This window comes from Ochotona princeps, chromosome 1 (genome assembly GCF_030435755.1).
Source record: "Ochotona princeps isolate mOchPri1 chromosome 1, mOchPri1.hap1, whole genome shotgun sequence".
Lineage (NCBI taxonomy): Eukaryota > Metazoa > Chordata > Mammalia > Lagomorpha > Ochotonidae > Ochotona > Ochotona princeps.
Genome location: NC_080832.1, coordinates 115750297 through 116036098, shown reverse-complemented (window position 1 = coordinate 116036098; position 285802 = coordinate 115750297). Strand labels below are relative to the sequence as shown.

The window sequence follows — 285802 nt, the reverse complement described above, 5'->3', positions numbered from 1 at the left end:
ATGGTTTCCTTATATTATAGGAAGCATATGATATTTGTGTTTTTGGGATTGACTTATTTCACTGAGCATAATGGTCTCTAGTTGGGACCATCTAGTTGCAAATGGTATAATTTCATTTTTAATGGCCGAGTAATATTCCATGGAGTAGATGTACCACAGTTTCTTTAACCACTCCTCTTTGGATGGGCATCTGGATTGTTTCCATGTCTGCTATTGTAGATTGTGCTGCTGTAAATATAGGATTACAGATCCCCTTCTCACATGCAGTTTTCATTTCCTTTGGGTATATTCCTTGGAGTGGGATAGCTGGGCCATATGGCAGATTTATTTGCAATTCTCTAAGCACTCTCCATACTGATTTCCATAGTGTCCTGGATTAGGAAGGCACCAATTGTCCCAGATAACTGGTTTGTAGGTGGCACTGATATTATCTAGACATAAGATGGTGCTCTGCGGGGCACTGCTGGAGAGTTGGGGCTGTTGGCTTTCAGACTTGGGGATCACACAGATCCTGCAGGATCTCCCTGTGGGATCAGCCCAGTATGACTGTCCCAAAACATGCCTACTCCAGCGTTCGATCCCTGTGCTGTGAACTCTGACCTGCCACAATCTGCCCTGTGGAGTTCGCAGCTCCCTCTTCGTTTGTTGCTAGGCCAAACTATCCGGCAGGATTGGCTGGTCCCAGCCTGCCTTCACCTCCTGAGCTCCCTGTGTGAACCCAAGCTCCCACCTGGCTGCTGCAAGAGCTGACCTTTGGCCGCTGGATCCTTGGTTGTTGCTAGAGTCTGGATCGCTGCTCAGCGGTGGCTGGTGGGTTTTCTGTTCCCTGTAACACCGTTCCGTGATCGTCGCCTCCTTCCTATGTCCAGGGGTCTCCAGGTAACCCCCTGTTGACTGCCTGAGCCCTTTCTTTTCCTGTAATCTGCTCCTTGTGCTTTACCTTGTCTAGTGATTCTCTCTCACCCTGAACGTGTCTGCACCTTATGCTGACATCTTGATTTCACTCCATCTAACTTTAGAGTGACTTCTAGAATGTAAGATCCCTAAGTACAGGAACCTAGGTCTTTTTTGGTCAACGTTGTAATCCCAGGACACAGAGTCATACCTGGTGACAGTAAGCACTTAATTAATTGTTTGAAAAAGGGAAATCTGATTCTAGTGTAGTTTAATTGCTTCATGTGACAATCATGTGACAATCACTAAACATTCAGGAAGGTTTTATTTTATGCAATGAGTGTTCATTGTGGTTCATGAATCCCACCAGTGGGGACGACATTCACCTTGGGTGTCAGGTACACACTGGAGCCTGGGTATTGCCAGCTATCCATTCTGCAGCACAGGTTACCACACTAGGTGGCATTGAACCATGCCCTATTCTTGTTCCCATCCTCCTGCCAGACTCCAAGTTCTGGTGTGGCCGTGCTCTCTGGCAGTCTCACACAGAGCTGACTGCCATCTTCAAGTTGGAATTCCTACTCCTCCAGTCTTCCCCGGAGCTTGGGGCAGAGTCCAGCTCCTTGCAGGTGGAGGACTAGGGTCCTGTTAGTGGGACAGCTGTCAGGGTGCTAGGGGCAACTGCTCCCACAGCCAGGGACCCCACTCTCTCTTTCCAGGGTCCTTCAGGGTCAGGGGCTTGGGTGTGGGTGGAGCCATGCCTCACACTGAACCCCTTCCCCTCTGAGTCTCTCTTATTCTCTTGGTCACAATTCCTCTACTCCTCTACTCCTCTGGCCGCTAGTCATAACATCCTGTGTTCAGATTCAAGGTTTATTTTTAAAAATTTTCATTCACATATGAGAGAGAGCACACAGTATTTGTCTTAGTGTCTGGCTCATTTCACTCAACATGATGTCCTCCAGTTCCAACCATTTGGATGCAAATGATAAGCTGTATGTATAGCTGAATAGTTTTCCATTGTGTGTGTATACCATATTTTCTCTACCTATTCATCTGAAGATGGACATCTTAGTTGATATCCTATCTTGGCCATTGTGGACAGTGCTGCTGTAAGCAGTGGAGCAGATTCCACTGTGGCACAATGAGTTCATGTCTTTCGTTGTGTGTCCAGTACTGAGACTGCTGGATCATATGGAAGCTGCAGAACACCCCCGCACTATTTTCCACAGAGGCTGTGCTAATTTCCATTCCTGTGAACAGTGTATATCGCTTTCCCATTCCCTAAATTCTTGCCCACATTTCTTAAAAACCAGAATAAACCAAACCAAGCAAAATCTCTAATAGACAGTTCAGAAAAGCACAAAAATTGTCAATGGTATGTGGAAAATTAAATTATCAAGATCAATAGCTATCAGGGAAATGCAAGTCAAGACCACCAGGAGATGTCCCCTGGCCCCTGTCAGAAATGGCTCTTACAGAGAGTGAAACTGCACGGGGAGAGCCTGGTCCTTTGAAGGGCTCCCCGATGGGACAGTCCAACCCAGAGTAATCCCTGTCTCAGTGTCAACTAATTGGGAACCTTCATTTCATTTTTAAATCCCTTCCAACTGGCATCTACATCAGCAGTTGATTAAATTTAGGGCTGTGTGCAGCTGCCCAGGAGTATGTATAGAAATCACTATAAGATCAGGCTGCCTGGATTGGCTCTTCCTTTGATGTTCAACTGAGTCCAGGTTGAAAATGGAGGGTCAGATGGATTGTTGTGAATAGCAATGTAATGCATTCTATTTAACAATGGATATTTGTGTATTTTTTTAAATTATTATTTTATTTTGATAATCTTTACATAGTTGATTAGGGCACAAAGGGTAGAGTGCTACAAGAAAATGAGTAAGACCATTGTTTCCATATTCTCTCTCTCTCTCTTTTTTTTTTTTTTCTGTATCTGGGTTAAGGGGGGAGATAAAGGAAGAAGCCACACCCAGGCTCCCAACCATCCCAGGATCCCCAATGTGGGGCATGCTCCGAAGGCACTGCTCAAGTGGTTTTGATAGTTCAACAGTTCTGAATTGATGTGTCAGTTCTGTTTCCAGCCCTGTCTTCCACTGGAACCAATGAGTGTTGCAGTCCAGCCTGATTCTGCCCACCACACACTTAGCCCTCACATAAACCAGTGGGGGCTGCAGCCTAGTTGGAGTGACCCACAATAACCGACATTCTGGTATCTTAAAGGCAAGGAAAATGTTTGTCATCTTTCAATTAGAGTAAACTAAAGTCCAATAATTCATACTCTCTGGAAGCTGTATTAGTTATCTATGGTGCATACTAAATTTCCCAGAATTTAGCAACTAGAAACAACAAATCAAACAGTTATTGTCTCCCACTGTTTTATTTGGAGAGAGCTGTCTTCCTTCTGCTGTTCCTCTCCCTGATGCCCACAGCGCTGGAGCTGGGCCAGGCAGGAGTCAGGAGCCCAGGACACGGCCCAGGTCTCCCTGGTGGGGTGCAGGGATCAGAGCCCCCAGGCCTTCCTCTACCTTCTCCCAGGAAGAGGCACCAGCAGGAAGCTGGGTCCCAAGTGGAGCAGCCAGGTGGCAAATGGGGCTCTGAGGTGGGATGGGGATGCTCCTTCTGCCACCTGCCTGCCGGATCCCATCTCGGATGTCATGTTGGGAGGTTGACTGAGGCTTCTGCTCAGTGTCCCAGGGAGCAGTGGAGCTGAGAGCCAGGGCTGCCCCATCTGAGGCTGGGCTGTGGCGCCCTCTGGTGGTCAGTGTTAGAGGCCTCAGGTCCTTTCCTCAGGGCTGTGTGTGCCAAGGCAGATGGCTTTTCTAGAGGTGGTGCAAGGAGAGAGAGAGAGAAACACAATTTGAGCTCCAACATGCTTAATATCCTGAACCAGAATCCATGCTCGGCCAGGCTCATTCTCTGAACTGGGAGGTTAACTCCAGCCCAGACACACCAGGGAGAAATTAAGCTCTATCTCCATAAGTGAGGTGCATCCAGGAATTTACACACACACTAAGACCAAAATTAAAGTTAAATGCTATTTCTTGTGTTAGCTGTTTTTTTTTTTTAAGATTTACTTATTTTTATTGGAAAGTTGTATTTACAGAGCGAAGAGACAGAGAGAAAGATTGTCCATCTGCTGGTCCACTCCCCAAGTGACTGCCATAGCTGGAGCTGAGCTGATCTGAAGCCAGGAGCCAGGAACTTCTTCTGGGCCTCCCACAGAGTGCAGGGTCCCAAGGCCTCGGGACAACCTTGATCACTTTCCCAGGCCACAAACAGGGAACTGAATGGAAAGTAGAGCAGCTGGGATATGAACCAGCACCCATCTGGGATTTTGGCACATGCAAGGCAAGGTCTTTAGCCATTGGGCTACTGCACTAGGCCCCCCAAAACAATTTTTAAAATAAATTTAATAAATTTTTAGTTGAAAGGGAGATTCATGGAGATGTAGAGAGAGAAACATCTTCCATTTACTGCTTCACATCCCAGATTGCTGTAAGGGCAGAGCTGAGTCATCTGAAGTCAGGAGATTCTTCCTGAACTCCCACATGTGTGCAGGTTGAGACTGACAATTGTGGACAGTTCCAGAGGGAACCAGCAGGTGGAAGAGCTCTGTTTCTCCCCTTATCACTCTGTCACCATCACGTTAAAATAAGATTTTTAAATATCTTAAAAACAGGACGTCTCAGAGCCAGTGCTTTGGCACAGCAGGTTTAGCCATTACCTGAAACACTGGCATCCCATATGGGCACTGGTTTGAGTCCAAGATGCCCCATTTGGGCCAGTCCTTGCTATTATACCAGGTAAAGCAATGGAGATGACCCATGGCCTTGGCCCCTTATGCACATGCAGGACATCTGGAAGAAACTCCTAGCTCCTGGCTTGAACAGATCAGCTCTGCCTATTGTTGCCAATTAGGGAGTGAACCAAGAAACGGAAGATGGCTCTCTCTCTCTCTCTATAATGCTGCCTTTCTGATGACAGAATACATAAATCTTTTTAAAAATTCTGAAAGAAAAAATACTGAGAAAAGAGTTGTGATTTTAAAATAAAAAACCACTTGATGTGGGGCCAGGAGGAAGTTTGGTTGCTTTGCTCTGGCAGGGGGGTCCAGGAGCTGGGCTGTGAGACCTTCGTGGAGTTTTCAGGGGTCACAGACTCAGGAGGGAAGTACCTTTAGATAGGGTCAATGATGTGCTTCCTAGTAGTTCCCTGTTCTTACTCTGCAGTGGAGAAAATGAAAACCAACAATCTCTGTGGGTGCTTTAGAGCGGAGTGGCTTCCTGCATGTCCCTTTGAGGCAAGGTCAGCATGGCCCACCGTTATCTAAAAAAGTCTTTATTTCTCCCTTGCATCTAAAGAATAGTGTTATTGGACACACTATTTTCCTTTTACAGATTTATTTTAACCTGAAAGAGTTACAAGGAGAGGAAAAGACAGAGACTTTTCATCTACTGGCTCATTCCCCAAAAGGCCACAATGGCCAGAGGTGAGTCAGGAGTCAAGTGCCAAGAGATTCTCTCATGTCCCCCACATGGGTGACGGACCCAAGGTCTTGGACCATCCTCCACTGTCTTCGCAGCCCATCAGCATAGAGCTGGATTGGAAGTGGAACCCCTAGGACTAGAACTGCTGCCCATATGGGATGCTGGCACTATAGCATAGAGGTGCCACAGGTAGAGAATTATTATGTGTGTTATGGTGCTGGGCCGCTTTTATTTTAGTTTTTGAAAATTGCATCCATTTTGGGACCCAGTGCAGTAGTCTAGTGGCTAAACTCAATTTGCATGCTCCAGGATCCTATATGGACCCCGGTTCTGATACTGACGACCCCACTTCCCATCCAGCTCCCTCCTTGTGGCCTGGGAAAGCAGTCACAGACAGCTCAGAGTCTTGGGATCTTTGCCTGCATGGGAGACCCAGGAAAAACTCTTGGCTCCTAGCTTCAGATTGGTTCAACTCCAGCTGTTGCAGATACTTGGAGAGAGAACCAATTGACAAAAGATCTTTCTCTCTGTCTCTCCTTCTCTCTGAATATCTGCTTTTCCAATAAAAATAAATAAATGTTTTTTAAAAATTGCATCCATCTCTCAAGACTCTTTTAGAATGTTTAATTATTTCTCTGTGTTCCCCAAGAAAAACCATTTTTGTTTATTTGAAAGGCAAAGTTTATGTATGTGTGTGTGAAGGTTCCAGGCCGGGTCCGACTTCCATGCTCGGTCCCTGATTCCAGCCACTGTGAACATGTGGTGAGCTGTCCCCGGGCCTGCCTGAGCTGCAGAGGCTGCTCCCTTCCTAGTGGGTACACTGAGAGGGGAAATCTGGAGAACGGGGCAGGCCCCGGGCCCCACCCACCAATATCGTGCGGTAGATGGGATGGGATCGGGAGGAGGCGACCTTGGGGACTGGGGGTTAAAATTTCCAGCAGCCTGTTGGCTGCTCGCAGGTTCCAGGCCATGTCTGACTCCCGTGCTCGGTCCCTGATTCCAGCCACCCCAAACATGTGATGAGCTTTCCCCAGGAGGTCAGTGCGCCATTTGGCGCCAGGCTCCACCTGCTGGTCACCAGGCGACTGTCTCTGAGGTTTGGGACTTTGAATTGCTGCCTAGGTACCTCCATGTTCAGCCCACTGTGCTTCTGGGTTGTGAATCAATCCTGAAGACTCCCAACAACAGAGTAACTTTTCTTTTGAAGGTAAGCACGGGTATTGAGACCTGGTAGTTTGGAGGAGAGGGACCAGATGATCTTCATGGGTCAGAATAATATACCAGCCTCCTTTGAGTCCTGTTTAGAACTTGTTATCACTGAACAGTGTGGACCGCCGTACACCAGTCCATGCAAAAGCTAAGGCTCGGGACTTGCCTAGCAGGATCATAATCCTACTACCTGACATGATGATGGATCAGAAGACGGGTCACATTAGACAGGAGCATGACATTAACCAACACACGAGAGAACCATTTCTGGGGGTAGATTCTGTGTGGGATGTGTGGACCAAACCCTGTAGAAATACTAGTCCCATTGGTTAGCTCAAGAGTTGGGGTGGTGCTGGACTAAGCCTGGGGTGGGCCGGGCTGCAATGTTCACCAGCTCATTCAAGGCCAAATGGAAGGCCAGACTATGCCGGGCTCTGGCCTAAACCCACTGGCATGTATGAGAACTGGATCTGGCAGTGGATCAAGCGGAGGAACTTGGGAAACTCTCCTGGTGAGTCATAGCTCCCGCTAGTGAACACATGATCCAGGCCTGGGGGTCGGACAAGCTGGGCAAAGTAGTTCCAACAGTTGGCTAATGTGTGGGTTGGTAATGGGAAAGAGGTGGACTGAGCAGGGCCGAGCAAACCTTGGCTCACAAGCAAAACTAGAAACCAGGATGGAGCACAAGTCATGCTGAGCAAGGCTCTTGCACCTACTCGTCTGCATGAACCAGGGACGGTAGGCCACAGCATCTAGGGCAAAGGCCAAGACAGGCAAGGGGCTATGTCCATACCCCAAGAGCCCAGAGCAGGTGGCCAGTTGGTAATGTCTGGCTCCATTGTCACTCTGGCTGCTCACAAGCCCAGGATTTGCCCACTGCTTGGCAGCAGTGGACGGGGAACTAGGATCCCCAGCAGGAAGCCTGGCTTGGCATGGGTTGTCCCAGCCACAGCTACATGGCTTGAAGATTCAGCCACCTGCACTTCTGAGTAGACTTGCCTGGACTCCGCCCACCAACATGTTGGCAGTGAGCAGAAAGAACATGGTTTCTGAAAGGTTTTAATATTTGCCCATGCGCAATGTCTGCACATTGTTAGTCATCATACTCTTGGTGTGTGGCTGTTCTTCCAGAAACTCTGCCTATTTTCTTGCAGTTTTGGACACTTCTCCCCGTTCCAGCGCTAGGTGGAGCCCTAGACAAGGTTTGTTGCAAGTCCACAGTGGGTGCTTTGTCATTCTTTCCTTTCTGGAGGATGCCCATAGCTCAGCTTTGTCCCCAAAACACAAGTTTTAAATGAACTGGCCAAGTGTCTGAAAAGAGCCTGCCCATCCCTACATGCCCATGGTGCATGTTGCCCATGGAAACCAGTGCCACAATACCAGACTTCAATGAAGCTCACACTACTGAGACCAGCGCAGCATGGAGGTTGGGCTAAAGACCACCTTTGGCTTTGAGTTGCCTGCTGCTGGGGTGTGCTCACAGCCTGCTGCCCCTGCAGGTAGCCACAACTGGAGCCAGCTGGCATCTGTGTCTGATCCACTGTGCCATGTGATCCCATCTGTCACCAGCATAGTTCAGGAGTGTCACCCGCTGGCACTGGCCTGGAGTCTAGCCAGTATTAGGTTTCACCAGCCCAGTGCTGAGCCCCAAGATACTGTTTTGCAATTCCTTGGTGTCTGCTCCAGGTTGCAAGGAAGTTGCCAAAGGTGGCCCCATGCACACCCAATAGTAGATGACAGGAATGCCCTCCTGGTTATATATTCCCATTCCTCTGTTTTCTGCAGCAGCATCAGGGAAACAGGCATCTGGTCAGCTGTGGTTCAGCAGGGCCAAGCATGGCACAGAGGCACTCAAGAAATATCTGTGACATGAGTGAGTGCATTTCCTAGCCAGAATAATCGCACAGTTGGGTGTGACACTGAAATGGAGGAGTTACCTGGAGTTTGGCTTTGGGGTTGCATCATCAGCTTGGGCCACTGGGACAAAACAGCACAGACTCAGGGCTCATACCACAGCTCTGGAGGCTGGAGGGCCAAGTTCAAGGTGCTGGCAGATGTGGCCCCTGCAGGAGGCCCTGTCCTGCTTTCAGATGGCTGGCTTTCCAACTTGGCTTCATTTGGTACACGCAGAGGGGCTCCACTTTATATTATTATTATTATTATCATTTTAGATTTTTATTTATTTTATTACAAAGTCAGATATACAGAGAGGAGGAGAGACAGAGAGGAAGATCTTCCATCTGATGATTCACTCCCCAAGTGAGCCGCAATGGCCGGTGCGCGCCGATCCGATGCCTGGAATCAGGAACCTCCTCGGGGTCTCCCACACAGGTGCAGGGTCCCAAAGCATTGGGCCGTCCTCAACTGCTTTCCCAGGCCACAAGCAGGGAGCTGGATGGGAAGTGGAGCTGCCAGGACAGAACCGGGGCCCATATGGGATCCCGGGGCACGTTCAAGGCGAGGACTTTAGCCGCTAGGCCACGCCGCCGGGCCCCACTTTATATTATTATTATTAAAGAGATAATTCCTTAATCTTTTAAAAATATTTTATTTGTTATTTTTATTGCAAAGCCTGATATATATAGAGGAGGACAAAGAGGAAACCCCTCCTCCAATGACTCACTCCCCAAGTGACTGCAATGGCCAGAGCTATGCCGATCCAAAGCCAGGAGCCAGGAGCTCTTCCAGGTCTCCCATGTGGGTGCAGGGTCCCAAGGCTTTGGGCCGTCCTCGACTGCTTTCCCAGGCCACAAGCAGGGAGCTGGATGGGAAGCGGGGTCACCAGGACATGAACTGGTGCCCATATGGGATCTTGGCAAGCTCAAGGCGAGGACCCTAGCCACTAGGCCACTGTGCTGGGCCCTTCTATATTATTTTTTAAAATGTATTTGTTTACTTGAAATGCTGAATGATGGAGAAAGAGACAGAGACACACACAGAGACAGAGGTCTTCCATTCCCTCATTCATTCCCAGGATGGCCTCAACTGCTGCTGGGGCTGGGTGGGACTGAAGCCAGGAGCCTGGAACTCCACCCAGGTCTCCCTGATGGGTGGCAAGAGCCTAAGTATTTGGGTCATCTTCTTCCTCAGGCACATTAGCAGGGAGCTGGACCAGGTGCAGAGCTGCAGGACTGAAACCAGCACCAAGATAAGGGAAGTTGGCATTGCAGGTGGCAGTGGGAACAGGTGCACCACAATGCTGGTCTCACCCTTTTTCTTCTTTTAGACAGTAATCCTATCATAAGAGCCGCCCTGCCCTCCAGCTTCATTTGAACCTCATTACCCCGAAAGTCCAGACCTTCATATTACAGACCTTTGGTAGAAGGGGTTGGGGGACCCAAACACTCAGCAAAATGAAGTGCAGATCAAGGTGCCAGGACATGGAGACCCTGGCGTAGGGATGGTGGCTCTCACCGTGCCCTTCTGTGGCTTCACTCGTGTGTACACAGAGGGTGAGTGCTGTCTCTGTCCATCTTTCTGGTTTTCTGAACTGCGGTCCTGCTGCGTCCCTGTCCCACTTCATATAACTTCATTGACTTTAAGTCCCCATCTCCAAACAAGGCACATTGTGGGGCAGGACTGAAACCGGAGAACTCTGTACTCCCTCCCTGAACCCCACAGCTCTGTGCACAGCAGGAACGGGCTATACTGCTTACATACCTGGCACCTGCTGGCTGGTCTCAGTGCTGAGCACCATCCCACATCATGGTCCGCCCATGTGGCCCATCAGCATGTCAGTCCCTGACCACCTGCTGCCCTGATGTCTCTTGGGTCTGGATTTTATGGGGTCTTAGGTGGCTGCTGGGTGTAGGGCCTTGTAGTCTCTTCCCTGGCTCATGGACCCTCCGAGGTTCTATATGTGTCACCTGGGCAGACTTTTGGGTTCAGAGGTTGAGGGCAGCAGTGAGTGGGGTCCGGGGGTCCTGTCTGAGGATTGGGGTGCCAGGTTCACTTCAGAGTAAGGGACCCTGGAGTCCAAGATATTCCAGCTTTGGAGGGGATCCAGGGCTCTTAGACGCCCACAGTCGTGTCCAGTCTCTTGCATGTCCAGCTCACTTCCTCAGGGGATTTCTGGCCTGGCTCCAGTTGTCCACTGTGACAGCTGGAAGCTGTGACAGCGAGCCGCTCCACACTGGACTAAGAGCGGGGTGTGAGGCCCTAGGGCAGAGAATGGCCCCCGGTGCACAGGGGGCAGGACTGGTGCCCAGAATGGCAGCACAGACATCTGTCCTCTATGGCCCAGGACGAGGACAGCTGCCCAGCGCAGCCCCACTTCATCCTGTGTCAGGCTTCCCATGCCAACTCCCTCACTCTCCCTCTTTGTCACATTGATGCCCCTTATAAGAATCCCTATTCTCCACCTCCCCCCAAATAACCCCAGATCAAAGATAAGCCTGATGTGAGTCCCAGTGCAGGGGCCTCAGCAGTAGCAGGAACAGGTGACAGGGACTTGGGAGTTGGGGGTTCAACCTCAGGAAGCTGTGGGCACCAGGTATGTTTGTGGACCCGCCCAGGCACCAGTGGTCAGGGTCTGAAGACACAGCTCTGTCCTGAACCATGGATCACTCAGTGGCCAGGCACCACTAATACCACTGTGAACTGTAAGAAACAGCCCTGGGACATGGCACAGTAGCCTTGTGGCTAAAGTCCTTGCCTAGCACCTGGATCCCATCCTGGTGGCCCGCTACCCTTCCAGCTCCCTGCTTGTGACCTGGGAAAGCAGTCGAGGTCGGTCCAAGGCCTTGGGACCCTGCACCCGCGTGGGAGACCTGGAAGAGGCTCCTGGCTTCTGCAGCTCAGCTCTGGCAGTTGCGGCTGCTTGGGGAGTGAACCAATGGATGGAAGATCTTTCTCTTTCTATCTCCTCCCTGTTTACTTGGTTTTTTTTCCCAATAAAAATAAATAGATATTTAAGAAACAGCCAAGATACTTAAACTGTGACGTTGTCAGGACGTCCGTTGTGTGCCGAATCTTTCCTGGGGTGGGAGTCCGGAGACCCTGGTGGGACAGGTCAGGCTGAACCAGGAGCAAGGAGGTCTTGGGCTTCTGCGCTCAGCCCTGTAGCCAGACGGGGGCGCCACCGCCTCGCTCCTGGCTCCTGCCTGAGCGCTGGGAGGAACCTGCCTCTGGGCTGACCTGGGCTGCAACAGGAGTCAAGGTCGGGGCAGCAGCAGAGACCCGGGGAGATAACGCAGGACCCTCATGTGTCCTCGAGGTCTGCACCTGGCCCTGCAACGCCTGTCTCCATCCCGGATCAGCGCTGAGAAGCAGAACCACTTCCCTCCACTCCCTGCTCCTTTCTGGGATCATGTCTGCCCTGAACCACCATCAGCACCCTTCCTGAGGGAGGAGTGAGGCTTATATCTGGCACGACCACAGGACGCCTGGGGTCCTGGGAAGGAGGAAAACTGCTTGTGGTTCGCGTGTAGTGAGCCCCAGAGTCTTTTCAAAACGCGTTGTTACCGTGCAGGTTAGCTGGAGTGTAGGTGTGTGGGGATCAGCCCTCGTATGCCCAGGGTGCTCCTACCTGAGGACTCAGCTCCCCCTGGGGTCACCTCCCTGCTTGGCACAGTCCTCACAGGGTCCCTCGAGGAGACCACCTTGCCCTGCCCGGCGCCAATCTCTGACCCTACTGCCTCTGCTTTTGTTCACATTTGTTTTGCCAAAGCATCAAACATTACAGGACCGAGAACCTGACATGATGATGGCTCAATGGTTAAATCTTCAACTTGCAAGTGCCAGGTTCCCATGTGGGCATTGATCCCTGTCCCAGCTATTCCTCATCTCATCTAGATCCCTGCTTGTGGCCTGGAAAAGCAGCAGAGGATGGCCCAAAACTTTGAAATCCTGCACCTGCATGGGAGACCTGGAAGAAGATCCTTGCTCCTGGCTTCGAATCAGTTTGGTTCTGGTGATTGTCGCTATTTGGGAGTGAACCAGGGGATGGAAGATCTTTTCCTCTGTCTCTTCTTGGAAAATTTGATCTGCCTTTCCTATAAAAATAAATATATGTATTTTTAAAAAGCATTAAAATTATTTATTTGAAAGGAAGTGCAAGACCAGCAAAGAGCGAGATCACTTTTTCATCTGCTGGCTCAGTTCCTAAATGCTTACTACTGCCATGTCTGTGCCAGGTCGGAGACAGAAGAACTTCCCATGTGGGTGGCAGGACCCAAGTCCTCGAGTCATTTTCCGCTGCCTTCCCAGGTTCATTAGGAAGTGTATATATATATATAATATATTATATATATATATTATATATATATTATATATATAGCATATCCCACGCTGGGTTTAAGGTGCAAGAAAAGTTTCCAAGGCTCAGTAGACTGGACAGATATATGTGTATATATATGTATATGCATATATATATATATTCATTAGATCTGCTTATTTGAGCTTCAATTTGCAATCAGATCCTGAGTAAACACAAAAAGAGCCAGGCTGTACTCTGTAGGTTCTGAAGACATATTTTTACTTGAAAGGCAGATTTACAGAGAGAAGGAGACACAGGATGAGCACCCATTGCATCAGCACCATGGACAGCGAGCTCGGTCCCTGGGAGTCCATCCTGGTGGTGCTGCCAGGCCTGGAAGGAAGGGGGAACACAGACGAAGCTGGGTTAGCTTCACTCTGTTCACTGCAAGCAGACATCTCCAGTTCCCAGCGCTGGGCCACTCCTCATGTGGTTCTCCACCATGGCACAGCCCGTGAGCTTCTTGGTCTGCTTGGCTGTGGACATGGGGCTGGAAGGCTGGAGGACCTTGCTGGCATCCAGGCTGCAGGTGCTCATGTTGTGGGTGCCCAAATGGGTCCTGGGTTCTTCTTTATTTACTTACTTATCATTAATTAATTTATTTATATAATAGATTTATTTTATTTTTGATGAGGTTTACATACTTAAGCAAGATGCATGCCCAAGTGGGCCACTGATTAGTGTGGGGAGGGTTGAGGAATGAAGGAAGGTGGATGAGAAAACCGTTTCTGATTTCCTTTTTCCTTCTTGTATCTGGGGGGAATGGGGAAGAGTAGCGGAGACGCTGCACCAGCATCCTTACCACGTAGGTACAGGGGATGGGGGAAAACAGCTAGCGGATGTCATCCCAGGGTTTCCAATGCAGATCATGTTCTGAGGGTACTACTTAAATGGTTTTGATAGTTCTGAGATGCTGTTGATTTTGTTGCTCCAAGGTTGAGGAAATCCTTCTAAGGTCCACTGGCTGACATAGTCCACCTTTGAGTCTCCACTCACCCAGATACTCACTGTCCAAGCTTGAGCAGGAGAGCTGTCCAGTTGTTCTGCCCTCCTTGGTAATAGACGTCCTCTGCAGGCCTCACTGAACTGGTTGTCATGTTGCCCATGGGCATGTAGTCTGCTGCATAGTTGAGAAATCATTGTTTATATCAGTAGACCATTTTCAGAAAATTCTCTTGTCAGCAAATGTGCAACTAATTTTAAAAAATTGTACATTGAGAATAGAGTAGTGTAAATGCAAGGTCTCTGAGATCTGTAAAAATAGGAAAGAAGACTGTGTGTAGGAAGCATGGTGTAGAGTTGCTTGAATTCTAAAACCATGAAGAATAAATATTACAGAATCCTAGTTAGGATTTTAAAAGTACACTTGAAATAAAAGTGATTAAACTGAAAAAAAAAAAGTAAATGAGCCTATGTCCATTTCTGTGGCTCCTGAATTGTCACTTTGCACGTGTCCAGCTGCACATTCTGGTGGTGCAGGGTGAGCCTTCAGTCCATGTCCACAGCATGTGATGACTCAATCAAGGAAGTCAGCATTTCCACCTCCTGAAACATTACAGAAGTGTCTTGATTTACACACATACACATGATTACTGGACACATTCTTGGTATGGTGATACTTTAATGTATGAGTAGGTTGTGTACTGATCATTGGAATCAAATATGATTTTCATGTGCTTTGCATTTATTCTTTTTTTTTGAAAGATTTATTTATTTTTATCAGAAAAGCAGATATACAGAGAGGAGAGACAGAGAGGAAGATCTTCCTTTGAATGATTCATTCCCCAAGCGGCCGCAACATCTGGAGCTAAGCCAATCTGAAGCCAGGAGCCAGGAGCTCTTCCGGGTCTTCCACACAGGTGCAGGGTCCCAAATCTTTGGGCCGTCCTCGACTGCTTTCCCAGGCCACAGGCAGGGAGCTGGATGGGAAGCGGGGCTGCCAGGTTCAGAACTGGCACCCATATGGGATCCCGGTGTGTTCAAGGCGAGGACTTTAGCCGCTAGGCCATGGTGCCAGTTCTGCATTTATTCTTTTTTCTTTAAAAATTGATTTCTGTTTTGGGAAGGCAGAGTTACACAGGGAGAGTGAGAGCTGCACAGGCTGACACTGACCAGGCCAGAGTCAGGAGCCTGAGCCTTCATCCAGCTCTCCCCCGTGGGTGACAGGGATCCAAGCACTTGGGCATCTTCCATTACTTCCCCAGCAAGTGGATTCAAATTGGGGCACATATGAGATGGGTGTTGGCAGTTCACCCCACTACCCCACAGTTTGCTGGCCCCTGTTCACTTGTTTAACGTCCACATATAACAAAGAACAGGAGACATCTGTCTTGCCATGTCTGACTTCTCTCATTTAGCATAAATGTCTTCCAGCTCTATCCATTATGCTGCAAACGATATAATTTATTTTGAAAAAGATTCATTTGTAAGTCAGAGTTGCAGAGAGAAGAGGTGAGACACACAAGGAGAGACAGGGAAAGAGGAGGAGAGACACAGTGTCCATTTGCTGCTCACCTCTCAAACAGACACATGGTGGGAGCAGGGCTGCTCTGATGCCAGGAGCCAGGAGCCAGCAGCTAGCCGCCAGCAGTCATAAGCTTCTTCCCGGTCTCCCACATTAGTGCAGCAGCCCAAGCACCTGGGTCATCTCCCACTGCCTTCCCAGGTGCATTAGCAGGGAGCTGGATCAGAAGCAGAGGAGCCGGGACACAAAGTAGCACCTGAATAGGATACCAGCATCACAGGCGGAGGCTTTACCCACTACACAACCCTGGCCCTTATCTCTCACCTTTTGATAATCATCCATCAGACTGCATGAACTGATATCTTTTTTTAAAAAAAGATTCATTTATTTTTATTATGAAGTCAGATATACAGAGAGGAGCAGAGACAGAGAGGAAGATCTTCTGTCCAAAGATTCACTCCCCAAGTGAGCGCAATGGCCAGTACTGCGCCTATCCGAAGCCAGGAACCAGGAACCTCTTCCAGGTCTCCCACGCGGGTGCAGGGTCCCAAATCCTTGGGCTGTCCTCGATTGCTTTCCCAGGCCACAGCAGGGAGCTGGATAGGAAGTGGAGCTGCCGGGATTAGAACTGGCAGCCCATATGGGATCCTGGCGTGTTCAAAGCAAGGACTTTAGTTGCTAGGCCACACCACGGGACCCATGAACTGATATCTTACTGCTGTTCTCCCCTCCGCTCAGATTAGTAGGTCATTTTGTCACTTGAATGTTACAAATAAATCTTATAATCTGTATCCTGGATCTGTCACAGGACATCTTTGAGGTCTGATTTGTCACCTGGGGAACTATTGCTTTTTCCCACACATCAACCCCATCCAGATAGTTCTGACATCCCCATTTCTAAAAGTGATGGTCTGTGGAGCCAGAGCAGTGGGATTACAGCAAGTTCAATGTCATTTCTTTCAAGTATTTTGTTTTAAATCTTTATGAGGAAAATTATATACATATTATATACACATATAAATACACTATAAATAAATATGTAATAGATTGATAAGCAGATAAAGATCATGTATCTTCTGGTTACTGCCTCACATCCTGCAGCAGATGACCTGGGTTAGGCCAAAGTCAGGAGCCATGAACTTGATCCAGGTTTCCCCATGGATTGGCACAGGCACAAGGCTTGAGGCATCACTGCAAACCCCAGGGGTGCATTAGCAGGAAACTGGATCACTGTGGAGGTGGGATCCATTCCAAGTACTGGACATGGGAAACCCAGTGCATCCCAGTGCCACCCCGAGCACTTTCCGTGTGTCTGGTGGCCACCTGTTTGTCTTTCTCTGAAGAACATCCCTGCCAGTCCTTTGTCTTGTTTGCTGAAGTTCTGGTTGCTGAGGCCTGTGGATGTTTGGCCATGAGCCTCTGGCATGGTGTGGGATGTGCAGACACTTTCCCCAATCTTGGCTCTATGGACTGTTTCCTCTGCTGCAGGAGCTGATCACATGGACCCAGTCCCTGGGTCTATTTCCCCCATTTCCTCTGGATTTGTGGTCTTTTGAGAGAAGTCTGTGCCCCAGTTTCCACCAGAGTGTGTCGCTCTCCATGTCCTTCTGCTAGGTTCCAACTGCAGGTGTGACACTTATGGCTTCAGTCCACTTGGAGGTGCTCAGGGATGGGTGAGGCTTCATGCCGAGTGTCCCCTGTGGGGTCTGGTTCTCCCAGTGCCACTCAATGATGACAGTGTCCTGCCCTGTTGTGGGTGTGGCTTTGTACAAGTGTATTTCACAAGGATGTGGTTACGTTGGCACACACAAAGAATGAAATAAGCACAGCAGAAAGCAGCAGCCAGCATTAGTCTCCTGCAGGAGGTCGCTGTTTGGAACTGGGTCCTGGATGTATTGCCTGGGAGTGAGCAGCAGAGGTAGGTGCTTCTTCCTGTAGCCCTCACTGCTCACCCCACGGGGCAGGAGGGGCTGGAGTGGCTCCCAGCCTGAAGCTCCTGTTCTGGAGAAATCTCAAGGTTTTCCACACAGGCTCTTCTGATTGATGAAGATGCAACCCTTGGGCAGATATTATGAAAGTGTCAGGGAAAAGGGACAGGCTTGCTCTGACCAGTAGGAAGGAGAAGCCACAGCTTGCCTGGGGTTCTCCTGCAGTGGTGAGAGCAAGAGAGGAGAGAAGCTAAAAGAGAAAGAGTGTGGCAGGGCGGGGAGCAGTGTCCAAGGGGGAAGGTCCTGTGGCCAGGAGTGCAGGCTGCTTTTTTATTATTGAACATTTACAATTTCTGTCTAATGTTACATTATCAACTGGTATTTTTTTTAAGATTTATTTATTTTATTGCAAAGTCAGATATACAGAGAGGAGGAGAGACAGAGAGGAAGATCTTCCGTCCGATGATTCACTCCCCAAGTGAGCCACAACGGCCCGTGCGCGCTGATCCTAAGCCAGGAACCAGCAACCTCTTCCAGGTCTCCCACGTGGGTGCAGGGTCCCAAAGCATTGGGCCGTCCTCGACTGCTTTCCCAGGCCACAAGCAGGGAGCTGGATGGGAAGTGGAGCTGTCGGGATTAGAACCGGCACCCATATGGGATCCCGGGGAGTTCAAGGCAAGGACTTTAGCCGCTAGGCCACGCCGCTGGGCCCATCAACTGGTATTTATAATGGGCTAACATTCCCCAAATGTCAATAGCAGCCTGTGTATGCTCGCTGTTCACTGTGGGAATTAAGTCACTCATCAGACATTCACTGGGGTCTCCTATGCACAGGTATGGTTGTGAGTGCTTGACAAACAACAGATGTGCTTGTCCTTTTTTTTTTTTTTAAAGGATTTATTTTTATTACAAAGTCAGATATACAGAGAGAAGGAGAGACAGAGAGGAAGATCTTCCGTCCGATGATTCACTCGCCAAGTGAGCCGCAACGGGCCGGTGCGCGCCGATCCGAAGCCAGGAGCCAGGAACCTCTTCCGGGTCTCCCACGCGGGTGCAGGGTCCCAAATCCTTGAGCCGTCCTCGACTGCTTTCCCAGGCCACAGGCAGGGAGCTGGATGGGAAGTGGAGCTGTCGGGATTAGAACCAGCGCCCATCAGATGTGCTTGTCCTTTGACCTTGCATTTGATTCAGAGCAAGTAATGAAGAAAAATTATGACCAGGTGCATTTCACAATACCGCGGGTGGTGATGCATCTACAGAGGAGAAGAGAAGAGCAGCAGGAGTTTGGGGGCTGGTGGAGGCAGGGCTCCAGTTTTCCTTAGACTGAGGGGTGAGCAGAGACTCCCAGGTGGGACTGTCCCTGGGGCATCAGGGGCAGCACAGTTCCAGCAGAGGGAGCAGCCTGTGCAGCGGCCCCTCCAGCACAAGGCGGCTTTCCTACAGAGACCAGGAGAGACCAGATGCTTCATCCCTCAGGACAGGAGGAGGGGAGAGGCTGCATTGCTCAGTGGAGGGTGCTGGGTAAACCTGCCTGGGTCAGAAGAACCTGCTGGGATGTAGGGTGAGAGCCAGCACAGACAGTGCTGGAGGGAGGTGATTATGAGCAATAATCTAGTCCTGTAGGCTCACTGTGGCCAAGAAATATATATCCAGCTTGCATAGACCCGCCAGGTCACCCTCAGAGCAGGCAGCATGGCCTTGTGGAGCCCAGGCCCTGTGTGCTGGGTGCAGAGGCCGTGCGTGTGCTCTTTGATTTCTCTCTTAGTCCCTGTTTCTGGGCAGAGTCCAACAGGCCTCAGCTTCCTGTCCCTCTGGAGTGGACCATGGGTTAGGGTGGGAGGAGGCATCCAGGCTCTTGGCCACTGTCCTTGGGTATGGGATGGGCACAGTAGCATGTTTGGTTTTTGTGAAGTTGGGTGTGGACACCAGGAGGCTTCCCTCTGTTCTTAGGGACACCGGCTACCCTGAGACCTGGGCAGGTGTGTGTGTGATTGACAGAGTCAGCATCCAGGGGAGTCTGGTTCTTTTCCTCATTTTCCTTTTTTTCATGCAAACCCCCAGCCTGTTGCCAGTGTTTTTCTGCTGTCTGGATCACAGGGGTTCTTCTCCATTCTATGGGTTACCATCACTGTGGATGTGCTCTGTGCACATATATTTTTTATTTAAAAAATTATTTTTTTCTTTGGGTTTATTATTTATTTATTTATATTTGAAAGGTGTATTTATTTTATTTTATTTTTGATAGGGAAGTGGGTAATACCACTATGTCCATATTGTTTCCATCTTGTATCTGAGGTAAAGGGGGATATTGAGGGAGAAGCCCCACCCGGTTTCCCGCCCATCCCGAGTCCCGGATGTGGGGCATGCTCTGAGATACTTGCTCAAGTGGTTTTAATAGTTCTCCAGTTATGAATCACTGCCAGTTTCGCTCGATGAGGTCGTCCACTGATTGATATGGTCCATCATAAAGTCTCTGTTTGCCCTATTTTTCGCTGCCAACACAAAGCTGAGATGAATGATTGATCTGCTCTGTCTTCTGTCTTTTCTTGATTAGAGTTCTGAGTCCAGCAGTTTGATTGGGGAGATCTCCAAAGAAACTTTGAGGTATTCCCAGACTAGTTTCTTGCATGTTCTAGCAAGCACAGGGCCCGGCACAGTCCATCACCCCGATCAGCTGGTGGTTGCAGTTGCTGGGTTGGTTCTGTTTTCAGTCCCGAGTTGCACTGGAACCAATGGGTGTTGCAGTCCAGTCTGGTTCTGCCCAGCACGTACTCGGCCCTCACACTAACCAGTGGGAGCTGCAGCCTAGTTGGGGCGACCCACGATAACCCACACCAGGCCCGCCCCCTACCCTGGTTTGCCAGTATGTGTAGCAGAAGACCAGTCTGTCCCCCATCCCATTTGGCTCTGGCACTTGTCAATGGGTATTAAAGCTTAGTTCTGTCTAACCAACTCAACCATCCAGCCCTCACGGGTGTTGTTGAGTGCCTCTCTATCTAGCCATCCCAGCCCCCGTCCTAGTTTTCATGCCCTCCCATGGGACTAGTGACCCAAGAAGGGGGAACCCACTTTTTCCCTCCCAGGTCTCTCTGTCCCGGTTTATGCACTCTTTAGGTGGTTCTGTGGTTTGACTTGACAGAATTAGTCCCCAGTGCCAGCTTCTGCGGCTATGCCCAAACATCCCTCACCCACTCTAATTTATGCTTGCACCCGCAGGAATAATCAGCCCAGCCTGGCTTTTCCCTGATCTATTCCACATGCAGCGCACAGGTGTTGTAGCCTTGCATAGTCTAGTCTGTCTCTATCCCAGCCCACGCTCTCTGGTGGGAGTAGCTGTCCAGCGAGGGAACCAGCCCCTTAATCCCCCTGCCAGTTCTGCCCCTCCCTTCCTCCTGGATCTCACGTGTGCTGGTTGGGTGCTGCATTCATATCCGGTACAGGCAACCACGCCCTGGCATTCCATAATGTGTACTGGTTTTGTCGCGACCAAACCCGGCTCACCCCACACTCTGATCTGGTGATCGGATTTGCCAGTGGGTGATATGGACTGATTCAGCCCGGTCTGCTCCTGACCCATGCTGAATGTGTGCCAGTGGAAAACTTTCCATGGCCTATTCTGGACTGTTTCCTATCATGCTTCTTGCGCTTACCTGCAGGGACTGTTTCCTGCCAGAGGAGTTGCCCAGGCTCCTCCATCAGAACCCCTCCCAATGGCAGGTTTTGCACATGCCAGGGGGTCCTTGAGCCAACCCAACTCAGTTCACCTCCTGTCCTAGCAGGAACAGTGGTTTTTCCTGGCTGGCTTTCACCCCATTCTGGTTCTTGTTGTTGGATGTTTCAGCCTGGCCGTGGCTCGTCCATACCCACATACAGCTCACGCATGGCTCAGTAGGGGGTTGTGACCCAGCCTAGTCAGTCCCACATCTACCCTCTGGTTCTCCATGACACCAGATGGTGTTGGGGTCTGAACTGGCCTGGTGCATCCAATCCCAGTCCACACTAGTGCCTCGGGTGACTGTAACTGTTTCCTAGATAGAACGCAGCTCCAATTCTAGCACATACGCCCCTTGGTGGGAACCTCAACCTAGTTAGGGTGTCCCGTTACCTCACCGATTGGGCTTGTTCCTAGCTGTAAATCATGCACCTGCCCGTGGTTGCGCTGAGGACCAGTAGGTGCAAGAGCCTAGCTCAGTATGACCTGTATTCCATGCTGGTTTCTAGTTTGGTTGTAAACAAAGGTTTGTTCAGTCCTGCCCAGTACATTACGTTCCATTACCCATTTACACATTTTGGAGCTACTATGCCCTGCTAGTCCGACCCCCAGATCTGGACGGCGTGTTCACCAGCGAGAGCTATGACTCGCCAGGGGAGCTTCCCAAGTACCTCCACTTGATCCACTCCCAAACCCAGTTTACATACATGCCATTGGTTTTTAGGCCAGTGCCTGGTGTACTCTGGCCTCCCATTTGGCCTTGTATGAGCTGGTGAATGTTGCAGCCTGGCCCATCCCACAGCCTATTCAGGATGCACATTTGGGTGCTGCTGCCTTGACAAGTCCAGACTGTTGCGGGTTCCTTTACCTGTGATTGATGGCAGGCTCCTTGGTCACAACTAGCTTAGTCCATAACCACCTAAAATTTAGGTTTACCAGTGGGGCCAAACTTTCTACAGGGTGTGGCCCAAACATCCTGCATAGAGTCCACCCCAGGATAAGGTTCTAGAGTGCTAGTTAAAATTATGGACCTGCCTAATGTGACCAGTCTCCTGCACCAACATCATGTCAGGCAAAAAAATATCCTGCTAGACAATCCGGGGTTTATCTTTTGCATTATAGGTGTTCAAAGCTCAGCATTATTGAGTGATTAGAAGTTCTCCAAAAGAGGAGTTACTGGCGTTGGGAATCTTTAGGATTGACTCAGAACCCAGAAACAGTGGGGTCACCCTAGAGCTATCTAAGCAGCAATTCGGACATCCATTACCCCAGAGCTTCCTGGCCGGGCGGCCAGCAGGCAAAGCCTGGCACCACATGGTGCATTGGCCGCCCTGGGTGAGGCCGAGGACTCGTTCACTGCCTTATGGCAGTGTCTTTGGCGTGAGCCCCCAGCATTGGGTCCGACCCGGCAGGGGCACCCCCCACAGCCACCACACTGTGAGGAGCGGCAGTTGCCCCCAAATCCCAAGGCCCGAACCCCTCCCAAACTCACCTAGCTGCCAGATATTAGCAGCTGGGTGGAGCTAGGAATTTTAAGCCAGTTCCCAAGTTCCCTCATGGTGCACTTACCCCGAGGAATGAGCTCTCTTGGGTCCTGGATAAGGCCGAGGACTCGTTCACTGCCTTATGGCAGTGTCTTTGGCGTGAGCCCCCAGCATTGGGTCCGACCCGGCAGGGGCACCCCCCACAGCCACCACACTGTGAGGAGCGGCAGTTGCCCCCAAATCCCAAGGCCCGAACCCCTCCCAAACTCACCTAGCTGCCAGATATTAGCAGCTGGGTGGAGCTAGGAATTTTAAGCCAGTTCCCAAGTTCCCTCATGGTGCACTTACCCCGAGGAATGAGCTCTCTTGGGTCCTGGATGAGGCCGAGGACTCGTTCACTGCCTTGCGGCAGTGTCTTTGGCATGAGCCTTCAGCATTGGGTCCGACCCGGCAGGGGCACCCCCCACAGCCGCCACACCAAGGCCCGAACCGGGTTTATTATTTAAAAGGGAGACAGGGAGAAAAGAGAAAGCAAGAATCAGATGGAGAGCTTCTTCTGACACCCACAACACCCGAGGCTGCCAGGCAACATGAATGCAGGCGATGACATCTCCATCTCCCACAAGGTGGCAGGGACCCAATAACGTGAGCCATCATTGTGCCTCCCAGGGTACACCTGTGCAGGAAGTTGGTGTTGGGAGCTGAGCTTGAGCCTGAGCCTTGCCCAGGCATTCTGTTATAGGGTGTGAGTGAATCAAACAAGTTCTTAAAAAAAAGATTGGGTCCAGTGTGGTATCCCAGTGGCTAAAGTCCTCATGTTGAATGTGCTGGGCTCTCATATGGGCACTAATCCCAGTTGCTTCACTTCCCATCCAGCTTCCTGCTTGTCACCTGGGAAAGCAGTGCAGGACAGTCCAAAGCCTTGGGGTCCTGCATCTACCTGGGAGACCCAGAAGAGGCTCCTGGATCCTGGCTTCAGATTAGCTCAGCTCCTGCTATTGCGGCCACTTAGGGAATGAATCATTGGATGGAAGATCTTCCTCTCTGTCTCTTTCCCTCTATATATGTCTTACTGTCCAATAAAAATAAATAAATCTTTTCTTAAGATTTTATTTTTATTTTTATTGGAAAGGCAGATCTGATTTGTGGAGAGCAGAGATAGAAATATCTTCCATTTGCTGGTTCACTCTTCAAATGGATGAAACAGCCAGAGCTGAGGTGATGAGAATCAATAGCCAGGAGCTTCTTCAGGGTCTCCCACGTGGGTGCAGGGTCCCAAGGCTTTGGGTCATCCTTTACTGCTTTCCCAGGTCACAAGCAGGGAGCTGGATGGGAAGTGGAGTAGCTGGGACATGAACTGGCACCAATATGGGATCCTGGAATTTACAATGTGAAAATTTGATCACTGAGCCATTATGCTGGGTCCCAAATGAATTTTTAAAATCTGCACACAACACTGGTTCTGAATATTTTCCATCTAGATAGATAGATAGATAGATAGATAAATAGATAGATAGATTCAGAGGGGGAGGAAGCTGGTGGGAAGATTACCCCAGGGTTTTCTTCTAGCTATTTTTAGTTTCAGATCTTTGGTCTTTTTATTTCTTTTTTAAAAAAAGATTTATTTCATGTTTTTATTGGAAAGGTAGATCTACAGAGAGGAGAGAAGCAGAGAGAAAAATCTTCCCCCCAAGTGGTCACAATGTTGGAGTCAAGCCTATGGAGCTTCTTCGAGGTCTCCCACTTGGGTGCAGGGTCTGTTTTCTCTGGCCACAAGCAGAGAGCTGGATGGGAAGCGGAGCAGCCAGGACACAAACCCGTGCCCAAATGGGATCCTGGCCGATGCAAGGCAAGGATTTAGCCACTAGGTTATTGCACCAGGCCCAGATCTTGAATCTTTTAATTGTTTTTTTGTCTATGCTTTAAGGGTTGCACTTCATCTCCCTTCTTCACGTCAGACCTGTGTGTATCCAGGTTTCCCAGAACCATTGATCTAAAAATGCACTGGCTTTTTCAGGGCTCCGCCCCCTGTTTGTCTCCCTGCATCCTTCCCATTCTGAATTCCTCTGGGGCCACACCCTCCTTGCCCCCACTGGATCCAGGATGCACCTTCCTCAGGGGAGCAACCTTCACTTCCTCACCTCCTCTCTCCTTCCTGTCAGAGCTCCCCCACCCTCTGGCTCTCTGGCTATGGGTGAACTGGCCTCTGCAGCCCCTGCCTTCCACCCTGGTTCTTCTCTGCCTGCGTCCTTGCCTTCCTTTTTGTAACCAGGGCACCAGAGCTGCCTGTGGCAACAGAGAGCTGAGCTTTCCCCCTGGGCTTGTCTGGGCTGGAGTGAGGATGGGGGTCCTGGGGGATCCACAGGTGAAACTTCTCGGTGGGAGTAGGGAAAGGGAGGAGTCACCGCGGGCGGGCAGGAGGGTGCTCCATGCAGACAACGTTGTCTGAGAGACCAGGGCCTTCAGGGATTCCCACGGCGACAGGGAGCCCTTCCTCTTCTCTCACCACGCGTTGTGGGCAGCCTTTGCTTGCAGCCCGGCTGTACAGATTCCGCTGTCCTGGGTCGCTGACAACATTGTCCTGAGCTGGGCGTTCCGGGCCTGCGGGCAGGGTGAGCTCTGTGACACCTGAGCTCCAGTGTCCTCTCAGACTCAGTCCCAGGAAGCCCCGGAGGTGCCGGTGTCGTGGGCGCTGCTGAGACCGTCTTGCTGCCCCTGGGAGCCCAAAGACTCAGGTGCCCACGGTCACCACCCGGGTTTGTATCTCCGTGGGGACTTAGCCCAGTTGGCAGAGCAGGAAGGAGCAGTGCTGTCCCTCTCGCTGTCCCTGACCTGGTCCCTCCTCCCAGGGAGCTCAGGAGGCGTGGTCGCAGTCTCACCAGCCCCGCCCAGGCCTTATCAGCTTCCCCAGCCTTTAATGTGACCTGTAATGCAGCCTCGCATGGCACAGTCGCCACCATGACTTCTGATTGGAAACCCAGCCCTGCCTTGCATTTGAGGGTGTGGAGCCTCAGACCCCCCGCGAGGTGGGAGGGGGGGCCTGGGATGCCCTGCTAGATGGGAGGGGACCTTCCATGCATGAGGAACAGTAGGGAGCACCGACCTGATGGGCATCAAAGATTCAGATGCTCCAGGGGCCATGATGGGACAGCAGGCTCTCAGGTAGTGCACTGTGGTGCCATAGGGCAGCTCTGGACAGGGCAGGCTTGGGCAGGTAGCTGCAGGACAGGGAGAGGGGGGAGTCGAGTCCCTGTCTCTTCTGCACACTGAGGCTTTGTTTTCCTGTCACCAAGTGCCCAGCTGCCTGGGCCCCTTGCTGCTCCTGCTCTGGTAGCTGCCATTCCTCCTGGGGTCATCTGCCACAGGAAGTTACCTCTGGAGGCCCCAGGGGAGCCCCTGGGAGAATGGGGAAGTGGGACCCTCTCTGGGAGGTGGGTCCCCTGGCACTTCCTCCAACATAGTGAGGAGGGGGGCATTAAGGATGGGAGTTGGGGTCTTTGTGAGGGGAACAGGAGCCACATCTCTCTCAACAGGTTCAGTGTAGGCAAAGCCAGGGTGGTACCAGGGCCCTGGAGGTCGGGCTGAGTGTGAAGCTGTGACCGCAGCAACTCAGTGGCCAAGACCTCATCTTGTGTGTCGCACTGTGTGTCCATTCCCCCTCCCCACCACCGCCCTGGAGCCTGGCTGAGCCTGTTCCCAGCCTCCAGATAATCAGAGCTGGCATTGGGAGACATCCCAGTGATTGCCTCCTTAGGAGACTGCTGAAAGGGCCCAAATCAAGATGGTGGCATAGAATGCAGACATGTTAAAGATGATGGAATCATTAGATAAAGCACAGAGAGCAGATTACAGAAAAAGATGGGGGTCAGGTGAGTCAATGGGGAGGTATCTGGAGACCACTGGACACAGGGAAGTGGCAACAACAGTGGAGCAAAGTTACAGGGAATATAAAACCCACCAGCCACAGGTGAGCAGCAATCAGGACTTCAGCAACAACCAGGGATCCAGTGGCGGCCGTAGATCAGTGCTTGTGGCAGCCAGGTGGGAGCTTGGGTTCACACAGGGAGCCTGGGAGGTGAAGGCAGGCTGGGACTGGACAATTGTGCCAAATACTTTGGCCCAGCAATGAACAGACAGGAGCTGTGTACTCCACGGGGCCCACTGGCGGTCAGTCAGAGCAAACAGCACAGGGATCAAAAGCCAGAGTGGGCATGTTTCCAGCTAGTCGCACTGGGCTGATCCCACGGAAAAGACAGTGCCAGCTTTGATCCAGCAGGATCTGTGTGGTCCTCAGATCTGAAGGCCAACATCCCTGGCTCTCTGGCAGTGCCCTGATGGAGCATCTTGTGTGTCTAGACAAGATCAGTGCCACAAACAAACTAGTTACCTGGGACAGTTGGTGTCTTCTTAACCCAGAATACTGATTGAACATAAAAACTGACTTGTAGACCTGAGTGTAAAACATCTTAGAAATCTGTACTAAGGAGAAAAATCCACCAAACAGGATTGTAATGTCAAAAATTAAAAGAGACAGAGGTACAATGAATGTTACCGAAGACTCCCTGGTAGGAAGTGAAAGGCTCTACCATCCTCAGAGTTAACTAAGGAAGACATTAAAAAAGTGGGGGACACAGAATTCAGAAAACTTCTTTTTTTGTTTAAAGATTTATTTATTTTATTACAAAGTCAGATATACAGAGAGGAGGAGAGACAGAGAGGAAGACCCTCTGTCCAATGATTCACTCCCCAAGTGACCGCAACGGTCGGTGCTGTGCCGATCCAAAGCTGGGAACCTGGAACCTCCTCCGGGTCTCCCACGCGGGTGCAGGGTCCCGAAGCATTGGGCCGTCCTCCACTGCTTTCCCAGGCCACAAGCAGGGAGCTGGATGGGAAGTGGAGCTGCCGGGACTAGAACCGGCACCCGTATGGGATCCCGGGTGTTCAAGGCGAGGACCCTAGCCGCTAGGCCACGCCGCCGGGCCCAGAATTCAGAAAACCTATTATAAAGCTTCTGAACGATGAGAAGCACATAATACAAGAATTCAAAGAATGTAAGGAATATGTCACACAAGAAGTGAATCCAATGAAAGCTGACATTTCAGAAGTTAAGAATACAGTAGAAATTGCAATTGTTTTTAACATATTGGTTACTCAATACTATAACTAGTAGTTACACAACGAAGTTAATTGTTGCTGAGGGTATGTTGGAGCCTTTAATTGATCGGGTTGATAATCTGATGGTTCTGCCCTCGGACCAGACAGGGTCTCCCCAAGAAGCTGAGGAACTAGACTGGACTATAAGATGTTGGACTCTATGTTTAGTTTATGCTTGCAAAGAGGGAATCTCAACTGCACTTGATCAGTGGATATACAACAAGGTGGAATATTCCACATGGGGGGAGGGCGAGGGGAGGGGTGGGGTGATTCCCAGTTCCAACGAAACTGTATCACATAATACAATGTAATCAATGAATAAAAAAAATGCAGTGGAGCAAATTGAAGGTACAGTGGAGAGTTTCTTTATATATATATATATATATATATATATATATATATATATATATATATATATGTTATATGTGACGATCTTTACACAGTTAATTACAGTAAAAAGGTTCAGGGGCTATAGGGAAGTGGGTAAGACTATTATGTCCATATTGTTTCCTTCTTGTATCTGAGGTAAAGGGGGATATTGAGGGAGAAGCCCCACCCAGCTTCCCACCCACCCCAAGTCCCGGATGTGGGGCATGCTCTGAGATACTTGCTCAAGTGGTTTTAATAGTTTACCAGTTATGAATCACTGCTAGTTTTGCCACTCCAAGCATGATGAGGTTGTTGAAGAATCCACTGATTGACATAGTCCATCACAGAGTCTTCATTTGCCCAGTATTTCGCTGTCAACATATAACTGAGGTAGTTTATTGACTTGTTCTTTCTTCTGTCTTTTCTTGGCTAGGGTTCTGAATCTAGCAGTTCTATCGGGGAGATCCCCAAAGAAACTTTGAGGTATTCCCAGACCGGATTCTTGTATGTTCTAGCAAGCACAGGGCCCAGCACAGTCCATCTCCACGATCAGCTGGTGGTTGCAATTGCTGGGTTGGTTCTGTTTTCAGTCCCGAGTTGCACTGGAACCAATGGGTGTTGCAGTCCAGCCTGGTTCTGCCCAGCACATACTCGGCCCTCACATCAACCAGTGAGAGCTGCAGCCTAGTTGGAGCGACCCACAATAACCCCCACCAGGCCCACCCCCTACCCTGGTTTGCCAGTATGTATAGCAGAGTAGTCCAGTCTGTCCCCCATCCCATTTGGCTCTTGTACTTGTCAATGGGTATTAAAGCTTAGTTCCATCTAACCAACTCAACTATCCAGCCTCTCTGTCTAGCCACTCCAGTCCCTGTCCTAGTTTTCATGCCCTCCCGTGGGAGTAGTAACCCAAGTGAAAGGAGCCCACTATTTCCCTCCCGTATCTCTCTCAATCCTGGTTTATGCACTCTTCGGGTGGTTCTGTGGTTTGACTTGACAGAATTAGCCCCCAGTGCTGGCTTCTGCCAGCTGATGCTGTGGCTGAGCCCCCACTCCAGCACATGCGCCCCTTGGTGGGCACCTCAACCCAGTTAGGGTTGTCCCCTTAGCTCCTCAGCTGGGCCTGTTCCCGGTCGTAGATCACGTGCCTGCCAGTGGCTGCTCTGACTCAGCTTGTCTCAGTCCCTCACTTGTCCTGGCCTCTGTCTTAGACACTGTGGCTTAGCATCCTTGACTTACATAGACCAGCAGGTGCAAGACCCTAGTTCGGCATGACCTGTGCTCCATCCTGGCTTCTAGTTTCGCTTGTGGGCTAAGGTTTGCTCAGTCCTGCCCTGTACATCCCGTTCCATTACCAATTTACACATTAGCCAACTGTTGGAGCTCCTTTGCCCAGCTTGTCCGACCCCCAGGTCTGGACCACATGTTCACCAGTGAGAACTATGACTTGCCAGGAGAGTTTCCCAAGTTCCTCCACTTGATCCACTCCCAGACCCAGCTCTCATACATGCCAATGGGCTTTAGGCCAATGCCCAGCGCAGTCTGGCCTTCCATTTGGCCTTGTATGAGCTGGTGAATGTTGCAGCCCGGCCCACCCCACATCCTATTCTGGATGCACATTTGGGTGCTGCTGCCTTGACAAGTCCGGACTGTTGCGGGTTCCTTTACCTGTGATTGATGGAGGGCTCCTTGGTCACACCTAACTTAATCCATCACCACCCAAACTCTTGGGCTTATCAGTGGGGCTAGAATTTCCACAGGGTGTGGCCCACACATTCCCCACAGAATCTACCCCCGGATATGGTTCTCGAGTGCTAGTTAATGTTATGGCCCTGCCTAATGTGACCTGTCTCCTGGTCCATCATCATGTCAGGTAAAAGGATATCCTGCTAGACAAGCCCCAAGCCTTAGCCTTTGCATGAACTGGTGTTCAGTGCTCAGCATTGTTAAGTGATTACAAGTTCTTCAAAGGAAGAGTTACTGTCATTGGGAATCTTTAGGATTGACTCAGATCCCAGAAGCAAAGTGGGATTGACAACCTGGAGCTACCTAAACAGCGATTCAAAGAACCAAAACCCCAGGGCTCCCCGGCCGGGTGACCAGCAGGCAGAGCCTGGCGCCAAATGACCCACTGGCCACCCGGGGACAGCTCACCACATGCACATGGTGACAGGAGTTGGGATCCGAGCAGGACGCCCCATTCTGAAGCACACCAGCAGCCTCCCAGCTGCTGGAAGTTTAAATCCCCAGGCCCAAGGTCGCGCCCCTCCCTAATCCCATTCATTGCCCAAGGAGGGTTGTGGGTGGGCCCCAGACCTACCCAGTCACGGAGACTTCCCCCCTCGGTGTACTCACCCAAAAGGAAGCAGCCCCCGAACCCAGGCAGGCCCGGGCACAGCTCACCACATGCACATGGTGGCTGGAGTTGGGATCTGAGCAGGACGCCCCATCCTGAAGCCCACCCAAGAGTTTCAAAAATAGAATAAATGAAGCAAAAGAAAGAATATCAGAATTGGAAGATATTTCCTGTCACCAGGGAGAAGCAAACAAAAAGCTGGAAGCAGAGGTAGGTCAAGCTAAAAAAGTATCCAAGAATTGAAAGATATGATTGAAAGGTCCAACATAAGAATTATGGGAGTTCCAGAAGGTGCACAAAGAGAAACTGGGATTAAAGGTTTATTCAATGAAATAATAAACTAAAAATTTCCTAATCTGGAGACAGAATCAGAAAACAATATACAGAAGGGTCACAGAACTCCCAACAACTATTCAAAAGCAAACTTCCCCACGACATATGAAAATCAAGCTCTTCTCAGTTGAACATAAGAAAAAAATCCTTAAATGTGCACGTGAGAAAAATCAAGTGACTTATAGAGGAACCACAATCAAATTCAAAGCTGACCTCCGAGGAAACACTACAGGCCAGAAGAGAATGGAGTGACGTATTCTAGAGTCCAAAAGGGAAAAATTTTTAGCTCAGAATAATGTATCCTGCACAGCTCTCTTTTGTCTTTGATAATGAAATAAAATTCTTCCACAATAAAGAAAAACTCCAAGAATTGACCTCCTCCAAACCTGCCCTACAAATAATACTCAAAAATGTTCTCATGAAAGAGAAAAGAAATAGCAGTCACCAAAACCAAAGGCAAATGTGGAGAACATGCCACTAAAAGGCTAACATAAGACTCAATCAAAGAACAATCCATTGCTAAGATGACAAGACCAAATGGCCACCTATCCATATTAACACTAAATGTAAATGTCTTAAACTTGTCAATCAAATGCCATAGATTAGAGGACTGGATCAAAAACTAAAACCCAGCTATCTGCTGCTTACAAGAACACATCTCATCAACAAAGATCAGAGGAAATTGAAAGTGAAAGGATGGAAAAAGATAAGAAAACATATGTGGGTGTAGCCATTCTTATATCAGATGATATAGACATCAATGTCAAAAACATTAAAAGAGATGAAGAAGGATATCATATAATGACCAAAAGATCCATTCAGCGGGCTCGGCGGCATGGCCTAGTGGCTAAAGTCCTTGCCTTGAACGCCCCGGGATCCCATATGGGCGCCGGTTCTAATCCAGGTGGCTCCACTTCCCATCCAGCTCCCTGCTTGTGACCTGGGAAAGCAGTTGAGGACGGCCCAATGCATTGGGACCCTGCAGCCACGTGGGAGACCCGGAAGAGGTTCCTGGTTCCCGGCTTCGGATCAGCACGCACCGGCCCGTTGCGGCTCACTTGGGGAGTGAAACATCGGATGGAAGATCGTCCTCTCTATCTTTCCTCCTCTCTGTATATCTGACTTTGTAATAAATAAAATAAATCTTAAAAAAAAAAGATCCATTCAGCAAGAAGAGATCACCATAATAAATGTATATGCACCAAATGGCAAGGCATCTAGCTACTTGAAACAAACATTAATGGACTTGAAGGGAGAAACAGACTCCAATACAATCATAGTGGGTGACCTTAATACCTCATTAACATCAATGGACAGATCAAAAAAACAGAAACTCAGCAAACAAACAATAGAATTCACCCAAACTCTACAACAAATGGATTTAACTGATGTTTATCGAACCTTTCATCCTATAGATAGCGAATACACTTTTTTCCATCAGTATATGGAACATTTTCCAGAATTGACCATGTTATAGGTCACAAAACAAGCCTCAGCAAATTTGAAAAAACCGAAATGATACCATGCATCTTCTCAGACCATCATAGAGTGAAGCTAAAGATCAAGAAATCAAAACACCCAAGAAGACTTGCAAACACATGGAGATTGAATAATATGTTACTAAATGAGCAATGGATTAGAGAGGAAGTCAAAGGAGGAAATTTAAATATTGCTTGGAACAAATGAAAGCATCAACACAACATATCAAAACTTATGGGACACAATCAAGACAGTATTAAAAGGAAAGTTTTTTTTTAATAAGATTTATTTATTTTATTACAAAGTCAGATATACAGAGAGGAGGAGAGACAGAGAGGAAGATCTTCCGTCCGATGATTCACTCCCCAAGTGAGCGCAACGGCCGGCGCCACACCAATCCGAAGCCGGGAGCCAGGAACCTCCTCCAGGTTTCCCACACGGGGGCAGGGTCCCAGTGCTCCGGGCTGTCCTCAACTGCCTTCCCAGGCCACAAGCAGGGAGCTGTATGGGAAGTGGAGCTGCCGGGATCAGAACCGGCGCCCATATGGGATCCCAAGGCATTCAAGGCGAGGACTTTAGCCGCTAGGCCATGTTGCCGGGCCCAAGAGGAAAGTTAATCTCAATTAATGTTTATGTTAAGAAACTAGAAAAGCATCAAGTAAATCAGCTAACCTTAAAGTTGAAGGAACTAGAAAAACAACAGTAATCCCAAGATTACTAGGAAAAAAGAAATAACCAAAATAAGGGAGGAAATAAAACCAAATAGATCAAGAGAATTGTACATAAGATCAATGAATCAAAAAGCTGGTTCTTTGAAAAAATCAACAATATAGACTCCACACTAGACCCACTAATCAAAAAACAGGGAGAAGATAGGCATCAATAGCATCAGAGATGAGAAAGGAAACATAACAACAAACACATCAGACATACAGAGACTTATTAGGAACGATTACAAATAAACAACTATATGTGAACAAATCAGAAGACCTAGAAGAGCTGGCTAGATTATTGGACACACACACAATCCACCAAAATTGAACCAAGAAGCAAGTAACAATCTAAATAGACCTATAACATGGACTGAGATTGAATCAGTAATTAAAGCCCTCCCAACCAAGAAAAGTTCTGGACCAGATGACTTCACTGCTGAATTCTACCAAACGTTTCAAGAGGAACTTATCCCAATCCTACACAAGCATTTTCAAACAATAGAAAGAGAAGCAATTCTTCCAACTGTTTGTATGAAGCCAAAATTACCTTATACTAAAGCCAGATAGAGAAATAACAGAAAGAGAACTATAGACTGATATCTTTGGTGAACATAGATGCAATGATCCTCAGCAAAATACTAGCCAACAGAATCCAACAGTACATCAGGCAGATCATTCACCCAGACCAGGTGGGATTCATCCCAGGCATGCAGGAATCTGCAATATTCACTAATCAGTAAATGTGATACATAACATCAATAAAATGAAAAATAAAACCATATGATCATCTCAATAGATACAGAAAAGACATTTGATAAAATCCAACACCACTTCATGCTAAAAACCCTAAGCAAGATAGGCATAGAAGAAATATTCTACAACACAATCAAAGCAGTTTATGAAAAACCCAATGCCAGAATTATTCTAAATGGGGGAAGATTGGAAGCCTTTCTACTAAGATCTGGAACTCGACAGGGATGTCCACTGTCACCACTACTCTTCAATATAGTACTGGAAGTCCTTGCCAGAGCTATTAGACAAGAAAAAGTAATTAAAGGAATCCAAATTGGAAACAAAGAACTGAAATTATCTCTGCAGATGATTCTCTATATAGGAGAATCAAAAACTCAGTCAAGACACTACTAGAACTTATAAGAGGCTTTGGAAGGGTAGCAGGATACAAAATAAATGAACACAAACTGATGGCACTCACAGCATCTAAGGCAAAGGCTGAGACAGGTGAGGGGCTAAGCCAACTGGGTCAGAGCACCCACTAGCACACACACAATCTAGGACTGGGAATAGACTCGGTTGGGGAGCTGTGAGAGTACACCCTTGCTGGGTTGGGATTCCCACGGGAGGGTGTGGGGGTTGGAGCAGGGGCTGCGTTCTGGTCTGGATATGGCTGTAATCTCCCTAGGCACAAATGTGGCCTGGGGCTGGGCACACCAAACTGGGCTAGACGACTTCACCATCTGGCGCTCTGGAGAACCTGGGTAGATGTAGGATGGACTAGGCTGGGTCTCTGCCACTACTGAGCCATGTGTGAGCTGTGTCTGGGTATGGACAAGCCTTGGCTGGGCTGAAACAGCCAACACTAAGAACTGGAATGGATTGAAGGTCAGCAATGAGGGATGGCCCATGGAACCACCAGTACATGCAAAACCTGGCATCGGGAGAGGTTCTGAAGCAGGAGCTTGGGAAACTCCTGTCGGAACACAGCCCCTACAGGTGAGTGCAAGAACCACGATAGGGAGCAACCCAGACCAGGTGAGAGGAAGATACACACCATCATACATACGGCATAGGTGGGGGGCAAACCAGGCTGAATCAGTCACATCAACCGCTGGCGAATCCAAGCACCAGCATAGAGTGTGAGTCAGGTCAGTTTCAGTCGCAATACATACCGGTGCACATTAAGGAATGCCAAGGTGAGGTGAGCCGTACCAGATATGTTTGCAGCGCCCAAACAGCACACGTGAGAACTGGGGGGGTGGGGGGTGGGGTGGGGGAGGAGGCAAAGCCGGCAGGGGAATGTAGGCTCCCTGCTGGACAACCACTCCCACTGGAGAGCATGAATTGGGATGGGGGCAGACTAGACCAGGCAGGGCTACAACATCTGTGGGTCTCATGTGAGCTAGAATGGGGAAGGGCCAGATTGGACTGACTGTTCTGACTGGTGCAAGCAGAAATTAGAGTGGGTGAGGGTTAGTTGGGCTTTGCCACATCATCAGATGACAGAGGCTGACACTGGGGGCTAATTCTGTAAAGTTAAATGCCAGAACCACCTGGAGAGTGCATAATTTGGGAGTGGGAGTGGCCTAGTAGGGAGACAGTGGGCACCTCCCTCGTGGGTAACCACTCCCACTGGAGAGCACGAAAACCAGGACAGGGGTAGGGGTGGCTAGACAGAAAGGCACCTACCAGTATGTGTGTGGGCTGGATAGTAGGTTGGTTGGGTTGAACTAGGCTTCAATGCCCATTGGATGCATGAGAGCTGAATGGGATGTGGGACAGACTGAACAAGCCTGCTGTACATACTGGCATGCATGGGAACCAAGGAAGGAGGCAGAACTGGTGGGGGTTATGGGGAGTCGCCCCAACTAGGCTGCAGCTCCCACTGGTTTGCATGAGGACCGTGTATGAAGTGGGATCGAGTTGGACTGCAACACCCATTGGTTCAAGTGGATGACAGAGCTGGAAACAGAACTGACCCAGCAATTGCAATGACCAGCATGTGCATAAACTGATTGGGGCGACGGACTGTGCCAGACCCTGTACCGGCAAATTCACACAAGAATAAGGTTTGGGATCATCTCAGATGAAGTTTCTTTGGAGATCCCTCCAACTGAACTGCTGATCTCAGAACCCCAACCATGAAGAGACTATGTCAGCCAGTGGATTCTGAATAGGTTTCACCATGATTGGAACTGCGAGATTGGCAGCAATTCAGAACTGTGGAACTATCAAAACTGCATGAGCAGGACCCTCAGAGCATGCCTCACATCGGGGACCGGTGATGAGTGGGAGGTTGGGTGGGGTTTTTCCCTTTATTTCTCCCCTTACTCCAGATACAGGGAAAAAAATATTAGTGTGGAAACAATGGTATTACCCACTTTCCTGTAGCCCTTAACCCTTTGTACCCTAATCAACTAAGTAAGATCATTAAAAAAAATTGACAGCACTAATGTACACAAATAATTCCATAGCTGAGACAGAAATTATAAGTACAGTCTCTTTAAAATAGTGGAGAGAAATCTTAAATACCTAGGAATAAGCTAACTAAATATGTAGAAGACCTCTATGATGAAAATTCTAAAACATTTAAAAAGGAAATAGAAGAAGATATTGAAAAACAGACAAACTTACCATGTTCTTGGATTGGCAGAATTAACATAATTAAAATGAACATATTACCAAAAGTAATACATAGGTTCAATGCAATCTCAGTCAAAAATCCCAAAAATGTTCTTCTCAGAAATCGAAAAGAAGATACAAAAGTTCATCTGTATTACCAAGAAACCATGAATAGCCAAAATTATCCTGAAGAATAAAAATCAAGCTGGAGGAATTACAATTCCAGACTTTAACACATATTACAGAGCAGTGGTCATCAAAATAGTCTGGTACTGGTACAGAAACAAAGAAGATCAATGGAACAGAATAGAAAGTCCAGAAGGGAGCCCACACATGTATAGACAACTAATCTTTTTTGTGTGTTTGTTTTTTACATTTTATTATTATTATTATTTTATGATACAGTTCCATAGGCTTCTGGTATTTTCCTTATCCCAGCCCCAATCCTCCATCCCGCGCCTAGTTCCTCTATATCATTACTAAAGTATAGTTCTTCATACACAGTCATCTGTCCATCATAATGGGCTTGGACAATGGCAGAGAGTCCGGCATCCTATTGTTAAAATATAGTAAACAGTTTCATTGTAAGTCCATCTTTGTCTGGAAGTAGAAATGCGTACTATCTTGTATCCTCACATCTGGATAGGTTAGTCTCCATTACACAGCTACTGCACATCCCCTCAAATGAAAAGTCATAATACAAAATCAACAATAGAAAGAAAAATAGAAATTTGCAATGCCATGAAGTTAAATAACATGTTATTAGATATGACAGTCTCCACTATACAGCTACTATACATCCCCTTAAATGAAGAGCCACAAAACAAAATCAACATCAGGGAGAAAAAAGAAATTAACAACACCAAGAAGTTAAATAACATGCTATTAAATGACTGACGTGTAGCTGAAGAAATGAAAATCAAGAACCTTCTTGAAGAAAATGATGCTACAGCATGATCTAGGAGTCATTGAATTTAATCAGAAGAATGTTTTGAAGAGATGAAACTAACCGAAAACATCAAAACCCATGCGATACAGTTTCTGCTGATCTTTGTTGGTGAAATGTGTCTCTTCTAGACAACAAATAGCTGGGTTTTGTTTTTTAATCCAGTGTACTAATCTATGACATTTGATTGAGCTTAAGCCATTTACATTCAGGGTTAATATGCATGGGTGTTACTTTGGTCCTGTCATTTTAGGAATGGGTTGTTCATTGGTTCAGTCTTCTGTTGTCATTTTTACTGGGATGTTCTTCCCATTTACCTTTGTTTTTATTTTAATTATTTTTTTAATAATCTTACTTAGTTGATTAGGATACAAAGGGTCAAGGGCTACAGGGTAAAAGTGGGTAATACCATTGTTTCCACACTAATATTATCATTTTTCCCTGTATCTGGGGTCAGGGGAGAAACAAAGGGAAAAGCCCTACCCAACCTCCCACCCATCCCAGATATCCAACGGGAGGCGCGCTCCGAGGGTTCTGCTCATGCAGTTTTGATAGCCCATCATTTCTGGATTGCTGCCAGTCTCGCAGTTCCAACTGCAATGAAACCTATTCAGAGTCCACTGGCTGGCAGTCTCTTCATGGTTACCTTTGGTTTTGTTGGGTGCTACTCCTCTTCACTGCCAAGAGAACATCTTGAAGTATCATATCACTTATAGGGCAGGTTTGAAAGAGGCAGATTCTTTTAGCTTTTCTTAACTGTGGAAGAATTTTATTTCATTTTCAAAGACAGGAAAGCTTTGGTGGATATGTTATCCTGGGCCGACAATTTTTTTTTTTTTAGAATCTGGAATATATCACTCCATTCTCTTCTTGCCTGTAGAGTTTCCTGTGAGAGATCTCCTGTGAGCTTAATTGGCTTTCCTTTAAATGTCAATTGACTTTTTTCACGTGCACATTTAAGGATCTTTTCCTTATGTTTGATTGAAGAGAGCTTGATGATCATGCGTCGTGGTGAAGATTGTTTTTGATCAAGTCTGTTGGGAGTTCTGTGCCCCTCCTGGATCTTGTTTCCCAATTCTTTCTCCAGATTAGGGAAATTTTTCTTTATTATTTCATTAAATATATTTGTAAGACCAGTTTCTCTTTCTGCACCTTCTGGGACTCCCATAACTCTTATATTTGGCTTGTTAATAGTGTCTTTCAATTCTTGAATACTTTTTTTGGCCTGATCCAGCTCTGCTTCCAGCTTTTTGTTTGCTTCCCCCTGATGACAGGAAATGTCTTCCAATTCTGAGATCCTTTCTTCTGCTTGCTTCATTCTACTTTGGATACTCTCCATTGTACCTTCAGTTTGCTCCACTGTGTTCTTAATTTCTGATATACCAGCCTTGATTTACTTTATTGCTTCCTTAAATTCTTTGAGGTCCTGTATGTGCTCATTGTTGATCAGAAGCCTTAAAATGATTCTTATGGATTCTGTGTGCCCCATTTTCTCAATGTCTTCCTCAGTGAACTCTGAGGTTGGCATAGGGTTTTGCTCCTTTGCAGGGGGGGGGGGTTGAAAATATTCATTCTGCCTTTGTCTCTTCTTTTGCTCTTGGTCATTGCACTTCTGGTTAGCAGAGTCTTCTACTTGGGGTAGGTTTCTAAGCTGTGCCACCCACAGGTCTACAACGCAATTTTACTTATTGCAATTAGTACATAACTCTTTGTTTGCAGTCACTTGTGTCACTCCCTCCAGCGAGTTCCAGGTCTGGGTTCTTATGTTAGATTTCCACCTTGGTCTCCACAGCCCCAGCTCTTGGCCCACCACTCTCCACCTCCTGTGATAACATGCTGAGGCTGTGCCATTGTCTCTGTAACCTTTCTCTCCCTTCTGGTTGGAGCAGGTCCTAGGATTAGAGAGACACCAGGTGTCCTATATAGCTAGGTTGTTGGTGGCACTGATCTTGCCAGAACCTGTTGGATATTAGGTCTGGGTACCACACGGACCTATTTTGGCCCATACGATGCCACAGTCGGTATTATTTTCCTGTGGGACCAGTGCAATCCACGAGACTCAGTGAGTTCTTGTGAGCTCAGCACATGTGCAGTTCACTGTTGTGCCCTGCAGTCCCAAAGCTATTGCCACAGTGCGCAAAATGGCGCCTGATGTACCACTAGCAGAGTTCTTGATCTGTTGTCAGGTCTGAGGGCTAGCCAGACCTGTCTTGGGTGGAACATGTAGAATGCCACGTTGATGCAGTTCATTGAGTCAGAATTGAGTTCACTCCCAGCTCAGCGTATGCTCAGTCCTTTCCATTGCCTTTGCCTCCTTATGCAAAATGGTGCCCAATTCAGCTCTAGGGGGCTGACTGGGCTGTGAAATGCACGCTGTTCTCGTACTGCCCATCTGAGATCTGTTGCTCTGTCTCTGCTCCTGGTCAAATCAAACGGACCAGCAGGACAGACAGTTCTTTGTCTGCGTTCACCTCCCAAGCTCCCAGTGAAAGTCCCTTCCCATCTGGTTGCTGGTGGAGTTCCGGCTGCCAGTGGAGTTCAGATCGCTATTAGCTAAATGCCGCTGGACTATCAGTCACTGCAACACCACACAGTTGTGTCCACTGCTTTCCTGTGTCTGTCAGTCTTCAGGTACCCCTCTGCTGTTGTTCTGTTCTTTCCTATTGAGTGTGTCAATTTTTGCTTCATCCTGATTAAATGTTTTTCCGTCCATTTAAGATGTGTCCTTACCCTACTGGGCCACCTTGATTCCGACAACTAATCTTTGAAAGAAAACTGAAAGCAATCCAGGGAAAAAGCCTGGTCTATTCAACAAATGCTGTTGGGACAACTGGATAGCAGCTTGCAGAATAAAGAAGCAAGACCCTCACCTGTCACAGTATATGAAAATCAGCTCTAAATGGACCAAGGACCTAACTCTGCACCAGAAACCATCAAGCTATTAAAGAAAAACACAGGAAATACTCTCCAAGAAATAGGAATGGGGAAAGTCTTTTTAGAAAAGATGCCAAAAGCAAAGGCAGTCAAAGCTAAAATGAATACATGGAACTACATCAAACTAAGAAGCTTCTGTACAGCAAAGGAAACAATCAACAAAGTGAAGAAGCAAGCAACGGAAATGGAGAAAATTTTTGCCCACTAAACAAGTGATAAGGGACTAATGTCCAGGATTTACAAAGAGCTTCAGAAACCCAGGGAGAGTAAAAAAAATCCTGTAATAAAAGTGGGCAACAGAAATGGACATTTTTCGAAAGAAGAGAGTCAATTGACTAACAGGCCTTTGTAAAGATGGTCAGGCTCCCAAAACATCAGAGAGATACAAATGAAAATCACACTGAGTTACCACCTACCTCCAGTGAGACTGGCCTACACTCAGAACTCAACTCACAACACCTGCTGGTGTAGATGTGGGGAGAAAGGTACCTTGCTTCACTGCTGGTGGGAGTGCAGGCTAGTACGACCACTATGGAAATCAGTAGGGAGAGTGCTTAGAGAATTGCAAAAAAGTCTGTCATATGACCCAGCTATCCCGCTCCTAGGAATATACCCAAAGGAAATGAAAACTACATATGAGAAGGGGATCTGTAATCCTGTATTCACAGCAGCACAATCTACAATAGCAATTACATGGGAACAACCCAGATGCTCATCCAAAGATGAGTGGTTAAAGAAACTGTGGCACATCTACTGTATGGAATATTATTCAGCCATTAAAAATAATGAAATTATACCATTTGCAACTAGGTCATCCCAACTAGAGACCATTATGCTCAGTGAAATAAGTCAATCCCAAAAAGACAAATATCATATATTCTCTCTAATATAAGGAAACCATCATGCAAATTGTAATGTATAATGATGGAGTAATGGAGAGTACGATATCTAAATGTGAACGCACAATGCAATGTGCATTTCTACTTCCAAACAAAAGATGGACTCCCCATGAAAGTGTTGGACATATTTAGACAATGGGATGCTGGACTGTCTGACGTGTTTGTACCAGCAATGTTGGGGCACATTTAAATAGAAGGCTGATGGAATTGTAACTCCTTATGAAGAAATGTACTGTTGTGACACTATGGGAAAAATCAGTCAGGGGATGGAAATTTGGGGGAGGGGAATCCAAGACTGTACATAAAAGTACTATAAAATTCCAAAATAAAATTAAAAAAATAAAAAAAGACTGGCTGAGGGATATGGTTGGCAAGTTCCAGGGAGGTTTGTGCCAGTGTATATCCAGTGTGGGGAATGGGTTGGGCATGGGTCAGGGCCATGAACCTGGGTTTGTGTGTGGGAGTCTCCTCCAGCGTGGGCTGCCGCCTACACTCTCTCATCCATGACTCCAGCTCCCTGATCAGGCAGCACTGTGGCCTAGGTACCACGGGAGGACACAGCCTCTGTGTCACAGCCAGTAGACCTTGTCCAGATGACATCCCCGGAAGGTCAGTGCAGGTGTGAGGTGGCTCCTGTTCTCTCTGTGGCCTCTCCTATGGAGGACATGTCACTTCTGGTTCCCTATGAAATAGTGTGCAATGAGGTAAGGATTGCTCAGGATTTCTGCTCTAGTGCTGGTGGCCGTTATAAGGCCTTATCTCAGGGGACAGGACACCTAGGTGTCCTCCACCCCCAGGGCTGTGAGCAGAAGAAATAGATCAGGAACTCAGCATGGATATCCCTGTCCGGGAGGGTGTCTGTGCTGAGGGTAGCCATGGCAGAGACCAGCTGAGGGCATGGAGAGCAGACAGAATCCCCCAGTCTCCACGGGAAAGAGGATCTGCTGAGGGTTGTGGGCGGGCTGGGTCTATGCTACGGCAAGGCAGGACAGCTGGAGAGTCCCAGACCTGCAGCAGCCTGTGGGTGCACCTGTCTGCAGGGGTAGGTGGATGCAGTGCAGCCTGGAACCTGGCAGGATAGAGCTTGGCAACCTCTTTGGCCTGTGATGCCCTGACCTCCGGCTGAGCTCTGTGAGTGGAAGAGGCTGGCTCAGGGCTGAGGGGGGAGAAGAGGTTGACTGCAGCGAGGAAGACAGCATGGCCTGTTGGAGGGGCCCCAGCAGAAGGAGCCAGCGTGACCCTCCTTTGGGCCAGAAGGACATGTTCAAGGCCCTGTGGACATGTGGGGACTGCTCTTGGATCTTGTCCTTCACCTTGTGACCCTCAGCTCCCTTGCTCTGGTGGTGGCAGCAATGGCAGGGTTCCATATGGACAGTGTTGCATGAGAGTAGCCAGGGCTGACAAAGGGGGTGATACAAGCGCTTGTGGGGGGTCAGCATCCTCTCCACCAGGGCTGGATGTGAGTTTTGAGTGGCTGAGGGAGGGGGAGGTCCTGAGTGGATAAAATGTATCCCTGGAACATTGGTGCTCCATCCTGCTGTCTGTGAACCTGTCTGTCCTGGATGACCAGCAGGTGGCGCCATTGGACCATGCCAAGAGAAATCCAATTTGCAGGCCAAGCTGTCTGCTGTGTGCCCTGGTTCCACTTGAGGCAGCCTACCATCTGCAGAGAGGCCTGCTTGCCCCATGCTGTGGTCTCATCAACAATATCCTGAGCCCTTATATTTCCTTATCTCCTAATTGTAAAAAAAATTGGGAAGGCATTGTGGCACTTTGGGTAAAGCGTTTCCTGCAATGCTAGGATCCTATATAGATGCCAGTTTGTATTCTGGCTACTCCACTTCCAATCCAGCTCTCTGTTATGGCCTGGGAAGGCAGCAGATGATGGCCCAAGTCCTTGAGCCCCTGCACTCACGTGGGAGATCCTGATGAAGCTCCTGGCACCTGGCTTCAGATTGGCTTAGCTCTGGCCAATGTGGCCACTTGATGAGTGAACCAGCGAGTGGAAGAATCTCTCCATCTGTCCTTTTCTGGTTGTGAATCCGCCTTTAAAATATAAAATAAATGTTTCTAAAAAATCTTTTTTTTTCTTTTGCTAACTTTTTATTAGGCACTCTAAATTCTCAATGTTGAGTTTTTATGCATCATTCTTTTTTTTCGAGAACATAATTTTTTTTTACATTGCATTATGTGACACAGTTTTATAGGTACTGGGATTCCCCCCACCCCTCCCTAAACCCTCCCCCCATGGTGGATTCCTCCACCTTGTTGCATTGCCACAGTTCAAGTTAACTTGAGATTCTTTCATTGCAAGCATATACCAAACATAGAGTCCAGCATCTTACTGTCCAGATAAGTTCAACGGCTTCTTTGGGAGACCATCTCTGGTCTGAAGGTAGAGCCGGTAGAGTGTCATCCCGATCAATTAAAAGCCACAGCATAACATCAGGAACAATTTGTAATGCTATGGAATTAGTGGACAAACAAAAAAAGATGCCAGCCTTGTGATACAGTGTGTTAAAATTCATCTTATTATGAGGGTATCCCTTATACAACCAAAAAAAAAAAAAAAAAAAAAAAAGAAATCAAAACGGAAGGAATTGCATTTCTCCATGTGTCAGTGTAGATTAAAGAATTTGTAATTGTGAATGAGTGCAGCTGTGCCATATGGGTTATCTATGATGTGTGTATCCCTGTGTATGGTGGGGGAAATGTTTGTGTTGGTAAGCATCTCACTGTTGAGTTTGGGAGGGGCAGGTGTGAGGGCGGGGCAGAGGCAGGCTCTGTTTCCTTGGTGAATAGGTGAGGGAATCTATGCAGGCCCTAGTGACAAGGGCCACAGGGTCCTACAGAGCAGGAGGGGTTGGTTCTGTTGCAGAGACATCTGAGTGTGGTTTGAGACTGGGGTTCCAGAGTCACCCACCCCAAGACAGCCCCTGTGTTGGGACAGAGCTAGGGTGAGCTGTGGGGTAGGGACAGGGTTTTGGCCACTGGTGATGAAGAGCAGGGTGAGAGCTCCTAGGAGGGACCCTGAAGGAGAGGTGGGACTGAATGAGTGAGGAATAGATGAGGTGGACACACAGGAAGCAGTCTAACAGCTGCCACCTCTGGGTCAGCCTGTCCTTCTTTCCTGCTGGTCCTGGCTGCTCCTTGTGGACAGGCCTCACCCAGGCCAGACAACAGTGGCAGAGAGCTCCAGGTCTCCTGTGATGCAGCGTGAGCTGGGCTAGGAGTTCTACCTGCAGCAGGAATGGACCAGGGTCTTCCTGGGAGCAGGAGAGGACGGGGGGCCCTTGGGAGTCTCCCTGCGTCCTTGAAATCCAGAAAGGAGGTGGGAGGAGAGTTTGCTCAGACACCGTGCAAGTTGCACCTGCTGGTGTGTGCTGTTGTATATTACTCAGTGTTGTTGTCTCTCTCACATTGCTGCAGGTGTGTTAGATGCTTTGATACCCCATGCTTGATTGACCTTCAAATATACTTATAGTACTCAACTGTCATCAGCCATAAATCTTCACATGCTTGGAGGCTTTGTTTTTATTTGAATCGAACTTACAAGTATTGATAGTTAAAGAGATCAAATATTTTTGAAGCTTTCTTATGAGAGGCTGGCATTGTGGTGTAACATGGAAAGCTGCTGCCAGCAATGCCAGTGTCCCATGTGGGCGTTGAACAGAGTCCTGTGTGCTCCACTTCTCAGTCAGCTCCCTGCCTTGTGTCTGGAAGAGCAGCAGAAGCTGGCCTGGCTGCTGGGACCTGCAGCCATCAGGGAGAAGCAGGAAGCCAGTGGATCCTGCTTAAGCCTGGCCCAGCCCTGGCTTTGTGAACACCTGGGGGCGAACCAGGTGTGAACCAGTAGACGTGAGATCTGTAACTACCTCTTCCCTCTCTACATGCAAATTAAAAAACCAAATAAATCTCATGGTAATCCATCATGTCTTTTCAGTTTCTGCATATTCAATGGCCACCGCTCCCAACACCTGAGCTGACCTTAGCCTTGGCTCCCCTATCTCACACTCAGTGTGTTTCTGAGAGTCCCAAGTGTCCATCTGCAGCCATTGTGAGCCGCACCGTGTTAAGAGCTCCTGGTGTCTGTCATCAGCAGGAAGCCCACTCAGCCTGCAGCCCATGCTGCTGACCTTCTGGGTCAGTATTCCCCACTTCGGTCATATTGACAGTGCAGGCCTGGGACTGTGCAACCTCAGTCACTCTCAGGCTGTGTCTGAACTCTCGGATTGGGGGTGATCTGTGTGAACCTGTATTCTTATTGGTCACTAGCTCAGGTGTTGCCAGATGGGGAATGGAGAAGAAAGTTCTGCCTCTTATTGCAACTTATTTGAGATAAGAGTGACAGAGAGACAGGAAGAATAAGAATGAGAGAGACAGGAAAGAGAGTGCTCTTCCATTCACCGTTCACTCCCCAAATGGATATAAAAGCTGAGGCTGGTCCAAACTGAATCCAGGAGCTCAGAACTCCAGCCAGGTCTCCCACATAGCTGTCAGGAGCCCAAGCACTTGGGCCGTCTTCTGCTGCTTTCCCAGGCACTGCAGCAAGGAGCTGGATCAGAAGCAGAGCAGCCAGAATGTGAACCAGCTCTCTGCTCTGGGATGTCGGCTTCACACGCAGGAGCTTAAGCAGCTGCACCAAACCCCTTCTCCTGGGAGAGGTTCCCATCTCTTACTCAACCATTGCTGCTTTCAGATCAGCCAGTCAACCTTTGTTGCTCCTTAGCTGTGCCCCACATCCTGGTATGTCCTCATTTTCAAGGAGCTTTGCTTATGTCTGAAAACCTTTCTCTTCCCTTTGTCCTCAGACATGTCCTCTTTATGCTGACTTGGCACTGCTGACCAGGATCAGTTTCTTGTAACAGACAGAGCCTCCAGCTCAGCCAGTGGTTGCAGCCCCAGGTCCCCAGGTTTGGAGCGTTCATTAATCCCTGGGGAGCCCGTGGGCTCCTAGGTTCCTCAGTGAAGGTGGGAGCTCTCAAAGCCTTATGCCTCTGTCCACTCCTTCCCAGCCTGGGCAGTGTGTCTGCTGCTTGCCCATCTGTTGTCCTTTGTCCCAGCCATCTGTGAGGAGTGCAGGTGTTTAGATGCTATGACCAGCATTGTCATGGAGATGAGTCCAGCCCTGACCAAGTGTGAAGGGAGGGAAGCAAAGAGCAGCTGCTGAGTCAGCCCTGCCAGGGCCCTCACGTGTCAGCTCAGCCACTGCTGCAGAGGAGCAAAGTGCAGTCAGCCTCCGCTGTTGCCGTGTGGCTGCCTGAGAGTTGGGGGAGTGGGGCTAGATGGCAGCCTCTAATTCAGTATTTAGATTATACATTTTATACATTACATATTATGTAATTTATTCTGCTACTTTCCTTGGCCATTAGCAGGAAGCTGGATTAGAAGTGGAGATGTCAGGACTTGAACTAGTGCCCAAATGTTTGTCCCCACAGCAGTTTCCTATAATCCTTTGTGTTTCCATGGAATTAGCAGAAATGTCTCTGTTCTTCTGCTTTTTTTAAAATTTATTTATTTTCAGTAAAAGTCAGATATGAAGAGAGGATGAGAGACAGAGAGGAAGATCTTCTGTCCGCGGATTCACTCCTCAAGCGGTTGCAGTCATCGGAACTGAGCTGATCGGAGGGCAGGAGCCAGGAGCCTCCTCCAGGTCTCCCACACGGGTGCAGGGTCCCAAGACATTGGGCTGTCCTCTACTGCTTCCCAACCCACAAGCAGAGAGCTGGTCGGGAAGCAGTGCCACCAGAACATGAACTGGTGCCCATATGGGATCCTGGTGTGTTCAAGGCAAGGACATTACTCGCTAGGGTACAGCATCAGGCTATTCTGGTTTTGTTCATTTGTTTGTTTTGAGATTTGTTTTTGGGCATAGTGCAGTGGTCTAGCAGGTAAAGTCCTCGCCCAAAACACGCCGGGATCCCATATAGGCGCCGGTTCTAATCCCAGCAGCCCCACTTCCAATCCAGCTCCCTGCTTGTGGCCTGGGAAGGCAGTAGAGGACGGCCCAAAGCCTTGGGACCCTGCATTCATGTAGGAGACCTGGAGGAAGTTCCTGGCTCCTGGCTTCGAATCAGTGCAGCATTGGCCGTTGCGCTCACTTGGGGAGTGAATCATCGGACAGATGATCTTCCTCTCTGTCTCTCCTCCTCTCCATATATTTGACTTTCCAATAAAAATAAATAAATCTTAAAAAATATTTGTTTTTATTGGAAATGCAGATTTTACAGAAAAAGAGAGAATCGGAAAGAAATATCTTTCATCAGGTGGTTAATTCCCCAAGTGGCTTTAACGGCCATAGCTGAGCTGATACGAAGAGCCAGGAGCCACCTCTTAGTCTCCCATTCAGGTGCAGGGTCCCAAGGCTTTGGACGATCCTCCTGTGCTTTCCCAGGTCACAGGCAGGGAGCTGGATGGGAGGCGGAAACGCTGGGACACGAACAGACTCCCTTACAGGATGAGGCGCTTGGAGGTAGAGGATTAGTCAGTGAGCCAATGTGCTCATTCATTAATGTCTCTTTTTTTTTTTTAAAAAAAGATTTATTTTTATTAGAAAGTCAGATATACAGAGGGGAGCAGAGACAGAGAGGAAGATCTTCTATCCGATGATTCACTCCCCAAGTGAGCACAACGGCCGGTGCTGTGCCGATCCGAAGCCGGGAACCAGGAACTTCTTCCAGGTCTCCCATGCGGGTGCAGGGTCCCAAGGCTTTGGGCCGTCCTTGACTGCTTTCCCAGGCCACAAGCAGGGAGCTGGATGGGAAGTGGAGCTGCTGGGACTAGAACCGGTGCCCATGTGGGATCCTGGCACGTTCAAGGTGAGGACTTTAGTTGCTAGGCCACGCCGCTGGGCCCCAATGTCTCTTTTTAATTTGTAATTTTATTTAATCTGAGTTTTTATAAGACTTTTTGGTTAGTCTGGCTAAGTATTTGCCTATCTTATTTTTCTCAGACCAGCTATCGTTTTGGTTAATGTTTCACATTTTTCTTGGTTTCACTTTCACTAATGTGGCTCTGACTCTTATTTCTCACCTCCTACTAATCTGGAGTTTTGTTTGATCTTGTTTCTCTGTGAACAAAGTCCACCATATTTTTATTGGGATCAAATTGAATCTGTAGTTGCTTGAAGCACCATGGATGATCTGATCATATTAACTCTTCTAAGCCTGGATATTGGCATACTTTTTCCATTGTTTTGTGTTTTCTAGTTATTTCACTGATGTGACTTTTTAAAATTTATTTTTTAAATTTATTATTTTTTTAAATTGCAAGACAGATTTGCAGAAAGAAGGAGATACAGAAAGATCTTCCATCTGCGGGCTCACTCCCCAAGTGGCTGTAATGGCCAGTGCTGAGACAATCCAAAGCCAGGAGGCAGGAGCTTCTTGCAGGTCTACCAGATGGGTGCAGGGTCCCAAGACTTTGGTTCATCCTCTCCTGCTTTTCCTGGACACAAGTAGGAAGCTGGATGGAAAGCAGAGCAGCCAGAACATGAACCGGAGCCCCCATGGGATCCCAGCAGATGCAAGATGAGGATTTAGCTACTGGGCCACCATGCTGTGCCCCAACAGAAGCATTTCTACCACGCCTCAGAGCTGCAACATCAGGACCCCCAGGCTGTCAGCGACATCGCTAATGTAAAAATCGGGGCACCAGGGACAGCATTCCTGATACAGGCCTGGGTCCAGCATCAGGGTCAGGGGTGTAAGCTGTGCCCTCTGTGCCCAGCAGCAGGGCTGTGGTTTCCAGCTGGGACCACCCAGGGTGAGGCCATGGATTCTGCTCCTGGCTGTGCAGCCTCAACCAGGTTCTCTGTATTTTCTCTTCATTGAATCAGCTACAGTGTCACACAGCCAGGTGAAGGGCAAATGAGAAACTCCTAGATTTCATTGTGAGTTCCGAGGAAGGAGAATTCATGTGGGGCACCGTGTGAGGCAGCAGGATCCAGGGAGGTTCCTTGTGCTCAGCTGTGGCCTCTTTCTGAACCTTCGTCCTGGGCTGCCCCACCAGGAGAGAGGATATCATGTGTCCCCAACGTCCTGTCTCGTCATCACTGACCACCTGGGCACAGAGGTGGAGAAGCAGCTTGGGACACCTGATCCCATCTCAGTGCTCTGTTGGAGTCCTGGCTCCACTCCTGTCCCAGTGTCCACCCAGTGCATGCCCTGGGAGGTAGCAGAGGAAGCAGGAGGACACCTGGACTGAGTTCTGGGCTCTGACATGCCCCACCCCGTAGCAGTGTGGACATTAGGGGAGTGAGCCAGGGGATGGGAGAACACACTCCTTTTCAAAAAGATGAAAAAAGAATCTTTAAATAAATAAAAATAATTTTTTATCCCACCAACATCTTGTAGTGCTCTTTGTTCACAGGCCCAAGGGTTCCCAGTGTGGGTGAAGGCAGAGTTGATTGTGGGCTCTCAGAGAACACAGGCGCCTTTGACCTTGGCTATGCCATGTCCGGATGTGAACACTGGGAGCTGAAACATCACAAGCTGAGACTGCAGTGACTTCCCCTCCCCCCTGGCATCCCAGCTAGACAGGAAGGTGCCTGGTGAGGGTGGGGCCTGGACTTGGGACTCCCTTCTCCACCTGGCACCATTGGCCAGCAAAGCAACCTACAGAAGGTCAGAGGTCGAGGGGAGGTACATGTGTTTCCCACTTCGTAAGCCTGGAACATCATAAGCAACACTGCTGTAAACTAGGCTGCCTGCACCTAAGTCTTTGCCAGAATGGTGTCTGTGTGGTGTCCAGCACACAGGTGTGCTCACGTGACCATCCTTCAGGGGAGGCTGAGGTCCACATGGGAGTCCTGTCCCCACTCCTGCTGCCAGAGTGTGCTCTGGAGGCGGTGCCATCAGCACCCACCTGAGTTACATGTAGATTCCCTGACCACTCCAGACTGTCCCAGCCCTCCCAGTGCTCACGGGATCCCCTCTACATGTCTGTGGACCCTGGTTCTCCCAGGGACCCTAGCCCTGCAGGTAGTGGGGCTGTGGGTTTACCTCCTTCCTCTCCCCCTGACTTAGCCCCGGAGGCCCAGTGCTCTTTCTTTCTTTTTTTTTTTTTTAAAGGTTTATTCAGTTTATTAGAAAGTCAGATATACAGAGAAGAGGAGAGACAGAGAGAGGAAGATCTTCCGTCCGATGATTCACTCCCCAAGTAAGCCGCAACGGCCGGTGCGCGCCTATCTGAAGCCGGGAACCTGGAACCTCTTCCGGGTCTCCCACGCGGGTGCAGGGTACCAATGCATTGGGCCGTCCTCGACTGCTTTCCCAGGCCACAAGCAGGGAGCTGGATGGGAAGTGTTGCTGCCGGGATTAGAACCGGCGCCCATATGGGATCCCGGTGCTTTCAAGGCAAGGATTTTAGCCGCTAGGCCACACCGCCGGGCCCAGTGCTCTTTCTTGTACCCTCTCTCATCACTGTCACTCACTCCCTGGGTGCTCCATCTCTGTTCCTGAATGCAAATGTAGTTCATGCGGAGCCGACTCCTCAGAGAGTCTCCCACACAGACATTTCCCCTCAGCCCCTGACTCATGGTCACTGCCAGCCCTGCAGTGACACTCACTTCTCACCAACATCCTGGCTCCCACTGCTCCTGCACTGAATGTCTGGGTGGTCGCTTATGGAATCCAGCCTCCCAGGTTGCCCTTCTCCCACTGTGATGTCATCCCCACACTGGCACTGCCTGAAGTCCTGGGTGTCCTCCTCAACTCCTCCTCTTTCCCTGGATGTAGTCCACAGGAAGGGCTGTCATCAATCTGCAGAAGGATCCAGAACCTCATCTCCCACTCTGCCCATGACCACACCCACCACAGTGACTGGCATCCCTGTTTGGGCTTCACAGGAGCCCCTAGAACTTTGTCCTGAGCCTCACAGTCTCTCAGTCCCATCCTCACACAGCAGCCAGGGTGGTCCCTGGACAGAAGGTGCACACATCCTTCCTATGCTCAGAGCTGTCTCATGGCTAGCATCTCACTCAGAGCTAGGGCGCAGTGTTTCAGTGTGCATGAAGCCTGCTGGATGGTGATGCCCCGGCACAGCTTTCCTGATGGCTCCCTGCTCTGTGTGCAGACTCGCTCCTGCCCAGGGCATTTGCACTGGCTGTCCCCTGCCTGCACAGCACCTGCCCAGACACCTTTGCAGATGACTCACTGTGTCCTTCCAACCTTCCTCAGGGTCACCCCCTCAGGGCAGTGCACGCTGACCATGATGGTGAGACAACCAGCTGCCCTGCCACTCACACCCACCTTGGACCATCTTGTCCAGCACTGGGTCTGACCCAGCAAAGTCAGCTGAGTGATGAGTATGTTGCACCTGCCCCTTCCAGACCCCATGGTTCATTAGCGGAGCCTGAGACAGAGGCTGCTTGTGGACGCTACTGAGCAGATCCCCTCCTGCTGGTGTCCCCCCAGCCTGTGCTTTCTCACAAGTGTCCTCTGCCCTCCTGTTTCCCTCCTACACTGTGTCCTGCACACACAGAGTGAAGGCCACCAGAGCTCACACACAGGAAGAGCAGGTGCAATCAGCCAATGACACTAAGGGACAAAATGAACACAGGAAGATGGGGCTGAGGGATGAACTTCAGCCCTAGATTTGGCGGCCATGGCCCCATGCAGCCTCCATTGCCTCAGGTCCATGAGACAGGGCAGCCTGGCCACGGCTGAGTGCTGTGATGGCAGGTGTTGGTGGGCATTTCCTACCAGAGATACCAAGACACTGGGGCAGCTGAGTTGGGTCAGCAGTGACCACGGGAAAGTCTGATGGGCTGAGCACTGCCTGGGCACAGCCCTGTCCTCACCCAGGGGCTCCCAGCCTCTCCTGTCCCCACCTGCAACAGGCTCAACACAGGAAACACAGGTTCTGGAAGGTTCTTGGTGCTTCTGTTTATTTTCTCTGTCAAATTGTTGGAATTTCCTCTTTTAATTTTCCCACCCACACCTTGTGATTGGAATTGGAAAGAATGAATTGCACTGGCAAGGATGAAGCTGCAGCAGATGCGCCTGACTTGAGACAGGGACAGAGGTGCCCGTGCTGGGCTGGGAGGGCCAGGCTCCCACCTCACACTGTGCCCACAGGAACACACTCAGATGTCTTGGCAGGAAGGGAGGGCAGGGCTTTTTGAAGAAAACCAAGATGAGGACTTCAGCATGTCTGTTGCAACAAGGCGGTTGTCTCACACTACAGAAACAAGGTGAAAAATTGAGGTCATTGCATATGGGGACAGAGACAGCACAGCACACTGTGCAAATGCTCAGATTCAAGGAATCCCCCCAGTCCCTCTGTGTCCCCTCACCAGGCCCCTCTCCCCTCCAGGCCCTCCAGGTCTCACCTTTCAAACTGGCAGAGAGGAGTCAGAGCCCTGGGAACTGTCCCCACCTGGGAGAACCAATCAGGACTTGGTGAGAGCCTGGGGGTGTGGCTGAGGGAGGAGCTACAGGGTGGGCGGGGCAGCACCTCCAGGGACAACTGACTATAGCAAGGGCTTTGAGGACTCCCCCACTCTCAAACACACCCCAGTGCTTACCTGCAGCCTTAGTGTAGATCCCTCCTTTCCCACCTGTGAGAGAAAACATCCAGTGAGAGGCAGGAAGAAGGCAGGGCCAGAGGACTAGTTCATCTCAGAGAAGATTCCAGAACTGTGGTTGGAGACCCAGAAAAGGGTCAGGAGGTGCCTCTCCTGGAGGTGTGTCCTCACCTGGGACCTGCCCCTGACCTGGGGCTGCTGGAGCTCAGGTCCCTGTGAGCAGAGTCATCCCCGTGGAGTGTTTGTTCTCCACCTTCACTTGTGCTTCACACCAGAGCCAGTGTGAGCACCTGGGGCTCAGCTAGGGGTGTAGGTGTGAGCTCAGTGCTTCACAGGAACAAGGGAAGGGGACCTTCTCTCTGGGGGACAGGGGACTCAGACCCAGCCCTCACCCAGCCCTACCTGAGCGCTTCCTTCTTATCATCATCACAACAGCGACCACAGCTCCAGTGAGCACAGCTGCCAGGAGGACTAGGCCAATGACGACTCCCCACATGGGCACAGCGGGCTGAGGAGGCTCTGAGAGGGAAGGGACAATAAGGGGCTCTGACCCCAGGGCACAGGCTGCCCCTGCTGAAGGCTCTGCCCCTTCCTGCCCTCCTTACCCCATCTCAGGGTGAGGGGCTGCCTGAGCCCCTCATGCTCCACGTGGCATGTGTAACTCTGCTCCTCTCCAGAAGGCACCAGCACAGATGCCCACTTCTGGAAGGTTCCATCCCCTGAAGGCCTGGTCTCCACCAGCTCTGTGTCCTGGGTCAGGTCCTCCCCATCTCGCTGCCAGGTGAGTGAGATGTCCTTGGGGTAGAAGCCGAGGGCCCAGCACCTCAGGGTGGCCTTCTGGTCAGAGACTGGGTGGTGAGTCACATGTGCTGTGGGTGGGTCTGAGGGAAGATTTGGAAAATTCAGGCCTTTCATGTTCTTCCTATGACACTAAAGTTACACTCAGTGACCTTCCTGAGAGTGGACTGGAGAAATGGCGTGGTGGAGGAGGTCAAAACCCTGACCTTGCCGGGATAAAGACAATAAGATAATCTAGTGTTTGGAAAGTTCTAGAATCAGGTATCTGGCTAGGGTAGGAGGGCCCAGGTCTCTGAGGGACAGATAGCCTGCAGTGAAACCTCCCAGCACAGTGGCTCGATGCTGAGGACAGGCCTGGGAGGGGTGATGATCACAAAACCTTGGTGGAGTCCAGGGTACCTAGAGAATTCTTTCCAGAACTTTCTGTGCCTTCCCTGTGTTCCTGCCCAAGTTCTTCTCCTGGGGTAACAGTGGGTCTCTGGCTCTGAACTCAAAGTCCAGGAGGATGTCCCATTGTGGCCAACAGGAGAGGGGGACACTGGCCTGGCTCCCACTTTCCTCCCCTCCTTGCTGCCCCAGCCCGGGGGAGGTGGGTGAGGGCGGCCCCTCCCAGCCCCGCGCACCTGATCTCTGCAGAGTTTCCTTTCCCATCTCCAGGTATCTGTGCAGCCACTCCACGCACTCGCCCTCCAGGTAGGCCCTCTCGTGCTCAGCCACACCCGCAGCCTCCCACTTGCGCTTGGTCTTCTGAGCCGCAATGTCGGCCGCGGTCCAGGAGCGCAGGTCCTCATTCAGGGAGATGTAGTCCTTGCCGTCATAGGCCCAATGCATGTACCCGCGGAGGAGGCTCCCGTCAGCCCCGATCTCGCAGCCGTACATCCACTGGAAGGTGTGAGAGTCTGTCCCCGCCCGCGGTCAGCCCTGGCCACGCAGCTCCGCCCCCGCCCTCACCGACCCGCGGGGATTTCCACTGAAACCGAAAACGAAACCCGGGCGTGTCCCGCGGGCTCCTCCCGCCGAGGGTCTCCTCGGGGCGCGCAGTCTCGGGGTGGGGGGACCTCGGCCCCGGGGACCCCGAGCGACCTGGGCGCACGTGGGGAGGGGTCGGGTCACTCACCGGCCTCGCTCTGGTTGTAGTAGCGGAGCGCGGTCTGAAGGTTCCCGCGGAAAACCTGTGCGGTGTTCTTGTTGCGCTGTGTCTCCCGGTCCCAGTACTCCTGATCCATCCGATCCACCTGCCGAATCCACGCCGTCCGCGGCTCCATCCTCGGGTTCTCAGCGTCGCTGTCGAAGCGCACGAACTGCGTGTCGTCCACGTATCCGGCTTCGATAAAGCGGGGCTCCCCGAGGCCGGGCCGGGACACGGAGGTGTAGAAATAGTTCATGGAGTGGGAGCCTGGGGGATAGAGGGGCTGAGACCAGGGCCGACCCCGCCCGGAGCGGGACCCTTGGGACCAAGGAGTGCGGAGCTGGGTTGAGAGGAGAGTAAGGAAGTGTGGGGACTGCGACAGGATGAGGTGAGGAGAGAGCAGGGTCTTAATAAGTCGGGGTGCGGGTGAGATCGCGAGGGGTAGGGGATGTGTGTTCAAGGAAAGGCGACTCCCCGGGGTCCTGTGTCCCCTCAGCGCTCCCCTCGCTCCTGCCCCGCAGAGCCCGTCTCCCTCCCCACCTGCACTCACCCGCCCGGGTCTCGGTGAGGGCCAAGGCCCCCGCGAGCAGCAGGAGGAGGGTCCGGGGCGCCATGGACCCCATTCTGGACGGCTGAGAGGAGTCCGATCCTGAAGCCTCGCAGCCGACTTTATAGATGGGATAGGACGACGCTGATTGGCTCGTCTGGAAGCCGCTCGCCCAATGGGAGTGTGAGGTGTGCCCGCGTCACGAGTGTCCGGGCAGAAGGAGCTCACTCAGGTTGTGAGTGGGGAAGTGACCCTGGAGGAGGTGGGGACTCCCTGCTCTTGCCTCCCTGGCCCAGACCTGCCCTGGGACTGAGAACCTGAGGACCAGGCGGGTACCAGGGACTGTGCCCTGACCCTGTGCCCGGCTGCCCAGGCCTGTGTGATGCCCCTTCCCTGAGGATAGGCCCGGGGCTGGCTGAGGGATCCTGAGAGACCTGATCAGGAACTGCCCAGTTTTATTTGCCTAGTGTTGTGATTATTTATCCCTAGGCCTGTGCATGTTTTATTATTCAGTTTGATCCACATCAGGAGTACATTAGATTTTGGGCAGCCCCACAGGATGCATTAAATACAGAATGCTGGGATCCCAGCTGGGCTCTGTGAAGGTTCATGTTAATATTCAGGGCACAGCAAGTTGAGACCTGGGCACCTGCTGCTTTAGAATCCTGAGCTCAGGGCCCTAGGCAACGCCCAGCGGCTAAAGTCCTAGCCTTGAACATGCCAGGATCCCATATGGGCGCCGGTTCTAATCCTGGCAGCTCCACTTCCCATCCAGCTCCCTGCTTGTGGCCTGGGAAGGCAGTTGAGGACGGCCCAAAGCCTTGGGGCCCTGCAGCCGGGCGTGGAAGACCCAGAAGAGCCTCCTTGCTCTTAGCTTCGGATTGGCCCAGCTCCAGCCATTTGTGGCCAACTGGGAAGGAGTCATCAGATGAAAAGTTTTCCTCTCTGTCTCTCCTCCTCTCTGTGTATCTGACTTTATAATAATAAAAAAAAAATCTTAGAGAAAAAAAAAAAGAATCCTGACCTCTGTCCTCTGTCCTCACCTCCTCTCAGTTCTCCCCCATCATTTCCTCCTCTCCTTATGGTTCTCCCCCTCCCCCCAGTCCTGAGCTGGGGCACTAGCAGGGTCCCTCTCCTGCCACCCAGGGAAGTCATTCCCGCTGTGGTCAGCTGCCTTGCTGATGTGAGTCAGGAGATCATTGCTTCATGAAAACAGCCCAGCAGCAGCCTTTGCTGTGGGTCAGTGAGTTCAATGTCATTTGCAAGGCCAGCATTACGCATGCTGGGGCTTCTTGGAGTCCAGGCTGTTCTGCTTCCATCCATCTTCCTGTTGATGTACCTGGGAAGGCAGAGAAAATCCCCAAGGGATTTCTCACCCACTGGTTCACTCTCCAAAGGCTGCAGGGCATTCGGGAGTCACGCAGGTGCTCTCATTGCCCAGCTCAACTTGCCCAGTGCCACAGTTCCTTTCCTAACCCTGCCTTTCGTATATACAAGTAGGCTGTTAGATGACCCATTGAAATGGCTCCATCTCACTTAGAGAAACCTCTAGACCATAAGTCCCATAAACAGAGACTTAGGCTGTTGGTCAAAGCTGTAACCCCAGCACATGGTGATACACACTGACAAAAGGCACTCAGTTGATCCAAAGAGCGAAATAAAACTGTATCAGTGTTTAACTGCATCATGTGACAAGTATAAAGAACAGTACAACAAACATTAGGGAAGGTTTTGTCTCATGTGAGAAGTGTTCACCAGAGTTCACGAATCCCTCCAGCAAGGATGACACTTCCCTGGGTGTCAGGTGCACACTGGGACCCTGGCATTGCTAGCTTTCCATTCCTGCATCACAGGTTACCACACCTGGGTGCTCAGAACCACACTCCTCCCTGCTCCCATTCCCTGGTCAGAGTCCAAGCCTGGTGTGGCCATGCTCTCTGGACAGGCGCTCACAGAGCTGAGTTGTTCTGTTGAGGTTGGAGTCCTCCTCCAGCCTCCTTGGAGCTTGGGGCAGAGTCCAGCTCCTTGCAGGTTGAGGCCTGGGGTCCTGTTTGTGGGACAGCTGTCAGGGTTCAGGGGGGATCAACTCCCACAGCCAGGGCACCCACCTATTTTGTCCCATGGTCCTCAGAGTCAGGGACTGGGGGAGGTCATGCCTGACACTGAACCCCTCCCATGCTCAATCCTTCTCTTTATCTTGGTCACTACTCCTTTAACTCCCCTACTTCTCTGACCTCCAGTCTTAACATTCTGTGTTGAAAATATATTGTTTCCATTTTTAGCTCCCACATGAGAGACAGCATGCAGTGTTTGTTTTAGTGTCTGGCTCATTTCACTCAACATCATGTCCTCCAGTTCCAACCATTTGGATGCAAATGACAAGACATCACTCTTTGTGTAGCTGAATAGTATTCTATTGTGTGCATACGATATTTTCTCTATCCATTCATCTGATGATGGACATCTTCTTTATTTCAAATCTTGGTCATTGTGAGCAATGCTGCTCTAAGCAGTGCAGCAGGTTCCACTGTGACACAATGAGTTCAGGTCTCCTGTTGTGTGTCCAGTAATGAGATTTCCGGATCATATGGAAGTTCAAAGATTTAAAAAAATTTTCCACACTGTTTTGCACCATGGTTGCATTAATTTGCTTTCCTAATAATACTGTATATGATTTCCCCTTTACTACATCTATGCCAGCATTTGTTAAAACCAGAATAAACCAAAACAAACCAAACTATCCAGTCCAGTTAAGACACGGGCATAGGACCTAATAGGCAGTTGTCAAAAGAACTAGAAATGACCACTATATGGAAAATGCTCATCAGCACCAGTGTCAGGGAAATGCAAATGAAGACTCCAAGGAGATGTCCCCTGGCCCTGTCAGAATGGCTGTTACAGACAGAGAGGGTCAAACACGTGAATCTGTGCACAGGGAGAGCCCGGTCCTTTGAAGGGCTCCCCAGACGGGCCAGTCCAACCCAGAGTAACCCCGTCTCAGGGCCAACTATGGAGACCTTCATTTCATTTGAAAAATCAATTCCCAGTTGCATCTTCGTCAGCAGTTGATTGAATCCAGGGATGTGTGCAACAGCCCAGGGGTGTGTATAGGAGCCACTATAGGGTCAGGCGGCCTGGCTTGGCTCTTCTTTTTTTGATGTTTAACTGAGTCCGGGTTGAAAATGTAAGGTCAACTATATTCTTGCAAACAGTAATGAAATGCATCCTGGTTAATCATGGTCATTCTTGTATCTTGAAGCCAAACGACACATTTTTATCTTTCAGTTTCTGTCAATTAAATTGCAATTATTTATCCTCTCTGGAAGCTGTTTTACATAGTATGGTGCATGATAAAAATTCCAGAATTTAGCAACTGGAAATAATGAGCTAAATTTTATTGTCTCCCATAGTTTTATATGGATATGTTCGTCTATTTTCATTTGCTTGAAATGAAGGCTTCTGCTCAGACTGTCCCAGGGACCAGTGGAGCTGAGAGCCAGGGCTGCCCCTCCTGAGGCTGGGCTGTGGCGCCCTCTGGTGGTCACTGTTAGAAGCTTCAGGTCCTTTCCTCAGGGCTGAGTGTGCCAAGGCAGATGGCTTTTCTAGAGCTGTTGTCAGAAGAGAGAGAGAGAGAGAGAGAGAGAGAGAGAGAGGTATCCTGATCTACACACGCATGATTACTGTATGTGTTTCTGCACCCTGCAGCATTTTTCTTTTTCTTTTTTAATTAATTTATGTTTGTATTGATTACATCGCATTATGTGACACAGTTTTATAGGCACTGGATTCCCCCCCACCCTCCCCAACGCCCCGCCCCATGGTGGATTCCTCCACCTTGTTGCATTACCACACTTCAAATTCAGTTGAGATTCTTTCATTGCAAGCATCTACCAAGCATAAAGTCCAGCATCTTATGTCCAGATAAGATCAATGGTTTCTTGGGGAGACCATCTCTGATCTGAAGGTAGAGCCGGCAGAGTATCATCCCGATCAATTGAAAGCCCCGACATTACATCAGTAACAATTTATAACGTTATGGAATTAGTTGACATTGTATTGAGTAACCAATATGTTAAAAGAGAAAAAAAAAAAGAATTCAAGTTCTGAACCACAACCTGTGACTTCTACATTGACATTTCAATTATTAGTTTATATACAACCAGGTTCTATACACCTTAAAATGGCTATAGATTACTATTCAGCCGTCTCATGACTATTTTAATTATAGTATTTAACAGTTCATAGCGTTGAAGCATGATTTTGCTGAACCTGGCTGTTTTTCGGATAGTCTAACTCTATAACTCTAACAAGACATATGTCAACAGTTTAGGTGAACATTTTAGGAGGGGTGTGCAGAGAAATCTTCAATACCCCAGTGAGGAGTAACTAATCTTTGTGTCCCACCCAGTGAGTTATAAATGCATCCCCGCTGACCATTTCCTGTCTGTTTCTAAGCTTTCCTTGTTGTTCTCGGTCTATCTATTCTAGTTTTTTTTGTTTGTTTGTTTTGAGGGGTTTCTGGAGCAATCTGATGGTCATTACAAGAGAGGGTGGGGACCCAAAGTTGGAACCAGGCAAGGACCAGAGAAAGCTCCTCTCCCTAGCCTCTAAGGAAGTTTACTGTTCTGTTTCTGCGGACCGCTCAGGGCTCCTGCTTGTCGTTGCGATGACCTTGGATCCTGCAGGGCAGGAGTTGGGCTTCTTCCATCCCATGTGGTAGATCCAGATGGGGGTGGGTGACCTCAGAGTTCGTGGTCTCCTTGACAGTAGGGATGTAGTCCTCGGTGCTCGTACTGATAGTCCTTGGTGAGGATCTGGGAGTCTTCAGGGTTGGGATACAAGCCTCCTTCTGTCCACCTGCTCCACTCTGGGGTCTCCCCCCTGCTCTGTGCATATGACCTCCTGTTAAGAGGTTGTTAGGATTGCTCCTGACTCCCCCCATATGCCTTTGTAGTTTTGCTATTCTCTAATGCTGATTCAAGTCTGTTCTCTATGAGTTACCAGTTATGATCCTAGTAAGTTATACTGCCCATCTTCCTCACACCTTCTAGGGTGATGTAAGATTTCTCCTCTCTCCCTCCCCATTTCTGAGTAGCATAGGGCCTTACAAGTACATTAGGTTTTACAATTCTTTGATGTAGATCATAAGCAATCTGCCTCATATCGATTGTTGGTTCATTGGTTACTTCACAATATCTTATTGCATGAGATACAGGCTGTTTGGGGTTGAAATAATGTCACTGTTTTTCGGGTTGACATCATTTCATAACAACCACATCAATAACAACAACAACAACAACATCAACAACAAATTATAGCACCCTGAAAAAATAAAGTGCCACCGAGTAATCAACACATGTGTGATAAAAAGGAAATACAGAAGTCTCTTGGGAAAAATGATGCCATCGTATACTTCATGAGCACGTGATGAATTCTGCTAGAGAGAAGAGATTATTTGGAAGCAACCAAACTGAGATTAAAAACATCAAAACACATGGAATACAGCCAAAAAAGCAAACAGACAATAAAAAAAAAACAGTATAGATTGGACTGTTGAAGTTACACTTTCCATGTTGGCTTCCTTATACGAGAGAGAATATATGGTATTTGTTCTCTTGTGAGTGACTCATTTCACTGAGCATAATGGTTTCTAGTTGGGACCACCTGGTTGTAAATAGAATAATTTAATTCTTTTTTTTTTTTCATTTTATTACAGCCAGATATACAGAGAGGAGGAGAGACAGAGAGGAAGATCTTCCATCCGATGATTCACTCCCCAAGTGAGCTGCAACGGGCCAATGCGCACCAATCCGAAGCCGGGAACCAGGAACCTCTTCCGGGTCTCCCACGCGGGTGCAGGGTCCCAACGCATTGGGCCGTCCTCGACTGCTTTCCCAGGCCACAAGCAGGGATCTGGATGGGAAGTGTTGCTGCCGGGATTAGAACCGGCACCCACATGGGATCTTGGGGCGTTCAAGGCGAGGACTTTAGCCGCTAGGCCATGCTGCCGGGCCCAATTTAATTCTTTTTAATAGCTGAATAATATTCCATGGAGTAGATGTACCAGTTTCTTTAACCACTCTTCCTTGGATGCACATCTGGTTTGTTTCCATGTAATTGCTATTGTAGATTGTGCTGCTGTAAATATAGGATTATAGATCCCCTTGCCACATGCAGATTTCATTCCTTTTGGGTATATTCCTAGGAGCGGGATAGCTGGGTCATATGGCAGGTTTATTTGCAATTTTCCAAGCACTCTCCATACTGATTTCCACAGTGGTTGTACTAGCCTACACTCCCACCAGCAGTGAAGGAGGGTGCCTTTCTCCCCACATCTACGGTCCCTGCAGCATTTTAATGCATGTGTGGAGTGTGTACTGATCAAAATGGTCAATTATGATTTCCATGTTCTTTTCATTACATTACTTACTTTTTATTTTTTGTGGATCTATTTATGCATTAGAAAACCAGAATTGGACCTGGCGTGACAGCGTAGTGGTTAAAGTCCTTGCCTTGAACGCGTTGGGATCCCTTGTGGGCCACAGTTCTAATCCCGGCAACCCTACTTTCCATCCAGCTCCCTGCTTGTGGCCTGGGAAAGCAGTTGAGGCTGGCCCAAAGCCTTGGGACCCTGCACCCATGTGGGAAACCTGGAAGAGTTCCTGGCTCCTGGCTTCGGATTGGCTCAGCTTCAGCCATTGCGGCCGCTAGGGGAGTGAATCATCGGATGGAAGATCTTCCTCTCTGTCTCTCCTCCTGTCTGTATATCCTGTCTGTTTTTCCAATAAAAGTAAACAAATCTTAAAAAAAAAAAAAAGAAAGAAAGAAAGGCTGAGTTACACAGGGAGAGTGAGAGCTGCACAGGCTGACACTGACCAGGCCAGAGTCAGGAGCCTGAGCCTTCATCCAGCTCTCCCCCGTGGGTGACAGAGATCCAAGCACTTGGGCATCTTCCATTACTTTCCATGACACAGCAGGAAGCTGGGTGAGAAATGGAGCAGCCAGGACTTGAAGTGGTGCCCATGTGAGATTGGCAGCTCAACTTGTTACCCCACAGTGCGGGCCCCGTGTGCGTGATTAGTGTCCTCATACAAGGGAGGACAGGAGACATCTGTCTCTCCACGTCTGACTTCTCTCATTTAGCATAAATGCCTTCCAGCTCTATCCATTATGCTGCAAATGGTGTTATTCCTTTTGAAAAAAACCTTATTTATTTGAAAGAATTACAGTTAGAGAGGGCATAAAGGGAGGCGAGGGGGAGGAGAGAGGGGAGGTGTGATCCATTTTCCATCTGTTGCTCACCTCCTAAAGAGCTGTTGTGGCAGGAGCCAGCAGCTAGCTGCCAGCAGTAAGGAACTTCTTCTGAGTCTCCCACATTAGTGCAGCAGCCCAAGCACCTGGGTCATCTCAGGTGCATCAGCAGGGAGCTGGATCAGAAGCAGAGGAGCCAGGACACAAAGCAGCACCTGGATAGGATACCAGCATCACAGGCAGAGGCTTTACCCACTACACAACCTGGGCCCCTAGCTCTCATCTTTTGATAATCATCCATCAGACTGCATGAACTGATATTTTATTGCTGTTCTCCCCTCCCCTCAGATCAGTAGGGCATTTTGTCATTTGAATATTACAACTGAATCTTATAATTTGGATCCTGCATCTGTCACTGGACACCTCTGAGGTCTGATTAATTGGTTTGACAACTGTTACTTTTCCCCACACATCAACCCCATCCAGATAGTTCTGACATTCCCATTTCTAAAAGTGGTTTCCTGTGGAGCCAAAGCAGCAGAATTATAGCAGGTTCAATGTCATTTTTTAACCGATCTAGATCTGTTACGGTTTGAAAGAATTCAGTGACGATGGAGTTTCTCTTGGAGGGGACGTGGGCCAGGAAGGCCAGTCAGGAATACAGGGTGCGCCCTCCACATGGGCCTCTTCAGTGGTACTTACTGCACTGCTTATGTTTGAGATCCTTGTGTGAAAGGCTGTTGCTGAAAAGCATGCATCCCGCCAGCACCATGTTCACACCAGCAATGCTCCCTGCTTCACGTTGATACACTTGTTTTAATACTGGCAGTAACCTCTTTGAAACACTCCAGCATTGCCTTTAGGGGTGAAATCCCGCATCAGGATCCAACCTGGCAGCTCTGTGTGACATCCATGACTGATGCCATCTTGGAGTCCTGGTGTACCCTCAATGTCATTTCTTTTCAGTATTTTATTTTAAACTTTTATTATGAAAAGTAGAGCGAGATACGTATTATATATGTACACACACGCACAGAGGAGAGAGAGCCTGTGTCTTCTGGTTACTGCCCCATATGCCTGTAGTAGCTGCACCTGGGCTAGGCCAAAGTCAGAAGCCATGAACTTGATCCAAATCTCCCTGGGGATGACACAGACACAAGGCTTGAGCCATCACCTGCCGCCCCCCAGGAGTGCATTAGTAGGAACCTGGGTCACTGCTGAGATGGGATCAATCCCAGAGGCTGGGACACAGAGTGACCCAGTGTGTCCCAGTGCCACCCCTTGAGCAATGTGCCTGTGTCTGGTGGCCTTCTGCAGTTACATTGGAACAAACAGAGAATGAAGTAAGCAGCAGAAAGCAGCAGCCAGTGTTAGTCTCTTGCAGGAGGTCGCTGTCTGGGCTGGGTCCCGGATGTGCTGCCTGGGAGTGAGCAGCAGAGGCAGGTTTCTGTGCGACCTAGGGTGGCTCCCCGCTGAAGCTTCTGTTCTGTTCTGGAGAAATCCCAAGGTGTTCCACACAGGCTCTTCTGACTGATGAAGATGCAATCCCCAGGGAGATGCTTCAAAGGGGTTTGGGAAAGAGGATGGACTCTTCCTGGCCAGTAGGTGGGAGAATCCAGTTTCCCTGGTGTTCTCCTGCAGTGCTGAGACACCAGAGAGGAGAGAAGCTAAAGGAGAGAGCGTGGCTAAGCAGGGAGCTGAGTCCGGGGAAGAAGGGCCCTGTGGCCAGGAATGCAGGCTGCTTCTTTTTTTTTTTTATTAGTGACCATTTACTACTTCTATCTAATGTTAAATTATCAACTGGTATTTATAATTGGTTAATATCCCCCAGTGTCACTGCAGCCTGTGTATGCTCTGAGCATGCTGTGGGAATTTGTTCACTCATTGGATGCTCACTGAGGGGTCTCCAATGTACAGGCTCCGTTCTGAGTGCTTGGTCAACAACAAGTGTGCCTCTCCATTGATCTTGCACTTGAAATGGATCAGATAATGAAGCAAAATGATGAGTGGGTGCATTTCACGATGCCATGGGTGGTGATGCATCTACAGAGGAGAAAAGCAGCAGGAGTCTGGGGGCTGGTGGAGGCAGGGCTCCAGTTTTCCTTAGTCTGAGGGGTGAGCAGAGACTCCCATGTGGAACTGTCCCTGGGGCATCAGGGGCAGCACAGTCCCAGCAGAGGGAGCAGCCTGTGCAACGGCCCCTCCAGCACAAGGCGGCTTTCCCACAGAGACCAGGAGGGACCAGATGCTTCATCCATCAGGACAGGAGGAGGGGAGAGGCTGCATTGCTCAGTGGAGGGTGCTGGGTAAACCTGCCTGGGTCAGAAGAACCTGCTGGGATGTAGGATGAGAGCCAGCACAGACACTGCTGGAGGGAGGCGATTGTGAGTGATGAGCTAGTCCTGGAGGCTCAGCTGTGCCAGGAAAGCTTCCTCCCATACCTGTATACCTGTCAGGTGACCCTCAGAGCAGGCAGCATGGCCTTGTGGAGCCCAGGCCCTGTCTGCTGGGTGCAGGGGCTGTGTGTACACTTTCTGATTTCTCTCTTAGAACCTGCTTCTGGGCAGAGCCGAACAGGCCTCAGCTTCTTGTGCTCCGGGGGTGGGCCATGGGTCAGGGCAGGGCAGGAGGGATTCAGGCTCTTGGCCACTCTCCTTGGCCGTGGGATGGGCACAGTGTGTGTGTGGGGGTCTTTGTATAGTTGGGTGTGGACACCAGGAGGCTTCCTCTCTGTTTTTCGGGACAACAGCTACCCCAGGACTGGGCAGGTGTGTGTGTGATTGACAGAGTCAACACACAAGGGAGTCTGGGCCTTTTCCTCCTGGTCCTTCTCCTCCTGAGACCCAAGGCCTGTGGGGGAGTCTTTCTTGTGCTTGAATGACAAACGCGGTGCTGCTGTGTTCCTTGGAGCTCTGGCTGCATTTTCCCTTCCCCTTATTGCTCATGCAGTTGAGGAACCCTCAGGTGACAGGCTCTTTCTCTGGTGTTGCTTGTGTTTTAAAGATGGGGGTGCTGGGGGTAGGGAAGTCCCCTGTAGGTGAAGCTTCTCTGTGGCCAGTGAGAAAAAGGTCAGCGTGGGCGGGGGGACCCAGAGCTGTGACACGTTTGTCCTTTGAGGATTTCTCCTCTTGTGTTCCCTAGTGTCAAAGTGAAGGCCATGGGAGGCACGGGCGGCCTCGGCTCTCAGCCCTGGTGTGCAGAAGCGTCAAGTCTGGACTCACATGGCATCCAGAGCAGGATATTTCAGGATCAGAGGAGGACGAGCTCCATGTGCGACTAGGGAGACATCTGGCACCTTGCCTGCTCTGTCCAGAAGCCGGGGCTGTGCCAGCGTGGTGGGTGCTACTGTGACTGTCGTGCTGGTGCAGGGGTTCAGGGATTCAGCTGTCCAGGATCACCACACAGGTCTGAGTCTGTGGGAGCGCTTGGCCAGGGTCGGGATTTCCAGGGCAGGGGGTGGGGGAGGAGAGCAGCTCCTGCAGGGGCAGGAGGACTCAGCGCAGCCTGGGAGCTGGGCAGGGCATGCGCTGGGGACCTCCTTGTTCTGAGGTGTCCTGAGCAGCACAGGGCCAGCTCAGGCTGCCTATGGTTGCTGCTCTGGGTCTGTTTTGCCCCTGGCCTCAGGCTGGGCTAATGGGGCAGGAGGAGGGGCTGACTCAGGGCTGGGGAGGGAGGGGAGTCAGAGTGCAGTGAGGATTGGGGTGGGGTGTGACTTGGCCTGCAAGCGCTCTGCAGGAGGGGACAGCTGGGATCACAGGAGGAGAAGGAGCGAGTGTGATTCTGTATGGGCCTGGAAGACAGGTACAAAGCCCTGTGGGCATGTGGGGTCTGTGGGGAGGAGAGGGCTGCATCCCCTCTTGGGTCTCATCCTTCACTCTGCTGCCCTCAATTCCCTTACTATGTAGTGACAGCAGGCGCGGGTGGCATGTAGATAGAACTGCAGGAGGGAAATCACTGCTGACAAAGGGATGAGATGAGCACTGTACTGTGTCGGCTTTTCCACAGGGCGGATCTGAGTTTAGAGCAGCTGAGGAGCAGGAGGTCCTAAGGGAATAAGAAACAGTCCCTTCCGGCAGAGCTGGGGGGGGATTAAGGGGCTGGTCCCCTCGCCGGACAGCTACTCCCACTGAAGAGTGTGGGCTGGGATAGAGACAGACCAGACTAAGCAAGGCTGCAACACCTGTGCGCTGCATGTGGTCTAGATCAGGGCTGCAGCATCAGCTGGCAGAAGCTGGCACTGGGGACTAATTCTGTCGAGTCAAATCGTAGGACTACCTAAAGAGTGCATAAACCAGGACAGAGAGAGACGTGGGAGGGAAAAAGTGGGTTCCCCCTTCTTGGGTCACTATTCCCGTGGGAGGGCATGAAAACTAGGACGGGGACTGGGATGGCTAGATAGAGAGGCACTCAACCACATATGTGAGGGCTGGATGGTTGAGTTGGTTAGATAGAACTAAGCTTTAATACCCATTGACAAGTACAAGAGCCAAATGGGATGGGGGACAGACTGGTCTTCTGCTACACATACTGGCAAACCAGGGTAGGGGGAGGGCCTGGTGGGGGTTATTGGGGGTCGCCCCGACTAGGCTGCAGCTCCCACTGGTTGATGTAAGGGCCAAGTATGTACTAGGCAGAACCAGAATGGACTGCAACACCCATTGGTTCCAGTGCAACTCGGGACCGAAAACAGAACCAACACAGCAATTGAAACCACCAGCTGATCGTGGCGATGGACTGTGCCGGGCCCTGTGCTTGCTAGAACATACAAGAAACTAATCTGGGAATACCTCAAAGTATCTTTGGAGATCTCCCCAATCGAACTGCTGGACTCAGAACTCTACCCAAGAAAAGACAGAAGACAGAACAGGACAATCATTCATCTCAGGTATATGTTGGCAGCGAAATACTGGGCAAACGGAGACTTTATGATGGACCATACCAATCAGTGGACGACCTCATCGAGTGAAACTGGCAGCGATTCATAACTGGAGAACTATTAACACCACTTGAGCACATATCTCAGAGCATGTCCCACATCCAGGACTTGGAGTGGGCGGGAAACCGGGTGGGGCTTCCCCCTCAATATCCCTCTTTACCTCAGATACATGATGGAAACAATATTGACATAATAGCATTACCCACTTCCCTATCCCCCTGAACCTTTTTTTCTTTTTTTTCTTTTTCCTTTAACTGTAATTACCTATGTAAAGATTGTCAACAACAATACAATAAAATAGACTTAAAAGAAAAAAGAAAAACTGAGAAATAACTTAAAGTAACTTAAAAAAAAAAAGTCCCTTCCTTCCCCCCATTGATTTCTCCTGCAGTCTGTGAGCCTGCCTCACTGCATGACCAGCAGGGGGCGCTATGTGACCATGATGGCACCAAGCAGCCAAGTGGTCAGGCTGTGGAACCAACTTCCGTGTCTCCTGCATGGAAGGGCCTGGGTGCCCTCCTGCCCTGGTCTCACCAGTGTCATCCTGGGTACTTCAGTTCCCTTATATCCAAATTGGAATTAAATGGGGCTGGCGTTATGGTGCATTTGGTCAATCTGCCACCTGGAAAGCCAGAGTCTCCTCTGAGTACTTGTTCTTGTCCTGGCTGCTCTGATTCTGATCCCGCTCCCTGATTATGTGTCTGTGAAAAGCAGCAGAAGATGGGACACGTGGTTTGGCTTCTACACCCCCTTAGGAGACCTGAAGGAAGCTTCCAGATCCTGGATCCTGGCTTCTGCCAGACTCAGAGACCTGCCTGGGATCATTTGGGGATGAGGATCTGTCTCCATCTTTCCTTCTTGCTCTCTCTTTGTAACTGTGACTTTGGAGTAAGTGAATATTCGTTTTTTTTAAATCACTTTTACTGGAAAGACATATTTACAGAGAAAAGGAGAAAGAGAGAAGAATCTTCCATCTGCTATTTCACTCCCCAAATGACCACAATGCCCGAAACTGACCTGATCTGAAGCCAGGAGCCTCTTCTGGGTTTCCCATGTTGGTGCAGGGACCCAACACCTTGGGCCAAACTCTGCTGCTGTCCCAGACAATGAGCAGGGAGCTAGCTGGGAAGTGGAGTAGTTGGGACTTGAACCAGGTCCAACAGGGATCCTGACACTTGCAAGGTGAGGATTTAATTATTGAGTCATCCAATTGGGCCCCTAAATTAATGACTATCTCAATAAACAAAAGTTGGGAGCTGGCATTTTGATGCAGGTGGTTAACCTGCCGTGTGGGCATCCCAAGCAGAAAACAAAACAAAGCAAAAACAACAAAAGGGAAAGTGGAAGACATGGCATTTCTCTGTGTCTGTGTCTATAAAAGAATTCACATTTGTGAGTGAGTGCAGCCGTGCTGTGTACGTTTTCCGTGATGTGTGTGTAACCGTGTGTATAGTGGGGAAATGTGTGTGTTGGCCTGTGTCTCCTTGATGAGTGTGGGAGGTGTGAGTGTGTGAGCAATGGGTTTGGGCAGCTGTTTGGCCTAGAGGACAGGCCCTGGGGGCCCACACTGGAGAACTACTGAGTGCCTTCAGCTCAGGGAGGTCCTGGCCTGTGCCCTGCAGTCCAGGTGAGCTGTGCTGGGCTCTGGGAAGGCCCTGAGTGCAGAAACCATCAGGGATCCCTGCAGCCTCATGGGGTGGGTGGTGGCTGCTCCTCGGTGCAGGGTCTGTGCTGCTGTGGGCACCTGTGAGTCCTGTGCTGGGTGAAGGAGTCCTCAGTTCTCACTGCGAGAGGTAGAATGATGGCGGTGCAGAGAAGGCCCCCCAGGAAGGTGCTCTTCCATGCCACCCTGCCATGCTGTGCCTGCTGCATGTGGGACCCTGAACCCCAATGCTGTCAGCTAGGACCCCAGCCACACCTGGGTTACCCAGACTCTTCCCTGCACTGGAGGAGACAAAGTCAGTCAGTCCTGATGCAGGCTGGGAAACACAGTGTCCCTAGCCTTCCCCGCCCATGGTGCAGGCGGGGCTGCGCTCTAAGGTGGGCAGGAACCAAGCTGATCAGGCAGTAGCACCTTAGGACCCTGCCAGAGCCTGGCCTGACACACGGATATCACCCTGAGGTTGTGCCCGCCTGGAGCCAGGGTGTGGGGACAGGCACTCTTGAGACCCTCGTGGACTTGGGCTGGTCATACCCACAGTCCCACCCTGCCCCCTGCCTGTACTAGGTCACCTCGTGATCCACCCACGGCCCCCTAAGCTTTACCCGTGGCTTCGCTGTCGCTGTCAAAGCTCAGGAACAGCATGTTGTCCACCAAGCCCACCGAGGTGTAGTGGGGCTCCCTGTGTGCTGGCTGGGACACTGTGATGTGGAGGTAGCACTGGTAGTGAGTGGCTGCCAGCGGGCGGGGTCCCTAGAGCCCTTTCCTGGCAGCATGGACCACTTGATCATCTCCCATGGATAACATCTCCCTGTCCATCCCATACTCACTCGCCTGAGCTTCAGGTAGAGCAGCCCCCAACTCCACCCCTCTGCCCCCAAGAACAGCAAGAAGCGGGTTCAAAGCTCTGTGGACTAGACCCTGAGGGTCTGGGCATCTGAGTATCCTGGGGCAGGGAAGGATGGATAATTGTGTGGGAATGGCGATGGTGATTGGCCCAGAACAAGCAATGTGAGGGCATGAGTACGCAGGCAGAAGGCCCTGGCCCAGCTTGTCAGAATCAAAAATGCAAGTGAAAATATATGGATTTCTTAGCCCTGTGCTCCACCCATATGCTGTCACCCTAAATAAGAGCCACGGCTTGAACTGGGACTGGGAGTGGATCTGCCTCCCCTGCTCTGCACTGAATGCCCCTTTTCCACATTGATTCCAGGCGCCTGGCCCAGGGACTGTCTGAGGAAGCTGGGGGAGACTCCGCCATTCAAGCCCAGCAGCCCTGCCCCTTCTCCTCTCTGATTCTTTTCTGGCATTGCTCTCTCTGTGGTATACTCTGGGCTCCTAACTTGCCCTGCAATTTTCCAGAAGGAAATTTGCACCCAGATAATGTGATGTCAGTGTTAGCTGGCCTGGGAGGGAAGGTGAAGAAACCGTGTCTTCCTGTTTCTGGAGAAGTCGTGCTCAGGCACCACACACAGGTCCCGGTGGATACCAGTTTCCTTCAGGTTTAACTACTATGATCTGCAATCTAATCTGTAAAGCAGTGGCTTTATCCTTCATGTATAAAAGTGTGTGAAATCCTTGCTATAATGCTCAAAGGCCAACACTAGGTGTTAGGAAAATATCATGAATATAGAATATGTCAGCCAGCGTGTCCAAGCTTCTGCCACCTGCTGGCTAGAGCAGGTCAGAGGCCTCAGTGTACAATTCACCAAGGCTGGGGAATTGTTTGGCCGATGTTCTGCAAAAACTTTACCTGGACACTTAGCCTGTTTCCTTCAAAGGCCATAAATAAGGATATGAATTCATTTATTTCTACTTGAAAGACCGAGTTACAGAGAAGGAGAGACAGAGGGAGAGATTTCCATCCATGGGCTCACTCCCCAAATGGTCCCAGTGGTCAGAGAAGAACACATCCAAAGTTAGGAGCATGAAGTGTTGCATCCAACTGGAGCCTCTCCCCAAGAAGTGCAGCCTGGGCAATTCTGCAAAGCAGCCAAGTTTTATTGAGAAGACAGGTAAACAGACCAATCAGCTGGGGTCAGCTCTCTTTTTCTTCAGAGAGTGACCCTGAGGTGAGGGATAGATGGGTTTTTATAGAAAGAGTGAGTTATAAGAGCCATGAGAATCAGGTGAGTTGGACAGCCAGAGCAGGCTGCCATGAGAACAATGAGTTTACATAGTTGAGGACCCTGATTAGGATAGAGAGGTAGAACAATGGGTGGGACCATCACAGGAGGCAGTTATAGGAACAATTGGTGAATGAACCACACAATACCAATTCCTGAAACTGAGGCTTGCAGGCAGGGCATGTTACTCCTTGTGATCTGACTACCCCCCCCCCCAAAAAAAAACGAAACATAAGGCATAAGGAATAGGTTAGCAAATTTATGCAGGCCTGAAATAAAGTGACTCCATTTTGTGAGTCTGGATTTCACAGATTTCTCCACATTGCCCACCAGGCTGCAGGAGCCCTGGGTCTTGGACCATCTTTGTTAGTCCACCAGCAGGGAGCTGGATCAGAAGTGGAAGAGCTGGGTTTGAATCAGCATACATATGTGATGCCAACTCCAGAGGCAGAAGTTTAGTGTACTATGCCCAGTTTCTACACTACATATTTTAGGCAACCTCCCAGAAAGTAGTAAATACTAGATGTAAAAAATGTCCTGCTAAGTTCTGGGACAGGGTACCAAGCTGTGACAGACTGGGCCACAGAATCCCCTGGAAAGTGCAACATCCTTGACTGGGTCTGGGCCTAGTAGGGGAACTCTGGGCACTCCTCTGTTGGCTGCAGCTCCTGCTGTTGTGCATGAGAGCCAGGGATGTGGACAGGCCAGGCTGGACAAGGCAGCAGCACCCTATTGGCATACATGTGGACTGGGTCATGGGATGGGGTGAGTTGAGCTTAGCTGCACCACCTCTAGATGTGTACAATAGACCAACTGGGATACATAATGAACTGGACTAGTCTGCTGCACATATTGAGTTGTGTAGGAACTTGGACTTGGAGTGGGCCTGGTAGGTGTTATTGGAGGTTGCCCCAGCTAGGCTGCCATTCTCGCTAGTGTGTGCAAGGGCCAGGTCTGAGGTATGTTAGGTTGAGCTGGGTTGTAGCACTTGTCAGTTGACATGGAATGTAGAGCTGGGGACAGAGCTAACCAGGCAACTACAATCACCAGCGTATGCATAGACTGACAGGAGTGATGGACTAAACCGGACCCTGTCCTGGCTGGCCCATGCAGGAGTCAGATCTAGCCTCACTCCAGGTGAGGTTTCTTGGGGGACTTCCAAACTGGATGGCTGGGCTCAAAATTCTAACCACAGGGAAATTCATAGGGTTCGTGGTCTGACCTTGGAATGCATGTATCAGGATAGGGCCTTCTTAACTGCTAATGCCTTGTGGCATGGACAGCATGTTCAGGTGCATGAAGCAGATATCACAGCCAACTCATTCGGGCCTGCAGGGAGGGCAACTGCCATGTAAGACGATGGAGAGCAGAATAGGTTTGGCGAATCTCCTGGCTGAGCTTTGGCAGTAGGTGTCTGGGTGAGTGGCTACACCAGGTGGACTCTGGCATCCAGTGGACCTTGGAAGGGTTTCACAATCTTGGAACAGCAAAAGTAACAGAATAACAGAACTATCAACACCACTCAAGCAATACGCTCGGAACGTTCTTCTTCACATTGAGTGTTTAAGAAAGAATCAAGTGGACATTCTCCATTTCCAGGTACTGATGTAGTTTGGCATTTGGGACCAGCCCCTCAGCCTTTCTCTCCCAGCCCCTAGATACTGGAGAAAAGGAAGAAAGGAATATTGGAAGCATTTGTCCCACCTTCCCCCATGCCTTGAACCTCTCTACCCTAATCCTGGTCCTCAACTATGTAAACAGCATCAAAAATAAAATAAAATGTAATAATAAATAAAACCATAAACCAATATCCTTCTAAGCTGTGTAGATATATCTGTCAACATTTTATAACATAAGGGGTTGTCATAAATTCATCACTTTAAAAAATAGTGATCTCCAATGTATTTATAATCATAAATTTGCATGAGGTTATTTCTATTTTATTGTAAAGATATTTGCTTAAAAGAGTGATTTACGTAGATACTTAACATATTTCTTGTTGCCAATCAAATGGGGTTGAGAAGTCAACAAGAGAAAGGTAATGTAATAGAAACATGGTAAAGTTATTGAACAAGAATGTCAGGCAAAAGACTATCTGAAGAGTGAGAAAATGTATTCAGAAGTCCTCTACCTCCTCAGATCAGAGGGGAAATAAAAATCATAGCAAAATGTGGTAGCACTGCACACATACCAGAATGGATAAAATGAAAAGGTCAGAAACCATCAAGTATTGGCAAGAATTTAGATTAATTCAATCTCTTATATTTCATTCGTTTGAAAGTAAACTGATTCCATTTCTTTGAGAAAATGATTTCACAGTTCCTACCTGCTAAAGACAAGCATTCACTCACCCCGTGGCCCAGCAACTGTGCCCTTATATACTTACAGATATACAGGGTCCGATGTGATCGCTCAGTTGCTAAATCCTCACCTTGCATCTTCAGGATTCCATACAGGCATCGGTTTGTGTCCCTGCTGCCCCACTTTCCTTCCAGCTCCCTGGTTGGGGTCTGGGAAAGCCATAGAGGTGGTCAAAACCTTGGGACCCTGCACCTGTGTGGGAATACCCTGAAGAAGCTCCTGGCTTTGAATTAGCTAATCTCTGACCATTGTGGCAACTGGGAAGTGAACCAGCAGATGGAAGATCTTTCTTTCTCTCCTTTTCTATTAACCTTCCTTTCCAATCAAAATTAAAAAAAAAAATCTTTGAAAAAAGACAAGAGAAAGTGAGGAAGCTGGCAGCAACTGTGGTGTGCAATGCAAAGAAGAACATCCCCCTCTCACACTGCAAGACAGGACTGTGGTGGGAGCTGCTGCCCCGACCACCACTGTGACCACAAGGAGCAGCAGGTCCAGCAAGAAGGGGATTATCAGCTGGTACCCCTTTCTTTCTTCCTTTTGTCTATTCTTATGAGTGCATTCAATATAAGAAGCACACCTGCCTTGCTTTTGAGATGTTGGACCAGAACTTAAATGATTTTCATATATAGAACGAGTTTAGCCCAGTGCCACTCAACTACATCAGGCCAATCTTGCAGCAGGTGCCCACAGCCTTGATGTAGCTCAAGAGCCTTGGTTTGATTCATGCTGACCTTAAACCTGAAGACATAACGCTGGTTGATCCAGTTTGCAAATCCATGCTGTGTGCTCAACCTACTTACAGTCACATTCCTACAGGCAAGTGATAAATGATGAAAAGTGATTTAAGTTGCAGAGCTGTTCTTATATTTAACACATTTCAAAGAGCTAAATACAACAACTATTTGTTTATTTATAGATTTAAGAAAGCTGCCAAGGCTAGTTGTGGAAACTCAGGAGAGCAGGTAAATCCCACCTGGCATGCCGCATTCCACATGACAGAACCTGGATGGGAGCTCTGACTCGCCTCTGATTCCAGCTTCTTGCTAATGCACATTTTGAGAGGCACAAAGTCATGACTCAAGGCCTTGGTCCCTGCCACCCACGTGGGAGACTCAAACTGAGTTCCAGGCTGCTAGTTCAGGCCTGGCCCAGCCGTGGCTGTCATAGGCATCTGCAGAGTGAAATAGTCAATGAAAGAACTCTCTGACCCTCTATTTCTCTTAAAAAAAATAAGAAATAAATAAGTTTAAAATGTTTTTTAAGTTCCCAGCCCTGATTCATGCATTGGAAATCAGGACAGTAGTTGCTGGAGGTGCCGAGGATGGTTTCTGATTCCACTTGATCCCAGCTGTGACCTGGAGGCTGGAGATGCTCCCTGGTGTGGCTGGTGTTTGCCAGGGGTCACTGTGACAGTGTATTGCACACTCACTGTTGGTCTGCTCTTCTCCATGCATGCTGTCCTGCGCTCAAATCTATGGTTCTGGTTTCTGAATCAACTTGTGTAAGCTAATATCCACTCCTTTTTGAAGCCCTTAGAAATCGTGTGTTGAAGAAGTGTGATGTAATTCTTTAAATCCCAGGAAATAAATGCCCATGGAGCAGACTTGAAGAGGAAAATGTAGAGAGTGGCAAGCCTAACAGCAGACACCAGAAGAGCTATGGGATTAGTTTCCAGGCCCAGAACTAGGAATCAAAACCCCAACAAGCCTATGGCAGTGGGTGGGTAAAGTGATGCCTTAATGATATGTGAGAAAACCATGAACAGGGACTAATGAGTTGGACTGACCCTCTAGCAAGAACTTGGGGAAAATTAGGAGAATTGGAGATAACAAAGGGGTGCATGAAAGCTGAGGGCCTTGGATCTTGCAAAGGAAGACCATGCAGATAGTGGCTGCATGCCGATGCCCAGCACAAGAGGCTGTGGTCACCGGGGGCTGAGGTGACTGACACCTGTCACCCCTCCCTCAGCCTCTTGCTCCAGCATCACAGTACTGCTAATGGAGTCTCCCACCCTGACTCCCAAGTGGCCATAGTGATCAAAATTCTAATCTCCAAGGCTTGCCTGGGACTGCCTGTGATGAGAGATCAGCCTGCTACAAATAATTGCTTCTTTGAAAAGAGATGTAAAACATTTTCTGAAGAGAAAAACAGAATTGTCCAGTTGAACACATGACCACCAATATAGCAGAGAATCAAACAATCTGAACACCATGGGAAAGGTGTGTTGGCAGAAGAGGCTAAGTGCAGGGTAGAAGCGTTGTAAGAATTAATCTCCTTCAACAATGTCCATCTGGTTGTAGAGGCAAATCCTAGCAAGCATTCAAGCATGGCTCCTGAGCTTACAGGAGGCTACTTCCAAACAGCCATGGAAAAATGGAAATGGACTACAACTTCAGATGAATGCCAGGGGCTGCACAGAGATGCCCTGTGCTTGCCTCTGCCTCAGGGAAGATCCAGGACAGTGAAGGGCGGCATTTTGAGGAGACTGAGAGAGCCCTTGAATTACCAAGCAGGTGGTGGGAACAGCACAGAGGCAGAGCAAACTGCTGAAGGGAGAATGACAAAGCATGCTGTCACCACGTGGGAGGGGACTCAAATGGCTGGGAAAGGATTAGGGACCCCCACCCTCACTGCACACAGGCAGCTGTAATTTCCAAAGAGCTGTGCAGCCCTCAGGAGTTTTAAATCCACTTTCTGAAACTGACTGGCAAACACTTGTAGCTACAGCAAATGACCACTTTGTCAAAATAACCCACATTGGACCTCCTCCCATCCTGAGGACAGAGGCTGCTGCAGCCCAGCCGCTGGATCCTCCCACCTGCTTCCTGCAGCTTTATGATCACTGCCCTCAAAGTCACAAGCACAGTGTCAGCCATGCTCAATCACCCCAGGGGACAGGCTCCCTCCATGCAGGGCCCAGTCTCTCCCAAGGGTTAACTCCTTAGCTTAGCTTGTTTATCAGGCGGTAACAGGATGGACAATCTTGGGCTGATACATTTAGCCCCTGGTTTAACCGCGGGTTCCTACTCTCTCTGAGGTGTATGATAGTTAAATTGCTAAATGTGAAGACCAGGAGGGATTTTTAAAACCAGCAAGACAATATCAAGTTACATGGAAAGGAAAACCCATTCCATCAACAGCCAACTTCTCCAAGAAACCTTCCTGGAAAAAGAAAAATGGGATGATGCACTCAAAGTCTTGGAAGAAGAAAGAGACCACCAGCTGGAAAATCATACCCAGCTCCACCAGAAATAAAAGAGAATGTAAGCTTTTGTTGGCAAGCAAAAATGGAGAAAATCACCACCAGCCCCTCTCTACAAAAACGGCTTTAATGCTTCAGGAGGTCTGATGTTAGAAGTAAAAGGATTATACTTGTCATCATGAAACCAGGTGGAAAGTACAATTAGTAGAGAAAATACATGAAGGAGAACAGGATCAGAACTTATCAAGACAGAACACTACCAAGACTCAAAGATGAGAAATAGGAGAGGCAGTCAAAGAATATATAAGACATTCAGTAAGGAATGAACAAAATAACACAAGTGAGTCATTGCCCTCCAACAATAAACTTGAATGTAAATAGATAAAATTTCACAATAAAAGAATATAGGCTGGTCAAATGGATAAAACAAAACAAAATTAAGAACATAAAAGCAAGATTGTTGGGGTCAGTGGTGGCAGGTTAAGATGCTACATTAGATCTATTACCTGGTATCACAGAGCTGTTTCAAGTCCTGGCTGCTCCAGTCAGCTGCAGCTCCCTGCCAATGCGCCTGTGAGAGCAGTGGAGGATGGTGCAAGTGCTTGGGCCTCCTCCACTCACTTAGGAGATCAATAGGATCCCTAATTCCTGGCTTCAGCCTCAGTGATGGCGACAAAAGATTAAATGTGTCTCTTCCTCTCATGCTTTCTGATGTTCTATCTTTAAAATAAATACTTAAAGAAATAAATAGGTAAATCTATAAGAAAAGCCAAGATATAAATGTGTGCTGCCTACAAGGCATTCATTTCCTCCCCTTGAACGCACAGTGATCCCATATGGGCACCAGTTCTAAACCTGGCAGCCCCACTCCCATCCAGCTCCTTGCTTGTGGCCTGGGAAAGCAGTCAAAGACGGCCCAGGTCCTTGGGACCCTGCACCCATGTGGGAGACCTGCAGGAGGCTCCTGGCTCCTGACTCCGGTCGGCTCAGCTCCGGTTGTTGCGGTCACCTGGAGAGTAAATCATTGGAAGGAGGATCTTCTGTCTATCCTCCTCTCTGTACATCTGACTTTGCAATAAAAATAAAAAATCTTTTAAAAAAATTAAATGCAGACATCAAAAATGGAAAGACTTCAGACAGACAGCTTAGGAACACATCTAAGCACCTAGAAAAGTAAGAATAGGCCAAGGTGCAAATTAGTGGAAGGCTTGAACTAAATAAAATCAAAATTAAAAAGACAACACAGGCTGGCACTTTGGCTTAGTAGGCTAAGCGTCTGCCTGTAGTGCCTGCATCTCTTTGGATACTAGTCAGCATCCTACCTACTGTACTTCTGATGCAGCTCCCTCTAATGGCCTGGGAAAGCAACCAAGGAAACCCAGATCTTCGGGTTCCTGTGCCTGCTTGGGAGATCAGAAAGAAGCTCCTGGCTCCCAGTCTTGGATGGGTTCAGCTCCACCCACTGTGGCCATTTGGGAAGTGAACCAGTGAGTGGAAGATCTCTCTTTGGTCTTTTCTTCTCTCTGTATCTCTGCCTTTCAAATAAATAAACAAATATTTTTAAATCTATTAATAAAATAAAATATTTAAAATACAACACAAAAAAAAATCAACAAGAGGAAAGGCATTTGCTTGGAAAGATAATTGTAGGGCCCGGTGGCATGACCTAACGGCTAAAGTTCTCGCCTTGAACGCGCCGGGATCCCATATGGGCGCCGGTTCTAATCCCAGTGGCCCCACTTCCCATCCAGCTCCCTGCTTGTGGCCTGGGAAAGCAGTCGAGGACGGACCAATGCATTGGGACCCTGCACCCGCATGGGAGAACAGGAAGAGGTTCCTGGTTCCCGGCTTCGGATTGGTGCAGCACTGGCTGTTGCGGCTCACTTGGGGAGTGATTCATCAGACGGAAGATCTTCCTCTCTGTCTCTCCTCCTCTCTGTATATTTGACTTTGTAATAAAACAAATAAATCTTTTTTTTTTTTTTAAAAAAAGAAAGATAATTGTATCAGAGAAACCGTTTGCCAGAGCACAGATCCTGTGGACACAGCTCTCCTGGAACGCCTCCCAGAGGCTGGACAGAGGCAGGAAAGGGGAGATAGTGGACAACAAGTGGGCACTGTCCAATGGTGTGTGACCTTCATTTAAACTGGGAGCTGTCACGTCTAACACAAGTCTGTCCCAGAACAACAGGATGCCTTCAGCACCTACCACAGGAATAGCTCTGGGATGACTGAAGGAACCAGTCAAGCAAGCTCTCTAAGGTTTCCCCACAGTCTCTGACCAGGGCTGTGAGCCCCAACTCTGAGAGTCTGACAGACTGGAGAGAGCAGATTAGACTAAATGGCTTGATCCAGGCCTGTGGGTGGGCGCACCAGGACAGCTGGATCCAGACGACTATGAACAGCTCCTTTCTGTGGTCTCTGGCATCAAACTTGTAAACAGTGAGAGGACTTGTCCACCAAAGATGGAAATGCTAAATCACTTACCTGTCATTTTTAAGATTTATTTATTTTTGTTGGAAAGGCAGATATACAGAGAAAAGTAGATATAAAGAGAAAGATCCACTAGCTCGCTTTCTAAGCAGCTGCAAGGACCGGAGCTCAGTCAATCCAAGCCAGGAGCCCCGAGCCTGTTCCAGGTCTCCCAAACGGGTACAGGGTCCAAAGGCTTTGGCGTGTCTTCAACTGCTTTCCCAGGCCACAAGCAGGGAGCTGAGTGGGAAATAGAGTGGCCAGGACACAAACTGGTGCCCATATGGGATCCCAGTGTGCAAGGTGAGGACTTTAGCCACTAGGCTACTGTGCTGGGCCCAAATCACTTCGCTTCAAAGAAACAGAACACTGATATTACACTTTACATAGTATCTGTAGACCTGGATATGGGCAGCTAAGGAATGGTTTTTGCGGTTGTAATAGAATAATTATAATGCAAACATTGGGCCTAGTGACTGTGACAGGAAGTAAAGTGTAATAACGTGTCAGGAATTCTGCTGGGATCAATACCTCAAGTACGTGTCTAGATGCTTCTAGTCCTCAAGTAGAAATGTCAGCCAATAATTTTAGAATAATACGGAACTTCAAACACAAGATTTCTCATGTTCCATAGTGTGCTTCTATTTTTAATTGCATAAATCTATTTTTGGTAATTACTACATATTTGACTAGGGTGCGAAGGGTCAAGGGCTAGAGGAACGTGGGTGAGACCATTGCTCTCGTTTTCTCTTTGTTCCTTCCTGTATCTGGGGAGGGGGGAGAGATAAGGGGAGAAGCCACACCCAGCCTCCCCACCATCCCAGGGCCCCCGACGTGGGGCATGCTCTGAGGGTCCTGCTCAAGTCGTTTTGATAGTTCAACAGTTGTGCGTTGCTGCTGATCTTGACACTCTAATCACAATGAAATCTCTCCAAACTCCACTGGCTGACATAGTCTACCTTAGAGTCTCTGTTTGCCCAGATTTTCACTTCCAACCCTTGGCCCAGGTAGTTGATCATTTTGCTCTGTCCTCCATCCTCTGTTATGGTACCAAGTATCCTCTTCGGCCTCCAATGTACTGCCATGTCCTCCATGTGCACCTGGATATGTTGTCCACGGCTCCATCTAAGCCACTGGGGAAGCCCAGCTCTAACACATGCATTCCATAGTCAGACCATGGAACCTGCAATTTCCTCCATGGTTCTGAGTCCAGTAGTTCAGTTCTGGAAATTTCCAAAGAAATGTCATCTGAGGTGATCCCAGAGCTGATTCTTGTGTGTGCATGCCAGTACAAATCAGCTTACATGCACACTGTTAATTACAATTTCTGGGTTAATTGTCTTCAGCCCTGTCTTCTATGCAAACTAATGGGTGTTGCAGTCCAGCCTGATCCTGCTTAGCGCATACTTGACCCCCACGCGATCCAGTGAAAGCTGCAGCCTAGTCAAAGTGACCCACAATAACCCCGACCGGGCCTGCCTCCTGGCCTGGTTCCCGTGGTTGTCAGTATGTACAGCACACTAGTCCAATCTGCCCCACACCCCATTCAGCTCCTATTCATGTCAGTGGGCATAGAAGCCTAGTTCGACCCAACCAGCCCCACTATCCAACCCACACATGTGTTGGCAGGTGCTACTCTGTCTATCTATGCCTGCCCTAGTGCTGATTCTCATGCTCACCAGTTGGAGTGACAACCCAAGAGGGAGGTGCCCACTGTTTCCATGCTGCGCCCACTCCCAGGACCGGATCTTGCACTTCCAGGTGATGCTGCAATTTGGTTGGACAAAGTCCTCCCCCCCCACCACCAGTGCCAGCATCTGCTAGCTGATGCTGCGTCAAAGCCCATCCAACCTACACCCCCTCTGGCTTAGGCATGTACCAGTAGGTGTAGTTCTCCTAGCCTGGCTTGTTCCTGATCCAGTTTACATGCAGGCCTCCAGGTGTTGGAGCACTGCCTGGCCTGGTCTGCTCCCCAATCCCAGTTCTTCACACTCACAGTGGGAATAGTGGCCCAACAGGGGAGCTCCCTGCAGCTCCCCTACTAGGTTTGCCTACTCTGCCCTGGGTCAGTCAGGTTCCTGCTCATGGGAAGCAGGGGCCTCAGGACTCAAGCCACCACCTGCTCTGTCCAGAGTGTGTATTAGCAGGAAACCAGATCCGAGGTAGTGTAGCAGAGCCTCTCACCCAGGGCACAGTGCTCTTGTTTGGCAGTGTTCCCCTGTAGGTTCTGTGAAAGCCTCACGTGACTTCCTTCTGACCCCTAAGATTTGTGTCACCAGTTGAACTGGACACACTTACGTATTCTTTCTTTCTTTCTCTTTCTTTCTTTCTCTTTCTTTCTTTTTCTTTCTTTCTTTCTTTCTTTTTCTTTCTTTCTTTCTTTCTTTCTTTCTTTCTTTCTTTCTTTCTTTCTTTCTTTCTTTCTTTCTTTCTTTCTTTCTTTCTTTCTGTTTTTAGAACCCTCTGTCTTGGGCACAGTGCAATGGCTCAATTGGCTCAATCCTTCCCCTTCAAAGGCTGGGATCCCATATATCTGTTGGTTCATGTTCCAACTGCTCCACCTATGATCCAACTGCTTGCATATGGCCTGGGAAAGCAGTGGAGGATGGCTCAAAGCCTTGGATCCTGTGCCCACATGTGAGGCTTGGTAGAGTTTCCTGGCTCCTGGCTTTGGATTGGCTCAGCTCTGGGTGCTATGGCCACCTGGGGAAGGAATCAGCATAAGGAAGATCTTTCTGTTTCTCCTCCTGTAAATTTGCCTTTCTAATAAATAAATACATATTTTTAAAATCACCACTGTCTTTAACCTTGGAGAGCTTGAATTTCACATGTGAATATCAGAGTAAATCTGGCTGAGTTCCATCTGACCAGCCACCTCTGACAAGTGGCTCTAACAGCTATGTCCTTCTCCAGGATTGGGAGCATTTTCTGTTGTTGTCTCTATGAATTCTCAAGTTGTTCTTGAACCCCAGTTAGTAGGACATTTGCTCTTTTCATGCTATCTCTAGCTTCCTGTAAACTTTCTTCATTCCTCTTCCTTTTTCTCATCTGTCCCTGGAGTTGTAAGCCGCCTGTCCTGAGTTCACTGACGCTTGTGGTTGAGCAGCTCTGCTATGGATGCCTGAAATCACATTTTAAATTCTGCATGCTGTGATTCTCAGTTGTAATTCCTTTTTTAAAAATTTTAAAATTTAGAGACTTTTTTAGAGATAGGGGAGAGAAAGAATGAGAAAGAGAGAGAGAGAGAACTCCCTCCCTCCCTCATCTGCTGGTTCACTTTCCTAAATGTCTGCAACAGGTGCAGCCAGGCCAGGTTGAACTGGAAGCCAGGCCTCAGTGCAGGTCTCTCCTGAGGGTGGCAGGAAGCCAAGTGTTTGGGATGTCACCATTGCCTCCCACAGTGTGTATCAGCAGGAAGCAGGATTGAAAGTGGAGCCAAGACTGAACCCTGGCTTGCAATGTGGAATGTGGGTGTCCTAATAGGGCTGTATCTTAACTGCTAGGCCTGACACCATTCCTTTTATCTCATTTTAAAAAAACTGTATCCATCTCTCAAGACAATATTGTTTCTCTGTGCTTCTTTAAAAATGATTTATTTTTGTTTATTTGAAATGCAGAATTGTGTGTGTATATATATATAGAATTTGTGTGTGTATACATATATATGCATGCATGTATTTTTTTCTTTTGCTGTTGTGCGAAGTTTTACACTGTTAGTTGTCATATATATCTATAGGCAGGGCTACTCCAGAATCTCCGTTCTGGCCTCCACATGGTTGGCATGAACCCAAGTAACATGGGCTGTTTCCCAGTGCTTTCCCAGGTGCATTAGCAGGGAGCTGGACTGGAAGCAGAGTATCCAGGACTCTGATGTGGGATGCAATGTTTCAGGCAGTGGTTTGATCTACTGCAGTGTGATGGCAGCCCCTCTCTGTGTTCTTTTAAGTTTATTGAATTTCCTTATAACAGCCATTTCTTCTGAGCATTTGGAAATGTCAGTTTCTAGGTGATTGGTTTCTGTTTCTGGTTGCGTGAGTGTGTGTTTTGGAAAGGCAGATTTACAGAGAGAAGGAGAGACAGAGAATTTTCTTCCATCTATAGTTTCACACCCCAAGTGGCCACAACAGCCAGTGCTGAGCAAATCTGACCTGAAGCCAGGAGCTTCTTCCAGGTCTCCCACACCAGTGCAGGGTCCCAATGCTTTGGGCCATTCTCTACTGCTTCCCTAGGCTACAAGCAGGGAGCTTGGTGGGAAGTGGAGCAGTTGGGACGCGAACTGGCACCCATATGGGATCTGGATGCATGCAAGGTGAGTTTTTTAGCCACTGAGCCATTGTGCCTGACCCTTGGTAATTGGTTTCCGGCACCTGATTTTGTGTCTGGCTCCTTAGACTGCTCAGCCGCCCTGACACATTGTAGCACCTGATTTTGTTCCTGGGTGACGTCATGGTTCCTGAAAGTTTTTTGTATTTGCTTCTGTTCAATGTGTTTACACTGTTAGTTGTTATACTCTTGGTAAGTAGCCATCCATCTGGAAACTCTAAGTCTCTGCTTGTTTCAAAGCCAGATGGAGCCCTAGGCCAGGGTTTGTTGCAAGTCCATGATGGGTGCCTTGTCACTGTTCCTTCCTGGAAGGTGCTGGTAGCTCAGTTTTGTCCCCCAAAACACTAGTTTTAAATGAATTGGGCAAGTGTCTGACAGAGCCTATCTGTCCCTACAGGCCTCTGGCCCATGGCCCATATTGCCCATGGGCACCAGTGCCACAATGCCAGACTTCAATGAAGCTCACACGGCTGAGACCAATACAACCAGGCAAAGGAACAAGGCGTATCCACTGTGGAGTGTGCTCACTCCCAGAGCCCTGCAGGCAGCCCACAGAAGGAGCCAGCTGGCTTCTGTGTCTGATCTACTGTGCCATGTGACTCCGTTTGTCACCAGCACAGTCCAAGAGTGTCATCTGCTGGCACTGTCCTGGGGCCTGCCCAGTACTGGGTTTTACCAGTCCAGTGCTGAGCCCCATGACGCTGTTCTGCAGTTCCTTGTTGTTCTCTCTGGGTTTGGAGTGGGTTGCCAAAAGTGGCCCCATGCACACCCAACAGTAGATGACAGGAATGCCCTCCTGGTTATGTATTTCTGTTCCTCTGTTTTCTGCAGCAGCATCAGGGACACAGGCATCTGGTCAGCTGTGGTTCAGCAGGACCAGGCCTGGCACAGAGGCACTCAAGAAATACCTGTTACCTGAGTGAATGTATTCACTGGCCAGTATTCCCTCATAGCTACATCTGACACTGAAACAGGGAAGGTTTCCTGGAGTTTGGTTTTGAGGGGTTGTATCAGTCATCTTGAGCCACCAGAACAAAACAGCACAGATGTGGGGCTCATACCACAGCTCTGGAGGCTGGAGGCCCAAGTTCAAGGTGCTGGCAGATGTGGCTCCTGCAAAGGGCCAGTCCTGGTTTTAAATGGCCGACCTCCTGCTCAATACAGACTCAGGGGTTCTGTCTTTTCTTTATTTTCTTCCAATAATTATTTGCTTATGTGAAAGGCAACATTACAGCAAAAGAGATGGTGAAACAGAGAAACAGACAGAGATCTTCCATTCTCTGGTTCACTCACTAGATGGCCATAGCTGCTGTTGGGGCTGGGCAGGGTTGAAGTCAGGAGCCTGGAAATTTGTCTGGGTCTCCCTGGTGAATGGCTGGAGCCCAACACTGGGTCATTTTCTTCCTCAGGCTCATTAGCAGAGAGTTGGACCAGGAGCAGAACTGCAGGGCTGGAACCAGCACTAGGATAAGGGAAGTTGGCATTGTAGGTGATAGTGGGAACAGGTGCCCCACAAGGCTGGCCTCACCTTTCTTTTTCTTTTTTTTTTTTCTTTAACTTTTATCCCATCATAGGAGCCGCCCTGTCCTCCAGCTTCATTTGAACCTCATCACCCCCAAAGGTCCAGATCTTTATATTACAGAGCTTCAGTAGAGAGGGTTGAGGGGACCCAGACACTCAGTGAAGTGAAGTGAAGATCAAGGCACCAGGACACAGGGACCCTGGCGTGGGGATGGCGGCGCTCACCATGCCCTTCTGCAGCTTTGTGCCTGTGCACAAGGAGGGCAAGCGTTGTGTCTCCCCGCTTTCCTGACTTTCTGTTCCATCCCACCTTGTTGACTTTAAGTCCCCATTTCCAAACAAGGCACATTGTGGAATGGGACTGAAACTGGAGGTCTCTGTCCCTCACCCTCCTCAACCCACAGCTCTGTGCACAAAGTAGAAAAAAAAGTGAGCCTTCTCTTCAGGAACCTAGGGCACTGGGGTTCCGGGATGGAGGAAGACTGCCTATGGTCCAAGTGCAGTGAGACCAGGGTCTTTTCAAAAAGTGTTGTTACTGTGCACATTAGCTGGAGTGTGGGTATGTGTTCAGATCAGCCCCAGCACACCCTGGCTGCTTCTACCTGAGGACTCAGCTTCCTGGGTCACCTCCCTGCCTGGCACTGTCCTCATGGGTCCTCGTGGGGAGATATTCTTGCCTTGTGCAGCACTGGTCCATATCAGCCACCCTCTGACAAAAAAAGCCTATGCTGTTGTTCACATTTCTTTTGCCACATTAAAACATTAAGGGCGATGACTCCATGGCTAAATCTTCATCTTGCAAGTGCAAGCATCTCATATGGGCCCTGATTCATGTCCAAGCTGCTGCACTTTCCATCAAGCTTCCTGCCTGTGGCCTGGGAAAGCAGTCGAGGATGGCCCAAGTGCTTAGGACCCTACATCTGTGTGAGGGACCTGGAAGAAGCTCCTGGCTCCTGACTTTGAATCGGTTTGATTCTGATCATTGCGGCTGCTTGAGGAGTGAACCAGGAGATAAAAGATCTTTCCCTCTCTCCTTCTCTCTGTAAATCTGATCTGCCTTTCCAACAAAAAAATACTTCTTGTAAAATATATGTTTTCATTTTTTATTATTTTTTTACAATCTTTACATAGTCAATTAGGGTAAAAAGGTTCAAGGGCTATAGGAAAGTGGGTAAGACTGTTATTTCCATATTGTTTCCTTCATGTATCTGAGATAAAGGGGAATATTGAGGGAGAAGCCCCACCTAGTTTCCCACCCACCCAACGTCCCAGATGTGGGGCATACGCTGAGATTCTTGCTCAAGTAGTTTTGATAGTTCACCAGTTATGAATCGCTGCCAGTGTTGCCACTCCAATCATGATGAAGTCATTGAAGAATCCACTGATTGACATAGTCCATGATAGAGTCTCCATTTGCCAGTATTTTGCTGCCAACATATAACTGAGGTGGTTGATTGACTTGTTCTTTCTTCTGTCTTTTCTTGGCTAGGGCTCTGAGGCTGGCAGTTCGATTGGGGAGAGCCCCAAAGAAACTTTGTCTGAGGTTTTCCCAGACCAGATTCTTATATGTTCTAGCAAGCACAGGGCCCAGCACAGTCCATCACCATGATCAGCTGGTGGTTGCAATTGTTGGGTTGGTTCTGTTTTCAGCCCTAACTTTCACTGGAACCAATGGGTATTGCAGTCCAGCCTGGTTCTGCCCAGCACATACTTGGCCCTCACAGAAACCAGTGGGAGCTGCAGCCTAGTCGGAGAGACCCACAGTAACCCCCACCAGGCCCAGCGCTACCCTGGTTTGTCAGTATGTGTAGCAGACTAGTCCAGTCCGTCCCACATCCCATTTGGCTTTCATACATGTCAATGGGTATTAAAGCTTAGTTCCATCTAACCAACTCAACTATTCAGCCCTCACGGATGCTGTTGAGTGCCTCTCGGTCCAGCCACCCAAGCCCCTGTCCTAGTTTTCGTGCCCTCTCGTGGGAGTGGTAACCCAAAAGGAAGGAGCCCACTATTTCCCTCCCAGGTCTCTCTCACTTCCGGATTATGCACTCTTCATGTAATTCTGTGGTTTAACTTGACAGAATTAGCCCCCAGTGTTAGCTTCTGCCAGCTGATGCTGTGGCTAAGCCCAAACAACCCTCACCCACTCTGATTTGTGCTTGCACCGGTAGGAATAATCAGCCCAGCCTGGCTTTTCCCTGATCTAGTCCACATGAGGCACACAGGTGTTGTAGCCCTGCTTAGTCTGGTCTGCCCCCATCCAAGCTCATGCTCTCCAGTGGGAGTAGCTGTCCAGCAAGGGAACCCCCCCTCCATTCCCCCTGCTGGCTCTGCCCTCTCCCTTCCTGGTTCTCACTTGTGCTGTTGGGTGCTGTGGTCACCTCTGGTACAGGCAACCTTGCCTCGGCATTCTGTATTGTGCAATGGTTTTTGTTGCAACCGAACCCTGCTCGACCCACACTCTGAAATATATTAAAATTATTTATTTCAACGGAAGTGCAAGACAGCAAAGAGCGACATCACTTTTCCATCAGCTGGCTATTTCCTAAGTGTTTGCTACAGCCATGCCTGTGCCAGGTTGGAGACAGGACAGTCTCCCATGTAGGTTGGAGGAACCCAAGTCCTAGGGTCATTTCTTGCTTCCTTCTCAGGATCATTAGTAACAACTGGATTAGAAGAGGAAGAACAAGGGCTCACCCCTTGTGGAACATGGATGTCCCAAATAGCAGTGTATCCCACCCTGGATTTAAGGTTGAGAAAAAGTTTCCAAGGCTCAGTAGAATGGACAGATATATGTGAATATATTTATACACACACACACACAACACACACAAACCATTAGCAAAATCTTATTTGAGCTTCCATTTGCTATCAAATCCTGGGTAAATACACAAAGAAGAGCCAGACTGTACTCTGAAGATTCTGAAGATTTATTTTCTTTTTTTTTTATTGCAATCTCTAACAACCTGTATCCAATACAATAAGATAACGCGATATAATATATAAACCAACAATTAATGTCAGAATACTTAAGATCTACATCGAAAAACTGTAAAACCTACTATACCCTCAATACGCTATGTTAATCTGTAATGGGGGGGGAGTGCAGGGAAGCCTTTCAGGACCATAAAAAGAGTGAGGAAAAAGTACAATATAGCCTATCAAGATCAAATCTGGTAATTCATAGACAACAGATTCAAAGCGCCACTAAACAATAGTAAAACTACTATACCAATGCATGAGGGGGGAATCGGGTGTGATCCTGACAACCTCTTAACAGGAGGTCATGTGCGTGGAGCAGGGGGCACTCCAGGGTGGAGCAGGTGGCAATGAGAAAGCCTGGATCCCATCCATGAAGACTCCCAGACCTTCACCACAAACTATTGGATGCCCTCGGAGGCCAAGTACTCTGAGGTCACCCACCCCCAACCGGAGCTTCCGCTGGGGATGGAAGAAGTCCAAACACTACCGTACAGAAACCAACGTCATTGGAAAGACAACCAGAAGCCCTGAGCGGTCCGCAGAAACAGAAGAACAATAAACGTCCTTCGGGACCAGGGAGGAGAGCTTTCTCTGGTCCGAGCCTGGCCACCTCTGGACCCCCACCCTCCCTTGCGATGACCATCAGGATCGCTCCGAAAACCCCTCATAGCAAACAATCATACAAACTAAAAAAAAAACCAAAAAACAAAAAACAAAAAAAACCACCTAAAATAAATAGACAAACAACAAAAAGTAGAGCTTGGAATCTGACAGGAAAGAGCTGGCATGGATTTGCTCATGCCTCGCTGGGTGGGACACAAAGATTAGCCACTCTTCACCGTGGTGTTGGGGACTTTCCTGCACACCCCTCCCCAAAAATGTTCTGCACCTTAGTTGTTGACAAATGCCTTGTTAGAGTTACAAGCCAGTCTAGATTATCCTAAAGTCTGCCAAGATCAGTAAAATTATGCTTCAACACAACAAATGGCTAAATGCTAGAGTGAAATAGACACGAGACAGCTGAATGGTGCCTTGTAGCCATTTTAAGGTACATAGCAGCCGGTCCTGTATACAAACTAAAATTGAAATGTCAATGAGCAAATCATAGGTTGTGGTTAAGAACTTGTTTTTTGTTTTTTGTTTTTTGTTTTTTTAACATACTGGTTACTCAAAACCATGTCAATTCCATAATGTTACAAATTGCTGTTAATGTTATATTGGGACTCTTAATTGACTGGGTTGATATTCTACCAGCTCTAACTTTGGGCCAGAGATGGTCTCCCCAAGAGACTGTTCAACCCATCTGGACAATAAGTAGCTGGACTCTATGTTTGGTATATGTTTGCAAGGAAGGAATCTTGATTGAATTTGAACTGTAATACTGCACCAGGGTGGAGGAATCCACCGGGGGGGGGCGTGGGGGGATTCCCAGAGCCTATGAAACTGTCACATAATGCATAATAATTAATAAATAAAACATTAAAAAACAGATTTATTTTATTACAAAGCCAGATATACTGAGAGGAGGAGAGATAGAGAGGAAGTGGAGCTGCCAGGATTAGAACCAGCGGCCATATGGGATCAAGGCGAAGACCTTAGCCACTAGGCCACGCTGCCAAGCCCTGGGGATTTATTTTCATTTGAAAGGCAGATTTACAGAGAAATGGAGACACAGGATGAGCATCCACTGTGTCAGCACCATGGACAGCGAGCTCGGTCCCTGGCAGTCCATCCAGGTGGTGCAGCAGCAGGAGCTGCCAGGCCTGTAAGGAAGGGGGGAACATAGAGCAGGCGGGGCTTGCTTCACTCTATTCACTGCAAGCAGACACATCCAGTTCCCAGTGCTGGGTCATTCCTCATGTGGTTCTCCATCATGGCACAGCTCGTGCGTGAGCTTCTTGGTCTGCTTGGTCGTGGACATGGGACCGGGAGGCTGGCAGACCTTGCTGGCATCCAAGCTGCTGGTGCTCATGCTGTTGGTGCCCCTATGGGCCCTGGATTCTTATTAATGTATTTACTTATTATTAATTAATTTATTTATATAACAGATTTCTTTTATTTTTGATGATGTTTACATAGTTAAGAAGGATGCATGCCCAAGTGGTGCATCAACCAGGGTGGAGGATGAGGAAACTGTTTCCAATCTCTTTTTTTCTTTTATCTGAGGGAAGGAGGAAGAGAAGGGGAGGAGCTGTACCAGCATCCTTACCACTTCAGTGCAGGGGATGGGGGACAGCCACTGGTTGTCATCCCAGGTTCTCCTAATGTGGGGCATGTTCTGAAGGTACTACTTAAATGGTTTTGATAGTTCTGAGATGCTGTTGACTTTGTTGCTCCAAGGTTAAGGAAACCCTTCCAAGGTCCATTGGCTGACATAGTCTACCTTAGAGTCTCCACTCACCCAGATACTTGCTATAAAAGCTTGTCCAGGAGAGCTGTCCGATTGTTCTGCCCTCCTCGGTAATAGACGTCCTCCGCAGGCCTCACAGAACTGGTTGTCATGTCGCCCATGTGCATCTGGGCATGTGGTCTGCTGCACAGGCAAGAAGTCATTCTTTATATTTGGTAGACTAATTTCAGAAAACTCTCTTGTCAGCAAATGTGCAATTAATTTTTAAATATTGTAGATTGAGAATGGTGTAGTGTAAATGCAAGCTCTCTGAGATCTGTAAAAATAACAAAGACTGTGTTTAGGAAGCATGGTGTGGAGTTGCTTAAACTTTAAAACCATGAAGAATAACTATTTCAAAGTTGGATTGTAGAATCCCAGTTATGATCTTAAAAATACATTTGAAGTAAAAGTGAATGTGCCTGTGTCTGTTTCTGGGGCTCCTGAATTGTCAGTTTACATGTGTCTAATTGCACATTCTGGCGGTGCATGGTGAGCCTTCAGTCCATGCCCACAGCATGTGATGACTGAATCAGGGAAGTCAGCATTTCCACCTCCTGAAACATTACAGAAGTATCTTGATTTACACACACGCATGATTACTGGACACATTCTGGGCATTGTGATATTTCAATGTATGTGTAGGGTATGTACTGATCAATACAAACAAATATGATTTTCATGTGCTTTGCATTTATTCTTTTTTCATTAAAACTGATTTCTGTATTGGAAAGGCAGAGTTACACAGGGAGAGTGAGAGCTGCACAGGCTGACACTGACCAGGCCAGAGTCAGGAGCCTGAGCCTTCATCAGCTCTCCCAGGTGATTGACAGAAATCTGAGCACTTGGGCATCTTGCATTACTTTCCCAGGTGCATCAGCAGGGAGGTGGATTGGAAGTGAAACAACTGAGACTTGAACTGGGCCCATATGAGATGGGTGTTGGCAGTTCAAATGCTACCCTACAGTGCCAGCCCCTGTTTGCTTGTTTAGCATCCACATATAGGGGAGAACAGGAGACATTTGTCTCTCCAAGTCTCCAATGTCTTCTAGTTCTTTTCATTATGCGCATATTATACTCTTCATCTTGAAAAAGACTTAGTCCTTTGAAAGAGTTACAGAGAGAGGAGGAAGGGAGGAGAGACACACAAGGAGAGATACAAAGAGAGCAGGAGACACACAGTGTCCATTTTCTGCTCATCTCCCAAAGAGCCGCATGGCAGGAGCAGGGCTGGTCTGATGCCAAGAGCCAGCAGCTAGCCGCCAGCCGTCAGGAGCTTCTTCTGGGTCTCCCACATTAGTGCAGCAGCCCAAGCACCTGGGTCATCTCCCACTGCCTTCCTAGGTGCATTAGTAGGGAGCTGGATCAGCAGCAGAGGATCCGGGACACAAAGTAGCACCTGAATAGGATACCAGCATCACAGGCAGAGGCTTTACCCACTACACAACCTGGGCCCTTATCTCTCATCTTTTGATAATCATCCATCAAACTGCATGAACTGATATCTTACTACTGTTCTCCTCTCCCCCAGATCAGTAGGTCATTTGAATATTACAACTGAATCTTATAATCTGAATCCTGGATGTTTCACTGGACATCTCTGAGGTCTGATTTGTCACCTTAAAATTGCTTTTTCCCATGCATCAACCCCATCCAAATAGTTCTGAAATTCTATTTCTGAAAGTGGGAGTGTGGAGCCAGAAGAGCTCTGGGATTATAGCAAGTTGAATCATTAGTTCCAAGTATTTTGTTTTAAGATTTTTATTATGAAAGCTATAGAGATACATATTATATATATACATACAAATCCATTATACATAAATAAATATATAACAGATAGGTAGAAAGAAAAAGATCATGTATCTTCTGGTTACTGCCTCACATCCTGCAGCAGATGGACCTGGGCAAGGCCAAAGTCAGGAGCCATGAACTTGATCTAGGTTTCCCAATGGATAACACAGATACAAGATTTGAAGCATCATCGGCTACCCAAGGGGTGCTTTAACAGGAACCTGGGTCACTGTGAAGGTGGGATCAATCCCAGATGCTGGGACACAGGGTAACCCAGTGCATCCCATGTGTCTGGTGGCCACCTGTGTGTCTTTCTCTGAGAAATATCCATGCCAGTCCTTTGTCCTTGTTCAGTGAAGTTCTGGTTGCTGAATCCTGTGGATGTTTGGCCATGAGCCTGTGGCCCAATGTGGGCTGTGCAGAGACTTTCCCCAATCTTGGCTCTCTGGCCTGTTTCCTCTGCTGCAGGAGCTGCTCACGTGGATGCAGCCCCAGGTCTATTTCCCCCATTGTTTCTTGTTTGGGGTCCTATGGGAGGAGTCTCTGCCCAGGTCCTGCCAGAGTGTGTTCCTCTCCACGTCCTTCTGCCAGGGTCCAGCTGCAGATGTGACATTGATGTCTTCAGTCCACATGGAGGTGCTCAGGGTTGGGTGCTGTGGCTCCACACGCAGTGTCCACTGGGGGGTCTGGTTCTCACAGTACTGCTCACTGATGACAGTGTCCTTCCCCGCTGTGGGTGCAGCTTTGTACAAAGTGAATTTCACAAGGATGTGGTTACCTTGGCACAAAGAATCAAGTAAGCAGCAGCAGAAAGCAGTAGCCAGCGTTAGTCTCCTGCAGGAGGTCGCTGTTTGGGGCTAGGTCCTGGATATGCTGTTTGGGAGTGAGCAGCAAAGGCAGGGGCTGCTTTCTGCAGCCCTCCCTGCTCACCCAGGGGTGGGAGGGGCTGGACTGCTCTCAGCCTGAAGGTTGTGTTCTGGAGAAATTCCAGGTGTTCCAAACAGGTTCTACTGATTGAAGGAGATGCGATCCCCAGGCAGATACTATGAATGGATCGGGGAAAGAGAGAATCGCCCTGGCCAGCAGGAAGGAGAATCTGAAGTTTTCTTTGTGTTGTCCTGCAGTGTTGAGGGCAACAGAGAGGAGAGAAGTTAAAGGAAAGAGAGTGTGGCAGGGCAGGGATCTGTGTCCAAGGGGAAAATGTCAATGCGACAGGAGTGCAGGCTGCTTTTTTATTATTGAGCATTTACAATTTATATCTAATGTTACATTACCAACTTGTATTTGCAGTGGGTTAAGAACCCCGGATGTCAATAGCAGCCAGTGTATGCTCTGTGTGAATTCACTCATTCGCCAGACTCACTGGGTGTCCTCTACATGCAGGTCCAGCTCTGAGTGCTTGGCAAATAACAGGTGTGCCTGTCCTTCAATCTTGCACTTGAACTGGGTAAGAGTAATAGACGGAAATGATTAGCAGATCCATTTCACAATGCCGTGGGCAGTGATCAGTCTACAGAGAAGAGAAGTGCTGCAGGAGTCTGAGGGGGAATAGTGACTGAAGGCAGTTTCAATTTTCCAGAGGCTGATGGGTGAGCAGAGATTCCCAGGTGGGACGTGTCCCTGGGTTATTGTCCAAATTTTAGTATATTTACTGCTGAAGCAAACACCCCTGGGATATCAGTCCCAGCAGAGGGAGCAGCCTGTGCAGCGGCCCCTCCAGCACAAGGCGGCTTTCCCACAGAGACCAGGAGGGACCACATGCTTCATCCCTCAGGACAGGAGGAGGGGAGTGGATGCATCTCTCGGTGGAGGGTGCTGGGTAAATGCACCTGGGTCAAAAGAACCTGCTGTGAGGTAGGGATGAGAATCAGGGACCCGCAGACACCTGCAGGGAGGCACAGGTTAGAATAAGCAATGAGCTAGTCTTGGACGCTCAGCGTGGCCAGGAAAGCTTCCTCCAGCACCTGTATACCTGTCAGGTGACCCTCAGAGCAGGCAGCGTGACCTTTTGGAGTCCAGACCCTGTCTGCTGCTTGCAGAGGCCATGTATGCGCACTTTCTGATTTCTCTTAGTCCCTGCTTCTGGGAGAGCCCAACAGGCCTCAGCTTCCTGTCCCCCTGGAGTGAGTCGTGGGTCAGGGTGGAGCAGGAGTGGTTCAGGCTCTTGGCCACTGTCCTTGGCTGTGGGATGGACACCCTGGGCATGTGTGGGTCTTTGTAAAGTTGTGTGTGGACACCAAGAGGCTTCGCTCTGTTCTTAGGGACACCAGCTACCCTGAGACCTGGGCACGTGTGTGTGTGTGATTGACAGAAATCAGCCTCCAGGGGAGTCTGGGCCTCTTCCTCATGGTCCTTTTCTTCCTCAGACCTCAAGCGTGTCGCCAGTGTTTTTCTGTTAACTGGTTCACAGTTTTATATTCTCCATCCCATGGGTTGCCATTGCTATGGATCTGCTCTGTGTGAATGTTTCTTTTTTTATTTTTTAAAAATAATTTTCTTCCTGGGGTTTATTATTTGAAAGACAGGGAGAAAATAGAAAATGAAAAACAGATGCAGAGTTTCCATCTGTAGGTGCAATATTCAGACACCAACAACACATGAAGCTGCCATGCCAGGCAAATGCCAGGTGATGTCATCTCCATCTCCCACAAGGTGGCAGGGACCCACTAACGTGAGCCACCACTGTGCCTCCCAGGATGCACCTGGGCAGACAGCTGGTGTTGGGAGCTGAGCCTGAGTCTGGCCCAGGCATTCTGTTGTGAAGTGAGGGTGAATCAAATGAATTCTTCTTCTTTTTTTTTTTTTCAAAGATTTATTTATTTTATCACAAAGTCAGATATACAGAGAGGAGGAGAGACAGAGAGGAAGATCTTGTGTCTGATGATTCACTCCCCAAGTGAGCCGCAACGGGCCGATGCGCGCCGATCTGAAGCCGGGGACCAGGAACCTCTTCCAGGTCTCCCACGCGGGTGCAGGGTCCCAAAGCATTGGGCCGTCCTCGACTGCTTTCCCAGGCCACAGCAGGGAGCTGGATGGGAAGTGGAGCTGCCGGGATTAGAACCGGCGCCCATATGGGAACCCAGGGGCACGTTCAAGGTGAGGACTTTAGCCACTAGGCCACGCCGCTGGGCCCAAATGAATTATTTTTTAAAATAAATATTTATTTATTTTTATTTGAAAGGCTGATTCGATTTATAGAGATAAGAAGAGACAGAGAAGGGCCCAGCTCAGTGGCCTATCGGCTAAAGTTCTTGCCTTGAAAGCACCAGGATCCCATATGGGCACTGGTTCTAATCCCGGTGGCCCTACTTCCCATCCAGCTCCCTGCTTGTGGCCTGGGAAGGCAGTCAAGGACGGCCCAAAGCCTTGGGACTCTGCACCCACGTAGGAGACCTGGAAGAGGTTCCTGGTTCCTGGTTTGGGATCGGCGCAGTACCGGCTGTTGTGGTCACTTGGAGAGTGAATCATCGGAGGGGGGGGATTTCTCTCTATGTCTCTCCTCCTCTCTGTATATCTGACTTTGCAACAATGATAAATAAATTAAAAAAAAATAAGAGACAGTGAAAAATCTTCCATTAGCTGGTTCACTCTCCAAATGGATGCAACAGCCAGAGCTGAGCTGATCCATGGAGGAGCTTCTTCCAGCTCTCTCATACGGGTGCAGGGTCCTAAGGCTTTGGGCCATCCTTTGCTCCTTCCCCAGGCCATAGGCAGAGAGTTGGGAGGGAAGTGGAGCAGCTGGGACATGAACCTGGCACCAATATGGGATCCCAGTGTTTGGGATGTGAGAATTTAACCGTTGAGCCATTGCGCTGGGTCCCAAATGAATTCTTAAAATCTGCACACAACATTTAGCCGGAATGTTTTCTTTTAAATAGTTATAAAATTTTTTGATATTCAGATGGGGGAAGAAGGTGGAGGGAAGAGTGAGAGGAATCATCCATCAGCCGGTTCACTCTCCAAGTGGCTGCAAGGGCCAGGGTGGAGTCCAGCTGAAACCAGGAGCCAGGAGCCTCTTCCAGGGCCTTTTGATTGGTTTTTGTCTATGCTTTAAGTTAAGAATTCCACTTCATTTCCTCTATTTACTCCTGGCCTGTGTGTATCCAGGTTTCCCACAATTATTGATCTAAAAATATACTGACCCTTTGAGGGCTCTGCCTCCTCTTTATCTCCTTGCATCTTTCTCATTCTGAATTCCTCTGGGGCTACACCTTCCCTGCCCCCACTGGATCCAGGATGATCCTTCCCCAGGGGAGCAACTCCCATCTCCTCACCTCCTCTCCCCTTCCTGCCCGAATTCCCCAGGCTCTCTGGCTATGGGTGCCCTGGCCTCTGCAGCCTCTGCAGCCCCTGCCTTCCACCTTGGAGTCCTGCTCTGCCTGCGCCCTTGTCTTCCTCCCTGTCACTAGGGCCACCGGAGCTGCCAGCCCTGCGGAGCTGCCTATTCTGGCAGAGAGCTGAGTTTTCCCCCTGGTTTTGTCTGGGCTGGGGTGAGGATGAGGGTCCTGGGGAGTGGACAGGTGAAACTTCTCAGTGGGCATAGGGAAAGGGAAGAGTCACCGTGGGCAGGGCGGGCGGGTGCTCCCTGCAGGAAACGTTGTCTGAGAGAACAGGGCCTTCAGGGATTCCCAGCGCAACTCCAGCCCTTCCTCTCCTGTCAACGTGGGCAGGGCAGTGTGGGCAGAATTGGCTCACAGCCCTGCTGTGCAGATCCCACAGTGTTGAGTCGCCACTTGAGCAGGGCGTCCCGGGCCACAGGCTGGTTGAGAGCTCTGTGACACCTGTGCTCCCCTGTCCATAGGACTCTGTCCCAGGAAGCCGGGCCGTGCCAGCGTCTTAGGCGCTGCTGCAACAGTCTTGCTGCTGCAGGGAGTCAGGGACTCAGGTGCCCACGGTCACCGTCCGGGTATCTCTGTTAGGACTTCGCCCAGATGGTAGAGCAGGAAGGAGCAGTGCTGTCCCTCTCCCTGCCCCACCTCCCAGGGAGCACAGGGGTCGGGGTCACCTTCTTACCAGCCCCTCCCAGGCCTTGGCAGTGTCCCTAGCCTTGAACAAGACCTGCAGTGCAGTCCCACAGGCTCTGTTGCCACAAGGACTTCTGATTGAAAACACTACCTTGCTTTGCATTTGAGGGCTTGGAGTCTTGGACCCCAGCAGTTCCTCAGGTCAGGGATGGCCTGCCCGACGGGAGGGGGAACCTTCCATTCCTGAGGAACACTAGGGAGCAGAGGTTCAGCTGCTCCAAGGGCCACTGTGGGGCATCAGGCTCTCAGGCAGTGCACTGTGGTGCCACAGGGCAGCTCTGGATGGGGTGGGTCTGGGCAGGTGGCTGACTGGCAGGGCGAGGGGAAGGTCACTTCCTCAATCTCCTGCACATTCAGGCCTTGTTTTCCTGTCACCAAGTGCCCAGCTGCCTGGGCCCCTTGCTGCTCCTGCTCTGGTAGCTGCCAATCCTCCCTGGGTCATCTGCCACAGGAAATCACCTCCGGAAGCCCCAGGGGAGCCCTGTGGGGAGTGGGGAGGTGGGAGCCTCTCTGGGAGATGAGTCCCCTGGCACTTCTCCAACACAGTGTGGAGGGGGTGATAAGGACTGAAGATGGAAGTTGGGGTCTTTGTGAGGGGAACAGGAGCCACATCTCTCCACACAGGCTCAGTGCAAGCAAAGCCAGGGTGGTGCCAGGGCCCCCAGGTCCCTGGAGGTCAGGCTGAGTGTGGGGTAGTGACCACAGCATCCCAACAGCCAGGCCCTGACCTCATCCTGTGTGTTGGACAGTGTATCCGTCCTCCCTTCCCCCACCTCCCTGGGACCTGACTAAGCCTGTTCCCAGCCTCCAGGTAGTTGTTGATGCCTTGTGATTGCCTCCTTGAGAGGCTGCCTGGGTTAGAGGAATGGGGAGTGCCAGCGGGGGGAGGGTGTTGTCTGTGCCAGTGCAGATCCAGTGTGGAGCATGGGCTGGGCGTGGGTCAGGGCCATGGGCCTGGGTGTCTGTGTGGGGCCTCTCCTCCAGTGTGGGCTGCCCTCTACACTCTCTCATCCATGACCCCAGTTTCATAATCAGGCAGTCCCTGTGGCCTGTGTACCACAGGAGGTCATGGCCCTGTGTCACAGCCAGGAGACCCTGTCAAGGTAACAGTCCCAGAAGGTCAGGGCAGCTGGGAGGTGGCTCCTGTCCTCTCCTTGGCCTTTCCCATGGAGGACATGTCATTTCTGGTTCCCTGTGAGGAAGCATGCAGTGAGGGAAGGATTGCTCAGGATTTCTGCTCTAGTCCTGGTAGCCCTTACAAGGCCCTCTCTCAGGGGACAGGCCCCCTAAGGTGTCCTCCACCCCCAGGGCTGTGAGCAGAAGAAATGGATCAGGAACTCAGCATGGAGATCCCTGTCCGGGGGTGCCTGTCCTGAGGGTGGTGATGGCAGAGACCAGCTGAGGGCATGGAGGGCAGGCAGAATCCCTCAGTCTCCACAGGAAAGAGGATGCACTGAGGGTTGTGGGCGGGCTGGGTTTGTTTTAGGACATGGCAGTATGGCCAAGGAGCCCCAGGCCTGTAGCAGCCTGTGGGTGCACATGTGCAGGGGCAGGTGGGCAAAGCACAGCACAGCTTGGAAGCTGGCAGAGTGGAGCGTGGCAACCTCCTTGGCCTAGGGTGACCCCGTCAGGGCAGGGCTAGTTCAGGCAGCCCAGGGTTGCTGCTCTGGGCCTGTGGTGCCCCAGCACCACACTGTGGGTGGGAGGGGCTGGCTCAGGGCTGGGGAGGGAGAGGAGGCTGAGTGCAGCTTGGGCAGGGCAGGGCAGCATGCAGAGGGTGTGGCCTGTTGGAGGGGCCCCAGCAGAAGGAGTGAGTGTGAACCTCTTTGGGTCAGGAGGACATGTTCAAGGCCCTGTGGACATGTGGGGACTGCTCTTGGATCTTGTCCTTCACCTTGTGACCCTCAGGTCCCTTGCTCTGGTGGTGACAGCAATGGCAGGATTCCATATGGACAGTGTTGCATGAGAGTCGCCAGAGCTGACAAAGGGGGTGATACAAGCGCTTGTGGGAAATCAGCATCCTCTCCACCAGGGCTGGGTGTGAGTTTTGAGTGGCTGAGAGAGGGGGAGGTCCTGAGTGGGTAAAATGCCTCCCTGGAACATTGGTGCTCTGTCCTGCAGTCTGTGAGCCTGTCTGTTCCAGGTGACCAGCAGGTGGTGCCACAAGACCATGCCAAGAGAAATCCAAGCTGGCAGGCCATGCTGTCTACTGTGTCCCCTGGTTCCACTTGAGACAGCCTACCATCTGCAGAGAGAGGCCTGCTTGCCCCATGCTGTGGTCTCATCAACAACATCCTGAGCCCTTCTATTTCCTTATCTCCTAATTGTAAAAAATGGGAACAGCATTGTGGCACTTTGGGTAAAGCTGTTGATGCAATGCCAGGATCCCATATGGGTGCCAGTTTGTATTATGGCTACTCCACTTTCAACCCAGCTCCCTGTATAGCCTGGGAAAGCAGCAGATGATGGCCCAAGTCCTTGAGCCCCTGTACCCACATGGGAGACCCTGATGAAGCTCCTGGCACCTGGCTTCAGATCGGCTCAGCTCTGGTCATTGTGGCGATTGCTGAGTGAACCAGCAAGAGGAAGAATCTCTCCATTTGTCCTTTTCCGACTGCAAATTTGCCTTTCAAAATTAAAAAAAAAATGTTTACAAAAAAATCTTTAAAAGCAAACAAAGAAAAAAGATGCCAGCCTTGTGAAACAGTGTGTTAAAATTCATCTTATTATGAAGGTGTCATTTATACATCCAAAATATAGAAATCTAGGAAACAAAATGGAAGGAATTGCATTTCTCCATGTGTCAGTGTGGATTAAAGAATTCGCAATTGTGAGTGAGTGCAGCTGTGCCATATGGGTTATGCAAGATGTGTGTAACCCTGTGTATGGTGGGGAAATGTATGTATTGGCAGATCTGGGAGGTTCAGGTGTGAGGGCGGTGCAGAGGCGGGGCTTCATTTCCATGGAGACACAGGTGCAGTAGTCTGTGCAGGCCCCAGGGACAAGGACCACAAGGTCCTACAGAGCAGGAGGGGCTGGTCCTGTTGCAGAGACATCTGGGCGTGGTTCAGGGCTGGTGCTGCAGAATGCCTACTCTGAGAGGGGCCCTGTGCAGGGACAGAGCTGGGGTGAGCTATGGAATGGGGCGGGGCCTGGGATTCTGGTGATGAAGAGAAGGGTCAGTGCTCCTGGGAGGGGCCCTGATGGGAAGGAGGGACTGAATCAGTGAGGAATTAATGAGGTGGACACACAGGGAGTAGCCCAGCAGCTGCCACCTCTAGGTCAGCCTGTGTGGGTGTGAGGGGTCTCTGTCCTTCTTTCCTGCTGTTCCTGCTTGCTCCTGGCTCCTCCTGGCAGCTCCGTGGGGACAGACCCTCCCAGGCCAGGCAGTGCAGGCAGTGGTGGCAGAGAGCTCCGGATCTCCTGTGACACAGCCTGAGCTGGGCTAGGAGTTTTACCTGCAGCAGGAGTGGACCAGGGCCTGCCTATGAGCAGGAGAGAATGAGGGGCTCTTGAGGGTCTCCCTGGGTCCTTGAAATCCAGAAAGGAGGTGGGAGTAGAGTTTGTTCAGACACCATGCAAGGAGTACCTGCTGGTGTGTGCTATTGTATATTACTCAGTGTTGTCTCACACATTGCTGCACGTGAGTTAGATGCTTTGATACCCCAAGTTTGATTGACCTTAAAATATCACTTACAGTACTAAACTGTCATCAGCCATAAACCTTCACATCTTGGCAGTTTTACTTTTATTTGCATCAAGTTGATAAATACCTGTGGTTGAAAGAGTTCGTTATTTTTCAGGATTTCTTATGAGAGGCTGGCATTGTGGTGTAACATGGAAAGCTGCTGCCAGCAATGCCAGTGTCCCATATGGCCATTGAACAGAGTCCTGTGTGCTCCACTTCTCAGTCAGCTCCCTGCACTTGTGCCTGGAAGAGCAGCAGAAGCTGGCCTGGCTGCTGGGACCCTGCAGCCATCAGGGAGAAGGAAGAAGCTGGTGGATCTGCTTTGGCCTGACCCACCCTGGCTTAGTGACCATCTGGGGAGTGAACCAGTAGGTGTGAGATTTCTAACATTAGCTGCTAGGGCACAGCACCAGGCCCTTTGGTTTTGTTTGTTTTAAGATTTGTTTTTGGTCCCGGCGTGGTGGCCTAGCAGCTAAAAACCTCGCCTTGAATGCACCGGGATCCCATATTGGTGCTGGTTCTAATCCTGGCAGCTCCACTTCCCATCCAGCTCCCTGCTTGTGGCCTGGGATGAGGTTGCCTATACTGGATGTGACTGCAGCACCCAACCAGCACGCGCGAGATCCAGGAAGGGAGGGGCAGAGCCCGTGGACGGATTAAGGGGCTGGTCCCCTCGCGGGACAGCTACTCCCACTGGAGAGCTTGGGCTGGGATGGGGGACAGATCAGACTAAGCAAGGCTGCAACACCTGTGCGCTGCACGTGGACTAGATCAGGGAAAAGCCAGGCTAGGTAGATTATTCCTGCTGGTGCAAGCATAAATGAGAGAGGGTGAGGGATGTTTGGGCTTAGCCGCAGCATCAGCTGGCAGAAGCTGGCACTAGGGACTAATTCTGTCAAGTCAAATCACAGAACCACCCGAAGAGTGCATAAACCGGGAGTGAGAGAGACCTGGGAGGAAACAGTGGGTTCCCCCCTCTTGGGTCACTACTCCCACGGGAGGGCATGAAAACTTAGACGGGGGCTGGGGTAGCTAGACAGAGAGGCACTCAACAACATCCGTGAGGGCTGGAGAGTTGAGTTGGTTAGATGGAACTAAGCTTTAATACCCACTGACAAGTACAAGAGCCAAATAGGATGTGGGACAGACTGGACTAGTCTACTATACATACTGGCAAACCAGGGTAGGGGGCGGGCCTGGTGGGGGTTATTGTGGGTCGCCCCGACTAGGCTGCAGCTCCCACTGGTTGATGCAAGGGCCAAGTGTGTGCTGGGCAGAGCCAGGCTGGACTGCAACACCCATTGGTTCCAGTGGAAATCAGGACTGAAAACAGAACCAACACAGCGATTGCAACCACCAGCTTATCGTGGCAATGGACTGTGCTGGGCCCTGTGCTTGCTAGAGCATACAAGAATCTGGTCTGGGAATACCTCAAAGTTTCTTTGGAGATCTCCCCAATCGAACTGCTGGACTCAGAACCCTAGCCAAGAAAAGACAGAGGACAGAGCAAGTCAATCAACCACCTCAGCTATATGTTGGCAGCGAAATACTGGGCAAATGAAGACTCTAGGATTGACTGTGTCAATCAGTGGACGACCTCATCGAGTGAAACTGGCAGCGATTCAGAACTGGAGAACTATTAAAACCATTTGAGCAAGGATCTCAGAGCATGCCCCACATCCGGGACTTGGGGTGGGTGGGAAACTGGGTGTGGCTTCTCCGTCAATATCCCCCTTTACCTCAGATACATGATGGAAACAATATGGACATAATGCTATTACCCACTTCCCTATACCCCCTGAACCTTTTTTTTTTTTTTTACCGTAATTAACTATGTAAAGATTGTCAACAAAAATACAATTAAAATATATATATATATATATATATATAAAACAGAGAGACATAGATGTAGCTGGACTGCCTGCACCAGGTCTCTGCCAGAGCAGCCCCTCACTGTGTAGGGTCCAGGTGTGCTCACATGACCATCTTTCAGGGGAGGTTGAGGTCCAGGTGGAGTCCTGTCTCCCCTCCTGCTGCCAGAATGTGCTCTGAGGGTGGCACTGTCAGCACCCACTTGAGCCACATGCAGATGCCCTGCCCACTACAGACTGTCCCAGCCCACCCAGTGCTCGCAGGATCCCCTCAGCATGTCTGTGGTCTGTGGTTCTTACAGCGACCCTAGCCCTGCAGGTTGTCGGGCTGTGGCTTGTCCTCTCCTTTCACCCCTGCCCCACTTAACCCTGCAGGCCCAGGACCTGTTCTTGTGCCCTCTCTCATCACTCTCACTCACTGCCTGGGTGCTCCATCTCTGCTCCTGATGGCAAATGTGGTCCATATGGAGCCACTTCCTCAGTATGTTTCTCCTGCAGACATTTTCCCTCGTCACCTGACTCGTGGTCACTGCCAGCCCTGCAGTGTCATTCACTTCTCACCAACATCCTGGCTCCCACTGCTCCTGCACTGAATGTCTCCATGGCCCTCCCTCGCATCTTCCGACCAGTTGCCCTTCTCCCACTGTGATGCCATGCCCATACTGGCACAGCCTGAAGCCCTGGGTGTCCTCCTCAACTCCTCCTCTTTCCCTGGATGCAGTCCACAGGAAGGGCTGTGCATCCATCTGCAGAAGGATCCAGATTCTCATCTCTCCCACTCTGCCCACGCCCATGCACACCCATCTCAGTGACTGGCATCCCTGCCTGAACACGGCAGGAGACGCTAGAGCTTTGTCTGTAGCCTCGCATTCTTCAGCCCCGTCCTCACGCAGCAGCCAGGGCGGTCCCTGGACAGAAGGTGCACACGTCCCTCCTCTGCTCGGAGCTGTCAAGTGGCTCCCACCTCACTAAGCCAGGGCTGAGCCTTCCAGTGAGTGCGCAGCCTGTTGGACAGTGGTGCCCCGACCCAGCCTTCCTGAAGGCTCCCTGCTCTGCACAGACTCATTCCAGCCCAGGGCATTTGCACTGGCTGTCCCCTGCCTGCACAGCACCTGCCCAGACACCTTTGCAGATGACTCATTGTGTCCTTCCAACCTTCCTCAGGGTCACCCCCTCAGAGCAATGCACACTGACCATGTTGGTGAGACAGCCAGCTGCCCTGCCACTCATGCCCACTCTGGACTACCTTGCCCAGCACTGGGTCTGACCCAGCAAAGTCAGCTGAGTGATGAGCATGTAGCACCTGCCCCTTCCAGACCCCATGGTGCATTAGCGGAGCCTGAGACAGAGGCTGCTTGTGGACGCTACTGAGCAGATCCCCTCCTGCTGGTGTCCCCCGGCCTGTGCTTTCTCTCAAGTGTCCTCTGCTCTCCTGCTTCCCTCCTACACTGTGTCCTGCACACAGAAGTAAAGGCCACCAGAGCTCACACACAGGAAGAGGAGGTGCAATCAGCCAATGACACTAAGGAGCAAAATGAACATAGGATGATGGGGCTGAGGGATGAACTTAAGCCCTAGATTTGGCGGCCATGGCCCCATGCAGCCTCCATTGCCTCAGGTCCATGAGACAGGGCAGCCTGGCCACGGCTGAGTGCTGTGATGGCACATGTTGGTGGGCATTTCCTACCAGAGATACCAAGACACTGGGGCAGCTGAGTTGGGTCAGCAGTGACCACGGGAAAGTCTGATGGGCTGAGCACTGCCTGGGCACAGCCCTGTCCTCACCCAGGGGCTCCCAGCCTCTCCTGTCCCCACCTGCAACAGACTCAACACAGGAAGGCTCTTGGTGCTTCTCTTTATTTTCTCTGTCAAATTGTTGAATTTCCACTTTTAATTTTCCCACCCACACCTTGTGATTGAAATTGGAAAGAATGAATTGCACTGGCAAGGATGAAGCTGCAGCAGATGCGCCTGACTTGAGACAGGGACAGAGGTGCCCGTGCTGGGCTGGGAGGGCCAGGCTCCCACCTCACACTGTGCCCACAGGAACACACTTAGATGTCTTGGCAGGAAGGGAGGGCAGGGCTTTTTGAAGAAAACCAAGATGAGGACTTCAGCATGTCTGTTGCAACAAGGCGGTTGTCTCACACTACAGAAACAAGGTGAAAAATTGAGGTTATTGTATATGGGGACAGAGACAGCACAGCACACTGTGCAAATGCTCAGATTCAAGGAATCCCCCCAGTCCCTCTGCGTCCCCTCACCAGGCCCCCTCTCTCCTCCAGGTCTCACCTTTCACACTCCCAGAGAGGAGTCAGAGCCCTGGGAACTGTCCCCACCTGGGAGAACCAATCAGGACTTGGTGAGAGCCCCGGGGGTGTGGCTGGGGGAGGAGCTACAGGGTGGGCGGGGCAGCACCTCCAGGGGCAACTGACTATAGCAAGGGCTTTGAGGACTCCCCCACTCTCAAACACACCCCAGTGCTTACCTGAAGCCTTAGTGTAGTTTCCTCCTTTCCCACCTGTGAGAGAAAACATCCAGTGAGAGGCAGGAAGAAGGCAGGGCCAGAGGACTAGTTCATCTCAGAGAAGATTCCAGAACTGTGGTTGGAGACCCAGAAAAGGGTCAGGAGGTGCCTCTCCTGGAGGTGTGTCCTCACCTGGGACCTGCCCCTGACCTGGGGCTGCTGGAGCTCAGGTCCCTGTGAGCAGAGTCATCCCCGTGGAGTGTCTGTCCTCCACCTTCACTTGTGCTTCACACCAGAGCCAGTGTGAGCAACCTGGGACTCAGCTAGGGGTACAGGTGTGTGTGCACAGTGCTTCCCAGGAACAGGGTAGGGGGAACCTTCTCTCTGGGGGACAGGGGACTCAGACCCAGCCCTCACCCTGCCCTACCTGAGCGCCTTCTCTTCATCATCACAACAGTGACCACAGCTCCAGTGAGCACAGCTGCCAGGAGAACCAGGCCAGCGATGACTCCCCACATGGGCACAGTGGGCTGAGGAGGCTCTGAGAAGGGAAGAGAAAATAAGGGGCTCTGACACCAGGCTCAGCCCCGTCCCTGCTGAAGGCTCTGCCCTCCTGCCCTCCTTACCCCATCTCAGGGTGAGGGTCTCAGGCAGCCCCTCATGCTCCACGTGGCATGTGTAACTCTGTTCCTCTCCAGAAGGCACCAGCACAGCTGCCCACTTCTGGAAGGTTCCATCCCCTGCAGGCCTGGTCTCCACCAGTTCAGTGTCCTGGGTCAGGTCCTTCCCATCTCGCTGCCAGGTGAGTGTGATGTCCTTGGGGTAGAAGCCCAGGGCCCAGCACCTCAGGGTGGCCTTCTGGTCAGAGACTGGGTGGTGAGTCACATGTGCTGTGGGTGGGTCTGAGGGAAGATTTGCAAAATTCAGGCCTTTCATGTTCTTCCCCTGACACTAAAGTTACACTCAGTGACCTTCCTGAGAGTGGACTGCAGAATGGGGTGGTGGAGGAAGTCAAAACCCTGACCTGGCCTGGATATAGACAGTGAGATACTCTAGTGTTTGGAAAGTAGTAGAATCAGGTATCTGGCTAGGGTAGGAGGGCCCAGGTCTCTGAGGGGAAGATAGCCTGGAATGAAACCTCCCAGGACACTGGCTTGAGGCTGAGGACAGGCCTGAGAGGGGTGATGATCACAAAGCCTTGGTGGAGTCCAGGGCACCAACAGAGTTATTTCAAGAACTTTCTCTGCCTTACCCCTGTCCGTCCCCAGGTCCCTCTTCTCCAGAGGGAACAGCGGATCTCTGGCTCTGAACCTCAAACCCAGGTGGACGTCCCTGCTGTGGCCATCAGGAGAGGGGGACACTGGCCTGGCTCCCACTTTCCTCCCCTCCTTGCCTCCCCAGCCCGGGGAGGTGGGTGAGGGCGGCCCCTCCCAGCCCCGCGCACCTGCTCTCTTCAGAGTTTCCTTTCCCATCTCCAGGTATCTGTGCAGCCACTCCACGCACGTGCCCTCCAGGTAGGCCCTGTAGTGCTCAGCATCACCCGCAGCCTCCCACTTGCGCTTGGTCTTCTGAGCCGCCATGTCGGCCGCGGTCCAGGAGCGCAGGTCCTCATTCAGGGCGATGTAGTCAGTGCCGTCATAGGCGAACTGCCTGTACCCGCGGAGGAGGCGTCCGTCCGCCCCGACCTCGCAGCCGTACATCTTCTGGATCGTGTGAGAGCCTGTCCCCGCCCGCGGTCAGCCCTGGCCACGCAGCTCCGCCCCCGCCCTCACCGACCCGCGGGGATTTCCACTGAAACCGAAAACGAAACCCGGGCGTGTCCCGCGGGCTCCTCCCGCCGAGGGTCTCCGCGGGGAGCGCAGTCTCGGGGTGGGGGGACCTGGGCGCACGTGGGGAGGGGTCGGGTCACTCACCGGCCTCGCTCTGGTTGTAGTAGCCGCGCAGGTTGTTCAGGCTCTCGCGGTAAACCTGTTCGTTGTTCTTGGAGATCTGTGTCTCCTGGTCCCAGTACTCCTGATCCACCTGATCCACCTGCCGAATCCACGCCGTCCGCGGCTCCATCCTCGGGTTCTCGGCGTCGCTGTCGAAGCGCACGAACTGCGTGTCGTCCACGTAGCCCACGGAGATGAAGCGGGGCTTCCCGAGGTCGGGCCGGGACACGGAGGTGTGGAAATAGTTCATGGAGTGGGAGCCTGGGGGAGAGAGGGGCCGAGACCAGGACTGACCCCGCCCGGAGCGGGACCCTTGGGACGGAGGAGTGCGGAGCTGGGTTAGGGAGGAGACTAAGGAAGTGTGGGGACCGCGACAGGATGAGGAGAGGAGAGGAGAGGGTCTTAATAAGCCGGGGTACGGGTGAGATCGCGAGGTGTAGGGGATGTGTGTTCAAGGAAAGGCGACTTCCCGGGGTCCTGTGTCCCACTCAGGGCTCCCCTCGCTCCTGCCCCGCAGAGCCCGTCTCCCTCCCGACCCGCACTCACCCGCCCGGGTCTCGGTCCGGGCCAGGGCCCCCGCGAGCAGCAGGAGGAGGGTCCGGGGCGCCATGGACCCCATTCTGGACGGCTGAGAGGAGTCCGATGCTGAAGCCTCGCAGGCTACTTTATAGAAGGGATAGGACGACGCTGATTGGCTCGTCTGGAAGCCGCTCGCCCAATGGGAGTGCGAGGTGTGCCCGCGTCACGCGTGTCCGGGCAGAAGGAGCTCACTCAGGTTGTGAGAGGGGAAGTGACCCTGGAGGAGGTGGGGACTCCCTGCTCTTGCTTCCCTGGCCCAGACCTGCCCTGGGACTGAGAGCCTGAGGGCCAGGCGGGTACCAGGAACTGTGCCCTGACCCTGTGCCCGGCTGCCCAGGCCTGTGTGCTGTCCCCTCCCTGAGGATAGGCCCAGGGCCGGCTGAGGAATCCTGAGAGACCTGATCAGGAAGTGCCCAGTTTTATTTGCCTAGTGTTGTGATTATTTATCCCTAGGCCTGTGCATGTTTTATTATTCAGTTTGATCCACATCAGGAGTACATTAGATTTTGGGCAGCCCCACAGGATGCATTAAATACAGAATGCTGGGATCCCAGCTGGGCTCTGTGAAGGTTCATGTTAATATTCAGGGCACAGCAAGTTGAGACCTGGGCACCTGCTGCTTTAGAATCCTGAGCTCAGGGCCCTAGGCAATGCCCAGCGGCTAAAGTTCTCACCTTGAACATGCCAGGATCCCATATGGGCGCCGGTTCTAATCCTGGCAGCTCCACTTCCCATCCAGCTCCCTGCTTGTGGCCTGGGAAGGCAGTTGAGGACAGCCCAAAGCCTTGGGGCCCTGCAGCCGGGTGTGAGACCCAAAAGAGCCTCCTTGCTCTTAGCTTCGGATTGGCTCAGCTCCAGCCATTTGTGGCCAATTGGGAAGGAGTCATCAGATGGAAGGTTTTCCTCTCTGTCTCTCCTCCTCTCTGTGTATCTGACTTTATAATAATAAAAAAAAAAATCTTAGAGAAAAAAAAAAGAATTCTGACCTCTGTCCTCTGTCCTCACCTCCTCTCAGTCCTCCCCCATCATTTCCTCCTCTCCTTATGGTTCTCCCCCCACCCCCCAGTCCTGAACTGGGGCACTAGCAGGGTCCCTCTCCTGCCACCCAGGGACAGTCATTCCCGCTGTGGTCAGCTGCCTTGCTGATGTGAGTCAGGCTGATCATTGCTTCATGAAAACAGCCCAGCAGCAGCCTTTGCTGTGGGTCAGTGAGTTCAATGTCATTTGCAAGGCCAGCATTACGCATGCTGGGGCTTCTTGGAGTCCAGGCTGTTCTGCTTCCATCCATCTTCCTGTTGATGTACCTGGGAAGGCAGAGAAAATCCCCAAGGGATTTCTCACCCACTGGTTCACTCTCCAAAGGCTGCAGGGCATTCGGGGGTCACACAGGTGTTTTCATTTGGAATGCTTGGGTTGCAGGTGGCAGCTTAACCTGCCCAGTGCCACAGTTCCTTTCCTAACCCTGCCTTTCGTATATACAAGTAGGCTGTTAGATGACCGATTGAAATAGCTCCATCTCACTTAGAGAAACCTCTAGACCATAGGGCCCATAAACAGAGACTTAGGCTGTTGGTCAAAGCTGTAACCCCAGCACATGGTGATACACACTGACAAAAGGCACTCAGTTGATCCAAAGAGTGAAATAAAACTGTATCAGTGTTTAATTGCATCATGTGACAAGTATAAAGAACAGTGCAACAAACATTAGGGAAGGTTTTGTCTCATGTGAGAAGTGTTCACCAGAGTTCACGAATCCCTCCAGCAAGGATGACACTTCCCTGGGTGTCAGGTGCACACTGGGACCCTGGCATTGCTAGCTTTCCATTCCTGCATCACAGGTTACCACACCTGGGTGTTCAGAACCACACTCCTTCCTGTTCCCATTCCCTGGTCAGAGTCCAAGCCTGGTGTGGCCGTGCTCTCTGGACAGGCGCTCACAGAGCTGAGTTGTCCTGTTGAGGTTGGAGTCCTCCTCCAGCCTGCTTGGAGCTTGGGGCAGAGTCCAGCTCCTTGCAGGTTGAGGCCTGGGGTCCTGTTTGTGGGACAGCTGTCAGGGTTCAGGGGGGATCAACTCCCACAGCCAGGGCACCCACCTATTCTGTCCGAGGATCCTCAGAGTCAGGGACTGGGGGAGGTCATGCCTGACACTGAATCCCTCCCATGCTCAGTCCTTCTCTTTGTCTTGGTCACAACTCCTTTAACTCCCCTACTTCTCTGGCCTCCAGTCTTAACATTCTGTGTTGAAAATATATTGTTTCCATTTTTAGCTCCCACATGAGAGACAGCATGCAGTGTTTGTTTTAGTGTCTGGCTCATTTCACTCAACATCATGTCCTCCAGTTCCAACCATTTGGATGCAAATGACAAGACATCACTCTTTGTGTAGCTGAATAGTATTCTATTGTGTGTGAAAACAAAATTTTCTGTATCCATTCATCTGATGATGGACATCTTATTTATTTCAAATCTTGGCCATTGTGAGCAGTGCTGCTCTAAGCAGTGGAGCAAGTTCCACTGTGACACAATGAGTTCAGGTCTCCTGTTGTGTGTCCAGTAATGAGATTTCCGGATCATATGGAAGTTCAAAGATTCAAAAAAATTTTCCACACTGTTTTGCACCATGGTTGCATTAATTTGCTTTCCTAATAATACTGTATATGATTTCCCCTTTACTACATCTATGCCAGCATTTGTTAAAACCAGAATAAACCAAAACAAACCAAACCAACCAGTCCAGTTAAGACACGGGCATAGGACCTACTAGGCAGTTGTCAAAAGAACTAGAAATGACCACTATATGGAAAATGCTCATCAGCACCAGTGTCAGGGAAATGCAAATGAAGACTCCAAGGAGATGTCCCCTGGCCCTGTCAGAATGGCTGTTACAGACACAGAGGGACAAACATGTGAATCTGTGCACAGGGAGAGCCCGGTCCTTTGAAGGGCTCCCCAGACGGGCCAGTCCAACCCAGAGTAACCCCGTCTCAGGGCCAACTATGGAGACCTTCATTTCATTTACAAAATCAATTCCCAGTTGCATCTTCGTCAGCAGTTGATTGAATCCAGGGATGTGTGCAACAGCCCAGGGGTGTGTATAGGGGCCACTATAGGGTCAGGCGGCCTGGCTTGGCTCTTCTTTTTTTGATGTTTAACTGAGTCCGGGTTGAAAATGTAAGGTCAACTATATTCTTGTAAACAGTAATGAAATGCATCCTGGTTAATCATGGTCATTCTTGTATCTTGAAGCCAAACGACACATTTTTATCTTTCAGTTTCTGTCAATTAAATTGCAATTATTTATCCTCTCTGGAAGCTGTTTTACATAGTATGGTGCATGATAAAAATTCCAGAATTTAACAACTGGAAATAATGAGCTAAATTTTATTGTCTCCCATAGTTTTATATGGATATGTTCGTCTATTTTCATTTGCTTGAAATGAAGGCTTCTGCTCAGACTGTCCCAGGGACCAGTGGGGCTGAGAGCCAGGGCTGCCCCTTCTGAGGCTGGGCTGTGGCGCCCTCTTGTGGTCACTGTTAGAAGCCTCAGGTCCTTTCCTCAGGGCTGTGTGTGTGCCAAGGCAGATGGCTTTTCTAGAGCTGTTGTAAGAAGAGAGAGAGAGAGAGAGAGAGAACAATGGGAGCTCCAACATGCTTAACGTCCTGATCCAGAGTTCATGCTAGGCCAGCCTCACGCTCAGGATTGGGATGTTAAGTCCCATGTATCCTGATCTACACACGCATGATTACTGTATGTGTTTCTGCACCCTGCAGCATTTTTCTTTTTCTTTTTTAATTAATTTATGTTTGTATTGATTACATCACATTATGTGACACAGTTTTATAGGCACTGGGATTCCCCCCCACCCTCCCCAACGCCCCGCCCCATGGTGGATTCCTCCACCTTGTTGCATTACCACACTTCAAATTCAGTTGAGATTCTTTCATTGCAAGCATCTACCAAGCATAAAGTCCAGCATCTTATGTCCAGATAAGATCAATGGTTTCTTGGGGAGACCATCTCTGATCTGAAGGTAGAGCCGGCAGAGTATCATCCCGATCAATTAAAAGCCCCGACATTACATCAGTAACAATTTATAACGTTATGGAATTAGTTGACATGGTATTGAGTAACCAATATGTTAAAAGAGAAAAAAAAAGAATTCAAGTTCTGAACCACAACCTGTGACTTCTACATTGACATTTCAATTATTAGTTTATATACAACCAGGTTCTATACACCTTAAAATGGCTATAGATTACTATTCAGCCATCTCATGACTATTTTAATTATAGTATTTAACAGTTCATAGCGTTGAAGCATGATTTTGCTGAACCTGGCTGTTTTTCGGATAGTCTAACTCTATAACTCCAACAAGACATATGTCAACAGTTTAGGTGAACATTTTAGGAGGGGTGTGCAGAGAAATCTTCAATACCCCAGTGAGGAGTAACTAATCTTTGTGTCCCACCCAGTGAGTTATAAATGCATCCCCGCTGACCATTTCCTGTCTGTTTCTAAGCTTTCCTTGTTGTTCTCGGTCTATCTATTCTAGTTTTTTTGTTTGTTTGTTTTGAGGGGTTTCTGGAGCGATCTGATGGTCATTACAAGAGAGGGTGGGGACCCAAAGTTGGAACCAGGCAAGGACCAGAGAAAGCTCCTCTCCCTAGCCTCTAAGGAAGTTTACTGTTCTGTTTCTGCGGACCGCTCAGGGCTCCTGCTTGTCGTTGCGATGACCTTGGATCCTGCAGGGCAGGATTTGGGCTTCTTCCATCCCATGTGGTAGATCCAGATGGGGGCGGGTGACCTCAGAGTTCGTGGTCTCCTTGACAGTAGGGATGTAGTCCTCGGTGCTCGTACTGATAGTCCTTGGTGAGGATCTGGGAGTCTTCAGGGTTGGGATACAAGCCTCCTTCTGTCCACCTGCTCCACTCTGGGGTCTCCCCCCTGCTCTGTGCATATGACCTCCTGTTAAGAGGTTGTTAGGATTGCTCCTGACTCCCCCCATATGCCTTTGTAGTTTTGCTATTCTCTAATGCTGATTCAAGTCTGTTCTCTATGAGTTACCAGTTATGATCCTAGTAAGTTATACTGCCCATCTTCCTCACACCTTCTAGGGTGATGTAAGATTTCTCCTCTCTCCCTCCCCATTTCTGAGTAGCATAGGGCCTTACAAGTACATTAGGTTTTACAATTCTTTGATGTAGATCATAAGCAATCTGCCTCATATCGATTGTTGGTTCATTGGTTACTTCACAATATCTTATTGCATGAGATACAGGCTGTTTGGGGTTGAAATAATGTCACTGTTTTTCGGGTTGACATCATTTCATAACAACCACATCAATAACAACAACAACAACATCAACAACAAATTATAGCACCCTGAAAAAATAAAGTGCCACCGAGTAATCAACACATGTGTGATAAAAAGGAAATACAGAAGTCTCTTGGGAAAAATGATGCCATCGTATACTTCATGAGCACGTGATGAATTCTGCTAGAGAGAAGAGATTATTTGGAAGCAACCAAACTGAGATTAAAAACATCAAAACACATGGAATACAGCCAAAAAAGCAAACAGACAATAAAAAAAAAAAACAGTATAGATTGGACTGTTGGAGTTACACTTTCCATGTTGGCTTCCTTATACGAGAGAGAATATATGGTATTTGTTCTCTTGTGATTGACTCATTTCACTGAGCATAATGGTTTCTAGTTGGAACCACCTGGTTGTAAATAGAATAATTTAATTCTTTTTTTTTTCATTTTATTACAGCCAGATATACAGAGAGGAGGAGAGACAGAGAGGAAGATCTTCCATCCGATGATTCACTCCCCAAGTGAGCTGCAACGGGCCAATGCGCACCAATCCGAAGCCGGGAACCAGGAACCTCTTCCGGGTCTCCCACGCGGGTGCAGGGTCCCAATGCATTGGGCCGTCCTCGACTGCTTTCCCAGGCCACAAGCAGGGAGCTGGATGGGAAGTGTTGCTGCCGGGATTAGAACCGGCACCCACATGGGATCTTGGGGCGTTCAAGGCGAGGACTTTAGCCGCTAAGCCATGCTGCCGGGCCCAATTTAATTCTTTTTAATAGCTGAATAATATTCCATGGAGTCGATGTACCACAGTTTCTTTAACCACTCTTCCTTGGATGCACATCTGGTTTGTTTCCATGTAATTGCTATTGTAGATTGTGCTGCTGTAAATATAGGATTATAGATCCCCTTGCCACATGCAGATTTCATTCCTTTTGGGTATATTCCTAGGAGCGGGATAGCTGGGTCATATGGCAGGTTTATTTGCAATTTTCCAAGCACTCTCCATACTGATTTCCACAGTGGTTGTACTAGCCTACACTCCCACCAGCAGTGAAGGAGGGTGCCTTTCTCCCCACATCTACGGTCCCTGCAGCATTTTAATGCATGTGTGGAGTGTGTACTGATCAATATGGTCAATTATGATTTCCATGTTCTTTTCATTACATTACTTACTTTTTATTTTTTGTAGATTTATTTATGCATTAGAAAACCAGAATTGGACCTGGCGTGACAGCGTAGTGGTTAAAGTCCTTGCCTTGAACGCGTTGGGATCCCTTGTGGGCCACAGTTCTAATCCCGGCAACCCTACTTTCCATCCAGCTCCCTGCTTGTGGCCTGGGAAAGCAGTTGAGGCTGGCCCAAAGCCTTGGGACCCTGCACCCATGTGGGAAACCTGGAAGAGTTCCTGGCTCCTGGCTTCGGATTGGCTCAGCTTCAGCCATTGCGGCCGCTAGGGGAGTGAATCATCGGATGGAAGATCTTCCTCTCTGTCTCTCCTCCTGTCTGTATATCCTGTCTGTTTTTCCAATAAAAGTAAACAAATCTTAAAAAAAAAAAAGAAAGAAAGAAAGGCAGAGTTACACAGGGAGAGTGAGAGCTGCACAGGCTGACACTGACCAGGCCAGAGTCAGGAGCCTGAGCCTTCATCCAGCTCTCCCCCGTGGGTGGCAGGGATCCAAGCACTTGGGCATCTTCCATTACTTTCCACGACACAGCAGGAAGCTGGGTGAGAAATGGAGCAGCTGGGACTTGAAGTGGTGCCCATGTGAGATTGGCAGCTCAACTTGTTACCCCACAGTGCGGGTCCCGTGTGCGTGATTAGTGTCCTCATATAAGGGAGGACAGGAGACATCTGTCTCTCATGTTTGACCTCTCTCATTTAGCATAGATGCCTTCCAGCTCTATCCATTATGCTGCAAATGGTGTTATTCCTTTTGAAAAAAAAACTTATTTATTTGAAAGAATTACAGTTAGAGAGGGCATAAAGGGAGGAGAGGGGGAGGAGAGAGGGGAGGTGTGATCCATTTTCCATCTGTTGCTCACCTCCTAAAGAGCTGTTGTGGCAGGAGCCAGCAGCTAGCTGCAGCAGTCAGGAACTTCTTCTGAGTCTCCCACATTAGTGCAGCAGCCCAAGCACCTGGGTCATCTCCCACTGCCTTCCCAGGTGCATCAGCAGGGAGCTGGATCAGAAGCAGAGGAGCCAGGACACAAAGTAGCACCTGGATAGGATACCAGCATCACAGGCAGAGGCTTTACCCACTACACAACCTGGGCCCCTAGCTCTCATCTTTTGATAATCATCCATCAGACTGCATGAACTGATATTTTATTGCTGTTCTCCCCTCCCCTCAGATCAGTAGGGCATTTTGTCACTTGAATATTACAACTGAATCTTATAATTTGGATCCTGCATCTGTCACTGGACACCTCTGAGGTCTGATTAATTGGTTTGACAACTGTTACTTTTCCCCACACATCAACCCCATCCAGATAGTTCTGACATTCCCATTTCTAAAAGTGGTTTCCTGTGGAGCCAAAGCAGCAGAATTATAGCAGGTTCAATGTCATTTTTTAACCGATCTAGATCTGTTACGGTTTGAAAGAATTCAGTGACGATGGAGTTTCTCTTAGAGGGGACGTGGGCCAGGAAGGCCAGTCAGGAATACAGGGTGCGCCCTCCACATGGGCCTCTTCAGTGGTACTTACTGCACTGCTTATGTTTGAGATCCTTGTGTGAAAGGCTGTTGCTGAAAAGCATGCATCCCGCCAGCACCATGTTCACACCAGCAATGCTCCCTGCTTCACGTTGATACACTTGTTTTAATACCGGCAGTAGCCTCTTTGAAACACTCCAGCATTGCCTTTAGGGGTGAAATCCCGCATCAGGATCCAACTTGGCAGCTCTGTGTGACATCCATGACTGATGCCATCTTGGAGTCCTGGTGTACCCTCAATGTCATTTCTTTTCAGTATTTTATTTTAAACTTTTATTATGAAAAGTAGAGCGAGATACGTATTATATATGTACACACACACACAGAGGAGAGAGAGCCTGTGTCTTCTGGTTACTACCCCACATGCCTGTAGTAGCTGCACCTGGGCTAGGCCAAAGTCAGAAGCCATGAACTTGATCCAAATCTCCCTGGGGATGACACAGACACAAGGCTTGAGCCATCACCTGCCGCCCCCCAGGAGTGCATTAGTAGGAACCTGGGTCACTGCTGAGATGGGATCAATCCCAGAGGCTGGGACACAGAGTGACCCAGTGTGTCCCAGTGCCACCCCTTGAGCAATGTGCCTGTGTCTGGTGGCCTTCTGCAGTTACATTGGAACAAACAGAGAATGAAGTAAGCACAGCAGAAAGCAGCAGCCAGTGTTAGTCTCCTGCAGGAGGTCGCTGTCTGGGCTGGGTCCCGGATGTGCTGCCTGGGAGTGAGCAGCAGAGGCAGGTTTCTGTGCGACCTAGGGTGGCTCCCCGCTGAAGCTTCTGTTCTGTTCTGGAGAAATCCCAAGGTGTTCCACACAGGCTCTTCTGACTGATGAAGATGCAATCCCCAGGGAGATGCTTCAAAGGGGTTTGGGAAAGAGGATGGACTCTTCCTGGCCAGTAGGTGGGAGAATCCAGTTTCCCTGGTGTTCTCCTGCAGTGCTGAGACACCAGAGAGGAGAGAAGCTAAAGGAGAGAGAGCGTGGCTAAGCAGGGAGCTGAGTCCGGGGAAGAAGGGCCCTGTGGCCAGGAATGCAGGCTGCTTCTTTTTTTTTTTATTAGTGACCATTTACTACTTCTATCTAATGTTAAATTATCAACTTGTGTTTATAATTGGTTAATATCCCCCAGTGTCACTGCAGCCTGTGTATGCTCTGAGCATGCTGTGGGAATTTGTTCACTCATTGGATGCTCACTGAGGGGTCTCCAATGTACAGGCTCCGTTCTGAGTGTTTGGTCAACAACAAGTGTGCCTCTCCATTGATCTTGCACTTGAAATGGATCAGATAATGAAGCAAAATGATGAGTGGGTGCATTTCACGATGCCATGGGTGGTGATGCATCTACAGAGGAGAAGAGCAGCAGGAGTCTGGGGGCTGGTGGAGGCAGGGCTCCAGTTTTCCTTAGTCTGAGGGGTGAGCAGAGACTCCCATGTGGAACTGTCCCTGGGGCATCAGGGGCAGCACAGTCCCAGCAGAGGGAGCAGCCTGTGCAGCGGCCCCTCCAGCACAAGGCGGCTTTCCCAGGGAGACCAGGAGGGACCAGATGCTTCATCCATCAGGACAGGAGGAGGGGAGAGGCTGCATTGTTCAATGGAGGGTGCTGGGTAAACCTGCCTGGGTCAGAAGAACCTGCTGGGATGTAGGATGAGAGCCAGCACAGACACTGCTGGAGGGAGGCGATTGTGAGTGATGAGCTAGTCCTGGAGGCTCAGCTGTGCCAGGAAAGCTTCCTCCCATACCTGTATACCTGTCAGGTGACCCTCAGAGCAGGCAGCATGGCCTTGTGGAGCCCAGGCCCTGTCTGCTGGGTGCAGGGGCTGTGTGTACACTTTCTGATTTCTCTCTTAGAACCTGCTTCTGGGCAGAGCCGAACAGGCCTCAGCTTCTTGTGCTCCGGGGGTGGGCCATGGGTCAGGGCAGGGCAGGAGGGATTCAGGCTCTTGGCCACTCTCCTTGGCCGTGGGATGGGCACAGTGTGTGTGTGTGGGTCTTTGTATAGTTGGGTGTGGACACCAGGAGGCTTCCTCTCTGTTTTTCGGGACAACAGCTACCCCAGGACTGGGCAGGTGTGTGTGTGATTGACAGAGTCAACACACAAGGGAGTCTGGGCCTCTTCCTCCTGGTCCTTCTCCTCCTGAGACCCAAGGCCTGTGGGGGAGTCTTTCTTGTGCTTGAATGACAAACGTGGTGCTGCTGTGTTCCTTGGAGCTCTGGCTGCATTTTCCCTTCCCCTTATTGCTCATGCAGTTGAGGAACCCTCAGGTGACAGGCTCTTTCTCTGGTGTTGCTTGTGTTTTAAAGATGGGGGTGCTGGGGTAGGGAAGTCCCCTGTAGGTGAAGCTTCTCTGTGGCCAGTGAGAAAAAGGTCAGCGTGGGCGGGGGGACCCAGAGCTGTGACACGTTTGTCCTTTGAGGATTTCTCCTCTTGTGTTCCCTAGTGTCAAAGTGAAGGCCATGGGAGGCACGGGCGGCCTCGGCTCTCAGCCCTGGTGTGCAGAAGCGTCAAGTCTGGACTCACATGGCATCCAGAGCAGGATATTTCAGGATCAGAGGAGGACGAGCTCCATGTGCGACTAGGGAGACATCTGGCACCTTGCCTGCTCTGTCCAGAAGCCTTGGCTGTGCCAGCGTGGTGGGTGCTACTGTGACTGTCGTGCTGGTGCAGGGGTTCAGGGATTCAGCTGTCCAGGATCACCACACAGGTCTGAGTCTGTGGGAGCGCTTGGCCAGGGTCGGGATTTCCAGGGCAGGGGGTGGGGGAGGAGAGCAGCTCCTGCAGGGGCAGGAGGACTCAGCGCAGCCTGGGAGCTGGGCAGGGCATGCGCTGGGGACCTCCTTGTCCTGAGGTGTCCTGAGCAGCACAGGGCCAGCTCAGGCTGCCTATGGTTGCTGCTCTGGGTCTGTTTTGCCCCTGGCCTCAGGCTGGGCTAATGGGGCAGGAGGAGGGGCTGACTCAGGGCTGGGGAGGGAGGGGAGTCAGAGTGCAGTGAGGATTGGGGTGGGGTGTGACTTGGCCTGCAAGCGCTCTGCAGGAGGGGACAGCTGGGATCACAGGAGGAGAAGGAGCGAGTGTGATTCTGTATGGGCCTGGAAGACAGGGACAAAGCCCTGTGGGCATGTGGGGTCTGTGGGGAGGAGAGGGCTGCATCCCCTCTTGGGTCTCATCCTTCACTCTGCTGCCCTCAATTCCCTTACTATGTAGTGACAGCAGGCGCAGGTGGCATGTAGATAGAACTGCAGGAGGGAAATCACTGCTGACAAAGGGATGAGATGAGCACTGTACTGTGTCGGCTTTTCCACAGGGCGGATCTGAGTTTAGAGCAGCTGAGGAGCAGGAGGTCCTAAGGGAATAAGAAACAGTCCCTTCCGGCAGAGCTGGGGGGGATATTAAGGGGCTGGTCCCCTCGCCGGACAGCTACTCCCACTGAAGAGTGTGGGCTGGGATAGAGACAGACCAGACTAAGCAAGGCTGCAACACCTGTGCGCTGCATGTGGTCTAGATCAGGGCTGCAGCATCAGCTGGCAGAAGCTGGCACTGGGGACTAATTCTGTCGAGTCAAATCGTAGGACTACCTAAAGAGTGCATAAACCGGGACTGAGAGAGACGTGGGAGGGAAAAAGTGGGTTCCCCCTTCTTGGGTCACTATTCCCGTGGGAGGGCATGAAAACTAGGACGGGGACTGGGATGGCTAGATAGAGAGGCACTCAACCACATATGTGAGGGCTGGATGGTTGAGTTGGTTAGATAGAACTAAGCTTTAATACCCATTGACAAGTACCAGAGCCAAATGGGATGGGGGACAGACTGGTCTTCTGCTACACATACTGGCAAACCAGGGTAGGGGGAGGGCCTGGTGGGGGTTATTGGGGGTCGCCCCGACTAGGCTGCAGCTCCCACTGGTTGATGTAAGGGCCAAGTATGTACTAGGCAGAACCAGAATGGACTGCAACACCCATTGGTTCCAGTGCAACTCGGGACCGAAAACAGAACCAACACAGCAATTGAAACCACCAGCTGATCGTGGCGATGGACTGTGCCGGGCCCTGTGCTTGCTAGAACATACAAGAAACTAATCTGGGAATACCTCAAAGTATCTTTGGAGATCTCCCCAATCGAACTGCTGGACTCAGAACTCTACCCAAGAAAAGACAGAAGACAGAACAGGACAATCATTCATCTCAGGTATATGTTGGCAGCGAAATACTGGGCAAACAGAGACTTTATGATGGACCATACCAATCAGTGGACGACCTCATCGAGTGAAACTGGCAGCGATTCATAACTGGCGAACTATTAACACCACTTGAGCACATATCTCAGAGCATGCCCCACATCCGGGACTTGGAGTGGGCGGGAAACCGGGTGGGGCTTCCCCCTCAATATCCCCCTTTACCTCAGATACATGATGGAAACAATATTGACATAATAGCATTACCCACTTCCCTATCCCCCTGAACCTTTTTTTCTTTTTCCTTTAACTGTAATTACCTATGTAAAGATTGTCAACAATACAATAAAATAGATTTAAAAGAAAAAAGAAAAACTGAGAAATAACTTAAAGTAACTTAAAAAAAAAAAAAGTCCCTTCCTTCCCCCCATTGATTTCTCCTGCAGTCTGTGAGCCTGCCTCACTGCATGACCAGCAGGGGGCGCCATGTGACCATGATGGCAGCAAGCAGCCAAGTGGTCAGGCTGTGGAATCAACTTCTGTGTCTCCTGCTTGGAAGGGCCTGGGTGCCCTCCTGCCCTGGTCTCACCAGTGTCATCCTGGGTACTTCAGTTCCCTTATATCCAAATTGGAATTAAATGGGGCTGGCATTATGGTGCATTTGGTCAATCTGCCACCTGGAAAGCCAGAGTCTCCTCTGAGTACTTGTTCTTGTCCTGGCTGCTCTGATTCTGATCCCGCTCCCTGATTATGTGTCTGTGAAAAGCAGCAGAAGATGGGACACGTGGTTTGGCTTCTACATCCCCTGAGGAGACCTGAAGGAAGCTTCCAGATCCTGGATCCTGGCTTCTGCCAGACTCAGAGACCTGCCTGGGATCATTCGGGGATGAGGATCTGTCTCCATCTTTCCTTCTTGCTCTCTCTTTGTAACTGTGACTTTGGAGTAAGTGAATATTCGTTTTTTTTAAATCACTTTTACTGGAAAGACATATTTACAGAGAAAAGGAGAAAGAGAGAAGAATCTTCCATCTGCTATTTCACTCCCCAAATGACCACAATGCCCGAAACTGACCTGATCTGAAGCCAGGAGCCTCTTCTGGGTTTCCCATGTTGGTGCAGGGACCCAACACCTTGGGCCAAACTCTGCTGCTGTCCCAGACAATGAGCAGGGAGCTAGCTGGGAAGTGGAGTAGTTGGGACTTGAACCAGGTCCAACAGGGATCCTGGCACTTGCAAGGTGAGGATTTAATTATTGAGTCATCCAATTGGGCCCCTAAATTAATGACTATCTCAATAAACAAAAGTTGGGAGCTGGCATTTTGATGCAGCGGGTTAACCTGCCATGTGAGCACCCAAGCAGAAAACAAAACAAAGCAAAAACAACAAAAGGGAAAGTGGAAGACATGGCATTTCTCTGTGTCTGTGCCTATAAAAGAATTCACATTTGTGAGTGAGTGCAGCCGTGCTGTGTTCGTTTTCCGTGATGTGTGTGTAACCGTGTGTGTAGTGGGGAAATGTGTGTGTTGGCCTGTGTCTCCTTGATGAGTGTGGGAGGTGTGAGTGTGTGAGCAGTGGGTTTGGGCAGCTGTTTGGCCTAGAGGACAGGCCCTGGGGGCCCACACTGGAGAACTACTGAGTGCCTTCAGCTCAGGGAGGTCCTGGCCTGTGCCCTGCAGTCCAGGTGAGCTGTGCTGGGCTCTGGGAAGGCCCTGAGTGCAGGAACCATCCGGGATCCCTGCAGCCTCATGGGGTGGGTGGTGGCTGCTCCTCGGTGCAGGGTCTGCGCTGCTGTGGGCGCCTGTGAGTCCTGTGCTGGGTGAAGGAGTCCACAGTTCTCACTGCGAGAGGTAGAATGAAGGCGGTGCAAAGAAGGCCCCCCAGGAAGGTGCTCTTCCCTGCCACCCTGCCGCCATGCTGTGCCTGCTGCATGTGGGACCCTGAACCCCAATGCTGTCTGCTAGGACCCCAGCCAGGCCTGGATTACCCAGACTCTTCCCTGCACTGGAGGAGACAAAGTCAGTCAGTCCTGATGCAGGCTGGGAAACACAGTGTCCCTAGCCTTCCCCACCCATGGTGCAGGCGGGGCTGCCCTCTAAGGTGGGCAGGACCCAGGCTGGTCAGGCAGCAGCACCTCAGAACTCTGCCAGAGCCTGGCCTGACACATGGACATTGCCCTGAGGTTGTGCCCGCCTGGAGCCAGGGTGTGGGGACAGGCACTCTTGAGACCCTCGTGGACTTTGGCTGGTCACACCCACAGTCCCACCCTGCCCCCTGCCTATACTAGGTCACCTCGTGATCCACCCACGGCACCCGCAGCTTTACCCGTGGCTCGCTGTCGCTGTCAAAGCTCAGGAACAGAGTGTTGTCCACCAAGCTCACCGAGGTGTAGTGGGCTCCCTGTGTGCTGGCTGGGACACTGTGATGTGGAGGTAGCACTGGTAGTGAGTGGCTGCCGGCAGACTGGGTCCCTAAAGCCCTTTCCTGGCTGCATGAACCACTTGACCATCTCCCACGGATAACATCTCCCTGTCCACCCCATACTCACTCGCCTGAGCTTCGGGTAGAGCAGCCCCCAACTCCGCCTCTCTGCCCCCAAGAACAGCAAGAAGCTGGTTCAAAGCTCTGTGGACTAGACCCTGAGGGTCTGGGCATCTGAGTATCCTGGGGCGGGGAAGGATGGTTAATTGTGTGGGAATGGCGATGGTGATTGGCCGTGAGCAAGCAATGTGAGGGCATGAGTACGCAGGCAGAAGGCCCTGGCCCAGCTTGTCAGAATCAAAAATGCAAGTGAAAATATATGGATTTCCTAGCCCTGTGCTCCACCCATATGCTGACACCCTAAATAAGAGCCACGCCTTGAACTGGGACTGGGAGTGGATCTGCCTCCCCTGCTCTGCACTGAATGCCCCTGTTCCACATTGATTCCAGGCGCCTGGCCCAGGGACTGTCTGAGGAAGCTGGGGGAGACTCCGCCATTCAAGCCCCAGCAGCCCTGCCCCTTCTCCTCTCTGATTCTTTTCTGGCATTGCTCTCTCTGTGGTATACTCTGGGCTCCTAACTTGCCCTGCAATTTTCCAGAAGGAAATTTGCACCCAGATAATGTGATGTCAGTGTTAGCTGGCCTGGGAGGGAAGGTGAAGAAACCGTGACTTCCTGTTTCTGGAGAAGTCATGCTCAGGCACCACACACAGGTCCCGGCGGATACCAGTTTCCTTCGGGTTTAACAACTGCGATCTGCAATCTAATCTGTAAAGCAGTGGCTTTATCCTTCATGTATAAAAGTGTGTGAAATCCTTGCTATAATGCTCAAAGGCCCACATCAGGTGTTAGGAAAATATCATCAGTACGAATATAGAATATGTCAGCCAGCGTGTCCAAGCTTCTGTCACCTGCTGCCTAGAGCAGGTCAGAGGCCTCAGTGTACAATTCACCAAGGCTGGGGTATTGTTTGGCCGATGTTCTGCAAAAACTTTACCTGGACACTTAGCCTGTTTCCTTCAAAGGCTATAAATAAGAATATGAATTCATTTATTTCTACTTGAAAGACCGAGTTACAGAGAAGGAGAGACAGAGGGAGAGGTTTCCATCCATGGGCTCACTCCCCAAATGGTCCCAATGGCCAGGGAAAAACACATCCAAAGTTAGGAGCATGAAGTGTTGCATCCAACTGGAGCCTCTCCCCAAGAAGTGCAGCCTGGACAATTCTGCAAAGCGGCAAACTTTTATTGAGAAGACAGGTAAACAGACCAACCAGCTGGGGTCAGCTCTCTTTTTCTTCAGAGAGTGACCCTGAAGTAAGGGTTAGATGGGTTTTTATAGAAAGAGTGAGTTATAAGAGCCGTGACAACCAGGTGAGTTGGACAGCCAGAGCAGGCTGCCATGAGAACAATGAATTTACATAGTTGAGAACCTTGATTAGGATAGAGAGGTAGAACAATGTGTGGGACCATCACAGGAGGCAGTTATAGGAACAATTGATGAATAAATCACACAATCCAGATTCCTGGAACTGAGGCTTGCAGGTAGGGCATGTTACTCGTTGTGATCTGAGCCCCCTCCCCCAAAAACGAAACATAAGGCATAAGGAATAGGTTAGCAAATTTATGCAGGCCTGAAACAAAGTGACTCCATTTTGTGACTGGATTTCACAGATTTCTCCACGTTGCCCATCAGGCTGCAGGAGCCCTGGGTCTTGGACCATCTTTGTTAGTCCACCAGCAGGGAGCTGGATCAGAAGGGGAAGAGCTGGGTTTGAATCAGCATACATATGTGATGCCAACTCCAGAGGCAGAAGTTTAGCTTACTATGCCCAGTTTCTACACTACATATTTTAGGCAACCTCCCAGAAAGTAGTAAATACTAGATGTAAAAAATGTCCTGCTAAGTTCTGGGACAGGTACCAAGCTGTGACAGACTGGGCCACAGTATCTCCTGGAAGGTGCAAGATCCTTGACTGGGTCTGGGCCTAGTAGGGGGACTCTGGGCACTCCTCTGTTTGGTTGTAGCTCCTACTGTTGTGCATCAGAGCCAGGGATGGGGATAGGCCAGGCTGGACAAGGCAGCAGTACCCTGTTGGCATACATGTGGACTGGGTCATGGGATGGGGTGAGTTGAGCTTAGCTGCACCACCTATAGATATGTACAATAGCCAACTGGGATACATGATGGACTGAACTAGTCTGCTGCACATATTGAGTTGTGTAGGAACTTGGACTTGGAGTGGGCCTGGTAGGTGTTATTGGAGGTTGCCCCAGCTAGGCTGCCATTCTCGCTAGTGTGTGCAAGAGCCAGGTCTGAGGTATTCTAGGTTGGGCTGGGTTGTAGCACTTGTCAGTTGGCATGGAATGTAGAGCTGGGGACAGAGCTAACCAGGCAACTACAATCACCAGTGTATGCATAGACTGACAGGAGTGATGGACTAAACTGGACCCTGTCCTGGCTGGCCCATGCAGGAGTCAAGTCTGTGGTCACTCCAGGTGAGGTTTCCTGGGGGACTTCCAAACTGGGTGGCTGGGCTCAAAATTCTAACCACAGGGAAATTCATAGGGTTCGTGGTCTGACCTTGGAATGCATGTATCAGGATAGGGCCTCCTTAATTGCTAATGCCTTGTGGCATGGACAGCATGTTCAGGTGCATGAAGCAGATATCACAGCCAACTCATTCGGGCCTGCAGGGAGGGAAACTGCCATGTAAGAAGATGGAGAGCAGAATAGGTTTGGCGAATCTCCTGGCTGAGCTTTGGCAGTAGGTGTCTGGGTGAGTGACTACACCAGGGTAGACTCTGTCATCCAGTGGACCTTGGAAGGGTTTCACAATCTTGGAACAGCAAAAGTACCAGCATAACAGAACTATCAACACCACTCAAGCAATACGCTCGGAACGTTCTTCTTCACATTGAGTGTTTAAGAAAGAATCAAGTGGACATCCTCCATTTCCAGGTACTGATGTAGTTTGGCATCTGGGACCAGCCCCTCAGCCTTTCTCTCCCAGCCCCTAGATACTGGAGAAAAGGAAGAAAGGAATATTGGAAGTATTTGTCCCACCTTTCCCCAAGCCTTGAACCTCTCTACCCTAACAGGGTCCTCAACTATGTAAACAGCATCAAAAATAAAATAAAATGTAACAATAAATAAAACCATAAACCAATATCCTTCTAAGCTGTGTAGATATATCTGTCAACATTTTGTAACATAAGGGGTTGTCATAAATTCATCACTTTTAAAAATAGTGATCTCCAATGTATTTATAATCATAAATTTGCATGAGGTTATTTCTATTTTATTGTAAAGATATTTGCTTAAAAGAGTGATTTACATAGATACTTAACATATTTCTTGTTGCCAATCAAATGGGGTTGAGAAGTCAACAAGAGAAAGGTAATGTAATAGAAACATGGTAAAGTTATTGAACAAGAATGTCAGGCAAAAGACTATCTGAAGAGTGAGAAAATGTATTCAGAAGTCCTCTACCTCCTCAGATCAGAGGGGAAATAAAAATCATAGCAAAATGTGGTAGCACTGCACAGATACCAGGATGGATAAAATGAAAAGGTCAGACACCATCAAGTATTGGCAAGAATTTAGATTAATTCAATCTCTTATATATCATTCGTTTGAAAGTAAACTGATTCCATTTCTTTGAGAAAATGATTTCACAGTTCCTACCTGCTAAAGACAAGCATTCACTCACCCCGTGGCCCAGCAACTGTGCCCTTATATACTTACAGATATTCAGGGTCCGATGTGATCGCTCAGTTGCTAAATCCTCACCTTGCATCTTCAGGATTCCATAGGCATTGGTTTGTGTCCCTGCTGCCCCACTTTCCTTCCAGCTCCCTGGTTGGGGTCTGGGAAAGCCATAGAGGTGGTCAAAGCCTTGGGACCCTGCACCTGTGTGGGAATACCCTGAAGAAGCTCCTGGCTTTGAATTAGCTAATCTCTGACCATTGTGGCAACTGGGAAGTGAACCAGCAGATGGAAGATCTTTCTTTCTCTCCTTTTCTATTAACCTTCCTTCCAATCAAAATTTAAAAAAAAAATCTTTGAAAAAAGACAAGAGAAAGTGAGGAAGCTGGCAGCAACTGTGGTGTGCAATGCAAAGAAGAACATCCCCCTCTCACACTGCAAGACAGGACTGTGGTGGGAGCTGCTGCCCTGACCACCGCTGTGACCACAAGGAGCAGCAGGTCCAGCAAGAAGGGGATTATTAGCTGGTACCCCTTTCTTTCTTCCTTTTGTCTATTCTTATGAGTGCATTCAATATAAGAAGCACACTTGCCTTGCTTTTGAGATGTTGGACCAGAACTTACATGATTTTCATATATAGAACGAGTTTAGCCCAGTGCCACTCAACTACATCAGGCCAATCTTGCAGCAGGTGCCCACAGCCTTGATGTAGCTCAAGAGCCTTGGTTTGATTCATGCTGACCTTAGACCTGAAGACATAACGCTGGTTGATCCAGTTTGCAAATCCATGCTGTGTGCTCAACCTACTTACAGTCACATTCCTACAGGCAAGTGATAAATGATGAAAAGTGATTTAAGTTGCAGAGCTGTTCTTATATTTAACACATTTCAAAGAGCTAAATACAACAACTATTTGTTTATTTATAGATTTAAGAAAGCTGCCAAGGCTAGGTATGGAAACTCAGGAGAGCAGGTAAATCCCACCTGGGATGCCGCATTCCACATGACAGAACTTGGATGGGAGCTCTGACTCGCCTCTGATTCCAGCTTCCTGCTAATGCACATTTTGAGAGATGCAAGGTTATGAGCCATCCACGTGGGAGACTCAAACTGAGTTCCAGGCTGCTAGTTCAGGCCTGGCCCAGCCGTGGCTGTCATGGGCATCTGCAGAGTGAAATAGCCAATGGAAGAACTCTCTGACCCTCTGTTTCTCTAAAAAAAATAATAAGAAATAAATAAGTTTAAAATGTTTTTTAAGTTCCCAGCCCTGATTCATGCATTGGAAATCAGGACAGTAGTTGCTGGAGGTGCCGAGGATGGTTTCTGATTCCACTTGATCCCAGCTGTGACCTGGAGGCTAGAGATGCTCCCTGGTGTGGCTGGTGTTTGCCAGGGGTCACTGTGACAGTGTATTGCACACTCACTGTTGGTCTGCTCTTCTCCATGCATGCTGTCCTGCGCTCAAATCTATGGTTCTGGTTTCTGAATCAACTTGTGTAAGCTAATATCCACTCCTTTTTGAAGCCCTTAGAAATCGTGTGTTGAAGAAAGTATGATGCAATTCTTTAAATCCCAGGAAATAAATGCCCATGGAGCAGATTGAAGAGGAAAATGTAGAGAGTGGCAAGCTTACCAGCAGACACCAGAAGAACTATGGGATTGGTTTCCAGGACCAGAACTAGGAATAAAAACCCCAACAAGCCTATGGCAGTGGGTGGGTAAAGTGATGCCCTAATGATATGTGAGGAAAGCATGAACAGGGACTAATGAGTTGGACTGACCCTCTAGCAAGAACTTCAGGAAAATTAGGAGAGTTGGAGATAACAAAGGGGTGCATGAAAGCTGAGGGCTTTGGATCTTGCAAAGGAAGACCATGCAGATAGTGGCTGCATGCCGATGCCCAGCACAAGAGGCTGTGGTCACCGGGGGCTGAGGTGACTGACACCTGTCACCCCTCCCTCAGCCTCTTGCTCCAATATCACAGTACTGCTAATGGAGTCTCCCACCCTGACGCCCATGTGGCCATAGTGATCAAAATTCTAATATCCAAGGCTTGCCTGGGACTGCCTGTGATGAGAGATCAGCCTGCTACAAATAATTGCTTCTTTGAAAAGAGATATAAAACATTTTCTGAAGAGAAAAACAGAATTGTCTAGTTGAACACAAGACCACCAATATAGCAGAGAATCAAACAATCTGAACACCACGAGAAAGGTGTGTTGGCAGAAGAGGCTAAGTGCAGGGTAGAAGCATTGTAAGAATTAATCTCCTTGAACAATGTCCATCTGGTTGTAAAGGCAAATCCTAGCAAGCATTCAAGCATGGCTCCGGAGCTTACAGGAGGCTACTTCCAACGGCCATGGAAAAATGGAAATGGACTACAACTTCAGAGAATCCCAGGGGCTGCACAGAGATGCCCTGTGCTTGCCTCTACCTCAGGCAAGATCCAGGACAGTGAAGGGCGGCATTTTGAGGAGACTGAGAGAGCCCTTGAATTATCAAGCAGGTGGTGGGAACAGCACAGAGGCAGAGCAAACTGCTGAAGGGAGAATGACAAAGCATGCTGTCACCACGTGGGAGGGGACTCAGATGGCTGGGAAAGGATTAGGGACCCCCACCCTCACTGCACACAGGCAGCTGTAATTTCCAAAGAGCTGTGCAGCCCTCAGGAGTTTTAAATCCACTTTCTGAAACTGACTGGCAAACACTTGTAGCTACAGCAAATGACCACTTTGTCAAAATAACCCACATTGGACCTCCTCCCATCCTGAGGACGGAGGCTGCTGCAGCCCAGCCGCTGGATCCTCCCACCTGCTTCCTGCAGCTTTATGATCACTGCCCTCAAAGTCACAAGCACAGTGTCAGCCATGCTCAATCACCCCAGGGGACAGGCTCCCTCCATGCAGGGCCCAGTCTCTCCTTAGCTTAGCTTGTTTTTCAGGCGTTAACAGAATGGACAATCTTGGGCTGATACATTTAGCCCCTGGCTTAACCGCAGGTTCCTACTCTCTCTGAGGTGTATGATAGTTAAATTGCTAAATGTGAAGACCAGGAGGGATTTTTAAAACCAGCAAGACAATATCAAGTTACATGGAAAGGAAAACCCATTCCATCAACAGCCAACTTCTCCAAGAAACCTTCCTGGAAAAATAAAAATGGGATGATGCACTCAAAGTCTTGGAAGAAGAAAGAGACCACCAGCTGGAAAATCATATCCAGCTCCACCAGAAATAAAAGAGAATGTAAGCTTTTGCTGGCAAGCAAAAACAGAGAAAATCACCACCAGCCCCTCTCTACAAAAAAGCTTTAATGCTTCAGGAGGTCTGATGTTAGAAGTAAAAGGATTATACTTGTCATCATGAAAACAGGTGGAAAGTACAATTAGTAGAGAAAATACATGAAGGAGAACAGGATCAGAACTTATCAAGACAGAACACTACCAAGACTCAAAGATGAGAAATAGGAGAGGCAGTCAAAGAATATATAAGACATTCAGTAAGGAATGAACAAAATAACACAAGTGAGTCGTTGCCCTCCAACAATAAACTTGAATGTAAATAGATAAAATTTCACAATAAAAGAATATAGGCTGGTCAAATGGATAAAACAAAACAAAATTAAGAACATAAAAGCAAGATTGTTGGGGTCAGCGGTGGCAGGTTAAGATGCTACATTAGATCTATTACCTGATATCACAGAGCTGTTTCAAGTCCTGGCTGCTCCAGTCAGCTGCAGCTCCCTGCTAATGCGCCTGTGAGAGCAGTGGAGGATGGTGCAAATGCTTGGGCCTCCTCCACTCACTTAGGAGATCAATAGGATCCCTAATTCCTGGCTTCAGCCTCGGTGATGGCGACAAAAGATTAAATGTGTCTCTTCTTCTCATGCTTTCTGATGTTCTATCTTTAAAATAAATACTTAAAGAAATAAATAGGTAAATCTATAAGAAAAAGCCAAGATATAAATGTGTGCTGCCTACAAGGCATTCATTTCCTCCCCTTGAACGCACAGTGATCCCATATGGGCACCGGTTCTAAACCTGGCAGCCCCACTCCCATCCAGCTCTTTGCTTGTGGCCTGGGAAAGCAGTCAAAGACGGCCCAGGTCCTTGGGACCCTACACCCATGTGGGAGACCTGCAGGAGGCTCCTGGCTCCTAGCTCCGGTCGGCTCAGCTCCGGTTGTTGCAGTCACCTGGAGAGCAAATCATTGGAAGGAGGATCCTCTGTCTATTCTCCTCTCTGTACATCTGACTTTGCAATAAAAATAAAAAATCTTTTAAAAAATTAAATGCAGACATCAAAAACGGAAAGACTTCAGACAGACAGCTTAGGAACACATCTAAGCACCTAGAAAAGTAAGAATAGGCCAAGCCGCAAATTAGTGGAAGGCCTGAACGTAAATAAAATCAAAATTAAAAAGACAACACAGGCTGGCACTTTACTTAGTAGGCTAAGCGTCTGCTTGTAGTGCCAGCATCCTACCTACTGTACTTCTGATGCAGCTCCCTCTAATAGCCTGGGAAAGCAACCAAGGAAACCCAGATCTTTGGGTTCCTGTGCCTGCTTGGGAGATCAGAAAGAAGCTCCTGGCTCCCACTCTTGGATGGGTTCAGCTCCACTCACTGTGGCCATTTGGGAAGTGAACCAGTGAATGAAAGATCTCTCTTTGGTCTTTTCTTCTCTCTGTATCTCTGCCTTTCAAATAAATAAACAAATATTTTTAAATCTATCAATAAAATAAAATATTTAAAATACAACACAAAAAAAAAAATCTTGAAAGAGGAAAGGCATTTGCTTGGAAAGATAATTGTAGGGCCCGGCGGCATGACCTAGCGGCTAAAGTCCTCGCCTTGAACGCGCCGGGATCCCATATGGGCGCCGGTTCTAATCCCAGTGGCCCCACTTCCCATCCAGCTCCCTGCTTGTGGCCTGGGAAAGCAGTCGAGGACGGACCAATGCATTGGGACGCTGCACCCGCATGGGAGAACAGGAAGAGATTCCAGGTTCCCGGCTTCGGATTGGTGCAGCACTGGCCGTTGCGGCTCACTTGGGGAGTGATTCATCAGATGGAAGATCTTCCTCTCTGTCTCTCCTCCTCTCTGTATATCTGACTGTAATAAAACAAATAAATCTTTTTTTTAAAAAAAAAAAGAAAGATAATTGTATCAGAGAAACCGTTTGCCAGAGCACAGATCTTGTGGACACAGCTCTCCTGGAACGCCTCCCAGAGGCTGGACAGAGGCAGGAACGGGGAGATAGTGGACAACAAGTGGACACTGTCCAATGGTGTGTGACCTTCATTTAAACTGGGAGCTGTCACGTCTAACACAAGTCTGTCCCAGTCCAACAGGATGCCTTCAGCACCTACCACGGGAACAGCTCTGGGATGACTGAAGGAACCAGTCAAGCAAGCGCTCTAAGGTTTCCCCACAGTCTCTGACCAGGGCTGTGAGCCCCAGCTCTGAGAGTCTGACAGACTGGAGAGAGCAGATTAGACTAAATGGCTTGATCCAGGCCTGTGGGTGGGCGCACCAGGACAGCTGGATCCAGACGACTATGAACAGCTCCTTTCTGTGGTCTCTGGCATCAAACTTGTAAACAGTGAGAGGACTTGTCCACCAAAGATGGAAATGCTAAATCACTTACCTGTCATTTTTAAGATTTATTTATTTTTGTTGGAAAGGCAGATATACAGAGAAAAGTAGATATAAAGAGAAAGATCCACTAGCTCGCTTTCTAAGCAGCCGCAAGGACCGGAGCTCAGTCAATCCAAGCCAGGAGCCCCGAGCCTGTTCCAGGTCTCCCAAACGGGTACAGGGTCCAAAGGCTTTGGCGTGTCTTCAACTGATTTCCCAGGCCACAAGCAGGGAGCTGGGTGGGAAATAGAGTGGCCAGGACACAAACTGGTGCCCATATGGGATCCCAGTGTGCAAGGTGAGGACTTTAGCCACTAGGCTACTGTGCTGGGCCCAAATCACTTCGCTTCAAAGAAACAGAACGCTGATATTACACTTTACATAGTATCTGTAGACCTGGATATGGGCAGCTAAGGAATGGTTTTTGCGGTTGTAATAGAATAATTATAATGCAAACATTGGGCCTAGTGACTGTGACAGGAAGTAAAGTGTAATAACGTGTCAGGAATTCTGCTGGGATCAATACTTCAAGTACGTGTCTAGATGCTTCTAGTCCTCAAGTAGAAATGTCAGCCAATAATTTTAGAATAATACGGAACTTCAAACACAAGATTTCTCATGTTCCATAGTGTGCTTCTATTTTTAATTGCATAAATCTATTTTTGGTAATTACTACATATTTGACTAGGGTGCAAATGGTCAAGAGCTAGAGGAACGTGGGTGAGACCATTGCTCTTTGTTCCTTCCTGTATCTGGGGAGGGGGGAGAGATAAGGGGAGAAGCCACACCCAGCCTCCCCACCATCCCAGGGCCCCCGACGTGGGGCATGCTCTGAGGGTCCTGCTCAAGTCGTTTTGATAGTTCAACAGTTGTGCGTTGCTGCTGATCTTGACACTCTAATCACAATGAAATCTCTCCAAACTCCACTGGCTGAAATCTCTCCAAACTCCACTGGCTGAAATCTCTCCAAACTCCACTGGCTGACATAGTCTACCTTAGAGTCTCCGTTTGCCCAGATTTTCACTTCCAACCCTTGGCCCAGGTAGTTGATCATTTTGCTCTGTCCTCCATCCTCTGTTATGGTACCAAGTATCCTCTTCAGCCTCCAATGTACTGCCATGTCCTCCATGTGCACCTGGATATGTTGTCCACGGCTCCATCTAAGCCACTGGGGAAGCCCAGCTCTAACACATGCATTCCATAGTCAGACCATGGAACCTGCAATTTCCTCCATGGTTCTGAGTCCAGTAGTTCAGTTCTGGAAATTTCCAAAGAAATGTCATCTGAGGTGATCCCAGAGCTGATTCTTGTGTGTGCATGACAGTACAAATCAACTTACATGCACACTGTTAATTACAATTTCTGGGTTAATTGTCTTCAGCCCTGTCTTCTATGCAAACTACTGGGTGTTGCAGTCCAGCCTGATCCTGCTTAGCGCATACTTGGCCCCCACGCAATCCAGTGAAAGCTGCAGCCTAGTCAACGTGACCTACAATAACCCCGACCAGGCCTGCCTCCTGGCCTGGTTCCCGTGGTTGTCAGTATGTACAGCACACTAGTCCAGTCTGCCCCACACCCCATTCAGCTCCTATTCATGTCAGTGGGCATAGAAGCCTAGTTCGACCCAACCAGCCCCACTATCCAACCCACACATGTGTTGGCAGGTGCTACTCTGTCTATCTATGCCTGCCCTAGTGCTGATTCTCATGCTCACCAGTTGGAGTGAAAACCCAAGAGGGAGGTGCCCACTGTTTCCATGCTGGGCCCACTCCCAGGACCGGATCTTGCACTCTCCAGGTGATGCTGCAATTTGGCTGGACAAAGTCCTCCCCCCCACCACCAGTGCCAACATCTGCTAGCTGATGCTGCGTCAAAGCCCATCCAACCTACAGTCCCTCTGGCTTAGGCATGTACCAGTAGGTGTAGTTCTCCTAGCCTGGCTTGTTCCTGATCCAGTTTACATGCAGGCTTCCAGGTGTTGGAGCACTGCCCGGCCTGCTCTGCTCCCCAATCCCAGCTCTTCACACTCACAGTGGGAATAGTGGCCCAACAGGGGAGCTCCCTGCAGCAACTCTACTAGGTTTGCCTACTCTCCCCTGGGTCAGTCAGGGTCCTCCACATGGGAGGCAGGGGCCTTAGTACTCAAACCACTACCTTCTCTGTCAAGAGTGTGCATTAGCAGGAAACTGGGTCCGAGGTAGTGTAGCAGAACCTCCCATCCAGAGCACAGTGCTCTTGGGTGGCAATGTTCCCCTCTAGGTTCTGTGAAAGCCTCACCTGACTTCCTTCTGACCACTAAGATTTGTGTCACCAGTTGAACTGGACACACTTATGTGTTCTTTCTTTCTTCCTTTTTCTTTCTTTCTTTCTTTCTTTCTTTCTTTCTTTCTTTCTTTCTTTCTTTCTTTCTTTCTTTCTTTCTTTCTTTTCTGCTTTTAGAACCCTCTGTCTTGGGCACAGTGCAATGGCTCAATTGGCTCAATCCTTCCCCTTCAAAGGCTGGGATCCCATATGTCTGTTGGTTCATGTTCCAACTGCTCCACCTATGATCCAACTGCTTGCATATGGCCTGGGAAAGCAGTGGAGGATGGCTCAAAGCCTTGGATCCTGTGCCCACATGTGAGGCTTGGTAGAGTTTCCTGGCTCCTGGCTTTGGATTGGCTCAGCTCTGGGTGCTATGGCCACCAGGGGAGTGAATCAGTATAAGGAAGATCTTTCTGTTTCTCCTCCTGTAAATTTGCCTTTCTAATAAATAAATACATATTTTTAAAATCACCCCTGTCTTTAACCTTGGAAAGCTTGAATTTCAGATGTGAATATCAGGGTAGATCTGGCTGAGTTCCATCTGAACGGCCACCTCTGACAAGTTTCTCTGGACAGCTATGTCCTTCTCCAGGATTGGGAGCATTTTCTGTTGTTGCCTCTATGAATTCTCAAGTTGTTCTTGAACCCCAGTTAGGAGGACATTTGCTCTTTTCATGCTATCTCTAGCTTCCTGTAAACTTTCTTCATTCCTCTTCCTTTTTCTCATCTGTCCCTGGAGTTGTAAGCCACCTGTCCTGAGTTCACTCACACTTGTGATTTATCAGCTCTGCTATGGGTGCCTGACATCACATTTTAAATTCTGCATGCTGTGATTCTCAGTTGTAATTCCTTTTTTAAAATTTTTAAAAATTAGAGACTTTTTTAGAGATAGGGGAGAGAGAGAGAATGAGAGAGAGACAGAAAGAGAGAACTCTCTCCCTCCCTCATCTGCTGGTTCACTCTCCTAAATGTCTGCAACAGGTGCAGCCAGGCCAGGTTGAACTGGAAGTCAGGCCTCAGTGCAGGTCTCTCCTGAGGGTGGCAGGAAGCCAAGTGTTTGGGATGTCACCATTGCCTCCCATAGTGTGCATCAGCAGGAAGCAGGATTGAAAGTGGAGCCAAGACTGAGCCCTGGCTTACAATGTGGAATGTGGGTGTCCTACTAGGGCTGTATCTTAACTGCTAGGCCTGACACCATTCCTTTTATCTCATTTTTAAAAAATTGCATCCATCTCTCAAGACAATATTAATTGTTTCTCTGTGTTTCTTTAAAAATGATTTATTTTTGTTTATTTGAAATGCATAATTGTGTGTGTGTATATATATATAGGAGAATGTGTGTGTGTATACATATATATGCATGCATGTATTTTTTTTTTTTTGCTGTTGTGCGAAGTTTTACACTGTTAGTTGTCATATATATATAGGCAGGGCTACTCCAGAATCTCCGTTCTGGCCTCCACACGCTTGGCATGAACCCAAGTAACTTGGGCTGTTTCCCAGTGCTTTCCCAGGTGCATTAGCAGGGAGCTGGACTGGAAGCAGAGTATCCAGGACTCTGATGTGGGATGCAATGTTTCAGGCAGTGGCTTGATCTACTGCACTACGATGGCAGCCCCTCTCTATGTTCTTTGAAAGTTTATTGAATTTCCTTATAACAGCCATTTCTTCTGCTCATTTGGAAATGTCAGTTTCTAGGTGATTGGTTTCTGTTTCTGGTTGCGTGAGTGTGTGTTGTGGAAAGGCAGATTTACAGAGAGAAGGAGAGACAGAGAAATTTCTTCCATCCATAGTTTCACACCCCAAGTGGCCAAAACAGCCAGTGCTGAGCAAATCTGACCTGAAGCCAGGAGCTTCTTCCAGGTCTCCCACACCAGTGCAGGGTCCCAATGTTTTGGGCCATTCTCTACTGCTTCCCTAGGCTACAAGCAGGGAGCTTGGTGGGAAGTGGAGCAGTTGGGACGCGAACAGGCACCCATATAGGATCTGGATGCATGCAAGGTGAGTTTTTTAGCCACTGAGCCATTGTGCCTGACCCTTGGTAATTGGTTTCCGGCACCTGATTTTGTGTCTGGCGCCTTAGACTGCTCAGCCACCCTGACACATTGTAGCACCTGATTTTGTTCCTGGGTGACGTCATGGTTCCTGCAAGTTTTTGTATTTGCTTCTGTTCAATGTGTTTACACTGTTAGTTGTCATACTCTTGGTAAGTAGCCATCCATCTGGAAACTATAAGTCTCTGCTTGTTTCAAAGCCAGATGGAGCCCTAGGCCAGGGTTTGTTGCAAGTCCATGATGGGTGCCTTGTCACTATTTCCTTCCTGAAAGGTGCTGGTAGCTCAGTTTTGTCCCCCAAAATACTAGTTTTAAATGAGTTGGGCAAGTGTCTGACAGAGCCTATCTGTCCCTACAGGCCTCTGGCCGATGGCCCATATTGCCCATGGGCACCAGTGCCACAATGCCAGACTTCATTGAAGCTCACACAGCTGAGACCAATACAACCAGGCAAAGGAACAAGGTGTATCCACTGTGGAGTGTGCTCACTCCCAGAGCCCTGCAGGCAGCCCACAGAAGGAGCCAGCTGGCATCTGTGTCTGATCCACTGTGCCATGTGACTCCGTTTGTCACCAGCACAGTCCAGGAGTGTCATCTGCTGGCACTGTCCTGGGGCCTGCCCAGTACTGGGTTTTACCAGTCCAGTGCTGAGCCCCATGACACTGTTCTGCAGTTCCTTGCTGTTCTCTCTGGGTTGGGAGAGGGTTGCCAAAAGTGGCCCCATGCACACCCAACAGTAGATGACAGGAATGCCCTCCTGGTTATGTATTTCTGTTCCTCTGTTTTCTGCAGCAGCATCAGGGACACAGGCATCTGGTTAGCTGTGGTTCAGCAGGACCAGGCCTGGCACAGAGGCACTCAAGAAATACCTGTTACCTGAGTGAATGTATTCACTGGCCAGTATTCCCTCATAGCTACATCTGATACTGAAACAGGGAAGGTTTCCTGGAATTTGGTTTTGAGGGGTTGTATCGGTCATCTTGAGCCACCAGAACAAAACAGCACAGACGTGGGGCTCATACCACAGCTCTGGAGGCTGGAGGCCGAAGTTCAAGGTGCTGGCAGATGTGGCTCCTGCAGAGTGCCCAGTCCTGGTTTTAAATGGCCGACCTCCAGCTCAGTAGACTCAGGGGTTCTGTCTTTTCTTTATTTTCTTCCGATAATTATTTGCTTATTTGAAAGGCAACATTACAGAGAAAGATATGGTGAAACAGAGAAACAGACAGAGATCTTCCATTCTCTGGTTCACTCACTAGATGGCCATAACTGCTGTTGGGGCTGGGCAGGGTTGAAGTCAGGAGCCTGGAACTTCGTCTGGGTCACCCTGGTGAGTGGCAGGAGCCCAACACTGGGTCATTTTCTTCCTCAGGCTCATTAGCAGAGAGTTGGACCAGGAGCAGAACTGCAGGGCTGGAACCAGCACTAGGATAAGGGAAGTTGGCATTGTAGGTGATAGTGGGAACAGGTGCGCCACAAGGCTGGCCTCACCTTTCTTTTTCTTTTTTTTTCTTTAACTTTTATCCCATCACAGGAGTCACCCTGTACTCCAGCTTCATTTGAGCCTCATCACCCCCAAAGGTCCAGATCTTTATATTACAGAGCTTCAGTAGAGAGGGTTGAGGGGACCCAGACACTCAGTGAAGTGAAGTGAAGATCAAGGCACCAGGACACAGAGACCCTGGCGTGGGGATGGCGGCTCTCACCATGCCCTGCTGCAGCTTTGTGCCTGTGCACAAGGAGGGCAAGCGTTGTGTCTCCCCGCTTTCCTGACTTTCTGTTCCATCCCACCTTGTTGACTTTAAGTCCCCATTTCCAAACATGGCACATTGTGGAATGGGACTGAAATTGGAGGTCTCTGTCCCTCACCCTCCTCAACCCACAGCTCTGTGCACAAAGTAGAAAAAAAAGTGAGCCTTCTCTTCAGGAACCTAGAGCACTGGGGTTCCGGGATGGAGGAAGACTGCCTATGGTCCAAGTGCAGTGAGACCAGGGTCTTTTCAAAAAGTGTTGTCACTGTGCCCATTAGCTGGAGTGTGGGTTCTGTGGTGGATCAGCCCCAGCACACCCTGGCTGCTTCTACCTGAGGACTCAGCTTCCTGGGTCACCTCCCTGCCTGGCACTGTCCTCATGGGTCCTCGTGGGGAGATATCCTTGCCTTGTGCAGCACTGGTCCATATCAGCCACCCTCTGACAAAAAAAAAAGCCTATGCTGTTGTTCACATTTCTTTTGCCACATTAAAACATTAAGGGCGATGACTCCATGGCTAAATCCTCATCTTATAAGTGCAAGCATCCCATATGGGCACTGATTCATGCCCTAGCTACTGCACTTCCCATCAAGCTCCCTGCCTGTGGCCTGGGAAAGCAGCAGAGGATGGCCCAAGTGCTTAGGACCCTGCATCTGTGTGGGGGACCTGGAAGAAGCTCCTGGCTCCTGACTTTGAATCAGTTTATGTCTGATCATTGCGCCTGCTTGAGGAGTGAACCAGCAGATAAAAGATGTTTCCCTCTCTCCTTTTCTCTGTAAATTTGATCTGCCTTTCCAAAAAAAAAATACTTCTTGTAAAATATGTTTTTTTCATTTTTTATTATATTTTTGACAATCTTTACATAGTTAATTAGGGTAAAAAGGTTCAAGGGCTATAGGAAAGTGGGTAAGACTATTATTTCCATATCATTTCCTTCATGTATCTGAGGTAAAGGGGGATATTGAAGGAGAAGCCCCACCCAGTTTCCCACCCACCTAACGTCCTGTATGTGGGGCATACTCTGAGATTCTTGCTCAAGTAGTCTTGATAGTTCTCCAGTTATGAATCACTGCCAATCACGCCACTCCAATCATGATGAAGTCATAGAAGAATCCACTGATTGACATAGTCCATCACAGAGTCTCCATTTGCCCAGTATTTCGCTGTCAACATATAGCTGAGGTGGTTGATTGACTTGTTCTTTCTTCTGTCTTTTCTTGGCTAGGGTTCTGAGTCCGGCAGTTCTATCGGGGATCCCCAAAGAAAGTTTGTCTGAGGCATTCCCAGACCAGATTCTTGTATGTACTAGCAAGCACAGGGCCCAGCACAGTCCATCACCACGATCAACTGGTGGTTGCAATTGTTGGGTTGGTTCTGTTTTCAGCCCTGACTTGCACTGGAACCAATGGGTGTTGCAGTCCAGCCTGATTCTGCCCAGCACATACTCGGCCCTCACATCAACCAGTGGGAGCTGCAGCCTAGTCAGAGCGACCCACAAGAAACCCACCAGGCCCACCCCCTACCCTGGTATGCCAGTACGTATAGCAGACTAGTCCAGTCTGTCCCACATCCCATTTGGCTCTTGTACATGTCAATGGGTATTAAAGCTTAGTTCCATCTAACCAGCTCAACTATTCAGCCCTCACGGATGCTGTTGAGTGCCTCTCTATCTAGCCACCCCAGCCCCTGTCCTAGTTTTCGTGCCCTCCCATGGGAGTAGTAACCCAAGAGGAAGGAGCCCACTATTTCCCTCCCAGGTCTCTCTCAGTCCCGGTTTATGCACTCTCCAGGTAGTTCTGTGGTTTGACTTGACAGAATTAGCCCCCAGTGCCAGCTTCTGCCAGCTGATGCTGTGGCTAAGCCCAAACAACCCTCGCCCACTCTAATTTTGTTTGCACCAATAGGAACAATCAGCCCAACCTGGCTTTTTCCTGATCTAGTCCACATGAGGCCCACAGGTGTTGTAGCCCTTCTTAGTCTGGTCTGCCCCACCCCACACTCTCCAGTGGGAGCAGCTGTCCAGCAAGGGCACCCCACCTTATTCCCCCTGCTGGCCCTTCCCTCTCCTTTCCTGGTTCTCACGTGTGCTGGTTGGGTGCTGTGGTCATCTCCGGTACAGGCAACCTCGCCTCGGCATTCCATATTGTGCACTGTTTTTTGTTGCGACCGAACCTGGCTGGACCCACACTCTGAAATATATTAAAAGTATTTATTTCAACGAAAGTGCAAGACAGCAAAGAGCGACATCACTTTTCCATCTGCTGGCTACTTCCTCAGTGCTTGCTACAGCCATGCCTGTGCCAGGTTAGAGACAGGACAGTCTCCCATGTAGGTGGGAGGAACCCAAGTCCTAGGGCCATTTCCTGCTTCCTTCTCAGGACCATTAGTAAAAACTGGATTAGAAGAGGAAGAACAAGGGCTCACCCCATGTGGAACATGGATGTCCCAAATAGCAGTGTATCCCACTCTGGATTTAAGGTTGAGGAAAAATTTCTAAGGCTCAGTAGAATGGACAGATATATGTGAATATATTTACACACACACACACACAAAACCATTAGCAAAATCTTATTTGAGCTTCCATTTGTGATAAAATCCTGAGTAAACACACAAAGAAGAGCCAGGCTGTACTCTGCAGATTCTGAAGATTTATTTTCATTTGAAAAGCAAATTTACAGAGAAAAGGAGACACAGAATGAGCACCTACTGTGTCAGCACCATGGACAGCGAGCTCGGTCCCTGGCAGTCCATCCAGGTGGTGCAGCAGCAGGAGCTGCCAGGCCTGGAAGGAAGGGGGAACATAGAGCAGGCTGGGCTGGCTTCACTCTGCTCACTGCAAGCAGACACCTCCAGTTCCCAGTGCTGGGTCACTCCTCATGTGTTTATCCACCATGGCACAGCCCGTGTGTGAGCTTCTTGGTCTGCTTGGCTGTGGACATGGGGCCAGGAGGCTGGTGGACCTTGCTGGCATCCAAGCTGCAGGTGCTCATACTGTTGGTGCCCCTATGGGTCCTGGATTTACTTATTATTAATTATTTACTTATTATTAATTAATTTATTTCTATAACAGATTTCTTTTATTTTTTGATGATGTTTACATAATTAAGAAGGTTGCATGCTCAAGTGGTTCACCAACCAGGGTGGAGGATGAGTAAACTGTTTCCAATCTCTTTTTTTCTTCTTGTATCTGAGGGAAGGAGGAAGAGAAGGGGAGGAGCTGCACCAGCATCCTTACCACTTTAGTGCAGGGGATGGGGGACGATCAGCGGATGTCATCCCAGGGTCTCCTAATGTGAAGCATGTTCTGAAGGTACTACTTAAATGGTTTTGATAGTTCTGAGATGCTGTTGACTTTGTTGCTCCAAGGTTAAGGAAATCCTTCCAAGGTCCATTGGCTGACATAGTCTACCTTAGAGTCTCCACTCACCCAGATACTTGCTATAAAAGCTTGTCCAGGAGAGCTGTCCAATTGTTCTGCCCTCCTCGGTAATAGACGTCCTCCGCAGGCCTCACAGAACTGGTTGTCATGTCGCCCATGTGCATCTGGGCATGTGGTCTGCTGCACAGGCAAGAAGTCATTCTTTATATTTGGTAGACTAATTTCAGAAAACTCTCTTGTCAGCAAATGTGCAATTAATTTTTAAATATTGTAGATTGAGAATGGTGTAGTGTAAATGCAAGCTCTCTGAGATCTGTAAAAATAACAAAGACTGTGTTTAGGAAGCATGGTGTGGAGTTGCTTAAACTTTAAAACCATGAAGAATAACTATTTCAAAGTTGGATTGTAGAATCCCAGTTATGATCTTAAAAATACATTTTTTAATCTATTTTATTGTGTTGTTGTTGACAATCTTTACATAGTTAATTACAGTTAAAGAAAGAAAAAAAAAGAAAAAAAAGGTTCAGGGGGATAGGGAAGTGGGCAATGCCATTATGTCCATATTGTTTCCATCATGTATCTGAGGTAAAGGGGGATATTGAGGGAGAAGCCCCACCCGGTTTCCCACCCACCCCGAGTCCCGGATGTAGGGTATGCTCTGAGATATGTGCTCGAGTGGTGTTAATAGTTCTCCAGTTAGGAATCGCTGCCAGTTTCGCTCGATGAGGTCGTCCACATTTTGATATGGTACATCATAAAGTCTCCGTTTGCCCAATATTTCGCTGCCAACATATAGCTGAGATGAATGATTGATCTGCTCTATCTTCTGTCTTTTCTTGATTAGAGTTCTGAGTCCAGCAGTTCGATTGGGGAGATCTCCAAAGAAACTTTGAGGTATTCCCAGACTAGTTTCTTGTATGTTCTAGCAAGCACAGGGCCCGGCACAGTCCATCACCCCGATCAGCTGGTGGTTGCAATTGCTGGGTTGGTTCTGTTTTCAGTCCCGAGTTGCACTGGAACCAATGGGTGTTGCAGTCCAGTCTGGTTCTGCCCAAAACGTACTCGGCCCTCACACTAACCAGTGGGAGCTGCAGCCTAGTCGGGGCGACCCACAATAACCCCCACCAGGCCCGCCCCCTACCCTGGTTTGCCAGTATGTGTAGCAGAAGACCAGTCTGTCCCCCATCCCATTTGGCTCTTGTACATGTCAATGGGTATTAAAGCTTAGTTCTATCTAATTAAAAATACATTTGAAGTAAAAGTGAATGTGCCTGTGTCTGTTTCTGGGGCTCCTGAATTGTCAGTTTACATGTGTCTATTTGCACATTCTGGCGGTGCAGGGTGAGCCTTCAGTCCATGCCCACAGCATGTGATGACTGAATCAGGGAAGTCAGCATTTCCACCTCCTGAAACATTACAGAAGTATCTTGATTTACACACACGCATGATTACTGGACACATTCTGGGCATTGCGATATTTCAATGTATGTGTAGGGTATGTACTGATCAATACAAACAAATACGATTTTCATGTGCTTTGCATTTATTCCTTTTTCATTGAAACTGATTTCTGTATTGGGAAGGCAGAGTTACACAGGGAGAGTGAGAGCTGCACAGGCTGACACTGACCAGGCCAGAGTCAGGAGCCTGAGCCTTCATCAGCTCTCCCAGGTGATTGACAGAAATCTGAGCACTTGGGCATCTTGCATTACTTTCCCAGGTGCATCAGCAGGGAGGTGGACTGGCAGTGGAACAACTGAGACTTGAACTGGGCCCATATGAGGTGGGTGTTGGCAGTTCAAATGCTACCCTACAGTGCCAGCCCCTGTTTGCTTGTTTAGCATCCACATATAGGGGAGAACAGGAGACATTTGTCTCTCCAAGTCTCCAATGTCTTCTAGTTCTTTCCATTATGCGCAAATTATACTCTTCATCTTGAAAAAGACTTAATCCTTTGAAAGAGTTACAGAGAGAGGAGGAAGGGAGGAGAGACACACAAGGAGAGATACAAAGAGAGCAGGAGACACACAGTGTCCATTTTCTGCTCATCTCCCAAAGAGCCGCATGGCAGGAGCAGGGCTGGTCTGATGCCAAGAGCCAGAAGCTAGCCACCAGCAGTCAGGAGCTTCTTCCGGGTCTCCCACATTAGTGCAGCAGCCCAAGCACCTGGATCATCTCCCACTGCCTTCCCAGGTGCATTAGCAGGGAGCTGGATCAGAAGCAGAGGAGCCGGGACACAAAGTAGCACCTGAATAGGATACCAGCATCACAGGCAGAGGCTTTACCCACTACACAACCTGGGCCCTTATCTCTCATCTTTTGATAATCATCCATCAAACTGCATGAACTGATATCTTACTACTGTTCTCCTCTCCCCCAGATCAGTAGGTCATTTGAATATTACAAATAAATCTTATAATCTGAATCTTGGATTTTTCACTGGTTATCTCTGAGGTCTGATTTGTCACCTCAAAATTGCTTTTTCCCATGCATCAACCCCATCCAAATAGTTCTGAAATTCTATTTCTGATTGTGGGGGTGTGGAGCCAGAAGAGCTCTGGGATTATAGCAAGTTGAATCATTAGTTCCAAGTATTTTATTTTAAGATTTTAACTATGAAAGCTATAGAGATACATATTATATATATACATACTATATATATATACATACAAATCCATTATACATAAATAAATATATAACAGATAGGTAGAAAGAAAAAGATCATGTATCTTCTGGTTACTGCCTCACATCCTGCAGCAGATGGACCTGGGCAAGGCCAAAGTCAGGAGCCATGAACTTGATCTAGGTTTCCTCATGGATGGCACAGATACAAGATTTGAAGCATCATTGGCTACCCAAGGGGTGCATTAACAGGAGCCTGGGTCACTGTGAAGGTGGGATCAATCCCAGATGCTGGGACACAGGGTAACCCAGTGCATCCCATGTGTCTGGTGGCCACCTGTGTGTCTTTCTCTGAGAAATGTCCATGCCAGTCCTTTGTCCTTGTTCAGTGAAGTTCTGGTTGCTGAATCCTGTGGATGTTTGGCCATGAGCCTGTGGCCCGATGTGGGATGTGCAGAGACTTTCCCCAATCTTGGCTCTCTGGCCTGTTTCCTCTGCTGCAGGAGCTGCTCACATGGATGCAGCCCCAGGTCTATTTTTCCCATTGTCTCTTGTTTTGGGGTCCTGTGGGAGGAGTCTCTGCCCCAGGTCCTGCCGGAGTGTGTTCCTCTCCACGTCCTTCTGCCAGGGTCCAGCTGCAGGTGTGACATTAATGTCTTCAGTCCACATGGAGGTGCTCAGGGTTGGGTGCTGTGGCTCCACACGCAGTGTCCACTGGGGGGTCTGGTTCTCACAGTACTGCTCACTGATGACAATGTCCTTCCCCGCTGTGGGTGCAGCTTTGTACAAAGTGAATTTCACAAGGATGTGGTTACCTTGGCACAAACAAAGAATCAAGTAAGCAGCAGCAGAAAGCAGTAGCCAGCGTTAGTCTCCTGCAGGAGGTCGCTGTTTGGGGCTGGGTCCTGGATGTGCTGTTTGGGAGTGAGTAGCAAAGGCAGGGGCTGCTTTCTGCAGCCCTCCCTGCTCACCCAGGGGTGGGAGGGGCTGAACTGCTCTCAGCCTGAAGGTTGTGTTCTGGAGAAATTCCAAGGTGTTCCAAACAGGTTCTACTGATTGAAGGAGATGTGATCCCCAGGCAGATACTATGAATGGATCGGGGAAAGAGAGAATCGCCCTGGCCAGCAGGAAGGAGAATCTGAAGTTTTCCTTGTGTTGTCCTGCAGTGTTGAGGGCAACAGAGAGGAGAGAAGTTAAAGGAAAGAGAGTGTGGCAGGGCAGGGATCTGTGTCCAGGGGGAAAATGTCAGTGCGACAGGAGTGCAGGCTGCTTTTTTTTTATTATTGAGCATTTACAATTTATATCTAATGTTACATTACCAACGTGTATTTGCAGTGGGTTAAGATCCCCGGATGTCAATAGCAGCCAATGTATGCTCTGTGGGAATTCACTCATTCGCCAGACTCTCACTGGGTGTCCTCTACATGCAGGTCTAACTCTGAGTGCTTGGCAAATAACAGGTGTGTCTGTCCTTCGACCTTGCACTTGAACTGGATAAGAGTAATAGACGGAAATGATTAGCAGATCCATTTCACAATGCCGTGGGCAGTGATCAGTCTAGAGAGAAGAGAAGTTTCACAGGAGTCTGAGGGGGAATAGGGACTGAAAGCAGAGTTTCAATTTTCCAGAGGCTGATGGTTGAGCAGAGATTCCCAGGTGGGACGTGTCCCTGGGTTATTGTCCAAATTTTAGTATATTTACTGCTGAAGCAAACAGCCCTGGGATATCAGTCCCAGCAGAGGGAGCAGCCTGTGCAGTGTCTCCTCCAGCACAAGGCGGCTTTCCCACAGAGACCAGGAGGGACCACATGCTTCATCCCTCAGGACAGGAGGAGGGGAGGGGCTGCATCTCTCAGTGGAGGGTGCTGGGTAAATGCACCTGGGTCAAAAGAACCTGCTGTGAGGTAGGGATGAGAATCAGAGAGCCGCAGACACCTGCAGGGAGGCACAGGTTAGAATAAGCAATGAGCTAGTCCTGGACGCTCAGCGTGGCCAGGAAAGCTTCCTCCAGCACCTGTATACCTGTCAGGTGACCCTCAGAGCAGGCAGCGTGACCTTTTGGAGTCCAGACCCTGTCTGCTGCTTGCAGAGGCCATGTGTGCGCACTTTGTGATTTCTCTTAGTCCCTGCTTCTGGGAGAGCCCAACAGGCCTCAGCTTCCTGTCCCCCTGGAGTGAGTCGTGGGTCAGGGTGGAGCAGGAGTGGTTCAGGCTCTTGGCCAGTGTCCTTGGCTGTGGGATGGACACCCTGGGCATGTGTGGGTCTTTGTGAAGTTGTGTGTGGACACCAAGAGGCTTCCCTCTGTTCTTAGGGACACCAGCTACCCTGAGACCTGGGCACGTGTGTGTGTGTGATTGACAGAAATCAGCCTCCAGGGGAGTCTGGGCCTCTTCCTCATGGTCCTCTTCTTCTCAGACCTCAAGCGTGTTGCCAGTGTTTTTCTGTTAACTGGCTCACAGTTTTATATTCTCCATCCCATGGGTTGCCATTGCTATGGATCTGCTCTGTGTGAATGTTTCTTTTTTTATTTTTTAAAAATAATTTTCTTCCTGGGGTTTATTATTTGAAAGACAGGGAGAAAATAGAAAATGAAAAACAGATGCAGAGTTTCCATCTGTAGGTGCAATATTCAGACACCAACAACACATGAAGCTGCCATGCCAGGCAAATGCCAGGTGATGTCATCTCCATCTCCCACAAGGTGGCAGGGACCCACTAACGTGAGCCACCACTGTGCCTCCCAGGATGCACCTGGGCAGACAGCTGGTGTTGGGAGCTGAGCCTGAGTCTGGCCCAGGCATTCTGTTGTGAAGTGAGGGTGAATCAAATGAATTCTTCTTCTTTTTTTTTTTTTTCAAAGATTTATTTATTTTATCACAAAGTCAGATATACAGAGAGGAGGAGAGACAGAGAGGAAGATCTTGTGTCTGATGATTCACTCCCCAAGTGAGCCGCAACAGCCGGTGTGCGCCGATCCGGAGTCAGGAGCCAGGAACCTCTTCCGGGTCTTCCACGCGGGTGCAGTGTCCCAAAGCTTTGGGCCGTCCTCGACTGCTTTCCCAGGCCACAAGCAGGGAGCTGGATGGGAAGTGGAGCTGCCGGGATTAGAACCAGCACCCATATGGGAACCCCGGGGCGTTCAAGGTGAGGACTTTAGCCACTAGGCCACGCCGCTGGGCCCAAATGAATTCTTTTTTAAAATAAATATTTATTTATTTTTATTTGAAAGGCTGATTCGATTTATAGAGATAAGAAGAGACAGAGAAGGGCCCAGCTCAGTGACCTATCGGCTAAAGTTCTTGCCTTGAAAGCGCCAGGATCCCATATGAGCACTGGTTCTAATCCCGGTGGCCCTACTTTCCATCCAGCTCCCTGCTTGTGGCCTGGGAAGGCAGTCAAGGACAGCCCAAAGCCTTGGGACTCTGCACCCACGTAGGAGACCTGGAAGAGCTCCTGGTTCCTGGCTTGGGATCGGCGCAGTACTGGCCGTTGTGGTCACTTGGAGAGTGAATCATCGGACGGGAGATTTCTCTCTATGTCTCTCCTCCTCTCTGTATATCTGACTTTGCAACAATGATAAATAAATTTAAAAAAAATAAGAGACAGAGAAAAATCTTCCATTAGCTGGTTCACTCTCCAAATGGATGCAACAGCCAGAGCTGAGCTGATCAGAAGCCATTGAGGAGCTTCTTCCACCTCTCTCATACGGGTGCAGGGTCCTAAGGCTTTGGGCCATCCTTTGCTCCTTCCCCAGGCCATACGCAGAGAGTTGGGAGGGAAGTGGAACAGCTGGGACATGAACCTGGCACCAATATGGGATCCCAGTGTTTGGGATGTGAGAATTTAACCGTTGAGCCATTGTGCTGGGTCCCAAATGAATTCTTAAAATCTGCACACAACATTTAGCCTGAATGTTTTCTTTTAAATAGTTATAACATTTTTTGAGATTCAGATGGGGGAAGAAGGTGGAGGGAAGAGTGAGAGGAATCATCCATCAGCTGGTTCACTCTCCAAGTGGCTGCAAGGGCCAGGGTGGAGTCCAGCTGAAACCAGGAGCCAGGAGCCTCTTCCAGGGCCTTTTGATTGGTTTTTGTCTATGCTTTAAGTTAAGAATTCCACTTCATTTCCTCTATTTACTCCTGGCCTGTGTGTATCCAGGTTTCCCACAATTATTGATCTAAAAATATACTGACCCTTTGAGGGCTCTGCCCCCTCTCTGTCCCCTTGCCTCTTTCTCATTCTGAATTCCTCTGGGGCTACACCTTCCCTGTTCCCACTGGATCCAGGATGATCCTTCCCCAGGGGAGCAACTCCCATCTCCTCACCTCCTCTCCCCTTCCTGCCCGAACTCTCCAGGCTCTCTGGCTGTGGGTGCCCTGACCTCTGCAGCCTCTGTAGACCCTGCCTTCCACCTTGGAGTCCTGCTCTGCCTGCGCCCTTGTCTTCCTCCCTGTCACTAGGGCCACCGGAGCTGCCAGCCCTGCGGAGCTGCCTATTCTGGCAGAGAGCTGAGTTTTCCCCCTGGGTTTGTCTGTGCTGGGGTGAGGATGAGGGTCCTGGGGAGTGGACAGGTGAAACTTCTCAGTGGGCATAGGGAAAGGGAAGAGTCACTGTGGGCAGGGCGGGCAGGCACTCCCTGCAGGAAACGTTGTCTGAGAGACCAGGGCCTTCAGGGATTTCCACCATAACTCCAGTCCTTGCTCTCCTGTCAACGTGGGCAGGGCAGTGTGGGCAGAATTGGCTCGCAGCCCTGCTGTGCAGATCCCACAGTGTTGAGTCGCCACTTGAGCAGGGCGTCCCAGGCCATAGGCTGGCCGAGAGCTCTGTGACACCTGTGCTCCCCTGTCCACAGGACTCTGTCCCAGGAAACCGGGCCGTGCCAGCGTCTTAGGCGCTGCTGCCACAGTCTTGCTGCTGCAGGGAGTCAGGGACTCAGGTGCCCACGGTCACCGTCCGGGTATCTCTGTTAGGACTTAGCCCAGATGGTAGAGCAGGAAGGAGCAGTGCTGTCCCTCTCCCTGCCCCGCCTCCCAGGGAGCACAGGGGTCGGGGTCAACTTCTCACCAGCCCCTCCCAGACCTTGGCAGTGTCCCTAGCCTTGAACAAGACCTGCAGTGCAGTCCCACAGGCTCCGTTGCCACAAGGACTTCTGATTGAAAATACTACCTTGCTTTGCATTTGAGGGCTTGGAGCCTTGGACCCCAGCAGTTCCTCAGGTCAGGGATGCCCTGCCCGATGGGAGGGGGCCCTTCCATTCCCGAGGAACACTGGGGAGCAGAGGTTCAGCTGCTCCAAGGGCCACTGTGGGGCATCAGGCTCTCAGGCAGTGCGCTGTGGTGCCACAGGCAGCTCTGGATGGGGCAGGTCTGGGTAGGTGGCTGACTGGCAGGGAGAGGGGCAGGTCACTTCCTCACTCTCCTGCACATTCAGGCCTTGTTTTCCTGTCACCAAGTGCCCACCTGCCTGGGCCCCTTGCTGCTCCTGCTCTGGTAGATGCCAATCCTCGTTAGGTCATCTGCCACAGGAAATCACCTCCATAGACCCAGGGGAGGTGGGAGCCTCTCTGGGAGGTGAGTCCCCTGGCACTTCTCCAATACAGTGAGGCGGGGGCCCAGTAAGGACTGAGGATGGAAGTTGGGGTCTTTGTGAGGGGAAAAGGAGCCACATCTCTCCACACAGGCTCAGTGCAGGCAAAGCCAGGGTGGTGCCAGAGCCCTAGAGGTCAGACTGAGTGTACGGTAGTGACCGCAGTATCCCAGCAGCCAGGCCCTGACCTCATCCTGTGTGTCGGACAGTGTGTCTGTCCCTCCTTCCCCCACATCCCTGGGACCTGCCTGAGCCTGTTCCCAGCCTCCAGGTAGTTGGAGATGCCTTGTGATGGCCTCCTTGAGAGGCTGTCTGGGTTAGAGGAATAGGGAGTGCCCAGGGGGAGGGGCTTGTGCCAGTGCAGATCCAGTGTGCGGCAGGTCAGGGCCATGGGCCTGGGTCTCTGTGTGGGGCCTCTCCTCCAGTGTGGGCTGCCCCCTACACTCTCTCATCCATGACCCCAGTTTCATAATCAGGCAGTCCCTGTGGCCTGAGTATCACAGGAGGTCATGGCCCTGTGTCACAGCCAGGAGACCCTGTCAAGGTAACAGCCCCAGAAGGTCAGGGCAGCTGGGAGGTGGCTCTTGTCCTCTCTGTAGACTCTCCTGTGGAGGAGATGTCCCTTCTGATCCCCTGTGGCAGAGTGTGCAGTGAGGAAGGGATTGCTCAGGATTCCTACTCCAGTGTTGGTGGTCTTTACAAGCCCCTCTCTCAAGGGATAGGTCCCCTATGCTATCCTTCACCCCCAGGGCTGTGAGCAGAAGAAATGGATCAAGAACTCAGCATGGAGATCCTTGTCCAGGACGGTGCCTGTGCTGAGTGCTGAGGGTGGCCATGGCAGAGACCAGCTGAGGGCATGGAGGGCAGGCAGAATCCCCCAGTCTCCACAGGAAAGAGGATCCACTGAGGGTTGTGGGCTGGCTGGGTCTATGCTACGGCAGGGCAGGATGACCGTGGCAGCCCCAGGCCTGCAGCCTTTTGTGCATGCAACTGTGCAGGGGCAGGTGGACAGAGCACAGCTTGGAAGCTGGCAGGGTGGAGCTTGACAACCTCCTTAGCCTGGGGTGTCCCCGGCAGGGCAGGGCCAGTTCAGGCAGACCAGGGTTGCTGCTCTGGGCCTGTGGTGCTTCAACCTCCTGCTGGGCTCTGTGGGTGGGAGGGGCTGGCTCAGGGCTGGGGAGGGAAAGGAGGCTGAGTGCAGTGGGGGCAGGGCAGCAGAGAGAGGGTGTAGCCTATTGGAGGGACCCCAGCAGAAGGAGCCAGTGTGAACCTCTTTGGGCCAGGAGGACATGTTCAAGGCCCTGTAGGCATGTGGGGCTGCTCTTGGATCTTGTCCTCCACCCTGTGGCCCTCAGCTCCCTTGTTCTGGTGGTAACAGCAATGACAGGATTCCATATGGACAGTGTTGTATGAGAGTAGCCAGAGCTGACAAAGGGGGTGATACAAGCGCTTGTGGGTCATCAGCATCCTCTCCACAAGGGCTGGGTGTGAGTTTTCCTCTCCACAAGGGCTGGGTGTGAGTTTTGAGTGGCTGAGGGAGAGGGAGGTCCTGAGTGGGTAAAATGCCTCCCTGGAACACTGGTGCTCTGTCCTGCAGTGTGTGAGCCTGTCTGGCCCAGATGACCTGCAGGGGGCGCCGCAGGACCATCCCAAGAGAAATCCAAGCTGGCAGGCCATGCTGTCTACCCCTGTGTCCCCTGGTTCCACTTGAAGCAGCCTACCATCTGCAGAGAGGGGCCTGATTGGCCCCATGCCTTGGTCTCATCAACAATATCCTAAGCCCTTCTATTTCCTTATCTCCTAATTTAGAAAACAATGGGGAAGGTATTGTGGCACATTGGGTAAAGCTGTTGCTGCAATGCCAGGATCCCATATGGGTGCCAGTTTGTATTCTGTCTACTCCACATCCAATCTGGCTCCCTGTTATGGCTTGGGAAAGCAGCAGATGATGGCCCAAGTCCTTGACCCCCTATACCCACATAGGAGACCCTGATGAAGCTCCTGGCACCTGTTTTCAGATCGGCTTAGCTCTGGCCATTGTGGCCACTTGTTGAGTGAACCAGCGAGTGGAAGAATCTCTCCATTTGTCCTTTTCTGACTGCAAGTCTGCCTTTCAAAACAAAATAAATGTTTATAAAAAATCTTAAAAAACAAACAAAAAAGATGCCAGCCTTGTGATACATTGTGTTAAAATTCCTCTTATTATGAGGGCATCATTTATACAACCAAAATATAAAAATCAAGGAAACTAAATGGAAGGAATTACATTTCTCCATGTGTCAGTGTGGATTAAAGAATTTGCAATTGTGAGTGAGTGCAGCTGTGCCATATGGTTTATGCAGGATGTGTGTATCCCTGTGTATGGTGGGGAAATGTATGTATTGGCAGGCATCTCACTGTTGAATCTGGGAGGGGCATGTGTGTGTGCGGGGCAGAGGCAGGGCTCCATTTCCATGGTGACACACGTGCAGGAGTCTGTGCAGGCCCCAGGGACAAGGGGCACAGGGTCCTACAGTAGGAGTGGACCAGGGCCTGCTTGTGAGCAGGAGAGAATGAGGGGCCCTTGGGGGTCTCCCTGGGTCCTTGCAAATCAGGAAGGGGGTGGGAGGAGAGTTTGTTCAGACACCATGCAAGGAGCACCTGCTGGTGTGTGCTATTGTATATTACTCAGTATTGTCTCTCTCACATTGCTGCAGGTGTGTTAGATGCTTTGATACCCCATGCTTGATTGACCTTCAAAGAACCACTTACAGTACTCAACTGTCATCAGCCATAAATCTTCACATGCTTGGAGGCTTTGTTTTTGTTTGCATCAAACTGACAAGCATCTATAGTTGAAAGAGTTCATTATTTTTGAAGCTTTCTTATGAGAGGCTAGCATTGTGGTGTAACATGGAAAGCTGCTGCCAGCAATGCCAGTGTCCCATGTGGCCGTTGAACAGAGTCCTGTGTGCTCCACTTCTCAGTCAGCTCCCTGCCCTTGTGCCTGGAAGAGCAGCAGAAGTTGGCCTGACTCCTGGGGACCCTGCAGCCATCAGGGAGAAGGAGGAAGCTGGTGGATCCTGCTTTAGCCTGGTCCAGCCCTGGCTCAGTGACCATCTGGGGAGTGAACCAATAGTTGTGAGATCTCTAACTGCCTCTTTCCTCTATAACATTCAAGTTAAAAAAAATAATAATAAATCTCATGGCAAGCATACCCTTCATGTCTTCTCAGTTTCTGCCTTGCTAATGACCACAGCTCCCAACACCCAAGCCTTGGCTCTCCCATCTCACACTCAGTGTCTTTCTGAGAGTCTGAGTGTCCATCTGCAGTCATAGCGGGATGAATCATGTTAAGAGCCCCCGGTGTCTGACAACAGCAGGAAGCCCACTCAGCCTGCAGCCCACGCTGCTGACATTCTGTGTCAGTATTCCAGCTTTGGTCATGCTGACCGTGCAGGCCGGGGACTGTACAACCTCAGTCACTCTCAGGCTGTGTCTGAACTCTCAGGGAGTGGGGGTGATTTGTCTAAACCGATATGCCCATTGGTCACAGGCTCAGGTGTGGCCAGGGAGAGAAAGAAAGAAGAAAGTTCTGCCTCTTATTTTAATTTAAAATAAGAGTGACAGAGAGACAGGGAGAATCAGAGAGAAAGACCAGGTCTCCCAGGTAGGTGTCAGGAGCCCAGCTACTTGGGCCGTCTTCTGCTGCTTCCCCAGGCACTGCAGCAAGGAGCTGGATCAGAAGCAGAGCAGCCAGAATGTGAACCAGCTCTCTGCTCTGGGATGTCGGCTTCACACGCAGGAGCTTAAGCAGCTGCACCAAACCCCTTCTCCTGGGATAGGTTCTCATCTCTTACACAACCTTTGCTGCTTTCAGATCAGCCAGTCAACCTTTCTTGCTCTTTAGCTGTGCCCCACATCCTGCTATGTACTCATTTTCAAAGAGCTTTGCTGATGTCTGAAAACCTTTCTCTTCCCTTTGTCCTCAGACATGTCCTCTTTATGCTGACCTGGCACTGTTGACCAGGATGAGTTTCTTGTAACAGACAGATCCTCCAGCTCAGCCAGTGGTTGCAGCCCCAGGGCCCCAGGTTTGGAGTGTTCATTTATCCCTGGGGAGCCTGTGGGCTCCTAGGTTCCTCAGTGAAGGTGGGAGCTCTCAAAGCCTTATCCCTCTGTTCACTCCTTCCCAGCCTGGGCAGTGTGTCTGCTGCTTGCCCATCTGTTGTCCTTTGTCCCAGCCATCTGTGGAGTGCAGGTGTTTAGATGCTGTGACCAGCATTGTCATGGAGAGGAGTCCAGCCCTGACCAAGAGTGAAGGGAGTGAAGCAAAGAGCAGCTGCTGAGTCAGCCCTGCCAGGGCCCTCATGTGGCAGCTCAGCCATAACTCCAGCAGAGGAGCAAAGTGCATTCAGCCTCCTCTGTTGCCCTGTGGCCATCTGAGAACTGTTGGGCTGGGATGGCAGCCTCTAATTTAAATATTTAGATTGTACATTTTATATATTATGTATTCTATATTGTATATTATATAATTTATTCTGCAACTTTCCTTGGCCATCAGCAGGAAGCTGGATTAGAAGTGGAGCAGTCAGACTATTAGGACTTGAACCAGTGCCCAAATGGTTGTCCCCACAGCAGTATCTTATTATCCTTTGTGTTTCTATGGAATTACCAGTAATGTCTCCTTTCTCTCTCTCTCTCTCTCTCTCTCTCTCTCTCTCTTCAGTAAAAGTAAGATATACAGAGAGGAGAGAGAGAGAGGGGAAGATCTTCTGTCCACTGATTCATTTCTCAAATGATCGCATTTATCAGAACTGAGCCAATCTGAAGCTAGGAGCCAGGATCCTCTTCCAGGTCTTCTACATGGGTGCAGAGTTCCAAGACCTTGGGTTGACGTCGACTACTTTCCCAGGCCACAAGCAGGGACCTGGATCAGAAGCAGAGCTACCAGGACATGAACTGGTGCCCATATGCAATCCCAAGCATGCAAGGGGAGGACATCAATTGCTAGGGTACAACACCAGGTTCTTCTGGTTTTGTTCGTGTGTTTGTTTTAAGATTTGCTTTCATTGGAAATGCAGATTTTACAGAATAAAAAGAGAATCGGAAAGAAAAAAACTTCCATCAACTGCTTCACTCCCCAACGGCCTTCATGGCTATAGCTGAGGTGATGTGAAGCTAAGAGCCAGGAGCCACCTCTTAATCTCCCACATGGGTGCAGGGTCCCAAGGCTTTGGATGATCCTCTGCTTTCCCAGGGCACAACCAGGGGTCTGGATGGGAGGTGGAGCAGCTGGAACACGAACAAGCTCCCATATGGGATGAGGTGCTTGGAGGTAGAGGATTATACGGTGAGCCAATCTGCTGGGCCATTAATGTCTCTTTTCAAATTTCTAATTTTAATTATCTGAGGTTTTTTAAGGTTTTGTTGTTGTTGTTGCTGTTGTTCTTAGCCTGGCTAAATATTTGTCTATTTTATTTTTTCTCAAACCAGCTTTTGGTTAATCTTTAATATTTTTCATGGTTTCACTTTGAATTATGTGGATCTGACTCTTATTTCTCACCTCCTGCTAATCTGGAGTTTTGCTTTATCTTGCTTCTCTGTGAACAAAGTCCTCCATATATTTATTGGGATCAAACGGAATCTGCAGTTTCTTGGAGAGCCATGGATGATTTGATCATATTAATTCTTCTAAGCCTGGATATTGGCAAACTTTGTTCAATTGTCTTGTGTCTTCTAGTTCTTTCCTTGATGTTGTGATTTTTTTTAATTTATTTTTTATTGGAAAGACAGATTTACAGAGAGAAGGAGATACAGAGGAAAAGATCTTCCATCTGCTGGCTCACTCCCCAAGTGGATATAATAGTCAATGATGAGACAATCCAAAGCCAGGAAGCAAGAGCTTCTTCCAGGTCTACCAGATGGGTGCAGGGTCCCAAGACTTTGGTTCATCCTCTCCTGCTTTTCCTGGACATAAGTAGGAAGTTGGATGGAAAGCAGAGCAGCCAGAACATGAACCAGAGCCCCCATGGGATCCCAGCAGATGCAAGGTGAGGATTTAGCTACTGGGCCACCATGCTGTGCCCCAACAGAAGCATTTCTACCACGCCTCAGAGCTGCAACATCAGGACCCCCAGGCTGTCAGTGACATCTCTAATGTAAAAATCAGGGCACCAGGGACAGCAGTCCTGGTACAGGCCCGGGTCCAGCATCAGGGTCAGGAGTGTGAGCTGTGCCCTCTGTGCCCAGAAGCAGGGTTGTGGTTTCCAGCTGGGACCACCCAGGGTGAGGCCATGGATTCTGCTCCTGGCTGTGCAGCCTCAACCAGGTTTTCTGTATTTTCTCTTAATTGAGTCAGCTACAGTGTCACACAGCCAGATGAAGGGCAAATGAGAAACTCCTAGATTTCATTGTGGGTTCCAAGGAGGGAGAATCCATGTGGGGCACTGTGTGAGGTAGCAGGATCCAGGCCGGTACGCGCCGATCCGATGCCGGGACCAGGAACCTCTTCCGGGTCTCCCACGCAGATGCAGTGTCCCAATGCATTGGGCCGTCCTCGACTGCTTTCCCAGGCCACAAGCAGGGAACTGGATGGAAAGTGGAGCTGCCGGGATTAGAACCGGCGCCCATATGGGATTCCGGGGCTTTCAAGGTGAGGACTTTAGCCGCTAGGCCACGCCGCAGGGCCCAAATAAAAATACTTTTTATGCCTCACCTATCTTGTAAGTGCTCTTTGTTCACAGGCCCAGGGGTTCCCAGTGTGGGTGACAGTGAAGTTGATTGTGGGGCTCTCAGAGAATTCAGGTGCCTTTGACCTTGGCTGTGCCATGTCTGAATGTGAACACTGGGAGCTAAAACATCACAAGCTGAAACTGCAGTGACTGCCCCTCCCCTCGACATCCCAGCTAAATAAGAAGGTGTCTGGTGAGGGTAGAGCCTGGACTTGGGACTCCCTTCTCTACCTGGCACCATTGCCTAGCACTGCAGCCTACAGAAGGTTAGAGGTCAGAGGGGAGGTGTGGCTCAGAACCAGGTCCATATGTTTCCCACTTAGTAAACCTGCAACATCATAAACAACACTGCTATAAGCTGTGCCGCCTGCACCCAGGTCTCTGTCAGAGCAGCCCCTCACTGCATGGTGTCCAGGGCCCAGGTATGCTCACATGACCATCTTATAGGGGAGGCTGAGGTCCAGGTGGGAGTCCTGTCCCCATTCCTGCTGCCAGAGTGTGCTCTGAGGGTGGCACCATCAGCACCCACCTGAGCCATATATAGACCCCCTGCCCATTCCAGACTCTCCCAGCCCTCCCAGGGCTCACGGGATCCCCTCAGCATGTCTGTAGTCCCTTGCTGTTACAGCAACCCTAGCCCTGCAAGTAGGGGGCTGTTGCTTGTCCCCTCCTATCCTATCCCCAACCTAGCCCTGCAGGCCTCTCTCATCACTCACACTCACTGCCTGGGTACTCCATCTATGCTCATGACTACAAATGTGCTCAACATGAAGCCACCTCCTCAGTATGTTTCTCCTGCACAGACATTTCCCCTTGTCACCTGAATCTTGGTCACTGACTGTCGCTGTCCTGCAGCAATGGACTTGGTGCACGGAACCAATAACACACATGGACTACTGACTGATGATCAATAGCTGAAATTTATTAGGGGCAACAGACTTTATACACTGAGGGTCATATAGGATAAAGGTGGAGGTATTGAGCTTATCAAAAAACACATCAACTGTTTCTATGCTTTTGTGTGGAACTCCTTTTGTCTTGTATATTCCAAGTGTTCTCATACACATACTTTTCACTCAACTGTTCTTATACAAATGATATCCCATCAAGTATACAAAAGGTAGACATTCGGTTGTTCTCATGCAAAGGATATCCAATCAGTCACACAAAAGGCACCATTCAGTTGTTATCATACAATATTGTCCAATCAACTGTAATCCTGTGCTAGCTGACCTTCTAGGGTCACATTGTCCTCCTACAACTGACAGCCCTGTAGTGTCACTCACTTCTCACTGACATCCTGGTTCCCACCATTCCTGTACTGAATGCCTGGGTGGTCCCTTCAGGGATCCACCTTCCCAGGTTGCCCTTCTCCCACGGTGATGCCATCCCCCTACTGGCATGGCCTGAAGCCCTGGGTGTCATCCTCAACTCTCCTGTTTCCCTGGATGCAGTCCACAGGAAGTGCTCCAGCTGGCAGTGTCAGTAGCGTGGAGAGAGAGAGGGTCTGGGGATGAAGCACCAACAGGAGATCAGTGATGGTAGAAGTCTCTGTGAAGTCCCTCTTTATTGCCCCTTCACCTCTCCTTATATACTCTGCCCCCCACATCCTCATTTAGCAAGATATTGGATAAAGATAAGTCCAATTAGTCTAGGTGTTTTTAGTTACAAGCCCAGTTCCTGTTCCTGCCCAGGCTAATGAGTACTAATCAACTCCTTAGCCCACAACATGTCCCCCTTTTTAGTTTTAAAAACTAAAACTGTCTTAGGTTGTGGACTCTCAGGTTATCAGCCTTACCCATCATCGGGAATCTCCATAGCATGACGAAGCCCCTGTCTTAGGTTGGTCAGTGCCTGGTCCGTCTTACCTGTCACTGGGTGCCATTCAAGGCGTTGCCTGCTGCAGATGCACAAAACATACTTGGGGAGGCTGGTAACCCTGTTCCATGGCTAGGAGTGTCTTTAGCTCAGTAGTAATGAGCAGACAACAGTTCCTGGACTTGGAAACATTTTGCACTTGCACAGGTTTTACATACATAAAGATATATGATGGGGAGCAAGAGGCCTAGACCAAACCCCACAACAAATCAACCTGCTCCTCTGCCAACAAATCAACCTGCTGTTACAACGTAAGCATGCCCACCAGCACATGTTCATCAATAAAGTTCTGTTGTTCCATAGCACAGGCAGTCAGTTCCGCAAGCTTGTTCATGGTTTCAGTGGTAGCTGTAGGGTGTCCTAGGGTCACTGCTGCTGTGGTGGTGGCTGCCAATGTACTGGCTAAGATGGTCGATGTTATGCCAAAGTCTCTTTTATGCCTTATCGGGCCAACAGAGGCCTCTCCGTTAGCCCTGACAGCACAGGCAGGATTCCAGGTAGCCAAATGACAACAACAATATCACCATTGCCATTCCGACATGCTGTTAGGGTACAGCTGACCTCGGTGCAATTCACTTCAGAGATGTTTTTTGTCCCATCGATATTCCAACTCAAATGCCATCATCATGGTCAGTACCCATGCTTTCACAAGACTTAGCAGCAGGACCCTGCTGGACAAGCCTCTCAGGAATCCACTGTGGGCCATTTTCATTTTCTGATCCTCACAAACTGATCCTCACCCCCATATGAGGACAGGATCTGGGCCTTGCCACTGACCAGTCAAGGGATCCTTCCATATCACGTAACCCTTCTGCTTCTGAGACGGATTCCAATGACGATTTGCAGGACACATGTTAGAAAATTAAAGATAAATAATACAGTATTCAAATGGTCTTGGGGAGTGCTATACCCCCCTTTTTTGTTTTAATAAGGTGTCGGCAACGCCCTCGTCACCATGTGACCACGTACCCCGAGCCTAGCGGAGAGACTAGGGTTACAAAAAAGACAACACAGACAACACACAGTGGGTCATTCTTGTAAAGAGAATGCCATTTATTTGAGGTCAGCCTGCCTCTTTCATAGTCTGCCTAGTTCCTCCCAGTATTATTCCAATGCTCAAGCAACACCTAAGATCCCCTGGGGGCATCTTAAAAAAGGGGAAGTAAGGAAGAGGGAACTTGCTGTCAAACCAGGGGCTAAATGTATTAGGCCAAGATTGCCCATCCTGTTACCCCTAGAGAAACAAGCTAAGCTGTGGAGTTAACCCTTGGGAGACCGGGGCCTACAATAAGGTAATCCTTAATAGTATGGTTGGCACGTTCCACAATACCTTGTCCTTGAGGATTATAAAGAATGCCTGGAATTAGTTGTATATGGTGGCAAGCAGCAAAATCACAAAATTTACTGCCGGTATAGCAGGGGCCATTATCAGTTTTAATAACTTTGGGAGTTTCCAATATGGAAAAACGTGCATAGCAATGGGCTAGAGCATGCCCAACTTGTTCCCCTGTCTGAGGAGCAGCTAGAATAAATTCAGAGCAAGTGTCGACAATAACATGCATCTACTTTAGTGTCCCAAACTCTGGGATGTGTGTCACATCCATTTGCAAATAATCTTAATATAATCCAATCAACCTGATTAACTGTCTCCACAAAATGGGAGATTATTAATCTGAGGCATTCTTGAGGCCTCATAAGAATACCAAGGGAAGCCCTAGAATTTGAAATTTTTGAATTTTTGATGTCTTTTTAAAGATGGCTAAAAACATCTGGGCTATGGAAATTTTGGGGGGTTCCATACAATTCTGAAAAAGTTAAAATTTCAAATGATTAAATGGAGAAATAAGTTGTATTTTATCTGGGGCTATGGCTAATCTTGCCTCAACTAAAGGGAGAGACATTGAAGTTGCCCCTGGAAATCTATCACAGCTGCACCCAGATTTAATCGCGCAGAGGGCTCTGTGCCTGTCCAAAGAAATTTTTGCTTGGCACATACTCTAGGGGCACATGCTCTACAGGAAGTGCTGTGGAAGTGGAAGCGGAAGTGCTGTGCATGCATCTTCAGAAGGATCCAGATTCATATCTCTCCCAACTGCCCACACCCACCACAGTGACTGGCATCCCTGCCTCAACATGGCAAGAGCCCCTAAAGCTTTGTCTCCAGCCTCCCAGTATCTCAGCCACGTCCTCACGCAACAGCCAGGGTGGACTCTGGACAGAAGGTGCACACGTCCTTCCTATGCTCAGACTGTCTCATGGCTCCCACCTCACTCAGAGCCAGAGCAGAGCCTTCCTGTGAGCATGTGTCCTTCTGGATGGTGGTGTCCGATCCAGCTGTGCTGAAGGCTCCCTGCTCTATGTGCAGACTCCTCCTGCCCAGGATGTTTGCATTGGCCGTCCCCTTCCAGCACAGCACCTGCCCAGACACATTTGCTAGTGCCTCACTGTGTCCTTCCAACCTACCTCAGGATCACCTCCTCAGGGCAGTGCATGCTGACGATGATGGTGAGACAGCCAGCTGCCCTGGCCTTCACACCCACCCTGGACCACCTTGCCCAGCACTGGGTCTGACCCACAGCAAAGTCAGCTGAGCGATGAGCTGAGTAATGAGCAGAGCCCGAGACAGGGGTAGCCTGTGGCCGCTGCTACAGAACAGGTCCCCACCTGCTGGTGTTGCCGCGGCCTGTGCTTTCTCACAAGTGTCCTCTGCCCTCCTCTCTCCCTCCTACACTGTGTCCTGCACACACACAAGTGAAGGCCACCAGAGCTTACACACAGGAAGAGGAGATGCAATCAGCCAATGACATTAAGGAACAAAATGAACACAGGAAGATGGAGCTGAGGGATGAACTTAAGCCCTAGATTTGGCGGCCATGGCCCCATGCAGCCTCCCTTGCCTCAGGTCCATGAGACAGGGCAGCCTGGCAATGGCTGAGTGCTGTGATAGCAGGTGTTGGTGAGCACGTGCTACCAGACAGACCAGGACACTGGGGCAGCTGAGTTGGGTCAGCAGTGAAAGCAGGGAAAGTCTGATGGATGAGCACTGCCTGGCACAGGCCTGTCCTCACCCAGGGCATCCCAGCCTCTCCTGTCCCCACCTGCAACAGATTTAACACAGTAAACACACAGGTTCTGGAAAGTTCTTGGTGCTTGTTTATTTTGTCAAATTTTTAGAATTTCCTCTTTTAATTTTCTCACCAACACCCCGTGATTGGAATTGGAAAAAAAAATGAATTGCACAGGAAGGATGAAGATGCAGCAGGTGCACCTGACTTGAGACAGGGACAGAGATGCCCATGCTAGGCCTTGAGGGCCAGTCTCCCACCTCACACTGTGCCCACAGGAACACACTCAGATGCCTTGGCAGGAAGGGAGGGCAGGGCTTTTTGAAGAAAACCAAGATGGGGACTTCAGCATGTCTGCCCCAACAAGGCGGTTGTCTCACACTACAGAAACAAGGTGAAAAATTGAGGTCATTGCATATGAGGACAGGAACAGCACAACACACTGTGAAAATGTCCAGATTCAAGGAATCCCCCAACCCCTCTGTGTCTGCTCACCCTATGCCCTCTAACCTCCAGGTCCTTCAGATCTCACCTTTCAAGCTGTGAGAGAGGAGTCAGAGCCCTGGGCACTGTCCCCACCTGGGAGAACCAAACCAATCATGACTTGGTAAGAGCCCCAGGGGTGTGGCTGAGAGAGGAGCAGGGTGGGCAGGGCAGCTTCTCCTTGGGTTATGCCAAGGGCTTTGGGGACTCCCCCATCCACAAACACACCCCAGTGCTTACCTGCAGCCTTAATGTAGCTCCCTCCTTTCCCACCTGTGACAGAAAACATCTAGTGAGAGGCAGGGAGAAGGCAGGGCCTGAGGACCTGCCTAGAGGAAGTCAGAAGACTAGCTTATTTCAGGGAAGTTTCTAGAACTGTGGTTGCAGACCCAGGAAAGGGTTAGGAGGCACCTCTCCTGGGGGTGTGTCCTCAGCTGGGCCCTCCCCCTGACCTGGGGCTGCTGGAACTCAGGTCCCTGTTACCAGAGTGATCCCCATGTGTCACACCACCTCCATTGGAGCCTGCATGAGAACATCACCAGGCCGAGGCGGAAGCTTCAAGGAAGGATGCCTCCTGGACTTGGCTACATCTCTAGTGGTCTTGATGTTTCTGGCTGTACTCTCTGTGCTCTTATCTTTATGGCTGGAATAATGCTCTTTATGCATAGCAAAGGCTCAATATTCTATGAAGCCTTCTGAAGAGATTGTACAAGGATTACAAGCAGTATGGGATAAAAACTATTAGGTCACTAGCTTTAATAAACCCACCTGGGTCTATTTTTGGGGCTTCCTAAAAGATGATTATATTAGACATTTACAGCTTAAAAAACCACAGGAAGAAAAATTAAGAAAAATAGACAGGTTAATATTAAAACCAATGTAGGGCACAAGGCACAATGAGAGCTAATTGCTTAATGATTAAAACTGCAACTGGTGAAAAGCCACGTCCACAAGAAATAGGAACCGCAGTCTATCACCAGGTTATTAGAGAACAATTTTTTTCTCAACAGCCCCACTTACCTCCCTGGAAAATTGTAGAAATGTAACCACATGAATAAACAAAGAGAATGTCCCTTTGTAATAATCTATTGCATATAATTTGATGCCTTTCTTTTGCAAAATGCACTCAGATACAACTGCCTTGAGTTGTCGTATCTGTTTGTCACTTGTCGAATCCTTGCCCACCATTCCCAGGGTCCTGTTAGTGTCAGACTGATTGCTCCCAGCCAAGCCAGTCCGTCACACCCATGAAGCGTTTGTTCTCCACCTTCACTTAAGCTTAGCAACAGAGCCAGTGTGAGCACCTGGGGCTCAGCTGGGGGAGCAGGTGTGTGTGCACTATGCTTCTTGGGAATATGATATGGGGACCTTCTCTCTGGGGAAGGAGATTCAGACCCAGCTCTCATCCTGCCTACCTGTGCTCTTCCTCCTCTTCATCTTCAAAGCAAGGACCACAATTCCAGTGAGCACAGCTGCCAGGAGGACCAGGCCAGTGATGACTCCCCACCAGGGAATAGCGGCCTGAGGAGGCTCTGAGAAGGCAAGGGAAATTAAGGGGCTCTGACCCCAGGGCTCAGTCCTGCCCCTGCTGAAGGCTCTTTCCCTCCCTTCACTCCTTACCCCATCTCAGGGTGAGGGTCTCAGGCAGCCCCTCATGCTCCATGTGGCATGTGTATCTCTGCTCCTCTCCAGAAGGCACCAGCACAGCTGCCCACTTCTGGAAGGTTCCATCCCCTGCAGGCCTGGTCTCCACCAGCTCTGTGTCCTGGGTCAGGTCCTCCCCATCTCGCTGCCAGGTGAGTAAGATGTCCTTGGGGTAGAAACCCAGGGCCCAGCACCTCAGGGTGGCCTTGTGGTCAGAGACTGGGTGGTGAGTCACATGTGCTTTGGGTGGGTCTGAGGGAAGATTTGGAAAATTCAGGCCTTTCATGTTCTTCCCCTGACACTAAAGTTACACTCAGTGACCTTCCTGAGAGTAGCCTGGAGAAATGGGATGGTGGAGGAAGTCAAAACCCTGACCCTGCCTGGATTCAGACAATGGGATAATCTAGTGTTAGGAAAGTTCTAGAATCAGGTATCTGGCTAGGGTAGGAGGGCCCAGGTCTCTGAGGGGAGGATAGTCTGGAATGAAACCTCCCACTTCAGGGGTTTGAGGCTGAGGACAGGTCTGGGAGGGGTGATGATCACAAAACCTTGGGGGAGTCCAGGGCACCAACAGGGTCCTTTCCAGAATCTTCTGTGCCTTTACCACTCCCCCAGGTCCCTATTCTCCTGAGGGAATTGTGGGTCACTGGCACTGCATTCAAAGTCCAATAGGACTTCCCTGCTTTGGCCATCAGGAGAGGGGTATACTGGCCTGGGTCCCAGTTTCCTCCCCTCCTTGCTGCCCCAGCCCCCGGGGAGGTGGGTGAGGGCGACCCCCTAGTACCTGTCCCCTGCAGAGTTTCCTTTCCCATCTCCAGGTATCTCCGCAGCCACTCCACGCACGTGCCCTCCAGGTAGGCCCTGTGGTGCTCAGCATAACCGGCCTCCTCCCACTTGCGCTTGGTCTTCTGAGCCGCCATGTCGGCCGCGGTCCAGGAGCGCAGGTCCTCATTCAGGGCGATGTAATCCGCTCCATCATAGGCCCACTGAGAGTACCCGCGGAGGAGGCGTCCATCCTCCCCGACCTCGCAGCCGAACATCTTCTGGTAGGTGTGAGAGTCTGTCCCCGCCCGCGGTCAGCCCTGGCCACGCAGCTCCGCCCCCGCTCTCACCGACCCGCGGGGATTTCCACTGAAACCGAAAACGAAACCCGGGCGTGTCCCGCGGGCTCCTCCCGCCGAGGGTCTCCGCGGGGCGCGCAGTGTCGGGGTGGGGGGACCTCGGCCCCGGGGACCCGGAGCGACCTGGGCGCACGTGGGGAGGGGTCGGGTCACTCACCGGCCTCGCTCTGGTTATAGTAGCCGCGCAGGGTGTCCAGCCTCACGCTGTAAACTTGTGCGTTGTTCTTGGCGATCTGTGTCTGCCTGTCCCAGTACTCCTGCTCTTCCTGCCGAATCCATGCGGTCCGCGGCTCCGCACTCGGGTTCTTGGCGTGGCTGTCGAAGTGTACGAACTGCGTGTCGTCCACGTAGCCCACGGTGAAGAAGCGGGGCTCCCCGAGGCCGGGCCGGGACACGGCGGTTCTGAAATACTTCAGAGAGTGGAAGCCTGGGGGAGAGAGGGGCTGAGATTCGGAGCGGAACCCTTGGGACCAAGGAGTGTGGAGCTGGGTTAGGGAGGAGACTAAGGATGTGTGGGAACCGCGAGATGACGCGGTGAGGAGAGGGGAGGGTCTTAAATATGGTGAGAGGAGAGAACAGGAGGTGTAGGGGGTGTGAGGACCCAGAGAGGCGGCTTCCCGGGGTCCTGTGTCCCCTCCGCGCGCTCCCCTCGCTCCTGCCCCGCAGAGCCCGTCTCTCTCCTGACCTGCACTCACCCGCCCGGGTCTCGGTCAGGGCCAAGGCCCCCGCGAGCACCAGGAGGAGAGTCCGGGGCGCCAGAGATCCCATCCTGGACACCTGAAAGGACTCTGATCCTGAAGCCTCGCAGCCGACTTTATAACCGGGAGCAGATGGCACTGACTCCTGGAAGCCGCTCGCCCAATGGAAGTGCAAGCTGTGCCCGCGTCACGAGTGTCCGGGCAGAAGGAGCTCACTCAGGTTGTGAGAGGGGAAGTGACCCTGGAGGAGGTGGGGACTCCCCTGCACTTGCCTCCTTGGCCCAGCCCCGCCCTGGGACTGAGACCCTGAGGGCCAGGCGGGTACCAGGGACTGTGCCCTGACCCTGTGCCGGGCTGCCCAGGCCTGTGTGCTGTCCCCTCCCTGAGGATAGGCCCGGGGCTGGCTGAGGAATCCTGAGAGACCTGATGAGGACCCGACAGTTTGGATTTGCTTATTTTTATGTTTATACCTTGGCCTGTGTTTTATTGTTCAATTTGAGCCACATCAGGAGTACGTTAGATTTCAGGCAGCCCCACAGGATGCATTAAATACAGAATGCTGGGATCCCAGCTGGGCTCTGAACATTCCTGCCCACCTGCTGCTTTAGAATCCTGAGCTCTGGGCCCTGTGTGGTGGCCTAGCAGCTAATGAACTTGCTGGGATCCCATATGAGCACTAGTTCTAATCCTGGCGGCCCTACTTCCCATCCAGCTCCTTGCTTGTGGCCTGGGAAAGCAGTTGCGGACAGCCCAAAGGCTTGGGACTCTGCACCCGGGTGTGAGTCTCTGGACTCTGTGCTTTGGGTTGCTCAGCATGAGCCCTTTGTGGCTACTTGGGGAGTGAGATATTGGACGGAAGATCTCTGTCTTTCCTCCTCTCTGTATATCTGACTTTCTGATTAACATAAATTAATCTTAAAAAAAAAAAAGAATCCTTATACCTCCACACCTGTCTTCACCTCTTCTCAGCTTTCCCCCCTACCATTTCCTCCTCTCCCTGTGGTCACTCCTATCCCCTCTTAGTCCTGAGCATTAGCAACATCTCTTGCCACCCAGAAACAGACATTCCTGCTGTGGTCAGCTGCCTTGCTGATGTGAGTCAGGGGGATCATTTCTTCATGAAAACAGTCCAACAGCATCATTTGTGTGGTAGTGAGTGAAATGTTACTTGCAAGGCCGGCATCACATATCCATTTTCCACCAATTCACTGAGGCCCCCACTTGTGTGCAGGGAATCAAGCACATGGGCCATCTTGCCCTGATGTAGGCCCCGGTCTCCCAAGGGTTAACTCCACAGCTTAGCTTGTTTCTAAAGGGTAACAGGATGGGCAATCTTGGCCTGATACATTTAGCCCCTGGTTTGACTGCAAGTTCCTCTTCCCTGCTTCCCCTTTTTTAAGATGCCCTCAGGGGAGCTTAGGTGTTGCTTGAACATTGGGATAATACTGGGAGGGATTAGGCAGACTATAAAAGAGGCAAGCTGACCTCAAATAAATGGCATTCTCTTTACAAGAATGACCCACTGTGTGTTGTCTTGTGTGTTGTCTTTTTTGTAACCCTAGTCTCTCCGCTAGGCCCGGGGTACGTGGTGACGTGGGCGTTGCCGACACCCTGCTTTCCCACATAGACTAGTAGCAAACAGGGCAGTCAGTAGTCACACAGGTGCTCTCATCTGTGCTTGGATTGGAGGTGGCAGCTTAACCTGCCAAGTTTCACAGTGCCTTCCCTGACCCTGCCTTTCATATTGTAAGGCCCCCCAACAGGGAAAAACTTTGCCAATTGTCTCGAGAGAGTGAGTTTCCCCAATGACCACCGAAGACGAGACTTGATGCAAAAGCAAGAGGCTTTATTTGATCACCAGCGCACTGGGGCCGAGGCCAGTTCCTCACGTAGGAGGCTAGGCATGGACCCCAAGTCATGGTATAGCATCCTTTTTAAAGGCTAAACCAAGTCTAAAATCATAAAACCATAAAACCATAACCATGAACAGGGAAGGGGAACCATAAACATAAACAGGGAGGGGGAACCCTAAACATAAACAGAGAGGGGAACCCTAAATATAAACAGGGAGGGATAAACATAAACAGGGAGTGGGAATCATTAACATAAGCAGGGAGGGGGCCATGCAGTTAGGGGCGGATGCTAGTTGCAGGTGCCCCTTATCTCTCAGGCCCCCAGGTTCTATCATGAAATATTTCACTGCCTTTCACTGTCCTTCCAATCCCAAATGTTCCCTTTCAATATAAACAAGTAGACTGTTGTTAGGTAACTCACTGAAACGGCTCCATCTCACTTTACAGAAACCTCTAGAATGTAGGGCCCATAAGATTAGAGACTTAGGGCTCTTGGTCAAAGCTGTAACCCCAGCAGATAGAGTAATACTATATGTGTACATGCTGGCAAAAGGCACTCAACTGATTCAAAGAGCCAAAAAAGATTGTATGTGTTTGATCATATTGTTGTAGGGTTTTTGAACTCCGAATACTGCAGCAACCTCAATTCTTGTCTCGCCCATGGGGGGAGGGTGGGAGGAGAATCCCAGATTCTATGTAATTACAACACAATGTAATTAATGAATAAATTTTAAAAAATTCTTGTCTCGCAGGAAAGAAGAATTTTCATGCTGACACAGTTTAGTTTTAAAGTAAGATTTATTAGAAAAGCTGAGAAAGGAGACTCCTGTCCTAGTGACGGGAGGGGGCTCTGAGATAGAAAAGACCCGTGCATGGGGGGGTGTCGTGCATGGGGGGGTGTCGGGACCTTTTAAAGCTTTATTTCAAAGAGGGGGTTTTCTAAGGACAAAGGAATTTCCTGGTCCTCAGGTATCTGCCTTTGGGACAAAAAGACCAGAGAGGTGCCAGACATAGGACATTCCAGGCCTTAGGCATATGTGTATTACTTCCTCCTGCCCTCCTTTCAATGATAAGGAGATCGGCCTGAGACCCTCCCACACAATGGCCGGAGTTCAGTAATGACTGGTGCTTCAGGTGGGGAATTGATATGCTAATAGCACCCTTGTCCTTTGGAAGAGACGTGCTCTGGTGAATCTAAAACATGGTGGGAAAATTCCCTTTTATATTTGGGAAGGAAAATGACTTGGGGACCCAGAATACCCTAACTGCCTACTACCCAGTCTAACTCCTCACACACCAGGGACCTCAGAGTCAGGGAGAGGGAGGATGTCATGCCTGACACTGAACCCCTCCCACTCTCAGTCCCTCTCTTTATTTTGATCACAACTCTTTAACTACTCTTTGTCTCTGACTTTCAGCTATTACATTTAGATAGTTTATTGATTAAATTTCCTGCTCCCAATGAGGGAGAACATGTGGTATATGTTTTAGTGTCTGGCTCATTTCACTCAACTTGATGTCCTCCAGGACCAATCATTTGGATGCAAATGAGAAAACTTTATTCTTTTTGTTGATGAATAGTATTCCATTATGTGTGTATACTGCATTTTCTCTACCCATTTATCTGATGATGGATGCTTAATTAATTTCAAATGTTGGCCATTGTGAACAGTGCTGCTCTAAGCAGTGGAGCAGGTTCCACTGTGACACAATGAGTTCAGGTCTTTTGTTGTATGTCCAGTAATGAGATTTCTGGATCATATGGAAGCTGCAGTTCAAAGATTTAAAGAAATCTCCACACTCTTTTTCACCATGTTTGCATTAATTTATATTCCTAATAACATTGTATACAATTTTCCCATTTCTGCACATCTTTGCCAGCATTTGTCAAAAAACAGAATAAATCAAAGCAAACCAAACCAGTCAGCCCAGTTAAGACATAGGCAAAGGACCTACTAGGCATTTCTCGAAAGAACTAGAAATGACTACTATATGGAAAATGCTCAACAGCACCAGGCGTCAAGGAAATGCAAATGAAGACTCCAAGGAGATGTTCCCTGGCCCTGTCAGAATGGCTGTTACAGACAGAGAGTGACAAACACATGAATCTGTGCACAGGGAGAGCCCGGTCCTTTGAAGGGCTCCCCAGAACAGAGTATCCCCCATTTCAGGGACATCTGATGAGGACCTTCATTTCATTTTAAAAATCAATTCCCAGTGGCATCTACATCAGCAGTTGATTGAATACAGGGATGTGTGCAACAGCCCAGGGGCATGTATAGAGGCCACTAGAGGATCAGGCTGCATGGCTTGGCTCATCTTTTGACATTTAACTGAGTCCGGGTTGAAAATAGAAGGTCAAATAGATTCTTGTGAACAGCAGTTAAATGCATCCTGATTAACCATGGTCATTCTTGTAGCCTGAAGCCAAATGACACGTTTTTCATCTTTTACTGTTAATTAAATTGCAATCATTCGGGCCCGGTGGCGTGGCCTAGCAGCTAAAGTCCTCGCCTTGAAAGCCCCGGGATCCCATATGGGCGCCAGTTCTAATCCCGGCAGCTCCACTTCCCATCCAGCTCCCTGCTTGTGGCCTGGGAAAGCAGTTGAGGACGGCCCAATGCATTGGGACACTGCACCCGTGTGGGAGACCCGGAAGAGGTTCCAGGTTCCCGGCTTCGGATCGGTGCGCATCGACCCGTTGCGGCTCACTTAGGGAGTGAAACATCGGATGGAAGATCTTCCTCTCTGTCTCTCCTCCTCTCTGTATATCCGGCTTTCCAATAATAATAAAATCTTAAAAAAAAAATTGCAATCATTCATCCTCTCTGGAACCTGTTTAATATATTATGGCACAACATGAACAAACGTTTTTTGTCTCCCAAGGTTTCATATAGAAATGTTCATGTTTATTTTCATTTGTTTGAAATGAAGGCTTCTGAGGTGGTCACAGAAGGTGGATAAGAACTCGCATTTACTTTTACCATATTGGTTACTCATTACAATGTCAATTAATTCCATGATGATGTAAATTTTTGCTGATGGTATGTTGGAGCTTTTAATTGATTGGGATGATACTCTGCTGACTCTGTCTTCAGACCAGAGAGGGTATACCTAAGAAGCCGTTGGACTTGACTGGACAATAAGATGCTGGACTCTATGTTTGGTATACGCTTGCAATGGGGGAATCTCAACTGAACTTGAACTGTGGTTATGCAACAAGGTGGAGGAATTCACCATGGTGGGAGGGTTTGGGGAGGGGTGGGGAGAATCCAAATATCTATGAAACTGTGTCACATAATACAATGTAATTAATGAATTTAAAACAAAATTTAAAAAAAAAGTGAAAAAAAAAAAAAGAAGAAGAAGAAATGAAGGCTTCTGCTCAGACTGTCGCATGAAGCAATGGAGCTGAGAGCCAGGGCTGCCCATTCTGAGGCTGGACTGGGTGGGCAGGGCTCCATGTGGTGCCACCTGGTGGTCAGTGAAGAGGCCTAAGATCCTTTCCAAGGCTGTGTGTGCGAAGGCAGGTGGCTTTTCCAGAGCTGGTGCCAGGAGAGAGAGAGAACAATGGAAGCTTCAACATGCTAAACATTTTGAACTGGAATCTATGCTAGGCCAGCCTCACACTCAGAATTGGGATGTTAAGTCCCATGTATCCTGATCTACACACACAGGATTATTGTATGTGTGTCTAGACCCTGCGGCATTTTAATGCATGTGTGGAGTGTGTGTATCAATACAGCCAATTATGATTTCTATATCCTCTTCATTGCATTATTTTCTCTTTATGTTTTGAAGATTTATTTTTGTATTGGAAAGGCAGACTTACACAGGGAGAGTGAGAGCTGCACAGGCTGACACTGACCAGGCCAGAGTCAGGAGCCTGAGCCTTCATCCATCTCTCCTCCGTGGGTGACAGGGATCCAAGCACTTGGGCATCTTCCATTACTTTCCGTGATACAGCAGGAAGCTGGATGGGAAATGGAGCAGCTGGGACTTGAAGTGGTGTACAAGTGAGATGGATGTTGGCAGCTCAACCTACTACCCACTGCCGGAGTCCAGCTCCAGCCGAGTTCGGAACTCGAGAAGGGTGCGTGGATGAGGCGCAAAGAAAATAGATGGACCACTAGGATTCCATGATCATTGTGGACAATGCGAGAAAGCTGTCCACTTTGTTTATACAGAATCAGTCAAACTCTGGCTCAGACTTTTTACATCTTGGTCAAGTGGATGTTTCTAAGGCTATCTCTGCCGTTTGTTTCACCTAAGGCAGGATGTTATCCATCCTGGTGCCTATCAATCAGTAGCACATTCCTACTACAATCCTCATTCTATAGCTAGTCTTGAATCAGCTAAGGGAGGAAATGTATCACAGAAGGCAGGACTCAAAGAAAGAGGGAAAGAGGAGATTCCACTTCCTGGGGGCAGAACACCCTTGATTAGCAATATGGTCAATGGGAGAGGAAAAGCCTAGGCACAGGTTTCTGCTATACCCTTGATTAGCATAGGATCAAAGGCGGAGTTAACACCCCTGATCAGCATATTGTTAATGGGGGCAGCTGTGACAGCAATAATGAAAGGCCTTTTGGCTAAAACGGTATCAGCAACATCAGCTCCCAAGCTCACATTGATACTATACAATAACTCCACAGAGGCAGACAATGCCTAAATAGATTACAGAAATCTCAGTGGGGTTGTTCGGTGTCCATGCAAAGGGAGGCAGTGTATCGGTGTTTCCCGTCCCGTGGAAGAAATCACCCGATACTGGAGAGCGTTTCAGAGGCACTTTTATTCCAACCTTCAGTTCCTTCCCTTGGGCAGAAGCCCCTGGCTTATATATCCATCCTATCCGTTAAATCCGTTACCCAGAAGCCTTCAGTTATTTCAGTTAAATTCGTTAATTCCATTACCAGAGGACCTCCTCCCCCCTCCCCCAAGGCCCCTGGCTTATCCAATCAGCTTACACGCCCAAGGCAAGCAGTAAAGGGCCAATCACAGGGCACTCTCAAGGCTCCAAGAGGAAGTAGGGTCCAGGCATCATCTTAGGGCAGGGCATTGTTAGTGCCCCTAAAAGCAGAGCTCCCCCTTCTTGTTTTATTAAGCAAAGGACCATGCCTGTCTTAGGTGTTCCAAGTTCAGGCTCCCGTTATCCATCATGGGCTAACCACGTGGCTAGGAACAGGCACTTGTCTTAGGTTGGTGAAGCTGTATCAGATACTTACCCATTTCTGGCTACCAGTCCAACATGCCTAGCCAGATTTCTGGGGATTCTCTGTTGTGAAGGGCAAGCACAGCTTGCACAAGCAGCTGCTGTTGTTGCTGCTGACGTCGTGCTTGAAGATGAAGCGTCTGCAGACCTCAAAGAAATAAAATAAGGCCCAGGCCTACTATACCGGCCCATTGGCGTGCAAAGGAAAGACCCTTTAGTATCCAATTTGTCCATTGCTCTACCGTGGCAATCTCTACTTTGGTGCTATTCATAGCGGATAACTCTCTGGGCAAATTCAATCCTCGGGACCCATTGGTGACAATAGAGGGAGTAACACACAATCCAGGTAGACTAAGCACACAGGAGGTCCCCATATAATGGAGCAGTTGTTCCACTGCCTCCTGCAAAAGATCCACCCTCTGATTAACAAGTAAAATGTCTGTTTTAAAATGTATGTTGAATAAGAACCTGAAGATCACTTTCTTTCACCTGAGCGGGCATGGGAATAAGTTGTGGAATGTGTACCAGCACCGCAGTGCCAGAGCCATTCTAACACTGGGTAAGGGCATACTTAATTACAGAGCAATTCAAAAGGGTAACATTAGCACTCATGGAAACAATAAACATAAATGGAGCTTGTACACATACATAAATAGCATTATAGATAACATCATGACTGCAATTAACTTTAACATCTTCTTCCCATATTCTAGAACTATTACTACTATAATTATAATTTTTTATCACTACCTTATCAATAATTGCAAAAGCTGATATATCTGAACATCCACCCCTACTGGTACACAATACCCAAGCATTCCAGGGCTGGGCAGATACAGATTGAACAGGATTACTATATGTATAGTTATATCAAACTGAACATCCCAAGTCCCATACAAATAAACCGAAAGGCTTCTAAATAGATTAGCTGCAAGTTGAAAACTGAGAGAACCTCAGATAACATGTCCACCTGTTCTTAAGTCCACTCATCAGTTTATGATTAGCAAACCAGTCCAAACATGTTGGTTAAACTGCTCCTATGTCTGAAGAACCACAGAGATCTGCCGCGCCAGGGTGATCATAGTCATAATCGCTGGTACAGACGCAATGGCTGTGGTGTCAGCAGCGGCAACTGTAGCTATTGCTGTTACAGTGGCAGCGGTAACCCAGAAGTCATACTCTGGCCCCAGGTGGACTGACAGGTCTTTTTCTTTAACTGTCATCAGTCTGGGAAAATAGGTGGGCAGGCACATCATCACAGCCAGCGGGTACTCGGTTGTATTCCAACATTCTGAAAGAAAACAATCTATTCCACAAGTTAAGTGACTCCCTAACTGACTAGCATTGCTAACAAGAAACACAAACGGCAGGCACACAGAAGTGGGCCAAAAAGAAAAGCAATGCAATTAACCACTGCTACCAAGCTCTCAAAAGTATCATTACCTAAATAAAAATAGAAACAATTCTGCAACTGGCCTCCAAGAATCATGGACATTGCTGCTTCCACAGCACAAACGGAGGCTTCACTTCAAAAGAATTCTTGGTTATACTCTGCATAGGATTTTGGTAGGAATTCTTATGTCCTCTAAATGTACTGTTTTTATCTGTGGGAAAATTTTTGGAAAAGGTACAAGAATGGCCACTATTCCTAAGGTTTAATTAGTCAATACAGTGCAGAGTGATGGCACAGTGGAATTACTAATATTAATACTCACCTAAAAAAATAATAACTAGTTTGTCCTTTGGGGATCTATATTGATCCCTATTCCCCTTTTCTGTTTATATAGCATGTTTTTTTTTTTTTCTACACTTCCACAGCTTTATTGCCTCTTGGCACCATTTATAAGCCTGTTCATATGCTAACTGCTTTACCAAAGGCATTGCTGACTCCACCTTCCCAAAAATTCTTGAGGCAGTTTGAATAAGTCTAGCTACAAAATCAACATAAGGCTCATTGGCTCCTTGAATAACTTAGGAGAGGCATCCCTGTAGATCCCCACTGCCTGTATCTAAATTCCACTGGGGGTTTCCTGTAGCAGCATTATGCTGCGCAGTGTCTGAACAAAACTCTTGGTGTGCCACCTTCCAAGAAAAAGCATGGGCACAAAAAGAGAGGGGCGCTTTAAAAATGCTAATATATAATATATAAAAGCCTAATATACTTGCTTGTCCCGTCGATCTTCCGATTCAAATGCCATCATCTTGGCCAGTACCCGAGCTTTCAGAAGACTCAGCAGCAGGAGCTTGCCGGACAAGCCTCTCAGGAATCCACCTCGGACCATTTTCATTTTTTGGAAAAATATAGACTGATCCTCACCCCCAAATGAGGACGGGATGTGGGCCTTGGGTTTGAGGTACCAGGTTGCTTACTCTTATAGGGTTAGTATAAAGTGAAAACTGTCAAATAATAGCTTTACTAAACATTTATCCCAAAGGCCTACTTGCTGTTATAAATGAGACAGGAATACAGGTTCATAATAAATGTATCAATGATATAATATATTTTGAAAACAATTATTAGTAATTTAAATTACATAAATTTAAGAAATCCATGTTAACTAGTAATCTTATTCAAAGTAAATGAGTTTGTAGCAAAAGTTTAAAGTCACTTAGATATTTTTACAATCCTATCAGAAAGCTCTGGGAGTGTCTGCAAAATTCAGAGCTCCAGGCAACCTGCTTTTGCTGTTGATATGCAAATTATGTGTCCTGGGTTTGCAGTTGAGGATCCAGATAACTGAGACAGATGCATAAATTTACCTGCTTTTAAAAAAAATGTTTCCTACAGGAAGTTTAAACTTAATTCACAAAAGCTGGAATATTTTCTGACCAACAAACAGACAGTAACACATTATAACAATTTTAAACACCTTATACAGAAGACAAACATTAAGACACACATATGTGCGCGCGCACACACACACAGACACATGCTTTTGGAGTCTTAAAAAACAATATTCTCAATCAAACTTAGTAATAGTAGTGTTCTCCAGAAACCAGTAGCTGAAAAGCCATCAAGTAAATAGTCTTGAATAAAGACCTTGAGAAAGAAAAGTCACCACTATGAAATCTTTTCATCACTGCAAGAATGCGAATTTTAGTCTTCCCAGTAACATAGCTATCACAACTCCATGGATGTATATAACAGTTTGACACGACAGAATTTTACTACATTTGGCAATAATCTTAATCCAATCAACCTGATTAACTGTCTCCACAAAACGGGAGATAAATCTGTTGGCATTCTTGAGGCCTCATAAGAATACCAAGGGAAACCCTAGAATTGGAAACTTTTGAATTCTTGGATGCCCCTTTAAGGATGGCTAAAAATATCTGGAAGAAGGTTTTTGTTGTTAAGTATAACACATTATAGGTTAGACTTCGTTATTGACATGAAATCATCACTCAAATACCTTTAAACTAAATACAAAATCTTTACCAATTTAAAGCAGTGAGAAGTTTGATAACCAGCCGAAAACACAAGAATTACTTTAAACTATATAAATGCTTTATATACAATAAATACCACATTAATTTAACTTATACCTTGAAGTAATTTAATAGTGAATTAGTTTACTTCTATAACAAATTATTTGCGATAAAATTTCACATTTTTGAAAACATCACAAATGAAACCTTAAGAATTACAACAGATTTGTCTTGTATTACTTGTTGAATTCTAACTTCCCAAAAGTTGCCATGGGCCATGGATATGCAGATGAAGTTAGCCTGCCAAACATTTATTACAACAAATACCTTCCAAAGTACAATTTGCAAGTCTACAGGACAAGTTCTGTAAAATCATTTTTTTTTTTGACCTTTTCTTTCTGATCATACTAAAAAGATATTTAAAAGGTAGAAAACCAGGCAACAGAAAACTTAGGGTCAAGTAATGGAGGTCTGCATGAATCAAAAAGTGGCCACCTGTAGCATTATAAGGCCTGACTAACAAAATCAGCATCCGAAGAACTGCTATCAGAGCAAAGCATTTAGCCAAGCTTTTAATGGGTGGAGGATCCTCAGATGACTCTCTCCCAGAGGCCTCTTCATTATCCTCCGAGTCTGACTCTCCTGACTCACTTAACAATCTCTGCAGCAGGTGCTGTATGCCCACCGTGGAGGACAAATTCACATTTGCTCTAATCTTTGTCTAGTCACTCAACCGTGAACTTTTTTTTTTTTTTTGTCTCTAACCTGCGAACCTGACGTGCACGTCCCCACATAGTGCGGCTTCCTAAGCAAAAGGCTCAGTTGTAAACTAATTCCCGCTGTAAGCGGCTCCCTGAGCGATCTGCTCAGCTACTTACCTCCCTGGTATTCACCAGCTAACTTCTATCCGAGTCACAGCACCAGATAACGGTGTCTCCCGTCCTGTGGAAGAAATCACCCGATACTGGAGAGTGTTTCAGAGGCACTTTTATTCCTTCCCTTGGGCAGAAGCCCCTGGCTTATATATCCATCCTATCCGTTAAATCCGTTACCCAGAAGCCTTCAGTTATTTCAGTTAAATCCGTTAATTCCATTACGCAGAGGACCTCCTCCCACCTCCCCCAAAGCCCCTGGCTTATCCAATCAGCTTACACGCCCAAGGCAAGCAGTAAAGGGCCAATCACAGGGCACTCTCAAGGCTCCAAGAGGAAGTAGGGTCCAGGCATCATCTTAGGGCAGGGCATTGTTAGTGCCCCTAAAAGCAGAGCTGCATTCAGGTGGTCGTAGAGATATCCGCAGGGCCCTGCCAAACAGTGGGAAATTCCTTGCCTGCAATGGAGCAATACTCTTCACACCTTCCTGTTTTCCACACCCATCACACGGACCCCAGCAACCCACAATGCTGGCCCCTGTTTGCTTATTTAGCATCCACATATAAGGGAGAACGGGAGACATCTGTCTCCACATCTGACTTCTCTCATTTAGCGTAAATATTTTGCTGCTCTATCCATTTTGCGGCATATATTATTCATTTTGAAAAAAGACCTATTTGAAAGAGTTACAGAGAGAGGCGAAGAGGAAGCCAGGAGGAAAGAAGAGGAGGACAGGAAGAGAGAAATGGAAGGAGAATGGGAGGAGAGACAAATTGCACATCTGCTGCTCACCTCCCAAAGAGCTGCAGCACCTGGAGCAGGGCTGGTCTAACTCTAGGAGCCAGCAGCTTCTTCCAGGTCTCGCATATGGGGGTAGCAGCCCAAGCTCCTGGATCATCTCCCACTGCCTTCCCAGGTGCATTAGCAGGGAGCTGGATCAGAAGCAGAGGATCTGGGGCACCAAGTAGCACCTGAAAAGGATACCAGCATCACAGGCAGAGGCTTTACCCACTATGCAACATTGGTCCTTAACGCTCATCTTTTGGTGATCATTTATCAAACTGCATCAACTGATATCTTATTGCTGTTCTCCCCTCCACTCAGATTAGTAGGTCATTTTGTCATTTGAATATTACAAATAAATATTATAATCAGGATCCAGAATCTATCTTTGGATATTTCTGAGGTCTGATTTGTCACCTGGGAAACACTTGCTTTTTCCCACGCATCAACCCCACTCAAATAGTTACTTATCTTGTTTACTTTTTTATTATTATTATTTATTTTATTACAAAGTCATATATACAGAGAGGAGGAGAGACAGAGAGGAAGATCTTCCGTCCAATGATGATTCACTCCCCAAGTGAGCCGCAACAGGCCGGTACTGTGCTGATCCGAAGCCGGGAACCTGGAGCCTCTTCCGGGTCTCCCACACGGGTGCAGGGTCCCAACACATTGGGCCGTCCTCGACTGCTTTCCCAGGTCACAAGCAGGGAGCTGGATGGGAAGTGGAGGTGCCGGGATTAGAACCGGTGCCCATATTGGATCCCGGGGCATTCAATACGAGGACATAAGCCACTAGGCCACCCCACCAGGCTCGCTTATCTTGTTTCTAAAAGTGGGGGTCTGTGAAGCCAAAGCAGCAGAATAACAGCATGTTCAATTTTATTTTTTAACAATTATTTATTTATTTATTTATGCATTTCATTGTGTGCATAGACAATGGCAGAGAGTCCAGAATCCTATTGTCAAGATATAGTAAACAGTTTCATTGTAAGTCCATCTTTGTCTGGAAGTAGAAATGCATACTACATTGTATCCTCACATCTGGAGGATACAATGAAAAGTCATGATACAAAATCAACAATAGAAAGGAAAATAGAAATTTACAATGCCATGAAGTTAAATGACATGTTACTAGATATGACAGTCTCCATTACACAACTATTGTACATCCCCTTGAATGAAAAGTCATGATACAAAATCAACAATAGAAAGAAAAATAGAAATTTACAATGCTATGAAGTTAATGACATGTTACTAGATATGACAGTCTCCATTACACAGCTACTATACATCCCCTTTAATGAAGAGCCACAAAACAAAATCAACATCAGGGAGAAAAAAGAAATTAACAACACCAAGAAGTTAAATAACATGCTATTAAATGACTAACGTGTAGCTGAAGAAATGAAAATCAAGACCCTTCTTGATGAAAATGATGCTATTCTATGATCTAAGAGTTATTGCAGTTGGTACACAACTTTTTGCTTGCAGCCACTTGTGCCACAACCTCCAGTGAATTCCAGGTCTGGGTTCTTATGTTAGATTTCCACCTTAGTCTCCACAGCCCCAGCTTTTGGCTCACCACTCTCCACCTCCTGTGATACCGTGGTGAGGCTGCACCATTGTCTCTGCAACCTTGCTCCCACTTCCGGTTGGAACAGGTTTCAGGATTAGAGAGACACCAAGTGTCCTATATAATTAGGTTGTTGGTGGCACCGATCTTGCCAGAACCTGTTGGATGTTTGGTCTAGGTGCCACATGGACCTATTTTGACTGGTACGATGCCACAGTTGGTATTATTTTTCTGTGGGACCAGTGCAATCCATGGAACTTAGTGAGTTCTCGCGAGCTCAGCACATGCGCAGTTCACTATTGTCCCCTGCAGTCCTAAAGCTATTGCCACAGTGTGTAAAATGGCCCCTGACATACCACTACTAGAATTCTTGATCTGCTGGACATCAGGTCTGAGGGCTACCCAGACCTGTCTTGGGTGGAACATGTAGAATGCCACGTTGTTGCAGTTCACTGAGTCAGAAATGAGTTTACTCCCAGCTCAGTGTATGCTCAGTCCTTTCCCTTGCCTGTGCCTCCTTACACAAAATGGCGCCCAATTCAGCTTTAGGGGGCTGACTGGGCTGTGAAATCCACCCTGTTCTCGCACTGCCTGTCTGGGATCTGCTGCTCTGTCTCCGCTCCTGGTCAAATCAAATGGACCAGCAGAATGGACAGTTCTTTTTCTGGGTTCACTTCCCAAGCTCCCAGTGAAAGTCCCTTCCCACCTGGTTGCTGGTGGAGTTCTGGCTGCCAGTGGAGTTCAGATTGCCATGCTGGAGTATCAGTCACTGCAACACCACACTGCTGTGTCCGCTGCTTTCCTGTGTCTGTCAGTCTCCAGGTACCTCTCTGCTGTTGTTCTGTCCTTTCCTATTTCCTGGAATATGTCCTCTCTGCTTCATCCTGATTAAAAGTTTTTCCGTCCGTTGAAATGTGTCCTTACCCTATTCTGCCATCTTGCTTCTCCTCAATATTATTTTTTAACCCATCATCTTTTATTAGGGCATTAGATCAGTGACGATGGAGTTGCCCTTGGAGGGGAGGTGTGCCAGGAAGGCCTGTGACAGGAATACAGGGTGTACCCTACACATTGACCTCTTCAGTGGTACTTACTCCACTGTTGATGTTTGAGCTCCTTGTATGAAAGACAGTTGCTGAAAAGCATGCAGCCTGCCAGCACCATGTTCATATGAGCAATGCTCCCTACTTCACGTTGATGTACTTGTTGTAATACCACCAGTAGGCTCTTTGAAATGCTCCACTGATGCCTTTATGGGTAAAATCCCGCATGAGGATCCAGCTTGGCAGCTCTGTGAGTTTGACATCCTCAGGTGAGTCCTGTTGTATTCTCAATGTCATTTCTTTCCAGTATTTTATTTTAAAATTTTATTATGGAAAGTAAAGAGAGATATATGTTATATATGTATACACACACACATAAAGGAGAGAGATCCTGTATCTTCTGGTTACTCACCAACAATGCCTGTAGTAGCTGGACCTGAGCTAGACCAAAGTCAGAAGCCGTGAACTTGATCCAGAGCTCCCTGTGGATGGCACAGACACATGGCTCGAGCCATCACCTGCCACCCTCCAGGAGTGCATTAGAAGGAACCCAGGTTACTGCTGAGGTGGGATCAATCCCAGGTGCTAGGACCCAGGGTTACCCAGGGTGTCCCAGTGCCACCCCTTGAGCAATGTGCATGTGTCTGGTGGCCTTCTGCAGTTACTTTGGAACAAAGAGAGAATGAAGTAAACAGCAGCCAGCGTTAGTCTCCTGCAGGAGGTCGCTGTTTGGGGCTGGGTCCCAGATATGCTGCCTGGAAGTGAGCAGCAGAGGCAGGTGCTGCTTTCTGCAGCCCTCACTGCTCACCCTGGGGTGGGAGGGGCTGGGTGGGTCTGAAGCTTCTATTCTGGAGAAATCCCAAGGCAAGGTGTTCCACACTGGCTCTTATTGATGAAGTAGCAATTCCTAGAGAGACACTACAAACAGGGAAAGAGGATGGCCTCACTTTGACCAGTAGGAAGGAGAATCCATCTTAACCCTGGAGTTGTCCTGCAGTGCTGAGGGCACAGAGAGGAGAGAAGCTAAAGGAGAGAGAGAATGACAGTTCAGGAAGCTGTGTCCAAGGGGAAAAAGGTCCCTGTGGCCAGGAGTACAACCTGCTTTTTCATTAGTGACCATTTACTACTTCTATCTAATGTTAAATTTTTAACTGGTATTTCCCCAAATGTCAATAGCAGCCTATATATGCTCTGAGTGTGCTGTGGGAATTCACTTACTCATTGAAATCTCACTGGGAGTTTCCAACATGCAGGCTTTCTTCTGAGTGCTTGGTCAACACCTGTGCTGGTCCTTTGATCTTACACTTGAACTGGATCAGGTAATGAAGAAAAATGGTGAGCAGTTGCATTTCACAACACTGTGGGTGGTGATTAGTCTACAGAGAAGAAGAGAAGTGCAGCAGGAGTCTGGGGGCTGGGTGGAGGCAGGGCTCCAGTTTTCCTTAGACTGAGGGGTAAACAGAGGGGCAGCACAGTCCCAGCAGAGGGAGCAGCCTGTGCAGCGGCCCCTCCAGCACAAGCAGCTTTCCCACAGAGACCAGGAGGGACCAGATGCTTCATCCCTCAGGACAGGAGGAGGGGAGAGGCTGCATCACTCAGTGGCTGCCTGGGTCAGAAGAACCTGCTGGGATGTAGAGATGAGAGCAACACAGACACTGCTGGAGGGAGGCGATTGTGAGTGCTGAGCTAGTCCTGGAGGCTCAGCATGGCCGAGAAAGCTTCCTCCAACACCTGTGTACCTGTCAGATGACCCTCAGAGCAGGCAGAATGGCCTTGTGGAGTCCAGGCCCTGTGTGCTGCGTGCAGAGGCCATGCATGTGCTTTCTGATTTCTCTCTTGTTCCCTGGTTCTGGGACAGCCCAACAGGCCTCAGTTCCTGTCCTCCTGGGGTGGGCCATGGGTCAGAGTGGGGCAGGAGGGGTTCAGGCTCTTGGTAACTGTCCTTGGCTGTGGGATGGGCACAGTGGGCATGTGTGGGTCTTTGTGAAGTTGGGTGTGGACACCAGGAGGCATTCCTTTGTTCTTATGGACACCAGCTACCCCAAAGGCCTGGGCAGATGTGTGTGTGTGTGATTGACAGCCTCCAAGGGAGTCTCGGCCTTTTGCTTCTGGTTCTTCTCCTCCTGAGACCCAAGGGCTGTCCTGTGTTTACATGACAAACTCGGTGTGTAAGGCCCCCCAACAGGGAAAAACCTTACCATCTGTCTCAAGAGAGTGAGTTTCCCCCAATGACCACCGAAGACGAGACTTGATGCAAAAGCAAGAGGCTTTATTTGATTACCAGCGCACTGGGGCCAGGGCCAGTTCCTCACGCAGGAGGCTAGGCATCGACCCAGAGTCATGGTATAGCATCCTTTTTAAAGGGTAAGCTAAGGCTAAAATCATAAAACCATAACCATGAACAGGAAGGGGGAACCATAAACAGGGAGGGGGAACCATTAACATAAACAGGGAGGGGGCCATGCAATTAGGGGCGGAGGCTAGTTGCAGGTGCCCCTTATCTCTCAGGCTCCCAGGCTCTATCATGAAATGTTTATTCAACTATTCACTGCCCTTCACTGTCCTTTACCGCAAGCAGAATACAGAAAGCAAAAAAGCAAATTAAATCCTTCTGTCATTTCAATCCTAAATGTTCCTTTTCAGGTGCTGCTGTGTTCCTTGGGAGCTCTGGCTGCATTTTCCCTTCCCCTCATTTCTCTTGCAGTTGAGGAACCCTCAGGTGACAGACTCTTTCTTGGGTATTGTGGGAGATTTGAGGATGTGGGTCCTGGGGGAGTTGGAGGTTCCTTTTAGGTGAATCTTCTCCATGGTTCAAGAGAATAAAAGTCAGCACAAGTGTGGACCCAAGGCTATGAGACATTTGGGCCTTTAGGATTTCTCCTTTTGTACTCCCTGGTGTCAAGGTGAAGGCCATAGGAGGCACAGACAGTCTCATTGACTCGCAGCCCTGGTGTGCAGAAGCAGCGACTCTGGACTCAAATGGTGGCATCCAGAGCAGGACATCCCAGGACCAGAGGAGGGCGGGCGAGCTTTGTGTGCGACTAGGGAGACACCTGCGACCTTCCCTACTCTGTTCGGAAGCCTGGGCTGTGCCGGCTTGGTGGGCACTACTGTGACTGTCGTGCTGGCACAGGGAATTCATGGACTCAGTTGTTCAGGATCGAGACACAGGTCTGAGTCTTTAGGATCACTCGGAATTTCCTGGGCCGGGGAGAGTAGTGCTGTCCCTTGGTGCCTCCAGATAGTGCAAGGGGCATGGTATCCCTCCCACCAACCCCACCCTGGCCATGGCAGAGCCTGTAGCTGTCGCAGGCAGCTGAGCTGGTATAGTAGACACGGCGAACGTCTGAGGATCAAGCACTGACACACGGAGACCAGAGATGGTGGTGGGAGCAGCCTCTCCCATGCCTCTTTATTACCGTAATTTATGCTCTTTCCCCCAAGCCCATTAACAGGACAATAGGACGCCAAAGAATCTGGGAAGGCCGGGTGCTACTGCTGCAGGCCCAATTCCTGAGTGCTCAGCTAAAGGAATGTAAATCAACTCCTCAGCCCACAACATGTAGCCAAGAACTTAACCTGAAGTGCTAGGCCACTGGCTGCTATCCCGGAACATTGCCCTGCCCTGGCCCCGCTGGCTACTGGCCAGGGATGTCCTGCCCAATCGGAGGGGGGCTTCCATTCATGGGTATCACTAGGGTGCCCCATGTTGGGAGCTGTTCCTTTGAGCATCAGGCACTCTTGCTGTGCACTGCAGTGTCACTGAGCAGCACTGGACAGGGCGGGGCTGGGCAGATCACTGTTGTGTGGGGAGAGGTGGGGAGGACATGCCTTACCACAGTAGCCCATCCAGGCTTTGTTTTCATGCAAGCCAAGTGCCCATTGCCTGTGCCCCTTGCTGCTCCTGCTCTTGTTAGCTGTGTTCCTCTGAAGTCATCTGCCACAGGACATCAACTCTGGAGGCCCCAGGGGAGCCCTGTGGGGAGTGAGAATGTGGTTGGTCTGTCTGGGAGATAGGGCCCTTGGCACTTTCTTCTGCACAGGTAGGAGGGGCCCAGCAGGACTGGGAATGGAATTTGGGGTCTCAGTGAGTGGAAAAGGAACCTTGTCTCTCCCCACAGGCTCAGTGCAGGCAAAGCCAGGGTGATTCCAGGACCCCTGGGAGTTAGGCTGAATAGGAAGAGTGAGAGCAGCATTTCTGTGGCCATGCCCTGCCCCATCCTGTGTGTTAGGCCATCTGTTTGTCTTCCCTGCCACCCTTGGGCATGGCTGAGCCCTTTCCAGCCTCCAGGGATTGGCACTAGGGATGTCCACATGATTCTCTCCATAGGAGGCTTCCTAAGGAAGAAGGAGGGGAGTTCCAGGCAGATTTGTGCCAGTGCAGATCCAGTGTAGGATAATGGGCTGGTTGTGGGTCAGGGCCATGGACCTAGATCTGTGTGGGCACCCCTCCTTCAATGTGGCTTGTCCCCTGCACTTTCTCATCCATGACCCCAGCTTTATTTTATTTTATTATTATTATTTCTAACAGAAAAGAATCCTGCTTTTATTTAATCTCTTGTAGACACGGAGAACAAAAAATGGCCAAAAACAAACCCCTCAATCTGATCCTGCCGGTTGCAGAGCTGCGCCCCAGGCGGCATGCACAGCCCCGCTGGATTTCTGGTGTGGGGAGTGATCTGGAAGGAGTGAGACCCTGAGAACAGTAGAGACACGCTGAGGTGGACAGGGACAGGCCTGGGGAGGGGGAGGGTGCCAGGAAAGCCTGGGAGTAGCCTGGCAAAGCCCCATGGCTACACTGCAAGGGAGCTGGGGTGTGTCGGGGGGAGCTTGCACCTGTTTATTGCTTTCCGTGGCCACCTGTCACTTAGCTACTGCTGAGATCTGGCAGCACGTGAGCTGGAAACTGGGTGTGTGTCCTGGCCGGCTCCAGCTGTGTGGGCTGCAGGTTTGTGAGCCAAACCCCTTGAATTCCTCTCCCTCAGCCTCAGGTGCACCTCCTGTTGGCCCAGCTGGGAGAAAGAAACAGGGCTAAGAGAAGAAAAAAAATACATCCCCATTGGGGCATCTAGGCAAGGGGGTATGGGGAGGGCACAGGTAGCAAACGTGCCTGGCCCGGGCGGGGAGGTGGGGAATCCTGATGTCAGCACAGCTGGGAGGCCATTTCCTCGCCAGGGGAAACAGAACGGCACAGGGCACACACCTGCCATGCTCATCACACCTGGGTCTGCCCACTGAGCCTTGGTCTGTCTCCTCGTCTGTTCAAAATCGGGGTGACTGGGTGAGGGTCAATGGAGCAGGCCCAGGGAGCAGGTCCTGAGTAGAAAGGCACGGAGTCCCTGCCTGCTCCCACCAGGGTCTTGTGCAGGCTGTGGGCCCAGGCCCCAGCCACACAGGGCTCCCGTGGACAGGGGTGGGGTAGCACCAGAGGACAGGCCAGCCACGGGCCATCAGGATATGCTGGCTGAGGGGCGGTCTGTGTCACTTTAAGGCGGCCCCAAGAGGCCTGGGCCTTGCCTGCGGGAACCCCATCTCATGGTCAAGTACGTGGAAGGGGGTCAGTTACCTGCTGAGGAGCACAGTGTGCAGGGCCCTGGTAGGGCCGGGGCGGGGGCAGGGGGCATCACTGCCTCTGTGCTCCATGGCCAGCCCTGGTGCTCGGCCACTGAGCCACAAGGAAGTCGGGAGCTTGTGCTCTGTGTAAGTGTACGTGTATGTGCGTATGTGTGTGTGTGTAGGGGGAGACCCTGGAGAGGCCCCCCGCCCAGCCACTCCCAGGTCCACAACCTGCTCTCTCTTCTCAAATTGTAACCCTAGGCACCTGGCGCAGGCCAGCTGAGCCCCTTGCTCCCGGATCCCAGGTTGAGGGGCACCAAGGGCAGCCAGCCAGTGGCCATTGCTGACCCACACCTGGGAACCCAGGCCAGTCTCGAGGTCCCTGCGCACAACACTGCCTTTGGGAAGTTGGCTGGAGCATGTCCCTTCCCCTCCTCCGCACTCCCCATGGAGAACAGGGTCTTGGTGCCAGCACTGGGCAGCGAAGGGGGGTCAGCCCACAGAGGGGGCCCTGAACCTGAGAAGCAGGGACTGGACTCATCCCAGCCCCCATAGGGGTCCTCCACGACCTGCTGCTACACTGGGCTTCTGGGCTGTCACCCCAGTAAGGCAGGACTGGGGGGCCCCTGATGGAGACTGAAGACTCCCCCATTCCAAGGCATCCTGGGGTCCCCACTGCCACCGAAACAGCTGAGCCTGGGCTGCCTGTGGGAGGCAGGCAGTGGCGACCTCCGTTTGCTGCAGAGGTCGACGGCCAAGGACAACACGGGGACCACTCAGCATGTGGTCATGCGTGGGCGTCGTGCATGTGGAAGTGTGTGTGTGCATGAGCTTGAGCCTGGGTTGGCTCTCAGTCCTCACCTCTCATGGCCCCCGCTGGGGACACAGGGTCTAAGAAAGGCTGGGGAGGGGGTTGTTGCTGGTAGCTGGGGTGCAGTGTTCCTGCCCTTAGGAAGTTGGCACGCAAGGGTTATTTATTGCTCCATGGGGCTGCCGGAGACGCTTTCCTGGCTCCCAGGACAGCCATTCCCAGGCGGTGGCCACAGATCAGCGCTGCTGCAGGGAGCCTGGGGCCCCCCAGCCGCGAAGCTCGGCTGGTGTCTGCATGGCAGGAGCTGCCGAGAGCCGAGGCCGTGGGTGCTAGACCCATCCTTAGCCAGGAGTAGGAGCCGGGGCCGCAGGCGGGCAAGCGTCCTCGTAGAGTCTGCTCCCGGCGGGGGGGAGACCGTGGGGCCAGCTGGTGGCCGTCACGGCTGCAGGCGCTCCAGGTGCTGGGGCAGGGGGTTTTCCTTGACATACTTCTGTATGTACCAGCATGTGAGGTGAGCCTTCAGGTCCTCCTCCACCACGAAGTCCAGCGCAGCCTTGGCAAGGTGCTTGGCGCTGCCTCGGCCGCGGTAGGCGTCTGGGACCTCAGTGTGCTGCAGGTCCACGATTCGCCTGCCCACGTACTCATAGAGCAGGACAGCTCGGTCATGGCACCCGTTGAGCCGGACGGTGAACTGGCGGCGCCGCGGGTCGTACTCCACGCGGATGGGGCAGCCCTGCTTCTGCGCGCCGGGCGGCGCGGCGGCCCCCGAGTGCGCCATGAGGGGCGAGGGCCACGGCGGGGTCGGGGTGCCGGGCGCGCAGGGTGCGGCCCGGGGCGGCGTTGGTGTTGACACTGCGCGGTGGCGGCGGCGGCAACACACACACAAAAAGATATTTTATTTTTTTTAAACATATATTTTTATTGCATTTCATTTTTTAAAAATTAATTACATTGCATTATGTGATACATTTTTTTATGCACTGGGATTTCCCCCACCCCTCCCCACACCCTCCCCCCAGTGGGTCCATGAGCCAGCCCTGTTCAGTTCACTTCCTGTCCTAGCAGGAACAGTGGTGTTTCCTGACTGTTCTTCAACCCAATCTGGTTCTTATTGTTGGATGTTTCAACCCAGCCATGGCTCTTCCATACCCCCATACAGCTTACGCATGGCTCAGTAAGGGCTGAGACCTAGCCTAGTCTGTCACACATCTCCCCTGGCCCTGCAGAGCACCAGATGGTGTTGGAGTCTGGCCTGGCTTGGTGCTTCCATTCCCAGTCCACACTTGTGCCAAGTGGGATTACACTCGTATCCTGATCGGAACACAGCCCCATTTACAGCCCATGAGCTTATTGATGGGAAACTCAACCCAGCTAGAGTATTACCTTAGCTGCCCAACCGGGCCTATTCCCAGCCTTAGATCATGCGAAGGTCAGTGGTTGCTCTGATTGTACTTGGTAAAGCCCCTCTCTTCTCCTGTCCCCTTAGATGCTGTGGCTTAGCATCCCTGTCTTACGCAGATCAGTAGGTGCAAGGACCTACTTGGCATGACCTGTGCTCCAACCTGATTTCTGTTGTTTCTTGTGAGTTAAGGTTTGTTCAGCCCTGCCCATTCTGTCCCCTTCCAGTGGCAGCCCGGCCCACCCCACATCCTGTTAAAGGATGCACTTTCAGGTGCTGCTGCCTTGACCTGCGCTGACTGTTTTGGGTTCCTGCACCCGTGTGTGTAATGGCAGGTGGCATGGTCACATCTAGCTTAGTCCATCCCAATCCCAGCTTGCGAGTTAACCAGGGGAACTTGTATTTCCACAGGGTTGGGCCCACACAACCCCACGGAGTCTACCCCCAGACCAAGTTCTCTCGCATGTTGGATAGAGTCTTGACCCTGCCAATTGTGACCACTCCACCACTCCACCAAACAGTTGGGTAATGGTACCCATCACTGCCAAAGAGGCCCCCATCCATAGCATTGGTATGGGCTGGTGTGTGATGATCAGTGATGTTCTAGTCTAACAGGCCATTTCTGTATTCCGAATTGGGTTGGTGTATCTGACTAACCGTAATTGTCTCCTGGGTACTTCCCTCCAAGCCACCAGGTCTCAGTCCCCACGCATGCCTAAAACTTCCATGACCCTGTCACTGGGAATCACCCAAGATTCACTACTCACCTACACTAAAATTGGACTTAGTCATGGGTGTCCCCAGGCAGCAAACATATCTTAAAAAACCCCAGAGTTTGCCGCCAGGCGGCCAGCAGGCAAAGCCTGGCAACACATGGTGCACTGGCCACCCTGGGGGAGGCCGAGGACTCGTTCACTGCTTCCAGCAGTGTCTTTGGCGTGAGCCCCCAGCATTGGGTCCGACCCAGCAGGGGCACCCCCCATAGCCGCCACACTGTGAGGAGCGGCACTTGCCCCCAAACCCAAGGCCCGAACCCCCGGAAGTTTACTGTTCTTCTGTTTTTGCGGACCGCTCAGGGATCCTGGTTGTTGTTCCGATGACCTTGGATCCTGCAAGGCAGGATTTGGGCTTCTTCCATCCCATGTGGTAGATCCAAATGGAGGTGGGTGACCTCAGAGTTCTTGGTCTCCGAAGGCACTCCATTTCCCCGTGGTCTCCTTGGCAGTTGGGATGTAGTCCTCGGTGCTCATACTGATAGTCCTTGGTGAGGATCTAGGAGTCTTCAGGGTTGGGATAAAAGCCTCCTCCTGGGCCCGGCTGCGTGGCCTAGCGGCTTAAGTCCTCGCCTTGAAAGCCCCGGGATCCCATATGGGCGCCAGTTCTAATCCCGGCAGCTCCACTTCCCATCCAGCTCCCTGCTTGTGGCCTGGGAAAGCAGTTGAGGACGGCCCAAAGCTTTGGGACCCTGCACCCGTGTGGGAGACCTGGAAGAGGTTCCAGGTTCCCGGCTTCGGATCGGCGCACATCGACCCGTTGCGGCTCACTTGGGGAGTGAAACATCGGATGGAAGATCTTCCTCTCTGTCTCTCCTCCTCTGTGTATATCTGGCTGTAATAAAATGAATAAATCTTAAAAAAAAAAAAAAAGCCTCCTCCTGTCCTCCTGCTCCACTCTGACCCCAGCTTTATAATTAGGCAGTCCTGTGGCCTGGGCAGCACAGGAAGACACAACCCCAGTGTCACAGCCAGGAGATCTCCTGTCCAGGGGACACCTCTGGCAAGGTAGGGCAGGTATGAGGTGGCTCCTGTTCTCTCTGTAGTCTCTCCTGTGGTGGACATGTCCCTTCTGGTCCCCTGTGGCAGGCCGTGCAGTGAGGGAGGGATTGCTCAGGATTCCTGCTGTAGTGCTGGTGGTCTTTACATGTCCCCTTCTCAGGGTATAGGCCCCCTAAGGTGTCCTCCATCTCCAGGGCTGGGAGCTGAAAAAAATGGATCAAGACTCAGCTTGGGGATCCCTGCCCAGGGGGTACCTATGGTGAGGGTGGCATGGCAGAGACTAGCTGAGGGCATGGAAGACAGATAGTGTCAGGCACGGTGTGGATAGGTCTCTGATCTCTACAGTCCCCACCAGGAAGAGAATGTGTTGAGGGCTGTGGTACCTGAGTCTGCAATAGGATAGGACACGACAGCCATGGAGCCTCAGGCCATGATAGCCCTTGGGTGCACCTCCTGCAGGGCCAGAAGGACGCAGTGTAGCAGGGAGCTGGGCAGGGCATGGGCTGGCAACCTCCTTGGCCTGGGGTGTCCCAGGTAGGGCAGGGCCAACTCAAGCTGCTCATGGTTGCTGCTCTGTGCCTGCTGTGTCCCTGGCCTAGAGCTGGGATATGCAGGTAGGAGGGGCTGACTCAGGGCTGGGCAGGGAGAGGAGGCTGAGTACAGGGTGGGGTGGGGTGTGACTTGGCCTGCAGAAGCTCTGCCAGGAGGGGTAGCAGGGGCCACAATAGGAGAAGGAGCGTGTGACTCTGTATGGGCCTGGAGGACAGAGCCAAGGCCCTGTGGGCATGTGGGATCTGTGGGGAGGAGAGGGCTGCATCCCCCCTTGGGCCTTGTCCTTCACTCTGCTGCCCTCTATTCCCTTGCTGTGTGGAGACAACAGGGGCATGGAGTATGTGGATAGAGTTGCAGGAGGGGAATCACTGCTGACAAAGGGGTGATATGAGTGCTGTACTGTGTCAGCTTCCACCCCCACAGGGCTGGATCTGAGTTTAGAGCAGCTGAGGAGCAGGAGATCCTGAGGGAATAAAAAGCATCCCCTCCCTTCCCCCCATTGATTTCTCCTGCAGTCTGTGAGCCTGCCTCACTGCATGACCAGCAGGGGGCACCGGGAGACCATGATGGCAGCAAGCAGCCAAGTGGTCAGGCTGTGGTATCAACTTCTGTGTCTCCTGCAGGGAAGGGCCTGGGTGCCCTCCTGCCTTGGGCTCACCAGCATCATCCTGGGTACTTCAATTTCCTTATCTCCAAATTGGAATTAAATGGGGCTGGAGTTATGGCGCATTTGGTCAATCTGCCACGTGGAAAGCCAGAGTCTCCTCTGAGTACTTGTTCTTGTCCTGGCTGCTCTGATTCTGATCCCGCTCCCTGATTATGTGTCTGTGAAAAGCATCAGAAGATGGGACACGTGGTTTGGCTTCTACACCCCCTGAGGAGACCTGAAGGCAGATCCTGGATCCTGGGTCCTGGCTTCTGGCAGGCTCAGAGACCTGCCTGGGATCATTTGGGGATGGAAGATCTGCCTCCTTCTTTCCTGCTTGCTCTCTCTTTGTAACTGTGGCTTTGGAGTAAGTGAATATTCGGTTTTTTTTTAATCGTTTTTATTGGAAAGACATATTTACAGAGAAAAGGAGAAAGAGAGAGAAGAATCTTCCATCTGCTATTTCACTCCCCAAATGGCCACAATGCCCGAAACTGACCTGATCCAAAGCCAGGAGACTCCTCTGGGTTTCCCATGTTGGTGCAGTGTCCCAACACCTTGGGCCAAACTCTGCTGCTGTCTCAGACAATGAGCAGGGAGCTAGCTGGGAAGTGGAGTAGCTGGCACTTGAACCAGGGTTCAACAGGGATCCTGGCACTTGCAAGGTGAAAATTTAGTTAACTGACTCATCCAATTGGGCCCCTAAAGTAACGACTATCTCAATAAACAAAAGTTGGGAGCTGGCATTTTGATGCAGCGGGTTAACCTGCCATGTGGGCATCCCAAGCAGAAAACAAAACAAAGAAAAAACAACAAAAGGGAAAGTGGAAGACATGACATTTCTCTGTGTCTGTGTCTATAAAAGAGTTCACATTTGTGAGTGAGTGCAGCCGTGCTGTGTTGGTTTTCTGTGATGTGTGTGTAACTGTGTGTATAGTGGGAAAATGTGTGTGTTGGTCTGTGTCTCCCTGTTGAGTGTGGGAGGTGTGGGTGTGTGAGCCAGGGGTTTGGGCAGCTGTTTGGCCTAGAGGATAGGCCCCGGGGACCCACACTGGAGAACTACTGAGTGCCTTCAGCTCAGGGAGGTCCTGGCCTGTGCCCTGCAGTCCAGGTGAGCTGTGCTGGGCTCTGGGAAGGCCCTGAGTGCAGAAACCATCAGGGATTCCCGCAACCTCAGGGGGTGGGTAGTGGCTGCTCCTTGTTGCAGGGTCTGCGCTGCTGTGGGCGCCTGTGAGTCCTGTGCTGGGTGAAGGAGTCCTCAGTTCTCACTGTAAGAGGTAGAATGAAGGCGGTGCAAAGAAGGCCCCCCAGGAAGGTGCTCTTCCATGCCACCCTGCCATGCTGTGCCTGCTGCATGTGGGACCCTGAACCCCAATGCTGTCAGCTAGGACCCCAGCCAAACCTGGGTTACCCAGACTCCTCCCTGCACTGGAAGAGACAAAGTCAGTCAGTCCTGATGCAGGCTGGGAAACACAGTGTCCCTAGCCTTCCCTGCCATGGCACCCAGGGCTGCCCTCTAAGGTGGGCAGGGACCGGCTGGTCAGGCAGCAGCACTTCAGGACTCTGCCAGAGTCTGGTCTGGAATGCTGGCATTGCTCTGAGGTTGTGCCCGCCTGGAGCAGGGTGTGGGGACACGCACTCTTGAGACCCTTGTGGACTTGGGTTGGTCACACCCACAGTCCCACCCTGCCCCCTGCCTGTACTAGGTCCTCTCGTGATCCACCCATGATGCCCTCAGCTCTACCCACGGCTTCGCTGTCGCTGTCAAAGCTCATGAACAGCGTGTTGTCCACGAAACCCACCGAGGTATAGTGGGGCTCCCCGCATGCTGGCTGGGACACTGCGATGTGGAGGTAGCACTGGTAGTGAGTGGCTGCTAGTGGGCGGGTGGGGTTCCCTAGAGCCCTTTCCTGGCTGCATGGACCACTTGGCCATCTCTTAAGGGTACCATCTCCCTGTCCACCCCATACTCACTCGCCTGAGCTTCGGGTAGAACAGCCCCCAACTCTGTCCCTCTCCCTCAGAACAGCAAGAAGCTGGTTTAAAGCTCTGTGGACTAGACCCTGAGGGTCTGGGCATCTGAGTATCCTGGGGCAGGGAAGGATGGTTAATTGTGTGGGAATGGCGATGGTGACTGGCTGGGAACAAGCAATGTGAGGGCATGAGCATGCAGGCAGAAGGCACTGCTCCAGCTTGTCAGAATCAAAAATGCAAGTGAAAATATGTGGAATTCCTAGCCCTGTGCTCCACACATATGCTGACACCCTGATAAGAGCTGGAACTGGGAGTGGATCTGCCTCCCCTGCTCTGCGCTGAATGCCCCTTTCCCACATTGATTCCAGGTGCCTGGCCCAGGGGCTGTCTGAGGAAGCTGGGAAAGACTCCCACATCTAAGCCCCAGACAGGCCCAGCCCCTTCTCCTCTCCTCTTTTCCAGGATAACTCTCTGTGCGGTATACTCTGGGCTCCAGAACTATGCCCTAGAGTCTCCAGAAGGAAATTCATCCCCAGATAGTGCCTTGTCAGACTGTGTCAGCTGGCCTGGGAGGGAAGGTGAAGAAACCGTGACTTCCCTTCCTCTCTGGAGAAGTTGTGCTCAGGAACCACACACAGATCCCGGTGGATACAAGTTTCCTTTGTGTTTAACTACTGCGATCTGCAATCTAATCTGTAAAGCAGTGACTTTATCCTTCATGTATAAAAGTGTGTGAAATCCTTGTTATACTGCTCAAAGGCCCGCACCAGGTGTTAGGAAAATATCATCAGTACGAATATGTCACCCAGCAGGTCCAAGCTCTGTCACCTGCTGGCTAGAGCATGTCAGAGCCCTCAATGTACACTTCACCAGGATTGGGGAGTTGTTGGGGTGACGTCCTGCAACAACTTTGCCTGGACGCTTAGCCTGTTTCCTGCAAAGGCCATAAATAAGGATGTATATGTGTGTGTGTGTGTGTATAGATATATAGATATATACATATGAATTTATTTATTTCTACTTGAAAGATAGAGTTACAGAGAAGGAGAGACAGAGGGAGAGATTTCCATCCATTGACTCACTCCCCAAATGGTCCCAGTGGTCAGAGTAAAACACATCCGAAGTTAGGAGCATGAAGTGTTGCATCCAACTGGAGCCTCTCCCCAAGAAGTGCAGCCTGGACAATTCTGCAAAGCAGCAACGTTTTACTGAGAAGACAGGTAAACACACCAACCAGCTGGGGTCAGCTCTCTTTTCTTTCAAAGGGTGACCCTGAGATGAGGGTTAGATGGATTTTTATAGAAAGAGTTATAAAAGCCGTGGGAACCAGGTGAATTGGACAGCCCCAAGAGGCTGCCATAAGAACAATGGGTGACTTTGGGCAGCCACAGGAGGCAGTTATAGGAACAGTTAGTGAATAAATCATACAATATTGATTCCTGGAATGAAGGATTGGTGGCAGGGCATGTTACTCCTTGTGATCTGATCCCGCCAAAAACAGGAAACTAGCAATGTGTTTTATACAGAAGCATAAGGAACAGGTTAGCAAACTGTGCAGGCTGGAACCAAAGTGACTCCATTTTGTGACTGGATTTCACAGATTTCTCCAGGTGGCCCACCAGGATGCAGGAGCCCATGCTCTTGTACCATCCTCAATTACTTTCTTAGTCCACCAGCAGGGAGCTGGGTCAGAAGGGGAACAGCTGGTTTTGAATTAGCATACATATGTGATGCCAACTCCAGAGACAGAAGCTTTGCTTGCCATGCCCAAGTTTCTACATTACATATTTTAGGCAACCTCCCAAGAAAGTAGTAAATACTAGATGCAAAAAACGTCCTGCTAAGTTCTGGGACAGGGTACCAAGCTGTGACAGACTGGGCCACAGAATCCCCTGGAAGGTGCAAGATCCTTGACTGGGTCTGGGCCTAGTAGGGGGACTCTGGGCACTCCTCTGTTGGCTGCAGATCCTACTGTTGTGCATGAGAGCCAGGGATGGGGGCAGGACAGGCTGGACAAGGTAGCAGCAGCTTGTTGGCATACATGTAGACTGGGTCGTGGGATGTGGTGAGTGGAGCAAAGCTGCAACACCTATAGGTGTCTACAAAAGACCAACTGGGATACATGATGGACTGGATTAATCTGCTGCACATACTGGGTTGTGTAGGAACTGGACTTGAAGTGGGCCTGGTAGGTGTTATTGGAGATTGCCCCAGCTAGGCTGCCATTCTCGCTAGTGTGTGCAAGGGCCAGGTCTGAGGCATGCAAGGTTGAGTGGATTGTAGCACTTGTCAATTTGCACAGGATGTGGTGCTGGGGACAGAGCTAACCAGGCAACTACAATCACCAATGTATGCAATAGGCTGACACAAGTGACGGACTGAACTGGACCCTGTCCTGACTGGCCCATGCAGGAGTCAGATCTAGGCTCACTCCAGGTGAGGTTTCTTGGGGGACTCCCAAACTGGATGACTGGGCTCAAAAGTCTGACCACATGGAGAATCATAGAATTCATGATCTGACCTTGAATGCATGTATCAGGATAGGGCCTCTTTGGTTGCTAATGCCTGTGCCATGGACAGCATGTTCAGGTGCATGAAGCAGACATGACAGCCAGCTCTTTTGGGCCTGCAGGGAATGTGCCAGGTAAGAAAATGGAGAGCAGAACAGGTTTGGCAAATCTCCTGGCTGAGCTTTGGCAGCAGGTGTCTGGGTGAGTGGCTACACCAGGTGGACTCTGTCATCCAGTGGACCTTGAAGGGTTTCACAATCTTGGAACAGCAAAAGTAACAGCATAACAGAACTATCAACACCACTCAAGCAATACCCTCAGAACATTCTTCACACATTGGGATTTTTAAGAAGACATCAAGTGGACATTCTCCATTTCCAGGTACTGATGTAGTTTGGCATTTGGGACCAGCCCCTCAGCCTTTCTCTCCCAGCCCCCAAGATACTGGAGAAAAGGAAGAAAGGAATATTGGAAGTATTTGTCCCACCTTCCCCCATGCCTTGAACCTCTCTACCCTAACAGGGTCCTCAACTATGTAAACAACATCAAAAATAAAATAAAATGTAATAATAAATAAAACCCAAACCCAATATGCTTCTAAGCTCTATAGATATATCTGTCAACATTTTGTAACATAAGGGGTTGTCATAAATTCATCATTTTTAAAAATAGTGATCTTCAATGCATTTATAATCATAAATTTCCGTGAAGTTATTTCTGTTTTATTGTAAAGATATTTGTGAAAAAGAACAATTTATCTAAATACTTAACATATTTCTTGTTGTAAATTAAATAGGTTTGGAAATTCAATAAGAGAAAGGTAATATAATAGAAACATGGCAAAGCTACTAAACTGGGATGTCAGGCAAGGTTTATCTGGATAGACAATAATATTTTCAGAATTCGTTTAACTCCTTTAGTCAGAGATTAAATTAAAATCATAGCAAAATGTGGTATTACTGCACAGATACCAGAATGGATAAAATGAAAAGGTCAGACACCATAAAGTATTGGCAAGAATTTGAATTAATTCAACTCTTATATCTCATTCGTTGGAAAGTAGACTGTTTCCATTTCTTTGAAAAAAAAAATTTCACAGTTCCTACCTGCTAAAGACAAGCATTCACTCACCCTGTGGCCCAGCAACTGTGCTCTTATGTACTTAAAGAAATACAGGGTCCGATGTGATTGCTCAGTGGCTGAACCATTGCCTTGCATCTTCAGCATTCCATATGGGCACTGGTTTGTGTCCCTGTTGCTCCACTTTCCTTCCAGCTCCCTGCTTGTGGTCTGGGAAAGCAGTAGAGGAGGCCCAAAGCCTACATCTTTGTGGGAAGAACTAAAAGAAGCTCCTGGCTTCAGATCAGCTCATCTCTGACCATTGCAACATCTGGAAAGTGAACCAGCAGATGGAAGATCTTTCTTTCTCTCCTTCTCTGTAAATCTGCCTTTCCAAGCAAAATGAAGAAATCTTTAAAAAGAAAAGACAAGAAAAAGTGAGGAAGATAACAGCAACTGTAGTGTGCAGTGCAAAGAAGATCATCCCCCTCTCATGCTAACAAAACAGGACTGTGGTGGGAGCTGCTGCCCTGACCACCGCTGTGACCACAAAGAGCAGCAGGTCCAGCAAGAAGGGGATTACCAGCTGGTGCCCCTTGAGATCCTTTGCTCTATGACCTACAGCTGAGAAGCCTTGGAGTCCCTAGCCCAGGGAACCTTTGGAGAGGTAGCTAAATGCAGGAAGCAAATCATGAAGAAAATTGTGGCTATTAAAATCTTGAAGAACTGCCCATTCTACGCCAGGTAAGAAAAGAATGAAGTGAGTATCCGTTCCCACATAAGGAGCAAAAATGCTGATGAGCATAATTTTGTCTATTCTTATGAACGCTTTAAATATAGGAAGCACACCTGCCTTCATTTTGAGATGTTGGACCACAACTTACATGAATTTCTAAAGCAGAACGAGGCTGGTGGGTCTCAGGCCGGGGCGTCTTCATGCTCAGATCCCTGACTCCAGCCACCACGTGCACGTGGAGAGCTGTTGCTGGGCCTGCCTGGGTTCCAGGGGCTGCTCCCTTCAGGGTGAGTACACCCAGTGGGGGAGTCTCCAGGGGCCTGGGGAAGCACAGGGCCCACCTGCTGCCATCATTGGGCGGGGAATGTGATTGGGGAGGGGCACGACCTTGGGCCTGGGGGTTTAAACTTCCTGCAGCCTGCCAACTGTGGGTGGGTCTCAGACCAGGGCGTGTTCATGCACAGATCCCTGACTCCAGCCACCATGTGCATGTGGTGAGCTGTCCCCAGGTGGCCAGTGTGCCATTTGGCACCATGCTCTGCCTGATGGCCACCTGGCCAGGAGCTCTGGGGTTTTGGTTCTTTGAATTGCTGCTTAGGTAGCTCCATGTTGAACCCACTGTGCTTCTGGGATATGAATCAATCCTATAGATTCCCAATGACAGAGTAACTTTTTCTTTGAAGAACTTGTAATCACTGAACAATGCTGACCAATGAACATCGGTCCATGCAAAAGCTAAGACTCGGGGCTTGTCTTGCAGGATCATAATCCAATTACCTGACATGATGGTAGGTCAGAAGACAGGTCACATTAGGCAGGGCCATAACATTACCTAGCACACTAGAGAACCATATCCAGGGGAAGATTCTGTGGGGGATGTGTGGGCCAAACCACCATGGAAATTCTAGCCCCACTGGTTAGTTCAAGAGTTGGGGTGGTGATGGACTAAGCTAGGTGTGACCAAGGAGCCCTCCACCAATCACAGCTTAAGGAACCAGCAACAGTCTGGACTGGTCAAGGCAGCAGCACCCAAATGTGCATTCTGTATAGGATGTGGGGTGGGCCGGGCTGCAAAATTCACCAGCTCATACTAGGCCAAATAGAAAGCCAGACTTCGCCGGAACCTGGCCTAAAACCCAATGGCATGCATGAGAACTGGGTCTGGGAGTAGATCAAATGAAGGAACTTGGGAAACCCCTGGCAAGTCATAGCTCCTGCTGGTGAACATGTGATTCATACCTGGGGGTTGGACAAGTTGGGTAAAGTAGCTCCAACAGCTGGCCAATGTGTGAAACGGAAATGGAACAGGGCATACCGGGCAGGACTGAGCAAACCTTAACCCATAAGTAAAATTAGAAGCAAGCATGGAGCACAGGGCATGCCAAGCTAGGCTTTTGCACCTACTGGTCTGTTTGAGCCAGGGACGCTAAGCCACAATGTCTAAAGCAGGAGTCAAGAAAGGTGAGAGGCTGAGCCAAGCTGAGTCAGAGCAAACACTGGCATGCGTGGGATCTATGGCTGGGAACAGACCCAGTTGGAGATCTAAGGGGACGCCCTAGCTGGGTTAAGGTTCCCACCAAGGGATGCATGGGCTGGAATGGGGACTGCGTTCTGATCAGGAAATGGTTGTAGTCTTTTCTTGGCACAAGTGTGGACTGGGACTGGACACACCAAGCTGGACCTTCTGGTGTTCTGGAGGACCAGTGTAGATGTGGGACAGACTAGGCTAGGTCTCAACCCCTACTGAGTCATGTATGAGCGGTATGTGGGTATGGACAAGCCTTGGCTGGGCTGAAATATCCAACAGCAAGAACCAGATTGGGTTGAAGGCCAGTCAGGAAAAGCTACTGTTCCTGCTAGGACAGGTAGAGCTGGCTCATGGACCCCCGGTATGCGCAAAATCTGGCACTTGGAGGGTTCAGATGGAGAGCCTGAGCAACCCCTCTGGCAGGACACAGACTGGCAGGTAAGTGTAAGAAGCATGACAGAAAACAGCTCAGAATAGGCATGCCCACTAGCATACATTCAGCATGGGTCGGGGGCAGACCAAGCTGAATCAGTTCATGTCATCCACTGGCAAATCCGAGCACTGAAACAGAGTGTGGGTCGAGCCAGGTTTGGTCGCAACAAAAACCAATGCACAATACAGAATGCCAAGGTGAGGTTGCCTGTACTGGATGTGACCGCTGCGCCCAACAGCACAAGTGAGAATCAGGAAAGGAGAGGGAAGGGCCGGCAGGGAGAATAAGGTGGGGTGCCCTTGCCGGACAGCTGCTCCCACTGGAGAGTGTGGGCTGGGCTGGGGGCAGATCAGATTAGGCAAGGCTACAACACCTGTGGGCCTCACGTGGACTAAATCAGGGAAAAGCCAGACTGAGCTGATTGTTCCTATTGGTGCAAACAAAATCAGAGTGGGCGAGGGTTGTTTGGGCTTAGCCACAGCATCAGCTGGCAGAAGCTGGCACTGGGGGCTAATTCTGTCAAGTCAAATCACAGAACCACCCGAAGAGTGCATAATCCAGGAGTGGGAATGGCCTGGGAGGGAAATAGTGGGCTCCTCCCTCTTGGGTTACCACTTCCACGGGAGGGCATGAAAACTAGGACAGGGGCTGGGTGGCTAGACAGAGAGACATTCAACAACATCCGTGAGGGCTGGATAGTTGAGCTGGTTAGATGGAACAAAGCTTTAATACCCACTGACAAGTACAAGAGCCAAATAGGATGTGGGACAGACTGGACTAGTCTGCTACACATACTGACAAACCAGGGTAGGGGACAGGCCTGGTGGGGGTTATTGTGGGTCACCCCAACTAGGCTGCAGCTCCCACTGGTTTATGTGAGGGCCAAGTATGTGCTGGGCAGAACTAGGCTGGACTACAACACATTGGTTCCAGTGGAAGTTGGGACTGAAAACAGAACCAACCCAACAATTGCAACCACCAGCTGATCATGGCAATGGACTGTGCCAGGCCCTGTGCTTGCTAGTACATACAAGAATCTGGTCTGGGATCACCTCAGACAAAGTTTCTTTGGGGATCCCCAATCGAACTGCCGGACTCAAAACCCTAACCATGAAAAGACAGAAGACAGAACAAGTCAATCAACCACCTCAGCTAGATGTTGGCAGTGAAAAACTGGGCAAATGGAGACTCTATGAAGGACTGTGTCAATCAGTGGATTCTTCAACGTGCTTGGAGTGGTGAGATTGGCAATGATTCATAACTGTTGAACTATCAAAACCACTTGAGGAGGACCCTTGGAGCATGCCCCACATCCGGGACCTGGGGAGGATGGGAGACTGGGTGGTGCTTCTCCTTTAAAATCCCCCTTTACCTCAGATATATGAAGGAAACAATTAGAACTAATAGTCTTACCCATTTTCCTGTAGCACTTAAACCTTTTTACTCTAATTAACTATGTAAAGATTGTCATAAGTATAATTTAAAAAGTGGAAAAAAAGTTAAAGCAGAGTGAGTTTAGTCCAGTGCCACTCAACTACATCAGGCCAATCTTGCAGCAGGTGCCCACAGCCTTGATGAAGCTCAAGAGCCTTGGTTTGATTCATGCTTACCTTAGACCTGAAAACATAATGCTGGTTGATCCAGTTTGCAAATCCCACTGAGTAAAAGTCACACCACTTTGGTTCTGCTATTTATGTCTCCAAAGCGCTGTGCTCAACTACTTACAATCAGATTTGTACAGGCAAGTGGTAAATTATGAAAACTATTTTACATTACAGAGCCATTCTTATATTTAACTCATTGCAAAGAGCTACATAAAACTGTTTATGTATGTATGATTGATTGATTGATTTAAACAAGCTGTCAAGGCTAGGTGTGGAAACTCAGGCGAGCAGGTGAGCTTCCAGCCAGTACACTGCATCCTGGATGGGAGCTGTGACTTGCCTGATTCCAGCTTTCTGCAAATGAACATTTTGAGAGATACAAGGTCATGACTCAAGGCCTTGGTCCATGCCACCACGTGGGAGACTCAAACTGAGTTCCAGGCTGCTAGTTGAGGGTTGGCCCAGCCGTGGTTGTCATCATGGGCATCTGGAGAGAGAAATAGTCATTGGGAGAGCCCTCTAACTCTATTTCTCTTAATAATAAGAAATAAATCAGTTTTAAAGTTTTTTTTTTTAATTCTTAGCCCTAATTCATGTGTTGGAATTCAGGCCAGTGGCTGCTGGAGGTGCCAAGGATGGTTTATGATTCCACAGGAGCTCAGCTATGACCTGGAGGCTAGAGATGCTCCTTGGTGTGGCTGGTGTTTGCCAGGGGGTCACTGTGACAGGGCACTGCCCTTCTCCGTGCATGCTGTCCTGTGTTCAAGTCTATGATTCTGGTTTCTAAATCAACTTCTGTAAGCCAATATCCACTCCTTCTCACTGAAGCCCTTAGAAATGCTGTGTTGAAGAAAGTTTGGTGCAGTTCTTTAAATCCCAGGAAATAAGTGCCAATGGAGCAGACTTGAAGAGGAGAATGTAGATAGCGGCAAGCTTAACAGCAGACACCAGAAAAGCTGTGGGATTGGTTTCCAGGCCCAGAACTAGGAATCAAATCCCCAACAAGCCTATGGCAGTGGGTGGGTGAAATGATGCCCTAGTGATAATGTGAGAGAATCATGAGCAGGGACTAATGAGTTGGACTGACTCTCCAGCAAGAACTTGGGGAAAATTAGAAGAATTGGAGATAACAAGGTGGTGCATGAAAGCTGAGGGCTTGGATCTTACAATGGGAAGAACATGCAGATAGTGGCTGCATGCCGATGCCCAGCACAAGAGGCTGTGGTCACCAGGGGGTGAGGTGACTGACACCTGTCACCACTCTTCAGCCTCTTGCTCCAGCATCACAGTACTGCTAATGGAGTCTCCCAGACTGACTCCCAAGTGGCTGTGTGTGGCCTGGGCATAGTGATCAACATTCCAATCACCAAGGCTTGCCTGGGGCTGCCGGTGATGAGGGCCCAGCCTGCTCAAAAGAATTGTTTCTTTGAAAAGAGATGTAAAACATTTTCTGGAGAGCAAAGCAGAATTGTCAGATTGAACACATAACAACCAATATAGCAGAGATTCAAACAATCTGAACACCACAGGAAAGGTGTATTGTCAGGGAGGCTAACTGCAAGCTGTAAAAGTGTAAAAATTAATCTCCTTCAACTGTATCCATCTGGTTGTAGAGGTAAATCCTAGCAAGCATTGAAGCATGGCTCCTGAGCTTACAGGAGGCTACTTCCAAACAGCCATGGAAAAACGCAAGTGGAAGACAAGTTCAGATTAATCCCAGGGGCTGCACAGAGATGCCCTGTGCTTGCTTCTGCCTCAGAGAATATCCAGGACAGTGAAGGGCGGCATTTCCAGGAGATTGAGAGAGCCCTGGGTGTTATCAGCCAGGTTGTGGGAACATCACAGAGGCTCAGCAAACTGCTGTGGGAGAGTGACAAAACACACTGTCACCATTTGGGAAGGAACTCCAGGTGGCTGGGAAAAGGTTAGGCACCCCAACCCCGAGACCATGGCAGCAGCCCCAAGGTCATGGCTGCTGCCGTCAGAACTCTAGTGTGAATTTCAGTATTTGGAAGCTGTCCACAGTACAGTCACGCCACCACCTCCATGAAGAGCTGCAGTCTGGACCATTGCAACACTTGTGGACACGACTGGTGTTGGCCGTGGCTGGAGAAATGACACAGAGGCTACACTTCTAGACTCTTCTACAACTCAAAAAAGCCATTACTCGCCATCCCATCTAGAAGAAAAAGTATTTCCCAGTGAAAGCTGCTCCACAGAGGAGAAGGGACTGGGACGCTAGATGCACAGACATCAACACAGGGACACGAGAAATAAGCAGCAGCAAGAAAGCAGGACACCTCCAAGGGAGCACAGCACTTCTCCAGAAACAGATCCCAGTGATAATTCAACATAATGACCTCAAGAATTCAAAGCAATATTCTCAAGGAAAGTCCCTGAGATTAAAGAGAATATGGATAGATAATTCAGAGACACAAGGAAAACAATGCGTGATATGAACAGAAAATTCCACAGAAGGCAGAAATAACTTTAAAAGAATTAATTATGTACTGTGGAGTTGAAAACTCTGATCAATGAAATGAGAACACACACAAACAACTGAGACTCAACAATAGGATACCAAAAGCAGAAGAACTTCTGAACTTGGAATATATTATTTAATATAAGCCACTCAACCCAACAACAAAGCAATAAGAAGAAGGAGGAAGAGGACGAGGAGGAGAAAAAGAATCATTCAAAAGAATGAAGAAAGCCTTTGATGTGTATAGGGCATGGGGGAAAGGTAAATTCCAACAAAATATAGGCATTTGTGGGACAAATCAGGGATGGGAGATCTGTGTGTGTGTGTGTGTTTCTCTGATATAACACATTAAAAACTATGACATGTAGTAAAAACAGCATGAAGAGTAAAATCTATAAAAATAAGTGCAGACAGGGCCAGAAGCACGGTGGCCTAGCGGCTAAAGTGCTCGCCTTGCACATGCCTGGATCTCATTTGGGCACCAGTTCTAATCCCAGCAGCCCTGCATCCCATCCAGCTCCCTGCTTGTGGCCTGGGAAAGCAGTCAAGTACAGCCCAATGCCTTGGGACCCTGCACCCATGTGGGAGACCTGCAGGAGGCTCCTGGCTCCTGGCTTTGGATTGACTCAGCTCAAGCCATTGCGGTTACTTGGGGAGTGAATCATTGGACAGAGGATCTTCCTCACTGTTTCTCCTCCTCTCTGTACATCTGACTTTGCAATAAAAATAAATAATTCTTAAAAAAAAATAAGTGCAGACATCAAAAACAGAAAGACTTCAGATAAACAGCATAAGAATAAATCTAAGGACTTAGAAAAGTAAGAATAGTTTAAGCCAAAAATTAGTAGAAGGCAAGACATAATAAAGACCTAAAGATGAATAAAATCAAAATTAAAAAGAAAACACAGACTGAAACTTTGGCTTGGTAGCTTAAGCATCTGCCTATAGTGCCTGCATCACTTTGGCTACCAGTCAGTATCCTACCTACTGCACTTCTGATGCAGCTCCCTGTAATAGTCTGGGAAATCAACCGAGGATGGCCTAGGTCTCTGGGCCCCTGTGCCTACTTTGGAGATCAGGAAGAAGCTCCTGACTCCCAGCATTGGATGGGCTCAATCCAACAGTTGTGGCTATTTGGAGAGTGAACCAGAGAATGGAAGGTCTCTCTCTCTCTGTCTCTTCTTCTCTCTGTATCTCTGCCTTTCAAATAAAAATAAAGAAATATTTAAAAATCTATTCATAAAATAAAAATTTAAAAGACAACACAAGAAATCAACAAGATGAGAGGCAGTTGTTTGAAAAGATAATTGTATCAGAGAAACCATTAGCCAGAGCACAGATCCTGTGCTCTCCTGGAACGCCTCCCAGAGGCTGGACAGAGGCAGGAAGGGGCAGATAGTGGACAAAAAGTGGGCACTGTCCAATGGTGTGTGACCTTCATTTAAACTGGTAGCTGTCACGTCTAACACAAGTCTGTTCCAGTCCAACAGGATGCCTTCAGCACCTACCACGGGAACAGCTCTGGGATGACTGACAGGAACCAGTCAAGTAAGTTCTCTTTGGTTTCCCTGCAGGTTCTCTGACAAGGGCTGTGAGCCCCAACTCTGAAGGTCTGACAGACTGGAGAGGCAGACTGCACTGGATGGCTTCATCCAGACCTGTGGGTGGCGCACCAGGACAGCTGGATCCAGGTGTCTATGAGCAGTTCCTTTCTGTGGTCTGCAGTGTCCTGTAACATCAACCTTGTAAACAGTGAGAGGACTTGTCAACCAAAGATAGAAATGTTAAATCGCTTATCTGTTTTTCTTAAGATTTATTTATTTTTGTTGGAAAGTCAGTTATACAGAGAGGAGGAACACACAGAGAGGAAGATCTTCCATCCATAGATTCACTTCCCAAACAGCTGCAATGACCTGAACTCAGCTAATCCAAAGCCAGGAGCCCAGAGCCTCTTCTGGGTCTCCCAAATGGGTGCAGGGTCCCAAGGCTTTGGGGCATCCTCGACTGCTTTCCCAAGCCACAAGCTGGGAATTGAATGGGAAGCAGTGCAGCCAGGACACAAACCGGCGCCCATATGGAATCCCAGTGTGCAAGATGAGGACTTCAGCCACTAGGCTACTGTGCTGGAGAACACAGATGTTACATTTTACATTTTGCATATTACATTTAGTATCTGGACACCTGGCAATGGATAGCTAAGGAATGGTTTTGCGGTTGTAACAGAATCATTATAATGCAAATGCTTGGTTGGCCTGCTGACTGTGACAGGAAGTAGAGTGTAATAACATGTCAGGAATTCTGCTGAGATAAATACCTGAAGTACGTGTCTAGATGCTTCTAGTCCTCAAGTAGAAATGTCAGCCAAACACTTGAAAATAATACACAACTTCCACAGAAGATTTTTCATGTTCTATCCTATACTTCTTTTTTTTGAAATTGTATAAATTTTATTTTTGATAATAGTGGTAGATGGAGAGCTAGGATCCCCAGCAGGAAGCCTGGCTCAGCACGGGTTCTCCCATCCATAGCCATGTGGCTGGGAGAGTAGGTACCCACACTGCTGCTCAGACTTACCTGGACATTGCCTACCAACATGGAGGCAGTGGACAGAGCCATGGTTCTGAGCATGCCCAGTGCCATCTGAGATCCATTCCCAGCATGGCTGCTGTGGACAGAAGAAATTCTTGGACCTTCAGTTTAGACAAGCCCAGGAACCTCCCTCGCCTGGCAGCGGTGGATGGTGAGCTAGGATCCCCAGCAGGAAGCCTGAGCCAGCACAGGAACCTCAAGCCACAACCACATGCTGGGGAATCCAGACACCAGCACGGCTGCTCAGACTCACCTGATGTACTGTGCTTCTTACATAGGTGTTTACTACACTCACTGGAGCATGTGACATAAACATAAAGTGGATGGTGAGACAATCAAAAGCACTTTGGAAATTTAAAGAGACCGATAGCAAAAGATTGAAGCAGTTACTAAAGTCCCCAATCAAAGAAAAGTCCAGGGTAAAATGATTTTACAGCTGAATTCTCCAAAACATTTAAGTAAGAATCAATTCAAATAGTTCTCAAATTATTGCCAAAAAAATTGAAAAAGGTGGGACTCTGTAAAATGCTTCAGGAAGTCAGTTTTATTTCCAATGTTAACCAAAGTTACAGAGAAAAATGCATTCAAGTTGGAAAGCATGGAAAAGCAACCGTGTTTTTGGATGATTTTGATTTTATGCATGGAAAAGCCATAAATCTCCACCAAAAGCTGTTAGAAACAGTGAAAAGAAACCAATGAGGTTGCAAAGTATAAAATAAACATACAAAAATGTTAACATTTTTCAACAAAAGTTGTTTAAAAGAGAGCTTGCTAAAAGAGAGGTCAAGTGAACACCATTAATTACAGCTATAAATTTATTTAGGAATAAATATAACCAAGGAAATCAAAGATCTCCAAAATGAGCATTATAATTACTGACGAAAGAAATTATAGATGACACAACAAAGGAAAGATATTTCATGTTCATGGATCAGAAGAATTGTATTCTTAAAGTGTCCTTATGACCTCGAATGACCTGCAAATTAAAACAGTTCACAGTATAGCTTGAACTGTGTTTGACTACCATGGTAACAATTACATATGCAGGCATTATCACGAACCAGCTCTTCCCTTCCCTCCTTAGTTCACCCTTTTTCTTGGGAGAGAGGGCTGGGCCACATGGACCATAGGCCCAGCTGAGAGAAGGGCAGTGGCTTAAGCCACACGTCATGGGATGGGGAGCCTGGGGATATTCCCCTGGGCCTGATGGGTGACCCATCAGAGAGGGCCTGAACCAGGAAGGTGCTGCTGTGCCACCTTCATGTCCTAGAGACCAGCCACGCGAACCTTCCAGGAAGCCCTGCCCTATGGGAAGTGTTCTTGTTCCCACTGATGGCCTTTGGCTTTGACAAGCCGCCTGTGCTTGCACACCCTCTTGGTTTGTGACGCCTCTGGATCCCCAGTCTCAGGGAGCAGAGCCCATGAGGGTGTGGGCTGCCCTCTGTGCACATGCTGCATGTCGGACCTCCTCCTTTGCTGATTCTTGGGGAAAGGAGAGGAACAGAGCAGGCACACAGGAAAGATAAGTGTGTTTGCTTCAGAGAACCAGTTGGAGACCTCAAAAACCTCTTAAAAAGGCAAAAAAAAAAATGAGAATAGCCTTTGCTTTCTCCATATTAATGCTGCACGCCCCAAGCTCTGGGGGAGGTTGGAGGAGGACTCCAATCCCTAGAACTCCAATCCCACACCAGGCCTGGAGTCTGACCAGGAATGGGAATAAGGAAGGGGAGTGGTTCTGAGCCACCAAGTATGGTAACCTACAATGCAGGAATGGAAAGCTAGCAGTACCTGGTTTCCAGTGTGCACCTGATACCCCACTAAATTAAGTGTCACCCCAGTTAAGTGTCACTCCCCCACAAGAGGGATTCATAAATTCTCATGAACACTCTTTGAATGAAACAAAATGTTCTCCAATGTTTGTTGTAACTTTTATGATTGTCACATGATGCAGTTAAACCTTAAAGCAATCAGATTTGGTGCTTTCGAAAGAGTGCCTACTGTCAGCAGGTGTCACTCTATGTACTGGAGTCACAACTGACCAATAGGCCTAAGTCTCTGTACTTAGGGGTCTTGCATGCCAGAGGTTTCTCTAAAGTGAGATGGAGCCATTAGAGTGGGACATTTAACAGTCTATTTTTCTGTCCCTTTATTTACTTGAAAGGAATGGCTAGGGTAGGCACTGTGGTGCAGCATGTTAACCTGCCACCTACATCCCAAGCGTCCCAGAGGAGAGCACCTGACCACTCTGCTGGCGGCAGAAGCAGCAGAAGATGATCCAGGTGCTTGGGTCCCTGCCTGCAGGTGGAGACCCAGATGTAGCTGTGGGCTCCTGGCTCTAACCCAGGACATAGGGACCATCTGGAGTGAACCAGTGGGTGAAAAGTCCCTTGAGTCATCTTCTGCTGAATATCCAGGTATATCAGCAGGAAGCTGGGCCTTAAGTGGAGCAGCCAGGATGCAAATGGGGTATGAGATGGGATGGGATGAATCAAAGGAGGATCACTCCAGTTCTGCTGCCAGCCTGCCCTGACCACTGTCTCTGACATCACGAAGCAGGGGAGGTGGACTGAGGCTTCTGCTCAGACTGTCCCAGGTAATTTAAGTCCAACCCAGACACACCAGAAATTAACTTCATCTACATAAGTGAGGAACATCAAGAAATTTACAAACATGCTAAAAACCAAAATTAAAGCTAAGTACAATTTCTTAAATGTGTAAGCCAAATTTTTAAAAATTATTTACTTTTATTTGAAATGACTTACTGAGAGATAAGATCTTCCCTCTCCAAGTTCACATCCTAGATGGCGATAGCAGCTGAAGCAACCCATGTAAAGCCAGGAGATCGGCAATTGTGATCATTTTGAGAGTGAACCAGCAGGTGGAAGATTTGTTTTTTACCTTGTCATTTTGCCTTTAAAATAAAAATGTTAAACGTTCTGAAAAGAGAATGTCTCAGAGCCAGTGCTCTGGCACAGCAGGTTGAGCCATTACTTAAAATGCTGGCATCCCATCTGGGAGCTGGTTTGATTCCTAGATGCTTAACCTCTGATCCAGCCCCTGCTATTACAGCTGGTAAACCAACGGAGGTGACCCAAGTCCTTGGCACATTGGACCCATGTGGGAGTTCTGGAAGAAGCTCCTGGCTCCAGGATTTGTGCCAGCCCTTTGTCCTTTGTAGACATTTGTGGAGTAAACCAGCAGCTGGAAGATCTCTTTGTCTCCCACTGCCTCTCCTTTCTCTCTCTCTCTCCCTCTCTCTCCATACCTCTGCCTTTCTGATGACAAAATAAATAATTTTTTTAATTTCTGAAAGAAAATATACTGAAAAAAGAGTTGTGATTAAAAAAAAATTTTTTGACGTGGGGCCGGGAGGCAGTTCGGTTGCCTTGGCCATGGCAGGGTGTACTGGAACCTGGGCAGGGAGACTCCAGAAAGGAGGCTGAGGTCACAGACTCAATGGGGGAGCACCTTTAGATGGGGTCAAAGACCTGCTCCTTAATAGCTCCCTGTTCTCACTCTGCATTGGAGAAAAAGAAAACCAACAATCTCTATAGTTGTTTTAGTAGGGGAGTAGCTTTCTGCATGTCCCTTACAGGTAAGGTCAGCACAGTCCACAGCTGTCTGAGGAAGGCTATCTCTTCTTTGCATCTAAAGGATAGAGTTACTGTGCACTGTACTTTTTTTTTTTTTTTTAGGATTTATTTTTACCTGAAAGAGTTACAGAGAGAGGGGGGAGACACAGAAATCTTTCCTCCACTGGTTCACTCCCCAAATAGCCACAACACCCAGAGCTGAGCCGATCAGGAGTCAGGTGCCAGGAACTTCTCCCAGGTCCTCCACATGGGTGCAGGGGCCCAAGGCCTTGAACCATCCTCCATTACCTTCCAAGGCCATCAGCACAGTACTGGATTGAAAGTGGAAGAGCTGGGATTAGAACCATTGTCCATATAGGATGCCAGCACCACAGGTAGAGGATTATCTTGCTATGCCACAGTGCCAGCCCCAGCACAGAAAGTTTTTAGGAATCATTTTCATTCTTATTTAAAAAGTGTGAGAGAGAAAAAAATCTTCTGTTCATTGGTTCATCTCCGAATACCTACCACAGGCAGGGCTGGGGCAGGCTGAAGCCAGGAGCCTGGCACTCAGTTAGGGTCCTCCACATGGGAGGTAGGGCCTCAGTACTCAAGCCACCACCTGCTCTGTCCAGGGTGTGCATTAGCAGGAAACTGGATCCGAGGTAGAATGGCAGAACCTTCCAGTGCAGTGCTCTTGGTTGGCAGTGTTCTCTCTTTGGTTCTGTGAAAGGCTCATCTGTCGCTGTCCCACAGCAATGGATTTGGTGCACGGAGCCGATAATAACACGTGTGGACTACTGACCTATGGTCAATAGCCAAAGTTTATTAGTGGCATCAGATTTTATAAACTTAGGGTCATATGGGATAAGGGAGCAAGTATTGAGCTTATCAACAAAACCCAGCAACTGTTTCTATACTTTTATTAGGAACTCCTTTTGTCTTGTGTATTCCTCCAAGTGTTCTCATTCACATGCTGTCCACTCAACTGTTCTCATACAGATGATATCCAATCAGTTATATAAAAGGAATCCATTCGGTACAAATACTACCCAATCAATTGTAATCCTGTGCTCGCTGACCTTCCAGGGTCATACTGTCCTTCTACACTCATCTGACTTCCTTCTGACCCCTAAGATTTGTGCCACCAATAGAAGTGAAACACACTTATGTGTTATTCATTTCTTTTACTGACTTTTAGAACCCTCTGACTTGGGTTCAGTGTGATGGCTCATTTGGCTAATCCTTCCCCTTCAAGGGCTGGAATCTCATATGGCTGCTCAAGTCCCAGCTTCTCCACCTTTGATCCAGCTCCTTGCATATGGTCTGGGAAAGCAGTGGAGGATGGCTCATAGCCTTGGCACCCTGTGCCCAGATAGGAGGCCTGGTAGAGGTTCTGGCTTTGGATTGGCTCAGCTCTGGTTGCTGTGGCCACCTGGGGAGGGAATCAGCATAGACTGCTTGGGATGTAGGTGGCAGGTGAACTTGCTGCACCACAGTGCTTACCCTAGCCATTCCTTTCAAGTAAATAAAGGGACAGAAAAATAGACAGTGAATCAGCATAAAGATTCACTCTTCCTGTAAATTCACCTTTCTACTAGATAAATACTTTTTAAAATCACCCCTGTCTTTAGCCTTGCAGAGCTTGAATTTCCAATGTGAATATCAGGGTCTAGTTGAATTCCATGTGAACGGCCACCTCTGACAAGTGGCCCTGGATGGCTGTGTCCTTCTCCAGGATTGGGTGCATTTTCTCTAGTTGTCATCACTTTGAATTCTCAAGTTCTTGAACCCCAGTTAGAAGGACATTTGCTCTTTTCATGCTATCTCTAGGTTCCTGTAAACTTTCTTCATTCCTCTTCCTTTTTCTCATCTGGCCCTGGAGTTGTAAGCCGCCTGTCCCCAAGTTCACTGATGCTTGTGGTTGATCAGCTGTGCTATGGATGCCTGACATCACATTTAAAATTCTTCTTGGTATGATTCTCAATTGGATTACCTCTTTAAAAATTAAAAAAAAATTAAAGAGTTTTTTAGAGAGAGTGGAGAGAGAGAGCTCCCCATCTGCTGGTTCACTCTCCTCAGTGTCTGCAGCAGGTGCAGCCAGGCCAGGTTGAGCCAGAAGCCAGGCCTCAGTCCAGGTCTCTCCTGAGGGTGGCAGGAAGCCAAGCATTTGGGTTCTCACCATTGCCTCCCAGGGTGCGTATGAGCAGGAAGCAGGAAGTGAAAGTGGAGCCAAGACTGAATCCTGTCATGCCAAGTGGGATCTGGGTGTCATAAGCTGTATCTTAATGGCTAGCCCTAACACCTACTCCTTTTATTTCAGTTTTTAAAAATTACATCCATCTCTCAAGACAATATTAAATTGGTTCTCTGTGTTCCTTTAAAAAAGAGTTATTTTTGTTTCTTTGAAAGGCAGAATTGTATATATATGTACACAGAGAGAGGAAATATATATACATATATGCAAGTATATATATATTATATATATATATTTGCTGCTGTGCGACGTGTTTACACTGTTAGATGTTATATATATATGTGACAATGTGACTATATATATATATATATATATATATATATATATATATATATATATGCAGGGCTACTCCAGAAACTCTGTTCTGGCATCAACAGAGAACTGGATTGGAAGCAGAGTATCCAGGACTCTGATATGGAATACAATGTTTCAGGCAGTGGCTTCATCTACTATGATGGCAGCCCCTCTTTGTATTGTTTATAAACTATTTTTTTTAAGATTTATCTATTTTATTGCAAAGTCAGATATATAGAGAGGAGGAGAGACAGAGAGAAATATCTTCCATCCAATGATTCACTCCCCAAGTGACCACAATGGCCTGTGCTGTGCCGATCCGAAACCAGGAGATTCTTCTGGGTCTCCCATGCTGGTGCAGGGTCCCAAAGCATTGGGCTGCCCTGGACTGCTTTCCCAGGCCACCAGCAGGGAGCTGGATGGGAAGTGGGGCTGCTGGAATTAGAACCAGCGGCCACTTTCTGTATTCTTTAGAAATTTAGTGTATTCCCTTGAAACAGACATCTTTGAGCATTTGGAGATGTCAGTTTATAGGTGATTGGTTTCTGGTTCTGGTTCTCTGTGTGTGTGTGTGTGTGTGTGTGTGTGTGTGTGTGTTTGGAAAGGCAGATTTACAGAGAGAAGGAGAGACAGAGAATTTTCTTCCATCCATAGTTTCACTCCCCAAGTGGCCACAACAGTGCTGAGTAGATCCAAAACCAGGAGCTTCTTCTAGGTCTCCCACACAGGTGCAGAGTCCCAGTGCTTTGGGCCATCCTCTACTGCTTCCCTAGGCTACAAGCAGGGAGCTGGATGGGAAGTAAAGCAGTTGGGATGTGAACTGCCACCCATATGGGATTCAGACGAATTCAGGGTGAGTTTCTTAGCCACTGAGCCACTGTGCCTGGCCCTTGGTGATCGGTTTATGGCACCTGATTTTGTTCCTTTGAGGTTATGGTTTCTGAAAGTTCTTTATATTTGCTGCTGCCTGACATGTTTATACTGTTAGTTGTCATGCTCTTGGCAAGTAGCCATCCCTCTGGAAACTCTAAGCCTCTGCCTATTTCAAAGCCAGATGGAGCCTAGGCCAGGGTTTGTTGCAAGTCCATGATGGGTGCCTTGTCACTGTTTCCTCCCTGGAAGGTGCTGGTAGCTCAGTTATTCCCCCAAAACACAAGTTTTATTTTCTTTTGTTTTTTTTAAATGACTGTACAAATTCAAGAAGGTCAAAAAATTTCTTTTTCTTTTTTTTTTTTTTTTTTTGGAAAGGCGGGTATACAGAGAGGAGAGACAGAGAGGAAGATCTTCTGTTCAATGATTCACTCCCCAAGCGGCCACAACAGCTGGAGCTGAGCTAATCCAAAGCCAGGAGCCTCTTCCGGGTCTCCCACATGGGTACAGGGTCCCAAAGCTTTGGGCTGTCTTCGACTGCTTTCCCAGGCCACAAGCAGGGAGCTGGATAGGAAGTGGGGCCACCGGGATATTAGAACCGGCGCCCATATGAGATCTCTGTGCGTTCAAGGTGAGGAACTTAACCTCTACGCTATCGCAACAGGCCCAAAACACAACTTTTAAATGAATTGGGTAAGTGTCTGAAAAGAGCCTATCCGTCCCTACAGGCCTCTGGCCCATGGCCCATGTTGCTCATGGGCACCAGCACCATAATGCCAGACTTCACTGGAGCTCACACTGCTGAGACCAATGCAACTCGGCAAAGGAACAAGGTGTATCCACTGTGGGCTGCCTGCTGCTGTAGTGTGCTCACAGTCCAGAGCCCTGCAGGCAGTCACAGCTGGAGCCAGTTGGCTCTGTGTCTGATCCACTGTACCAGGCGACTCCATCTGTCACCAACCTAGTCCAGGAGTGTCACCTGCTGGCACTCTCCTGGGCCTGCCCAGTACTGGGTTTTACCCGCCCAGGGCTGAGCCCCAGTGCAGTTCCTTGCTTTTTTTTTTTTTAATTTATTTATTATTATTGGAAAGTGGATATAAAGAGAGGAGGAGAGACAGAGAGGAAGATCTTCCATCCGATGATTCACTCCCCAAGTGAGCCGCAACGGGCCGATGCTGCACTGATTCGAAGCCAGGAACCAGGAACCTCTTCCAGGTCTCCCACGCGGGTGCAAGGTCCCAAAGTTTTGGGCCATCCTCGACTGCTTTCCCAGGCCACAAGCAGGGAGTTGGATGGGAAGTAGGGTCACCGGGATTAGAACCGGCGCCCATATGGGATCCCGGGGCGTTCAAGGCAAGGACTTTAACCACTAGGGCACGCCGCCGGGCCCCATCAGTTCCTTGCTTTTGGCTCCAGGTTGGGAGGGGTTTGCCAAAGGAAGCCCTGTGGACATCCAGCAATAGACGACAGTAACATCCTCCTGGTTATGTGCTGGTTATGTTCCTCTGTTTTCTGCAGCAGCAGGGACACAGGCATCTGGTCAGCTGTGGTTCAGCAGGATCAGGCCTGGCACAGAGGCACTCAAGAAGTGTCTGTTACCTGAGTGAGTGCATTCCCTGGCCAAAATTCTCACACAGCTACATCTGATACTGAAAAGGGGAGTTCCTTGGAGTTTGGTTTTGGGGGTTGTATCAGTCTTCTTGGGTCATCAGGACATAATAGCACAGACTTGGGGGCTTACACCGCAGCTCTGGATGCTGGAGGTCCAAGTTCGAGGTGCTGGCAGATGTGGCTCCTGTAGATGGCCCAGTCCTGGTTTTAAATGGCCGACCTCCTGCTGTCACCTCACTTAGTACACACCCATGGGTTCTAACTTCTTTATTTTCTTCAAAGATGTATTTGCTCATTTGAAAGGCAACACTATAGCAAAAGAGATGGCAAGACACATAGATAAACAGAGGTCTTCATTCCCTGATTCACTCATTAGATAGCCATAACTGCTGTTGGGGCTGTGCAGGGTTGAAGCCAGGAACTTAAAACTTCATCTGGGTCTCCCTGGTGGGTGGCAGAGACCCAGGCACTTTGGTCATCTTCTTCCTCAGGCTCATTAGCAGGGAGCTGAACCAGGGGCAGAGCCGCAGGGCTGGAACCAGCACCAGGATAAGAGAAGCTGGCATTGCAGGAGGCAGTGGGAACAGGTGCACCACAACGCTGGCCTCAGCCTTGGTCTTTTTTTTAAAAGACTAATCCCACCTCAGACTTTAATCCCATTGCTGCCCTGCCCTCCAGCTTCATCTGAGACTCATCACCCCCAAAGGTCCAGACCTTTATATTACAGACATTCAGCAGAGGGGTTTGGGGTGAAGTGAAGCAAAGATTAAGGCACCAGGAAACACAAAGACCTTGGCGTGGGGATGGCGGCTCTCACCATGCCCTTCCACAGCTTTGTTCCTGTGCACAAGGAGGGTGAGCACTGTCTCTTTCCACCTTCCTGGCTTTCTGTCCCATCCCACCTCACATAACCTCATTGACTTTAAGTCCCCATCTCCAAACAAGGCACATTGTGGAACGGGACTGAAACTGGAGGACTCTGTCTCCCGCCCTCAACAACCCATGGCTCTGTGCACAGCAGGAGCAGGCTATGCCACTACATACCTGGCATTGGCTAGCTGGTCTCAGTGCTAAGCAACGCTCCATGTCATGGTCCACGCACGTGGCCTGAGGGGTGTGGTCATGGATGGTTCCTGGGTATAGTGCCTTGTGGTCTCTTGACCTCTTGGCCTCCTGGCTCATGGACCCCTGAGATTCTGCATGTGTCACTCAGGCAGACACAGACTTTGGGGCTCAGAGGTTGAGGGCAGCAGTGAGAGGGAGTTTGGGGTCTAAGGATTGAGGTGCCAGGGTAGCCTCAGGGAATGAGATTTTAGTATCAAAGGTGGTCGAGGCCGTGGAAGAGACCCAGGGCTTTTGGATATCCACAGTGGGGTCCACACTCTTGCATGTCCAACTCATGTCCTCAGGGGATTTCTGGCCTGGCTCCAGTTGTCCACTGTGACAGCTGGAGGCTGTGACAGTGAGATGCTCCTGCTGGGCTGAGAGCAGAGTATGAGGCCCTAGGGCAGAGAGCGGCCCCCAGAGCTCTGTGCATGGGGGGCAGGCTGGTGCCCACAGTGGCAGCACAGACACCTCTCCTCTACGGCCCTGGACAAGGACAGCTGCCCAGCACAGCCCCACAGGGTTCCACGGTTAGCCTTCCCACAATGTTCCCCTGCTCTCCCTCTGTTACACTGATATCTCTTACAAGAACCCCCATTCCCATACTTCCCCCAAAGCACTCCCAGGTCAAAGACAAGCCTGATGTGAGTCCCAGTAGAGGGGCCTCAGCAGTAACAGGAAGAGGTGAAAGGGATTTGGGAGTTGGGAGTTCAATCTCAGGAAGCTGAAGGTACAAGGTATGTATGTGGGCCCACCCAGGCACCAGCCCTCAGGGTTGTGCACCTGGCTCTGTCCTGAGCCACTGGTCACTCAGTGGCCAGACACTACTCATACCACTTTGAACTGTAAGAAATAGCCCTGGGCCCAGCAAGGAGGCTTCGTGGCTAAACTCCTCACCTTGCATGTGCTGGGATTCCATATTGGTGCCGGTTCCTGTCCTGGCTGTTCCAGCTCCCTGCCTGTGGCCTGGGAAAGCAGTCAAGGAATGCCCAAAGCCTTGGGAACCTGTACCAGTGTGTGTGAGCCGGAAGAGGCTCCTGGCTCCTGGCTTTGGAAGGTCAGCTCCAGCCCATTGCAGCCACTTGGGAAGTGAACCAGTGGATGGAAGAGCTTTCTCTTTGTATCTCCTTCTTTCTCCTAATTTCCTTTCTTCTTCCTGTATCTGGGGGGAAGGGGAAGAGAAGGGGAGAAGCTGCATCAGCATCCTTATCACGTCAGTACCAGGGTTGGGGGAAAACGGCCACTGGATGTCATCCCAGGGTCTCCAATGTGGAGCATGTTCTGAGGGTACTACTTAAATGTTTTTTTTTTTTTTGAAGATTTATTTATTTTTATTACAAAGTCAGATATACAGAGAGCAGGAGAGACAGAGAGGAAGATCTTCCATCCAATGATTCAATACCCAAGTGCTGCACCGATCCGAAGCCTGGAACCAGGAACCTCTTCCGGGTCTCCCACACGGGTGCATGGTTCCAAATCTTTGGGCCATCCTCGACTGCTTTCCCAGGCAACAAGCAGGGAGTTGGATGGGAAGTGGAGCTGCCGGGATTGGAACCGGCGCCCATATGGGATCCCGGCGCATTCAAGGCAAGGACCTTAGCCACTAGGCCACGTCGTCGGACCCTAAATTGTTTTGATAGTTCTGAGATGCTGTTGATTTTGTTATTCTGAGGTTGATTAAATCCTTCCAAGGTCCACTGGCTGACATAGTCGACATTAGTGTCTCCACTCACCCTGATTTTTTTTTCCCCACATTATATTATTATTTTTATTATTATTATTATTTTCTGTATCTGGGGTAAGGGAAGAGATAAGGGAAAAGCCTCACCCAGCCTCCCACCCATCCCAGGTCCCCAATGTGGGCATGCTCCAAGGGTCCTGCTCATGCAGTTTTGGTAGTTCAACTGTTCTGAATTGCTGCCAATCTCCCTGCTCCAAACGCGATGAAATCTCTTCAGAATCCACTGGTTGACACAGTCTCTTCATGGTTGGGGTTCTGAAATCAGCAGTTCAATTGGAGAGATCTCCAAAGAAACTTCGTCTGAGGTGATTCCAGACCTGATTCTCGTGTGTGCTTGCCAGTACAGAGTCACCCCATCAGCTCATGCATATGCTGGTGGTTGCAATTGCTGGGTCAGTTCTGTTTCCAGCCCTGTCTTTCACATGAACTGTTGGATGTTGCAGTCCTCCCAGGACCTAAAAACGTGAGCACGTAGGCAGGCAACTGGTGTTGGGAGCAGAGCCTGAGCCTGGCCCAGACGTTCTGTTGTGGAATGAGGGTAAATCAAACAAATTTTTTAAAGATTTATTTATTTTTATTTGAAAGGCAGATCCTATTTGTAGAGAGAAGAACAGAGATAAAAATTTTTCATCAGTTGGTTCATTCTCCAAACGGATGTAACAACCAGAGCTGAACTGATCAGAAGCCAGAGGCCAGGAGCTCCTTCTGGGTCTCCCATACGGGTGCAGGGTCCTAAGGCTTTCGGTCATCCTTTACTGCTTTGCTAGGTCATAAGCAGGGAATTGGGAAGGAAGTGGAGCAGCTGGGACACGAACTGGCACCAACATGGGATCCCAGTGCTTTCAATGTGAGAATTTAACCATTGAGCCATTGTGTTGTATTGCAAATGAATTCTTAAAATCTGCACACAACATTTAGCCTGAATGTCCTATTTTCTTTTAAATAGTTATATGTTTATTTGAGATTCAGAGGGGGAGGAAGGTGAGGGGAAGAGGGAAAAATCATCCATCAGCTGGTTCACTCTCCAAGTGGCTGCAAGAGCCAGGGTGGAGTCCAGCTGAAACCAGGAGCCAGGAGCTTCTTCCAGGTCTCCTGCATTAGTGCAGGGGCCCAAGGACTTGGACCATCCTCCACTGCTTTCCCATGCGTATTAGCAGGGATCTGGATGGGAAGTGGAGCAGCAGGGACTCAAACCAGCAAGCATTTGGGATATTGGCCCTGCAGGCTGAGCCTTTACCCATTATTCACACTTCCGGTCCCTGGCTAGACCTTCTTCATATTGATGAGTGTATTGATCAATATTTACTTCTTTGCTTGCGACTTTGGTGCCATAAAAGTTTCATTTTAAGGTTCCCAATATCTGCATGAAGATTACCCCAGGGTTTTCCTCTAACCACTCTAAGTTTCAAATCTTGGGTCTTTTTTCAAGATTTATTTTGTTTTCTTTTTTATTGGAAATGTAGATATACAGAGAGAAGAAGAGACAGAGAGATAGATTTTCACTCGAAGTGACCACAACGGCTGGAAGGCTGGACCCAAGCCAATCTGAAGCCAGGAGCTTCTTCAAGATCAGCCACATGGGTGCAGGGTCTGCTTTCTTAGGCCATAAGCAGGGAGCTGGATGGGAAATGGAACAGCCAGGACAGGAACCCGTGCCCATATGGGAACCTAGTGGATGCAAGACAAGGATTTAGCCACTAGGCATTCTCACGGAGTGCAGATCTTGGGCCTTTTAATCGGTTTTTGTCTGTGCTTTAAGTTAAGGATTCCACTTCATTTCCTCTATTTACTCCTGGCCTGAGTGTATCCAGGTTTCCCACAATCATTGATCTAAAAATGCACCCACCCTTTCAGGGCTCCGCCTCCTATTTGTCCCCCTGCATCTTTCCCATTCTAAATTCCTCTGGAGCCACATCCTTCCTGTCCCCACTGGATCCAGGATGAGCCTTCCCCAGGGGAGCAACCCACATTTCCTCACCTCCTTTCCCCTTCCTGTTTGAATTCCCCAGGCTCTCTGGCCTCTGCAGACCCTGCCTTCCACCTTGGTTCTGCTCTGTCTGTGTGTTTGCCTTTCTCCCTGTCACTAGGGTCACTGGAGCTGCCTATCCTAGCAGAGAGCTAAGCCTTCCCTCTATGTGTGTCTAGGCTGGGACCGAATGAAGTTTCTGGGAAGTGGACAGGTGAAACTTCTCAGTGGGCATAGGGAAAGGGAAGAGTCACCACGGGCGGGGCGGGAGGGTGCTCCCTGCAGGAAAGGTTGGTGGAGAGACCAGGGGCTACAGGGATTCCCACCGCGCGGAGGAGAGCCCTTCCACTCACCATGGGCGGTGCGGGGAGCTTCGGCTGGCAGCTTGTCTGTGCAGATCCTGTAGTCTAGGTCGCTGACGAAAGGGCCCTGAGCAGGGCGTCCCGGGCCTGTGGGCAGAGCGAACTCTATGACACCTGCGCTCCCGTGTCCGCCCTGACTCTGTCCCAGGAAGCCCCTGCCGTGCCGGCGTCGTGGGCGCTGCTGCGACCGTCTTGCTGCCGCTGGGAGCTCAAAGACTCAGGTGCCCAGGGTCACCATCCTGGTCTGTATCTCCGTGAGGACTTAGTATTGTGGGTAGAGCAGGAAAGATCAGCGCTGTCCCTCATCCCTGCCCACCTTCCAGGGAGCGCAGGGGGCGTGGTCGCCATCTCACCAGCCCCTCCCTGGCCATAATAGATTCCCCAGCCTTGAACTTGACCTGCAGTGTAGCCCCACTGGGTGCGGTCGCTGGGACTACTTCTAATTGGAAATCTTGCCCTGCTTTGCCTTGCTTTGCATTTGAGGGCGTGAAGCCTTGGACCCCAGCGGCCCTGCAAGCCAGGGATGCCCTGCCCGATGGGAGGGGGACCTTCCATGTGTGAGGAATGCCAGGGAGGCCTGGACAGGGAGAAGAGGTTCAGGGGCATGAGTTCTCTGGCAGTGCACTGTGGAGCCTCAGGGCAGCTCTGGATGGGGCAGGCCTGGGCAGGTTGCTGCAGGACAGGGAGAGGGGGGAATTCGTCTCTTCTACACACTCAGGCCTTGTTTTCCAGTGACCAAGTGCCCAGCTGCCTGGGCCCCTTGTTGCTCCTGCTCTTGTAGCTGCCATTCCTCCTGGGGTCATCTGCCACAGGAAGTCACCTCCGGAGGCCCCAGGGGAACCCTGTGGGGAGTGGGGAGGTGGGAGCCTCTATGGGGGGTGGGGTCCCCAGGCATTTCCTCCAACACAGTGAGGAGGGGGCCTGGTAAAAACTGAGGATGGAAGTTGGGGGTCTTTGTGAGAGGAAAAGGAGCCATGTCTCTCCCCACAGGCTCAGTGTAGGCAAAGCCAGGGTGGTGCCAGGGCCTTGGAGGTCGGGCTGAGTGTAGGGTAGTGACCACAGCATCCCAGCAGCCAGGCCCTGACCCCATCCTGTGTGTTGGACTGTATCCTGCTCTGGGCCTGTGGTACTCCAGCCTCCTGCTGGGCTCTGTGAGTGGGAGGGGCTGATTCAGGGCTGGGGAGGGAGAGGAGGCTGAGTGCAGCTTGGGCAGGCAGGGCAGCAGGCAGAGGGCCTGGCCTGTTGGAGGGGCCACAGCAGAAGGAGCCAGTGTGACTCTCCTTTGGGCCAGGAGGACATGTTCAAGGCCCTGTGGTCATGTGAAGGCTGCTCTTGGATCTTGTCCACCACCCTGTGGCCCTCAGCTCCCTTGCTCTGGTGGTAACAGCAATGACAGGATTCCATATGGACAATGTTGCTTGAGAGTAGCCAGGGTTGACAAAGGGGGTGATACAAGCACTTGTGGGTCATCAACATCCTCTCCACAAGGGCTGGGTGTGAGTTTTGAGTGGCTGAGGGAGGGGGAGGTCCTGAGTGGATAAAATGCCTCCCTAGAACATTGGTGCTCTGTCCTGCAGTCTGTGAGCCTGTCTGTCCCAGATGGCTAGCAGGTGGCGCCATCGGACCATGCCAAGGGAAATCCAAGCTGGCTGGCCGTGGTGTCTACTCCTGTGTCCCCTGGTTAGACTTGAGGCAGCCTACCATCTGCAGAGAGGGGCCTAATTGCCCCCGTGCTGAAGTCTCACCAGCAACATTCTAAACACTTCTATTTCCCTATCTCCTAATTGGAAAACAAAGGGGAAGGAATTGTGGCACATTGGGTGAAGCTGTTGCTTCAATGCCAGGATCCCATATGGGTGCCAGTTTGTATTCTGGCGACTCCACTTCCAACCCAGCTCCCTGTTATGGCCTGGGAAAGCATCAGATGATGGCCTAAGACCTGATGAAGCTCCTGGCACCTAGCCGCAGATCGGCTCAGCTCTGACCATTGTGGCCACTTGTTGTGTGAGCTAGCAAGTAGAAGAATCTCTCAATTTGTCCTTTTCTGACTGCAAATTTGGCTTTCAAAAATAAAATCAAAGCTCATAAAAAATCATTTAAAGTCAAAAAAAGATGCCAGCCTGTGACACAGTGTGTTAAGATTCCTCTTATTATGAAGGCATCCCTTATACAACCAAAATACAGAAATCAGGCAACAAAATGGAAGGAATTGAATTTCTCCAAGTGTCAGTGTGGATTAAAGAATTCACAATAAGGAGTAAGTGCAGCTGTGCCATGTGGGTTATCCAGGATGTGTGTATCCTTGTGTATTGTGGGGAAATGTATGTGTTGGTAGGCACCTCAGTGTTGAGTCGGGAGGGGCATGTGTGAGGGCAGGGCTGAGGCAGGGCTCCATTTCCATGGTGACGCAGGTGCAGGAGTCTGTACAGGCCCCAGGGACAAGGGCCACAGGGTCCTACAGAGCCAGAGGGGCTGGTCCTGTTGCAGGGACATCTGGGTGTGGTTAAGGACTGGGACTACAAGGACACCTGCCCTGAGAGGGGCCCTGTGTGGGGACAGAGCTGGGATGAGCTGTGGAGCTGGGACAGGGCCTGGGATGCTGGTGATGAAGAGCAGGGTCAGTGCTCCTGGGAGGGACCCTGACGGGGAGGCAGGACTGAATGAGTGAGGAATGAATGACACAGACAGGTAGGGAGCAGCCCAGCAGCTGCCACCCTGATTAGCCTGTGTGGGTGTGGGGGGTCTCTGTCCTTCTTTCCTGCTGTTCCTGCTTGCTCCCAGCTGCTCTTGGCTGCTCCTTGAGACAGGCCCCTCCCAGGCCAGGCAGTTGTGACAGGAAGCTCCAGGTCTCCTGTGATGCAGCGTGAGCTGGGGTAGGAGCTGAGCCTGCAACAGGAGTGGACCAGGGCCTGCCTGTGAGCAGGAGAGGACGAGGGGCCCTTGGGGGTCTCCCTGGGTCCTTGGAATCCAGAAAGGAGGTGGGAGGAGACTTTGGATATTTTTTCTTATTTTCTTTCTTTATTTTTGACAATCTTTACATAGTTAGTTAGGGCACAAAGGTTCAAGGGCTACAGAAAAATAGGTAAGACTGGGGAAAAGGGGGAGGTAAAGGGAGAAGCCCCACCCAGTCTCCCATCCATCCAGGTCCCCGATGTGGGGCATGCTCCAAGGGTCCTGCTCAAGTGGTTTTGATAGTTCAACAGCTCTGAATTGCTGCCAATCTCACCATTCCAAGCACAATGAGGTCACTGAAGAATCCATTGATTGACATAGTCTATCTCTGAGTCTCCATTTGCCCAGTTTTTCACTGCCAACATCTGGCTGGGGTAGTTGATTGATTTATTCTGTCCTCTGTTGTGATGCCAGGTATCCTCTGCAGGTTCTGATAGACTGCCATATCCTCTATGTGCACCTGGTTATGCTCTCCACTGCTTCGTCTGAGCCTCTGAAGAGGCTCGGCTCTGGCACTTGCACTCCATGGCAGACCATGGAACCTGCACTTCTCTTCATGGTTGGGGTTCTGAGTCCGGCAGTTCAACTGGGGAGGTCCCCAAAGAAACTTTGTCTGAGGTGATTCCAGACCAGATTCTTGTGTGTACTTGGCAAGTAGAGGGCCTGGTATAATCCATCGCCCCAATAAGCCGGTGCTTGCAATTGCTGGTTTTCTTTTCTTTTTTTTTTTTTTTTTGCAATTGCAGCAGACTAGTCCAGTCTGTCCCACATCCCATTCAGCTCTCATGCATCCAATGGGCATTGAAGCCTAGTTCAACCCAATCAGCCCGACTATCCAGCCCACACACAGGCTGTTGGGTGCCTTTCTGTCTAGCCGCCCCTGCCTCGTCCTGATTTTCATGCTGTCCAGTGGGAGTGGTAACCAAAGAGGGAGGTGCCCACTATTTCCCTTCTAGGCCACTCCCACTCTCGGATTATGCACTCTCCAGCTGGGATTTAATTTGACAGATTTAGCCTCCAGTGCCAGCCTCTGCCATCTGATACTGTGGCAAAGCCCAACCAACCCTCACCCACTCCAATTTCTACAGACACCAGTCGGAACAGTCAGCCCAACCTGGCCCTTCCCTAATCTAGTTCACATGAGGCCCACAGGTGTTGTAGCCCTGCCTGGTCTGGTCTGCTCACAACCCAGCTCACACTTTCCAGTGGGAGTAGCTGTCCAGCAGGGGTGGCACATTCCACCTGCCAGCTCTGCCCCCTGAGGAGGAGACTTTGTTTAGGCACCATGAAAGGTGCACCTGCTGGTGTGTGCTGTCCTATATTACTCAATGTTGTCTCTCTCACATTGCTGAAAGTCTGTTAGATGCTTTGATACCCCATGTTTGATTGACCTTCAAACATCACTTGTAGTACTCAGTTGTATTCAGCCATAAACCTTCACATGCTTGGAGGTTTTGTTTTTATTTGCATCAAACTTACAAGTATCTATAGTTGAAAGAGTTCATTATTTTTGAAGCTTTCTTATAAGAGGCTGGCATTGTGGTGTAACATGGAAAGCTGCTGCCAGCAATGCCAGTGTCCCATGCGGGCGTTGAACAGAGTCCTGTGTGCTCCACTTCTCAGTCAGCTCCCTGCCCTTGTGCCTGGAAGAGCAGCAGAAGCTGGCCTGGCTGCTGGGACCCTGCAGCCATCAGGGAGAAGGAGGAAGCCAGTGGATCCTGCTTCAGCCTGGCCCAGCTCTGGCTTTGTGAACACCTGGGGGTGAACCAGTAGGTATCAGATCTCTAACTGCCTCTTCCTTCTCTAGATGCAAATAAAAAAAAAATAAATCTCATGGCAAGCAATACCCTTCATGTCTTCTCAGTTTCTGCCTTCCCAGGGGCCACCGCTCCCAACACCTGAGCTGACCTTAGCCTTGGCTCCCCCATCTCACACTCAGTGTGTTTCTGAGATCCCCTGAGTGTCCACCTGCAGCCATTGTGGGCTGCATCGTGTTAAGAGCTCCTGGTGTCTGTCATCAGCAGGAAGCCCACTCAGCCTGCAACCCATGCTGTGCTGCTCCTTTACTTGCACTTTCACCTTCTGCGTCTGTATTCCCTGCTTCATTCACACTGACTGTGAAGGCCGGGGACTGTGCAATCTCAACCACACTCAGGCTGTGTCTGAACTCCCGGTAAGTGTGCATGATCTGTGTGAGCAGACACTCACAGGCTCAGGTATTGCCAGAAGGGGAAGGGAGAAGAAAGATGTGAGTGGCTCTATTACAGTTCTGCCTCCTATTGTAATTTATTTCAGACAAGAGTGACAGAGATACAGGGAACATCAGAGAGAGAGACAGGAAGAGAGAGGTGAGAGAGGGAGAGAGAGCGAGAGCTCTTCCATGCACTTTCTCCCCAAATGGATATGAAAGCTGGGCCTGGTCCAAAGTGAATCCAGGAACTTAGAACTCCAACCAGGTCTCCCAGGTAGCTGTCAGGAGCCCAAGCACTTGGGCCATCTTCTGCTGCTTCCCCAGGCACTGCAGCAAGGAGCTGGATCAGAAGCAGAGCAGCCAGAATGTGAACCAGCTCTCTGCTCTGGGATGTCGGCTTCACATGCAGGAGCTTAAGCAGCTGCACCAAACCCCTTCTCCTGGGACAGGTTCCCATCTCTTACACAACCATTGCTGCTTTCAGATCAGCCAGTCAACCTTTGTTGCTCCTTAGCTGTGCCCCACATCCTGCTATGTCCTCATTTTCTTTTTTTTTTTTTAAAGATTTTATTGTTATTGGAAAGCTGGATATACAGAAAGGAGGAGAGACAGAGAGGAAGATCTTCCATCCGGTGATTCACTCCCCAAGTGAGCCGCAACGGGCCGGTATGCACTGATCCGATGCCGGGACCAGGAACCTCTTCCAGGTCTCCCACGCGGGTGCAGGGTCCCAAAGCTTTGGGCCATCCTCGACTGCTTTCCCAGGCCACAAGCAGGGAGCTGGATGGGAAGTGGAGCTGCCGGGATTAGAACCGGTGCCCATATGGGATCCCGGGGCTTTCAAGGCGAGGACTTTAGCTGCTAGGCCACGCCGCCAGGCCCTATGTCCTCATTTTCAAAGAGCTTTGCTTATGTCTGAAAACCTTTCTCTTCCCTTTGTCCTCAGACATGTCCTCATTATGCTGACCTGGCACTGTTGACCAGGATCAGTTTCTTGTAACAGACAGAGCCTCCAGCTCAGCCAGTGGTTGCAGCCCCAGGGCCCCAGGTTTGGAGTGTTCATTTATCCCTGGGGAGCCTGTGGGCTCCTAGGTTCCTCAGTGAAGGTGGGAGCTCTCAAAGCCTTATCCCTCTGTTCACTCCTTCCCAGCCTGGGCAGTGTGTCTGCTGCTTGCCCATCTGTTGTCCTTTGTCCCAGCCATCTGTGGAGTGCAGGTGTTTAGATGCTGTGACCAGCATTGTCATGGAGATGAGTGCAGCCCTGACCAAGAGTGAAGGGAGTGAAGCAAAGAGCAGCTGCTGAGTCAGCCCTGCCAGGGCCCTCCCATGTCAGCTCTGCCATAACTCCAGGGGAGCACAGGTCTTTCAGCATTCTCTGTTGCCCTTTGTCAGGCTGAGAGCTGAAGGCGTGGGGCTGTGATGGCAACCTCTAGTTTTATATATCTATTATACATTTTATATATTACATAATTTGTTCTGCTACTTTCTTGACCAACAGCAGAGAGCTGGATTAGAAGTAGAGATGTCGTGCCCGGCAGCGTGGCCTAGCGGCTAAAGTCCTCGCCTTGAATGCACCAGGATCCCATATGGGCACCGGTTCTAATCCCGGCAGCCCCACTTCCCATCCAGCTCCCTGCTTGTTGCCTGGGAAAGCAGTCAAGCACAGCCCAATGCACTGGGACCCTGCACCCACGTGGGAGACCTGGAAGAGGTTCCTGGTTCCCGGCTTCGGATCAGCGCAGTACCGGCCGTTGCGCTCACTTGGGGAGTGAATCATTGGATGGAAGATCTTCCTCTCTGTCTCTCCTCCTCTCTATATATCTGACTTCGTAATAAAATAAATAAATCTTAAAAAAAAAAAAAAAGAAGTGGAGATGTCAGGACTTGAACCAGTGCCCAAATGGGTGTCCCCACAGCAGTTTGTTATAATCTTTTGTGTTTCTATGGAATTAGCAGTAATGTCCCCTTTTTTCCGGCTTTTTTTTAAAGATTTATTTATTTTCAGTAAAAATCAGATATACAGAGGGGAGGAGAGACAGAGAGGAAGATCTTCCGTCTGATGATTCACTCTTCAAGCAGCTGCAATGGTCCGAACTGAGCCAATCCAAAGCCAGGAGCTCTTCCAAGTCTCCCACACGGGTGCAGGATCCCAAGACTTTGGGCCATCCTCTGCTGCTTTGCCAGGTCACAAGCAGGGAGCTGGATAGCAAGCGGTACTACCAGGACATGAACTGGTGCCCCATATGGGATCTCAGTGTATGCAAGGCAAGGACTTTTGCTGCTACAAGTCTAAGGTGCCAAGCCCAGATGGGTGTCGATGTTGTTGTTTGTTTATTTATTTTAAGATTTATTTATTGGAAATGCAGATTTTACAGAAAAATTAATGGAGAACCAGAGAGAAATATCTTTCATTAGTTAGTTCACTCCCCAAGTGGCCATAATGGCCATAGCTTACCATATGCAAAGCCACAAGCTCCACAAGGAGCCACCTCTTACTCTCCCACTCAGGTGCAGGGTCCCAAGGCTTTGAGCCATCCTCCGCTGCTTTCCCAGGCCACAGGCAGGGAGCTGGATGGAAGGTGGAGCAGCTGGAACACGAACAAGCTCCCAAATGGGATGACGTGCTTGGAGGCAGAGGGTTAGTCAGTGTGCTGGGCCATTAATCTCTCCTTTTTAATTTCTAATTTTACTTATCTCAGTTTTTATAAGGTTTTTTGTTGTTGTTGTTAGTCTGGCTAAGTATTTTTTATCTTGTTTTTCTCAAACCAGCTTTTGTTTTGGCTAATCTTTCACATTTTTCTTGGTTTCACTTTCCCTTAGGTGGCTCTGCCTCTTATTTCTCACCTCCTGCTAATGTGGAGTTTTGTTTGATCTTGTTTCTCTGTGAACAAAGTTCTCCATCTGTTTATTGAGATCAAATTGAATTTGTAAGTTGCTTGGAGAACCATGCATGATTTTATCATATTAACTTCTAATCTTAGATCTTGGGATATTTCTTCCAATGCTTTCGTTGATGTTGTGATTTTTTTTAATTTATATTTTATTGGAAAGGCAGATTTGCAGAGAGAAGAAGATAAAGAGAGAAAGATCTTCCATCTGCTGGCTCACTCCCCAAGTGGCTATAATAGCCTGTGCTGAGACAATCCAAAGCCAGGAGGCAGGAGCTTCTTCCAGGTCTACCAGAGGGGTGCAGGTTCCCAAGACTTTGGTTCATCCTCTCCTGCTTTTCCTGGACACAAGTAGGAAGCTAGATGGAAAGCAGAGCAGCCAGAACATGAACCAGAGCCCCCATGGGATCCCAGCAGATGCAAGGTGAGGATTTAGCTGCTGGACCACCATGCTGTGCTCCAACAGAAGCATTTCTATCACACCTCAGAGCTGCAACATCAGGACCCCAAAGCTGTCAGTGACATCTCTAATGTAAAAATCAGGGCACCAGGGACAGCAGTCCTGGTGCAGGCCCAGATCCAGCATCGGGGTCATGGGTGTGAGCTGTGCCCTCTGTGCCCAGAAGTCGGGATGTGGTTCCCAGCTGGGACCACCCAGGGTGAGGCCATGGATTCTGCTCCTGGCTGTGCAGCCTCAACCAGGTTTTCTGTATTTTCTCTTCACTGAGTCAGCTACAGTGTCACACAGTCAGGTGATGGGCAAATGAGAAACTCCTAGATTTCATCGAGGGCTACAAGGAGGGAGAGCCCATGTGGGGCACCATGTGAGGCAGCAGGATCCAGGGAGGTTCCACGTGCTCAGCTGTGAGCCTCTTTCTGAATCTTCCACCTGGGTTGCCACTCAGGAGAGAGGATATCATGCGTCCCAACGTCCTGTGTCATCACTGACCATCTGTTCTTTTTATTTCTTTCCTTAATGAAAACCAGGGAGTTAGGTGTGGGCACTGGCACAGGGGTGAAGACTCAGCTTGGGACACCTGATCCCATCTCAGTGCTCTGTTGGAGTCCTGGCTCCACTTCCAGTCCAGAGTCCACCCAGTGCACACCCTGGGAGGCAGTGGATGAAGCAGGAGGACACCTGGACTGAGTTCTGGGCTCTGGGCTTTGGCATGCCCCGCCCCCAGCAGTGTGGACATTAGGGGAGTGAGCCAGGGGATGGGAGAACACACTCCTTTTCAAAAAGATGAAAAAAAAAATCTTCAAATAAGTAGAAATATTTTTTATCCCTCTCCCTTGTAGTGCTCTTTGTTCACAGGCCCAAGGGTTCCCAGTGTGGGTGAAAGCAGAGTTGATTGTGGGCTCTCAGAAACACAGGCGCCTTTGACCTTGGCTGTGCCATGTCTGGATGTGAACATTGGGAGCTGAGAGTACAGTGACTGCCCCCTCCCCCGAAGTCCCAGCTAACTGGGAAGGTGCCTGGTTTGCGGGTGAAGGTAGGGCCTAGGATTGGTACTCTCTGCCCCACCTGGCACCATTGCCCAGCACAACAATCTGGAGAAGGTCAGAGGTCAGGGGGGAGGTGTGGCTCAGAACCAGGTGCATGTGTTGCCCACCTTGTAAGCCTATAACATCATAAGTGAAACCTCTCTAAGCTGTGCTGCCTGCACCCAGGTCTCTGCCAGAGCAGCCCCTCACCATGTGGGGTCCAGGGCCCAAGTGTGCTCATGTGACCATCTTTCAGGGGAGGCTGAGGTCCAGGTAAGAGTCCTGTCTCCCCTCTTGCAAGAGTGTGCTGTGAGGGTGGCACCATCAACACCCACCTGAACCACATGCAGATTCCCTGCCCACTGCAGACAGTCCCAGCCATCCCAGTGTCCAAGAATTCCCTAGCATGTCTGTGGTCTCTGGTCCTTACACCGACCCTAGCCTTGCAAATAGTGGGGCTGTGGCTTGTCCCCTGATCTACCATCCTCCCCCACCTAGCCCTGCAGGCCCAGGGCTCGTTCTTGCGCCTACTAACATCACTGTCACTCCTTGGGTGCTCCATCTCTGCTCATGACTGCAAATGTGGTCCACATGGAACCACCTCTTCAGTATGTTTCTCCTGCACAGACATCTCCCCTCAGCCCGAGACTCATGGTCACTGCCAGCCCTGCAGTGTCACTCACTTCTAAGGGCCCGGCTCCCACTACTCCTTCACTGAACACCTAGATGGCACTTCCTTGGATCCACCCTCCAAGGTCACCCTTTTCCCACAGTGATTCCATCCCCCCACTGGCATGGCCTGAAGCCCTGGGTGTCCTCCTCACCTCCTCCTTCTCATTCCCTGGATGCAGTCCACTGGAAGTGCTGTCCTTCTATACATGCTGCAGAAGGATCTAGAATCTCATATCTCCTACTCTGCCCATGACCACACCCACCACAGTGACTGGCATCCTTGCCTGGATACCACAGTACCTCCTAGAGTGTTGTCTCCAGCCTCGCAGTCTCTCAGCCCCGTCCTCATGCAGCAGCCAGGGTGGTCCCTGGATAGGAGAAGGTGCACACATCCCTCCTCTGCTCGGAGCTGTCTCGTGGTTCCCACCTCACTCAGAGCCAAGGCTGAGCCTTCCAGTGTGTGTGTGGTCTACTGGACGGTGATGCCCCAACCCAGCCTTCCTGAAGGCTCCCTGCTCCGTGTGCAGACTCGCTCCTGCCCAGGGCATTTGCACTGGCTGTCCCCTGCCTGCACAGCACCTGCCCAGATACCTTTGCAGATGACTCACTGTGTCCTTCCAACCTTCCTCAGGGTCACCTCCTCAGGGCAATGCATGCTGACCACGATGGTGAGACAGCCAGCTGCTCTGGCATTCACACCCACCTTGGACCACCTTGCCCAGCACTGGGTCTGACTCACAGTAAAGTCAGCTGAGTGATGAGCATGTAGCACCTGCCCCTTCCAGACCCCATGGTTCATTAGTGGAGCCTGAGACAGAGGCCGCCTGTGCCCGCTACAGAGAAGGTCCCCACCTGCTGGTGTCCCCGCGGCCTGTGCTTTCTCACAAGTGTCCTCTGCTCTCCTGCTTCCCCCCTCCACTGTGTCCTGCACACACGGAAGTGAAGGCCACCACAGCTAACACACAGGAAGAGCAGGTACAATCAGCCAGTGACACTAAGGAGCAAAATGAACATAAGAAGATGAGAACCAAGTACTGAACCTAAGCCTCAGCTTTGGCTGCTCCAGTTCCATACAGGTTCCACTGCCTCAGGCACATGACACAAGTCAGCCTGGCCATGGTTGAATGCTATGACAGCAGGTACCGGTGGACATGTCCTACCAGACAGACCAGGACACTGCGGCAGCTGAGTGACAATGAGAAAGTCCAATGGATGGAGCACTGCCTGGGCACAGCCCTGTCCTTACCCAGGACTTTTCCAGCCTCTCCTCTCCCCACTTATAACATACTCAACACAGGAAACACACGGATTCTGGAAGGTTCTTGGTGCTTCTGTTTATTTTCTCTCTCAAATTTTTGGAATTTCCTCTTTTACTTTTCTCACCAACACCTCGTGATTGGAATTGGAAAAAAAATAAAAAAGAATTGCACAGGGAAGAACAAATCTGCAGCAAATGACAAAACTTGAGACAGGGACAGAGGAGCCCATGCTGGGCTGGGAGGGCCAGGCTCCCACCTCACACTGTGCCCACAGGAACACACTCAGATGCCTTGGCAGGAAGGGAGGGCAGGGCTTTTTGAAGAAAACCAAGATGAGGACTTCAGCATGTCTGTTGCAACAAGGCGGTTGTCTCACACTACAGAAACAAGGTGAAAAATTGAGGTCATTGCCTATGAGGACAGGAACGTATTGTGCAAATGCTCAGATTCAGGGAACCCCCCAGCCCCTCAGTGTCCCCTCACCCAGGCCCCTCTCCCCTCCAGGCCCTCCAGGTATCACTTTTCAAGCTTTGAGAGAGCAAACAGTCCCTGGGCACTGTCCCCACCTGGGAGAACCAATCAGGACTTGGTGACAGCCCTGGGGGTGTGGCTGAGGGAGGAGCTACAGAGCAGGCGGGGCAGCTTCTCCAGGGGCAACTGACTATAGCAAGGGCTTTGGGGACTCCCCCACCTTCAAACACACCCCAGTGCTTACCTGCGGCCTTAGTGTAGCTCCCCCCTTTCTCACCTGTGATAGAAAAGAGCTGGTGAGAGACAGAGAGAGGGCAGGACCTGGGGACTTGCCTAGAGGAAGCCCAGAGAAGTGGCTCATGTCAGAGAAGATTCCAGACCCATGGCTAGCAGACCCAGGAAAGGATCAGGAGGTGCCTCTCGTGGAGATGTTCCTCACCTGGGACCTGCTCCTGACCTGGGGCTGCTGGAACTCAGGACCCCATGAGCAGAGTCATCCCCGTGGAGTGTTTGTTCTCCACCTTCATTTGTGCTTCACACCAGAGCCAGTGTGAGCAACCTGGGACTCAGCTAGGGGTACAGGTGTGTGTGCACAGTGCTTCCCAGGAATGGGAACCTTCTCTCTGGGGGACCAGGGACTCAGACCCAGCCCTCACACTGACCTACTTGAGTGCTTCCTCTTCATCATCACAGCAGTGACCACAGCTCCAGTGAGCACAGCTGCCAGGAGGACCAGGCCAGCGATGACTCCCCACATGGGCACAGTGGCCTGAGGAGGCTCTGAGAAGGGAAGGGACAATAAGGGGCTCTGACCCAAGGGCTCAGTCCCGCCTCTGTTGAAGGCTCTGCCCTCCTTACCCCATCTCAGGGTGAGGGGCTCAGGCAGCCCCTCATGTTCCACGTGGCATGTGTAACTCTGCTCCTCTCCAGCAGGCACCAGCACAGATGCCCACTTCTGGAAGGTTCCATCCCCTGCAGGCCTGGTCTCCACCAGCTCTGTGTCCTGGGTCAGGTCCTCCCCATCTCGCTGCCAGGTGAGTGAGATGTCCTTGGGGTAGAACTTGAGGGCCCAGCACCTCAGGGTGACCTTCTGGTCAGAGACTGGGTGGTGTGTCACGTGTGCTGTGGGTGGGTCTGAGGGAAGATTTGGAAAATTCAGGCCTTTCATGTTCTTCCCCTGACACTAAAGTTACACTCAGTGACCCTGAGAGTGGACTGCAGAATGGGGTGGTGGAAGAGGTCAAAACCATGACCTAGCCTGGATAAAGACAATAAGATACTCTAGTGTTTGGAAAGTTCTAGAATCAGGTATCTGGCTAGGGTAGGAGGGCCCAGGTCTCTGAGGAGCATAGCCTGGAATGAAACCTCCCAGCACACTGGCTTGGAGGGGAGGGAGGGGTGAGGATCACAAAATCTTGGTGGAGTCCAGGGCACCAAGAGGGTTATTTCCAGAACTTTCTGTGCCTTCCCCCTGTCCCTCCCCTGGTCCCTCCTCCCCTGATGGAACAGCGGATCTCTGGCACTGGACCCAAAACCCAGGAGGATGTCCCATTGTGGCCAACAGGAGAGGGGGACACTGGCCTGGCTCCCACTTTCCTCCCCTCCTTGCTGCCCCAGCCCCCGGGGGAGGTGGGTGAGGGCGGCCCCTCCCAACCCCGCACACCTGATCTCTGCAGAGTGTCCTTTCCCATCTCCAGGTATCTGTGCAGCCACTCCACGCACTCGCCCTCCAGGTAGGCCCTGCTGTTTTCAGCATCACCCGCAGCCTCCCACTTGCGCTTGGTCTTCTGAGCCGCCATGTCGGCCGCGGTCCAGGAGCGCAGGTCCTCATTCAGGGCGATGTAGTCAGTGCCATCGTAGGCCCACTGCTCGTACCCGCGGAGGAGGCTCCCGTCAGCCCCGATCTCGCAGCCGTACATCTCCTGGATGGTGTGAGAGTCTGTCCCCGCCCGCGGTCAGCCCTGGCCACGCAGCTCCGCCCCCGCCCTCACCGACCCGCGGGAATTCAGCGGAACCCGAAAAACGAACCCCGGGCGTGTCCCGCGGGCTTCTCCTGGCTTGCAGCGCAGTCCCCTAGGCACATTCTGCTTGGCGCGCAGTCTCGGGGTGGGGGGGACCTCGGCCCCGGGGACCCCGAGCGACCTGGGCGCACGTGGGGAGGGGTCGGGTCACTCACCGGCCTCGCTCTGGTTGTAGTAGCGGAGCGCGGTCTGAAGGTTCTCGTGGAAAATCTGTGTGTTGTTCTTGGAGATCTGTGTCTCCCGGTCCCAGTACTCCTGATCCATCCGCTGCATCCACGGAGTCCGGGGTTCCTCTCTCGGGTTTTCGGCGTCGCTGTCGAAGCGCACGAACTGCGTGTCATCCATGTAGCCCACGGAGATGAAGCGGGGCTCCCCGAGGCCGGGCCGGGACACAGCAGTGTAGAAATAGCTCATGGAGTGGGAGCCTGGGGGAGAGAGGGGCTGAAACCCGAGCAGATCCTCACCCCGAAGTGGGACCCTTAGGACCGAGGAGTGCGGAGCTGGGTTAGGGAGGAGACTAAGGAAGTGTGGGGACTGCGAAATTTCGCGGTGGGGAGAAGAGAGCGTTTTAAATTTCGGGAGGGACAGAATGCGAGAAGCAGCCAGAAGCGGCTCCCCGGGGTCCTGTGTCCCCTCCCCGCGCTCCCCTCGCTCCTGCCCCGCAGAGTCGGTCTCCCTCCCGACCCGCACTCACCCGCCCCGATCTCGGTCAGGGCCAGGGCCCCCGCGAGCAGCAAGAGGAGGGTCCGGGGCGCCATGGACCCCATCCTGGACCGCTGAGGAGACGCTATCCCGGTTGGGCGGCGCTGTTTGGTTCCTTGGAAACCGCTCGCCCAATGGGAGTGCGAGGTGTACCCGCGTCACCATCAGGAATGTCCGGGCAGAAGGAGCTCACTCAGGCTGTGAGAGGGAAAGTGACCCTGGAGGAGGTGGGGACTCCCTGCTCTTGCCTCCCTGGCCCAGACCTGCCCTGGGACTGAGAGCCTGAGGGCCAGGCGGGTACCAGAGACTGTGCCCTGACCCTGTGCCCGGCTGCCCAGGCCTGTGTGATGTCCCCTCCCTGAGGATAGGCCCGGGGCTGGCTGAAGGATCCCTAGAGGCCTAGACCAGGACCCGCCCAAATTTTTATTTTCCCAATTCAATTATTATTTGCATCTAAGACTGCGTGTTCTGTTGTTGCACTGGTATTGTTCAACCTGATTCACATTAGGAGGGCGTTAGATTTCAGGTAGCCCCACAAGATGCTAACATACTGCTGGGGATCTCAGCTGGGGTCTGTTAAAATATCAGAATCCCCTACACAGCGCTTGAGCCCTGCCCACCTGCTGCTTTAGAATCCTGACCTCTGCTCCTGTTCCCAACTCCTCCCAGCCCTTCCTCATTGTTTCCTCCTCTACCTGTGTTCCCCTCCTCCATTACACCCCTCCCCTTCCTGAACTGGGGCACTATCAGGGTCCCTCTCCTACCACCCAGTTACAGTCATTCCTACTGTGGTCAGCTGCTTTGCTGGTGTGAGTCAGGAGTACCATTGCTCATGTAAGCAGCCAAGCAGCAGCATTTGCTGTGGTGTAGCCACTCCTGGAGCTGCTTGGAGTCCAGAATGTTCTGCCTCCACCCATCTTGCTGCTGATATATCTAGAAAAACAGCAGAAGATTATCCAAGGGATTTTCCACCCACTGGTTTACTCCTACGTGGTCCCCATGTCTTGGGCTGGAACCAGGAGCCCACAGCTACATCTGGGCCTCCACCAGCATGCAAGAACCCAAGCACCTGAGTCATCTTCTGCAGCTTCTGCAGATAACTGAGCCAGGTGCTGTGTTCTGGGATGCTTGGATTGCAGGCAACTTAACCTGATGCACCACAGTGCCCACCCTAGCCATTCCTTTCAAGTGAATAAATAGATAAATAGACTGTTAAATGACCCATTCTAATTGCTCCATCTCACTTTCAAAGAACTAAATTCAAAGAACTAAATCAGATTGTATTATTAGTTTAATTGCAGCATGTGACAATCATAAAAGGAAAAGTACAACAAACATTGGGGAAAATTTTGTTTCATGGAATGAGTGTTCACGACAGCTCATGAATCCCTCCAGGGGGGATGACACTTACCTGGAGTCTCAAGTGCGCACTGGAACCCGGGCTTTGCTAGCTTTTCAATCCTGCATCACAGGTTGCCACACTCAGTGTCTTGGAACTATGCTCCTTCCTTGTTCCCATTCTGGGTTAGACTCCAGGCCTGGTGTGGCTGTGCTCTCTGGGCAGGCTCTCACAGAGGTGACATGCGGTCTTGGGGTTGGAGTTATCCTCCAGCCTCCCCCAGAGCTTGGGGTTGCAGCCTTAATACGGAGAAAGCAAAGGCTGTGTTTACCTTTTTGACTTTTGAAGAGGCATTTGAGGTCTTCAACTGGTTTTCTGAAATAGACACACTTGTCTTTCAAGTGTGCCTAGTTGTGTTCCTCTCCTTTGCACAAGAATCAGCAAAGGAAGAGGTCCGACATGCAGCATGCGCACAGAGGGCAGCCCACACACTCATGGGCTCTGCTCCCTGAGACTAATGACTGGAGGCGTCACAAACCAAGAGGGTGTGCAAGCACAAGCTGCTTGCCAAAGCCAAAGGCCATCAGTTAGAACAAGAGCAATTCCTATAGGGCAAGTGTACCTGGAAGGTTCAGGTGGCTGGTCTCCAGCATGTGAGGAGGCATAGCAGCACCTTCCTGGCTCAGGCCCTGTTCCAGCTAGGTAACCATTCAGAACCAGGGGAATATCTTCAGGCTCCCCATCTATGAGGTGTGGCTCAGGCCATAGGCCTTCTCTCAGCTGGGCCTATGGCCTCTGTGGCCCTGGCCCGCTCTCCCAAGAAAAGGAAGGAAAATAAGAAGGGAAGGGAAAGAGAGAGGAAAGGAGGGAAGGGAAGGGCTCATTCATGATCATACCTGCATGTGTAATTGCTACTATGGTAGCCAAACAAATTTCTAGCTAACCTGAAAATTGTATTAATCTGCAGGTCATTTGGGGTCATAAGGATACTTTAAGAATATAAATTCTTCCAATCCCTGACATAAAATATCATTCCTTTTTTATTATCTATAATTTCTCTCATCAGTAATTGTAATTCTCACTCTGAAGATCATTCATTTTGTTGGTTATTTATTCCTAAATAAATTTTTATACCTATAATGAATGGTGGTGTTTTCTCAACCTCTCTTTTAGCAAGCTTTCTTTTAAACAATTTTTTCTTTAAAAATGCTAAAATTTTGTATGTTGATTTTGTGCTTTACCACTTCACTGCTAACAGCTTTTGGTGGATATTTCATGCTTTTCCATGCAAAAAAATCAAATCATCCATAAACATGATGCTTTACCCTACCTTCCAAATTGGATGAACTTTTTTTTGTATCTTTGTCTGGTTTACATCGGAAATGCTGACTTCCTGAAAAGAGTTTTACAGAATCCCATTTTTTCAATTTGTTTACAGTAGTTTGAGAACTTTTTGGATTGATTCTTCCCTAAATATTTTGGAGAATTTGGCTATAAGATCATCAGACACTGGACTTTTCTTTTAATAACTGCTTCAATCCTTTTTTGTTTTTAAGATTTATTTATTTTTGTTGGAAGGTCAGATTTACAGAGTGAAACAGAGAGAAAGATCTTCCATCTGCTGGCTCACTACTCAAGTAGCCGTAATGGTGGAGCTGAACCAATCCAAAGCCAGGAGCCAGGAGCTTCTTCCAGGTCTCCCACACCGGTGCAGAGTCCCAAGGCTTTTGGGCCATCCTCAACTGCTTTCCAGGCAACAAGCAGGAAGCTAAAAGGGAAATGAAGCAGCAGGGATACAAACCTGGGTCCGTATGGGATCCTGAGTATGCAAGATGAAGACTTTATCCACTAGGCTACCACAATGGGCCCGCTTTGATCTTTTGCTATTCGCTTCTGAAATTTCTGAGGTGTTTTTGGTTGTCCCAGCATTCATTTTCTGTTAATGTCACACATTCCAATGATTTAATAAACACCTATTTAGGAAGTACGGTACGGGACATAAAAAACCTTCTATGGAGGTTCTGTATTATTCTAAAGTTATTGGATGACTTTTATACTTCAGGACTAGAAGTATCTAGACATGTACTTGAGGTATTTATCCCAGCAGAATTCCTGACATGTTATTAATTTACCTCGGGTCATAGTCACCAGGCCCAGCATTTGCATTATAATTAACATGTTACAACTGCAAAATCATTCCTTAGCTATCCATAGCAGGTCTCCAGATACTAACTATGTAAAATGTAACATCTGTATTCTGCTTCTTTAAATTTAAGTAATTTGGCACTTCCATCTACGCTGGACAAGTCCTCTCACTGTTTACAAGGCTGATATTAAGGAACATTGCAGACCACAGAAAGGAACTGCTCACAGACGCCTGGATCCAGCTGTCCTGGCATGCCCACCCACAGGCAGTGCAGCCCTGGATGAAGCCATCCAGTGTAATCTGCCTTCTCCAATCTGTCAGATTCTCAAAGGTGGGGCTCCCAGACCTGGTCAGAGAACCTGTAGGGAAACCTTACAGGGCTTGCTTGACTGGTTCCTGCAGGTATCCCAGAGATATTCCTTGGGTAGGTGCTGAAGGCATCCTGTTGGTCTGGGACAGACTTGTAAGCCTTGCGCCCTATCAGTCACAGGTGTGTTGGATCCGACAGCCACTGTGTTAAATGGAGGCCACACACCGTTGGACAGTGCCAACTATCTTACCCACCCCACCTCAGTCCAACCTCTGGGAGGTTTTTGTGTGTTGTCTTTTTAAATTTTATTTTATTAATGCACTTTTGATAAATATTTTTATTTAAAAGACAGAGATACAAAGAGGAGACAGAGAGAAAGATCTTCCATTCACTGGTTCACTCCCCAAATGGCCACAGTGAGCAGAGCTGAGCCCATCCAAAGCTGGGAGTCAGGGGCTTCTTCCCCATCTCCCAAACAGGCACAGGGGCCCAAAGACCTAGGCCATCCTCGGTTGCTTTCCCAGACTATTACAGGGAGCTGCATAAGAAGTGCAGTAGGTGGGATACTAGCTGGTAGCCAAAGAAATGTAGGCACCACAGGCAGATGCTTAGCTTACTAAGTTACAGTGCCAGCCTGTATTGTCTTTTTAATTTTGATTTTATTTATGTTCAACTCTTTATTATGTCTTGCCTTCTACCAATTTGGGGCTTGGCCTGGTCTTACTTTTCTAAGTCCTTAGATGTATTTTTAAGCTGTTCATTTGAAGTGTTTCTGGTTTTGATGTCTGCTCTTATTTCTATAAAATTTCCTTTTCATGTGGTTTTTATTGTATGTCATAGTTTTTAACATATTATATCAGAGAAACAGACACACACACACATCTCCCATCCCTGATTCATCCCACGAATGCCTGCAACTGTATTGTATTGGAATTTATCTTTTTCCCCATGTCTAATAATATTTGTTTTATATGTTTGTGTGCTTTGGTGCACATATTTACAACTTTTTAAAAATTTTATTTATTTTTATTGGAAAGGTGGATATATAGAGAGAGGAGGAGAGACAGAGAGGAAGATCTTCCATCCGATGGTTCACTCCCCAAGCAACCGCAACAGCTGGAGCTGAGCCAATCCAAAGCAAGGAGCCAGGAACTCTTCCAGGTCTCTCATGTGGGTGCAGGGTCCCAAGGCTTTGGGCCATCCTCCACTGCTTTCCCAGGCCACAGGCAGGGAGCTGGATGGGAAGCGGGGCTGCCAGAATTAGAACCGGTGCCCATATGGGATCCCGGTGTGTGCAAGGCAAGAACTTTAACCACTACACTATCGCGCCGGGCCCTATATTTACAACTGTGACATTTTCCTGTTGAGTTGATCCTTTTATGAATTTACAATGACCTTCTTCATCTTTTTTATACTTACTTGTTGTCTAAACTCCATTTTCTCTGATATTAGTATGGCTTCTCCTGCCCCTTTTTTTACTTCCGTTTGCAGTTCTGTCTTCTCAGTTTCAGCCTCTGTGTATCTTTACCAAAGAAATTAATGCCTTGTAGGCAGCATACACTGACGCCTTTTTCTTACAGATTTAGTTATTTATTTACTCAAATATTCTGTCTGAGAGACAGAACATCAGAAAGCATGAGAGGAAGAGACATTTCTAATCCTTGTCGCCATCAGCCAGGCTGAAGCCAGGAATTAGGGATCCTGTTGATCTCTTAAGTGAGTGGAGGAGGCCCAAGCACTTGCACCATCCTCCACTGCTCTCACAGGCGCATTAGCAGGGAGCTGCAGCTGACTGGAGCAGCCAGGACTTGAAACAGCACCAAGAAATGGGTACCAGACCTCATGTAGCATCTTAACCTGCCACTGCTGGCCCCAACAGTCTTGATTCTGTTTTGTTTTATCCATTTGACCAGTCTATATTCTTTTATTGTGAAACTTAATCTATTTACATTCAAGTTGATTATTGAAAGGCAAGGACTCGCTTGTATTATTTTGTTAATTCCTTACTGAATGTCCTATATATTCTTTGACTCCTTCTGTCCTATTTCTCATCTTTGAGTCTTGGTAGTGTTCTGATCCTGTTCTCATTCATGTATTTTCTCTACTAATTGTACTTTCCATCTGTTTTCATGATGACAAGTATAATCCTTTTACTTCTAACATGAGATCTCGTGAAGCATTAAAGCCTTTTTGTAGAGAGGGGCTGGTGGTGATTCTCTCAGGTTTTGCTTGCCAGCAAAAACTTACACTCACCTTTATTTCTGGTGGAGCTGGATATGTTTCCTTGACTGGTAATCTTTTTTTCTTTTTCAAAAGTTTGAGTGCGTCATCCCATTCTTTTTCCCGGAAGGTTTCTACAGAGCAGTCTGCTATTGACGCAATGGGTTTTCCTTTAGACGTAACTTGACATTGTCTTGCTGGTTTTAAAAACACCTCCTGGTCTTCACGTTTAGCAATTTAATTATCATACACCTCAGAGAAAGTCTTTTTTTGGGTTGAGTCTGGTTGAGTCCTTTGAGTTTCCTGGATCTGGATGTCCATGTCTCTTTTAAGGTGTGGGAATTTTCAGCTGCTATCTCATTAGAAGATTTTCTTTCCTTCTTCAGGCAGCCCCATATGCAAGCATGCTTTGCCCTATACATCTCAAAGGCTTTCTTCACTTTGAGCAATTCTTCCTGCTCCTCCTCCTCCTCCTCTTCTTCCTCTTCTTCTGCTCTTTCTTTTTCATATTTATTTGTTACAGGATTAACTGGCTTCTATCAATATAATTGGCCTATATTCCAAGTTCAGAAATTCTCCTACTTTAGGTATCCTATTGTTAACAATCTCAGTTGTGTGTGTGTTTATTTCATTGATCAGAGTTTTCAACTCTACAATTCATAATCAATCTTTTAAAATCATATCTACTAGGGGTGGGGAGAACCCAAGTACCTATGAAACTGTGTAACATAATACAATGTAATTAATGAATTAAAAATAATAAATAATTTAAAAAATCATATCTACTAGTTTGTGGAATTTTCTGTCTTAATACTGCACTGTTTTCCTTGTATCTCTGAATTAACTATCTGTATTCTCTTCAATCTCAGGGACTTTCCCTGGGAACATTGCTTTGAATTCTTGAGATCATTACGTTGAATTCTTTTGCAGGCATTTTACAAACTTCCTCCTCACTGGGATCTATTTCTGGAGAAGCATTGTGCTCCCTTGGAGGTGTCCTGCTTCTTTGCTGCTTCTTGTTTCTCATGTCCCTGTGCTGATGTCTGTGCATCTAGTGTCCCAGTCCCTTCTCCTCTGTGGAGCAGCTTTCACTGGGAAAGATTTCTTCTGACGGGATGAAGATGATGTCAGCTGGGTAATTGCTTTGTTTGGATTGTAGATGAGTCTGGAAGTGTAGCCTCTGTGTGATTTCTCCAGCCACAGCCAACACCAGCCATGCCCACAGTGCTGTGATGATCCAGACTGCAGCTCTTCATGGAGGCGGTGGCGTGACTATGCTGTGGACAGGAGTCTCCAATACAAACGCTGGCTACACTGGGGTTTGTGACAGGAGCAGCCGAGGTCTTGGGGCTGCAGGACACAGAGGGATTCTCCTCATGTCCAGTCAGACAAGCGGGATTGATGTTGGAGCTTGTGTCAGCAGGACCTGTGATCCTGGATCTGTGGGATCCAAACGACAAGTTTTTCAGGCTGTGCTTGGCAGGTGAGGATGAAACTGGGATTTAAAGTAACAATAGCACAGTTTCAGAGCTGGGGTTGTGGGGGCAGACCTGACCCAGGACCACAGGATTTGTTTGCACAAGTGGTGCTGCAGGTTGTGGCACCAACCTTAGTGGTCCTGGTGCTGTGGGACCTAGGAAGGCTCTATCTGTGTCTCCAGTTCCAGAGGGCCAAGTACAGGTTATATGAAAGACTGTGTCTTGACTACTGGGTGCCTGGAGCTTGTAGCACTGATAGGCCTTTTCCAGCTGTCACAAGGTGAGCATGACTGAGTACAGAACGGGCAACTGGGATCTTCAGGATGTGGAGGGAGCCTGTGCCCTGGGGTGAGTGAGCATGGCTGACACCGTGCTTGTGACTTTGATGGCTGTGATCATAAAGCTGCAGGATGCAGGTGGGGGGATCCAGTGGCTGGGCTGCAGCCTCCATCCTCGGGATGGGAGGACGGTTCTTTTGATAAACGGTCATTTGCTATGGCCACAAGTGTTTGCCATAGTCAGTCTCAGAGATTTGATTTAAAGTCCCTGAGTACTGTGCAGCTCTCTGGAAATTACAGCTACCCGTGTATAGTGAGGGTAGAGGTCCCCAAGCTTTCCCATCCCTGAAATCCTCTCCCACAAGGTTACAGAGTGCTTTATTGCTCTTCCTACACCAACTTTTTTTTTACCCTTGTGCTGTTCCCACCACCTGTCTGATAATGTCCAGGGCTCTCTCAGTCTCCTCAAAATGCCACCCTTCACTGTCCTGGGTTTTCCCTGAGGCATAAGTGTGCACAGGGCATCTCTGTGCAGCCCCTGAGATTCATCTGAAGTTGTTGTTCACTTCCAATTTTCATGATGTTTGGAAGTAGCCTCCGGTAAGTTCAGGAGCCATACTTGAATGCTTGCTAGGATTTACCTAAAAAACGAGATGGATACAGTTGAAGATTAATTCTTACAACTCTTCTACCTTGCACTTAGCCTCTTCTGTCAATACACCTTTTCCATGGTTTTCAGATTGTTTAAATCTCTACTGTATCGGTGGTCACATGTTCAACTCTGACAACTCTGTTCTTCAGGAAATGCTTTACATCTCTTTAACAGTTGTCTTTAGCAGGCTGAGCCCTCAGTGGGGGCAGTCCCAGGCCAGACTTGGAGATGGGAATATTGATTGCTATGCCCAGGCCACCCATAACCACTTGGGGTGGGAACTCCAGAGCAGTCTGTGATGCTGGAGCAAGAGGCTGGGGGTGAGTGACAGGTGTCAGTTACCTCACCCCCTGCTGTCCAGAACCTCTTGAACCTCTTGAGCTGGACACCCTCTGGTGGGCATCGGCACGCAGTCGCTATGCATGTTCTTCCCATTGCAAGATCCAAGGCCTGAGTTCTTCATGCACCCCCTCCTCAATTCCCTATAAGTCCCAGTTTTCCCCAAGTTCTTGCTGGAGGGTCAATCCAACTCTTAATTCCTGCTCATGAATCTTTCACATATCAGTAGGGCATCATTTCACGCACCCACTGCCATAGGCTTGTTCGGGTTTTGATTCCTAGTTCTGGACCTGGAAACCAATCCTACAGCTCTCCTAATATCTGCTCCTAAGATTATTACCACACTTAACATTTTCCTCTTCACATCTGCTTCATGAGCACTTATTTCCTGGGATTTAAAGAACTGCACCAAACTTTCTTTAACACAGCATTTCTCAGGGCTTCAGTGGGAAGGAGTGGATATTGGCTTACAGAAGTTGATTCAGAGACCAGAATCACAGACTTGAACGCAAGACAGCATGCATGGAGAAGGGCAGACCAACAGTGAGTGTGCAGTGCCCTGTCACAGTGACCCCCTGGCAAACACCAGCCACACCAGGGAGCATCTCTAGCCTCCAGGACACAGCTGGGCTCCTGTGGAGTCATAAACCATCCTTGGCACCTCCAGCAGCCACTGGGCCTGATTTCTAGCACATCAATCAGGGTTGGGAATCTAAAAAACTTTTTAAATGTATTTATTTCATATTTTTAAGGGAAAGAGAGAAGGAGAGCAAGAGAGTCAGAGGACTCTCCCAATGACTATTTTACTCTCCAGATGCCCATGACAGCCACGGCTGGGCCAGGCCTGAACTAGCAGCCTGGAACTCAGTTTGAGTCTCCCATGTGGGTGGCAGGGACCAAGGCCTTGAGTCATGACTTTGTGCCTCTCAAAATGTGCATTAGCAGGAAGCTGGAATCAGAGGCGAGTCAGAGCTCCCATCCAGGATCTGTCATGTGGGATGCAGTGTTCCAGCTGGAGGCTCACCTGCTCTCCTGAGTGCCCATACCTAGCCTTAGGCAGGTTTTTATTTTTTAACCTGTAAATAAATAAATGAATAAATAAATATTATTTGTAGCTCTGTGCAACATGTTAAATATAAGAACAGCTCTGCAATTTAAAATAGTTTTCATAATTTACCACTTGTCTGTATGAATGTAACTATAAGCAGGTTGGGCACACAACTTTGTAAATCCAACTAGCAAAACCAGTCAATGACTGTAACTACTAGGGTTGACAAATGGGATCTGCCAGCATTATGTTTTCAGCTTTAAGGTCAGCATGAATCAAACCAAGGCTCTTGAGCTTCCTCAAGGCTGTGGGCACCTGCTGCAAGATTGGCCTGATGTAGCTGAGTGGCAGTGGACTAAACTTGCTCTGCTTAAAAAATCATACAGGGCCCAATGCAGTAGCCTAGTGATTAAAGTCCACACCCTGCTTGTGCTGAGATCCCACATAGGTGCCAGTTTGAATCCCGGCTGCTCAGCTTCCCTTACAGCTGCCTGCTTGTGGCCTGGGAAAGCAATAGAGGATGATGGCCCAAAGCTTTGGAACCCTGCACCAGTGTGGGAAACACGAAAAAGCTCCTGGATCCTGACTTCAGATTGGCTCAGCTCCACCCATAAGGCCACTTGGGGAGTGAAACAGTGAATGGGAGATCTTTCTCTCTGTATCTCCTCTCTGTATATCTAACTTTCCAATAAAAATAAATACAGAGAGGAGGAGAGACAGAGAGAAAGATCTTCTGTCCATTGATTCACTCCCTAAGTGACCACAATGGCCAGAGCTGAACCAATCTGAAACCAGGAGTCCTGAGCCTCTTCTGAGTTTCCCACACAGGTGCAGAGTCCCAAGGTGTCAGGCTGTCCTTAACTGCTTTCCAAGATTACAAGTACTATGCTGGAAGGTAAGTGGGCTGCCAGCTTTAAAACCAGTGCCCATGTGGGATCCCGGCGTGTGCAAGGTGAGAACTTTAACTGCTAGGCTACTGCATCGGGCACCAATAAGTATTTTTTTTAAATCATATAAGGTTGGTGTGGGTCTTGTGTTTATGTGTTGAAAGCACTCATTAGATCAGACAATATTATACTCATCAGCAGTTTTGCTACTTAATGGGAATGAATGCTTACTTTAATCTTTCCTTGTCTTGCATAGGAGAGGTAGTTCTTCAAGATTTTGATAGCCACAATTTCCTTCATGCGTTGCTTCCTGTATTTAGCTACCTCTCCAAAGGTTCCCTGGGCTAGGGACTCCAAGGCTTCTCAGCTGTGGGTCATAGAGCAAAGGATCTCATGGGGCACCAGCTGGTAATCAATCCCCTTCTTGCTGGACCTGCTGCTCCTTGTGGTCACAGCGGTGGTCGGGACAGCAGCTCCCACCACAGTCCTGTTTCGTTAGCATGAGAGGGGGATGTTCTATGCACTGCACACTACAGTTGCTGCCAGCTTCCTCACTTTTTCCTGTCTTTTTTTTTTTCAAAGATTTCTTTGTTTTTACTGGAAAGGCAAATTTTCAGAGAAAAGCAGATATGGAGAGAAAAATATTGCATCTACTGACTCACTCCCCACATACCTGCAATAGCCAAAGCTGAGCCAATCCAAAGCCAGGAATTAGGAACAACTTTTCCGGGAACTGCCTTGTCCAGCCTGGCCCGCCCACATTCCTGGATCTCTTGTACAACAGTAGGAACTGCAGTCCAGCAGAGCAATGCCCAGAGTTCCCCTACTAGGCCCAGGCCCAGTCAAGAATCTAGCACTTTCCGGGGAATACTGTGGTCCAGTATGCTATGAATTGTACCCTGTCCCAACACTTAGCAGGATATTTTTTGCATCTAGTATTTACTACTTTCTGGGAGGTTGCCTAAAATATACTGCACAGAGCTGTGGCATAGCAAGCTAAGCTTCTGCCTCTGGAGCTGGCACCACATATGTATGACAATTCAAACATCAGCTTTCCACTTCTGATCCAGCTCCCTGCTGGTGGACTAAGAAAACAGCTGAGGAGGGTCAGAGACCATGGACTCTTGCACCCTGGTGGGAGATCAGAGGAATTTTCAAGCTCCTATCATTGAAATTATTCTTCTCTGCCCTTGGGGCCATTTGGGGAGTGAGTCAGTGAATGGAAATCTCTCCTTGTCTCTCCTTCTCTATCTTTCAAATAGAAACAGAAATATATTTAATTATTTATTCCTTTAGAAATGTATATAAATGTATATATAAATTTATAAATAAATAAAAATCTTTATTTATGGCCATTGAAGGAAACAGGTTAAGGATCCAGGTAAAATTGTTGTAGGAAGTCACCCCAACAATTCCCCACTGGGAATAGGTAGCCAGTTTCTTCATCTGCCCTCCCAGGTTAGCTGACATCGTCTGAAATCACACGCTCTGGGGATCTATTTCCTTGTGTAAGACTCCAGGGCACAGTTCAGGAGCCCAGAGTGTACCGCACAGAGAGTTATCCTGGAAAAGACGTGGAGAGGAGAAGGAGCTGGGCCTGCCTGTGGCTGGAGTGGCAGAGTCTCCCCCACCTTCCTCAGACAGCTCCCAGGCCAGGCGCCTGGAATCAATGTGGAAACGGGGCATTCAGTGCAGAGCAAGGGAGGCAGATCCACTCCCGGTCGCAGTTCAAGGCGTGGCTCTTATTTAGGGTGTCAGTCTCACGGGTGGAGTGATGGGCTAACAATTCTAGTCCTGGGGATGCCTCCACACCTTTTTACTTACACTTTCAACTCTCATAACCTGGGACAGGGCCTTCTGTCTGCATAGTTGTCATAGTTGTCATAGTTGTCATAGTTGTAACGTCCCAACATTGCACACTCCCAGCCAATCACCCATCCCTCCATGCCCCAGGGTACTCAGATGCCCAAACCCTCAGGGGTCAATCTGTGGAACTCCAAGCCTTCCTCTTGCTGTTTTTCGGGGTGCAGGCTCTGCCTGAGACTCAGGCAGGTGAGTATGGGGTGGACAGGGAGATGGCACAAGTGGGAGATGGGCGAAGGGTCTGGTCCGTGCAGCCAGGAGGAGGGCTCTAGGGACCCCACATCTCATCTGTCCCCATCCCCGCCCAACTGCAGCCTCCCACTCCCTGCACTACCTCCACATTGCAGTATCCCACCCAGCACACTGGGAGCCCCACTACACTTCTATGGGCTTCGGGGACGACACGCTGTTGGTGAGCTTTGACAGAGACGACACAAAACCGTGGGTGGATCGTGAGGGAATCGAGTACTGGGAAGCGCAGGCACAGATTGCCAGCGTCTACCAGCCGACTTTGCGCACGAATCTGTGCACCACTCTGGGCTACTATAATCAGAGTGAGCACAGTGAGTCAGCCCGGGGGCCACATTGACGAAGCTGGGGTGAGGACTTGCTCGTGATTTCGGGGTCTCAGCTTCCCCCTGAGGCCATCACACCCTCTAGGCCCCTGGTCCCAGCTAGAGCAGCCGGTAGGGTCCTCCATTGGGGGTGTATTTTCAGTTTGAGTTTTGACCAATCATCACGCAGTTTCGGGGCTTAGTGAGAAGGGCTGATCCCAGGGCTGGGCCAGGCACTCAAAGCTGTCCAGTGGCCTTGGGCTGCGAAGTGGGGCCTGACCAGCGCTTCCTCCGTGGGTACATGCAGTTCGCCTACATTGCCCTCAAAGAGGACCTGCACTCCTGGACCACGGCCGACACAGCGGCTCAGGTCACACACCTCAAGTGGGAGGCTCTAGGGTTCACCCAGCACTACAGGACCTACCTGCAGGGGGAATGCAGGCAGTGACTGCACAGATACCTGGAGATGGGCAAGGTGCGTTGCAGTGCGCAGGTGCACGGGGCTTGGAGGGGCTTCCAGATTCCCCTACAATAGAGGCTGTACCTCTTGACTTAGCGGAGAGAAAATGGGATTGGCAACCAAGTACCTTCTCCTTCTTTTCCCCTTTGGGTCCTGATGGTGAGGAATCACCAGGATTCTGAGATCTCCTACCAGAGTGACTCCAAGGGCCTGGTCCTCTCCTGGGTCAATAAAGGGATCTGAAAGGCGAGGGAGAACAGCTTAAGAGCAGATTTCTTTTGGGCACCCACAGCAGCTGTGGGCGCAGCTGATTGAAGTTGGCTCAGCCCTTGTCCTGTGCCCCACACCCAAGCTGGGTCTGACTCCAGCTTCTCTGTGTTTCTGGACCTCCAACCCAGTCAGACCTGAAGGCTGCTTTTACTCCTCAAGGACCTGAGGACTGCTGGTCTGAATTGCATCCCCTTAATTCTTGAACATTCTAAGGCAAAGGAGATTCCCCTGGCCCCAGAGGCAAAGCAGGAGTTTTGGTTTTACATCACCTCTCCCATTCACTTGTCCATTCTGAGGATGGTTAAATGAAAGGTGCTTTTCACAGCCTGTGGAGGTAATGCAAAGTGTCTGAATGTCTTGATTCTTCCCTTAGATTCTCCTAAATCTAAGGTGAGCCACCCACCCAATCGCTGACCAGAAGGTCACCCTGAGGTGCTGGGCCCTCAAGTTCTACCCCAAGGACATCACACTCACCTGGCAGCGAGATGGGGAGGACCTGACCCAGGACACAGAGCTGGTGGAGACCAGATCTGCAGGGGACGGAACCTTCCAGAAATGGGCAGCTGTGCTGGTGCTTTCTGGAGAGGAGCAGAGATACATATGCCACATGGAGCATGAGGGGCTGCCTGAGCCCCTCACCTTGTGCCTGTCTGGGGAGTAGTCACTGACCTGGCCCTCATGGCAACTGTGTTCATTGGAGCTGTGGTCACTGCTGTGATAATAAAGATGAGGAAGAGCTCAGGTAGGGCAGGGTGAAGCTCAGGCTGAGTCTTCTGTCCCGTAGGGAGGCTGTCCCCATGTCCTGTTCCCAGACAAGCACAATGCACACACACCTGCACCCCCAGCTAGGTCCCAGGTTCTCACACTGGCTCTGGTGTGAAGCACAAGTGAAGGTGGAGAACAAACACTCCACGGGGATGACTCTGCTCACGGGGACCTGAGTTCCAGCAACCCCAGGTCAGGGGGAGGTTCCAGCAGAAGATAAACCTCCAAGACAGGCACCTTGTGACCCTTTCCTGGGTCTGCCAGTCACAGTTCCGGAATCTTCTCTGAGATGAGCCAGTCCTCTGGGCTTCCTCTAGGCAGATCTTCAGACTTCGCCTTCTTCCTGCCTCTCACTAGATGTTTTCTCTCACAGGTAAGAAAGGAGGGAACTGCACTAAAGCTGCAGGTAAGCACTGGGGTGTGTTTGGAGGTGGGGGAGCCCCAAGAACCTTTCATAATCAGGTGCCCCTGGAGAAGCTGCCCCACCCACCCTGTAGCTCCTCCCTCAGCCACACCCCTGGGGCTCTCACCAAGTCGACTGGTTCTCCCAGGTGGGTACAGTGCCCAGGGCTCTGACTGCTCTATCACAGCTTGAAAGTTTATGATTGCAGCCCAGCATGGTAGCCTAGCAGCTAAAGTCCTTGCCTTGAAAGTGCCTGGGATCTCATATGGGCACCGGTTCCAATCCCAGCAGCTCCACTTCCCATCCAGCTCCCTGCTTGTGGCCTGGGAAAGCAGTCGAGGTTGGGATCCTGCACCTGCATGGGAGACTCGGAGGAAGCTCTGGGCTCCTAGCTTCGGATTGGCTCAGCTCTGGCCATTGCGGCCATGGGGAATGAGTCATTGGACAGAAGATCTTCTCTGTCTCTCCTCCTTTCTGTATATCTGACTTTCCAATTAGAGAGAGAGAGAGAGAGTTGATACCTGGAGGGGCTGGCTGGGATGTGGCTGTGGGGGACAAGGGAACACAGAGGTCCTGGGGGTTTCCTTGCATTTGCACATTTTTATGTGTGCTGGGCTGTTCCTGTCCCCATGTGTAGTAGCCTGAATTTGTCACCTTATTTCTGCAGTGTAAGACAATTGCCTTGTTTGGGGTGATGTATGGAAGCCTTGCTCCAGTCCTCATCCTTGTATCTTCCAGATGCACCACTCTCTCTTCCTGCCTAGGCATCCGAGTGTGTTCCTGTGGCACAGTGTGAGGTGGGAGCCTGGCCTCCCAGGCCAGCATGGTTGCCTCCATCCCTGTCTCAAGTCAGGTGCTGCGAGGAGTGAGCTGAACATCCCATCTTGGACCCTGAGCTGCTTCCTGCTTCCCTTCCCTCACAGCTAGCGAAATTCACACCATTCTGGCTATCCACCAATCAGATGTAACCTGCCTGCCACCTTATCTGAGAATCCCACTCCCCAATCTCTCCGGTCCCTCCCCCGGTCTCCACCCACCTACCTGTGGCTCAGATAATCTCAATCATCAGTGCTGGGGGCCAGCACACAGCCCACATGGGCCTTCCCTTCTTTTCCCCCTCTCTCTTCCCTTCTCTTTCTCTGTCCCTTCCCCGACCCCTCCATCCTGCCTCTTCCTCTCCATCTTGTCTCTTTCCCTGCCCTGGCAGCCCCCATCCTGCCATCATAGCAGGAGATGTGTCCCTTCTAGTTTCCCCCTCCACCTCCACTCCCATTCTTACCCTGTTAGAATAAAAGGACCTCCTAATACCTCATCATGTCTGTGATCTTGGCTTGCGATAAACTAATCATGAAAAGAGGACTTGACTGCAGGAAATAGCTGCACATAACAATGTAAGAATTTTGAGAACTTTAAGTGCATTTAAAACCTAGCAGGTGCATCTGCTGCAACTTCATCCTTCCCTGTGCAAATCTGAACAGCAAGTCATTTTTCCAATTCTTATCACAGGGGTTGGTGTGAACATTAAAACAGGAAATTCCAAAAATTTGCCAGAGAAAATAAGCAGAAGCACAGGGAATCTTCCAGAATCCATGTGTTTGCTGTGTTGAGCCTGTTGCAGGTGGGGATAGGAGAGGCTAGGAAGCCCTAGGTGAGGTTTGTCTTTGACCTGGGAGTGTTTTGGGGGAGTGGGGGTTCTTGTAAGGGGCATCAGTGTGACAAAGAGGGAGAGCGAGCAGAACGGCATGGGAAGGCAGACCACGGGACCCCGTGGGGCTGTGCTGGGCTGTCCTTGCTCTGGGCCATAGAGGACAAGTGTCTTTGCTGCTGCTGTGGGAACCAGCCCTGCCCTCCCATGCAAAGGGCTCCAGGGCTGCTCTCTGCCCTAGAGCCTCACACTCTGCTCTCAGCCCAGCGTGGAAAGCACACTGTTATAGCCACCAACTGCAACAGAGGACAAATGGGGCCAGGTCAGAAATCCCCTGAGGACCTGAGCTCAACATACAAGAGACTGGACACTGCTGTGGGCATCTAAGAGCCCTGGGTTCCCTCCATGGCCAGGATCCTCTTGGACTCTAGGGTCCCTTTCCCTGAGGTAATCCTGGCACCCCGATCCTCAGACAGGGGCCAGGACCCCTACTCACTGTTGCCTTCAACCTATGAGCACTGAAGACTGTGTCTGACCGGGTGATACGCACAGAACCTCAAGAGTACATGAAGCAAGAGACCACAAAGCCCTACATCCAGCAGCCACCCATGACCCCTCAACCCTCAGGCCCAAGAGACATCAGGGCAGCGGGCGGTCGGGGGCCACCATGCTGAGCAGCCATATAGGTCAACCATGATGTGGTGCATTGCTGAGCGCCAAGAGATCAGCTGGCAAGGCGGCCATGTGCATAAGTAGCATAGCCTGCTCCTGCTGTGTGCAGAGCTGTGGGGATAGAGGAGGGAGTATGGGAGGACAGAATTCTCAGATTTTAGTCCTGCCCCATAAAATGGTTGTGTTTGGAGATGGGAGCTTAAAGTCAGGGATGTGGGGCAGGGACACAGAAGGACCCCAATTCAAAAAGCCAGGAAGATAGAGACAGCATTCAGAACACAATAGAGGATGCCCCAAGGCTTTAAGACCCTGCACCCATATGGGAAACCCAGAAGAAGCTCCTGGTTCCTGGCTTTGGATCAGCTCAGCTCTGACCATTGTAGTTACTTAGGAAGTAAATCAGCAGATAGAAAGTCTTCCTCTCTGTCTCTCCTTCTTTCGCTGTATAGATTCTGCCTTTCCAATACAAATAAATAAATAAGTCTTTGAAGAAGGAGGAGGAGGAGAGGAAGAAGAGGAAGGAAAAGAATAGGTGGAGCCCCTCTGTGTGAACTCAGTGAGGCCATGGTGGAAAGGCAGCCATCTGAAACCACGACAGGGTTTCCTGTAGGAGCCATATTGGCCAGCACCTTGAACTTGGGCCTCCAGCCTCCAAAGCTCCGAGTGGTGTAAGCCCCAAGTCTGTGCTGGTTTGTCCCTGTGGCCCAAGCTAACTGACAAACCCCTAAAACCAAATTCCAGAAATCTCTCCTGTCAGTATCACACCCATCTATGCGGGAGTTTTGTCCAGGCAATGTGCTCATGCGCGTAACAGATATTTCTTGAGTGCCTCTAGCCAGGCCTGGTCCTGTTGAGCCACAGCTGACCAGATGCCTGTGTCCCTGATGCTGATGCAGAAAATGGGAACAGCAGCACAAAACCAGGCAGGCGTTCCTCTCGTCCACTGCTTGGGGCCACTTTTGGCAAACCCCTCGCAAACCAGAGCAGACAGCAAGAAACTGCAGAAGAATGTCTTGGGGCTAGGCACTGGCTGGTAAAAGCAGCAAGCATCCCACAGTGGGACAAGCTTTGATCCACTGTCAAGCTCCATTGGTCTCAGCAGGCTGTGGGCTCCAGTGAAGTCTAACATTGTAGCACTGGTGCCCATGTGCCCTAGGCTTGTAGAGACAGACAACATATTTTCAGACAAATGCCCAGTTCATTTAAGATTTGTGTTTTGGGGACAAAGCTGAGCTATGGGCATCCTCCAGGAAGGAATCAGTGACAAGGCACCCACGCTGGACTTGCAGTAACCCTGGTCTAGGGCTCCATCTAGCGCTGAAATGGGAAAAGTGTCCATAGGCATCACAAAAACACACACTTTCTGGGAGAACAGCCACACACCAAGAGCATGAGAACTAACAGTATACAAACGTCACAGACCAGCAAATATAAAGAGCTTCCAGGGACCATGACCTTGCCAAGAAACAAAATCAGGGGTCAGATATCACTCACCTAGAAACTGACATTTCCAAATGCTCAGCAGAAATGGCTGTTATAAGGAAATTCAATAAACTTCCAAAGAACACAGAGAGGGACTGCCATCACAGTGCAGTAGATCAAGCCACTGCCTGAAACATTGCATCCCATATCAGAGTCCTGGATACTCTGCTTCCAGTCCAATTCCCTGATAACACACCTGGGAGAACAGTGGGAAATAGCCCATTACTTGGGTTCATGCCACCAACATGGAGGCCAGAACGGCATCACTAGAATAGCCTAGCCCAGCCATGACCATTGTGGGCATAAGGGGAGTAAACCAAAAAATAGAAGACTCTCTCTCTCTCTCTCTCTCTCTCTCTCTCTTATTTAGCCTTTCAAATTAAAATAAATCTTATTTTAAAGAAACACAGAGAAACAACTAAACCAAAAACTCTAAAAGAGACTTGAGAGATGGGTGTAATTTTTTTTTTAATGAAATAAAAGGGTAGGTGTCAGGCCTAGCAGTGAAGATACAGCTTGAGATATCCATATCCCACATCTGCAGGCCAGAATTCAGTCTTGGCTCCACTTTCAATCCTGCTTCCTGCCCATTCACACCCTGGGAGGCAATGGTGACAACCCAAACACTTAGCTTTCTGCCAGCCACAGTAGAGACCTGGGCTGAGGCCTGACTTCTGGCTCAACAGGCCTAACTGCACCTGTTACAGACATTTAGGAGACTGAACCAGCACATGGGGGTAGTTCTCTCTCTCCCCTATCTCTAAAAAACTGTTGAAACTTTTTTTTTTTAATTTTTAAAGAGGAAATCCAACTGAGAATCAAACCAGACAAAATTTCAAATGTGATGGCAAGCATCAGTAACAGAGCTGATCAGCCACAAACATCAGGAAACTCGGCAACAGGGAACTTACAACTACATAGTCAGGTGAGAAAAAGAAAGAGGAATGAAGAAACTTTAAAGGAAGTTTGGGACAGTGTGAAAAGAGCAAATGTCTGAGTAACTGGGGTTCAAGAGGGACTTGAGAATTCAAAGAGAAAACAGCAGAAAATGTTCCCAATCCTGGAGGACTGCTGACCAGAGACACCTGTCAGAGATTAAATTCAACCAGGTCTACACTGACATTCACATGGTATTCACACATCTGAAATTCAAGCTCTCTGACATTAAAGACAGAGAGTTCTTTTTTAACAATGTGTTTATTTTCATTGGAAAGGCAGATTTACATAGAGAAGAACACAAAGAAATATCTTCCATCTGCTGGTTCACAACACCCAGAATAGAGCCCATTCAAAGCCAGGAGCCTGGAGCCTCTTCCAGGCCTCCCATGTGGGTGCAGGGTTCCAAGGCTTTGTGCCATCCTCCACTGCTTTCCCAGGCCATCAACAGGGAGCTGGATAACAGGTGGAGCAGCTAGGACATGAACCAGCTTCCATATGGGATTCCAGCCCTTGAAGGGGAAGGATTAACCAACTGAGCCATCACACTGGGGCCCAAGACAGAGGGTCCTATTCTTTTTTTAAAGATAATTATTGTTATTTTTTATGCCTTTTACGTACTTGATTAGCATGCAAAGGGTCAAGTGCTACAGGAAGGTGGGTGAGACCAGTATTTCCACATTCTCTTTTTTTCCTTCCTGTATCTGGGGAAGGAGAAAGATAAAAGGAGAAACCACAGCCAGCCTCCCAACCGCCTCCAAATGCTGGGATGGGAAACAGCCACCTGACACCATCCCAGGGTCCCTGATGTGGGGCACACTCTGAGGATCATGCTCAAGAGGTTTTGATAGTGCAACAGTTCTGAATTACTGCCAATCTCACCACTCCAAGTATGATGAAATCTCTCCAAAATCTACTGGCTGACATAATCCACCTTAGAATCTCCATTAGCCCAGATATTCACTGCCAACACTTGACTGGGGCAGTAGATCAATTTGTTCTGTCCGCCAACCTCTGCTATGGTATTGAGTCTCCTCTGCAGTATCCAATGGACTGCATATCCTCCATGTGCACCTGGACATGCTGTCCACTGCTCCGTCTAAGCCACTGAGGAGGCCCAGCTCTGATACATGCACTCCACGGTCAGATCATGGAACCAGCGATTCTCTCCATGGTTGGAGTTCTGAGTTCAGCAATTCAGTTGGGGGGATCACAATAGAAACATCATTTGAAGTGATCCCAGACCTGATTCTTGTTTGTGCATGCTAATACAGGGTCTGGCAAACTCCGCCACCACAATCAGCCTATTCACATACTTGTGGTTGCGACTGCTGGGTCAGTTCTGTCTCCAGCCCTGTCTTCCACACGAACCAATGGGTGTTGCAGCCCAGGCCAATCCTTCCCACCACACACTCGGCCCTTACATAAACCAGTGGGAGTTGCAACCAACGACCCGTAATAACCTTCACCAGGCCGACCCCTGCACTGGTCCCCATGCTTGCCATGGGACATGGACAGCAGATTTGTCCAGTCTGTCCCACATTCTCTTCAGCAATCATATATATCAGTGGGCATTGAAGCCTAGTTTAACCCAACCATCCCCACTATCCAGTCCACACTGGTACCAGCAGGTGCCACTCTCTGTCTAGCCATGTGTGTCTCTAGTCCTGGTTCTTGCGTGGTGACAATAGAACTGGCAACCCAAGAGAGAGGTACACACTATTTCCCTGATGAGAAGTTCTTCAGGTAGTTCTACAGTATAGCATGACAGAATTTATCCCCCATGCCAGCATTTACCAGCTGAAGCTGTGGCAGAACCCACTCAGCCCATACCCACTCCTAACTTATGCATGCACCAGTAGGAATGGTCAACCCTTCCTGGCTTTCCCCTGATCCAGCTTACATGCAGGCAAACAAGTCTTATAGCCCTGCCCAGCCTGGTCTGCCCCATCCCAACTCATGCTAACTAGCGGGAGTAGTGGTCCAGCAGGGGAGCACCACGCAGCACCACTACTGGGTTTATCCCCTCCCCCCCGAGTCTCGCATGGCTGGTTAGGTCCTGTAGTTTGTGGAGAGCGGGACTATGCCCCAAGATGGCGCTTGTTATTGTCTTCTCACGGCACAAAGGCAGTAAACAAGTTTTAGGAAGTTGTAGAGGATTGGTTCAAGGTCTCATGCAGTCTGCATGGTGCGCGCGTGATCAGAGTTGTGATTGGTGTGTGTGTGCGTGATCAGGGCTGTGATTGGTGTGTTTGATGCGTGGCCAAGCAGCCCTGTTGCAATTGGCTGTTGATAGGGTTTTAACCTAAGTTTGAGAGAGAACAAGGAGAAGAAGAACAAAGAGGAGTAGTGGTAGAGTAGTAGTAGTAGTAGTAGAAGAGGAAGCCTGTAAATATGCTGTAGTTACTGCCCTTCTGTATTATACTTGGATTTCTTGTTTTGTTATGTTATGTAATTAGTTTGTCCTTCAATAAATCCTCATAAGAGCAAGCACCTGTGTCGGAGCTTCACTAGCTGGACGAGGGACCCCGTTAGTAGTTCAGTCAGGCATGGTCTACCCCACCTCAGCATTTGCCAGTGGTTGTTGTAGCCTGGCCAGGCCCGGTCCACCCCTAATTCCGGCTGATGCTGGTGGGAGCTACAGCCTAGCCCAGTCCAACCCACCCAGCACCCAGTCCTAGCCCCAAACTGGCTTATGTTAAGACCCAACCCAGGGACCCGGCGCAATAGCGTAATGGTTAAGATCCTCACCTTGAAAGCGCCTGGATCCCATATGGGCACCAGTTCTAATACCGGCAGCTCCACTTCCCATCCAGCTCCCTGCTTGTTGCCTGGGAAAACAGCCAAGGATGGCCCAAAGCCTTGGAATCCTGCACCTGTGTGGGAGACCCAGAAAGAAGTTCCTGGCTCCTGGCTTTGGATCGGCGCAGCACCGGTCGTTGCAGCCACTCGGGGAGTGAATCTTTGAATGGAAGATCTTCCTCTGTGTCTCTCCTCCTCTCTCTACATCTGCCTTTCCAATAAAAATAAATAAATCTTAAGAAAAAAAAAAAAAAAAGACCCGACCCAGCCCCACCCACACTCTCTTCTGGTGCTCAGATTCGTCAGCAGGTGATACGAAGTGGCCCAGCCTGGTTCATCCCTGACCTACACTAAATGTATGCCAGTGGGTACCATTACCTGGCCTGGTCTGGGCTGCTCCTTATTGTGGTTCTTGCACTTATCTTCAGGGACCATGTCCCAGCAGAGGAATTCCCCAAGCTCTTCCATCAGAACCTCTCCCAGTGCCAGATCTCATGCGTACTGGTGGGTCCATGGGCCAGCCCTACTTAGTCTACCTCCTGTCCTGGCAGGAATAGGGACCTTTCTTGACTGACCCTCACCCATTCCAGTTTTTACTGTTGAGTGTTACAGCCCAGCCAAGCCTGATCCACACCCAGACACAACTCACACATAGCTCAGCAGGGGCAGAGACCTTGCCCAGCCCATCTTACACCCACTCTGGTTTTCATGAACTCCAGTGGGTGCTGGAGTCTTGCCCAGTCTGGCGCACCCTAGTCTGTGCTAAGGGACATTGCATCCATGTCCAAACCAGACCACAGCCCCCACTCCAGCCCTCACACTCACCAGTGGGAACTCCAACCCAGCCAGGGTGACACCTTAACTCCCCAACCAGACCTGTTTCCAGCCACAGATCTCATGCTTGCCGGTGGTTGTTCTGACCCATCTTAGCATAGTCCCTCACCTGTCTTGGCCTTTGCCTCTGGATGCTATAGCCTGGCCTGACCAAACTGGCCCCCAGTCCCAACTCTTGCTGGCAGGTGCGGGAAACTGACCCTGCTTGGTCTGTTCTCATCCCTGATTTATGCAAACTGATAGGTGTAATAGCCTAACCCTACATGACCTGTGCTCCAGCCTGATTTCTGCACTTGCCAGTGCCTGGATTGGCCCCTTCCAAATCCAACCCAGACATTTGTGAATGGACAGAGCTACCTTCCTTGGCCTAACCAACACCTAGGCCTGGATCACGTGCTCACCAACAGGAGCTATGATCTACTAGGTGAGTTTCCCACATTCCCCCATTCGGCTCACTCCAAGACCCAGATCTCATGCATGCCAGCAGATGCTAGGCCCTTGCCCAGAATAGCCTGCCCCTCCATCCCGGCCTTTGTATGTATTGGTGAATGTTGCAGCACAGCCAGCTTCACACCCTATTTTAGGATGTACATGTGGGTACTGCAGCCTGGACCTGCCCAGCCTATTCTTGGTCCCAGTATTCACAAGTGTTGGTGGGTTCCACGGTCACACCTAGCTCAGCCCATCACCATCCCAACTCTTAAGCTAACCAGAAGGACTTGTATTTCCACAAGGTTTGACCCGCATATCCCCCATAGAATCTACCCCTGGACCTGGTTCTCTCGCATGCTGGTTAATGTCATGGCTCTACCAAAAGTGACCCATTCCCTATTCCGACACTCAGTCAGCTGCTGGGATCTAGCCCTGCCAGACAGGCCCCCAGCAGTAGCTTTCATGTGGGCTAGAGTGTGGTGGTCAGCAATGTTCCATGCTAACAAGCCCAACTCAGGACTCCCATGGGGGCTGTTGCATCTGTCTGACCCATACAGATCTTCCAGTTTCTCCGTTCCAAACTACCAGATCTCAATCCCCTCGCTTACCTGCCAGTACAGTGGCCCTGTCATTGGGTGTTTCTCAGGATTAATTCCTCACTTGCACATATGGTGGCCTTATCTACCGATGTCCCTATGCAGAGATTCCTCACCCCAAGGTTCCCAGAGCTCATTGCTGGGTGGCCAGCAGGCTTCACCCGGGTGCCATTGGTGCCCTGGCTGCTCAAGTCAAAATGGAGCCTGTTGCTTTTAAGCAGCCATCTCTCTGAATTCCCAGCTCGAAGGCAAGGCTCCTCAAAGTTGTTTATCAAGGAAGTCACAGCACAGCTTGTCCAAGGACAAGAAAGAGAGAAAAGAAGAAGTGGGAGAGATCCGGGGGTGATCTCCCACAAGATCTCTCTGTCTCCCGCTTCTTCTTTCTCTCTTTCTCCATATCCCTGCCCTTTCAAATGACAAAACAAATAAATCTTTTCGAATTTTCTGAAAAAAATACTGGATCTTTGTCTGCCTGGCCTATGTGGGAGGTCCTAGGCATGCAGCACACATGTCCCCAGGGGAACACCCTGACAATGGTTTTGGCTAATCAAGACCTCAGCCTGACCTGTTCACTGGTCATACAGGCAAGAGAGGTGGGTTGCACCCCAGTTCTCTCTTCTCTGTCCTTGGATGAGCTGTGCTGTGACTTCCTTGATAAACAATTCTGAGGAGTCAGGTATAGTCCACATTACCTCCAAGCCTACCTGGTATACCTGACTCCTCCCCAGCCCGCCATTCGTGAGCGCTCTATGTGACCCATGACATGATTGGATAGTCTAGAGAAACAAAAGTGCCTTCTATCCAATTACAGTGCCATCGTCGGGTGGAAGGACTATTGGGAGATGCCCCCGCGCTTTCCCCTTTTTTAGTCTATTTAAGTTTCTACTTGCATTACAATGAACAGGCATGCTCTATTAGACTGTCTCCAGGGGTTCTTATGGTTGAAGAACACTGTCACCTTACCCCTTCGGTGATTTTGAAGGCCTGCTGGCAGAAAATCCCCGAGAAAAAACTTCCATGTGCTGATTCACCCCCAAATAGCTGCAATGAGCAAAGCCAGGAGCCAGGAGCTTCTTCCAGATCTCCCACATGGTACCAGGGGCCAAGGACTTGGCCGTCTTCTGTTGCTTTATCTGGTGCAATAGCAGGGACTGATCAGAAGTGGAGCATTCTAGTCTCAAACTGGCCAGTGTTTCGAGTAATGGCTAAATCTGCTGTGCCAAAGCACTGGCTCTGAGAGTCCTGTTTTTAAGATGTTTAAAAAATGTATTTTAAAGTCAGAGTGACGGGGAGAAAGAGAGATATTCCATCTGCTGGTTCACTCTTTTTTTTTCATCCACCTTGCCTTATTTATTTGTTTTTCTCCTGGTTCACTCTTAAAATGGCCACAATTGCCCAGCTGCATCTGCACACATGTTGCGGATCCGGAAGACTCTCCTGGCTTCACATGACTCAGCTTCAGCTGTGCAGCCATCTGGGGTGCAAACCAGCAGATGGAAGATCTTTGTCTCTCCATAAGCCTCCACTTCAAATAGACATAAATTAAACTTCTAAAAACTGGCTTACACAATTAGCAAACAGTATTTAATTTTGATTTTTGTTTTAACATGTATGTGAACTCCTTGATGTTCCTCATATTTGAAGATGAAGCTTAATTTCTTCCTGGTGTGTCTGGACCGGATTTAAGGTCCCAGTTATAACTGAGAGTGAGGCTGTACTAGCATAGATTCGGATTCAGGACTTAAGCCTTGGCACACACAGCCCTGAGCAAAGGCCTCTAACACTGACCACCGGAGGGCGCCACAGTGCAGTCCTGCTTGTCCAGTCCAGCCTCAGGTGGGGCAGCCCTGGCTCTCAGCAACACTGCTCCCTGGGACAGTCTGAGCAGAAGCCTCAGTCAACTTCTCCTGCTTCCTGATGTCAGAGATGGAGTGTGGGGCAAGTCGGCAGCAGAAGTGGGCAAGTGTGACTTTTAGAAACTCCCATCCCACCTCAGAGCCCCATTTGCCTCCTGGCTGCTCCACTTGGGACCCAGCTTCCTGCTGGTGCCTGCTGGGAGGAGGTAGAGGAAGACTTGGGGGACTTGGACCCCTGCACCCCGCCAGGGAGACCTGGGCCGTGTCCTGGGCTCCTGACTCCTGCCTGGCAAGGCTCCAGCTGCTGTGGGTATCGGGGAGAGGAACAGCAGAAGGAGGACAGCTCCCTCCTTTCACTCCCCCTGTCACTATTCATGTCAACTAGATGAAAAAAAAAAAACACATGAACATTTCTGTATAAAATAGTGGAAGACAATAAACGTTTTCTGTGTTTCCAGTTGCTACATTCTGGGAACTAATAACTAACACAGCTTCCTGAGAAGATGAATTATGGCACTTTAGTTTACTCTCACCAAAGGCGATAAACATGTTCTTTGGCTTAAGATACAAAGATGTCCATAGTTAATCAGGGTGTATCTCATCACTCTTCACAAGACTCTATCTGACCTTCCATTTTCAGCCTGGACTCAGTTAAAAACCAAAGGAAGAGCCCTGCCAGGCAGTTTGATCCCATAGTGGTCCCTATACAGTTAGTTGGCCCTGAGATGGGGGTTTTTCTTGGTTGGCCTATCTTGTCTGCTGAGCCCTTCAAAGGACCGGGCTCTCCCTGTCCACCAATCATGTGTTTGTCACTCTCTGTAACTGCCAGCAGGGGATCAGCAGCTATCTCCTTGTCTTGATTTGCCTTTCCCTAACTGATGAACTTGAGCATTTTTCACATACTGGCTATTTCTAGTTCCCTGGAGACCTGCCTGTTAGGTTCTTTCCCCATGCTTTAATGAATTGGCTGGTTTGATTTGTTTCAGTTTCGTCAGGTTTTTAACAGGCAAGGATGTAGGGAAAGGGAAAGTGTGTACAATGTTGTTGGGAACACAAATTAATACAGCCACAGCTGAAAACAGTGTGGCATGTCTTCAAGCCTATGAATTGCAGCTTTCTTATGATCCAGCGGTCTCATTACTGGCACATAATAAAAGACCAGAACTCATTGTGTCACAATCAAACCTACTCCACAGCTTACAGTAGCACTGCTCATAATGGCCAAGATTTGAATTCAACCAAGATGTTCATCATTTAATGAATGGGTAGAGAAAATGTGGTATGCACACACAATGGAATACTTTTCAGCTATAAAAAGAGTGAAGTCATCCACTTGCATCCAAACAGTTGGACCTAGAGGGCATCGTATTGAATGAAATGAGCCACACACTAAAACAAATACCACACGTTCTCCTTCACTGGCTGGGAGCTGGAAATTTAAAAAATAAACCTTCAGTCTGAACACAGGATACTACGACTAGAAGCCAGAGAAGTAGGGGAATTAGAGGAGCTGTGACAAAGGTAAAGTTAGGGGGGCCCGGCGGGGTGGCCTAATGGCTAAAGTCCTTGCCTTGAATGCCCCGGAATCCCATATGGGCGCCGGTTCTAGTCCCAGCAGCTCCACTTCCCATCCAGCTCCCTGCTTGTTGCCTGGGAAAGCAGTCGAGGGCGGCCCAAAGCCTTGGCACCCTGCATCCATGTGGGAGACCTGGAAGAAGTTCCTGGCTCCTGGCTCCACATTGGCACAGCACCGGCGGTTGTGCTCACTTGGAGAGTGAATCATCGGATGGAAGATCTTACTCTCTATCTCCTCCTCTCTGTATATCTGACTTTGTAACAAAAATAAATAAATCTTTAAAAAATAATAGTAAAGTTAAGGACTCAGAGTGGGAGTGTTCAGCATAAGCTACACCCTTCCCAACCCCCTGGGACAGAGAAGGTGGGGGTCCTGGGGGTGGGAGCAGCCTTCCCCCTGCACCCTGACCTCTGTGCCATAATAGAACCCAGGCCTCCACCTGCAAGGAGCTGGACTCTGCCCCAAACTCTGGGGGAGGTTGGAGGACTCCAACCCCAAGATAACAACTCAGTTCTGTGAGAGCCTGCTCAGAGAGCATGACCACACCAGGCTTGAGGTCTGACTGGGAATAAGGAAGGGGCGTGGTTTTGAGCCACCTGTAATGTAGCAATGGAAAATTAGCAATACCGGGGCTCCAGTGTGCACCTGACACCCCAGGTAAGTGTTGTCCTCCACTGGAGGGAATTTACACGTGGATGAGAGCACTCATTGCATGAAACCTAAAGTGTCCCTAATTTTGATGTACATCTTTTGTGATTGTCACATGAGACAATTAAATGGTAATACAATCAGATTTCCTGTTTCAAACAATTAATTGAATGCCTTTTGTCAACAGGTATGACTCTATGTGCTGGGGTTATAACTTTTACAAAAATCCTTAAATCTCTAGGTTCATGAACTTTAGATGTTTCTCCAAAGTGAGATGTAGCCGTCAGTCAATTAAAGATCTATTTATTTATTTATTTTGCCTTATTTATATGAAAGGCAGGCCACAATGGTCACTGTGGCATACTAGAAAGCCAGCCACCTGCAATCCAAGCGTCCCTGATTGAGCACCTGGCTGCCCTGGTGCTGCTAACGCATCTGGGAGAACAGAAGATGCCTGGGTGCTCAGCCCCCTCCTTCCTTCTCACAGGCCTGGACTGTGCTCCCTCTGCGCTTCTTCAGCACACCAGATGAGTGTGTGTGTGTGTGTGTGTGTGTGTGTGTGTTGTATGTGTCAAATAAGACTTATAAAATAAAACAGAAAGGAAGGGTGTTTAGGAAGCAGTTTTATAGGATGACAATTTATTAAACCTGTAGGAGGGGACATTGGGAAGACTTGCCAGTGTGGAGCCAGGGCTAGTTTCATCCTGTGGGGAAGGGTCCGGAGCAGTTGATACAGAAATAAATAGGCCAGGAACTTACAAGGTCTCAGGTCAACTCCCCCTTGCTATTGAAATGTAAATTCCTTAAACCCTCCACCCTGATGCCTGTGTGAACTTCTGTCTTTAAAAGAAGTGTGATGCTGTTAATAAGCTTTGGCTATTGACTATCAGTCAGTAGTCCACATGCATGTGATTATCAGCTCCATGCACCAGTTCGTCACTGCCGGACAGTGAACAGAGTTAAGCTGTTGGCTTAGGATGCCATCATCCCATCAGTCAGTGCCCAAGTTTGAGTGACAAATCTCTCCCAAATTCAAATACCTGTTACTGTGCAGTGCTGATTGCCCAAGTACTTGGTCCATGGAACACTTTAAGTGGGTTCTGTGCTCCTCACTTCCAGCTGGCCCAGTCTGAGTTATTGCAGTCATGTGAGCAGTGAACAACTAGATGGGGGATCTCTCTCTGTGTCCTCTCTCTTTCTGTCTCCTCGCCCTCGATCCCCCATTGTTCTCTAACATCTAACGCATGAACACAGGTGAAGAATTCACTGCATTACACAGTGGCAATCCTGAGATGATTAAAATATGTATGGAGACCCAGAAGAGGTTCCTGGTTCCCGGCTTCGGATCGGCGCAGCACTGGCCGTTGCAGCTCAGTTGGGGAGTGAAACATCATCGGACGGAAGATCTTCCTCTCTGTCTCTCCTCCTCTCTGTATATCTGACTGTAATAAAAAAAATAAAATATGTAGAAGCTTCTAGAGGAAACGCTAAGTAGCTAACTGTGCCTCAGGGCATCTCTGCACAGTAGCCACCCTTCTCCATCCTTACACTGAGATTTTTCAGCCCCTCACACTGTCACAGGGAGAGGGACACAACACCATGACACATTCAGAAATCACAGAGCTCCTGCACAATGCATTGCTTGTAACTGGATGTTTTATTATTGGTTATTGTTGCTAATACGCTACTGCTCAAATCATATTTTGTCACACTTTGTCATAGGTGTGTACAGTGCAGGGGTCAGTACCATCCTGGAATTCCATATCTCCTGGGGGTGCTGGATCAATTCCTGGTGAATAAGGGACCTGGTGCTGTGCTCTGGACTCACACACACAGGCTCAGGGCTGGGGATGAGGATGAGGATACCAAAGGATGCGTGCAATGCCTAGGAAAGGGCACCTGGGGCTGTGGAAGTGTGTCTGGGACACTGCTCACTCTAGGGTGTGGCCAGGCCACACACACCCCTGCCACAGCCCAAATTCTGATCTCAGATGGTCACGTCTGTGCTGCACTCGGGGCTGAGAAAACGCAGGACAGGAACACTGAGGGCTCCCGCTCTGGGGTTCAGACACAGGTGGGAAGAGGGGAGATAGAGGGAACCCTGTGTCTCTTCCTGTGCTCCCTAGCTCGCTTGGGCTCTTTCATCAAGATCCTTGGAGGTGAGTTTCCTTCTAGAAGAGTCCAGGGGTCAAGGAAGTTAAAGGGGAGCGAAGCCCAGTCAGGGTCTCTCTGGATTCCCTCAGCCAGCCCCGGGCATGACTTCAGGGAGGGGACAACACACAAGCTTTGGAAACATGGGGCACGTGGTCAGAGCAGTCTCCAGTACCAGTGTGGTCCTCAGGGTCTCAGTCTGAGGGAGGGTCTGCGACAGGGAAGCCCAGCAGTGAGGAGTCACTTTCCTGCTCTCAACCTGGGTAAGCTCCTTCTGTTTGGCCAAATCCGGATGGGAGCTCAACTAGCACTCCCATTGGACGCTCTGTTTCTGGAGAGCCAGTCAGCACCGCCAGATCCCGGTTATAAAGTCCGCAGGTAGAGTCCGGGATCAGTCTCTCCAACCCCTAGGGCGGATCCATGGCGCCCCGGACCCTCCTCCTGCTGCTCGCAGGGTCCCTGGCCCTAACTGAGACCCGGGCAGGTGAGTGCGGGTCGAGAGGGAGACGGGCTTTGCGGGGCAACCGTGCAGAGGGGGACGCCAGACCCCGGGGAAGCAGCTCCTGACGTTACACGCCTCCCCACCCATTTGCTATCTTGGGACCACTGGCACCTTTCTTCCCTCCGGGATCAGGGATCTTGTGCCACAGCGTCCCGCTCCGGGCGGGGGTCGGGCCGGATCTCAGCCCCTCTCTCCCCCAGGCTCCCACTCTCTGACGTATTTCCAAACCGCTGTGTCCCGGCCCGGCCTCGGGGAGCCCCGCTTCTTCGCCGTGGGCTACGTGGACGACACGCAGTTCGTGCGCTTTGACAGCGACTCCGAGAACCCGAGTGCGGAGCCGCGGGCGCTGTGGATACAGCAGGTGGGGCAGGAGTACTGGGACAGGCAGACACAGATTTACGAGAACTATGCACTGGTTGCCCTCGAGGACCTGAAAATCTTGCGCGGCTACTACAACCAGAGCGAGGCCGGTGAGTGACCCGACCCCTCCCCACGTGCGCCCAGGTCGCTCCACCCCGAGACTGCGCGCCCCGAAGAGACCCTCGGCGGGAGGAGCCCGCGGGACACGCCCGGGTTTCGTTTTCGGTTTCAGCTGAAATCCCCACGGGTCGGTGAGGGCGGGGGCGGGACTGCGTGGCCAGGGCTGACCGCGGGCGGGGACAGACTCTCACACGATCCAGTGGATGTACCGCTGCGAGATCGGGGAGAACGGGCGCTTCCTCCGCGGGTACAGCCAGGACGCCTATGATGGCAAAGACTACATCGCCCTGAATGAGGACCTGCGTTCCTGGACCGCAGCCGACATGGCGGCTCAGAAGACCAAGCGCAAGTGGCAGTCGGAAGGTTACACTGATCGCCACAGGGCCTACCTGGAGGACAGGTGTGTGAAGTGGCTGCGCAGATACCTGGAGATGGGGCAGGAGACTCTGCAGCGCACAGGTGCGCGGGGCTGGGAGGGGTCGCCCTCCCAGGGGTCGCCCTCCCACCTCCCCTTGGGTTGGGACAGCAAGGAAGGGAGGAAAATGGGTTCCAGGCCAGTATCTGCCTGGACGTCCCTCCTGGTTTGCGTCCAGTGCCTGGGACCTGCCCTTCCCTCAGTGTAAATGAGGGACTTCGGTTGGGGGAGAAGGGGTCGTGGAATACTCTGGAAATAACCCTGTTGGTACCCTAGACTCTGGTAGGCCCCTGTGAACAGTGACCCCTCCCAAAGGCCTATCCTAACCTCAATCCAATGTGCTGGGAGGTTTCACTCCAGGTTTCTAGGTTTCTCAGCCTCCACTCAGGTCAAGACCAAATACCCAAATACCTTCCCTCCACTCTGAGTCCTTCCAGGAGCCTCATACCCTGGGCTGTACCTGATTCTAGAACTTTAAAAACACTAGATTATCTTATTGTCTTTATCCAGGCTAAGTCACGGTTTTGACCTCCTCCAACAACCTATTCTTCAGTCCACTCTCAGGAAGGTCACTGAGTGTAACTTTGTTGTCTGATGAAAACATGAAAGGCCTGAATTTTCTAAAAATTCCCTCAGACCCACCCACAGCACATGTGACACACCACCCAGTCTCTGACCACAAGGCCATCCTGAGGTGCTGGGCCCTCGGCTTCTACCCCAAGGACATCACACTCACCTGGCACCAAGATGGGGAGGACCTGACCCAGGACATGGAGCTGGTGGAGACCAGGCCTGCAGGGGATGGAACCTTCCAGAAGTGGGCAGCTATTCAGGTGCCTTCTGGAGAGGAGCAGAGTTACACGTGCCATGTACAACATGAGGGGCTGCCTAAGCCCCTCACCGTGAGTTGGAGTAAGGAGGGCAGGAGGGAAAGAGCCTTCAGCAGGGGTGGGGCTGAGACTGGAGTCAGAGCCCCTTATTGCCCCTTCCCTTCTCAGAGCCTCCTCAGCCCACTGTGCCCATGTGGGGAGTCATCGCTGGCCTGGTCCTCCTGGCAGCTGTGCTCACTGGAGCTGTGGTCACTGCTGTGATGATGAAGAGGAGGAAAAGCTCAGGTAGGGCAGGGTGAGGGCTGTGTCTGAGTCTGGGTCCCTCCAGGGAGAATGTCCCCCTACCCCACTTGCAGGAAGCACTGTACACACACACATCTGCACCCTCAAAAGCTGAACCCCAGGTTCTCACACTGGCTGTGGTGTGAAACACAAATGAAAGTGGAGAACAAACATTCCAAAGGGATGACTCTGCTCACAGGGTCCTGAGTTCCAGCAGCCCCAGGTCAGGGGAAGGCCCCAGGTGAGGACACACCTCCAGGAGAGTCAGAAGGTGCCTGAGTTTGAACCATAGTTTGGGAAACTTCTCTGAGATGAGCCAATGTACCTCTGGGCTTCCTCTAGGCAGGTCCTCAGCTCCTGCCTTCTCCCTGCTTCTCACTATATGTTTTCTGTCACAGGTGGGAAAGGAGGGAGCTACACTAAGGCTTCAGGTAAGCACTGGGGTGTGTTTGGGGGTGGGGGAGTCCCCAAGACCCTTGCCATGGTAAGATGCCCATGGAGAAGCTGCACTGTCCACCATGTAGCTCCTCCCTCAGCCACACCTCCAGGGCTCTCACCAAGTCCTGATTGGTTCTCCCAGGTGGAGACAGTGCCCAGGGCTCTGACTGCTCTCACAGCTTGAAAGGTGAGAACTGGATGGGAGAAGGGGCGATTCTCAGAGGACCCAATGGAGCTTTTGTTCCCTTGCATTTGAACATTTTCAATGTGTGCTTTGCTGTTCCGGTACCCATGGATAGTGGTCTGAATTTGTCACCTTGTTTCTGCAGTGTGAGACAACTACCTTGTTTGTGCCTGAACTATGCAAGACCTGCTGAAGACCCCATCCTTGTGTCATCAAAAAGTCCCACCCTCCCTTCTGCAAAGGCATCTGAATGTGTTCCTGTGGGCACAGTGTGAGGTGGGAGCCTGGCCATCCTAGTCCAGGGTGGATGCCTCCGCCTTGTCTCAAGTCAGGTGCACCTGTTGCAGCTTCATCCTTCACTGTGCAAATCTGAACAGTAAATCATTTTTTCCAATTCCTCTCTGATGACTTGGTGAGATAATTAAGAGGAAATTCCAGTAATTTGACAGAGAAAATAAACAGAAGCACCAAGAACCTTTCATAATCCATGTGTTTGCTGTGTGGAGTCTACAGGTGAGGCTGGGAGGTCCTAGGTGAGGACAGGCTGTGCCTAGGTATTGCTCAACCCATCAAACTTTTTCGTGGTCACTACAGATGTGGCTCAGCTGCCCCAGTGTCCTTGTCTTTCCAGTAGGACTTACCCATCACCACCTGCTATCATAGGACTCAACAGTGGCCTAGGATTGTCCTGTTCGGGGTCCCGAGGCAGTAGAGGCTGCATGAGGCAGGGGCAGCCAAAGTTCAGGCTTGGATTCAGCCCTGGGCTCCTATTCCTGTGTTCCCTTTGTTCCTTAACATGACTGGCTGATTGCACCTGCTCTTCCTGTGTGTCAGCTCTGGTTGCCTTCACCTCTGTGTATGCAGGATGCAGCATAGGAGGAAGGGAGGCAGGATGGCAGAGGACACTTGTGAGAAAGCATAGGCCGCGGGGACATTAGTAGGAGGGGACCCACTCTGCAGCGACCACAGTTGGCCTCTGTCTTGGCTGTACTAATGAAACCTTGGGGTCTGGAAGGGGCAGGTGCTGCACGCTCATCACTCAGCTGACTTAACTGTGGCTCAGAGCCAGAGCTGGGGCAAGGTGGTCCAGAGTAGGTGTGAGAGCCTGGGTGTTGGGCCACTATCTGGGAAAATGCCTGGTTTCCTTTTATTTATTTTTTTTACAAAATTTTTTTAAAGATTTATTTTTATTGCAAAGACAGATACACAGAGAGAAGGAGAGACAGAGAAGAACATCTTTCATCCGATGATTCACTCCCCAAGTGACCGCAACGGCCAGAGTTGTACTGATCCAAAGCCAGGAAGCAAGAACTTCTTCCAGATCTCCCATGAGGGTGCAGGATTCCAAGGTTTGGGGCTGTCTTTGACTACTTTCCCAGGCCACAAGCAGGAAGCTCGATGGGAAGCCAGGTTGCCAGGATTAGAACCAGCACCCATATGGGATTCTGGCAATTCAAGGTGAGGACTTCAACTGCTAAGGCCACGGTGCCGGGCCCAAGAATGCCTGGCTTCTTATTGCAGGGTGCCTGTGGCTCAGCTCAGCACTGTAACTTACCTGGTTCAGCCTCACTAAACCAAGAAACTGGTTAGCACACTAATCCTGTTCTGCCTTGTCACTGTAGAACCTTCAGGACCCACTAACTAAGACCTAGTAGTTTATGATTACTGGTTTGTAGTGTTGTTTGTTTGTATACTGATTGGTAAAAAATAAATAAATAAATAAGCTGCCAAGCACCTGCTAAACTGCTTCTGCCTAACAACCTAAATCCTAAATGACTGTTACAGAATCTAACAGCTAGATTAAGTTCCCCGAAACTGGTCTCCAAAAGTTTGTTTCATGACTCCTTCCCTACATCCTCCTTAGCTGGCCTGAGTGGAGCCTAGATCTCGGCAGCTGACTGTCTAACCATCATGGTCAGCGTGCATTGCCCTGAGGAGGTGACCCTGAGGAAGGTTGGAAGGACACAATGAGTCATCTGCAAAGGTGTCTGGGCAGGTGCTGTGCAGGCAGGGACAGCCAGTGCAAATGCCCTGGGCAGGAGCAAGTCTGCACACAGAGCAGGGAGCTGTCAGGAAGGCTGGGTTGGGGCATCACCGTCCAGTAGGCCACACACACACTGGAAGGCTCAGCCCTGGCTGTGAGTGAGGTGGGAGCCACGAGACAGCTCCGAGCAGAGGAGGGACGTGTGCACCTTCTCCTGTCCAGGGACCACCCTGGCTGCTGTGTGAGGACAGGGCTGAGAGACTGCGAGGCTGGAGACAGAGCTCTAGGGGCTTCCGCCATGTCCAGGCAGGGATGCCAGTCACTGTGGTGGGCATGGGTAGAGTGGGAAAGATGAGGTTCTAGATTCTTCTGCAGATGGATGCACAGCACGTCCTATGGACTGCATCCAGGGAAAGGGGGGAGGTGAGGAGGACACCCAGGGCTTCAGGCCATGCCAGAAAGGGATGGCATCACAGTGGGAGAAGGGCAACTGGGAGGGAAGATGCGAGGTGGCGCTGCCCAGGCAAAAAATGCAGGAGCCATGGGAGCTGCGATGTCGTTGAGAAGTGAGTGACACTGCAGGGCTAGCAGTGACCACTAGACAGAGACTTGAGGGGAAATGTCTGTGCAAAAGAAAGACAATGGGCAGTTGGTTCCACTTGGAACAGAGATGGGGCACCCAGGGAGTGAGCAACTGAGATAAGAGAGGGCTGAGGACCTAGCCCTGGACCTACAGGGCTGAGCGGGGGCCTGAGGCAATAGCCCAAGCAGCCAAAGGCTTGGACCATGGCAAGAACCAAGACTACAGATGTGGTTACCAGGGATCCTGTAGGCAGTGGAGGGCTGGGACAGTCTGGAGTGGGCAGAGGATCTGTATGTGCCTCAGGTGGGTGCTGACAGAGCTGCCCCAGAGCACACTCTGGCAGCAGGAGGGGAGACAGGATTCCCACCGGACCTCAGCCTCCCCTGCAGAGGTCACATGGGCATACCTGGGCCCTGGACCCACATGGTGAGGGACAGCTCTGGCAGAGACCTGGGTGCAGGTGGCACAGCTAACAACAGTTTTGCTTATGATGTTCTAGGCTCACAAGGTGGAAAACACATGCACCCAGTTCTGAGCCACAGCTGCCTCTGACCCCCAGGCTGCTGTGCTGGGCAGGACTCGAACAAGATGCTGGGAAAGGCAGGGAGTCCCAAGTCCAGGTCAGCTTTATGAACCCCAGGGAGGCCCAACCCCCACCTGGCACCTTCCTGTTTGGGATGTCAGGGGGAGGGGCAGTCACTGCACTCTCAGCTTGTGATGTTTCAGCTCCCAGTGTTAACATCCAAACATGGCACAGCAAAGATCAAAGATACCTGCGTTCTCTGAGAGCCCCAAGATCAATCCCACTGTCACTCATTACTGGGAATCCCTGGGCCCATGAGCAGAGAGCACCACAGAAACTTATTTTTTATTTGACAATTTTTTTATCTTTGTGAAAAGGAGTGTGTTTCCCCATCCCCTGGCTCACGCCCCAAATGTCCAACAGTGGGGGTGGAGCAAGCCAAATCCCAGAGCCCAGAACTCAGTCCAGTTGTCCTTGTGCACTGGATGGGCGCTTGGCCAGAAGTGGAGCCAGGACTCCAACAGAGCACTAAGATGGGATCAGGTGTCCCAAGCTGCATCTCCACCCCTGTGCCCAGTGCCCACACCTACATCCATGGTTTTCCATCAGGGAGGAAATAAAGGGCACAAGTGGTCAGTGATGACACAGGACATTGGAGACACACAGTGTCCTCTCTCCTGGTGGGGCAGCCCAGGAGGAAGGTTTAGGAAGAGGCCACAACTGAGCACAGAAAACCTCCATGGATCCTGCTGCCTCACACGGTGCCCCACACAGATTCTCATACCTTGAAGCCCACACTGAAACCCAGGAGTTGCTGAATTACCCATCACCTGGCTGTGTGACACTGTAGCTGACTGAAGGCAGAGGAAATGCAGAGAACCTGGTTGAGGCTGCACAGCCAGGAGCAGAATCCATGGCCTCACCCTGGATGGTCCCAGCTGGGAACCACAGCCCTGCTGCTGGGCACAGAGGGCACAGTCACACCCCTGATGCTGGATCTGGACCTGTAGCCAGGACTGCTGTCCTTGCTGCCTCTGATTTTCCCTTTTAGCCATGTCGCTAACAGCCTAGAAGGTCTAGTTCGGCAGCACTGAGGTGTAATAGAAATGTTTCTATTTGTTGGCTCTCCTTTGGTGTTCCTCTTTCCGGGGGTCAGTAAGGGGCTTTTCCCTCCCTCCAACCAGGTCTCTGATTCTCTGACACCAACTGGGTGTCGTGCCCTGATCCTGGCAGGGACACCTGGCAGTTAATGTCTGACCCAGAGGCTCCAGGCCCATCCCTGACACTGCCCTCACAGCCCAGACCAGCTGCAGGAGTGGTCCTCAGGTCATCTGCTTTTCTGATCATTGGGGTTCCACAACATTGGGGGTTCTACAGTGTTCCTCCCAGGTTGGATCATGTCCTGTAAAAACTCCCAGTCCCCAGGCAGATATTGTACATCCCGTTACAGTCTACACCAAGGTCACAGAGGAGCAGCCAGATGAGCACAAGGTCTACAAGGATCCTGGTGTCAGGGCCTCTGTGTCCGTGGAGTTGGGCTGCAGCCCCTCCCAGCAGCTGACTGCATGGCCAGTCCAGGGGCTCTTCCCAACCCTTCCTTAGAGGTGTCCATGGAGGTTTTCTCACAGTCGTTCTAAGTTTATTCTTCTGCTTATTTGAGAGTTGAAAACAAGAAATGCTCCCATCCACTGGCTTCTCTTCCAGGAAGTAGTGAGGGGAGTTCTGTCTCCATTCAAGTGCCCTTAGGACCAAATGATACACTGAAAACTAAAAATAGGAGAACTATGAAAGAACGTAGAACACTGAATAATAAGCAAGAGAATAAACATTTAGGACAAGGATTAAGAGGGAAAAGTTGTTTTTATTTTAGGACATTTGCCATGATTCCGACAATCCCAGCTCTGGTTTCCTCAGGCTTATAGCTGCAGCAGATCAGACAGGAGCCCAGAATCCTTCCTGGGGGGATCTGATAGGAGACGCTCCTGCTCCCTCAGAAACTGGGAAACCTGAACTTCGCATCTGTGAGAGTCAGTGGGACACACAAGGGCACGTGCTTCAGGCCCTGTGTTAATCAGGTTTTCCCCAATCATAACAGCTGCAAAAAAAGGGAAATACTTCAACGTAAATTTAACCAAAGATGTGAAAGAGTCTACAATGAAAATCACACAACAATTCATACTGGTTGTTGACCTTGTTTCATGGCTTCTTACTTATTGTAATATATAGTGATGGAGTACTGGGGTCTATCATATACAGACGTGGAGGTACAATGGAACATGCACCCCTGCATCCAGACAAAAGATGGATTCCCAATGAAACTATTGAACATGTGTAGAATCAATAATTGCAAAAACTTGGAAGCAACCGAAATGCCCATCAACAGAAGACTGGATAAGAAAGGTATGGTTTATTTACTCCATGGAATACTACTCAGCCATTAAAAAAAACAAAACAAAACAAAACGAAAAAACAACGAAATGCAGCCGTTTGTAGCCAGATGGGCCCAGCTGGAAACCATTATGCTAAGGAAATGAGCCAATCCCAAAAGGTTAGATGACACATGTTTGCCTTAATTTAACATGAAATGATGTTAATCTGAAAAACAGTACCTGTAAACCGTAATATTATTTCAACCCAAAACAGCCTGTATCTCATGAAATAAGATATTGTGATGTAAACAATGAACCAACAATCAATGTGAGTCAGACTGCTTATGATCTACATCAAAAAATTGTAAAAGCTAATATACTTTCAAAACCCTGTGCTATTCAGAAATGGGGCAGGAGAGCAGAGAAATGTTCCATATCCTTAGAATGTGTGAGGAAGACGTGAAGTACAACCTATCAAAAACATACCAGGTAACTCATAGACAACAGACTCAAAACAGCATTAGACAATAGTAAAACAACAAAGACAAACAGGGGGAATCAAGAGCTATCATGACAACCTCTTAATAGGAGGTCATATGCACAGAGCAGGGGGGACCCCAGAGTGGAGCAGGGGAACAGGTGGAGGCTTGTATCCCAACCCTGGAGACTCCCGGATCCTCACCAAGGACTATCAGTATGGGCACCGAGGACTACATCCCAACTGCCAAAGAGACCACGGGGAACTGAAGTGCCTTCGGAGGCCAAGAACTCTGAGATCATTCACCCCCTTTTTGGTCTATCACATGGGATGGCAGAAGCCCAAATCCTTCCTTACAGGATCCAAGGTCATCAGAACAACAGCCAGGAGCCCTGAGTGGTCCTCATAAACAAAAGAACAGTAAACTTTCTTTGGGACTAGGGAGAGGAGCTTTCTCTGGTCCTTACTTAGTTCCAACTTTGGATCTCCACCCTCTCTTGCAATGACCATCAGGGTCGCTCCAGAGCCCCCCACCAAACACACACACACACACACACACACACACATACACACACACGTTAGAATAGATAGGCAGAGAACAACAAGGAAAGTTTAGAACCAGACAGGAAATGGTCAGCATGGATTCACACATACCTTACTAGGTAGGGCACTAAGGTATTGAATATTTCTCTGCACACCCCTCCTAAAACTGTTCTGCACCTCAATTGATGACATATGCCTTGTTAGAGTTATGAGTCAGTTTAGACTATCCTAAAATCTGCCAAGTTCAGCAAAATTATGCTTCAACACTATAAACTGCTAAATACTAAAATGAAAATAGAAACGAGACAGCTGAATAGTACCCTATAGCCATTTTAAGGTGTATAGCAGCCAGTTCTGTGTATAAACTAAAATTGAAATGTCAATGAAGCAGTCACAGGATGCGGTTAAGACCTTGCATTTTTTTTTAACATATTGGTCACTCAATACCACATCAATTAATTCCATAATGTTGTAAATTGTCGTTGATGTTATGTTGTAGCTTTAAATTGATCGGGATGATATTCTGCCAGCTCTGCCTTCAGACCAGAGATGGTCTCCCCAAGAAACTGTTGAATTTACCTGGACAATAAGATGCTGGACTCTATGCTTGGTATACTCTTGCAATGAAAGAATCTTGACTGAATTTGAAATGTAATACTGCAACAATGTGGAGGAATCCACCATGGGGGGAGGGTACGGGGAGGGGCTGGGGGATTCCCAGAGCCTATGAAACTGTGTCACAGAATGCAATGTAATTAATAAAAAATATATATATTTTAAAAAAAGAAAAGAAAATCACACAACAATAATGAAAGAGCTGGGACACATAAACAATGGGACAAATCTTCCATGATCCTGGATTGCAAGAATTAATATGATCAAAATGTCCACAGTGCCCCAAGAAAATTATAGATTCAATCAGATCACAATAAAAATACCAAGGACGTTGTTCACAAAGAAAGAACAAGCCAAACCCCAGATAAACAGAAGGAGAGAAATCAGAATCAGATCAGACCTAAATGAAAGTGAAACAAATAAAAAATGTGAAAGATTAACCAAGATAAAAGCTGATATTGGAAAAATAAAATAAATCAGTGTTTAGCCAGACTAACAAAAAAAAGCTTAAAAAAAACTCAGATAACTAAAATTAGAAATTAAAAAGGAGGTCTAATACCCCAGTACATTAGCTCAACTGCTTAATCCTCCATCTCCAATCACCACATCCCCTGTGGGTGCTGATTCCTGTTCCTGCTGCTCCACCTCCCATCCAGCTCCCTGCTTGTGGCCTGGGAAAGCAGAGGAGGATGGCCCAAAGCCTTGGGACCCAGTATCTACATGGGAGACTTGGAAGGTCTTGGTTCCTGGCTTTACATCAGCACAGCCTATCCTGTGTGGCCATTTGGGGAGTGAACCAAAAGATAAATCATATTTCTCTCTGTCTCTCATTTTTTCTGTCAAAATTGTGCTTCCAATAAAAATAAATAAATATTTTTTAAAAAGAAAGGAGAAGGAGCAGCCCAACACGGTAGCCTGGTGACTGCAGTCCTTTCATTGCATGTCCCCTGGGATCCCATATGGGTGCCAGCTCCTTTCCTGGCAGCCCACTTCCCTTTCAGCTCCCTGCTTGTGGCCTGGGAGAGCAGTAGAGGATGGCCCAAAGCTTTGGGACCCTTCATCAGCATTAGAGACCCAGAAGAAGTTCCTGGCTCCTGGCTTCAGATCAGCTCAGCTCTGGCCATTGCAGCCACATGGGGATTGAACCAGCAGATGGAAGATCTTTCTCTTTCTCCTTCTCTGGGATCATATGGGATCCAGGTGGTTGCAAGGCAAGGACTTTAGCCACTAGGCTCCTGTACTGGGCCATGGGGCAACTTTCTGAGGTAACTTTTTTAGGAGCTCAGGGTGCTCACAGGTAGGACTAGGGCCCTCTTAAAGGATATTGGGCTGAGCGGGGGGGGGGGGGGGGGTTCCCTCTCACCTTCATCTGCATGTGAGAAAGAGGCTCCTTCTCACAATACCCAGTACTGTAGGTACCCTGGGGCATCAGAACCAATACACTGGCCAGTGCTTCGCTAGTGGCCCTCCCTGCCCACAGCATAGGAGCCAACTTGGACCTGTTCAGGCAGTGCCCAGGACAGCAGCACCAGGGGCACTGTGCCCTCCAAAGGTGGGCCAATAAGAAGCAGAACTACAGCAAGACCCAAGTGTATCTTTTTCCCTTCCCTTCTCTGGCGATTCCTGAGCCCGTGACTAACCAGAGTGTTCACCAGATCACCCCCACTCGCTGGGAGTTCAGACACAGCCTGAGAGTGGCTGAGGTTGCACAGTCCCCACCTGCACAGTCAGCATGACCAAAGGGAGGAATCCTGACCCAGAAGGAGAATGTGTGAGTGACCGAGGGCAGCACGGTGTGGGCCACAGACTGAGTGGGCTTCCTGCTGAGGACAGACACCGGGAGCTCTTACCACGATGTGGCCCATGACAGCTGCAGATGGACACTCGGGGGCTCTCAGAAAGACACTGAGTGTGAGACGGGGGAGCCAAGGCTAAGGTCAGCCTACACCACCCCCACAGGGCACCCAGCTCTGTCCCCACACGGGGGCAGGCGTCCCCCAGCTTCAGCCCAGAACCAAACCAGACACCCCTGCAGCAGGGCCAGCCTCTTGTGCTCTGCAGAAATGTGGACCCCATCACGGGTGCTGCCAATGACTCCCTCATCTGTGTCACCATGGAGACGGGCCCTGCCTCTGCCCCTCTCTCACACCCGCCCCTCCCAGACTCAACAGGGAGAGGCAGGCAAATAAACATATTTTCTACCATATACACAGTTACATACAAAAACTATTAATAACCAACACAACACAACTGCACTCACTCACGAATGTGAATTCTTTAATCCACACTGACACGAAGAAATGCAATGTGCTCCATTTTGTTGCTTTGATTTCTTTTTTTCTTTTTTTTAATAATTTTGTTATTAATTACATTGCAATATGTGGCACATTTTTATATGCACTGGGATTCCCCCCGCCCTTCCCCAAACCCTCCCCCCACGGCTGATTGCTCCACCTTGTTTAATTGATTGGGATGATACTCTGCCGGCTCTACCTTCAGACCAGAGATGGTCTCACCAAGAAACTATTGAACTTACCAGAACAATAAGATGCTGGACTATATGCTTGGTAAATACCTCCAATGAAAGAATCTCAACTGAATTTGAACTATGGAAATGCAACAAGGTGGAGCTTTGATTTCTTAATTTTGGTTTTATATGGGATGCCTGTATTGCAATAGGAATCTTAACTCACTGTGTCACAGGAGTGACACCTTGTTTTTTATTTGCTTGCTTGCTTTTTAAGATTTTAAAACTAGATTTATTTTATTTTTTCAAAAACAGATTTGAGAAGAAAAAGGCAGATGGGGATTTTTTTTAACTCACTGGTTCACTCACCAAATGGCCATAATGGCCAGAGCTGAGTAAAACTGAAGGCAGGAGCCAGGAGCTTCTTTCCAGACTCCCACATGGGTGCGAGGGCCCAAGGACTTGGGTCATCCTCTGCTGCTTTCCCAAGCCATAACAGGAAGCTGGATAGAAAATGGAGTAGCCAGAATATAAACCGGTGCCCATATTGGATCCCGGCATTGCAGACAACAGCTTTAACCAATGTGCCACAATGACTTCCCCATATTTTTTCTAATTTGAAGATAAAGAAATTAATATGCTCAGGATGTTGCTGGTGAAATCACAGCAGGAAGCCAATCAGGCCCCTCTCTGCAGGTGGAAGGCTGCCTCAAGTGGAACCAAGAGACCCAGGAGTAGACACCATGGCCTGCCAGCTTGGATTTCTCTGGGACAGACAGGCTCACAGACTGCAGGTGAGAGAACCAATGTACCAGAGAGCTTCTTATCCCCTCAGGACCTCTCCTTACTTCAGCTGCACAAAACTCAGATTCAGCCCTTGTGGGGAGAATTCCAATGGCACACCAGCACTCATATCATCCAAATTGTCAGCACTGTCTCCTATCTTGCAATTCCGTCAACATGGTCACCTGCCCCTGCTGTCACCACACAGTAAGGGAGTGCAGGGCCACAGAGAGGAGGATAAGATCCAAGAGGGGAGGCAGTCCGCTCCTCCTCAAGCCCCTACACGTCCACAGGTCTTTGATCCTGCCCTCCAGGCCCACGCAGGGTCACACTCACTCCTTCTCTTGCTGGAGCCCTAGCTGTCCCCTCCCGCAAAGCCCAAGGTGGCCAGACCACACCCTCTCCCTGCTGCCCTACCCCATGCTGCACTCAGCTTCCTCTTCCTGACCAGCCTCAGCCAGCCCCTCCTACCCACACAGCCCAGCAGGAGGCAGGGGGCACTGCAGGCCCAAAGCAGCAACCCTGGGCAGTCTGAGCTGGCCCAGGCCAAGAAAGTCGCTAAGCCCTGTGTTGCCTGGCTCCCAGGCTGTATGCTATTCTCCTGCCCTGCAGACAGCTGCACCTGAGGCCCCATGGTCTTCCTGCCCAGTCCTAGTGCAAACCCAGCCACCACAGCCCTCAGTGTATTCACTTCCTGGTGAGGACTGGGGGGCTCTGAGACCCTGGCCCCTACCATGCCCACCTCTGCCTGCCCTCCATGCCCTCAGCTCGTCCCTGTCTTGGCCACACTAACCACAGGCACCTTCTTTGAGAGGGATCTCCACACTGAGTTCTGATCTGTTTCTTCTTCTCCCAGCCTTGGGGACAGAAGACACCCTAGGTGGCCTGTTCCCTGAGAGTGGGGCTTGTAGAGGCCACCAGCACTAGAGCAGGAATCCTGAGCAATCCCTCCTTCACTGCATGCTCTGCCACAGGGGACCAGAAGGGACCTGCTGTCCACAGGAGAGGCCACAGAGAAAGCAGGAGGCACCTCACACCTGTCCTGCCCTGCCGAGGGTGTCAGCTGGACAAGGTCTCCTGGCTGTGACACAAGGATCACGTCTTCCTGTGGTGCCCAGGTCATAGGGGCTGCCTGGCCATGAAGCTGTGGTCACAGATGAGAAAATGTAGGAGGCAGGTCAGGCTGGAGGAGGGGCCAAACACAGAGACCCAGGACCATGGCCCTGACCTGTGCCTGGCCTGTACCTCTGGTTGGGTCTGCACTGGTATGCACCCCCATTCCTCTGCTTCAGGCAGCCTCCTATGGTCCTTTGGAGGGCACCATGGGGACCAACCCTGGTGCCATCCCTGCCTGTCTGGAGATCAGGAAAGGGCAGGCCCAGTGGTGGCAGGGAAGCTGTACAGACAACCCAACACACAGGCAGGGTCTGACAGCTGCTGGGGTGCCATAGTCATGCCTCCTCCCTCAGCCTGATCACCAGGAGCCCTGGTACCACCCTGGATTTGCCTACACTGAACTCCTGGGGAGAGACGCAGCTCCTTTTGTCCTCACTGAGATCCCAACTTCCATCCCCAGTCCTACTTAGGACCCTCATTCCTGTGCAGGAGGAAATGACAGAGGACCCACTTACCAGTCAGGCTCCCACCTCCTGTCACGACTCCCCAGGGGGACTCCAGGGTTGACCTCCTGCAGCAGATGACCCCAGATGGAATGTGGCCCCAAGAGCAGCTGAACCTCCCTGGTGGAAGGAAGGTTCCCCTCCCATCAAGCAGGGCATCCCCGGGCAGTAGGACTGGGACCACAGTGACCCAGGATCCTGCTGATGTACCCCTGGGTGACGGCAGGTGATGGCTCAAGTCTTGTCCCTGGCATACATGGGGAGACACAGAGAAGGTCATGGTCTAGTCCAGCCCAACTGTTGCAGGCACTGCACCTTTGAAGGCAAATACAAATGAAAAATAAATAAAATAAATAAAACTGAAAAAAATAATATAGAAACTCTCAGGGAGCAAGAACAGCAGCAAGAGCCTTCAGCACAGCTGAAAGAATGAGACATCACACCAGTCACACTGTGAATTCCAGAAAATTCCACATCACCGAGGGGACAAGCAGGTGTCAAGAAAGGCCCCAGTGAGCCCCACAGAGGTCTTGGTCACTTCTGTGTAGAACTTGGTCTCCTGGGAAAGGGCCAGGTCCCAGGCTGGCACCTGGGAAGTAGAGGGTACTGGTGACCACTTACATTGTATGTGGTTGCGGAGACAACAAGGGCAAGGATGGGATCTGGTTCGAGTCCTGGCTGCTCCACTTCCCATCCAACTCCCTGCTAACCTGGGAAATTACTGGAAGGTAGCTCACCTGCTTAGATCCCTGTCACTCCCCGGGAGACCTGGGTGAAGCCTCAGGTCCGGTGCTCACCAGGCTCAGTCACAGCCTTAGCAGCTCTTCCTCCTATAATTCTGCCTTAACAATAGATAACTAACTACATGCATTTTAAAAATAAAGTAATGAAAAGGACAAGGAAAATGAAATAGTTCAGATTTACTCAGTAAGACACTCTATACACATATTAATATGTAACAATGTCCAGTAATCATACATGTGTGTAAATCAAGATTTTTTTTAGAGCCCGGCGGCATGGCCTAGCAGCTAAAGTCCTCAACTTGAATGCACCCAGGATCCCATATAGACGCCGGTTCTAATCCCAGCAGCTCCACTTTCCGTCCAGCTCCCTGCTTGTGGCCTGGGAAAGCAGTCGAGGATGGCCCAAGGACTTGGGACCCTGCACCTGTGTGGGAGAACTGGAGAAGGTTCCTGACTCCTGGCTCCGGATCGGCACAGCACTGGCCATTGCGCTCACTTGGAGAGTGAATCATCAGACAGAGGATCTTCTTCTCTGTCTCTCCTCCTCTCTGTATATCTAAGTTTCCAATGAAAAATAAGATAAATCTCCCCCCCCCCAAAAAAAAGATGTCTGAGAAGGTGGAAATGCTGGCCACAGGCAAAGCAAGCTCCAACAGGTCAAAGGACCCCAAGTGTCCACAACGGATGGGGTGAGGTCCTGGCTGTGCCAAGACACACTATCTATGTGACCTGAAGTGAGGGGAAGAAGGGGGCAGCCAGGGGCAGCCCTGAGGAAAGTGCTGGTACCCGGGTCCACCTCACAGAGGAGGTTCTGGAATGAGATGGGAAGAGCCCTAGGACAGGAGGGGCTGGGGAAGGGGATGGGGTGAGACAGGGACACATCACACAGGGTCACATTAAGGTGGGAGATGTTTGCGTAGACCCTACAGAGCAGCAGGTGGGGGAGGAGAGCAGGGTCACGGGCAGAGGCCCTGGGCACAGCTGCCAGATTCTCTCGTCAGCCAGAGCCCCGAGCAGCCAGAGCAGTCCCGCATCCCAGGGGAAGCTGTGCCGGGCCTGGGCTCCACACCAGATCGCGAGCCGGAAAGAAGGGTCCTGACACCTGGCACATGGCCTGGAGACCCCAGCGCCTGAGCTGAAAACTCGCTAGGGCCTCCCAGAAAAGACAGCACCCTGTCTCCCGAGAAGTGTCCCCAAATCAGCAGCCAGTGGTCCCTGAGCCACAGTCCTGGAAAAATCTAGGAGACTGGAGGAGCCAGATGCAGCCTCAGGCCCAGGGTCTTGACAGCCAGGTAAGTCCGCAAAAGGAGTTGAAGCCACGGCTGGAAGCCAGAACGCCTGTGGGGACACGGAAGGGAACCCAGAGAGACAAATAGAGCCAGAAAGCGGGACTGAGGTGTGCGGGTAACAGGCAGTGTCTAGCCCTGCCCCAACGCGTGAGAGCCCGGCCCAGGACAGGCTCCACACAACTCCGGATCCCGGGAAATTCCCGCGGCCCGACTCGGCCAAGGACCGTACGAGACTCACTCACGGCCCGCGGCACCCACTGGTGCAAATATGAGGCTCAGGAACACCAACACCCAGCGCAAGCCCACGGCCTCGGCACGAACCGCGGGGTAGCCCCGGGAGCCGACGTGCCAATCCACCTGCTCGGCTCCCGCTCGCCGCCAGCGACCAAGCACCCTGAAGCCCAGCCCGAGTGAGGGGAGGCAGCCCAGGGAGCGCTCGTCCGCAGGCAGCAAAGGGCAGGCAAGGAGGAAGCCCCGGGATCTGCAGAGCGCAGCCGATCCAGGAGCCCTCGTGCCGGGAGCGCCAGGAGCGCAGGAAAAGCGCGCCGCACGTAGTGAGTCGCCGCGGGCACTGAAACGAAGGACGGCGGTGCAGGAGCGCGCCCGGCCAGCAGCCGCCGCCCGCCGGCCAGGGACTCGGCCCTGGGGTCCCCACTGATTCCTCAGTCCCCTCGCAGGGGCCAGGCCGAGCCCAGGACGGGAACCCGCGGCCCGCGGAGTCTCCAGCAGATCGACTCCTTCAATTCCCCGAGGCTGCCTGCTCACGTGCGAACTCGGGACTCACGTGCGAACTCGGGGCTCGGATCCAGCCACTTCCAGTCAGCCTCACCGCCGCCGCCCGCTGCGCGTCTCTGTCCGCCTGCGGCCTGGACACCACCAAGGCTCTGGAGCCGGAGCTGTCCTAGTTACACGCAGAGAGCCTCCAACTCCGACTCGGGACGCCTCTGCTGCCCCAGCCTGGCCGCCCCTCGGTATTCTGGTAGGTAGGGGCAGCTAAGGCAAGGCTCCCTGTGGCTCCGGACCCTAGCCCATCAGAAGCCCCCGCTGAAACGCCCTTTTCCTTAGAGTGCCCTTCACCATGGCATGCTCCAATCCCTGAGGTCACTGCGATGATACAGGGATGGGAACACAACCTCGGGAGAGGCTAAACCCAGGACATCGTGGAAGGTGGTCAGAGATGATTTGGGGATTTGGTGCTTTTTCTAATTATCTGTGTATGAGACAGAATTGGAGAGGGAGAAGGCACGAACTACTGTGTGCTCCCTCCCCTAAATGCACGCCAGGGCCCCCAATCCTGTTCCAAGTGAGTGGCAGGATCGCTGCACCTGAGCCTTTTCCATCACTCTGGTATCTCAACTCTGGCTTGGCTCAGGGTTTGGGGGCTCCCTGATGATGGACACTCAGGCTCACTGCAGTAATCATGGGGGAACAGCAAAGGTGTGGTGACGCACTCAGCTCAGAGCACCTGTCTGGGGCAGGGACTGAGGAGGCCCAAGTGGCCTTAGAGGCCCAGTGGAGGGAGCCCAGGCTCTTCAGCAAGGACTCCTCATCCTAGAACAGCCCCAGGAGGCTGGAAGACCAGAGGCATAGCACTTCTCCAGGCCCACTGCTGCCCCATCCCCTGCTCCCCTCGGCCAAAGCACAGTAGCCAGGAGTTCTACTAGAGGAGCCCAGCAAGGACCCAGACTTGAAACGCAATCAAACCAAAGTCTGTGTTCCTGGCCTGGAGTCCACATTTATGCATCACCCTCCCCTGTGCTCAGTGCTGACACAGGTGCACACACCGAGCTGTGAGGGTCAGTTTCTGACAAAAGGCAATCTGATTAGACAAACATTCTTCTTGAAGATAATTTTTCAGTAAGTAAATTGGCAGTGTGAAAAATTTAAACTTCCTAGGAAATAAAATTTAAACTTCCTAGGAAAAAATAAAATTTAAACTTCCTAGGAAAAGGATGGTTATTTGCTTTTATTTGAATGCAAGACACAGTCACTAACCTATGATTCACTTTCCAAATACCCACGATGGCTGGAACTAGGAACCACCAAACCTAGGAGCCAGGAACTCCCTGGGGTCTCCTGTGTGGGTGTCAGGGGCCCAAGTTCTTTAGCCCTCACCTGCTGTGTCCCAGAGTGCACAGTAACAGGAAGCTGGGCTCACAGGGAACCTGGGACTTGAACCCCCGGCTCTGCTATGGGATGGAGGTGTCCCTAGTGGCATCTGACCTGCTGTACCAACAACCCAGCCCAAAGACAGCAGAGGGAGGTGCTACTTTGTCAGCATCCTGGTGAGGGCGCTGTGTTCTCTGGTCTAGGGTCTGTCTTACCTAGCTACTGTGTGTCTCATTATAGTTACAACTCAGCAAAGAGTCTTATTAAGACAGCCACAGATGAATCTCAGACAGAGCACTGTATCTGCCTCTCCAACTTGTAACCATCACTCCTAGAGGCAAATGCAGAGCGTTACAGGAGAACAAGCAGGGGGTGGGCACTTTCCACAGTAGCTAAAATGCCGCTGAGAGAGCCACGCCCCTGCAGGAACCCCCAGCCGCTGCAGCTTCCTGGGCACCTGCCCTCTGAGAGGCAGTAGACAGTGACTCAAGGACTTGGACCCCTGTCTTCCACAAGGAAATCAGATTGAGTTGCAGCTGTTTTCCCAGGCCATAAGCAGAAAGCTGAATTGGATCAACCAGGATATGAACTGGCATCCATGTATATGCCTGAACTTGCAGGAAGAGGATTAGTCTGTGGAGCAACCACGCCAGTCCCATGTCAAATGGTGCATTATTTGAAAATCACAACTCTTTCCTTAGTATTTTTCCTTTTTTTAAAGATATATTTTATTTTTCATTGGAAACTTAGATATACAGAGAGGAGGAGAGACAGAGAGGAAGATCTTCTGTGCGTTGAATCACTCCCCAAGCAGCCGCAACAGCTGGAACTGAGCAAATCCAAAGCTAGGAGCCAGCAGCTTCTTTCTGGGTCTCCCATGTAGGTGCAGGGTCCCAAGTCTTTGAGCCATCCTCGACTGCTTTCCCAGGCCACAAACAGGGAACTAGACGGGAAGTGGGACCACTGGGATTAGAATCGGCGCCCATATGAGATCCTGGTGTGTTCAAGGCGAGGACTTTAGCTGCTAGGCTATCATGCCGGGCCCAGTATTTTGTCTTTCACAAAAATTTAAAAGATTTATTTATTTTATCATTTGGAAAGCAGAATTACAGAGAAGAGAAAGAGAAAGAGAGAGAGAGAGAGAGCTATCTTCCATCTGCTGGTTCACTTCTCAAAAGGCTGTTACAGGCTGACCCAAAGCCAGGAGTCAGGAACTTCTTCCAGATCTCCCACATGGGTACAAGGGCGTAAGAACTTGAATTGTCTTCTGCTGCTTTATTAGCTGCAATAGCAGGGACTAGATCAAAAATGGCCCATCCAAAACTCAAACTTATGCCCATATGGGATGCCTGCTGTGCCAAAGCATTGACTCCGAGACGTTTACAAATTTTATTTTAAAAACAGAGTGACGGGGGAAAACAGAAATCTTCCTCCTGCTGGTTCACTCTCAAAATGATCGCAGTTGCCAGGCTCCATCTACACACACAGGCAATCCGAAAATATTTCCTGGGTCCACTCAGATGGGCTCTGCTCCATTTATTATAGCCATTTGGGGTGTAAACCATTTGATGGACAATCTTTCTGTCTCTCGGTAAATCTCCCTTCAAATTAAAAATAAATAAATCTTTTTTTAAAATTAGCTTACACAATTAAAAATAGTATTTGACTATAATTTTGAGTTTTCCTTGATGTTCCTCACTTTTGAAGATGGAGTTTAATTTCTCCCTGCTATATCTGCGATGGACTTTATGGCCCAATTCTGAAAGTGAAATTGCTCTAGCATGGATTCTTCCTGTTCTCTCTCTCTCAATCTCTCTCAGTCTCTCTCTTTCTCAATCTCTCTCTCCTGGGGCAGGTGGGCAGCAGACGTGGGAGAAGCTCCCTTTGGGACTCCCCATCCCACCTCAGAGCCCCATCTGCATCCTGGCTGCTCCACTTGGGACCCAGCTTCCTGCTGGTGCTTCCTGGGAGGAGATAGAGGAAGGCTTGGTGGCCTGGACCACTAAGGGAGGCCTCAGCCATTGTGTCCTGGGCACCTGACTCCTGCCTGGCCCAGCTCCAGCTGCTGTGGTCATCAGGGAGAAGAACAGCAGCAGGAGGACAGCTCTCTTCTCTCACTCCCCTGTCACTCCTCATGTCAAGTAGATGAAAATCAACACATGAACATTTTTATATGAAACAGTGGAAGATAATAAACATATCTTTAGT

At 49.7% G+C, this 285802-nt stretch overlaps 4 protein-coding genes and 1 pseudogene across 15 annotated transcripts; 2 read left to right on the top strand and 3 right to left on the bottom strand.

Moving 5' to 3' along the window:
- Window positions 1–51850: 51850 nt before the first annotated feature.
- On the bottom strand, window positions 51851–55141 carry LOC101525155 (patr class I histocompatibility antigen, B-1 alpha chain-like). 2 transcript variants are annotated; one of them, XM_012930689.2, is made up of 8 exons: window positions 54994–55141; window positions 54432–54710; window positions 53938–54213; window positions 53122–53397; window positions 52919–53035; window positions 52517–52549; window positions 52322–52368; window positions 51851–52170 (listed from the first exon to the last, which is right to left on the bottom strand). In XM_012930689.2, the coding sequence occupies exons 1-7, from the start codon at window positions 55064–55066 to the stop codon at window positions 52325–52327; spliced, it is 1098 nt and encodes a 365-aa protein (XP_012786143.2). In that variant the 5' UTR covers window positions 55067–55141; the 3' UTR covers window positions 51851–52170; window positions 52322–52324. The 2 variants fall into 2 exon arrangements, with proteins under 2 accessions (XP_012786143.2, XP_058521748.1); XM_058665765.1 differs by lacking the exon at window positions 52322–52368.
- A 49331-nt stretch (window positions 55142–104472) lies between these two features.
- Window positions 104473–233818, bottom strand: LOC101527525 (putative HLA class I histocompatibility antigen, alpha chain H). Of its 11 annotated transcripts, none has more exons than XM_058665792.1 (8): window positions 164874–164957; window positions 164336–164605; window positions 163842–164117; window positions 163034–163309; window positions 162829–162945; window positions 161654–161686; window positions 161463–161509; window positions 104473–104736 (listed from the first exon to the last, which is right to left on the bottom strand). In XM_058665792.1, the coding sequence occupies exons 1-7, from the start codon at window positions 164944–164946 to the stop codon at window positions 161466–161468; spliced, it is 1089 nt and encodes a 362-aa protein (XP_058521775.1). In that variant the 5' UTR covers window positions 164947–164957; the 3' UTR covers window positions 104473–104736; window positions 161463–161465. The 11 variants fall into 11 exon arrangements, with proteins under 11 accessions (XP_058521775.1, XP_058521815.1, XP_058521789.1 ...); XM_058665806.1 differs by lacking the exons at window positions 161654–161686; window positions 162829–162945; window positions 163034–163309; ... (1 more) ...; window positions 164336–164605; window positions 164874–164957 and adding exons at window positions 231238–231270; window positions 231660–231773; window positions 231852–232127; ... (1 more) ...; window positions 233170–233439; window positions 233709–233818 and having other exon boundaries at window positions 104490–104736; XM_058665814.1 differs by lacking the exons at window positions 161463–161509; window positions 161654–161686; window positions 162829–162945; ... (2 more) ...; window positions 164336–164605; window positions 164874–164957 and adding exons at window positions 104880–104926; window positions 231238–231270; window positions 231660–231773; ... (2 more) ...; window positions 233170–233439; window positions 233709–233818 and having other exon boundaries at window positions 104490–104736.
- LOC131480543 (protein NATD1-like) lies at window positions 186157–186835 on the bottom strand. The gene has a single exon (XM_058665925.1). The coding sequence runs from the start codon at window positions 186787–186789 to the stop codon at window positions 186448–186450; it is 342 nt and encodes a 113-aa protein (XP_058521908.1). The 5' UTR covers window positions 186790–186835; the 3' UTR covers window positions 186157–186447.
- A 7749-nt stretch (window positions 233819–241567) lies between the features above and the next one.
- On the top strand, window positions 241568–248920 carry LOC101520475 (class I histocompatibility antigen, B alpha chain-like; annotated as a pseudogene).
- A 15838-nt stretch (window positions 248921–264758) lies between these two features.
- Window positions 264759–267654, top strand: LOC101520226 (class I histocompatibility antigen, Gogo-OKO alpha chain-like). The gene is made up of 7 exons (XM_058665910.1): window positions 264759–264842; window positions 265061–265330; window positions 265524–265799; window positions 266392–266667; window positions 266754–266870; window positions 267266–267298; window positions 267635–267654. Exons 1-7 carry the CDS (start codon window positions 264779–264781, stop codon window positions 267637–267639), a joined length of 1041 nt encoding a protein of 346 aa, XP_058521893.1. The 5' UTR covers window positions 264759–264778; the 3' UTR covers window positions 267640–267654.
- Window positions 267655–285802: the final 18148 nt, after the last annotated feature.

Excerpts from the sequence above, each read along its gene's own strand:
- LOC101525155 (XM_012930689.2), bottom strand. The coding sequence starts at position 55,066 with ATGGGGTCCATGGCGCCCCGGACCCTCCTCCTGCTGCTCGCGGGGGCC. Across the intron at positions 54,711-54,993 it reads CCTCACCGAGACCCGGGCGG|GCTCCCACTCCATGAACTAT; the intron begins GTGAGTGCAGGT and ends TCTATCCCCCAG. Across the intron at positions 52,369-52,516 it reads GATCTACACTAAGGCTGCAG|GTGGGGACAGTTCCCAGGGC; the intron begins GTAAGCACTGGG and ends TGGTTCTCCCAG.
- LOC101527525 (XM_058665774.1), bottom strand. The coding sequence starts at position 164,946 with ATGGGATCTCTGGCGCCCCGGACTCTCCTCCTGGTGCTCGCGGGGGCC. Across the intron at positions 163,310-163,841 it reads GGAAACTCTGCAGGGGACAG|ACCCACCCAAAGCACATGTG; the intron begins GTACTAGGGGGT and ends ATCTTCCCTCAG. Across the intron at positions 105,043-161,621 it reads GTGTGTTTGTGGATGGGGGA|TCCTCAAAGCCCTTGCTATA; the intron begins GTCCCCAAAGCC and ends AGAGTGGGGGAG.
- LOC131480543 (XM_058665925.1), bottom strand. The coding sequence starts at position 186,789 with ATGGCGCACTCGGGGGCCGCCGCGCCGCCCGGCGCGCAGAAGCAGGGC.
- LOC101520226 (XM_058665910.1), top strand. The coding sequence starts at position 264,779 with ATGGCGCCCCGGACCCTCCTCCTGCTGCTCGCAGGGTCCCTGGCCCTA. Across the intron at positions 265,331-265,523 it reads CTACAACCAGAGCGAGGCCG|ACTCTCACACGATCCAGTGG; the intron begins GTGAGTGACCCG and ends GGGCGGGGACAG. Across the intron at positions 266,668-266,753 it reads GCCCCTCACCGTGAGTTGGA|AGCCTCCTCAGCCCACTGTG; the intron begins GTAAGGAGGGCA and ends TTCCCTTCTCAG.